Here is a 215421-nt window from a genome sequence, read left to right as displayed (position 1 = left end):
CAGACATTGATGCTAAACGGGGTAAGTCCAGCACAGAAGCAGTGGTGGTGGTGATGGTGGTGTCAATTTGAGTCCTCCTTTATGGCACAGCTATTCCTTGAAGATATGCAGCTTCTCCCACTCAGAATCAGATCAAAGCTTTCCGTCTGATAGGAGCTTCCCATCTACAAGCATGCCAAATGTCTGCTAAGCTTCCCAAGCTGAGAGTAACTAGCTGGTAACACATTGCCAGGGTTCAGTTCTGGTTTTTCACAAGCATCTGGACAAGGACCAGGTGCTAGAGCAATGGTGGGATCCAAACTCAAACAACCCAAGAGGCTTTCAAGCAAATAAAAAGGTGTTCTTAGGCAAAGCAGATATGCAATGCAGCAGAACATTGCTAATTAAGGTAACGGCCAGGACATCCTTCGTATCACAGTGCTTCTTGAGAGTCACATTGGAGAGTCCACACAAAATGCACATTTTTTTCTGTGACAAATGCAATTTAATTTAAATAGTTTATCTACATCTCCCAGTGAGAAGAACATCTTGCACATTTTTAGCAAGTAATGAGACAATCCCAATCCATGAAATCTTGTTAAAGCTCTAATTTCTTATATTTCCTGCAAGTAGTACCAGACAGCAAGTTAGCAGGAGAGGTTTTACAGGAAAAAACATCAATTCATTATACCATTTTTCTCCAGCCTCTTTCCCCATTAAAATGAGAATTGTTACCTCTTTGGGGGAAAAAAAGATACTATCTTTGGAAACTGAGTCACACAGGAAAACACTAAAAGTGGAATTCTCAGTTTGGCTAAATTAATACCTCTTACCCCCAACATGAGGGTATTTAAGCAAACAAAACTAATTTTACCATTAACAAAGAAGAAAAATATTTTAAGATACCAACTTAAACTACTCTAGCAAAAATATTTAATGATGATATGTCAAAACAAGTTAGCAAATCACTTCTTCTCAGTATACATGAAAGAAACATTTATTGAATTGTCTGCCTTCAGAATTAAAAGCCATTGAAATAAACAACAATAGTCCCACCTCAAAAACTTCTAAGCATACCTAAGAAAGTTCTTCCCTGGCTTATGCATTCCAAAGCAGAGGTATCAGCCCCATGCCTGAAGAAAGCAACAGTACCTGTTCTCTCATATAGTGTCAGTACTGGGCAAGACTTGCTTAAAAGGAGGCTGGGAAAGGTTTGGTTCTTATCATACATAGTGGTTTTCTTCTGAGGGTAATGTCTTGCTGCAGTTTACCTGGAGAGCAGCACAGTGGTAGAGTAAGAATAAAAAAACCCCTGGGTGCTTTTCTGTGTATTTTATGGTTGAGGAAATGTGGTTGTGTTTTAGTTGGGGGGGAAAAAAAAAGACAACATTTTTTTACCTTAATTTGAAGGAAAGCTGAAAAAGGAGAAATGTGTGGTAGGAAACTTTTAGTGCAAAGTGTTTAGTTGTTGACTCAGAAAGCCCCCAACCAGTGAAAAGGAGAGGAAAGCTTCAAAAACTTGAAGGGTAACATGTAAAAAAAGGTACTACAAGGACAGAGAATCAAAAGAAAAATCCTAAGAATTTCTTAAAAGGTGGTGAGTGGGGAAAAAGTAGTGCAGCTCCTTGCATGATCTAAAGATTGGGTTTGGCTGACTGTGGAGAAGCGTCAGGTCAGTGGTTGCTGCACTAAATGCTATGGAGAGAAGACTTGGTGCCGATGCACCTTTGTGTTAAAGACCCAATTTCTAGTGCAACAGCTTGGCTATGAAGACACAGATGGATGATCTTGCATAGGTTGTGATTTTTCCATTAGAGCAGTTAATTTCACCTGGTAGAGCAAGCTTCATTCTGGATGGTTTAAATAAGTTGAAGGCTCTTGGTGCTTTCAACCTGTATTGGATTCTGCAAAGTCAAGACACTTAAAGCTCCTAACATCTATCAGGACTTTCATAGTGTACAGCCTGGTCAGAAAATATAAGCAAAGCAAAATCTGTATTTGTGGAACACACCTTTATCCTGCCATTAGTTTTCCTAGCTCTGATGGCACTGATGGAAAGCACCAAACTGCTGACGGTAGATTGGTCTCAGAAAGATTCCTAATGCTTTTGTCTCTGTGATAGTGTTTCCTAGGCAGGTGTGTTCTACATGTTCAAAGGCCACAAAGTATTTAAAATGATATTTTTTAAAGAAGTCACAGTTCCTGCTGTGAAGGAAACATCCATCAAAGCTACTCACAAGTTCTTCCACGCAGGTATGTCAGTCTGTGGGTGCTGGCCTCAGTTTGCATTTCTAATGGTGCCATGGCAAGCAATGATTAAAATCCTTTGAGATATGTCACAGCACCTTTCCCCCTTGCTGCTGGCCCTCTCTCAGCATAGTTCCTGGTTAAAGTCTTTCCTTGAGGAATGATCTGAGGAATCAGATACCAGAAGAGGGATTTTATGGTCTTTAGCATAGCTCACAACATTCTAGTGAAAGTGGGAATTAGGAGATGTTTGTTTGTATGTGTCAAGCCTGGAGTCCCATAATAGCTCAGCAGGGAACAAATAGCCTTGCACAGCCAAGCACAGAGCAGGCGTGATCACACCTTGTCCAAAGTCCGCAGGGGAGTTGCATGCCACTGGTAAACACAACACATTGCTATGGGGAAAAGGGAAGGTCCTGAGTCTCCCTGACAGAGAGGACAAGAAACACCTCTCAGGCTTTTCTGAGGAGTGTTACTGGCACAGGGATGCAGAAGCACTTTGCCCTCCTTATCTCTCTAGTGTTTCTCACACTGTGAGGTGATGGTATCTGAAGAGCAAGGATTTGGGCTGCTCTCTTATCAGAGGTAGACGAGTGCATGGGACTGCAGCCTTTGTCTAAAGCACTGACAGCAGCCTTGCTGTTTTGGCAACCTGTCCTTGGTCACCAGGACCCATCACTTAGTACTGTTGTTTGCTTCTCCTGGCCCCAGAAGAAATGGGGAGCTGTTGAGGGCAAGGTTTCTCCCCAGAGCCAGGTGGTTTGCAAGCATGCTAGGAGAACAGAGTGGGGCTCCAGAGCAAAAGCCCAAGGGAAGAGCTAATGTTGCTGCTTGCTTTCAGCCTGCAGGGCTTTGGTAGAAGCCATGCAGAGCCTGGAGGCAGCAACAGTCCCTCCCCTGGACCATCACTGGTTTCCTCTCTTGCAGCTTCAGTCTCCCTGTGACTTTACCCAAGAGAAAGCCTGCCTGTCACTGTGCATTGTTTCATATTGCTGCCTGGCAATGCCAGTGCCTCTGGTCCAGCCCACACATGCATCCATGTGTGTAGGCTGGGCAACCAAGGCAAGACCCTGTTCTGTGACCCTGACTTCACGCCCAAAGTCACACTACATCCTGTGCCTGAATGAGGCCATATCCCTTACCCAGTGTCTGTGCTCGTGCCAAGTGGCACCAAGTCACCCCAAAAGCAGGCAGACCTTTGCTAGGCATGTGCTGAACATTATTGAAGACTGTAAGATGCAAATCCATGTAAACCCTGGAAAGGGATTAACTCTTATATAAGAAAACATGTATAAAACAGTCCAACTGCATTAGGAAATAATCTTTCTTTTTTCCTTCCTGGATAGCTTCTTGTATTAAAACACTTCATCAGCTCTATGAGTCACAACATCAGTGACAAAGCCTGAATCTTCTTTTGGCTTTTTTTTCCCTGGAGGTTTATAAGCCACAAACCTGTTAACTTATCTTTGTTCTCTTTCTCTGGTCCATAGGCAAAGGCAAGGAATGTACCACAGCAGTAAGAGATGCTAGTTCACAGCAAGCACAAGAAGCCAACAAACCCCATCAGAAATCACTCTATATAAAGCTTCCTCTCTGGAGAGGGCCATGAGCGATGTTGTTTCATAACACATAGTATGTATAAGTCCAAACACATCTGTTTCCACAGAAAGATGAGCCACTGCATGGCACTGCACAAAGTTGTACATCTCATCGGCTAGGTGTGGTTGCAGTGTTTCAGAGGAGGGGGAAAGGGAATGAAATGCTCTTGCCAAGGCAGAGTGCTTCTAGGCAAGTGGCTTTCATAAATACCACCTCCAGGAGAGCACTAAGCCCAGCAGTCTTGCCTCCAGGATAAGATGCACTGATGGGCATAGTCAAAGGAAGTTGCACATATATCTATGCATAAACAATAAAACTGGTTTAGTCATCTGCTGAGTGGCACGCTCGAGGGAAATGCAGATCTTTCCCTTCAGGAGTCATTTGCATCTGATTTGGGTTTTTTGTCTCTTTGCTTTAGAAATACTGAATAGATGATTTTAAACAAACATCTTACAGCTCCCCCCTCTCCTTGATTTCTCATTGCTGCCTCACAACAAGCCCAAGGTGGTTGTTCCTCACAGTGCTTGCTGATTGATTTAATGCTGCATGGCTTTTCTGATGTCAGATGATCTGTGCTGGTGATGAGCAGCAGTCAGTCACAGATCTGTACGTCCATGCATGCAGCCACGGCATCTGGAAAGTCCTTCTCTTCCCGCCTGTGGTCAAACAGGAGGGCAGATGTACTGATGCTTCCTTTGGATTTTGATACCTTGCAGTCTCGGCAGGTATGCTGCTTGTGTGTCCTTGGGTTGAGACTTCCGAAGGTGCTGTGGGACTGTGTGCAGCAGAGCTGTCAGACAGCTGACTGTCTCCTCTGGTGCTGAGCACACCTGGCTGCACACTCCACTGGCCATGTGGGGGCAGTGCCTCGGAGCGTGCCTCTGGAGGCTGCCACCTCTCGCTGCCTCATGTGGCGGTGCCTGCATTAGCAGCCGGCGGTGTTTGTGTTCTCCCATGGGACCAGGGCACACTGCAACCCATGTTATGAGTCATGGCTGAGGCCTTGGTGTGAGTCGCACTCACTCGGTTTCCTTTTTTCTTGCCAGGGTGGGAAATACTGTCAGCCCTCCCCTTTCCTTGCATCTTGCACTGCCCACGGCTCCCCACCACTGCCTCATTTCATCATGCTGTGGTGAGAAGCCTTCCACGGGACCACGCAAGAGTTACAAGGGAGAGCATCACAGCCTTCAAGTCATTTAGGAGCAGGGTTTCTGATCTGGCCACAGTGCTCAGTAATGATGCTCGTGCTTCCCAGCAGAACTTACTGAACTGCCACTTGTAAGTGGCAGCACACTTGTAAATGTACTTTTCAACATCTGTGTATTGTGTGCTTTTCTAATTGCCTCTTTCTTTTTCAGCTATGAGCTGAGATGTCACCTTCAGTGAGAAGTGGCCTGTTGTCATTAAGAGGAGACAATCAAATGATCTGCCTGCATTTCTTACTGATTTACAGCTGCTGTACTAAAGTGATCCAGTAATGTTAGTCTTAAATCTGAGTATATCTTCATTTATTGCACATCAACAGCCACTTCAGAGCTTATTTCTGAAGCAAGGGAGCCCTCATGACCCAGGGTTCATTTCAGGTAAACCATAAATCTGACTAATAAACCACTCAGGGAGAAGGTGGCAGGAAGGGGAAGGAACTTCACCTCAAGTACCATCATTTTGAAGGCCCTTCAGTATCCTAGAGATCTGAATGGAGAGTGTTCATGTTTATTCAAAGTTGTTTGTTGCATCTTTATTCAGCTTGTTCCTCCCAAGGCATTTTCCAAATACTTATTGACAATTTCCTTTTGCCTAGAATTGAATTGGAGAAACTTGAGCCAGCTTTAATACAATCCTCTCTCACTGTGGGTGGCTCAAGAGACAAATTCTGGCACACACATGTTTTTGTGGGAAAGAACTCCAGATGGCTTGAGTTTCTAAACCATCCTGGCATGTTGTATGTGCTATATGTCAGGCTAGAAAAGAGCTCTTCTGAATCCATCCAGTTTAAGGTTGCTGGAATGCTTTTGTGGACACCATGCTGATGCAGAAGGGTCAGTCCCACCCTTTTCAAAGTCACTGTGAGGTATTTTACCCCATTGATTCGAGCAAAGTTCCAAAACAAACAACTACTTTACAGTCCTTCAGTACAAGAGAACTCTGCTTTGCAGGGTTTGCATAATTAGAGTGACACAAGGAAAATCAAGCCTTGAACTCATTAGGAGAAAATATAATTGGACTAACAGATATTATTCTATCAGCTGCTGGGAGGGCAGGAACCCCTTGCCAGTGCCCTCTGCACATCTGATAGAAGAAGGTAGAAAGGCTGACTTGACTATTGCTGTTCTCATCAGGCTATGCTTGCCCAAATTCCCCTGCAGCTCTCATGATAGCTTGTGAATGTGTAGGCCTGGTAGTGCCTCTGTGCCACAAACGGGCTGTGGTTAGCCATACTGGCAGAGCTGACAGCTCTTTGGCTTTCAGCACAGCACATCTTGCTGTTGCAGAGCAGGTAAGTGATGCTGGCCTCTGCTGCAGACGGCCATGCACCAGGGAAGCAGCTCATCACAAGTTACAGATCAAACCCAACTTGTCGAGCTAGACCAGAGGGCTACATAAAGCCTGGGAAGTGCTGCTATGCCTACTGGGTTATCCCAGTGAAAAGTCTCCCAGGGTCTGTTCCCTGTTGCAGGTTTGCAATGTGGTCATAGATGTAAAATAAACAAATCCCCAAACTTAAAACTGCCAGAGCTGACAGACTTCTAGAAAACATGCAGTTGAAGGGTGAGTAACCTGTGCTGTCTGCTGTGAATCCATGCCACAGAAGCAGCTGTAGCCTCCAGCTCCAGGGCAAGACCTCACTGCTTAGGGCACGATGTCACAGGGGAACAAGGACAGGTCTGTCCCAGTGAGATGGTACGGTAATAAATGGGAAAAAGAGTGGCCTAGCAGGTGGAGGGCACAGGCTGTGTACAGCAGCAGGGCAGTACACTGCTTATTACCGCTTTCTTGTAAGCATGGTGTCTTTGGAGGAGATATTAATCTTCCTGCTTTCTGGTGAGATGCAAAGAGGAGGAAAAGATGTACCTGGATTCCTAAGGTCAGACTACTGGGTACCTCCAATGAGAAACAAATGCAAACAGCTCCTTTGAGATGAGGAAATCAACTCTGAGGAGTGGTGTTTGCCACCTACAAACTTAAAAGGGATGGGGAGAGATGATGAAGCAAAATGAGTCCCAAATAACAAAGCCTCAGTTCTCCTGGCTAGTTAACAATTTGCTCTAGTTAAATATTATCCATTGAGAGACTGGAAAAACACAAGAGTTGTCAGCTTGGGTCAGTGTTAATGAGGGAAATAAAATGATGAGACATACTTTAAATCCCACGGAAGGGATCAGCAAGTTCCTTTCATCACTTTGAGATAATGCAAGAAGTTCTTTATAATTAACTTAATTTATAATTAACCTGGAATAGAGGTGCTTCTCTTTTAATGTAGGGAAAGCTGAAATCCGGAAGCCCTCTGGGATAAAAGCACTGCAGTGACATGTGGCCATGCAACCCCAGCTGGCATCCGGGGTGGACCAGACCTTCTGCCCTTCCTGGCACAGACTTCCCTCTGTGGCAGGGCCTTGGGAGGCTCAAGGTCTGCAGGCTTTGAGATGGTCTCTCCTCTCCTGACTATCTTTTGTCTTTCAGGAGCAGACTAAGGATTTTTCTTGAGAATCTGGCTCTATTTCCCTGTGCTCTCCAGACCAATCCTGAAGTTTCCCCCATGGACAGCACAGGGCTGGAAGATACCATGGTGAGAGCACTGTTTTAGCCACACAAGGGACCTTTGGTGCAGAAAGGCTGCAATAAAACTCTTCAGGGGGTTATGGCTACTCAAGCAAAAAGGCAGAAACTTCTCAGCTGAGACAAACTGGCACGCTACAGGACAAACAGGAAGAATCAGACACTTAAACAGCAGTAGCAGAGGATTGCTAAAGTTAAATCCCCCAGATAGTCTAAGAGGTGAGAAATAGCCTCATGTGTGTATACAAATAGTGTGTATATCTAGTATGCTACAACAGCATAATATTTAGGTTGCAAGAGTAACCAGGGGCTATTGCTGAGACCAGTAGCCCATACAGACATTATTGATAGAAATATTGCCTAAAGATAGTGAAAGAGAGTGATGCTGTCTGTGCTTGATGAACTGAGAATGGATTTTAAAAGAGAAGAATAAATCTCCCCTAAAAGTACAAACTCCTCCTAACTCAAATCAAACTGTAAGCTTTAGCTCACACTAGAGAAGAGTGAGGAGCTTTTCTTGTCATTACTTCACCAGTCTAACTCTTATACTAGTGAAAATCCATTGGAGTGGTTTTTCTCCTTCCCTGAGGAGCCAAAGTGATTTGGGAGGGGTGTTCCCATGGGTGCAAAGGTTGAAGCAGTGGTGGCTGCCCAGGGAGGCACACGTACAGTACTGCTGTGCTGGAGCTGGGCCAGATGCCATCTCCAAAGCAAGAGAAAGCTACCATTTGCTCTTTCAGCAAAGAGTGGAGCCTCTCTCTCAGCTACAGAAATGAATAACTTGTGGTGTGTAGCATCAAGAGCTAGCAGTGTGTGTGGCTTCAGTGCAAGACAAACCAGGCAGAGACACTGAAGAGCCAGCAGCATTGGCCCCTGCACCCTGTGCCACACAGCCTACAGGATACACCACAGCCCTTGAGCCAGCCAGCAGCGGAGGTGTGTTTTCAGGCCTTCCACAAGCAGGGGTAAGCCATTCCTAATGACAGGAGGGATTAGCCAGGGATATGACTTGCCAAGGGCTAGGGTACATTTTCTGTCACGGAAGATTAAAAAGAGTAACAATCAGCATGCTAAGTCCTTGTTGGTATTTACATTTTTCTAAAGCAAGTCCAAGGCATTTCTAGGGAGTTACAAGAAAATCTGACTGGCCAGCTGTCTGGCTTCAGCCTGTGCAAATCAAGAGATGAATTACGAGATTGGGCTGGGGACTTGGTGCTGGGCAGGGCCCTGTGACCTCAAGCAAGCCTGCAAGGGCCCTGCCAGGAGGGCATCTTCAATTTTCCTCACAGGGCAAAACACTTCTGGGAATTGCACTCTGGATGAGCAAGAGATGACTCTTCTCTGCCTGCTTCTGCCAGAGCTGCCTGGTGGCTGCAACACTCCTCCCCAGGAGCATGTGAGCGAGCAGTAACTCCTGGAAAGGGGAACACGTTTGCTGTATGCACCCCAGCTGCTCTCCCAGGGGCTGTACATAGTTCAATCCCTTGCTACAAGCCAGACAAAACCTAACGAGAGCTCTGCTCTGCTTTCCGTCTTCTGCCCAAGGTTTCTTTTCAGAACATCCCCTGCTAGTCCTGAGGTGCAAGAGCAGTTTGCTCTCTTCCCCCTTGAAGCACACCCTAATCCTCTGCCGGCCTGCCGTGAGCTTTACTGTGGCACAAACTTCCATCCCAGAAAGCACAGTGTGTTTGCCACAGAGCTCCTTCTCTGCAGGCTGGTGTCCTCTCCCTCACTTTGGGCAGAGGGGCTGTGGTCACCCTTGATGGGGTGGGGCTGGGTAGTGCTGCCTTGCTTTGAGCCTGTCTCCCTTTACAAACCCTCTGAAGGGGAGGAAGACCTTTGGGGAATGTTCTCCCACTTTTTCCCAGTGGACATTGCAAAAGGGAAGATGTTCTTCCTTCTGCCTTCCCACCACTGGCCTTAATCCCTAGGAAAAATAGAGGGATCAGCATTGTAGTCTGAGAATAAACACTTCACTGATTTCACAGGGCTTAAGACCAAGCATACCTTAAATCAGGGACAAGACCAAAGTGCTTGCTGTGAAACCAACTAGGCTCCAGCGCAGACCACTCAAGGAAAATAAACAGTGGAGTTGCCACATATTATTAGCAAGGTATTTCCTTGTCAGAAGGAAAGGGTCAGAGGAGAAGACTTCAGGCCAGAAAAGCAGCTCACAAATGTGCATTTCAGAAAGAGAGTCAGAGCGACCAACACTGGCACTCCATGGCCCCAGCACTTCCCTTGGCAGCAGTTCTTCCTCCAGCAGTACTGCAGCACTGAAAGGAGGAGAGAAGCCTCCAGGGGTTTCACAGAAGTGCATGGAAAACAAATACAAAAGCCCAACCAAACAAACAGAATTTGCTCAACCCTTCATGCGTGTCAGCAAATGAGGAACAGCCACACAGTAACTCAAGTGCACAGAAAGGAAAGCAGGGCCCAAAGCCTGTCTCCAACACGTGATCCCAGCTAAAATGTGCTGGGGACTGAGGCAAGCTTCAGGTGGAATTGCTTGGGCTTTCTCCAAAGTGTCCATGGAGAGGGCCTGCTCTCCATGGGTATGATGCCTGTGCCAACTGTGCTCCTGACCTTAACTCTTGACCTCAGTGTGCCTCTTGTGTATGTGTAGGATGGCCAGAGAAGTAGTTGGAAGTGAGAGCAAGTGCAGGACTTCCCTGACAGTACTTTCAGTCAGCATTTTGCCTTTTATACACCCAGTCACAGGGCTCCAGTTCAGGCTTGTGACTTTCTAGTTCAAACGTAGCTGGGCTTTGATTCTCCCAGAGTCATATGGGATGCTGAAATGCCACATGACTGTTTCAAAATGGTTGGGGGGGATAACTGGTGCAAAGGATTGTGCTGGGGATCGGGATGCTGTTCAATAACAGTGACCACGTTCTAACAAAGTTCCAGCAGCCTCCTGTGGGACAGCATGTTTCCTCCTGCTACCTAGCCATAAATTCCTGTGCTGTTTCATAAGCTGCCCTGCGCAGCACTTCTTAAAGTTATCTGCAGACAGGTATCTCGCAGCCTGGTCATGGTTTAACCAACAATAACATGCTGCATTTATATAGCTCTGGCTGAAGTCCTACTGGTGGGATTGTGAAGTTGCATCTCATTAGCACCACTTCATGTCTGAGGGAAACTGAGGCACGGAGGTCCGAGGACCCTGTTAAAGCCATTCTAAGGCTACAAGAGGCACCCGGATGATGCAGTTAAAAAGATCCACAAAGCCCTGCAGCTAATCCCACCTTCACCTCCCTGCTCTGTAAAGACCCTCGGGGTAGTCATGCTGGGTGCTTTTGACGGACACAGTAAAGGGGGAAGCAGGCATTGCAGACAGGCTGGGAAAGCAGCCTTCTTGCTGGCTGCACTCAGCCCTGCCCAGCCTCCTCCTTCACTAACAAAAGCATTTCTCTTTTCCCTCTGGAGTCTTCTGCAACTGGAATGGAACCGACTAGATCATGCAACTTTTCAAAAGCTGCAGCTTGAAATTCTCACATCTAGTAGTGCCCCACACAACCAACCTTAACTTTCACATACGCCTGAACTGAGGGCATAGAATAGAACAAACCCTTGGGTTTCACCTAACTGCAAGTAGTGATGTTTTGCAGCCAGCGGCTCTCGTCAGTCCGGGCTCCTCGCTGGGCTGGGAGGATGCGTACACGTATTGTCAGGGACGGTTACTCTGCAGCAGTAACATGAGGACTCTAACCCTGATTTTAGACGGCGGATCACGTAACAAAAAGCAGCCACCTCGGTGCAGGCACAGAGCCAGGCTGAGGCTCCCCGGGCGAAACGCCAGCACACGCTGCATAGCAGCCACAAGAGCTTACAGTACGGGTTTCTAGGATCACGCAGCAGCAATCAGCTTCTGAAATCACACACATCCTCCCTGCAAAGAACAACATGAGTCGCGATCTCCCGCTGCGCACTTGGAACGGCTGGGAAAGCTTCGGGTGCAGCAGCTGGGGCCGCTCCGCTCGTTCCCCTCCCCGCACTCGCCCGATCATGTGATGGTGCTGCCGAGCGATTAAAGCCGCGGGCGCCGCGGCTGAGTCACTGCGGCTGGAGCTGCGGGCGCCCGGAGCGGGCTGGTGTCTGCAGCATGCAGCGAGTGAGTCCTGCCTTCCCGCTGCGCCCGTGTGACGGGCCTGGGGTGGCTGCCTGTGGGTTTTGGGCTTGGTGCCAGAGGTAGGAGGAGAGAGGGATTAGCTGGGAGGAAATGCCAGGCGGATGTATGGCTGGGGGAGAATGGGTATGGCTGGCCTGACGGTTGTCTTCTCTAACATGTTATCTAAGTGGGAAAGCTGTTTTAATCCATGTTTATATCCTTGAGTACTCTGAAGGTTTGGGACCGTTTGCAACTCTACAGTTTGAGTACTCTTTATACTTTTTTTTCCCCCCCATCCTCTTTATTTTCCTTCTGGGGAGTTGCCTTTTAGGTCCAGGACCGAGCCACCACTCACCACTCACTCACCGGCAGAGGCAAGCAGCATGGCAGTGTGTTCTAACCCACCTCTGCCCCTCTAACTTCCCTTTCCTCAAAAGCCCTCCCGGCGGCGAGGCTGTCCCAGGCCGGGCTCGGGCATTGCTCCAGGCACAGAGGCTGAAGGCGGCGGTAGTGCTGTGACAATTAGCAGTTTAGCAACCGGGGAAACGACCTCGGTGTGTGTGCAGGCGAGAGCAGGGAGCAGGCGTGGGGACAAGTGCTGCTGGGGCTGAGTGGCAGTCCTGGACTCCATGGCAGCCTGCAGCAGCTGGCCGTGGGTCTGCACTAGCCAGGCAAGAACTAGCCCAAGTAAACAGAGAAACGTTGAAATCAGTGTCAGTCTTATCTGGTGTATGGAGCTCAGTACAATTGCACTTGAGCCTGGTGCACAGACAGCAAAGAGTGATTTGAGTTATGCTTGACCTCACCAAACAGCATCTTCCTCTTAACTGAGGGAAGCAGGTGGTATTAAGTGCTATTTTGGGGGTATGCGGCTGGGGGAACAAATAACCTGGCTTTGAAGAAAGGATCAAGCCCCCTTCTACACAGGGGGAGCTTCTGAAGGGCTGTTTGTTTGGCTTTACTGTGTTTCAGCCAGAAGTGGGCTCCAGTGACCCCTCTCTCTAGACGTAGGCTGCTTTAAGCTAAGACAAGAAACTTTTATGGTGGCTCCTGTCCCTTGGAGACCCACCGAGAGAAGGGAGTAGGCCTAATGTTAGGAGACCTTAATAACTGTTGTTAATCCAGTGGTAATGGCCCTGGCCACTGCTGAGAAAGGCATAAGCTCACTGGTGAGGATGCCTTCTGTAGAAGCTGGTAAATCAGTGCTTGTACCCTGCTTCTGCTAGACTTGCTTGAATCACCTCCGTGTCAGCTTGTGTGGCTCAGGGGTGGAAGAAGCCGATGGGTGGTGGTGGTGAACTAGGATTCCCTGGCTGAGACAGGCAGCTGGCCCGACACAACCCTTCCTCTAGCACAAAACTGCAAATGTGTTTGGTTCTGACAGGGCTGGTTTGTGCTGGGGCTCAGGCTGGACTGGTAGGCTTGCCTTGCAACAGACTAACTCCTGTGGCTTGCTCCTGCAGGGACTGGTGGTTAGTCAGCTGGACATCCAGCCTGGTGAGTGCATCAAGGTCAAAGGGAAGATCCTGCCTGATGCTAAAGGGTGAGTGAGGAGATGGTGACTGGATTGCTGTGGCATTGGGGGAAGCATGAGCTCTTGCTGTGCTCAGCTTGTCAGTACTGGGTAGCTGGAGCTGCTGCACAGGCACCTCGTTTGCATTGCCTCTCTGTTTCCCTAGGTTTTCTGTGAATGTAGGGAAGGACAGTGGGACCCTCCTGCTGCATTTCAACCCACGCTTTGACTGTCATGGGGATGTCAACACCATCGTTTGCAACTCGAAGGAGGACGGTATGTGGGGTGAAGAGGATAGGAAGGCTGAGTTTCCTCTCCAGCATGGTGACAAGATTGAGGTGAGGCACCAGAGGTACATGCAAGGCCTTGCTACAAAGCACTGAAGGGACAGGGGCATAGCTCTAATGCCACCTTGCTCCTCTGTGGTGGAGAAGGAGCAGGGCGTGGAAAGGGGAGTAACAGAGGAAGAATCTTGCAGCTGAAGCCAGTTGTCCAGACCTGCTCTGCTCAAGTCAATGCCCAACAGCTCTGATGTGTTAAGTGCTCCATTTGGGCTTTCCTTTGCAAGCCACACAAGTAAAAGCAATTAAAACACCAAGCTGGGATTCAGACTAGGTCTGTCTCATCCCTTTGTTCCAGAAGTTTGCTCTGCTTGAGGCAGAGCAAATGAACTTCCTCCCCTCCATGCCCCTGCTGTGCAGGGACCAGAATGAGCTGGTGAGCATGGCCTTGACACCAGCAGCCACCTCATCTGTCCTGTGCCCAGACTGGATGTGGTGGGGAGCGAGGCTTGTGAGCTGTGGTGTCTTAGCCTTCCTTCTTGTGGCTCTCTCCAGATTTGCATCTCCTTCAATGAAACGGAGGCAACAGTGAAGCTGCCTGAGGCCGAGTTCCAGTTCCCGAATCGCCTGGGCATGGAGAAAGTTGAATACCTGAGTGTGGAGGGTGACTTTAAAGTCAAAGCTATTAAGTTCAGTTAACACCTATAGCTTGGTTTGTGGTTTTGTTTTGTTTTGTTTTCTCCCCTCTGCATAGTGAAATAAACCCAAACTTGCAATGGCTGCTTCCTCTGCTGTTTTCTGCTCTAATCTGCTTGCTCCTGTGTGTGCTACAAGGGTGGGCAGTGGGAAGGGGTATGTATCCAGCTATATGCCTACTTACACTGCAGCCTTGCAGCTGGGACAGAGTGAGAGCACATACCAGGCAAAGCATGATTTACTGTGAATGAAACTACCTCAGCAGTAGTTGCTCCCTTGACCCTGTTTGCTGCAGTGAGTGATCCCTGGCTGTTAGCTTTCTAAACTCTGGGACTAGTCCCAGCCAGGGAAGCTCCAAGAAGTTTGTTGGGCATGCATTGTGCCATCTCTGACCAACAAGTGCTGCTCCTATCCACTTGCTAAGGGGACTGCAGCACAGGGCATGGCTTGTGCTCTTGCAAACAACTTGGCTTTCCAAGAACATGCTCAGCAGTTGGGTGCATGGCAGACTGGCACTAGTGTGCTGAAGGAGTAAAGATGAGCAGGCAAGTCAGACTAACTGCTCTTGCCAGGGAAAAAGACATGGAGTGAAAGGTGAAGCCCGGCAGAAAGAGTTGGAGTGAGGTCCTGAGAGGGTCCAGGCTGGCAATGCTGCTTGATTAAACTAAGCTCTTGCCATCATCAGAGACCCAGTATCATGTTGTACCACGAAGTCAGTGGCTTAGCAACCTGTCAGGTATGGGTGACAAGCCATGTAGCATCTGTAACACTTGGCTCCAGATACAGCCTGAGACCTGCTTTGAACAAGGTTAGAGGTATTAAACCCTGAGTGCACAAGCACAGCTAGTTGCAGTTAGACCAAAAAGAAAAAGCTTAGTAAATAGTCTCTTCTGCTTATAATGTTTTTGCTCTGCTTGTGGAATGTCTTGGTATGTCTGCCACTGCTATTCTCCAGCTGCTTACTAGCCATGCCTACCCAAGACAGGGTTTGAATTGGGACTGCTGCAGCATTTGAGGAACCAAAGAAAGGTGAAGTCCTGCTTGCTGTGAACAGTTGGGAGCCTGGGCAGGCTGACCAGGTCTAGGAGCTGGCTCTGTGGCTACTGAAGCTACAGCAGTGCTGCCCCAGTGCAGCTGAGCTGGTAGGGCGAGGCCTTACTTGGCCAAATGCTGATGAAGGAATGGAATTTGACTCCTGTTGATTAATCTCTCTCTCAGCAGGGCTGTTGTAGACTAGGCTGGGTTTGCTGCTCCTTTCAACAGCTGAGCAGTTGGGGCAGCTGCTTAGGTAGACCACACTGCAGAATATTTCAGCCATTTGAAGCCTTCTAAGGGAGAGACTGACAGGCTGCAAGCCTGTTGCCTTCTTGTCAGCACAACTGCTGCATGGCAGTAACACTGTCTGGATCTGTGCTGCAGCAGCTGCCCCAGAGCTGGGCATCCCCAGGAGTGATGGGAGCCATTTGCTTTGTAGGGTGGACCCTCCTGCTTTCCTAATGTTCTTGGCTGTCTGCTGTCTGAACCCTTGTTAGAGAGGCCTTCCTGCTGCTCTGACAGAAGGCTGAGAGTTGTAGCCCAGTCTTTCCAGTTAGCCTGTAGGCACAGACTGTGCCTGTGACTGTGGATAGACAGGGCTCTTTCTCTAGTGATGATGCAGCTAATGATAGGAAGGACAAACAAACCCAGGGTTTTTCTGGGTACTTGACCCTCTGGGGAAGTATGTGTGTCTGGGAACACACCAAAGGCTCTGCTGAACTGTCAACATTCAGCAAAAGTTTCCACTACATACTTGCTGGGAGGGTGGGAAGGGGTTGCTGTAACTTAGCTCCTGTGTGGGAGGGGGACAGAGAGAGCATGCCCACTGCATGGCAGGAGCCTGGCCATGCTGCAGGACCATCTCCTTTGACAGTGATGGAGGCACACACAGTAGTGCTTATAATGCCTGTCCTACATATACTGTGTTATGTACAGGAGAGACACCAGTCTTCCTGATCCTTTGCCTTGTCAAGTAAGTCTTGAGGTTCTCCTTATTGTTTTAAGGCTGTTTGTACTTGGGGTGGGGGTTTGGGGAAGAGGATGGCTTTTTGTCTTGTTTCCCCTTCTGCCCGTGTTAGATTATCTGACTGAAGGTAAGCTAAGTGATGAAGTGTACAAGCACCTAAAGCACAAAAGCCTTCTGTTGCAGAGGCACAGGGGAGCTTACAGCTGGTCCCTCTGCTGTCTCTGTTCCTGGCTGCCCTGGTTAGATGAGGTATGAGTGTCTTGGCAGTCATGAGAGTAAAGCTGATCTCATTTTTGCCTGATAAGCTGGCAGTCCTGATTTCTAGATAGGTTAGCTGCAAGTGTTCCTGACTGCTGTGCTCAGAGTACAAACTGTGCCTTCACAGGACTACTCCCATCTACTTTTCCCAAGACTTAATTAGGCTTATCCTGCTTTTTAGCACTGGCAGTTACTACTATGGAGAGCACAAAACAGAAGAAAGGGTAGGAAGGAAGCATGGCTTTGCCAGCACTTCCTTCCTCTTCAGTTTTGTTCTCCCACGTCTCAGAGCTATAAACAATCTCATTCCTTTAAGTGACAATAGTAAACAGGCAGAGTAAATGCGGAGTGCCCTGGCTGGCTCCTGAAGCGGTAACAAGACTTCTCCCTGCTAGAGCAATCACAAAAGCAAGAAGGCTCTGCCCTGCTGCAGGTAGAGAGTCAAAGTGAGTGTACAACCAGGGCTTGTCAATGACAAGTATGCTCTACTAGAAGTGCATGAGGAACTTGGCTTCTCACTATCTTGAGGAGGACCCTGAGCCAGACTTGCTTGGGGGAGAAGCAGAAAGCAACACAGCACGGCCTCAAGGTGTGGGTTTTCTTTTTTAAATGTAAGTCCTATATAGTGTGTAGTTAACCTTGCAGTTCAGGAACACATACAGACAGAAGCCAAGAGCCTACAGGAACAATCTATCCCTTGGTTCCCTGAATATTGAGACTGGGGTGGGGGGAAACAATACTGATCCCTATTGAGAGCCTTTCATTTGCTGAATATAGTTTGCTAATATGTACTCAGCCTCTGTTCCTGGTTATTGGCCAGAAATCAAAGTGGCTCTACTTTTTGTTTCCTTACAGCATCAAGTTGAGGGAAAATCGGATCCTGAAGCCCCTGCAAAACTGCTGTGAGGCTTTATGTTATAACATGGAGACTTAGATTGGATATTAGGAAAAAAGTCTTCAAGGTTATCAAGCACTGGAACAGGCTGCCCAGGGAAGTGTTGGAGTCACCATTCCTGGAGGTATTTAAAAGATATGTAGATGTGGTGCTTAGAGACAGTTCAGTAGTAGACGTGGCAGATGAATGGTTGGGCTCTATCTTAAGGGTCTTTTCCAACCCAAAGGATTCTTTGAACCTCATGCCTATGAAGAGGATGACAAATACCCAATTGCAGAAGAAGTTAGTTTGGGAACATTAGATGTAGCAGGAATTAAACTCATGTAGGATCTAGGAGAGCAGTGATGGCTAAGACACCAGCAGCTTTGTCTTCTCAAAAAATAACTTCCCCCTGAGTAGCCCAGATTAACTTCCCTTGACAGAAATAGGCCATCCAAGGGAGCGTGTAGCTACACTAGTGTGCATGTGACACTGTTCAGCATGGCCTCAAAATACATTTACAGGATACTGTGCACTCAAACTCTGCATGGTCTAAGTCTGTACAGTGCATGGAGGAGTGCTAGGGAAGCTGACAGGCAATCCAGGTTGTAGTGGGGCATGAGAAGCCAGCTGGACCACTTCCCACTAGAACTTACAAGCAAATTGGTGCAAGATGCTGTCTTCCAAACAAGATGCAAGAAGTTAACCCACATTAGTTGTACAAAATGAAAAGGTGACCAGCAGCTGGCTTTGCAAGAGCACTCAGTGTGCTGGCAGTTGTGTTCTTTGGCTCCTCACCTTGGCCCTGGTTTCAACATTTCCAAACCAAAAGGAACTTCTGTCACCTACTTTCAGAAAGTCAGTCTCAAACCCTGAGCTATGTTACCTGATAACTGGCATCCTGTTCTGGTGCAGAGCAAGGCCATCCTTAACCACACAATTCCCCTTTCCTGTAGCACGATGGAAGTCTGGCCACAAGGCTGGATGCTGCTGGAATGGGATATCGGGCAGGTAAGCTGCCTGTGGACAGGAGCCAAAGGACAAGGGCAAGTCCTGCCAAGTGACTGTGAGGCACCACTGGGCCTGCACACCCTGCTGAGATCCCCTGGATGTGTGTGCTGTTGCAGCCCCACATGCTGAGGACATCCCTGTGGAAACCATCCCCCCGACAACGCGCCCACTTTCCAGCAAACTGGATGTGTTTTCCCTTCTCGACCCCCATGGCAGGGCTAGGCAGGCAGGCACAGGCTACAGAACCTTCCTGCACAAGGGAAAGAAATTACAACAACAGGTATGTGCTCACCTTTCCTCAGCAGGCTCCAGGCTGAGGCACATGTCCTCCTGCAGTGCTTTGCCTGTGGGCTGGCTGTCCCTGAGCCCAGCTGGCCCTGGTTAGGCCTCGTTACCCCGTAGCTCCTGGCTGCAAAAACACTCCTGGGGAGGTGGCAGCAAGCCCTGCTATTGTATTTGGAGATGTGGGTGAGGGGTGCTGGGGGTGTTGCTGTCCCCCCAGCTATGCAGTGCAATGCTCCCTACAGCAGTGTGTGGCAGGGACAAGCGGCTGGAGCCAGTTGGGGTGGCCCTGCCCAGCCCCATGGTGAAGTAAAATGGTGCCTGTTGGAAAAGTAGCTGGGAGAGACAAAGGACACCTGTGGAGACAGCCCCTCTCTCTTCCAAAACATCTCCCAACAGCTTGTTTTCAAATGCCATCCTTTCTAGGCTGGTCCAGATCTTTGTTTTTTAATTGCAATCTTATTTTAGCTTGGCAGGACAAGCAGGGCAAAAGCAGGTCCCTCCTAAGACATTTTCTCAGTATTCAGTCCCACTTTCACCAGTTGCTGTACTCCACAGCTCAGTTATGTGTTGTGTTTTGGTGTTGCTTTTTTCTTTTTTTAGCAATCAGTCCTAAAACTTAATTTGGGGCCAAAACTAAGAACAGAAGAAATACTGCTGGCTTTTCTCATCTCATTTGAAGGCTACCTGCTTACAGAGAAGCCCTGTTAGAAAGATATGGTCTCAAATCACAAATTACGGAGGAAAAAGATGCCTAGCTCACATGTACTATGTTTTCTTTATGGTGTAGCAGAAAAGGAGCCCTTTTTCCTAATCCCAAATCCCAGTGCAGGTAGAGCTGTGCTGACAACTCCCACAAGCCCAGCCTGGCTGGCTCCAGCTCCACACCATCTTGCAACAAGCAATGAGAAAGCAGATTTTTGCAAGGATTTTTAGCACTAACAAAAGCCAGAGTTACAGGTGGGGAGGTGGTGTTACTGTATGCACAGAAGCAACAGCATAACCTGCATGCATCTAAGTGGTAAACACCCTCTGGACTACTTGACACCCTGAATCCAGCCTATTTCTGCAGTTTGTATTAAAGAGTGACAGCAGAATCTGTCCTAACCAGGCATGAAAGGACCGTCTTCTAGACTGAGACCACTCTGGCCACATAAATACCCTCAGTTGCACAGCACAAACAGTGTTGTTTCAGTAATGCATTGCTAGAAATACCCTGTAAATACATGAGGAGTGTACAGCAGTTAAGTTTATGTGCAGAGGCACCAACAACAGTCCTGTAGGAATGCAGCCAAATTGTAACACTATGCCACAGTCAGCATATATCCCCCCTGGAAAGGATATGAAGGCTGAGACACCTCTTATGTGAATAAGCACAGATGTAAACAGTTTTGCTGGATGGCTGAATAAGGTCCAGAGAAACCTGGGGATCAGGTCTCTAGATATGCCTTTAGTTGGCTCACACCAATTTCAAACATGGACTCTCCTATGAGAAGCTCACTCTGTTTCCCATTTGGCAAATGACAAGTCACCACTCATGTTAATATTCAGGATTGTGTGGAATGAGTATGAAATGTTATCTGGTTTGGTTTCCTTGCTTCTCTTAATTACTAGTCTAAACAATCATATCAGCAGCTGAGTTGTAGAGATGATGGATCAGGCCTGACACATAAACTGTTTTGGTACTCTGTGACCAGTTTTACAGGTAACCATCACAAAAGATCTTGTGTATAAACTTAGAATGGACTCTCACATGTAAAAACTCTTTACTAGATTTAGTCTTGAGGAAAACATCTAACATTAATTCTTTGTGACTAGCAATTGCCTAAGGGCTCCAAAAAAACAAGAAAATTTTAAGTTGGATGAGTAGATTTTCACAGTGTTTCTATCATGGCATGGCATGGCATGGCAAAGCAGACTGTAGGCACAGCATGTTGCTAAAAGCATGAGAGGGCTTACTGAGAGCTAGGATTAAAATATAATGCTTCAACATCCCGTGCTGCAGACCCCATCGCAGTGCTGGTGCATGGCTCCATCTTTTCCTGTTCCCCCATGCTGGGTCTGGCTGCTACGATAGCAATGAAATTGGATTACTTTAAAGCCCAGGAAAAGTGCACCCCAGCTCTTTAGTGCAAAGGCTAGAGCCTGAGCAGGAGCCTGTGGAGCAGTGATTTATATCTGCCTTTTTCCTGAGAGGTCCCTCAGAAACTGCCTGGAAATGGAAGATAATAATAAGGAATGCAGACTCAGGAAAACTGTAACATGCAAACACAACATGAGGCACCCCATTGCTTTTGTACAACTAGTTTTTACTTGGAACTGGCAACGTATGTCAAATGTGTAACTGCTTTGTCCTTACTAGGATTTTTGCTCAAGCTAGTGAAGTGAGACAGCACACTTCACCTTGTGCTGGGCATCAACTGCAGCCGGCTGGACACACCAGGGATGTGGCAGGATCCTTCAACAGCTGGCGATCTTCTCTGGAGAAGGTATTTGACTCAGGAACTCTGAACGGACTTGGAGTCTCATCCACTGTCACATACACAGTGAGGCCACACAGGCTGGCTGGCAAATTGCTGCTGTCCCCTGCTGCTGTCCCAGCAACAGTGTGGGAGGTAGAGTATTCCACTCCAATATCCCAAACAGATGTTTCAATTATAAAAATAAGACTCATTTTTAGCAGAAATGCCCACCTGTTGAGAAGCACTGTTTGTTGCAAGATTATTTTGAAACATTGGTGTTTAATGTTCTGTAACATTTAGCCCCTTGCTGCAGTGGCAAGATGAAATAGCCCAGCTCTGGCATGCACAGGGCACTGCATTTTGGGGAAGCAGCAGCAATGCAGGTCATGCTTGCTGCATCTAGCTTACTGGCTTTCTCCACTGCAGCCACACAACTACAAGTTCAGACCTAAAAATCTCATGTAGCCAGACCCAAAATCCAGATTTCTTTCAGTAAGTTTACACAGACTAGACAGTAAGTGTAAAATTCTGGCCATGCTATTCCTGTCCCATGAAACTGTGATGTCATGACTCTGGGAAACAAGCTTCCATTATACCCTAGCTTTAAAAACACAAGAGAAAAACCAGGTGGGATAAGGAGCAATGAATAGGTTCCCCTTTTTCCAAAGGCATTAAGAAGTAAATCTACTGGTTTTAATAACGTTTCATTACCTTTAAATACATGTCAAGATATGCTTCTACCAAACTCAGCAAACCTCGCAGTTAGGAGAGCAATTTTGAACAAAGCTGTGCAAAGACAGTTTCCCTAATGATAAACTTAGCAGTACTTAAAACAGAAATAAAGGCTTTAACTTATTTTTAACTCAAAGATCTACGCTGTTATAAAAACGTAAGTAACTCACTTGCCTCCTTAGCTGATCCTTGTGTGTACAGTGGGAGCACACATACGACTTTCATCATCGACCCCTGAATCTGCTGCACTGCAGAGCCAAGCCAAACATCTGAAATTCCTGTAAACCACAAGGAACCTCAAATTTTCTATCTGGAAGCCCAACAAAAGAAACGGTTTCACACGTTATTTAGTGAAGCCGTGTATACCATCAACCCCAAGGCTGGCCAGCTCCCTCCCACGATGCCCCTGAAGTTAGCGCTGGTTCCTGGAGCAAACAGGCAGACTCTCTTTGGATGGGAGGCTCTTCCTGACTTGAGGGTAGACTGCAGGACTTTCGCTTTCAGGAATGAACTAACTAAACAGAAAATGCATCGTTAGTCAGTCTCAGGCCGTTCATAAAAGCTTGCCAGATTTGCCAAGTCCTTTTGGTTTGTTTTGGTAGGTGTAGGAGCGAAGGGTGGATGTAAAAAAAATCTAAATTAAACCAACTTTAAATATAATCAACTATAATACTGTGGAAGGCTTTTTTTTTAAAGGAAAAATTCAATGTTTTGATTGGCTTGAAACAGCTCCTCCTGCTGCTTTCCTGAAACCCCACTCAAACAATTGTTCTTGAGTGACCCCAAATATACTTTTCCCTCCAATTTTGTTTAAGGCATAAAGACCAGTTCCCCTGTGCAGGGTTCTCAGGAAATGCTGCACAAGCCTGAACAGGGCTCAGAAGTAATGAAAAGGCTGTTTGCTATCATCACAGGTACCTGGCTTGCTGCTTCTAAAAGCATTACAAAACCAGGCAGATTTTCTTTTGGATATTGGAGAATTGATGCTTGATACAACAGAAAGGCATTGGCATTTTCTTTAGTCTGCCAAGCTGCCTGTGGAAGAGCTTTGATGGGAACCACTAAAAAGGGGGGCTTTAAAATTGGCACTGAAGCATGAATATTGTAATTGTCAGTCACATGCCAGAGTTGAAACTCAAAAAGAATAAATGGGCTTAAAAACTACCTAGGTGACTAAAAACTCTGCTGTCGTCCTGGTGGCATGACAGGATGGGATGACCAATGCAATACCTGGAGAAAGGAGAAGCCTGAATCGCTGCTGCTGCACCAGAAAATCTCTGCAAGGTCAGAAGACAGGTGACCTGCATCTGTTTATCAACCACAGTGGTTATCTGTTCATGCAGCTTCTAGCCCTTTTGTTTAAATGGCGATGTAGCTCCTTGGAGAGGAAAGCCCTGCCATGGGCTGCCCAGAGGGGTTGTGGAGTCTCCTTCCTTAGAGGTCTTCAAGACCCATCTGGACATGTTCCTATGCAACCTGATCTAGGTTGACTTGCTTCTAAAGGTCCCTTCCAGCCCTACCATTCTACGATTCTATGATACAGAATAAGGGTATCTGCCTCAGCCTGCTTTGCTGTCTGCAAACTGGCAGCAATCCTCCAGCACTTGGTAAGTTGATACAGTAAAATTTTTTAGGCAAATTTAGTTAGTCCAGGCTGCCCTGACTAGGAAATAATCCTGTTGTTTTTTCACTCGTCTCTCTATTTAATCAGGGTGTACAACATTATCATTGCATACATGTGATTTCTGTGGGTAGGAAGTGAATACCAGATTAATGCCTCTTCTAGCTTGTAAAACCATTTCTGATGAAGTGGGTTCAGGCAAATGAGGTACATCATCTCTTCACAAAACCAAGCCTATAAATAATGTCATTGGTGAGCCCTCACGGATGTACACAGTAGCACAGACCACAGGTTAGAATACTCAAAACAAGGATGGACTCCCCCACGCTCCCAGAGTGAGTCCAGACCTGATTTGTTACTTCATGCTAAGTGGGATTCCTGAGTTGCTGGTTCTCATAAAAGCATATTTAAACTCCAGAATCAGAAAAGGAAAGATTGTGTTTTCCTGGTCAAAATCTCCTTTGCAAAGCCACTGAGTGGTTCATTTAGGATGTGTTGAAACCGGTTGAAGCTACTTCTGATAGCCCTTTATTATATTAAAAAACAACAACAGCAACAAAACCACGAAGAGATGTTCCAAGCTAATGTATGACTATCTTTGGGGTTCCCTCTTTTAGTTAAGGTTTTCACAAAATACAAAATTAAATGTCTTTTCTACATACAGAACGAAGTAGAATCAAGTAACTCATTAGAGTATGTACAAAAACTTACACATTCTGTCTTGTTCTTTAAAAAATATAAATAGCAATAATGTTCAGTAGAATGGGTTGGTTTGATTTTTAAGGCTTCATTCTTTTAGATCCTTCATTATTGAATGAGGTGCCAGGTAGGTAGGAAAGGGAGGGAAGAGAGGAGCTCCTGGTTTATATTAAAGGTAATGCATTTAATTCTTGTGAGACTTTTCCTCATCTCTGGCAGGAGGAGATTTCCCTCCACATTGATTTAAGTTTCCAAGAAGCAGAGGTAGAAGGAAAGGAAAAGAAAACCTTTATTACTGTTTTGTTTTTTTCCTTCAGTAAAACCTTGTTTTAAACCAGTCTTCGTTGGTTGTAGACAACCATCTGCCAAGTACTTGGATTAAACAGACTGTACCCCAGGTCCACCTGGGCAAGGTGACAGTGAGGAAGAGACTGCTGGAGGCGTTTTACCACTGACCCCGCCGGAGGTAGCAAGTGCTGCAGCAAAGGCAGCTGCTGCTGTTGCATCCCTGGGCGTGAAGTCTGTGGGAAGGCTTTCCATCAGGCACTTGAGCTGTTCCTGACCCAGTTTGATTTTATCGTCTAGCTCTCGCTGCTCTATGAGGAGCGCGGATTTCATCTTGACAAAGTGCTGGTAATCCTGGAGCTGTTCTTCAGTGAGGTAGTTGCCCAGGATCTCCAAGACCAAACGTTCTCGACGGTCAAGGTTTTCCTTCAGTTCCCGGGCATCTTCGTGCTGGCCAGCCAGCAGTTTCCTCTTCTTGTTCAGTGAATTCTGCACACACCAGAGAGAGCACTTAAGTATCAGCAGCATCAAACTCACAGATCCCCTGTCTCCTTCCAACACCATATTTGCCACCTCTGCGGCAAGTGGGATGGCTGCTAAGCTCCCAGACACAAAGTCAAAAGCCCTTGGGAGAGGAGAATGAATTCCTCATTTTGGACTGAATGTGAATCCCACCAAATCAGACTCTGAATGTGCTGTTCAACTAGGGCCAGAGAGTGCTTCAAGAAAGTCAGTAAAATTTGCTTGAAAGCCACAGCTACCAGGAAAATCTGTCTTTCTCTCTCACAGTCACCCAAAGAACGTTAAAATATGGTTTCAAGTGAAGCAAAAGGCATCAAGTTGTTCCACAATGCACAACACTATACACCCTTTCCTCCAGCTATGGGTAATAAATAGACATGCTGACCTGAAAACAGACACTCTGTATTGAGGCAAAACCTGCAAGATCTGAGACATTTATACAAACCAGAACCAAGATTCCCAGGGATGGAACCATATTTGCTACTGCTTACACATAAGCACCAAGACACTTGCCTTCCTGTGAGCCCTTGGAGGTCCCAGCTTGCACCAGCATGTCCCTGTGACTGCTTCTGCCCTGCACCCTGACAAAGGCTGGGACACCATGGCGGAGTAAATACGTACCCGCTCCTCACTGGTGGCATTTTCCCCCAGACTACTCAGAACGTTCTCTACGTGAGCCAGACGTCCTGAGAGGGAGAGCAAGAGGTTCACCAGCTTATCCAAATCACCAATGAACATCTTGTACTTGTCAAACTCGTTAGGTTTGCAGAGATTGCTGATCAATAGCTCCACCTCCTCTCCAAGAGCATTATTCATCTTAATGTCGTCAAGCAGGCCCTCCTTGGCTTCCTTCAGGACTTCCAGCTTGTGGGTCAAGCTCCCGATGAGCTCAGCCTGTTGGAAGGGAAACATTGACACAGTGGGTGTTAGCACAATCACTCTGGTCATATGGATGATGACAAGAAGAGAATACGGCTACAGTTTCTGAGGAGCAGGGTCAAGTCAGCAACAGCTGACAAAGGAGACATTAAGGAGGAAACAGAGAAAACTCTGAAATTCCACATCTAGGCAATAAGCTGAACAGGCAATCAGATTGCATTAAGATATATTTGTTCTGCCATCAATGAACACTTATAAAAGAGACATTTGTTTTGATGTGCCATGTTCTGACACCCAGCTACTTTAAAAGTCTCTGAGTGAAAAGAGCTACAGCCACATCTCCTGCATGTCCCCAACTCGCTGCCCCAGATGGAAATTTCTTGTTTGGATGTTCTTTTTATGAATCAGAAGCATATAAAACAACTGGCAGAAAAATGAATTCAAGCTGTATTAATGGCATGATGGGGGGCTGAGCTGACACTTACTAGTTACATATGGCTCATGAAGAAAGAAGGAATTGCTACATATTTCCTACATTGCTTCTTTAGTACCCTGAAACTACTGACTGCTTCTTACTTGGCCACCTCAGTGTTAAGGTGCAAGTCGCAAATTCAGCCGTGACCAAAACACTCTGCACTGCCTCACATGGAGGCATCAAGAAAGCTTTTACACCAAAGATACTCCAAATCTACTCAGTGGTTGGGTGAAGACATGTAGAGCACACACCCATTTTGTGAAAATGCTGGCAACTGTTTCACTGCTGAAGAAAAGGAAGCCCCAGGGTTCAGTTACTCCAGAAACAGCGGCGCTGCACATGTGCTGGAGATCCTGATTTCTGTTAGTATTCAGGGGAAAGACATATGCAAAAGCAGAAGGCTATGGCCTAGGGCTTGCAATCTTGCTTCCATTTACTCAGAGCTGAGAGCACAGAGAGCGGGAAAAGGGCTCGTACGAGGGTTGGGTATTTTCAGTTTATGTACTGCTAAGGCGCCATTACGTTAAGCTGCTTTGCACACAAACACTGAAGGATGAAGTAGAAGTAAATGACAAGGGTGTCTGAAAATATTCCCTCAGAGTCTTCTTTCCATCAAAACTGATGGTTATTTCAAGTAGGAAGACAGTCTGCTTCAAAGGAGAGTCAGGCTGGAGGTTGCTCTGAACTGGGGCTGGAAGGCTGGTTTGGGGCTGGGCAGCTCACAGCACACTTTAGCCAGGCACCACTGGATGGCAGACTGTGTGCATCCTCTGGAGTTCACAGGCATGTGGCTGCACTGCAGTCTACTGTCAGCTTCCACATAGGTGCAAAGGCTGAATACAACGCGAGTAACATACTCTTTAAAGACGTGACAGCTGCCAGGCTTATGCTGGAATGACTGCTAAGTCGTGCTGTTTGTTAGCAGCGTAGTTCAGGGGGAGAACAGAGCAAAAGTGGTACTAAAGCACAGCTGCTAGGATAAGGAAGAACAAAACTGCTTTACTTGGATTCTCCCCTCGGTAAGACAGGTAGCACTCAGAGATAGGAACCAACACTTGTCTTTCCCTGTGCCTGTGATGCTAATGCCACATTCAAAAGAAAGACCCCAGGTCCTCACCAGCTGATTGCTGGCCCAAGTCTAGCAGAGCAAAAGAAGGGATCCCTTTTCAATGACTATGATGATAGGAGAAGAGTCTATAGCAGGACTCTATGGGCTGGGCACAAAATCTGGCATTAACCTCCACAGGCTTTCATGAGGACCAAGCTGCTCAGAACTGGCTGTTTTTCCTCCCTGCTCTGGGACCTTTGCTAAAGGTCTAGACCTGCCCTCCAACCACAGCAGGAGGCTCCAGGACTGCTGGGAGCGAGGTGCCTTTGTTCTGCAGGCATGAGGGCTGGAACTGGACTGGGACTGCAAAACACTTGCTCTTTGTTCAGTAATCAGTGACCCTCCTGAGATCCCGAATGCCAATCAATACAGCTCCTTTGCATACTTACAACTGAAATTAGCTTGGTTTATCCAAAATGGCCTCTCAGAGTAACTGCCTTCTCAGACAATGCCTATGCAAATGTTCTTTCACACAGACCATGATCAAACACAACAGGCAGATGTTGCTGTCTGGGCCTAATCACTCCCATTTATTTCTGCCTTTCCATGAAAATATAACCTTTGAGGCCCGTGACTTGTCTTCCAAGTCAGGCTCACATCGCCTGGCAAGACTGACAGATGCCCTCAGCATGTGCACTGACTCTTTGGAGCAGCACCCTGGTCATATTTTGTCACTCCCTGGCTCTCACGTCGGTATAAGCAGGGAGCCGGGCTTGAAGGGAACGGTAGCCCAAGAACCAACTGAGTGCTACAGACACGGCAGGCGCGGTAATGCCCTGGGAGCTGAGTGCTCTACAGCCAATGGCTTGGGACAGAGAATTACAGCAGCAAAGCCTCTAGGGAAATGCTTTTGATTAGCAACACATGCATGACCTATAGATTTGCTACTCAAAATGTGAGCAGGACCACAAAACTAAGAGATGGCAGGCAGAGCAAACATCTCTAACCCATTCCAGTGGCACGGAATGACAGCTCTGAAAGACTTGACAGGGACCTGCCTGCACCTCTGATGCTCCACAAAATAGGACTCACTTAGCACTCATAATTTGTGTTATCACTCTGATGGAGGTCCCACTCTAGTGGGAGCAGACTTTGCACAGCAGATAAAAGCTGGGAGCAGCAACACTAAGGCAATATGAAAATGAGCACTGAGCTCTCCCAGCCAGGGCGGCAGGACAAATTGCAAACTGGCAAACATCACTCAGCCTCACATCACCTCTCTGCTTTTTTACCATGGGACACGGGGATGAGGGCCCAGAAGGAAAATGTGGAATTGTCCTAGGGACACATGAATTCTCTGCACGTGTATAGAGAGGCCAAGTTTGGGAGTTTTCATGCAGGAAGAATTAAGTACTGTATTTACAGCATATGGGACTTGCACAAATATTTGTATCCTTCAGTATGTTTAAACTCTGCTGTTGTACAAACAGCATGAAATATGGGCTGTGCTACACTGTCCAGTGCAATGTGGGATGTTTCAAATTTACAGGCAGGCAGGCAGAGCTGCTTTTGATACAGAGGTAGTAGGTGTGTGAAGGGAAGTACAGACTGGGAAGTACCTGCCTGTGGCTCCCTGGGATTTGTGAGCTTTGCAACATGTCTGTAATTACCAGGTAACCAATGTGAGACAAGCACAGGGGTAAATTAGAAGGCCTTGCAAAAGCCCTGGATGACAGAGCACTCAAGCCTACAGCAAGAGCTGCAGGGGCCATTCCTCAGTGAAATGTAGCTGCAGTAAGAAAGGAAAACGTTTCCTCCTCTCCTGCTCTCCTCTTCTCCTACTCAAGTCATCACACTGAGGTTATGGTGACTGAGCTGCTGAGGTGCACATGGCTTTCAGCAGGTCAGGGGAACAATAAGGTGTGAGGGGAAAAGAGTAATCAATGTTTCTTTGAAGGCAGTGAGTGCAGACAGCAGGCAAAATGAGTGAATTGGTTTCACTGAAGAGGAAAATCCTAGAGGGAAACCTCATGCACTCAATGAAGACACTAGGTGGATTGTGTTCCTGTTTCTAATCCAAGCTGTCCTTGCTCAAGTCACTTCACCTCTCCCTCTTCCTTTCTTGCTGCGAGACAAGGACTGCCTCTTACAGCCTGTATGCTCAGAATTTGGCATAATACAGGCCCACCTAGGGGTAGGGCAAGATTTGCACTCAAATTTGCAGCAAGTACTCAGATTAGCTCTCTTAATTCAATCTGGGCCACCCTAATATAGCTTCACGGGTGACCTGAACACACTGAGACTCCTTACAACTTGGAACTGTCAAAAGCTGCTGTCAAAGAGAAATGCACTTCAAGGATTATTATTATTTCAGGAATGTAACCAGCAAATGGTGGCATGTGCTGAATTTACCTTCTTCTCATTGATGTCCAGTAGCTCCTCTTCCTCCCCTGCTTCTTCTGGCAAGTCCTTGATTTTGTTCAGTAGTTCTGCTTTGGGTGCTGAAACACTGTAATAAGCAGGACAGGTGACCAGTGTCACAGGTGCTTCCTTTTCTTCTCTCCTACACCACAGTGAAGGAAAAGCAGGAGTTCAGTCTGAGCCTGATTTTTTTCTCATGCCTAGATGGACAGCTTTCCAGCACTCCCTCTTTGCTACTCTCCCAATGTTAGAAACCACAAAGGAAACAGCCCATTCCTGCCATGAGAGGGTGCATGTCAGCTGCTTTCATCTCTCTCCCCTGTGCAGAACACCATGGCTGCTCTGTGTAAATGTTGACCAGTTAACAACTTTATGTAGGATCAGATCCTAAGTTAAATCAGCATAACTCAGCTGGCAACGGACAGACTGACCATCTTATCTGGCATGATGCATTACAACTTATTTCTGTATGTTTCTCCAGCTGTCACTTGGGAGTCTCTATCTTAAAAAAGACCACACTGGAGGACGGGCTGATCTTTGCATCCCCATGTAATAAGTAGCTGCCCCCATCTCTCCTTCCAAAACTTGGCCTCTCATTATCTTTCCGCTTGCCATGCAGAAAGATAATGAGAGGCCTGATTTTTTTGGTCCTGATTTTACTCTCATATCTCTGTTACTGTGCTTTGGACTGAATTGCATCAGATTACAAAGGTTAAGATAGCAAAATCACTGTTAACACCTCTAGATATGGTGCGTTTCCTTCCCTGTTACGAAGGTCAGCATTGTTTTCTACACAGCCTGGAGAAGTGAGCTCAAAGGCCATGCACAAAGCAAAACTCATGAGAAAGGGCATTCAGGAATGCCCTTCCAGTTGTCATGCCTGGGAACAGAGGAACTCAACTCTCTGCCAGTATCCACACATACAGATGTAGAAAAATTCGGCATAAGCTTGTCCTCAAAAGCCAGTAAGCAGCGAGTCGTGCTGCAGCATTAGCTCACAATTCAACAAGTAGTGTGTACCTGTCATCTCTGACTGCTGCCCTGGTAGCTTTCTTCTGTGTCATCTTTCTTTTCATGTTGTTCTCCTTGAGCAAGCTGGTTCCACTGGGGAAAAGCCCTTCCATTAAGTCCATGGTTGTCTTCATTTTGGAATCTGGATCCAAGATATCAGCCAGAGACTTGTCTTTATGGACAATTTCTTTTGCTAGAGTCTCTGACTTAATATCCTCCGGGGTCTTTTTCTTTGTCTTCTCTGGAGGTGCTGCACTGAGTACCTCAGGGTCTAGGCTGCCATTTTCAGGCCGTCCAGTGATGACTGCTGGCTCTCTGTGGTCACCTTCATTTTGAGTTAAGGGCTGTCTATCAGCACTCTGAGGTCCTTCAGAAGAAGGAGGTGATTGGTGTTGCTTATCCCCAGCCAATGGAGAGATAGTCCTCTTTGATGGAGATGGCGAGAGGGCCCAATTATTTTCACCGATGCTGGTGCCCAACCCTGTTATCTCCCTCTCGGTCAGGGCTTCGGGAAAGCTTTTGAAGTTACTATGGACAGAAAAATTATGTGAGATAAAGATAAACTTAGCACACATGACCACTGTGAACACATGGTGAAGGCAGAAGACAAGTTTTCCTTCGCTCTCACTTATGTTTGTGTCTTATGTCTGATTTCAACAGGGAAAGGCCCACAGTATGAAGCTACCAGCACCAAAAAGCACATTGTCCCCTCAACCTGGACACTGCTGTTTTGTCATTCCAGCACAGAAAGAACTGGTGACAGACAAGTCCCTTGGTTTTCTGCTCGCAGGCTGGGACACAGCGTCTCACCACCTGGGAACACCATCCTGAGCAGTCTGTGCTCATTTGTCCTTTTCACATTGGAAAAGTCAATTACCACCACAGCCCTGGCCAGATTCTTCCCAGATGGAAATCAGAGCAGCTCCTTGTGAGTGAGGGAAGCTGTGCTGAGTTAAACCAACTGGGAGCTTAGCCCAAAGTCCTATCCTTCAGGATAATTTCACCATACAGTGGGACTGTGACAGATTTGTGTTGTCTATTCTTGGCAGATGGTCACTGTTTCATAACAGCATTATTTTGTGCCAGGTCTAAAATGTATTCTGAGAAACTCTTTTTGGAAAAACCATCGTAGACTTTCACAGTTCTCTCTCAAAAAACAGTAACTGGAAGGAGTCAACAGCCATTTTAACTCTTCATGCTGGAGTGAGTAAGAAGCAACTGCACTGAAATCTATATGGTAACTGCAGGGAGAATGAGACCGGGATAGATTCTTGCCCATAATCCCCCTTGCCTTACCAGCTGAGCACCTGTCAGTGCATCTTCTGATGGGCGCAAAACATTTTGCCGTCTTGCTTTGTGCCCTGCCCTGGCCACAGCATTTGCCAATGCTCCTGGCAGCCAGCAAAGCCTATGGGCAGCGAGACTGCCCACTTGCCCCTCTCCCCTTACACCCTGTGCACTGCTCTGCAAGCTTCCCACCGGGCTAGCAGCTGGGGGCGAGTCGGCGCGGCATGCAGAGCTCGGTCACATTTGTCTGGAGCCCTGCATATCTTACTGTATATGGCCCTACAATGCCCGAGACGCTGCCCTACAGCCCTCCCTTACCTCACTTTGGCCTCCTCCATGAGCCTGGTGGATTTGTCTCCAGCTGCCTCATTCCCCTCAAGTTCCAGTGCTGGGGGAGGAGGTGGGAATTCCTCCGTGCCATTGGCAGAAGTGCAAGAGCTCAGTTCAGAAAGAGGGCAGGATGGCAGTTGGGGTAAGAAGGGTGGAGCAACAGCCCCGGCCTGGGAAGGCATGACAAACACCTCATCGTCTTCATCGTCTTGCAGCGATGGTGGGGGTGTGAGCTGCAGGCCCGACTCTGAGATCCGGAGAGGGACTGTCCCCTGAGGAGAAGGAGTCTCTGGGTCAGAAGAAGTGCTGCTCTGTGTCAGCAGGGACTGCCACCTCTGGGAGGACTTTGGCCCAGCTGCTGGAGAAGACACCGTAGCCCTTGAGTAGCTGTTGTCTTTGAGCGAATGAGCCCACAGAACTTTGGGTGGGAGGGATCTGTGAAGCAGCCCGGCTTGCTTTCTCCACATCATTTCTTCCACAGGAGTCTCAGGGGATCTATCCTGGACAGCATCCAAAGACTGTGCCTGAATATTGCCATTGCCCTCTGCGAGAACAGCATCTCGTTTAGCGTGCTGCTGTCTCAGAACCTGGCCATCACCAGCGCTCTGGAAGTCTGAGGGAGTCTGTGTGTGCACGTTAGCAGAAGACTGGCCAGATGAAGAAGGAGAAAGATTAACAAACAAGGGTTTAAAGCCTTGCTTTTGCTCAGGATAGTGACTCCTTGCCTCTCTTGTGGATGGGACAAAAGCAGAAGTCCTGTTATCTGGCTTGGAAAGTTCTGAGAGCTTGTGTTTCTCAGTCAGTGTGGCCGACTCAGCGACAACCTCGCTGCTGTGGCGAGGATGGGGATGATAAGTTGGAAACACCATTTTTTCCGAGTGGCTTCTTTCTTTCTTGCTGAAAGACCTAAATACCAAGTGACAGACCGATAATTAATCAATGAGCAAGAAAAATTACTGTGTGCTCCTCCTAATGAGCAAATTATGCAGCCATACCAGAGGCCTGAGTCAATGCCTGCTGATCTACATGAGGTGCAGTAGTGCTTTGACACTGGTGGTAAAATCCTGCCTGCTAATGCCAGGGATACAGAGCCAGATCCCTTCCCACCCACCGGCTCCTGTCATTTTCAGCATGTGCTAGATTATACATCATGTGCACACATGAAACAAGCATCACAGCAAAAACTTTATAGGAAAATATTTGGAAAAATTAAGTGCCTGGCTTCCTTTCCAGCCTTGCTTTGATTTTTATTTGCTACAGATGGGGCTAGTAGAAACTGCTGTAAGATAGACTATTTGACATTACCGACCATCAAACTCCATCCTCAATTGCTGATAATTTTAAGAATTTCAGCTTTATAGGCAGAAAATTCCCACATTATCTGCTCCTTTTGGTAAGGTGCCATTGAAATGATTTGACTGACTCCAAGAACGAAGTGAGGCCAAAAAATGTACTATTTTGATGCCAGAGAAAAAGCAAATAAAAAGCCCTTACAACCTTGGAATCCTGCTAGAAAAAAAAAAAGAGCTCCAGTCAGACAGGCAGGTGTTACACAAATCAAAGCCAATACACTTCAGCTGTAAACAGATGGGAAGGCTGCAAAGCCAGCAGATTAAATTATTCCTTCCAGGTCTTTTAAGATGTTCTCATGTGAGTCTGAGAAACAATGCCTGGCCTTTGATCCTGCTCAGAATACATTGCCAGACCTGCTTGCCCGTACGGCTATTTATCTGCAAAACCAAAAGAGCAGTAATTATAGCACTAGCAGATGCAGAGGAGATGGCCTAAAAACGTGAAGCCATACTATAAAACAATAAAATACAACAAAGCTCTAACGCCAATATATCTTCTGTTCTTGAGATGCATTGTTCAAATAATCCAGCACTGCCAGTCTGTGATGTTTGAGACTTGGACCTCAAATTTGTACTGGTACAAATTAAGAATAGCTCTGTCAAAGACATGGCTTGTTCTGGCTTTATTCTGGTGTCACTAAGAATAGAATTTGGCAGCCTTTGCCTGGGGGTGGGGACACTTCCCAGACAGACTGCTCTTGGTATTGTCTGTGGTTCCTGGACAGTAGCAATGTGTATTCTTTTCAGATGCTCAGTGTTTGTCAGAAACACCAGATGGTTATTCTCTAATTGAAAGATCTCTCCTACTGTGGAAGCAATTGTAGATTCTAAAACTGCTGGAGGAAGATCCGATACCCAGCAGCGCTGATGAAACTGCTTATTGTATGACACCTGGGGAGCAGTGCAAGAGCACGGGACCTGACTCATAAAGCACGTGTGACCAGACCAAGCGAGGTTTAGATTGGATATCAGGAAGAACTTTTTCACTGAGAGGGTTGTTAGCCACTGGCACAGGCTGTCCAGGGAGGTGGTGGAGTTCCCATCCCTGGAGATATTGCAAAGCTGTGTAGGTGAGGTGCTGAGGGACATGGGTTAGTGGTGGGCTTGGCGGTGTCAGGTTAGTGGATGGACTCGATGAGCTTAAAGATCTTTTCCAACTGAAATGATTCTATGCTTCCATGATTCTATGATTGCTGACCAGGGTTTCCCTAACTTAACCACTTGACTGTGTTCATCCTTGAGCAAGAGAGGTGGTAGGAGTGGTCTCATCTCACCTCCAGCACATTAAGCAGCTGTGTTCCAAGGAAACCTAGAAGCATAACTCTTATGCCTGCTGTTGCCTTCCCCGAAGGGCCTATGTATGGAGCATGCTGCAGACAATACAAGGATGGCGATGGTTAGATGCAAGAGGAGTGATGAGAAAACCAGCTACTTTGTGCTGAGAATCACAGGACAAAGACTGCACCACTTCAGGGAGGGACTAAAGATGCAAAAACAATCCCATATGAACCAGACTGTGAAATAGTCACACAGGGGAAGGGGGACATTCAACAGCAGCCTAATAGTATAACTTCTTCTGTGAATCACTGGCACGTGGGTACAGTCCTGGTCTACCCATCCCTTTCAGTCTGCAGAGGATTCTGATCTCATTCTCACTGAGAGTTAGATGTAAAACTTCTACTGGCTTCAGCAGTGCATAATCAGAGCCCTTGGGCTTCCAAATCTGATGACCATTCTCTTTCAGGTCATTTCAGGTGCAGGAACATAAGAAAAACCACTCAGCAGCTGAGGCTCCTAGGGAGTGATTTACAGCCTGTGTAGTGGGACCCTGTGCTGTCAGAGCTAAGGGCTTTCTCCTGTCTTCTCTCATCCTTTCATTCCATCTTTTGGGAAATCCAATTTTGATCAAGAAGGGAACGAAACCTCACATCTCCTAGAAGAAAGGTGCTTGCAGAGCACACAGGATACCTACACTGCAGAAACATCATGAAACTGCTAATACAAATAATCTTTGTGCAGCGAAGCGTGCGAATGGGAAACCTACATTTCGTGCCCCAGTAAACTTGTTTTCAGTCTGGGTGTTCAGTTCCTTAAGTGGAAAATAGGCTGGGGGAAAAAACCCAAGGATGCCACAAGCAGTTATTGGGAAGAATGATGAAATGCCATCCCTAGAAAAACAGGGAGGCAGGATGAACTCAAATGGCTGTATTGTTCTCTCAGGAAAAAAAGGAACAAGTTATTCCAAACTGAAGCAAACGGGTGTGTTTTAAACAATCATGAGTGGATGTGCCTGAAGGCAGAACGAATCTCTCTAAAACAACATTATGTTTTCCTAGGGGCAAAAATGGCCAACTGGTCAGCAGTAAGATCCAGCTAGATTAGGAGCCTTCCTCTACTTGTAGCTGTTGCTCCCTGACCCACAGCTGCGTGGCGAAACCCTTGGAGACAGTGGCGACTCCCGCTGTGACAACAGAGTGGGCTGACATTTACTGCAAGTTTGTGAGAAACAGAGCTCCATTGTGAATAATTCTTATCCTCCCTCTTGATGGTTTTTACTGTAATATGAGTTAGCTGTTTGGGAACTCAGAGCTTAGGGCAAACATCTATTTATTATTGAAATGTAAATACAGCAAGACCAACTTCAGTTCTAGTTAACTTCAAAGCAATCCACTGCTACGCGGGTAGTTACGTAAGTCCTAATATGATGAGTTTTATGATTACACTTTCCTGGTTTTGAAAACATTTCTCTCTGTTGCTGAGCAAAATATCCTGCCTGTACAGAGGAGAGCAGCCTAAACGCAAGCTCCCAGTTCAGCAAGGTAAATGAAACCTCCTGGGTTTTGGTCCACATAAATGTTCACTTGCTTTTAGGGAGACAGAATCCTAACCTGGAGACAAACAGACAGTGGAAAACATCAAGGTATTTTTCTTTTCGAATCCTTCAGTTATGATGTGAGCTCTAACAGCAGATCAAACACACTTTGGAAGTTACAGACCTGGAAATTTGCTGCAGATACATGCTCCAATATGACATGAAAAAAAGCCTCCCAGCAACTCACTCCTAATTCTGCTGGGCACAGCCCACCCAGAACTGTGTCCCTGGAGATGTTTTCTCTGGTTTCTTATCATCTCTCCATTTACATAAACAGATGACACCTGCTGCCAGCAGCAGGATGGCAAGAGCTGATCCTGCAGTGAGAAGGGAGACATGAATATATACCTACCTGGCTCCTGCGCTGACCACGTAGAAAGGATCTCTCATCATGGGGCCAAATTCAGTGCTTTCCCTTCTCAGTAGGTCCTGGAGTGCAAAGACAGTATTAGCAGTGAACAGAAAGCACAACAAAATAAAAAACCAGTGGTGTTTCCTAGCAAGGAGAGAGCACAGTATGTGCCATATACAGATGGGTGGAAAACTCCAGTGTGGTGTACCACTCTCCAGCATCGTATCTGCTGCTTGGAGGACCAGTCTGCCTTTTTCTGGATGGATTGTGGGCCAGACTAAAGCCCACAAACCTCTCAGCAAGTCCTGGCCTCTTCTAAAAATGTCTTCAATGGTATCAGTGAGCATTCACCTCTGGTTTACATACAGGCAAGAAGCTGAGACACCAACAAAGCAGCCTGAACCATGGAAGTGAAACTGAACAATCTGTGCCTGAGCCCAGTGCCTGAACAGGATCAAAATGCTGCACAGAGATGCTGAAAGTCACAAAGGTTGGAAGCTCCAGCACAGGCAGAGGTGCTGAAAAACATCACAAAGTCTTGCACTTAGTTCTTCTGAAAAACAAAGTGCAGGAAATACTTCATCTTTAGGCATTTATGTCATCTAAAACCAGAAATACCTTTGTGAATGCGACTCTCCCTACCCCAGAGCTCCAACAATAGGCCACCAGGCTATTATGAGACCTGAAAGCAAACGCTAAGTCTGCTTTTGAAGAGGTAGGTATTTGCTCCCCAGCGATCCTTCCAGCAGGGAGCATTTCAGTGCCCCCTTCCCCACACCCTGAGCAATTTGCTTTTTTTGGTCAGTGTTGCTACCGAGGGAGGGTAAGTGTAGATCTTGATTTAGGAATCTGGGAGCTGGGAGATATGCAGGCTGAAACAGCCTAAAAAAGCGGAGGGGAAGGAAGGCTGAGAATGTGTTCTGAAGAGGGAGAGCTAATAATTCCACATGCTATCAATTTCTTTATATCTTTAAACAAATTCCTACAGTGACACTGCAATGTGATTTATATGCAGCCTGAAAGGAACATTAGACACACTACAGAAGGTCCTGAAAAACAGACTGTGAGGCACAGAAGCCTGCTGCTAAACTGGAAATCAACACTTCCCACAGAAAATATGAAAAGGCCGAAAACAGTAAGAAAAATACATCACCCTGTTGCTTTGGCTTTGTCCCCCATTTTTATAGCTGTATTTTTTTTGTACTGGAGACAGATCAGAAACAAACCTTATTAAGAGAGCACTTAAACATATACTTCCCTTTCAAACAGACACTTATGGATTGGTGTATACATTGGAAGTCAAACACACTTTCTTGAATTAGGATTTAAGAACAGGATTTTCACAAGTGCCTTGCTGCCTGTGAGACTGAATCCTCATTCCAGAAGTGGATACTGCTAAATCACTCTAGGAAACACCAGTAAGGACTTCCCCCTCTTCTAAACTTGAACTAAGACCCTGTGAGCAGGTCTGTAGTGCTGTTCATCATCTTCCCTGAGGCAGAGTCCACAGGCAGAAATTCTGTTTCGGCTGCTGAATGTATGCAAGATTGAAAGTGAGCCAACAAGGGGGAAATAAAGATCTCAAGAACTACCTTGTATGTCCCTTGCCTGGGAGAGCAGGCTGTGTAAAAATGTTCTAGGGCTACTTGTTGTCCAACCTCTCACTGACAAGTACATTTTAGTGATCTGTCTTTTTCTGGATGCCCAATATTGTTGCCACTCTGACTGTTCTGGGAAGCAGAGAGAGAGTGGCAACTTGGCCTTCACCCTAACTCTCTAGGGTCTGTCCTCTTACTGAACACAAGACTCTGCTCAGCAAGTGTGATAAAATTGCACAGATGAGCCTGATACTTGGCTGGTGTGGAAAAAATACTGATGATGGGATGAGACAGCAGTGGCTATGGAAATGCATTCTGGTCAGTTGATATTCACGAGCTGTTTTTTAAATTCTGTTTTAAAATGTGGCATGGGATCTGAGGTTTGTCAGGGAGGACATTCAGAATGAAGTACAGAATGAGTTTGGGAGGACAGCTCCTTTCCCTGCACCCCAATTCAGACAGTTTCTGAGATGCTGCCCAGAGTCTCCTGTGGGAGAGGTGCTTATTTGCACCTAGATCATCTGTTCTGGGCCAGTAGCAAGTACAAGAGGAGAAAATGTCCTTGAAGTGGGAAGCCTGGCCTCACATTTTGGTTGTCCCCTCCTTCTCCCTGTGAGGAATGGAGCCTGGCGTAGAAACCAAGGTGGGGCAGCAGACCCGCCACTGCTGTAAATCCCTGTGGCTCAACCAGTTGCAGTTACCTAAACAGGTCTGAACAGACTTGAGCCAGCTGAAGAGCTGGCCTGGGCAGTTGTTCTTTAAGAAGTCAGCCCGCTTCTACTATTTACCATCATCAGAGTCAGTTGAATTCCCGGTTTGTGACATCAGTGCAATGTTCCCAGATGCCAAGCAGGGGACATGGAAAGAGCAGACAGGGTCTTCACTAAGTTTTCTCTGCAATATTTCCCTCCAGGGCTGGAGGCAAAACGTAATGGTTACTTGGCAGTGCCTCTGCCAAGCCTTTCCCAGCACTGTTGGGCACTGTGGGAGCCAGAGCAATTTCAAGCATCTTCTCTACTTTGAAGCATGCAAGTGGGCTAAAGCAGCATAGCAGCAACAGCCTATGACCACCTTCATGGTGCTCAGGCCTTCTCCAGTGATGCTGAGAGGTAAGAACAGGACATTTCAGATGAGGTGTCCAGAGCAGCAAGAACGCACGCACACTACCAGCATATGCACCAAAATCCTGGCATCTCTGCAATCCCTCAGATAGACCCAGCTGTAGAAAAGCTGAAGACAAGCAGTACCAGCAAGCATTTAAGCAGCATCCTGGTAATCTAAATGCAATAAACTGTCTCTATCTCAACACACCTTTAACCTCGCTCTACCTGATGGAATACCTGCCGTGACTGAATGTCAGCCCCTCCTCCCACCCTCTCCCCTCACTCCCTGGCTTCCACATGTCACCCGCTTCCCACATACCTGGTGTTTCTTATCCGCTGTGGGAGAGGATCTGGAACGTACATGCACGGGGACTGTCTGATTGTCGTACCTATCAAGCAAGTCTTCCACAGACACCGATTTCCCAGATTTCCTGGTGCTGGAGGGTATTTCAAAGACCTGCTCCTGCTTCCTGTAGTGAGGTTGGCCCTGCACAGCCAGAGGGTCTGTCTGCGTGCCTTTGGTGAGTTCCATTTTGGCTCTGTAATCCCAGCACCTCTCTGGTTTTGGTCGGCTTGTGACTCCGCTGTCCTGATGCCCTGTCTTCTTCTCATCTCCACTCATATCGCAGCAGCCCATCAGCCCAGGAGGAAGGGTAGAAGATATCCTCCTTGTCCTGGATATCTGCTCTATGGACTCTTTCCGGCGGTAAAGGTTCTGTTCCTGGAGGGAGTTCACGCTGGAGGCAGAGGAAAGGCTCTGGCTGTCCGGGCCACCTACCTGCAGGTAGGAGCTGTGGGAGCGCTCCCTCAGCAGCCCCACATCTTGTGAGGACGGCCGTCTCCCTGTCTTGCGCTCAATGTAGTCGGCGAGGGCGTTCTGCTGGAGCTGCTTGAGTTCCGGTTTGGAGAGGCTGGCTGCAGAACAAGCTTTGCCGTCCCTTTCGAAGATCTTACGCCGGTCAGCCACCGTATTCTCTGGGAAGGCAAAATGGATGCTCTTCTTCTGCAAGGAGAAAGGCGATGACTCCCCATCAGAGATGCCCACCTCATTCATCTTCTCCGGCTCTGAGTAAGACTGCTTCTTCTGCTCTGCTGTCAGCCGCCTTCGGCCCCCAATGCGCACGATGTGCTGTGTCTTGGCGTAGTCCAGAGCAGAGAGGCTGTCTTCTGTCGGCGTGATGCTGTGCCGCTCCTTCGGGGTGTGGGGAGATGCCGCCGTGCTCCTCAGACCTACGTGGACTGAGGCAGGCCTCTGGGTCACCCTCTTGGGCGTGCTCCCAAATGGAGGGCTGATACGACGGAAGGAAGTGGCCCTCAGCACCCTGGACTGAGCATCTTTGATGCTGTTCCTGTAGGCCCTGTTAAACGGTGTGTCCAGCTGTGACCCATGGGCATCCTGGATGTTGTCCTTCCAGAGGATCTCCTTCTCAGGCTCACCTTCCAGATGGAACGTACTTTTACTCCTCAGTAGCTGAGGTGCCCTTACTTGCACCTCACTTTCAGGACGCAGGCTGTAGTACTCGCTATGTCTCACCTGCTTTGCCGCAGCCGCCATCCGCAGCTCCACAGGGTGCCAGTCAGCCTCTTCCAGCTTCCTGATCCTCACGGAGGGGCTGGAGGCCCTGCCTGGCTCCCGGGGCAGCTGGCCAGGCTCGCGGAGCTCACCCCGTGTGTCCTCCAGGTTGTGCAGAGGGCAACTTGTGCTAGAGGGCTGGCTCGTCTTGCTTGGCCCGTAGTGCTGCCCAAAGCTGGGAATGCCAGCACTCTGGGACCAATGTGTGCCTTTATCTCGCTGCTCAAACTTGCTGACCTTCTCCAGCACCGAGCAGTGGGGCTTGCCAGCCTCTGGTTTGCCGTAGGGAAAGATCTGGATGCTACTAGAGCTGAGCCGGCTCCTCCCAAAATCAGAGCTCTTTGGGTGCGGAGGAGAAGGGGGTGCTTTGCAATCTGGCTCGGCAGCACGGAACGGAGTCACGCTCGTGCCCTCCTCCTCCTGCTTCACAAAGGCCTGTGGGTCTACATCCTTCCACTGTTTGTGCCCCTGTCCCCTGGGATCTTTCTCCTCCTTACTGCTGCTGTTCAAGAAGGACGGTTTGGTGTTTGAATGACCCTCGCCTAACAGCATCTCTTTTAGCTCGAAGCTGCTTTGCCTCCTGGAGCTCTCCGGGATGTTTTGTAAGGAGGAGAAGCCATGCTGATTGCCTTTGCTGTGACCCCACTGGTGCTGAGCAGCGGCATCCCTCTCATTTATCTGTGTGTTGCCATTTGTGTCCTCTAGGGATTCGGCTGTCCAGTCCTCCTTGGGCTGATAATGGGGTTTCTTCTCACTAGCATCCCTCAGCTGGGGCTGTGGAGGTTGAAAACTCTGTTTGGAGACCGGTGCAGTACTTGTGGTCTCTCGGTCGCTGTGTGCTACCTTATAAGGGGGTAACAACTCCTCCTTCCTTGGCATGGGCAGGCAGATTTCTGGGCCTGCTGTGCTAGGAGGTTTTTGATGAAGTTTTGTTGCAGCATTGTGCTTTCTCTCAGCTGCTAGGGGCTGGTAGAAGACAGCTGATCTGTTTGTAGTGCTTTGGTTTCCATTCTCATCAAAGCCCAGGGTGCTGCTGGCTATGGTCTTATCGTGAGAGGCTGGAAGTGGTGGAGAGTACCCACTTTCTTTGGCCAGAGCTGGGTAAAGTGTCCCGTTGCTGCTTGCAGAAGGCTGGGGCACCTGGGCATAGTGCGGCTCTGGGGAAGGTACTGGGTAGACCCCAGTAGGCAGCAGAGGCTGCCCTGGCTGGGCTGGCTGGGAATAGCCCTGCTTGGGCTTCACGCTGGGACTGCTCTCTGGGCTCTTCTCCACCACAGTATGCAGATGCCCTTCTCCAAAGGACGTTTTTGGCAGTGGCCCCTGGGATAGGCTGCTGAGAAGCGGAGGCCAGGCCCCTTTCAGCTGGGTTCGACCAGGTTTGTTCAAGTCAAGGCCACCACATAAGCTGGGCCTCTCGTGATGCCTGATGGCTGCATAGCTGTCGCTGCGAGTAGGAGGCAGGGGAGGTCCCCTGGGGGACTGGCTCTTGCTGTCTGAGGACCCCTGGCCAGGCTGTGCCCAGGAGGAGGCTGTGTTGTGCCAGCTGAGGACACGGAGCCTGCCATGGCTACGACCGTCCAGAGAGGCCCGTGGCTCACAGCTCGGGAGCAAGGCGGAGGACTTCACCTCATACTCCTTGGAGATCCCTCGCTGGGCGTCATAGACTGTCTTGACGTACCTGATGTCAGCTTGCCTCATGCCCTCTTGCAGGCTGCCTCGCGACTGCGTGCTCTCCGTGGAGCAGGAGGGCTCCATGCCAAAGGGAGGAGCAGGGTACTCGGGGATGCTAGAGTTGGTGGAGAAGGAGCTGTAGGCAGAGTCTCTCTTGCTGTGGAGGTGGGACAGCTGGTCGATGCTGTTGGTGGATTTGGCCGGAGACAGGTGACAAGGGTGGTAGCCAGGGGAAGAGTGGTCCAAGGTCTCCATGCTGCCCCAGGAGCTGTACTGATCAGGACTTCTTCTCAGATAGCCATGCTCATAGCCAGAGAGATCGCTGGTTGAAGAGCTGGGGAAGAGCGAGAGAAGAGTAAAAACCACTGTCAGCAGAGGAGAGGCACAACAACTTATAAGTGAGCTCAGAAGCAAGATGTTTAGTTTTGAGAAGTGCAGATGAAAACCCATATTTGGGCCTTACTCCATCCACTGTTTGCAGTCATCCCAGTTCACAAATAGGAGCTGTTTGACATTGCAACACGTGGCTCTTCTTTACCACAGAAGGGTGGGAGGGAAACAAAGACAGAAGGGCAGTGGATCTCTGGAGCCAGGGAGGATCAATTCCACCCGTCAAACCTTTCCAAAGCACTTGGAAAGCTGAATGAGTGCCGACGCCACCGAGGAGGAGGAGAGGAGCACAAGAGGCAGCCTGGGGGGAATCTAATCTCTTTCTTTTTTCCCCATTTCATTTCTTTTTATGGAGATGAAGGCTATGCCCTGGCAGGCTTCCTGGAAATTCATCTGTCCCAAGGATAGTTTGTTTGTTGTGAAAAAACTAAACTGACAAGACAGAGAAGAGATGCATGTGTCTGTGTGTGGAGGCAAGAGAGGGGGCAACAATAGCAACAGTTTGAGAATGCCCCAGGAGGTCTTCAGAGCCGCCTCATCAAGCAGCTCCGCAGGCACAGGTACACCTTGGCACCTGCTCTGAAACACACGTGTATGGAAAGAGGAGTCGTGACTGACAGCAATGTGTTCAAAAAGAAGGTTATGCAGAGATTTGTCCATCGGTGGAAAGGGAGCTCCTTGTGCCAGCCACAAATCTTTTTACAGCTCTCAAGGGGACAGCACAAATCTATGTGGAGTTTCCCCTGGCTAATGTCTCTTCTCAGATTCAAGCAAATACACTGAGGACAGGAGACTGTAGCATGAGGACTTCACTTTTCTTCCCTCTGCTCCCAGCTCTGCTTGATGTATCTCCCTGTACAACTACATGTGCTGTCCTGGAAGAGCCATGGGAAAGCACCCGGAAACAACAGACTGCCGTTCCACATGATGGGTGGCAGGGCAAGGCTCAGGGCTGGAAGCAGAAGGGAGAGTAGCCTGGGATTTGCTAGGGTGCACCCTGAAGGCAAGTTCCATTCCTGTGTGCTTTGCTCCACTGAGATAACAACACCAAATCTGCTTCTTGCAGCAGGGGAGCTGGGGATGCAGAGCAGCCCTGGCAACTAAGGCAGTTGGAGGTGTGGTAGGTACCCTATGCCCCACAAGAAGATTCTGCTCAAGAGCCTAAAGCTTGTTCCAGATCACACCCCAGGTGCAGTCACTCCCACTCTGCTGCATTCACACCAACACGCTCAAAGGACAGACAGGGAGGGAAAAGGCTGTGAAAGATAAGGCAAAACAAAAGGAAGCCTGATTGCAAGGGGAAAAAGCAGCAGCTGTGCAGAGAGATGCAGGGAAACACAGAAACAGGCAGAAAGAGATAGGACAAATGTCAGGATAAAGCTGATTTACTCATCTAAATGTACTATTCTATTTTAGTTTCAAGTACCCATCTCCCTGGCAATGCCCTGTGCAGCCCTGGCCAGCTGGCCACTAGATGTTCCCCGTGCTCCTCTTCAAGCACCCAAGAGACAGAGCCAGACTGCTGAAGTGGCTGGAAGCCAAAGCCCCTCAGAGGGAAATGAGCATGCCACAGCTTGATCTGTGCTGAAGGCCAAAGATCAACATACATTTTTTTCTGCAACCAGCTCCTCACTTTTTTTTTAATGCTCTATTTTCTTTTTCCTCTGCTCTGCTAAGGCTCAGTCTCATCTGTAGAAGAAATGACATTTAAATCCCATTTATCTATGCAGAGAGTTCCCCGCTTCTGAAACTCTCTTTCCAGAGAAAATCCTCTCAGGGCAATATTTAAACTTGTCCTTCCCTCGAAGCTGCCCCAGGCCAAACACTCCCTGGGGCTCCTCAGGAGAGCTGAGGCGTATGTCTGTCCCAGGCAGCTCTACCCCCAGTACTGACACATGCTAGGACCTCACAGCCCACAGCTGAAACCGAAGGCACCTCATAACAACTTCTTTTATGCACTAAGGTGAATAGTTTAGTCTTTTGTGGGCTGATAAACCACTGCACTAGTTTCTTAGCAAATTGGCCATGCACATACAGCTATGATAAAGCTGCAGAAAGCAATTGCCAAACCCAGGAAAATCCTTGCTGACCTTCTCACCCTGGAAGTACTGTTAGAGATGCACTGCTATCAGTTGTTCCAGAGAGTGGCTCAGTTATCCTGGCAGGCATCTACTTATATCCTTTTCTTCTTCATTTTTTTTAATAGGCTAATTTTGACTTTGGATTTCTTCTCCTTTGCTGGGGAAACAACCATGCCACATTTTGACATAGGGGCAGTCTGCAGGATGCAGAGCAGGACTGCAGCTCCTTCATCCAAATCCACAGAAAGTTACATTCATGTCCTTACAGTGAACTCCCATCTTGGTGCAAAGAGGGACTGTTAAAGTAATTCATTTCCAAGCTGTTAATCACCTCACAGAGCACTTAAAGGAGGAAAACATGGTGACTTTGGGTAACCAAAGAGGAACTGAAGCCTTCCTAACTCAAACCCTAACTCTGGCTGTTTGTAAACCTCTCCAGCTGTACGGAGGTGACTAGTAACGTTTTTCTACCACATCTTTTGTCCCCTTCCTTCACTCCTGGCTCTATATTTAGGCCCTGATCTTGTAGTCAGTACCATCAAGACATTCTTGTGTGTGAGGCAGAGCTTCCCTGAAGCCAGCATGACACTGGAAACAAGGAAGGACATAGGCCTGGGGAACTAGTTTAGAGACATGTCACCCTAGGAGCCTGATTGCTACACTTGTGTGGGAGACATGAAAACAGGGCAAATGATAGCAAATTAAAACCACCCACTGCTTTCCATGTCTGCCTACACAGCACAGGACCACAACTGTGTAGCACTTACCTGGAGTGGTAGGACTGATGCCAAGGGGTGCCAAGCATACCCTGAGATATTTGCATCATGCTGGGATCGGGCTGGTTCTCCACAAGCTTGGTTGAATGCCAGGAGTGAGGTCCGCCCGGAGTTTCACTCCGCCTAGGTAAAAGCAGAAGGGTTTTGCACACTAGTAACAGGCAAGTTCTCCCAAGGAAAATGAACGGGAAGTAACACCAACAGCCACATTGAAAATTTCTCCTGCTCACTTCTGTTGCACAAACTCTCCTTCGTCCCAGCCTTTGGGCTCATCTTGTATCCTCTCTCTGCTTTCCAAGGGTGATCTCTCCCCTTCCTCTAGTGCTCAACTCTGCAGTTTCTAACTCTTCCTGTGAGAATGAGGAGTAGCACTGGACCTGTGTACCACTGAGTCCCAAATGTGACAGCCTGCAGGACAACTTTGACTACCTATAACCCATTAAAAGCAAGAGGAAGATGTGACGCATCTTTAAAGTCTTTGCTGCACTGAATGTGAACAGCACGTCCTGAATAAGGCAGCAAATAGATTAAAATGCTCGCTGCAGATTTAAACCAGACACTGAAAGAGACTCTCCCAGTGCTGCCTGAAGTTGTGAGAAGAAACCATGCAGGAAAATGTACAAAACTAAAAAAAAAATATTGTTAGGGTCAAATCCTTCACGAGTACAAGGTAACACTGGCACTGGCAAATGTTCTATGACATGGAAAAGCATTGGCAGACAGTGAGAGGTAGAACCATTTCACCAGTAGTTGTTCCACAGAGATTTCAGAAGCACAGGTCATCCTCTCAATGCCAGCTAAAAAACGTTTGTTGTGACAGGATTGTCTTATGGAAGCTGAACCGGAGGTTTACAGAGGGTGAGTTGAACCGAGCATCCTTTTACCCTTACACGTGTAGGTGTGTTCAAAACAGGGCCCTTTTTTTGAGCTCCTTTCCCAGAGAAACAAGGAAGCTGAATGCTGCTGAGTGGGAAGTTGACAAAACTTCTTACTAAGAATAACCTGCATTCTTGCCTTTGCCATTGCAGAGATGTAAAGACTCTCTTTGTATTTTTGGAGTTGTATGAGCCCCCTGCATTATTTTTCTTTTTTTTTGCTTGGGAAAGTACACTGAATGATCACAAGCAAAGCACATTATCCCTTCATTTGATCAGTAAATTGCTGCAAGGGAGATGTGTAGCCAATCTTCCAAGCCACAGGTATTTTAAACCCTTTTGTTTGTAATAATACAACACGTGGACAGCAAAGCTGTGAATTTTCAGTCAGAAGACGTGCCATACCAGCTCAGTGTGGGATAACCTTGCATTGTTTCCACACCTACCTGATCCTGGAAATGTGGATTAAGGGTAACTGAATCTTAGCTGAGCTTAAGCCACGAGAGGAAGCACTGTGGAACACATGATCTCTGGCTCATGTTGCAGACTCACGCAGGCCATCTCCCAGGAGGCAGCAGATGGAGCATGGAGGGTCTCTGTACACACTCACAAGTACCAAAAGGCAGAGAATAGGGGGCCTGATCCAGTCTCCACTGAATCAACCAAAAGACTCCTTGAGACAGAGCTCTGAGGTTGTAAAAAAAAGGCACAGCCAATGCTGCCAGTGCCCATGTGTGGGCGCTCAGGGAACTCCAAGACGTTCCTAACTTCAGCCTTCTGGAACACCTGAAAATAGTACCTTGCTTCACCCTACTTTCTTAAGATTAGTTTATAATTATTACTTCCTGTTATTTACTGGAACTGGAGTTGTTGATTGGGAACCAGAGTGGAGTACAGAGTACAGCACGACAGTGAGCACCACCGTGCCTAAAGCAGAATAGCTATCTCCCGTTACAGACGGAGGAGGAGCTGAACATGGTTACATCTGACAATTGCAACAGCCTTTGGTTGCACTCGCTTTACTGCAGAGCCCAACTTTCAGGAAACAATAAAAACTAGTGCAAGATTAAACACTGTTTGGCAAGTGGAGCAGAGCTGTTTTTGTAAGCCTATAACCTCAGATTCTGATTCATCCCAGACAAACTGAGTGATAAAACTTGCAAATGCAGCAGCTTATTCGTGACTTCGGTGAAGGCAAATAAATCATTAGGTCGTTAACTGGTATAAACTTGGTGTAGCACAGTTGTCTTCAACAAAACCAGGAGCAACAGCTAATGTTTTATTCCAGAAGAGAGTTGGATTTCAAAATGCAGAATTGTAATAATAATAACAACAACATCAACATCAAAATTACCTCATCCCCTTATCCTTTATACTAGTTCCTCACAGGCTGCACCTGTATTCTACTTGTCAAAGCATCTGGACAATCTTATTACTAAAAAGTTCACCCCTTCAGGTAATGGACAAAGCAATCCCTCTGTTGCAAATGCCAAGGCTGGAAAAGAGACTCCTTGTTCCTCATGGACACCTCCAGCAATCAGATAACCTGGGCATCCAGGTCAGGTTGGCATCATGACAAACGCCTTGGAGTGAAGATACCCAGGGAAGTCAGTGGAGCTTGATGCAATGCTGGCCTCTAAACAAGCTCCACAGCAGCTGGAACAATGATTACAGACCAGAGACTGCCAAATACACACCGTAAACTGGGAAACCAAAGCAATATCTTGTCCAGCTGCTCTTATCTGAGCGCTTCTTGTTGCTATATTAGTCACAGCATTTTCAGACAGAAACGTGACAGGCACATTAGTAGTCTCTTCTAACGCAGCCTGGCAAAGGCTTGATGCAGTCTGGGCTGCAAGGACCACACTGACATTTCTGAGGCCCTTTACCATTACTAGGTCTGTAGCTCACACTTATTAGGAAGAGCTGAGCATGTTCTTCTCTGTAATCTCTGTAGATTGGTTTTATGTTTTGTATGCAAAACACTAACGGAACTTTATAAAGATACCTTGGCACTAACTCTATGAATGAATTAGCATCTAAAGAACAGCCATCTGAAGCTTTCTTCACAGTGTCACTGAAACCCTGATTTATCTATTCCCCAAGTTTGCAAGCTAAAACCGTGCAGAACAATGTATTCAGTCTCATTTCTGCTCTTTACATAGTTCCTCACCAATGCCAGAGCGCATGCACGACCTGAGAGCTCTGCAATTCAAATGTACTCCAGGCCAGTGTCCTCCAAGAGTGCACAGGTATTTCTGCTTAAAAAAGGCCCATCCTTAATCAAAGTGAGCCACCCAGTTTCCTCAAATTGTCTTTTTCATTGTTTCTACATTTGATTAGAAAAGTTTGCCTTTTCCCAAACCTCTAAGTGGAGCAGTTTGGGAGGGAAGGGGCGTGGTGGACAGAAAAAAAAGATGTTCAAACAAGCTCTGCAGATTGCTCTGCTGCAGGTTTCTGACAGTAGTCTCCAGGTTGCCAGCAGCTCAGCAACACACTTTGGTGGAGGCTGAGGAACACAATACAGCAATACCAATCCCTGCTGCCATGACAAGAACTGCAGGTGGATGACTGTCCTTACATCCAACTTACAGGACTGGTTTCTACATTGGGATGAGAAGCAGGAAGTAAGCAGTTCCCTGCCCTCCCATACTTCAACCTGTTCTTTCCTGAGGATCCTGGGGCACATCATGGGGTGTACTTGCTGTACAGATTAGACATAGTGTGACAGTATCAAAACAAGGTGCTGAAGCTACAAGAGAAGAATTTCACACGGAAAGCACCTGCTCTTAGGAAACACAGACTGAATTTTATCCTTGTAGATAATAACAGGATGTAACTCGGCCTTTTAAAAAGCTAATGAGTGAAATTCAGGGAAGTGATGTTGTACCTGATCAACTAGCAATTCAGAGTCATCAATGCTCCAATACATTGATCTATTTCTACTGCAACACACCCACAGAACTTGTAGGTAGTTAAGTTTTCATCAGTCTCACATCTGTCAAAGATCACATCATCAAGATGGCTGAACGGCTTCTTCTAACGCCGACCTTGTGCTCTTTTCTTCTCTCTCCCAGCAAGCTTCAAAATCCTCCTCAGCAGATAGGAGAATATTGATGATAAAGGCAGACAAACTTTTCAAGAAAAGCACCTCTCCCCAAAGAGTAGAATCTACCTGCAGATCCAGACAGGAGCAGTGGCCACCAGGACACATTCTCCATTACCTGCAGGGATAGTTTTGACTAGCTGCTGGTGTTAAAGTGCCCGAGAAAGATAAGGAGACACAGAGAAGAGACCTAAGGCATGAGAGTCACTCAGTGCCATCGCAGACAACCACAGTCCCTGTGGATGTGGATGTGCTTTCCCCCAGCTGTTCTGTGGCCCAGGTGGCTGTGTGGGAGGTTGCCAGAACTGGAAAGGATATCTATGGTCTGACCCGCGCATCTGGGAAGGTGGGAAGTGACAGGGGCCCCACAGCAGAGAATCCCCTCCTCTAGATGAGAAGAAAGGTTTGGACACAGATGGCAAAGCTTGTGCCTCTTGGCAGAGGGTAGTGTGTCCTGGACCGTACCCTGCTGCCTGGTGCAGGAGGCTCTTTCTATATGGAGAGATTATGATCATTGCAATTCATGGGTACCCTCCCAGGGCGACTGTGTACCTGCATCAATGGAAAGTATAAACATCCATCTCGACTTTCACTGGTGCAGACCTGTCTCCAAGACAGCCACATCTAAAAGGAGCATTAGCGTGACAAGGATACCTTCTACAGGCATCCTCATGCATCACCAGTCCCTGTGCCTAGCTATTAAGCAGGAGATGAAGGAAAAAACTAAAGCACTCAGAAGCCTATTAGTACTTCGACAGAGCAAGGCCACAATCTACTCAAAGCCATGTCACTCTTAATTAAGGTTCAGTCATGGTTCTAAAAATAAGCGTAAGAGACGAGGCCAATTAGAAAGGAGTCAGACCATAATGGAGGCAGATTGATGTGTCTTTTAGTGAATCTGTCTTCTCAGGCTCACAGAGCCCCTCTCGTAAATTCTGAGGCAGGAGAGATGTGGAGTGAGCTCTGTACCTTCACAATTTTGACCAAAAAGAAGGAGGACTTGTTAGAAAGACTTGAAAAATATGAGAGGATATTTCATGTCATGGATCTTGGACAAGAATGTCTCCTCATCTATAACGTAAAGGGAGAATCACACCCCTTGCCCCTCTTTATGCTCAGATTAAAACTTTCTCTAAGTAAAACACACACTGAAAAAACCCCTCACTTCAAGAACACTCAGGTGAAGTGTATGAATACCAGAACACAATCTTCTTTTCCACAATATATTCATCTCTGCAACTTCTAGAGAAGAACCCTGGTGCCCTACCCACCTCTGGCCCAGGGACTCTCACAGTTTATAGCAGTCTCTGTCTTAAACAAACAAACAAAAAAAAAACAAAAAAGAAGAAAAAGCCTTGAAAAATTCCCCAGCTGAGTTCAGGGCTCTACCCCAGACCAGTCTGCCTTTGTTTCTTTCTCCAGCCCCTTTCCCAGTGGCACAGGCAGAGGTTGTGCCTGTGTGTTGCTTGCAGTTGACATGTCAGACGTTATTTGTTTTTTCCCTTTGACGAGCATCACTGGAGATGTCTGGGTTGCATCAGACCAGGCCCTGAGTGCCACATCAGAACTGGGAGACAGGTACTGAGCTCCCTGAAGCCTCTCCAGGGTGAGAAAGCAGAGAATCAAAAGTTTCTGCTCAGATTCCTCGCCATTGCCATGAAAAAAACAACTCCACACCACTGGAAAGAAAAGCCGTGTGTGAAAGCAGAGGCAACAACCACCTATGTGGATGTACATACAGATTTTTTTCTACCATTATTCTCAATTCCATGTGCAGGAAACAGCCTGTCTGTCTTCTTCCTCTTCTTTTCCTGACACCAAAAGCAGGTAGAGAAAAACTGTGTGGAAAGATTATTTTGTGGATGGGAATGACTGAGAGCACAGCAACCATGCTGCCTCTGTCAAGAAACAAGTTGTGAGTGGCTGAGGATACATGAAAGTGTCAAGTACTGCAGTATAATTTGCCAGTTTGCAGGAGACCAAAGGTGGCTTTTCTTCAAAGAAATGCTCTCCATGCAGGCTGTAGAAGGAAGTGCTGAGATTGCTCAGAGGTGCTGGCAGCTGTGAGCAATGGTCACTCCTTAGTTGAATTTAGCAGCAGTCAAACATTGTAATTAATGACTATTGGTCTTGCATGCCACATCTCTGCATTATCGCATTTCTTTGGTAACCCCCAGGCTGTCTTATCCAAGAAAAGAGCATTTATCCATTTTCCAGAAAAGGTAATAAAGGCCTGGAGAGGTGAAGTGACTCACATCAAACCACCTGTCAGACCTACCACAGAGCACAGTGCTAGCAACTGTGCCGTGCGCTGCTGCTTCATCTTCCCTTCATCCAAGCACACATCTGATGGGCAATATTTAGATTAAGCATTTTGCCCTACACAAAGAAAGGGTCCCACTGACATGCTCTGACACTAACCAGACAACAGGCTTGAATACGAACAGCGGGGCTTTGGTTATTAAAGTGAGAGGTGATGTATCCAAGCTTCATTCTTGTTGGTTACTGGATTCAAGGACTTCCTCCTACTGGGATCTTCTGACAGCTTTCTTTTTTTAAAGAAAGCATCACCAAGCAACATGGGAAATGTGATTTAAATTGCAAAATAAAGAGTATTTCAGATGTCTATTTTGAGAAAGTACCTGCTGCCCGGTTGGTCCATCTGTGTCATTGACATAGAACTGCAGCTTAGATATGTGAAAGCTGAGTACACAGTACATGTGTAAGCTACAAGGTGAGCACTGGATTAAAGACCCTCTGGCAACTTTCCTCTCTCCTTGCTACAATTTTACTCTGTTTCCTTTGTTGGAAAAAGAGGAAGAAAAAAGAGACACAGAAAAGAGGCAGCTGGGTGACTTAATCTCTCAGAGCAGGGCAGAAAACCTCAGCAGCCAGACCCCACAGTGGCTTCCCCTGCCCATGGCTTTGCAGAAGTCAGAGCTGCACTGATTTATCCATAACGATGAACTGGCCCAACGGGCTTAATTCAAATAATTTTTCCTCATTCTTCTCCAGTCAGTAAATTAGTTTGAAAGACAGAAAAACAAGCATAGCTTAGATTCTTTTGCACCCTGATATCAAACACACAGCAACTTGCAACAGGAGAGACTTAGAAACAATGGAAGGAATGTGTTTTCCTTGTCTCGTTCAATGCTTAGGAAGAACTCAGTGGCTGGCAGCAGAACCACTGGCCTGTGAGCCTGATTATCCTAACGTAACGTGGACAACCAGTCAGGGCAGGTAACCAAGGGGATTTTCAGGGCAAACGTTTCAGACAGTAGCTGGGTTCTCCTCTGAGTTACAGGGCTACATATAACAGGCAATGTTAATAAACTCAACACCAAAGTGCTACTGTAGAAATTATAAACAGGACAGAAGAAGGTACTTTGGGCGTACGTGCTGAATGCATGCACATACACACATACATAGACTCGGGGGATGTTGAGGTGTCTGTTCACACAATGCTTCCTGAGGTACTTCAAGTAAAAAAAAAATGCAAAGGGTACCAAGGGGAGCTTAGACTTTTAGCTAGTCAGGTGAACTTGTGATTTACCCCTAGGTGGGAATTCACCTCCTCACCATTCCTGCAGGAAGCAGTGGCAGTAGGTGTCCATCCTTGAGGGAAAGTGCAAATCTGCAATGATCTCACACAATTCAAGCCACAGAATGGCTAATGAAGCTGTCCTCTCCCTCGGGGGAACTTGTAATCATTTTGGTATGAAACATTTTTTGGTGAAAGATACCCCTGCACCTGGATTTCTAGGCCTAACTCTTCTCTCCTTCTCATCTCAGAGTAGCCCTTACCAGTGCGTATGGCTGTGGTAACGTGGCTGGCAATACTATCCTGCCCTTGTTTATTTTGCACAGCAGAGGAAATGAGACAAGCTTCAGTGAGCAATTGTTGAGTGTATGCTTGGGAGAGTGAACTGCAGACTGGTGCTGTGCTGCTCCTTTCCCTCGGTGCTCCACTGCAACACCTGAGAAACTAGTCCCAAGTTCTGGATTTCCCCTTTGCCTGAGGACATTCATTCATCACCCCAAACTTCAGAAACTGATCAGGACTACTGACAGCCTGTTGCCTTCATTGCCTAGGGTGAGTCTGCAGACAGTAAACAAGCAAGGGAATTGTACCCATTGCTATGGTCAAAGCAAAGGCCCCTGCATCCAAAATACCCTCCCACACTCAAATTCTTATACATTAAAGCAACTTCCTGTTCGTAATCAAAGCTTCAGCCCAAGTTAAAGTGAGATATGAAAACACAGCCTCCAACACTGATGGAAAAGTGAGACAAAACATTGGCTCTGTATCCAAAGGCAAATCATTCCAAGTAAAAAACTAAACTTTGGAGCTTCAGAGGACATGTGTTGAATAATATGTACAAGAGCTCCTTTCCCAAATTTGTTGTGGGTCATATAGAATCATAGAATGGTAGGGGTTGGAAGGGACCTATATACCTCAGGAACTCCAGAGTCCCACACTCCAGTCAGAGATAAACCTCTCCCTGATAAATCCATCTTGAGGAGAGATTTTAATTTCTTAAGCCTGCTCCATCTGAGAGAGATAGTGTTTCCAGTGCAAATCCTCATCCCAGAGCAATACAAACTTAGTGAGGTTCCACACATCAACACTGCTGGAAGGGCCAAGCCCTTCCTCTTCCTTTTGCAGCTGCTCCAGCTGTGCAGGATCAGCATCTGTAACTGCAGTGCCTAAAAGCTAGAGTAACTCCACTAAGGTCAGTGAGTTTGCTCCAGAAGTGCATCCTTGCTTATAAGATCAGAACGTGACTTCACATGTTGCATTCCCCCCAGCTGGGCCACACTTCCTCCAGCTGTAGGAAATCAGTGGAGCTTCTTGACTTCAAACATGTCAAGGTCTGGCCTGAATGTAATGCTGGCAATAAAAGTCACTCCTTTGACTTTGTGGTGCAAATCTCAGAAGACCGAGACACAAAAATCTATGAGGTCATCCAGACTGACTGGTGTAAGAGGTTCTTCTGATGCCAGCAAAAGCTCAGCCTGAGTAAATGCTGTAGGATTTGGTTCTAGACTGCACAGACAAAGGAAGGAAATCAGGCTTTGCTGCAACACTGGCAAATACAGAGCAATTCAGGAAGCTGACTTTTGAAGACATTTAATAATTAAAAAATGTAGATAGGTACTCAGGCTTACTGGCAGCCAAACTATTTTAAACTCAGCCCTATGTAGATGTTACTGATATCCATCAATGGTGACGCTTGACTCAAGGCCCAAAAGCTCAATTAATTTCCCTGGCACTGTGCTGAGAGCCAGAAGACTTGGGAAAAGGTGGAAGTGAGGTTAAGAGACTGTCCTGGACCTCTTCCACTACCTACATGCCACAGGTTCTGGGGATCGACATTGCTCCACTCCAGCATCACTGCTGCCCTCATTCCCACAAGAGGGAAGTGGAGTTTGCCTGCTGCTCTCCAAGAACAGCAGCCACAAAACACACACAGCAGGCAGGAACGCAGATACACACATTCTCACCTGCTCTTCAGCCGTAACTTGAGTCCTCCTGACCACGTGCTTTTGTTGGGCTGAAAGTCAGTGGTCACGCAGTTTGGGCTGAGTGGGTTGGGAGACAGGTCGGTGCATCCCTTTGCAGCATGTGTGTCCCTGTCAAAAGAAACCAAGGCCATGTAAACACTGACACTGAAAAAAATCAGCCCTTGTCTCCTATGTTTAACACACGTTTTAAGAAAGAAGGCAATACACAGACCCATGGGGCAAGGCAGGGACATCAGCCCAGTTTTTAAAAAGTGCAAAGAAAATGTGATGGAAAGCCAGGTGCCTCTCTTTGCTTCTCTATGTCATTGCCCAGGCAGGCTATAAGAGTGAGATTTTGCTCTCCTTTATACCCAGGCAGTGCTCAGCCCCTGCGAGTGCCCCTCACAACTGTTTTGGAGGAGCTGCACAATACTGCAGCACTGCTTTTCGGCACACAGGAAGGAGATCAGCTGCAGCATCTGTGGTACAGAACTTGTTATCTTTCCTCTACATTTTGAGACTCTAAATCCCTAAGTGCGGAGTTCAAGGGTTTCACTGTGGGATATGCCCTTTCTGGACATAACCACCTTACAAGAGCTCAGGGAACGCTCTGAACACACAGGAGAAAAGCTAGGAGAAAGGTCCACACAATGAAAGCAAAACAGAGAAGCCTGCCCCCCTCTCTACTGATATTTCCAAATGAATATTTACCCTGTTTCATCACACACATGCAGAGCACACACAAACATCGCGTAACCATCACTTCAGCTCCTTCCTTCCCTCAGGCACAGTAGAGCCTGAAACTATCCAGTATTCCCACTTGCTCCTGTTTTTAGCACTGAAACGTGGGAGAGATTTGAAATTTCTGCTTGCTCAAGGAACCCCCACGCTGAATAAAATAAAAGCGGGTGTGAAAGACCCCCCTCCAGGCCTCCCTCCCTCCCCGGGCTCACGCGGGCCATGGCCTGAGGTGCGCAGTAATTGCCTCTCCTTGTCTGTGTAGTGTAGCAGGCTGCAGGCTGAGTGCACATGCCGGCATCTGGGGCTTTGGATAGCTGAGATGGCTTGGATGCCATTCCGGTGAGAGGCTGCCTGTCTTTGTGTCCAGCTCGATCCTCCCCCACACTCCCTCCCCAAGCCCCCACGTGCCAGGCAGGAATGTTAAGCCTCACATTGCGGAAGAGATATACCAGGAAAGCACAGCAGCACTTTCACCTAGATTAGGGAAAGCGACTGGTCTGGAACCACCTTTTTGCTCACCCTTCATCCCAAGTTTTACCCCAAATCCTGCCTTAGCTGCCTTTTCTTTCCATGTGCTAAATCCCGTTCTGCTTTGTCTTTGCCACTCCTCTCCTCTGAGATGATGTCAAGCCTCTCATCAAACTGGAAACATCCCTTTCCCTGCTTCTGTACCAGGCTTGCTGTACGCCAGGAGCGTGACCTCCTCTACTGCAGCCCTGTGAAGTGCCCACACTGCTAAGTGCTCCAATTCTCTTTGCTTAGGAAAGTTTACTATGAAGAAATTACTAGCTTTTAGGTAAGATTTCACTGCAAGATAAAGACAGAAAGCCTGCTACAGATGCAGATTTAAAAGACTGTACATGGAGAATTTTTATACATCATTTTTAACCAAAATATCTTTCCAGATGTAGCATTTAGAGGACAAGGTCTTCTGTTGAAGGCTTTTTATGGAAACACCAGAGAGATGATCCGAGCCACAAAGAACTGCACCTGTGCCCCTACAACACAGAGAGATTTCTGTGACAAGGAGCCCCACAAAGTCCCTGGGAGAGTTTAAGCACAGCTCAAATTTGTTGCAAGGCTCAATTTGTTGCTATATATCATGCTGAAGCCTAATGAGTTGTCTCTCTGACAGCATCGTGGCAGGATCCATTAGAAGGGAAAAGGTCTCAGAAGAGGCACTTGTCTGAACTCTGGGGCAAATCCTGACCTCCAGACTCAGGCCTCATTTCTGACACTGGGAACTACCATCCCTTTTATCTCCCTCGTTTGCTAACGGAGCCATGAAGAGAAGATACCATTTACTTGAAGACTCTTACCAGGCAGTAGCCTCATGTTGGAGTGACACTACCTTGGTTTAAAGAGGAGGCTGGGCACTTGGCTGTGACCATACCTCACTCACTGGGGTAACCCTTGCATGAGCCAGAACTCTCGGGTGACTGCTGGGGGCTGGCCTAGCTGCCTTACTTGCAGAAGTGCTGATGCCTGGGGCTCCTGCTGATTTTGAGGGTCAATGCAGGTGCTAATCCCTTTTGAAAAAGCCACCTGGGTGTCCTGAAGTGCCACCAACTGCCACAGAGCTATAACTCTCATCGTAACACCAAAGCACTTACAAAGTCAAGGCAATTTCTCCGAGACAGTTCTCAGAGTGCTGTTTCAACTTGTTTGAAAGCACATACGCAGTGCAAGATCTTTGCCGTGTTCACAGAAGATGCCTTGGATCAGCACTGACCTTTCCTAACACACCCCTGGCAGCGCTCAGTCGTAACTTCCCTATTCATTTCCTAAATAGCAGACTTTGGCTCTCCCAGGCTACGCAACAGCTGTGCTCCTGCAGTGAGCAAAGCTGCTCATGTCCTCTCTCCAGTCAGCTATCTCCAAAGTAGCCAGTAACAATATTTAGGACTAGGAAATTGCCTCTGTGCCAAATACGTTAAAAAGAGTAATCAGCAACCTGAGAAACTGATATAAAGGATGAAGTGCCTACAGCTTTCCAGTCACCACAGCCTAGGCAGCTTTCAGTGCTTGGGATCATTTTTTTTTTTTTTAATAAAACCCCCAGCTTTTGAAACACATAAAGAAACAAGAGACAACATGGACTCTAACCTCTGCTACTAGCAGAGCTTTCTGACCAAGTCACTTCCAAGCATTCCCATAGGGATCTACACAGATCTGACCCTCCCAGTCAGCAGCGACAAGCAGCAGGAGGGTAAGCAGCTTGGGTGTTCCCCCTCACACAGCGAGAAACCCCTGTGTGCCAGTATGCATAACTTGGAGCTTTACCTCAGAGACAAAGAAACATTAATTAGTGTCTGCATAGGCTCTGGGGTTGTTGTTCGGAGGTAAGAAGGAAATGGAACGGAGTTTTTCCCGAGCCTCTTAAACAACTGTAATTACTGAGCTCTGTGTGGAACGGCGGGCTCAATAAGACATTGAAAACTAATCAGCCAGTCTATAAATAACACCATTAATCAAGCCCAGTGGCGAACACATGAGATGAGAATCTTTCCATCAGTGAAGCACATGCACATCAGGGATAGAGTGCAGCAGCTCTTCAGCAGCAGCCACTGCCGAGTGCCTTGCCAGTGAGGACAATGCCCATGCAGGAGTGCCTCCAGCAAGGGTACAGCTGGCTGAGCAGGGAAAATACCCAAGGCCAGCATCATGGCTGTAGCTGCAGAGGTGGAGACCTCTCCCAAACAGGACCTACAAACACAGCAGCCTCTCTCCCCTTCTAGCTTTCTGCTTCATGCTCAGTCAAGCAACCTGACTGCTTATCCCAGAAGATTTTCTAAACAATTTTCGAAGGCAGCTCAGTCTAACGATCAGGAGTGTGTTAATCTCTGTAAAGATACTTCTTCAACTGAAAAATGGAAACAATCACCCGATATGTTGAGGGCCTACCTTGTATCTTGACTGTCGCCACTCACACCATCTCCTTAGAGTGGCTTTCTCCCAAAGCTCGAGCTGGCCCCAGGATGGCATGGCATGATGGCTCTCTGCAATAGCATCCAGCCTGCTGGGATGCTCTTTAAGGACAGGGCTGCATTTTATTTCGGGATGTTGCAAACTGCCTTACAATTGCATAGCTAAAAAGTATCCCTGGCAAGGAGTGGCCTGCAGTTGTCCTTTTTGTTATCATGTTGTTTCCAAGGCTTGCAAGTGGGAGACAGGAAACCTAGCGCAGTCTATTTAAAACTCCTTTACCTCCCACCTGAGGCCTGGCAGCTGTCTCTGAAATCTTTCCTTTTCTGCAAAGTTTGTGTTTAATTATGAATTGTTATTTATATTTGTTGCTTCCATGGTGCCTTTGGTATTTAATACCACACGTGTTAATAAGTAGCTGTACAAAGACACTCTGCTCAGCTTTTCCCTCATCTAAAAATATGATCTGTTATGATTTTTTTCTTGATGCTTGCTTGACAAACAGCAAAAGAATACAGTGATACAGATTTAAGCCTTTCTTTGAGAAATGCCTGCTCCTCAGAAGTTTCATTGCCTCACAGCTTGGTTGCCACTGCTTTGTGCAGAGCACCAGCTGCCAGAAGAAAGATGCCCAACCAGAAGTATCTCCTCTACACATCCAGCACTGCCTCTTCTGAAGCAGTTTTCCATGAAACTTTCCCCCATTTTTTGCCACTCTTTTCAGAGCTCTTCAAAAAACCATAGATGGCCTCATATTATGTTAGTCAACTCCCTACAAGACTGGTTTGCCCATTACTGCCATCTGATCTCTCATATCTTTCCCAAGCTGTCACAATCCCTGCAGAAATCATTTGCAGTTTTAGGGAGATCCTTTCTTCTGACCATGGTTGACTCTGACCTCCTCTGGCTGCCTTACCTGCCTCCTTTGCTGACCTCTCGTTACCTGTACAGACTGGTTTCCTAAATCAAACCTAGATAATAAGTGGGGGTGCATGCCTCTGCCCAGCAGATCCCTCAACAATTGTGTCTGGACTGGCAGACCAAGTTCAGCCAGAGTTTGCAGAGATATTCTCATAAATAAGTTAAACTCTATGTTTCACAAAAATAATCCCCTGAATAATGGAAGTAACATAAATCATTGCTCCCATTGAGGAAAGGCTAAGACATGAACTCAGCTTCCTGTACAATTCCTGAAGAGGAGAGAGATCTTACACAGGGAAGCCATACAAAACCAAATATCTCAAGTTTTGTCTGTGCATAGCATAGCACATGTTTTCTAGCACATCAACTTTACATTTATTCTGTTTGCACTCCCATCCTACACTCTGCTTTTCTCCTCAGCTGTCTGTAGTTCTAGGTATGAAAATATAAGTCTAGGATATGGCTGAGATCATCCATCAACAACACTGAGAACTATGCTTAAAGTTTGGGGGTTTTTTTCCAGTTTTTCAAAATGGATATTCTTGTAATAGTTCCACCTCTTGGAGTCATGATTACTTATTTTAAACTAGTCCCAGGTTTGCTGCCATGGTAACCTGCTGCTTAGTTTAGAAGACCTAAGTCCTGGAGAATCAAACCCCAAAATGTTAATAGGTTTAGAAATGTTTAATGTCTCCTTACTTTTGAGCCCAGTGTTATTCCTTGAAGAGAGGATGGAGCTTAAATTCCGATTTTTAAAGCATTCATGATCTGTTCATAACAATTATCAGAATAAAAAGCTTTCCTAGAAAAATAACTGCTTACATGCTGAAGCTTCTGAAATTGAGATTCTACAATGTAGAAACTGAGTTCTACAGCTATTTGTAGGCATTTCCTGACATTTTCCCCTTTGTCTTAAATGAGAATGTAAGCACAACCCTCCTCTACTACAGAAATAGCCAAAAGCACAGCAGAGACACAAAAATAAGGAGAAGCAGCAATAAAACAGAACTCAGCTCCAACAGCCCTGCAAAGAGAGAGACAAAGGGGTTAAGCCTGCTATTTTATCCTCACAGCACCTCAGGTTACACAGTGTCACAGGGTGTCCTGACATCCCCAGCTCAGCCCAGTGACATAAGGAGAGTTCAGCAGCTTCATCTCTGGCTATCCTCATCCTGTAGGCTACGGGTAAGCTCTCAGCAGCTGATGAGCTGAATTACGTCTCTTTGTGAATGAAAATGCCACCTCCACACCAATCTCCCATCTCCTGGCAAACAGCAGGCCCTCCTGCCCCCTCCACGCTGTCAACGAGAGAGCTGTCTCTGGGTAGGCTAGCAGAAGGGGAAAGAGACCACACTCATCCCAGGGACTGACCTGGCACTCGCCTGTGGACACGCTGCTTTGCAGATCCTCCCGCTCCGCCTGAACTGAAAAGCCTGGACTGCTTACGTCTTTTTCATTTGGTTACCTCCTGTGGCTGGTCCAGAAATAGCCTGTAATCCATATATCTGTCACACTCACAGAATCACCTTTAGCTGAAGTGGAAGTGACCTGTGTGTCAGAGCACAAAAGTCCAGGTCCTCTCCTGGACAGAGCATATGTGGGGTTTAGCTGGTAGTGTCAACATCTGCACAGGTTTATTAGTCTGTGCTAGCAGGACTCCTGAGCCAAACAAAGAGCCAGGATCAGCTGGAAACATGTGGGCAAAAGACATTTCCCATTAGAAAAAGTCTCATGAATTGAACTGAAACTTCTCCTTGGAGGACACACAGTTTGGATTAAAGATTTTACTGGGAAAAGTGCCCCAGTTCCTGGGTACAACCTCCAGCCTGCCACCTAGAACACTCACCTGAGACAGGGAAGAGCCAGGTTCAAGTCCACAGTCTAATAGGGTAGATAAGGAATTCAAGGCTGTTTCATGGACACCTCAAAACGCAACAAATTCCCCCTGTGACAACTGGTCCTGGAAGGACTTTTTGATCTGAATGCAAAGCAGTTTGGATGTTTTGAAATCTCAGTAGGGCTCATTGAGCACAAAAATCTTAGGACCAGATTAGGTATTCTCCTGCAGTTGTGCAGCAAGATCCAAGCCTCAAGCAGAAACAGTAACATCCACGTCTTCGATTCAGATGGGTCAGTAAAGCTCAGGGAAGAAAACCACACAACCCAAAACCATTCACAGTGCTGCTGACTGCTGCTTCTAAGAAAGGGGACTATTAAATACTACATATGAAATTAATTTCTTTTGTATGCATCACAGGCACATCATTCTGATGTCTGTTAGGGGGGGATTACTAGAGATGATATTCTTGCCATAAACCAATCACCAAAAGGGAAAAGAAGAAATCTTCCAGAACAGTGTAGCTTGTGATTTTCTAAACATACAGGCCATTGATTGAAGGCAAATTAAAGGGCCATGAAATCACTTTGCTGTCTTGGGATGGCAAATTTTAGATGGATACAGGTCACATTCAAGCACCCATCACTTTCAATCTAAAGGTTTCTAGGTGGTCAGGCTGATCATGTGGTATTTCGGCACAAAGAAAGGCTGAGAAGTCACCTGGAATTAATTAAGGCACACAGCGTTCCTTCTAGAAGGGCTCTTCACTTGTGCAACTCCCAACTTAAACAACTTCAATAAGCACTGACCTTCAGGTCCACTGAGAAAAAATCTGGAGAAATGAGCCTGTGCAAGTTCTACTTGTCCAGTGTTTTTCTAGCTTTCCCTTTTCTCTGAGAATGGATGGGGTTTATTTGACCTGACCTCAGTCCCACAATCTGGCAGTGCTGTGTTTGCACAGACCCACACAAATGCACAAACAAGCTGTTTCTGCGAGGTACCTGTTTGCAAGCACAGATCTGAAAGGAGTATTCGCATTCATTTGGGTTCCTCACTTCATTTGGTATTGGCCAAGGGATCTTTGAGAAAATGAACTCTCCCTTTGTCTGCAAGAGAGACCTAATCCTCGTTTTGCCCTGGAGGATTACTGAGTACTTAGAAAGGCACTCACATGCACATTTTTGGTTCATGCCAGCTGTATTTGGGTCCACAATATGTAGCTGTTCTTTGGTCTTTAGGTTTGACAATAGGCATTCCACTGCATCCAGACCTCGACCCCACAGACTGCCACCCTTTTAAAGACACCCTAAATTGATGCTTTCTGAAATGTGGGCCTTCTCCTGCTTTGCATGAGTAGTTCGCCCTCAGACAGCGCGTGTGAATTCAGTGGGCAGGCAGGCAGCTGGGCACACAGCCCTGAGACCAGAGTCTTTTCTTGTGCTGCCGAGCCAGCAGTCGGAGCTCACGGCTCCCTGCCTAGCCCTGCCAAAAAGACCTTGACCCTAGCTGGATGGAAGAACCTGTAGGGCTGACAAATTAGCTTTTATCCCTAGTCAGCTCCTAGGCTTTTTGTAATAGAAGTTTATGGTCATACTCAATTAGAGCTGGAGCCCACCATTCGTGGGTTGTACACACTGATGTATAATAAGAGGTCATTTCTTTTATTAAAAGAATAATTGCTACAAGGATTTCAAGTGCCCACCAACTCTGTGCATAGCTGGGCTTTTACTGTTGTGGTCGTCTGTGCACAAGGTGGGTTTGTCAATGGCCAGGATTTTGCTCTACTCATCAAGCTCAGAGCCTTTACAGCCTACCAGTGTTTCCACGCGAATAAAGTGTTCCCTGTGCAGCTCTGGCCCAAATCTTCCTAGGATTGTGTCTTAATTCTGCAAAGTAGTAATTCAGAATGGAAGTAAAGGACTCTCATCTTCAGCTGGCATAAATTAATACTGACTTGAGCAGCACTCTGTCTGCCCAGTTAGGATCTCACCTTCTCAGGAGGTGAGACTTGAGAGGTTACAACTGTACCGGTTAAATGGTACCAACAGAAAAAAGTGGAGTGCAATCCATTCTGCACCTGAACTCTACTTGGAAGTGAAACACTTTGATTCACCTTGTACTCAGAGTTATAACCCCCTCTAGAAAACAGGTCTACCTACTTACTGTGCCAAAAGTAATAATCAGAGAAATGACATTTTCATTCTATTCTAGCCCAGGACTAACGAAACTATCTACAGACTTGCTCTTGACCATTAATGAAAATCTCCTGAGTTATTTTCAGAGACATTAAGTCACACTGGCCTTTGGAGACGCTGGGGAATTTGCTTGGGGAATCAGTGTCACTCCTTTTCATGGGCTGCTCAGGACCAGGAGGCCACTAGGAATAACTTTCAGATCTCACCATAAAAGATTGGGATCAAACTCTCTTTGAGGTGCAGAATTGCTCAGATCTGTTAGTCAGAGGTGCCTGAAATGAAGATGATGTACTGCAGAGTTCATGGAAGAAGCAGCATCATTAACACATCTGTCCCTTTAAGGACCATGACTACCACACACAGGTGAAACAATATTATCTTTACAGGTCCTGAAGTATCCCTGCGCTGATTCATGCTGATCAAAAGTCATTCTGTATAAGTTACAACATTTTCTTACAAAACACAAAATAAAGCATGAGCCAGTTCTAAAGGACAAGTATCAATTTAAAAAAAACCCCTTAACTGTAGCTCCTACAAAGAAAGGTAGCCATGCAAACAAAGCAAAAGTCATATAAAATAAGAACTGATTTCCATTTTAGGATTAGAGAATTAAAATTATTCCATGGGAAAAGATTACAAGCCCTCCATGCTAAAAAAACCAGTTTTGTTTACAGAGATTCAATAAGCAGAAGATATTTTCTCAGAGTTACTCTTTTTACACTCACCCTTCCAAACAGTGCTATTTTCCACAAACAAAAGGGCCATCCAAGGGAGGGGTCTGAACATCAGGCGTGCCTCACCTGGGACCTGGCCACAGGGTGCAGACATGAGACCTGAAAGGCAAGACTAGTCCTCACCAGTAACCTTTCCCAACAGCACTAGGAGCTGTGACCAGACTCGATCTGCTGGTGCAGCAGTTTGCGTGAGCACTTCCTAATATGTTACAGGCAAAACAAACTAGGTCAGTTCAGACCAGCAATTTAAATGGTTTAAAGCTAAAGATTAAGGGAGTGCTTACAGGAACTGTTCCAGCGGCAGATGGATGAGGACTCTGGCACTGATGAGCAAGCAAGGGCATTAATCTCTTCCGTCAGCACAGCTGGAGTTCTCTTCCTGGCTTGCACACACTTTGCACTTTAAAGGAAGGTGTCTTCAAATATTGCCCTAGCAGCTCTCCCCTGACAATATGAATGTTACTGAAGTGCTGGAACAGTAGCTCAGTTGTTTTTTGAAAACTTGTCTTGGTGGTTGGTACCTGGCAAGTGACAACCTCCACATCTATTCAGAGAGGGCAGAAGAAAGCCTCATATTCACATTTGTCACCGCCATGGGGGACATTCAGCATCAAGAAGCGACCCAAGTCTGCAACTAAGTTGTCCCTCTGCTCTCTAACCTGATTATTTTGCAGTGTTTCCAGGTATGCCAGATTGTAATTGCAGTAACTTGAGGGGTGGAGTGCATTTTACAGGCCTAAATCAGCTTCACACATGTAGCAATATCTAATCCCCAGAATATTAACTACTTCTTATGAGTTGCTTCTCCATCCCGCTCACCCACCTCTTCCTGGACAAATTCCTGAATCCCTTACTCAACATAGCATCTACTTATTTGTTGGGACTTCAGCAGGTGATTTGCTCAAGTGAGAAATGAGTACAGATTGACTAAGGAAGTAAGGATCTGGCCAGCTGCTTTACAAAACACAATCTCTGCAGTACCTGCAGTAACATTTTGCCAAGAGTTCAGAGCCTTGTAGCTATCAGGGACTGTAGTAGAGAAAAGCAAAGAGAAAAATATGGTTACTGTAGAATCCAGCTGTGCCTGGTAGTTGCCCACCCATCCTTGAGGCAAGAAATGGTATCACTGATTCATCATACTTCCTCTGCATCACATTAACTGGACAGGTCCAGTGGAAAACCAGTCCACAGGAAGGGCACAAAAATAGCCTGGCAACAGCAGAAAGCCATGAGCTTTTCAGATACATACAGAGTCCACAGAGTGTGCAGGAGGCACAGAGCAAACAAAAGCCTGCTGAACACAGTTGAGTTGCATTCTGTGTGATCACCTCCTTGCATTTTTATTTTTGAAGAGTTCAGTGAGCTTGCTGTGGTTACTGTCCCCCTGCAGCAGTGATATCACAGCTTTTTTATAACTTCAGCCATAAACATAGCTATAAATCCCATGGAAGTGACGCCACGCAAGTTATAACAGTGTGTCCAAGCTAAGGCTCTGCCCTCTGAGCACGTTCTGATTCTTTGACTTTCGATGAGAGTGCCCAAGGCGAGATACAGAGGTGTTGGCTGTTATAAGCTAAAAAAATAAATACATTTGCCACTCAAATTATTTCTAGCACCTGCCAGTCCGGCAGAGATGAGAGCTATCTGACAAGAGTTTGGAGAAGGATGAGGACTGCAGCCATGACAAGACACATCAGATGAGAGAGGAGCCCTCTGCCCCTCCCTCCTGGTGCTCTGCCTCAGTGCTTCTGCACTGTGCTCACACAAACCACCTCAAAGGAGGAACCGGCCTTCTTGACTCTGCTCCCTCCCTGCAGTGCCAGAGGCCCCTGGCACTTGTGGCTCCTGCAACAAAGGCACGGGCTGGCCACAGGCACACACCCCTGCCCTGCGGAGGCAGCTGGGCGCTGGGCCACAGCCCCGGGAGCCCAGTGCCAGTGGTGAGGGCTATGCCCGGGGGATGTGCACAAAGAGGGCAATTTTAAAATTAAGCAGGATGGAGGTGAAGACTAGGGAAGGCTTTAAGAGACAATAACACAATGATTCCAGCTTCAACAGGCCAGGAAAGCATTGTAAGGGTAGAAAAGACAAGTGGGCTCGAGTCTCCTGATTAGCATCAGATATGGATGAGCAACTAACACCAAAGCCACAAAAACCTTCACAGTTACCAGCAGCCGGGTCTCAGTCCCCAGTGGGACACTGCCTGTCTATACAGCACACCTAAGTAAAGATTTAACTTTGTCTATATGAGCCAGTTTTATACAGCCTACATTAGAAACAGGATTAGTAACATTGTCACCATCAATGTGAACAACTGCTAAGAAGAGAGAAGTCATGAATCTATTTCTTTTATCACAGGACGGGGAATGAAGAAATTTCAGTCCATTTAGGAGCATAAATAGACCTCTACCTTCCTCCTGCTGAAGAAATGCTACTAGCATCTTTCCTGTACACAGCTCTGTATGTGGGAGCTTTTACACGCACCCTGATCCTCATCTACTGTGTTTTGATCTGACCACCCTGAGTCCAAACCCAAATCATTCCTTGGGCTCAAAGTAAGATCTGAAGCTGGGACTTTAGATGTTCTATTGCACACGCTGTAGGGTGCATTAGCCCCCACAGAGACTGGGGGAAGTTCATACGCTCACCTGGATGAGATCAAGATCTTCCTGTGGATGCCCCTCTTCAGTACCTATGGGGCAAAGTACCTCCAGGAACAGCTAAGAGAAATTATATCACAGATCAGAATATGGCTTTGATTTCCAGGTAAGTGTCTCCAATCCTGCTAGGTTCCCAGGAAAGTAATGATAATGAACTTTTCACAGCCTTTGGGAAACCCAGAAACCTCCACTTAACCTAAATGTCTATTATTGTGCCTATCAGCTTTTAATGAGACTTTCTTTGCAAGACACTTAAGACACATCTTAGACATCCACCCAAACCCACTCTGTTTCAAACAGTGTGAACTGCTTTTCCTTAGAGCAGCTTCCAGCACATTAAGAAAACCCGGAGAGGATGACCACCCACTGCAGCGCCAACTGGCAGTCTGACTTGAGGTTTTCCACAGCTAAGCAGAGGGTGGTCATTTTTAAGTTAACAAACAACAGCTCATATGAAAAAATATTCCCCAGTGCAAACAACAGCACCCTCTCAAAGGAAGCTGCATCTTTGCTAAGGACACATAGTCACAGTCTGGAAATCCCTGCTCTGCCTGTCAATAGGAAAAAGGGGAGCAATCCATATCCCCAATCTCAGCCTGTGCTCATACACAGAACGTGTCGTGACCATCCTCATTGAAAAAAAACCCAACAAAAAGCTCCAAAATTAGGTCTTGGTGGAGCCACTGCCAAACACAAATTGTCATTTGAGTGAGAAGTGACAAACTCTTTCACAGAGTGAACAGTAAACCCAAATCCTATTAAGCAGCCATCAATGTCAATATTTATTCCTCACAAATCAGAGACAAGTAACCTAATAAATGGTGTCAGACTGAGCTTGATGAGTTGGAAGAAGGGGATACCCTTGGGGAAAGGACATGACATTAATCAGCATCACCTCTGCAAAACCTTTGACAGAAACAAGGTAGTAAACTCATTAGCCACTTAGAAATTAAGCTCCTTTTTTGCTTTGCATGGCTACAGCTCACAGTTTCCAGCCCGAAGGTTGGGCATCCTTCACAACAAAGCCACTGGGCCCCAGAAAATCTTTTCCCTTCAATCTACCTCTCAACACACACCTCTCTCTGGTCCATAGAGGCTTTGCTGGCTAAACTGCTCTGCTTCCCAAGGCAAAGCAGCACTGGCTCGAGGTCTGGACTGCAGTGCATTAAGCACTCAAATTAGCAGAGTAAGAGAACTCCCAGGCAAAAGATGTCTGCACAGGAAGACAAACAGATAAAACAATGACTTCACAAAGCAAACTCCTTGGTCACAAGAGCCACTTGTATCATGGCTTCTCCTTCTCCCTCAGATCACTCCTGCCCCTGGGTGGTGGTGTACACCGTCTCCTTGGGTGCACTAACAGCAGCACGCATGCAGTCGTGCTGCAAACCAGGGAGGGGAATCAGCCCGGTCTAACTTCTGCCAGATGACTCTGCTGAAGGTGCCTGTGCCAGAGCTTGGACACAAACACAGCTTTCCTCGGCGTCTCATCACAAAAAGGAGTTCACACTGGGTGAAACACAATGATGATGCCTTCCAACCCTACCATTCCATGATGCCAGGTCTTTTGACTGATGTAGTTGAGTAAAGATATCTGGATTTATATGTGCAAGTTGCTTAAGACACAGGCAAAATTTTGGTTTTGTTTATATGCTGTTGCTAGGCCTCATTTTACCCCTACATTTTCTTGTTTCTCTTTAATGCCTGCTGCCCTATTCCTTGTCCTCTGCACCTGGGACCTAGTGACCTGCCTGGAACAGTCAGGATCTATATACACCCTTAACAGACAGACTGTTGGGAAATCTGTCTAAAAAGAACTTGTGAGCTTCCTAACAGTATGGTTTTCTTCTCCCAGCCAAGATGGAAAATCACAATATTAAGACAAATAAACCCCAGGCTTGATCTTTCCATCAAAGCTGTAGCTTACTTTTTAGAGTTATGCCTTAACACAGATATTTGCTCCCATCTATCCAGGGAAACTTAAGCTGCTATAGCATGATTAGGATGCAGGCATCTTGCACGGGGGGCCCTGTCCCCACTATAACTGTACTGTGCTCTGGCCATCAGTTATCATCACGTACTTTACTTAAATTAGTCTGAAATGGAGTCTGTCTCCAGCCTGGAGCCTGTTTGTAACTGCAAAGGAATCTGCACCCTCCATAACACACGAGACGGGATCAGGTCACTGCTAGAGTGCACTTGGCCTGGCTATTTTTATTGTCTGCCCAAATACTTTTTTTCAACACTGTTTTAAGTTGCTGAAAGAATAGTAAAGATGAGATTTAAAAAAAAAAAAAACACAACAGATACACTGGTAATCCTTAGGAACTGCATCCTTTTAACTTTTGGACGTTTCTCAAATCTTTGCCCTTGTTGCCAGGATGCTGATGGCATTCTGAAGTCACAACATGATGAAATCTAATCTGGGTGAAGTGGGCTGGTTTCATTTTCATCAGATTCCTCTTTCAAAGGCACACATTTACACTTCTGATCCTTTTCCCTACTGCTACAACTGAGCCGCTACAGCAGTCACTGTTACATCAAAAAAATACCCACCCAATCCTCTCCCATCAAGAACAAACGATCATTGAAATTCTTCAAGTTTCTTTAAACCCAAAAGACAGTGTCACTAACTCAAGCACTGGTGCAACTAGAATGTAAAGGATTAGAGAAGTGTCTTTCAGCTGAATACAGGCAAGCATGCGCTACATTGTGTTCAGCCAAGCTTTTTGCTCAAGTTAAATGTAGTAACAACTCCCCCTAAATCCTCACTTTCAAACAAGCATACTCTTTTCTTATGTGTCTCTTCTCTCCATTTGGGTATCACAAAGTTTTAGATACTCATATCCTCTTGCAGCTTTGAGTTCTTTGAAGTGAATCACCTATTTTCAACACATCACTTGTCAAGGGAAATGCTTGCAAAGATGAGCATGCAAATCAAGTTTGCATCCTTCTCCATCTCTTCCTCTTGGGGAACATCCCTGTTGCATTCACAAGAGAGAGGCAGCCACAGGACAAGGGCAACCCCCTCTCTGCTTCATTGTCACTATCATGTCATCCTGGAGGTTGTCAGACAGGATGGCTGAGACAAAGGGAGACTGTGAAATCCTGCTTTTGGAGTGGAGTCAGGGCTTGCCTAAAACTGGTACAAGAATTCAGGAAACACTGGCATTGTCTCTCCCCTGGTTTACAGGAGTTTAGCTGAGCTCTAGGTATTGTTCATTGAGGGAAATATGCTTTATCCCCACTGAGCAGCCTTGCTTGTATGCCTGGTGATATAAAGGTAGTCTTTGTGTGGTGAGACTCAAGACTCCCAACTGTACTCTTACAGGAATCCAGAGCAGAAATAAATTTCTACTTGGGGATATTTATTACTTAGCATTTGTAATGGGCAATTAGTACTTAATTTCACATGTCTGACCTGTCACAGATTTGGGGCTAGATCTGCAGCTAGCAAAATCAGCTTCATTCCATTTCTGCATTGATAACAGGTTTTCCCTCCCAGGGACTCGAGTATCTGATACACTATGAATAGTGTGGTTACAGCGGGACTGATCCTGATGATCAGAAGGCATTCTCATTACAGTCAGACAGCCTGCCACAAACTCATCACATTAGTTCTTCTGAAACCCATGCTAAGGGTCAAAACAGCACTTCAGCCCTGCACCTGTAACATCATTCCAGAAGCAGAGGTACTGCAGTATTCACCTGTACATTCAAAGGGCAGACATTGAACCATGACTACCAAATGCACAGCACCGGCCTTGATAACGTTTTGTCTAAACAAATGTTAGCCAAGTTAGGAATTCTGGTGGGAATCACGCAGGGCTAAGGAAGAGCTGCATTATAAAATGCTCTGTTTGATGTCATATCCTGATTATTTATTTACTTACACCATCACTGAGATGAGGAAGCCCAGGAATTAACCAAATGCTCTGTAAATACCATGGTGAAGAATGATTGTGCAGCAGACTGTGCACTCAGAAGGCCTACCATTAAAGTAGGGTCCACCCTAGCTAAACAAATGCAGGAAAGATGTTTTCCCCATCAGTGCTGTTCCCTCAGCATCTGCTCACTGATACCAATCGCATCCTACTGCATAGAGCACAGCTTTCCTCCCGCTGCTGCCAGGAGCTAGGCCACTACAAAGAGGGAGAAGTGCTCTACACCAAACCGCTTTTCTTCTCACAAAAAAATCTGAGGGCTGCTTGTTTGCCATCCACTGAAAACAGGGATGTTTGACAAGGCTTTTGGCTGCTGCAGAATCACAGCTTGCCTGTCTCCCAGAGGCAGGACTCCCACCTGCCGTGGTAGCAGCACTCTCTGAAGAGCGATGCCAAGGAGGCTGGAGCTGACTGTGTATGTAGTCGTTAGCTTCTTAGCAATGTTTTATACCTAAACTTCTAGCCTGCTGATCTCTGGAAGAAAAGCTTTTGTGATTATTAAATGATGGCCTGAAATTTCCCAGAAAACTTACAGTAATCCTTATTTCAGTCAAATTGAACTTTTGTCCTCAGTTTAAGAACCATAGGTGCCAAGCACCAATCAATATGGGACAACAAGTTCTCAATTCTCTAAATCCCCATATTAGGGACCTGCAGGAGCACCCCTCACTTTCTCAAGCCCGGACTTCCTCTCTCTTAGACGAGTTTTAGGGTACTGATTTTTCCCTAACATTGCTCCTGATGGAGTAGAGGAAAATCTCAACAAGTACCTAGCAGGACCTGAGTCAGGTCTCCACTGCTGAGAAAATACATCAGGATGCTGGGAAAAACAGGGCAAAACATGACTGAGATTTGGGATGAAAAATACACAGGCTTCAACAGGTGCTTCTGGTGTCACCTAATGGGCAGGGAAAATTAAGGGTGGCTATAGGTTGAAGAACATGTAGAGGTCAGTCTTTAAAAGGTATTATAGCAAAGAATGGGAAAAACGGACCTCCGGACCCAATGGTAGGGGAAGCTGAGGAGAAAATTGGAGTGAGGGCAAACAGGCAAATGAGGTTTGTGGGTCACATTCCTCCCAAATTTACAAAGAAAAATACTGGTTGATAATGTTACATTTGAATATAGTTCTGTTCTTAGACATTTTAAGGCGTCTGCGAGTCATTCCAACCAGGTGATAAAATTTCTCAGCTCCTGTACCAGTATCTCATTGCAGGGTGCCTGCCAATAGAACGACCTCTGAGAACACTACACGACTTACTAAAACATGCAGCAGCCACGCGGTGCGGCGCACACAACCAAGAAACCTCCTGCAGTTCAGATGCCCAGCAGTTTCCTCTAGAGAAAGTGCTGTACAGGGACTCTTCAAACTCAGCAGCCCTGGCCCAGCTGCAGCATGGACAGATAGGACACGTAATCTGATGGGGTCCTAGAGGCGTGTGTGCAATCGGAGCAAAAAGATGGGTTTTAAGACACACCTGGAAAATTTCTCCGAGTAACGAACTTTGACGTGTGGACAGCGGGATGCACAGCACGTCAAGGTCTGATCCTACACCCCTACTCGCCCTGCTGGCTCCCTCTCTGCATCCAGGGTCTCCAAAACCACCAACGAAGCACCTGGAGCGGGGAAGGGGGCCGCTCCCAACCACCTTCCCCCGGGACGCTCCGCAAGTGCCATCCGGGCTCCGTGGCCGTCGCCCTTTGTTAGCCCGCCCTGCCCTGCCCTGCCCTACCCGCCACCGGCGCCTCCGCCCCGGCAGCGGGAGACTGGCCCTCTCTGCCCCGCCGGCTTCCCGCTGCCCGCCGGCTGCCGTGCAGCCCGATGGCCACCCGCCACGCCGCCCCTGCACCCTGCTCTGTGCGCAGCGCGGCCGCCGTGCCCTCCCCGCAGCCCGACCCGCGCGCACCGCCGGCCGCCACGCACCGCCCGCCGCCACGCACCGCCCGTACTCCTCTGCCCCCGCACCGCGGCCGCCGTGCACTGCCCATACCGCTGTCCCGCGCGTCTCCCGCCCCGGCTCGCTTCCCGGCCGGCAGCGCCCGCTCTCACCGTGCCCCAGGGCGCCGGCAGCTCCCGGCCGCGCGCGCTCACGGCCGTGCCCGGGCGAGGGCGCCGGAGCCCGGCGGCGGCTCCTCCGGCCGCCCCCGGCAGGTGCCGCGGCGGGCAGCCCGCCCCCAGCACCGCCCCGCCGGCCCGGTACGGCTGCCTCAGCAGGAGCGGTCTTGCAGGGCGAGCTTCGGCCAGAAGCCCCCTGGCAGCTGTTGGTGCGGTGAAACTCTCCGCGCCGCTTCCCGCCCCCCCTCAGCACCCGGGGGCGAGGAACCAAGGCCGAAGGGCAGCCCCGGGCTCTGCCTTCCGCATCTCGCCCTGGAATCCTACCCGAGCCTACACAGCCCGGCTACCGGTCAGACGTCGCCGAAAACTAAGTCGGCCCTGAGTGAAGCAGCACCGACTGGTGCTGCCTCGCGGTTTTTGTGGCCACGGTGGCTGGGCAGAAAATCAGCAGTTGCACACTGCAGAGCTTGGCTGGGTACCGCGCTGTGCCTCATCGCAGAGCTCCTCTGGGGCTGTGCCACTAGCAGTAACTCTGCCTGAGATCCTAACCCACCTCGGAGGACAGCGGATGCCTCTGATGGCACACTGATCCCGTGCCATCGCAATCTCACCAGCCACAGGCAGCCATGTTAAAGCAGGGGTGGCTTTGACAGCACCTGCTGTCACCTGCTAGGGTTGTTTCATACAGGACATGCAATCAGCAAATGAACTACATTACGTTAATTTTAAAGCCACATAAAGCTTTAGTGTTGTATCTCATGAAAGAAGATGACAGGCAGAGACAAGATACACAAATCTTTCTCATTTCTCATATTTGCTGTGAATGATTAAAAAGATCCTTTCAAGCTGTGGAATGATTTGTGTTCTGCACAGGAGAAGGAGTTAAAGGTTAAAGCAGGAATTTGTACTTCTAATGCCCTGATCTTGGCTAGTATAACAAGGCAAAGTGCTATTACTGAGCTGACTTGGTTTCTGTCTAGGAATTAAAGTGGCCAGTCTTTGCGCTGTGGAAGTCTTCATGGCTGAGGACTGCAGGCATTCACCTTCCAGTTCCCAGTGATGACAGATTTTTCAGGTGAAATTAAATTAGTTTCTGCTTTCCTTCCCTGTCACTTGCCATCCGTCTTCCTGCTCTTTTGATGTTTAACACCTGCTTCTCACTTTCTGCTCTTTATCCTCCTTTAGGACTCCTGCTTTTTTGTCCGGTAGAAGTTCCCTCTCAAGAAGTGGCTCCACATTCACTGTTGTTCTTTGGATTTGCACGCAGATGTGAAGACAGCACCTGCTCCTGACCCTATGGCCTTTAGCACCATGATCTCAAACTCCTCTGTGGGCTGCTGGAAACACCAGAGCACCATGCAGAAGGAAGATGGCAAGTCCCCATGGCTGATGTGATGCATACTCACTGAAGGAAAAGAAAAACCCTTTTGACTCCAAAGAGGTGACTGAAGGAGATGCTGGAAAAGCTGCTCTTCACAATGTATCTGGCCCATAATAGATCTTTTATCCAGTAATGTCCAAAGGCCATCCAAAAGGATGCCTATTTTTTAGAGGCAAAAATTAGCATTTTATAGAGGGAGGAAAAAGGACTTCCCATTGAATTCAAGTGGGAAAGGATCCCGCTCTTCAATGTGCACTGGCTTTGCTGAAGCCGTTTGTCCACTCACCGATAGGCTGTCATAAAAAGTTACATGGATAGTTTTATTTCAGTTCATAAGTAACTTATTCTGTCTTAGCTTAAAATAGTTCCTGTCGGTCCTATTTGAACTAAAATATCGTACTCCCCAAAACCAATAAAAGTAGCTTAATGGCCTTTTGCATGGGCACATCTATAGCAGGTTAAATTATGCTCAGCTAGTGCCACTTCTCATGCTGACATCTCCTTCTCTATCTGCTAACTCATAATCACCAGCCTAAAATGCTTAGTGCTTCACAAGATGCATAAATCATAAAGCCTGTGATGAACCAGAATGTGAGATGCAGACAAAACACTTGAGATGATGTTATAAAGGCAATGAGCGATAGCTGTGACTTAATTACGAAGCCCGTTGTGCGGCAGCACCTTTCACAGCAGAGTTAAGTACCATTTTCTGTATTTTTTTCACTTGTGCTTCCTAGTGAAGAATATTTGTTTCTGTAAAAGCTGGTGTGCTGTCACACACCTGGATACAGCCCCGGGTTGCGATGACTTTGAGCACACTACACAGTTAGCATGGCCATCACAGTCAGATTTCCATCAGGGGACAACAACATACTTCTCCTGTGCATGTACTTAGGGGGACGTGCCATCAAAATGGGTTAATAATTTCAACAAATTGCTATCTTACAACATGAAAGGTCAGGTTTTGGAAACAGGATTAAACAGCCTGGCAATAAGGGTGAGGCAAGATGACTCAGGTGACACGTGCCCTCTGGTTTCCTTTCTGGGCAAGGGTCCCTTTCTGATCTGAACCAAATACACCCGTTGCCCAGCTGAAAAGCTGATGGCTTTATCCACAAGCCAGTATGATTATCTGTCGTCAACAGAGTTCCTGCTTGCCAACGTCATTCAGTTAAAGGTGTGACTTCTACTACCACTTCTCCCAAGCCCCATCTCTCTCTGACTGGAAAGCTACGTGGAAAGCCGTATTTTCCCACATCAGTACTTGCAGCATATGTCACCTGTTCAGGATCATTCCATTACGAGACAGATGGGCCCACAATAATTTGCTTCATGAAAATATTCCAGATGGTTTTATTGAGATTTTAAACACTTCAAGTGTACTTTGCATCTTGGCCAGCAACTCTGAGAGATACCAAGAGGTAAACAGTTTCTCATAAGTTACCAGGCAATGAAACAAAGTCCTTTTTTGGGGTGTAATCATAAAAGCTCGTGAACATTTGTCCTTCTCTGATAAAAACAACAACAAAAAAATACCACCGGTAGCAGAAACCTGAGGCTTACTATAACCTTGGAGTGTTTATTTAAGCATGATGTACTTACAATAGCACAGGTACTTACCCTGAGGCAGATGACAGGCAGGGAGTCCAAGTGAGAATTAACTATGATGGATCATAACAAGCTCATACTGCTGACAAAAGGAAACCTTCAACACTTCCATCTGTGCCGCCCTGGGCCCTGACCACAGCTTCCTTTCCAGACTAATAGGTGTGGGCCAGGCAAACATCCTCACTGGGGAGCTGAGGTGCTGTGGGTACAGACACATCCAGGAGGTGCTTCGTGGCCACAGCTCACCTTTTGTATCTCCTGCACCAACAACACTGCTTCTATGCTGGGGTTAGATGGTAATGTCTTTCTAAAGTGCATGGACCATTCTCCTGCAGGATACAGCCAGGCTGCAAGGGAATGTGTGATCTCCTGGACCTGTGGAGTGCTGGTGGCAGTGTCCTAGCTAGGATGCCTCACTGGCCTTACAGCTAAACCCATTCTACTCACATCTAAAGCCACGTTACACCTTGCTGGGTGATACCCAGTCTTTTCACCAAGTGCCAGCTTAGAAAATCACACTCTGGTCTTTCTGCAACTTTTCTCCTGATTCTGCTTCAATAGAAAAGTGATTTTTGACTGTTTGTTTTTGACTTTTTTTTTTTCCCCCAGGATTTTGGTTTCTTTCTTGGTGTTTGCTTCCAATTGCAGTTTAATCCTACTTAAGCATCAAGAGTCAAGGTCATACAGTCTCCCTCAACAAACTATAGTCATTGGTTCATGGCACTGATAGGCTTGGTAGTGGAGATGGAAGAATAAATACTTCATGTTTCCTCAAGCTGAGGCCGTTGTGTATTAGCAGGATCAACGCATGTTTGTGGTAAGTGGGTACAACTGCCCTAGACCTGCAAAGCACTCAAGCATATTTTTCAATTTGATGCCATGGATCACTCCACATACCTCCCCTTCCCCAGGTATTTCACTAGAGATGACAGGAATAACTGTGCTGTGAGGAAACAAAGGACTCAGACATTCATCTGGGAGTTTTTATCATTTGTATTTTTCTAGTTGCGACAAAGAGAAAAACGAAATAACCCAAACCTCCAAATGAACAGCAAAAAATCCAAAGGGAAATAAATATTGAGAGACTTAGAAGACCAACAGCAAACTAAAGATACAGGCTAAGGGGCAGAATGAGGAAGCCCAGGTATCAGACAGAACGTGAATGCCGGCTGCATTTATAGGAGGCTATATTCACTCTCCTGCTCCCAGGCCCTGCATCGCCACAAAGCTCAGCAACACCAGGGCCAGTGAGAGCCAGCGCTCTGTCTCTCCACCTCCCTGGCTCCAGGCTCCCTGGCGCCTGGATGCCAGGTGCTGCCATGCTCTGTGAACAGCATGCTCCCAGGGCACTGGATAACTGAGAGAACTTCCTTCTTCCTGTTTAAATAAAGCTACAATGTCTCCTGCGAGGTGGGGGAGTGCTGCATGCCTACGTGTCCCAGCAATGGCACTGGAAGAGCAGCATGGTATTGGAACAACACAGAGCCCCAGATCCCTGAGCTACTCTCATCCCCCACCCCCTCCCTCCCCAGCCTCTTGTTTCTCACAACACGAGCTGCTGGACACAGAGCTGGGCTACAGCTGGTTCACAGAAATGGAAAAAAGATCTTATGTCAAATGCCCCAAAAGGAAACTGTCTTATGCCTGTAATTGATGTCCTTGGCTTGCTGGCTGATGCAGATGCCAGGCTACAGTAAATTTGGACTGGTTTGTGCATTTGTTCAGGCAGTTGATGTGAAATGCGAGACCCATGTCACGTTTGCTGGTGGAGGAAGGGAAGGTGTGGGATGAACAGAGGAAATTAGTTTTTGAAATGAGACATAGGCTGCATTGAAGAAGGATGATTTCCTTTGAGGAGTTGTTTGCAATGCTGACCTACCCACAGACCATGAAGAGTGAGAGCAAGGAGGGGCTGGAGCCCGAGCTATCCATCAGAGGAGAGCAAAACTCCAGGGGAGGTTTAGGTTTTGCAAAACATGCCCAGTTGCCTTTCAATTTTGCAAACCTGAACCACAAGCTGACTTGAAGCCAAGGTCTGCTTGAATCCAAGCCCACAAAGCTGAGGGAAGTTTAGAGAAACACCCCATCTTTGACTCTTCTCCAGTTCAAATGAACTCCTGGAAGGTGTGGAGGTGTTCAGAGAAGTATCAGAAATCACTTTCTAATGGGTCAAGGCCACTTTTTTCCAGTGAACAAAAGGGATTTTTCTTCGATCTCTTAAACTGCATGTCTCAGAATGAACTTAAGATAGCTGTGAAAAACATTAAGAAGCAAGGAAGTCCAAACCCTGCAGCAATGAACAAAGTCTATTATTAAATTTTCACATGGAGCCTTCTCCCAAATAAAAACAGTGACAAATCAGTTTAAGATTTAAATTAATCTGAATGCAAGAGATTTCTAAGGAAGTTTCCTGTTATGTCAAGGGGAATTTTGAAATAAATGACATATTCACATGTTCCGGCTCAGGAAACTTCATTTGTAATGCTTTTATCCAACTATCCTGTTCTCTGCATTGAAACTTTTTAGATAAGTCCCTAAGCTTTTCCCCAGTCGTGTTCTTCCACAGTCACTGTAAGCAGCACTCTGAGTGCAGATATCCCTAAGAAAAAATTGATAATGATGACAGAATAAAGAGGAAATAGAAGACAGCTTCTTAAACATACCAAGGGGAGGAAAATGGCAGAAAAAAGATGTACATCTACTTTTCTTCTTGCATCCTGCAGGGGTGAAAGGAAGACAGAGAGAATGATGGTTTTCCCTTGCTGTGAAAAACCTCCTCTCTCCTTCTGAGCTACTGACAAGCCAATTTGGGGAAAAGAAGAGGAAAAAAGGACATTTGTATGGTGAAAAAAAAGGGAGGAGGCTTTGAAGACCTAATTAACAGACTCTGTCCCAAGTCACTTCAGTTCAGCTGTATCACAAAAGTCTGACAGAGATCCATGGGACCACAACAACCTACCTAAGAGAGTAAGACACTGTAAACAAAACCAATCACTCCTAAAACCCACCCCCCTCCAAATTCAGGGGGCTGGGAAGAGGAGGAAGCTGCAGCAGAAGGCCTGGTTTTTTTCTGCTCACTAATAAATTTAGTTTACAAAACTCTTTGTGGGTCCCTTTTAAGGTTGTTTGTTGATTAAAGCAGCAAACAACAAACTTAGCCTTAATTTATGCTTCTTTTAACATTTAAAGCTTGGGGGGGATGCTTTTTATAGGAGTTAATGAGGCAGAATAGGTTCTTTATGGGGAAGATATTTTCTCACCAAATTAAAACCTGTATTGAAAATAAAATAATGAGATGAAGGTGGCTTTTCTTTCAGAAGTAAATAAATCTCAGAGTAGGAAACTTCTCACGCACTTGGAACCGTCCTTATCGGAGAGATCTGAGAATAGCAGGTTCACAAGACGTTCTCTCTCTTCTTTTTCTGTTTTTTTTTTTTTAAACTGCCTTCCTCCTTTCAGCAAGACAGTAATAAAGCATTGTTTGCTGAAAACATGCAAACAGCTCCAGTACGTAAAGGCACGGAAACACTCTGAGCTCAGCAAAAGAGAAAAAGCCTAGTTCCCCTTGACTACAGCACAGCTATGAAAGCCCATGGCAGGGCCTTGTCCCTACCATACCCATGGTGGTAGCCCAGGCAGGGCAAAGAAGGGCCACAGCATGCCACCTTAGACACCCTTGCAAGTCTTAAAGTAAGGATCCCGTGGAAAGGATAATTTTCTAAATGAAAGCTCCCTTGCTGCCTCAAATCTATTGCATTTTGCCAGTCTGGTGCAGCAGCGCAAGCGAAATAAAGTACCTGAGTGGGCAGTACTGGAAGCTGCAGTGTGACACCAGTAATCAGCACAGGATGTTTTAATTGGGGACAAACAGATAGAACAGGTCCCTGTGTGCCAGGAGAGCATCAGCCCTGGTTCCTCTTAGTGATGGGAATAAAAGCCTTCCTTTCATTGCAGTCTATGAGCACACTTGAGAATGATAACCCTGTTTGTCTGCACCGGAAACACTGAAGGTCTCACAGGTACAAAAACTGGTTGGTGCAGTCTTTGCCTAGCGTGGTGCTGTGTATGCAATTGCACTTTTGGAGTATTCTGTTTTTCAAGGAAGTGTAGATAATTTCTCTAGAAAGAAGACCACTTTTTGGCTTATTCATTACCAAATGGCATTTGAATTTAGTTTTTTTTTAAATCATCCCCACTTTATGGGTAAGAATGGGGTTAAGCCTGCTCTGAACTGCAAGTATGATATTTTCCCTTCTATCTTTTGAAATCTGTAGACAAGACACCCATAAGCAGTCTAGAGTTTCCCCCAGGATGCCGGGAGCTTTGCAGCAGTGGCAGAAGCGCCGTCATCCTCCTGCTGCTGGCAGGCTGACCTGGGACAGATAACTCCAGTGCACCTGCAGCCTGCGGAAAGCTGCGCCAATGCCAGTTGCCTTATGCAATCAAGCAACAACGCAACTCAAGTTTCAAAGCAGTTAGAAGACTCAGCACCGTCACAGAAGGGTATGAATGGGGCTGTTCTCATATCTCGTATGCAAATGGCTGTTAGCACAACAATGTTATCCGTTGTTATCCACAAACAGCAGGATTTTATCCGGCACTTAGTCTTCCTCCCTGACCATGGAAAATGTATACAAAGTATAGTCAGAGAAACCTGAGCCAACAGACAGCCACTCCCTGTGAAACCACATACTGCAGGAATGAGACAAGGAACTCAACAGGCATCAAAAAGTCAACACCCAGGGAAATTCCAGCATTCGGTAATGGCTTGGGAAGATCACCCTGCAAACCTAAATACTGTATGTAGCTGGCCTCCAAAGCATCTGTGTGTGAGAGGGACAGAAGTCAGCCAAAGAATAAGTAAGGGAGCTGAAAAAAGAAATGATGTGCTCTTCTTTCAGTCCACGAAAGCGTAGCAACAGTGCACTGACATTAACTACAGACATACATCCATGGAAAGGCACGAAAGCACTTCAGAGGGAGGTGGGAAAGCAAGGAAAGCATCAGCAAATGTCCACAGAGAAGTCAGCAAATTCAGGAAAGGAGAAAATAGTATATCAAAAGGGAACAGACTGTCTGCATTGAGCTGTATAAGATGGCAATCTCTAAAATATCCAGTATAAAGATTTGCAAGCTGTGCAACTGTACAAAGTGGCGATGCAAGAGACAGGCAGGTAAAGTACTCTTAATGGCTAAAAGCATGTAAACTGGATGAAAGCATTTCTAGGATGTTGCCGTTTGGAGGGATAGGAGGTGAAGCTTCTGTCCTGCTCACTGTGCACACATCCACAAAGTGCTGTCTGAAGTTCTCCAATACACTGAGCATGACCTGGAAATGTTTCCTGGGCTGTCCCACTGGAAATGATCATCTAAAAAAAGGGAAGATCCCCGTTCTCAGATTCTCTGGACATGATGCCTGGTCTAAAGCTGCTGAAACAAATGGAAGACCTTATGCTGAATACTTCTCACTCCTCTCAGTTATGATTGATCCAAACAAGGATGCACAACACTTACAATTCCCTTTCTAATTAAGAGCTACCAACTAGGCTCCAAATCAGACAGCGTTGATCAGTGTGACTTCTTTTTACCTCTACCTCTGGTGATCATGGAAGGGAAAAACCCTATGCTGACCTGGCTGGGTAAAGTTCCAGTTGTCCCAGTCATGAGGGAGAGGCTGCACATCGTTGCAGATACAAACCACAAGAGCTGCACTGTGCTATGGGGCAAAGAAAATGGGACTACAGGCTTATGACTTCAGTTTTCCTTCTCAAATAGACTCCCTGTGAGAGACCAGTTGTTTGACCTTGAAATGGGATTGTAACTGTAGCTGGTCAAAAATTTACTATAGACACTGGTTGTGTTCGATGAAATGTCTGCAAGGAATGTCTACTGATTCACTGACAAGGTTCAAAAGAAATTGAACTGTTTTCAGATTTTTTGGAATAAAATCAGAATCCTTCAGATCTCCCTACCAGATTAATAATTTGTTTTATTTTTGTTGTTGTCACTGAATCCTCTATTTCAGCCTTTGAGTCTTTCATTAACTGTTTGGTTTTTTTTTACAGCCCTCTGGATGTCAATTCCTCTGCCACATGTCCCAGTCTCTCCCCATTCTCACTTCAGTGGTCCTTCTAAACCTTCCTGTCTTCAAGAAAAGGTGCAGTTTTTAAAATCAACCAGATTTTAATCTTTCAAATCAAACTTTAACATGTTACCACCAGCAAATAAAATTACACAAAATTGCTTTAATTTTTTTCTATCTGGTTGGGTTCTGCAGTGCTGAAAATTATTCAAAGAATTCAGAGGTTTCTAATCTCTCATGTACAAGACACATGCAGAAAGGTCACCACATGAGCTCTGAGTAGCCACAATTCTGCTTCCAGAGTAACTGCAGCTTTGCCTCTATGTGCCTTGGTATCTCGAGTGAGTTCCCAGCTTTAAGCTACATCTTAAAATATTTTTGAAGATATTTGAATATTTTTTTATGTCAGCAAGAATGAAGAGTCAGTATCTGAAAGAAGGATGAAAACCAGAGGAGGAGAGGCTGTTGTTTTGGAGAGCTAGCAGCTGCTATTGAAATGTATTGAAACTAGTGCTGGAGGCCTGCAGTACAGTCCTCCACCTTGAGCAAATACATGTTGTGTGTACAGCACTTCTGATTAGCTTAATACACCAATGGATGTCACTGTTGCTCTACATAAACCAAGATGGGAAAGCAAAAATAAAAAGATAATTTAAACAAAATAAGCTTATAGAAGAGAGTTCCCAAGAGCTTACATTTAATGCTCTCAAACTCAGTGTGTGAGGGTTAGGTTGGAGAGCTTCTTCAGGGGCTTCCAGAGTGCATCATATTTTTAACTAGAGAGATAAGGTCAGGCTAGTAGCTATGTGTAAAAAAGTAGGGCTATTACCAAGGCCAACAAAGATGCAGACTGGAAATCAGAGACAGACAGTGCTTGCATAGCAGGCAGACTATCAACTTCTTCTCCATTCCACACTCCATCCCTTCTGCAAACTGCAGCCTAGGTGGGAGGAAACACTGAGAAAATATCCCAAAGTCTGAAGATCAGGGCAGTTTTTCATTTTGATTTTGCATCTTGAAAGCCTACAGCATGCACCCCCCTGTAATATTTGTATGGTTGGAACTGCACAGAAACTCTGGGATTAAACAACAGATGCAAGGTCACATTTCCCAAAACATCCAGCAACTCGAGTGTTCATAATTTTAACAGGTCCTGTGTCATTTGGGCTGTTTCTGAAAACTGGGACTTCATCATTCAAATCTGAAGCAGCAGTTCAGGCACTTTGAAAACAATTTCCCTCACGACAGAATGATTCTTGCCTTTGAGGCTTAGCTAAAGCCAGATTTTTCCAAGCAGTTGTAAGTCTCACGGTTCCTCCCATTTTACCACTCCAAAACCCCAGTGGCAAAAAACATTTGTTGATTAGTTTACAAGGAAGGATTCATGCTTGTGCAGCATGATGCTCACTGCTAGGAGAAACTAGGTCACCAAGAGGCTATTTTAGTGATTGCCAGAGATGCAGCTGCTGTATTTCTAGGTCAGTGGTCACTTCTATGTTAATAGCTTTATAAAGGTTTAAGAAACAAATGGACTCTTCGCTTGCACTCCCATGTGCAAGTCAGTAGCTTAACATTTAATGAGAGGCAGCTTTCAGTTGATTCTTGCTGTTTCAATGAGGAGTAGTTTACACTGAATTACTGACAAAGTTCAGTGAAACCAGTAGAGAAAGGGAGAGCCATCAGAGCACAGCAAATATGTCCCATACTTATGCATTTGCCCTTATAACATCTTCAAGGTGAGGAAAGATACAGGTCTGCAAACAGCCCCATCAAATACAGTACCTTCAATTGTTTTAAGTTGCAGCTGCATGCTTGGAGCAGTCACAGAGCAAGCTGTTCTCAAGCAAAGCTGCATCTTACAAAACATGTGAGTCCACAGCCTGTGTCCTGCTGGTGAAAACTTCTGGAACTTTATCTAATATAGCCATTTTCTCAACTGTATCACAATCGCTGAGGGCTCAGTTTCTCGGTTTGCTCTGCCTAAGAGTTGCTAATTTTATTAGCATGTTTTTGCTGCTTCCTTCTCTTCTCCTTCTCCATCAAACTCACTAAGAGGTGTGTAATCTAACTCAAGGGCAAGTAGGAAGCCCTGACTCTTGACACCTAGTAATTTGCAGTTAAATACAGCTTGCACAACTCTGATGTAAGCTCGTGAGGTCTCTACCCCTTCTGTAGCTATTGCCAGAATCCCAGCACCCTGACCATCAGGCTTGCAGGGTCACCATGAAGTCACCCAAAACCAGAGACAAATGTTTTGAATGGTGTGAGAGAAATCAAAGAAAAACATTTGGAAAGGTATCAGGAGTATGAAGCTTCTGATCCTGATCTAATTCTGTCAAAATGTGGGAACTGTGATCTCAGTTGCCTCATGTATACAGGGACCCTACCTCTGTGACAAGGGCTCAAGTCAACTGTATTTTATTTCCTAAAAGGAAAAATATTATTTAATCCATAGGGCAAGATAGGTGCCAGATGCTTGTCCAAATTTACTAGGTCTACATGCCAAAACATACATGGAATTCCTCAGAGTCTTGGTAAGGAAAATAATTCAATTTCTTTCACATGCTATTTCACCAGTAAACCGCTATGGAAACCAATAAAATCTAAAAGGGAACCTCAACTGCAAATGATTTAGCAATGGGAGCACAGTGCAGCACAAGCCACTGAAGTAAAAACCTCTGATCTAACAAAGGTGGATTCAGATCTGCAAATTCTTATTACCAGGTTTGTAGGCCAAATATGTTCTTGCAAGAGATGTGACATGCCACTGACCAACTGCACAGAACCACTGAAACACGTTGCTCCAGCAATGAACATTTTCAAGACGCTGATGAAATGAGTTCACTTGTTATCTTATGAGATCCCTTAGGATTAGGAAAGTCTTCTTGCTCTCTCTCAGAATAGGCTGAGCTCATTTAAGTCTCTCATAAGAACAAGAATCCCGTGGGTTGCCTATTTGTAATAAACAGGAACAAGCCTGTGGTAAAGTCTGTGTCATGCACTGCTGGTAGTTACTGTTTATGCCCTCTCAGAGGACACAGTGCTATTTCACAGAATGATGACTCTGCTCTACTCTGTTATTAGTCCTCAATGAGGCATCTTACCAATTACTTCCTGAAATAAGAACTACACTTACTATATGTGCAAAGGCATGCTTAAATTAACCTTTATTTTTTTAACTTTCAAAACCTTCAGATTAAAATTTTTAGTGTAAAATATTCTGCTTTACAATTGGATAAAATTTTGCTTCCCCCATAAGAATCAAGTCACCACCTGTAAGTTAACAGGTCCAATAACCCTGTGCTTATGAATACAATGTCTGTATACATTTTGTGGTTATACATTATGGTTGAAATTATGGAGAACAGAATTTGTTCAGCTATTTCTCTAGAATGAGGGACGGAGAATTTGGCAAGTGCTGAATGTTACTTGAAACATACATATATATAAGAGTTTATTTCTGCTTCTAATTAAGTCAGCATCACTTTATGAAGCTTGTTGTGGAGGCTTTCTTCCCACCAATGATGCCCTAAGTGATACAGCAAGGCATGGCTAGATGCTCTTCCCAGGCAGCCCGTGGAGGTGTTCAGCATTACGTGGTTGCCATTGAGCTTCCTGGGCTGTTTCATTCAAGACTACCCAAAGAAAATTATAAGGATGTGGCTAACACTCTTGAACAAAACCCAACCACAAAACCAAAAAGCCAAAACCCAGTTCAGTGGGAAGAAACAGTTTCCCTTATCATCAGTCTCTGAGGAGCAGTTACAGATCTTGCTACTTTGTGCTGATGGTTTTTTTTTCAGATGTCTTGTGATGGCACTTTCAGAACCTCCCCTTCCACTTTCTATCTGGTTTTCAACCCTGGAGTCTGACAGCTTTGACAGAGGCAAAAGCCCTCTGCTATGGCTGTCCAGAGAGCCACTCAGTATCGCAACACTGATGCTATAATACCATGATGTCAGTTGCCCTATGCTGTCATGCAATTAAACTCTTGTTGGCTTTCATCACTGCAACAAATTGTGGTTTGTTTATATTGGAAGAGGCCAAGTAGAAGAATTCACACTTAACATTTAGAGTAAATAACAAAAAAGAAACACTTGAAGCTCTAAGTAGTAGCGAATGACTTAATCTAGAGTTGGGTAAAACACCTAAAATCTCAGACATTTAAATCAAAATGCCTAGGTTTAAGTGTGCCTAAGTTGCAACTCATGATGATTTCCTAGGGATTGTCATAGATATTAAGCATTTCTGAAAAGCCAAACAGGTTATATTTTAATTCCCAAACTCTTGGACCCCAGGAAAAGTAATCACTTGAACAGTGATGTCTTTAGGAATCATGGAGTAATTAAAAAATAGGTGACAACAGAGCTCTGAAAGTGTGACTATTTAGTGGCTAATCAAAAGCCACTGAAAATGACTCTATGCCCTCAATCTGCTCTCAAGAAGAGTGAATCCACCCTACAAAACACCTCAGCGCAATTTGTACTAAGTCCAGTGATAGTGGCAGGCAGAGTGCCCTGGAAGAAAACGAAGGTGTCCTGTAAATCCTCTAAAGTTGAGATTAAATTGTAAACTGTGTTGTTGCTATAAAGTAAGGCTGCTTCACACTTGGTATTCTTAGGTTCTAACTCCAGTTGGGCAAACATACCCAGTACCACCATGGTCATTTCTGCATCTGTGCAAAGCAGAGTGCTTTCTATAATCAAATCTGAAGATTGCAAATTCAGTGTCGGGTTTGGAAAATGCATCTCTTTGCAGTCTATAATACTTCAGCTAACTGCTGAAACTCATACCTAGCCCCTGGAAAAACAAATCAAGGGAAAAGGAGCAAATATTATGCACTTCTTGTGACTGCTGATCAGAAGACAAACCATGTGAACACAGGACTTGGCTGAAAGACACAATATCCACTTGCGATTAAACTCCCAGTGTGATATGATGCTGTTCTGATCAACTTGTCATCATCTGTAATGATACATTCACCAACAGAAACATACATTGTCACAATATGGAGACCATATAGAGTCTTTGCAGGGAGTGAGCACGAGATATGGAGAAAGCAAAGCAGCCCATGGACAGCCCCGTTCCCAGGTTGCTGCTGCGGGCCTGGGGTAGGCTGGAACCACTTCAGAGAAAAATGCCATTTCCTATGCACAGCTGGTTTTATCAGCATGACAGGTTCAACTGTGTTCTCCTGTACAGGTTCAGGCTTAAAAGAAGATAAAAGTGATACCAAACAGAATGAGAGGTGACAGCAAAATTCAGTGTCCCATCTCACCATGACTCTGAGTGCTCAATCCCTCACTAAACAAGGCAGACAAAACAAGTAGCAGTGAATTCCTTCACTGTCACCAAACAGAGCAAAAGTTTTCATGACAGATGAGGAAGCCACAGCAAAAGGCCAGCCAAGGGACGCTTTGCAAAAGATCCAATGAACCCAAGCAAGGTGTAAAACACCAAAACAACTGTAAAAGTTGCATAAGCTCATCAAACCTGTGGAGCTGGGGTACGCACCGTGGCGATGAGGTCCAGAAGGCCAGGATCTTCTTAAAGGCATGCAGATTTGACTGCATGCCGAGCTCTGCCAGGAGGGGGGTAAAGCACCTTCACCATCAACACTGCAGGTTGTGATGGGGAAGGTGAGGCAGTGCATGGGAAGGCAGGCCAGGGGCAGGAAGAGAGGAGCCAGCCTTGCTCACCCTTTTAACAGGCAGGCAGTAATAATGACAGAGCTTCACTCACCAGCAGTCAGCCAGCCATAGCTGTTTGTATGCTCACATTGCAGTAATTGTCATTGCTGCAGGCACTGAACTGATGAGACAAGAGTAAAGGAGAGCAAGGTGACTAAAGCAGGAAAGGAAAAGCAGAAGGGAGGCAAGAGAGAAGCTTACTTTTTTTGCTACCCCTTAGAAAAGCACTGCCATCAGCTATGAAGCTGGTGGCAGGCACATGTGTTTCAGTGATTCTGAGATGTCAAAGCTCAAACAGATCAGCATTGCCTCACAAACTTGCATACAGGAGTGATGACTTATCCCAGCCCCATACTGACACTTTCTTGAATGCCTGATATGTTCTTATAAATAACTATAAAAGTTCCTATTTCAGTTTCACGGTGGAGTCACAGCTCCTTGGGAAATCATAATAAAAAGAAACAGGGGAAATACCAGCACTTCTCCCATCTTTTCTGGTTTTGATCAATTACTGTGTGTGATCTCTAATAATAATGAAGAGAGATTGGAAACAAATTTTACTGCCAGTTTCACAACCACACCTGCAAGTGCTCTCAACCCAGCCCTTACGTTGGGAACTAAAGACTGCAGTTGGGTAATAGCCTCGTCTTTCCTGGCTCAGATACTGCCTCTTCAGATACCGTGTTTTCACCTCTAGCAAAGAGAACCAGTCCTGGCAAAGTCCTTTGCTTCCCTGCATGGAACGATATTGTGGGGCTGACAAATGATGAAAACCTATTGTCGCATCAATTTTTCTCCTCCTCTGCTGCTGCTTCTCCTCATCTGCCCCAGAGGGGAAGAGAAAGAGATTAAAAAGGCAGGGAGCAGTGTGATGAAATTAGTAAGGGACATCTCCCACCTTCCTCCCACCCAAAAAAGATGGGAAAACCATAGAGAAAAAGAAACCCAGAGAAAGGCAGACAAAGTAATCCTTATGGGAAAATGTCGCCTTACTGAATCACACATTACAGCCTTTCTGTGCACATTGTGTGACACCTTATCAAACTAAAATTAAAATTTGACTGGCTGACTCCCCAGCAGGCTGTGCTGCCATTCAGCGGGATCTCAACCGCCTTGAGAGCTGGGCAGAGAGGAACCTCATGAGGTTCAACAAGGACAAGTGCAGAGTCCTGCATCTGGGAAGGAACAACCCCACGCACCAGTACAAGCTGGGGGTCAAACTGCTGAAGAGCAGCTCTGCAGAGAGAGACCTGGGAGTCCTGATTGGTAATAAGCTAAATATGAGCCAGCAATGTGCCCTCATGGCCCAGAAGGCCAATGGCAGCCTGGGATTCATCAACAAGAGTGTGGCCAGCAGGTCAAGGGAGGTTCTGCTCCCCCTCTACTGTGCCCTGGTGAGGCCTCATCTGGAGTCCTGTGTCCAGTTCTGGGCTCCTCAGCTCAAGAGGGACAGAGAACTTCTGGAGAGAGTCCAGTGCAGGGCCACCAAGATGATTGGGGGAATGGAACATCTTTCATACAAGGAAAGGCTGCGGGAACTGGGGCTGTTTAGTCTGGAGGAGACTGAGGGGAGAACTTATTAACATTTACAAATATCTAAAGGGTGGCTGTCAGGAGGTTGGGACATCCCTTTTTTCTATAGTAGCTAGCAGCAGGACAAGGGCTAATGGCAGGAAGCTGGAACACAAAATGTTCCACTTAAATATAAGAAAAAACTACTTCACCGTGAGAGTGAGGGAGCCCTGGCACAGGCTGCCCAGAGGGGTTGTGGAGTCTCCTTCCTTGGAGGTCTTCAAGACCCGCCTGGACACGTTCCTATGCGACCTGATCTAGGTGACCCTGCTTCTGCAGGGGGTTGAACTAGATGATCTCTAAAGGTCGCTTCCAACCCTACCATTGTATGATTCTATGATTCTAAATCATGATTTTTCTCATAGCAGGTACTATAAAAGACTTATGGAAAGGATTTCATTCCTCATAAGATTCTGAAATGTACTGACTCAGTTCGGTCCATCATATACCCATCCACATTAAGTTAAAGAAGATTTTCCTATATGATAAGTGCTTTTTTCCTTCACTCCCCGTTTCAGAAAATATTTGACCTGTTGTATAGATACAGAAACTGAAGCACTGATGAATTTCTAGATAAATATCTGTAAAAAGCAGGTGCCTAAATCCATGGGCCAAGTTTCAAAAGCACAGTTTGCAGACCCCACTGACTTCAAAGAGTCCTGCTCAGCCTATTCACACAGTTTTGGAAAAGAAGGAAAAAGGTAAGGATTCCTACTGATTGAAAGCTTGGCCTGTAGGTCAGAGTTGGGATGGGAAAGAGAGCTGAGCAAAACGACAACACGAGCACATTACCAGCTCAGCGTGGGAGCTCACTGTAATGCACCAGTTCACCAGAGTCCACTGTGCTTGCGCTGGGGGAAGTTTGCTCTGGGGGCAATGTGATCATCTTTCCAAGTGAGCTCTTGCTGTCAGGGTACAGTGTGTGTTTGCTAAATTTATGGTTATTTCCCCCTCCCCTTGCCAGGGGTCTATGTCTTCTCGTTATATCAAGTAACAAGAGATCAGTCTGCCTTGAGCTTCTTTAATGATGTGCTGGATTTCAAAATGTTTCTTTAAGTAGTACACAAGCAGCGGAGCAGTGCTCTCCTTTGATCTTCAACCTGCTCACACCACTTCCTGCTCTGCTTCTTCCCTAATCACTTCTGATATTGAACTTCTCTGGATGTCTCAAAGGGCATGCCACAATAAACCAGGAGGACCAGTTGCAAGGAAAGTACCGATAATCTCATTCCAAACCCAAATCCATTCAACATCTCTAATTACAGATACCAAGGACAGATTCACAAGCCTTCTGCTGGAGATGGGAATGTTAATTACATTTGGTCACTAGACTGCCAGGTAGCCAAGTGCTCTGTCAAATTATCCAAGTATGGTTCCTCCCTCCTCATTGTACACATCTCTGAAGCTGCTAATGCTGAAAGCAGCTACACCCTGGATTAAAGATGCCTATGGATGGCAACCACAGCCTTGCTAATACTTCACACCAAGATGGACTGCTGAATGGGCTCTCCACAAGCACTTGTGGACATTAGAAGATTTTGCCTTAGAATTTGTCTTGCTTGGATTAACAACATCTGTCCATGCACTCTGAGACCCCACAGGGGCTCTGTGTAACACTGTAATTAAACATTAACATGACAGGGCAGAAATGGCAGCATATTCATTCACATCTCATATCTCAAATATAAACTCTTGGCAGTGGTACTCTCAGAAGGGAAATGAAATGTCCTCTAATTTTTGCTTCATGGTCAGAATTTGTAAGCTCCCATAAAATGTGGGAAGAAGGATATGTCTCTGCTGCTGGCTTCAGGTCAGGTAAGTGGGCAAGGTGATGCCAATACTGGGCATTTCTAAGCACATGCTGTTCTAAGTTCATCGAGCCATCATTTCTGCTACAGTACAGAAACCCTTATGATGTCAAGTTGCAGAGGTGACCATCATGCTAAAAACAAAGTGTGGATCTTCATACACATGACATGACAAATAAATGCATTGTGCAACTCCAAGGAATTAAACAACGCCGGTTAACAATGATTGAAGCAAAAGCATTTCAACCAGGCAAAGGCAGCAGAACATTTTAAGACAATATAAACTTCCTTTTATTGCAACATAAAAACTGTATTTAGCTTCTTAAATCTGAATTATTCTGCCTGCAGAAAACACGATGATTCAGACACTTCTCATGATAAGAGGCCATACTCTCTTGTAGATGCTGTGAAAGACCTTTCAGGTTCACCCAGCTGAAATCTTTCTATTCCTTAACGGATAGAGCAGAGATTATTATAAATACTGACAGCATTTGAGTTACCTGACCAAACAGAAAACACAAACTGTCCAGAAACTGGCTAGTTATGAATGAAAGCTGTGTTATTTAAAAAACCTTCATCCATCTTCTTACTTTTAATCATAAAGCAAAAGGATTCTGAACACAGGGCAGCTCACTGCCTGCAGACTGCTCGCCAGCAGGTCTTGGGTGAACAGCTTCTACCAGCTGGGTATAAGTCCCTCAGAAATGCCTTTCACCTTGGCCAATGGATCCTCACATATGTAGAACTCACTGCAGAAACAGCTCCTCTTGGAGGATTTCAACAAAGATACTGACTCAATGGCTTGATAAACAGAGAGCTTTGAAGGAAAACTCTGATTACACAGTTTGTGATAGTTGAGAACTTCCAAATTTCTACAAAACCAAACAAAAGGACATTCTTAAAGGACAACTTTTCACTTGGCTGTCCTACATGCAAAGGAGTTTACTCTCATCCAGCACTCAGAATCTTCGAGTAGGTAAGCCCCATTTCTAATTTTGATGCAGCACAGAACAGGAGCACGATCTTTCTTATGAACAGACTGTTACCCTGAACGTGGAAAGAACCATCAACTTCTAGTTTTGAACTCTAATTTGGGAGAGTGCTTGAAGCTGGTACTGGCTGTTGAGCACGTCCCTGCATTCTGTGCACATGCTTAATTTGCAGTGTGATCTGAAGTCCACTGTAATAAGAAACACACAGAGGTTTGGTGTGACAGAGAGGCTTACGTGCTTTCCTGAATGCAGATGGCTGAGGTGTCTGTCCGACCACAATCCAACTTTCTTTGTACAGAGGTGCACTCAGCAAACTGTGTTTGGCAGCCTCACAAATCAGAACTAGATAGAAAATTGTGGTTTTCTTTTAAAAAGAAAATCAAAAGTTTGCTGAGAGGGCACAAAAGTTTCTGTCTAACCTTCTATCTCCTTTCATCAGTGACACAGTAAAATCCTGATTCTTTGGAGGCATAATGATTCCTGAATGGAGGGCATCTCAGTAGCAAGCAACTCTTTACTTCCAAAGATCCAAACCAGAGTTTTAGTCATTAGATCTCACTAAGTCTCTCTCTTGCAAAACTGTCTACCTGGATGATGTATTTTGTTCAAAGCAGTGATACTGACAGATCTCTGCAAGCTCCTTCACCTCTTGGTGATGTTAAGTAATGAAACATGAAGCTTCACAATGTCACATTAAGGAAGTTCTTCACAAGTTCATTGGATATCACAGTGCAAAACTCCTGCTAAGATTTCTTTGGTGGCTTTCTTCAGGCAGCCTTACTGCCATTGTGCCAAAATCTATGCTGGAAAAGGTTCCAAGTCGCCTGACATTGACAAGTTTTTTTATGCTTTAAAGCAAGTTCAGGGAAAAATGAAGGCCACTTCAGAGACACAACACAAGAAAGCACTTGTGCTTATGTTAACCTGAAGTGCATGCCCAAGAGCTTTGCTTAAAGCAGCACCATGATTCCTCCTGCAACTATTCATACATAACTGATGTTGCATTAAAACCCTGTCTGTTAATTTGGAATAATATTAGCTATGAACCTTCCTGTTTCCTGGTGGCAGAGGTGCTGCATAACGACCTTTGGCCACGCTGGCAGGAGCTGCCAGTGTGCTGGTAAGGTTCACAAAAAGCACAGTCAATGTGCATGATGAAGGCCTGGCTGCTAAATGAACCTGTTCCAAAGCTGTCACGTGTTTCTAAGAGGAAATAAAGTTTTAAGCTAAAAAGTAAATGCTTTGTTTTGAGCAGAAGATTATGATTATTTTTGTGAAGACAGCTCAGTGCCATACAACTGCTGTCAAGGGACTGGCAAATGACACCACAGGTTTTGTCAGCCAGCATCTCTCATGGTGGCCTACTTCTTCTCTCCATGCAGGTAAACTGTGGTGAAATATGAGACATAACATCCCATCATAAAACCTAGGCTTCTAAAGAGAGTGGAAGTGTGAGTCATGTGGAATGGAAATACTTTGGCTTTTAGCCTTCAAATTTCTATGTCTTTCCCTGCACTCCAGCCCTGCCTTCTGAAAGGGTTAAAGGGACATTTTTTACTAGATCTGTCACAGAGATCCAGCCATGATGTCTTGTTTTGCTTGCTGGGCTATGGACTGCCAAACCCACCTGGTCACTACTGATTTACTGCTGGTTATAGATAAATAATATTTCCAAGAATTAAACAGTGAAAATGCAAGCAAGTTCTCAAAGCCTCATCAAGAAAAACAGCCCACCTCCAAGTCTGAGGGTTTTCAGGACTGGGACTTTGGTTTATCATTGGACCCGTGACTGAACATTTCCAAAGTTCAAAACTGAGGCTTTTTCATTTGTACCACAAATTATGCTGCTCTTGTGAGCTGAGTCTGGGAGCAGAAATGCAGCAGGTCACCACAGAAGCCAAGGCATCAATGCTAGCAGGAGGTCCTTCTGGATAAGAAATGCAGTAAAAAATCCCATAGATAAAATGACTGAGAGTTTTTGGGTGGCCTGGATCTCTCTTTTCAAAGGCCAGACTTTCAAGGTCGTCTTATTCTCTAGCATATACTGAATCAAGGGAGATGGACATGTTCCTGTGCAGCATGAGTGAGGTAAACCTGCTTTAGCAGGAGGGTTGGACTGGTTGAGCTCTGCAGGTCCCTTCCAACCACCACCATTCTGCAATCCTGTGAGTCAGGCATATGGTGCACACAACTGTTTCCCATTTACTCCAGAATAAATGAGAACAGAAACAGACTCTCAAGTAAATTGCTTAGGAACTGTTAGTGAACTTTCTTTGTGAGTCTCTGTAAAGCCCTGAGCCATCCATCATGCATACAGTATTAATTTTAAGGGGATAAATAATGCAGGGCAAAGAAAAAATAATCTCATGCAGTCAACTCCCAACATTTCAGAGCTATTTACTGGGTGGGTATTTTTGGTCATTTTATAGATTTTTAACAGTTTTAAACACTGTCATGCTTGATTCATTAGTTTGGTCTCCAGTGGTTTTTACAAGTCTAGCAAACACTACACGACTCTATTATTCTAACTCAAGCTATAACAGCAGTGTTCTGTGACAGTTTGATAACTGTTATACATACAAAGGTGGGGCTTAGGGGTTTTTTTGCTTTCCTCCTGTTTTTTGGGGTTTTTTCCCTTTTGGTGAGAATGGGGGGAAGGCAGCGACAGTCAATCTTGTAACGTGCTGATTTGTTCTGCTGGTGTCTCTCACCCTCCAGATTGTCAGATGTATTTTTCAGCATACACTAAAAACCTAATCAAAACAATCCTGCAGTGTAAAAGGTGCAGGCAGTGACTTTCTGACACTTTTCAGGAATTGCCATCACTGGGAATTCTCATGCCCCACCATCTACCCTGGGTAACCTTCATAACAAAACAGGGTTGAATGCCTTCAGAAATGATTCAGGTCAGAGCAAATGTTGCTCATGTTTTATCACCCGGGAAACTCAGAAACTTTCCAAGAATGAAGTTATGGGAGCCGGGCTAGCCAGGGAGCTCTAATGTACTGTCTCTCACAGACAACAACGCCTCAGTGTCAAAGCAACAAGACCAAGGGCAGGGAGAGCAGAGAAGAAAGCCGCCCTGAGAACCTGCAAGACGCTGCTTACAAACAGGTGGCTGAACGCTAAAGAAAGAGACACAGAGAGAACAAGCAGCAAGACACAGGCATGAATGGAATATATTTTACAGCCTGGCATGAGGAATTTAAGGAATTAAGATGGTTCTTTTTTGTTTGCCAGCTTAGCAGAAATAGTCAGGCTTTAATCATCTTGTTGATGGAACATAAATCCCCAGGAATCCCCTTCTGGGGCACTCGGGAGTCTTTGACTTACCTGACACCCAGAAAGGATTTGATTTTGTGCCTTACATTGCTGTCAGCAAATAAGAGAAACTAGTGTTAGAAGTTTTGGCATCCTTTGTTGATCTCAGCTTGCACAGTTTGAGAACTTCAGGCAGATGGGCATTACAGAAATTTTAAAAAGTCCAATGTGCTTTTGCCCTAAATTCCAGAGTGCTACTCTGTGACAGGAGTGGCGGCAGTCACCTCTCTCCCTTCCTCCATCACATGGCCTCTCTATCCAAGGGCTTGACCTTGCAAGGCTGCACGTGCTGTCCCCACACCAGCATGGTGGTAATCCAGATATTTTTAATGGAACTACTCACATTCTTAAAGCTGATCATGATCTTAAAAGCTTTGCTGGATCAAACCAGAATGTTTGGCAGTGCATGAGTCTGAGTCCCTCAGGAAACATTTCTTTTGGTGAGCTTTCCTGTCAGGTCTGCTGATCACCTTCACAGTAGCACTGCATGCAAAAGGCCTTTCTGAAGTGATTTGCCTGCTTTTTGCATTGCACTATAAACTCTTTATTGCAGGCAACATGCCCTTTTGCTTGAGCAGCTCAACAAACATCCCTAGTATGTGACTAAGACAATGAAATGATGAGTGGACCTCATTGGACCCACAGACCAAACTCTGTGACAGGTCAGAGACAGATTGAAGTGTAAATCAGGCATTTTGGGTTGCCTTTAACTATGTCAGTACTTGTGAGTATAGTAAGCAAAGAAAACCTCATGACCTCCAGGGCTGGAGCAGCTTACTGAACTTATGAGGACTCACTATGAAAGGTATGTTGTAGGTCTGAGTCCAAGTATTAACTTCTTCAAGATCCTTTATCTCAGGTTTCATGGAAAATGTCCCTCTAATTCACCTTCCTTTCTGTTAGAGCACAAATGGGTTTAAAGACAATGTCAGGTGAAAGATCTGCAGGGAGTTAGAGCCCCTATTGTCTGTCAGCCAACGACTTTAATCCCTCATTGGTGCAGAATGTATTTTGGTCTTTGCTCTGAAGTTCTCACTATTCTAACCACATTGCATGAGTTGTATGCTGCTCCATTTGCTCTGACTGTTTCCTCCACCAGGGTCACAGGAATGTGACTGAGCATAAATCTATCAGCTAGAGAGAAACTTCCTCTTTACATCTCTAAGGCCTGATGTAGTTTGCACACAGGATTGAGAGCAACTTACTTTGTTGTTCCTGTGCCCTCTGGCAATCCACATTGAATGTAGGAGCCAGGTTTTATAGCATAAACAAAGCAAGTTGCTAAATAATTGAGCTGACAAACTGGTTGGAAAAGTTGTGCTTCCAATCTGGCAAAGAGGCAAGCTGATCCCTTGACCTCAAGAACAAATCGTGTCCTTGCTTTTAGGGAACTGACTTCACCACTGTCCTCTGGTCCTACCAATGTGTCACCTGATAAAAGCAGGTCAATATGTATAGCTCTTAGAGATTAGGCCTTAAGACACCAGGAATTCTGCTTGGTTTAGCCTTAAAACTCACAGGCTAGTGGTCAAATAATTGTTTTTTTGGGGGGAGTTTTTGAGGCATGGGCATAAGATGTGGCGACAATTCCTTCTTTCTAGTCTCTACCCCATTCTTTATTTCTCCATAAGAAAGAACTGGTTAGATGTTAAACATGTTAAGTAAGATGTTAAGGAGGAGTCACTAGAGCCAGTGTTAGACCTCAGGAACTGGGAAGGGCATCATGTCTGCACACTATCACAGTGAAATCTTCTTAAATGTAATCAGCAAATGCTTTTCCTGGAATACTCTTATGAACTTTACTCATTCTTGCCTAACAGAAACAGCATCACCCTCTAGCGTGATCTAGGATTGCTTTGTTCAGCCAGCAAGCAATGACAGCAGCAGCTATTATACTGTACTCTTCATTTCCCCAGAGGGAAGCTGAAATGGCAGCAACACTGAAAAATAAAAATCTTCTCATATTGCAAATGTTATCCTTAGTGAATCCACCTTTTAACACTAGTCCCTAAGAGAAAACGTGGGTAAGGAAACTGAAATGTGACAGCATGAATTCAGAGCTGGCAAAAGATTTACACTAGAGTAATTTTCATTAAAAAGATAAGATCCTTCAAAATTCTTAGGCAGCTTATGGTAACTACGAACCCTTATTCATCCTTTTAAAAAGCCATTTGTTACACATTCTCATAAGCCCTGCCTTGCACACACAGGGGTAAGTCAGATGAAAGATGTCTGCCTGTTAAGTTCCAGGACAGAAAATATTTTAATGACTTTGAAATTAAAGTGAGATCCTCTTACACACACCTTACGGTTTTTCTTTAGGAAAAAGTAAAGCGGAAATCCAGTGCCCCCCTGGAGATAAGAGGCAGAGCTAGGAGTGGATTGGGATCTCACATGTCTGAACCTAGTGGAAAGAGGAATAATCACTGTAGAGCTGAGGAAGGCTGCAAGGATCAGTTAGACCACCTATGACAAGTACTGTGGCTACTTTCCTCTGCACAGCACACTTTGCAAAATTTCAACTTTCAGAACTGTTCCCAGTAGCAACTTTTGCTGTTTTGTGTGCTGGGAATGATTTCTCAAAAGAAATTACTCTTTTTCCCTAACATCAATGTGTTGATGCAGCTGGGATTAAGAGAATGCAGCTCAGTGCATAAATGCATAAGAAAGAAACCACATGACTTTCTGCTACTGAGTGTGGCTTTGAGAACTAACTTCATATACCTAATAGACACAAATGATACCCTGCATTCAAAAAGAGCTGCGTTCCTATTTAATTAGGTTAATAAAATGACCTATCTTCATGTATTTGTCAATGAGTTCTTTGGAAGTGACATGAAAAGTGGAATCGCCACAAAAATATTTCAACAGCATATTTGCTTCTCACCATGAAAGAGAATCAAGAAGAGTCATGAAAGAGGACAGAAAGCATTTGGTAAAGGTCATCTATTTCACAAGAGAAATCTCATGAATAATTGCAGGCTGCAATGGCCTCTTTCAACGCAGCTCTCAGACCTGCCACACTGATCCGACACTCAGTGCCTTTCAAATACGACAATGTCACACCAAATGTTGCTAATAAAACACCTGTATTTGGGCCAACTAGCTCCATGCTGTAACTTCACAGGCAATACACTCTGTCACAAACAAATGGGACTTGCTGAATCAGGCCTGAAGGCTGCCGTAATGCCCTTTGGGCTGATAGGGACTGCCTGATACCACAGGGCAGACTTGGAGATTGCTGCTGCCTGAGGGCCTGACTCTGCCTTTTGCTCTGCTTTTATAGCAGCAAACACTGTTGGTTCCTAAGCCCATGAGCTAGGCTCCTATGAGATACAACCATGTAGATAACAATTAGCAATAAATAGCAGCCAGTGTCCTGATTCTGAGTGCTGTATCCAGTACACCTTACTGACCCAGCTCACGGGCAGGGGATTGTTAGGTTTATTGAAAAATATTTTGCCTTAATTCCCTCATTTCAGCTAGCTCTTTTCAACAAAGCATTGCAAGACTAGAGCTGATCCAAAGTATCCACCAGATGGGAAAAAGATCATTAAGTTGACCAAGCCATTTATGAAAGAAAAGATAGAAGACACTGTGGAGGAGTTCTGTGCCCCACCATCTGCTAAAACAAAAATTCACCATCAGTCATTAATGCCAAGTAAAGCTGACATTGCTGGACCCTTCTCCATTATCTGGATAGTGTATTAGCTCCTCAGACTGTCCTTTCCTCAGAGGCTCAGACAAAACTTGGACAAGGAACAAAGCACCTTTCACCCCAGAGCATGTTGTGGGTCAGAAGGTCATAAGACAGCTCAAGTTAACCTTGCAACTGCTGCTAAAAAGTTACAGGCCCTATAAAATACTCCTCTGCACATCTTCCAGGGTGCAGTCAATGCTGGGAAGAACAACCATGAGCATGGGCAACACTTGGCAGTTGAAACCTGAAGGCTTTTACTCACATGAGTAATCCTTATTTTCTGATTAGTCCCATTGCAGCCATGAGGGGAAGGGGTGCCCATGTAAACCTATAGAAGGAGAAGAGTCTTAGTAATGGAAACTGTGCTGAGATATACATGGCAGTGTTTTTGTAGCACCTTCGTCTGCTGTGACTTTTCCATATTTCCCAGTCCATCCATTTGCTCTCCATCTTTCTTTTCCTCTAGTAGTTGTCCTTGTTGCTGAGGCAAAAGCTCTTGGAAAGAACTGCTGGCGGTTTACTGGTGACCCACACACATGGCAGGCTGGCTGTGCTCTGTAGCAATGTCATGCTGTGGCATTGCATCGCACAGGTGCACAGAGGGGATGTCAAGACATGGAACCGCCCTTAGAAGAGGCTGAAAGGAAAACCTGTTTACAAGAACTGTTCCAGCTCTGTGTTATAGATTCATTAGCTGCTTAGGCAGTTCTGATCAGTCTGTGCAACAATTCACAACTCTGGGCCAGCACTTGACTGCTGCCTCCTTAAACTCCATGTGTAGAAAAGGCTCTTGCTTCACTACTTCCATCAAAGGATAAGTCTTACCTGCAACCTGCTTTTAGTCACTAGCTGCACTCATGCATGTAAATCATGTAAGGAATACAATACCCCAAAAGACATAGGGATGATTTGAAGAGCAAAATCAAACTCTCTAATTCCCCACCATTTCTTCCCCAGCACAGTTCTTTTAAACAAGCCTGCAAAACAAATATGGCTTACTTTTGGTTTACTCTGAAGCAATGCCTGTGCCCACACCCACACACACCCATTCCCACACCATGAGCTGTAAAGTGCCTTCTAGCCCTGTGGCTTATATTTATCTTCAGCTTCAAACAAACAAAGGAAGGTACAAAGCTGTGTTTCCCTGGGTTCTCCTCTGCGGCAGAACTGCTTTATGGTACCTCCTGTGCCTTGTCACATGTTCTTCATTTCTGATGCACTGCAAAATTCTCAGGGGTAAGGAAGTACCAGAATTATAAGCATAGAAGTGGTTTTCAGCAGAAATTCTAAGAGACAAGACTTTCAGCTACAGTCATGAGCTACCGGCATAGCGGGGAGCAGAGCACAAATAGTGTCACCTTCACTCATGAAATCCTATAGATTTTAACACTTACAGAGAGCTACAGGTACCCAGGGAGCTCTGTTGATTACATATACTTTCAGAGGTGCTGGATGCACAAGTCAAGTTTGTAGTGCTCACAGTGCCAGCAGTGGTGACCACAAAGACAGAACAACCAGGTACATACTGGGGAAGAGGGGAAACAGAAAGGCAAAGGTCATACATTGTCCCTGTCAGCAGAGTCCTCATCTTCCATGCACTGGATAGACATCCCAACTACCTGCCTGGCACTGGAATCCTGGCATCCTTCCAGCTACATAAAGTTGGAATGCTACTTCTCACCACCAGCAGCTGCCCACTCCTGTGCATGTACAGGGACTGAATAGACCTGGGGCCTTCCACAGGCTGGATAAGAAGGAAAATGATGAAGAATCTGTTTCAAAAAGTTAGCTTAAAAAAGTTAATTCTTCGGTGACAGAAACTGAGGAAGATGTTATTTCTCTCTTGCTAAGAAGGAGTTCTCACCATCTACTTAGCAAGAAGATCTCTTAGTCTGCTGTTACAGCAACCAAGTCAAAGTACAAAGACATTCTTCTGAAAATTAGAGACAAAGACCTTATTTTTTTCTTTTAATTGCCATTTCATACCTTCAGCAGTGCAATGTATTTTGCAAAGTGCTTTGCATATGGTAATTAGGCCTCATATATGTGGCACAGGCAGAAATGAAACCCACACATCCTGGCTCTCTAATATTTGAGTTCATCTTTCCCTGACACCTGCAAATAAAGGAGAAAACCCCAATCTGCTTCATATTCTACTGCTCTCTCCTACTGGGTTGGGCAAAAGAGACTGTTGGTTTGCAAGCTGGCTAGTTTGCTGAATAACATAAATTCTTCTCTGTGACTTTAGGGCCCATTTATCATCGAAGGCTTGTTTACATGCTAAGTAATTTCTGAGCAGTGGGTTCCTCTCTGGAGTAATGGAAGTTCACTGGGGAGTGATAGAATTTTTTACAGATCTCCCTCTTTCTTGAGGAGCCAACACCTATATTCCTCCCCTGGCAGTTTCACACAGCCTTACAAAGACCAACAGGCTAGCGCTTTTCTTAAGTGCTAAGCTTCTACATTATTCTTATGAAGAATGTGGGACAGAAGGAAGAATGATGGCCAGCATTTTATTCTAGGTTAAACGGACATTACTTCAGCAAAGTCACAAGATTTCCATTCCATTTGGTGTAGGAGGACCAGCCCAGTGGCACATCTTTGCATTGCTAAGCTGCTTGTGCACCGTCTCTTTGCTTCTAGCTGATGTGTGCACAAAGCAAAGAACCAAGTTGCACAAAATTGCCCCAAGAGGAAACAGTTCCCCATCATTATAGCAGTCCAATGAGAGTCTGAAATGGTACACCTACTAATCAGACTTTATACAATGTAACTACAGACCCTTACTTTAATGTTTTCTATGAGGAAAGAGGTGTACTGCTGACTTCTATAGAAGTAGATGTTAGTTAATTATTCTTTCCTTAAGCTTCCGAGGGGATTACAGTTGGGTAAACAGTGTAGAATAATACCAGCTGCCTTCCTCCCATATTTAAATGATGTTAGGTGCCGACTTAGCATTCTTCATTTGCTCTTTGCACAGAATCATATATGCACATGTACTAGGACTGCACATAAGACTCATTGAAGGGCTCAATTTCAGACACACTGAAAAGCCTCCTGTCCTCCACAGTCCAACCAGTAAAAAGCCAATAGATGCTCCTTCTTCAGCCACTCGCTCAGGTTATGCTTAACCTTCAGAATCTGCAATAAAAGGCAGAACTGAGATCCCATCCACACAAGTAGCACTAGGAAGAGCAGGATCAAAGAGACACCCAGGCCCTGGAAACCCTCATCAAAGAAACTGGGAGAGGTTGCACATTTCTTGACATTTTCATTCACACCTTGCTAGTAATCCAGGAAGCAAAACAAGGCAAAGTGATGGTCCCCATGTCTCTGCAGGAAGCTGAAGCAGCAGCACATAGCGATCTAAGAGGCTGTCCCCTACACCACAAGCAAAGCTAAGCTCCCGGCACACACACTGCAGCCAATAGCTCTATCTACTTATGTTGTGCACCGATACCTCTGCTAGTTGTTCCTGGAAAGGTGTCATAGTCTGAAAATGGTTAGTTCAGAGTATCAGTCAAGATCTCTTAAAAAAAGAGATAACTTAATGAATTATCAGCATCTGCTTCCATGTTGTTAAAGAAAGGGGACAAAGGCTCAATTAACTGAATGCATTTGCTCTGAAATCACTTACTTGACTCTGACAGGTTCTGATTCCTTCAACATACCTTCTGAAAAGGATTCAGGGAATTCTATCTCTTCTACATAGACAGGAGCACCTCACCTTCCTGATAAACTGGCATCTCACTTTAGTATTTGTGATAAATATCCTAAGCTGAAGTTGCTGGTATTTATTGCTAGAGGGGTAAGGTCTTACTGCCTTGACTCCAGGCCTGGTGCAACATTGCTTGCTCTTGCCCTTAATGATATCATGAAGCTTCTGTCCTTAAAAGATTTCTTATCAGCAGCAGAAAAAAAGAAATGCCCGGGAGTTTCCAAAAACTCATGTCTGAGGGCTTAATAGGTTGATTTATGAGTCTGGGTCTCTCCCACTATGGCTCAAAGTAAATGTTCAGTTATGATTTTATTAAGGGCTGGCTGATGATTTCCTGCTGTGTCAGCTTTACCAAAAATGAGCAAGCTCTGTTCCTCTTCCAAAAGCATGCCTTCTCTGATAAGAGTAATTTGAAAACACAAGAGCAGTTCCAATTCAATAGCAGTAATTCATTATTAAGCCCAAACTCCTTTTTGTTAGATCATTTTAGAAAGCTTATGCCAGGCAAGATAGATAGAGCTAAGGAGAAGGGAATAAAAGCGCTGGGATCCCAAATGAAGCATGGAAAGCTCTGTGTTTGCATTTGGTCAGGGAAAAGGTCAGTTCTTACCTGACATTAGCAGCCATCCTGGCAATCTGCAGGAAGGACAAGGCAGGTATGATAGCAGCTGAAGATAAACATCAGGCACAGCTTAAGTTTTAGCACATGAAAGTGGCAAAACACTTGGTGTCCTCTATAAATTTTGCATCTTTATTTCCAGACTGTGGGCACCCGTGATCTGTGAATAAAATTTTTCCAACTCTTAGTTGGACACAATATATGGGAGGCATATCCTAGGACATGACATTCATAGCAAACCAGAGGACAACTGAGCCACAAGCCCTAAAGAGTTAAAAGGAAATGTCACAATGGCTGAGCCAGTGTGTATTTTGTGCAAGATTTTCCAGCACAAAAGCTGTTTTTTAAAAAAACGTCACAGAGAATCTCAAGTGTCCATGAATTTACCAGCGTCATCCAAGAGGCACTTAGACAAGTAAATAAACTAGCTGTGCACTTACTTAGTCATAGCTCCCACCATATGACCCCTGGGCAGGAACAAACTGTGTCAGCTCTGATAAGGCTATAGGCTGGTTACACAAAGGTGAGCAGCCCCACAGATGACAAGTTATGAAGCAAAGAAATGCTTGCAATGGTTTTAAGGAAACTAACCTGTTGTACTACGTGGCAGATCTGGGCAAGCCGAAAGCAATCCACATCTACCATAACCCAAGGAGTTTTGGTTTGGATATGCTGGATGCATACATGAGTCTTTGGTGGACATCTCATATAATCTTTTAAGAATTCCTGCTAGTCAGTAGAGAAATGTCCTTGGAAGTTGTTTAGTACTCATCATCCAAAGATGACCAAGCCAATAAGCATCCTCTATAAAATAGAAATTACGTTAAGCAAGTCTTCCTTTATGAACTACAGAAAGACATGTATATCCCAACCACTTCAGGAACAAAAACCATAGCTGAAGTGATGGCAAAAGAGCATATGGAATACAAGAAGGTGAATAAACTGAAGGATAAATGACCACAGATGGAAGAAATATTAAAAAGGCATAGAAAAAGATACATCTGGTATAGCTGGTATAGCTGATACTAATCTTTCCAAAGAGAAACAACTATAACAAAAAAAAACCCAAAACCCCACCTCTGATTCCAAAGTATCCAAGAAACAGTATTTGCTGCTGCAGAATGATACTGGGAAAAAATGCAAGACTGAAATAAGACTCAAGAAATCTGTCTCCAGAGGCTACTGTTTGCTAGGTACATTACTGAAAGGAGCCAATTTTATGTATTCTGAACTTGTCTTTGTTACACTAGAGAGAGAACACTAGGTTAAAAGGACACTGATTTTAGAAAGCCTCATTCATATGTTGCTAAAATACTACTAACCTTCAAAATGGTTTGTATTTTAGAAGGTCTCTGTTATGTAAATTCAGTGAAGATATTTTTCAGAGCCAGGCCCAGCCCCAGGTTAAGGTTAACTAGTTGCTATGTCGGGAAGAAACAAAGCCAGTAAGGGACTTGAGAAAGGAGTTAGTAAGCCTTATCTCAAGGTGCTCCATGATAACAGCCAAGGTATCACAAAACCTGCTTTTCATCACTGAGGCTCTCCCATGAAGATAAAAATTTGATGCAAATGGAGAAGGTGCTTTAGGGTGCCACCACCTTTTGTGAGCACAGCAAGGGGATGCCTGTGACAAGCCCTAGTGTGGCTGGTGTTCTTGGAGGACTGGGGTCATATACTGCATGGCTTCAGCAGCAATGTTTATGTTATTCCAGGTAGTTAGTTATTAAGGGGAAAAAAATCTCAATCACTATCATTGTATTCACATCAACAGTCACTGCAGTATCTGACATAGACTGACAGCTTGAGGAGCAAGGGCACATTCTTTCAGCTTCCCTTGGGACAAAGGATAGATGGTACCTAGAATCACGGCTTATATTTTTGCTAAATAACGTGCCACAAACTGTAATTTCCCAAGGCAAGGCTCAACACTTTAATGAAGGAATTCCACAAACCAATTTGTCTCCACAAGGAAATGTGACACAATAGAAAAGGACCATTTACTCAGCCTACAACAACATCAAATGATTCTGGGAGTTGTGACAGTAAACTCCTCTGCTAATATCTTCCTCTGCATATTGTGAGGCTTCCAGAGCTGCAGTTTTTATAAGCTACCTTCTGGCTTGCTCTCTCTCTCAGGATGCTTGCACTCACATTTGCATGTATGCACCATGCTATTTTCTCTCTGGCTCCTTTGCAGGAGACATGCTGCTGGGGCTATGTTCCTTACTCCACACAGTTCTATTGACCCTTACAGAAAAATACCATAAGGAGTGAAATTATGCTAAGAAGGAGGCTTAAAGATGCCACTATGCAACCACTGTGCTTCTGAGATTCAAAGAGACATTTCTGAGAGCAGGTTTAGGCAGCCACAACTGCTCCCTCAGCCTACAGAAATCTGCAGTCATATGGTCAAAGCAGCTTTCCCCCCTCAAAGAATTTGGACTGCTAGAGCTGTTCTATTGAGGAAACACCAAAAAAAGCAGCAAGCTGGGTGTGTCTAGGCAGCTATCTGCCTCTTTTCATGCTATCATGCCTGTATGTAAGTGGGAGACAAAGGGGAAATTTCTACAATGCAAGGAGTAGACACTTTCTTTGCTAAGTCCAGAGCAGAAAAAATAGGTGGAGAGATCTACTGCTGCTGAGCTCTCAAAGTGCTGCACAGAATCCATCTATGTGGAGTGGAATGGCAGCAGTGAGTAGAAAAGACAGGCAGAAAGGAAAAGAGGACATGTCAGATGTTAGCCTACAAGCTCTCCACCTTCTTAGTAATAACCATGAACAAAACACACCTCTCTTTCCAAAACATTTTTCCACACAGATCGCAGCTGTTTCTGCAGCACATTTTCTCTAAATGTTTGCTGCTCCTTGGAGCATGTGAGTAACTTCCAAATGTGATAGTCTGTATCACTGTCACACTTTCAGACAATGGCATTTATTTACCAATGCATTGGCTGATCCTGCTTAGGAGATGCCTAAACACACAGATTAAAACAATGGAGACTACTCCACACCACAAAGCTCTTACAGCAAGTACAGCTCTAGAGATGTCTGTACTAGTATTAGGTTTTTATGGAAACACTCGAGAAGAGTCCAGGCTAGCAGTTGTCACAGTGATGGCTGTGAACCCACGGCAACTTCACCTTGTTGGTTTTTATGCTCTCAAGGGACAGCTACAAAGATAAGTAAAGAGCTTAGGAGCTTCAGAACCCACATCAATACACCGCTCACTCCAGGACACAAAGAAACCAGACATCATCCTATGAGACGTGGAACCACAGTCAATCTTCCAAAAAAGGCATTTGACAAAACATTTTCAATTAAAGAGCATAAGTGAACGGGCTCCCCTAAAGATCAAGTCCCAGCATTACTTGTCTGCTGTGTGGCAAGGTTCATGCTGTATTCTGAAACTCCTTGTAATGCACAGAGCTGTTTTAAAAAGGCAAAATAAAACTGTAAGCAAGCTTATAGTGCCAATTCTTAACTTTTATTAAAGCAGGAGCTGCCTACAATGATACTGTGGGACATAGTTAGACCAAAGAACTAGACCACTAGTGAGGCAGAGTGAACTAATAGCTTTAGGGACAAAAGTTCACTCAGGGCTCATTGCAGCTCTCTAATATTCCTAGAGCTCCTCCCACCCCCTCCCAAATCTCAAAGTATCCATTATGCTTTGGAAAAGCCAAGTTCTCACTCAGGCTTTCCAGGCAGCAACTGAAAGGGTCACGTCACACAGCTCTCCTCAAGGTGCTCCAGGGGAACTGGAAAAGCAGCAAAGAAATGGCAACATGAAATCAAAAGATGAGAATTATTCACACTAAATCGTCTCCCCTCAGTTGTCACCCCCAACCTCCTGCTCCAGAAAAGCAGAGTCAAAAACTGCACAGGAAACAAAGCCCTCCTTTTGTTCTCTGAAGACCAGAAGTCTTTTTTTATTTAAATGAAAATCTGTCAAACTAATTAAGTGAATATGTAACGGTCTCATTTTGTACTCATTAGGGAACATCGTAATGGCCATAAATTCCTCTGACTGAGTGTGTATGTGTGAACATAAATGTCTGGTAATGTCTCATAAACTTCGGGCTGGACTATGTCTTTTGTCTTTAGGTTAGACCTCGTAAGACAAACAAAAGCCCCAGTATTGCTTAAATTAGATGTGAAGTACTATGTTACAGCAATATTATAAGCATGATTCTTGTGCACACAAACAAACCAGGGGACTCGAGTGATGGTTCCCACCGTGACTGTAATGTGGTCCTTGTGTAGGATCGTCATGCAATGCATTGTCAAAGATGATGTACAATTTTCTGCTTGAAGATATATGGGCAATACAGCTGTTGCCATGGATTGCTCTGAATGTACTGTCAGTATAACTTCAAGGGGATGAGACATTCTTGGCATTTTTTTTTCTTTTTGATATCCATAGAGAAAAGAAATAATAATAAATAAATAAATATGGACAACAAGCAGCACTGAAACAACTGTGTATGTATTGTATCTCACTTATAATTGACATTCTTTTTCAGTTATTCTTTTTCATTTTCTTTCAATTTTCTTCAGGTACTGATGATGAATAAGTTTTGAACTAAAACTCAGATGGAATTAAAACAGATCTCAGGGAACAGATGAAGGGGAAAATAAATCAGCAGCAAAGTCAAAGACCATCTAATGCAACATACTGGGGCTGAGGTGGAAAATATTGCAGAACATGAAGGATTCTGTCCCTGCTGAGGTGCAGGGACAGCAACAACAGCAGCTAAATTTTATATCAAGAAATGGCCTCCTGGGCAGCACAAGACAGATACAGATAGCTCATGCAGACACTTCAGGCTAGAGGCACAGTGTCTGCATTTAAATACAGATGGTAGGTAAACTCTTGGATATGACTAGGCTGCTAGAGGAAGACTAACACAGAGTTGATGATTATCATGGTCCTCAGCATCTCCAGCTGCATCAGCTAGAAATATTGGGCTGTATGGACTAGCAGTTCTCCTGCCCTGGAGTCAATCATGACATTTTCTGTTAGAAGGGCTTTGTCTAAGTAGGTGTGTGAAGGGGCTGTTCTGAACCTCCTCTACCAGCCACTGACCAAAGAAAGATCTCAAATTGAGTGAATCAGTTGGATAGCTCAGAAATACACAATGCCTTATGAAGCTAGGAAGTAGAAAGAATTCTGGGAAGGTCAAATGAAAGGAACAGGCAACTTCCACAGCCTCTTCTTTGAACCAATTAGCAGCTGTTCCTAGAACTGAGGAGAGCAGAGGTTTTAAGTTTTCTCAAGATTTAACAGCTTTTGTGGCCAGCTCCTTGCAGTGTAAAGAAAGACAGACTGACAGACTGACAATGAAGGAGAAATCCTCCTTCAGTGGAGGGTTTCATTAGATAGTTATTCTTCTGCAGACATTTCTCCTCTCCACTCTTGAAACTTTGATGCTTTTCAGGATGCAAGAGTGTAATGAAATTATGCCAAATGCCAAGGAAATGATTAATTTTCCTTCCTCCTCCATCCCCAAAGAAGTTATTATAATGTAATGAGAACTATTGCTGTACTATTGCAAAACAACACGTTTCTGCTGTAGCAGCCTCACACAAAACTGAGATGAATGGATGCTCTCTTGATGCCCTAAGCTGGATTTTCAGGGGTAATGTGGCACCAGGAGCCGTGATGGCAGCTAGTGATCTTTAGAGGAAGGGGAAACCTGAGTATCACAAAAAGTCTCTGCACCTTGCATTATGCTAAGGCATTATGCTTCAGCTGTGTAAAAGCATGAATAAGCCCCCAAAATCACACGAGCAGGTTAAAAAGTCACCTGCTTGTCACAGTTGGTACATTCAGAACTTTGACTTGTCTTTCAGTCTTTGAATCATGAGAGCTACCAACTTGGAAAGATAGCTTCATAAATCTCCTGGGTCAGGAGCTGGAGCTTTAAAGCAAGTATTGTATGTCACATAAGCTGGCAATAGCCTCTGTCTCAGTAAAGAATCAAGAATACATTTCTTGTTTCAAAATGTTCTTCAGAGTGATGCAAAGTACAAAACTCTGTAATAAACACTCAAGAGAGAGAATGAGATTGAACCTTAATAGTGCTCAGTCACCTACAACCTTCCTTTACTGATCCCACTGTGCCAAAATAAAACAACCTAACTTTGCTTCTTTTCCTTACAGCTGAGGGGTTGTGGAAGCTTCTGTGCATAGATGTTGCATCTTATTCTTCATTCCAGCAGCTTTCAAGCAGAGAATGCAGCAAGCTAAAGAAACGAAATGTGTAACAGAATGCTAAGGTATAGGTAAATTGAGTCAGATTTTGTGTCTACTGAGTGCAGCTCATAACATCCATTCACAGCTTGCTCTTGTTCTTTGCTCTTTCTAGCCAAGCCAGAACTACTAACAGCCTCATGCTGTCAACTAACAGACCACAGTCCTCAGTTGTCGAAAAAATGTTTCTGATGAGGAAGAAGAGACTAAAGATGAAGGGAACATTGCAGAGCCCATAGAAATGCCTGTACTGGCTCACTGAAGAAGTAAGCACATCTAAAAATGCCAAGTGCTTGATGTCAAGAATTATTTTCTGTGCTTTAGTTCCCTGGTTCTTCTGCAGGTCATTTACTGGAAAGAAAAGGCTGTAAGAGCGTGCTTATGTCTGAATAAGCTCCTGATTAAAGCTAAAGCTCAAATCTCTTGCATTGCCATTTTCCCTGAATGAGATCAGAAGTAAAAGAAAAAAAATATATGAAGAGGTGAAAGGCTAATGGCTCCTGAAAATAGTTCAGTGGTGATAGGGCTGAGATTATTTCTTTGAACAACATTTCTCTCATTAAAAGCAGGTAGGTATCAGATTTTAATGACTTGGTTTTTCTCATCTTGGTAGGACCAGAAAGACTTTACTTCCCTGTTCTCCACAGCCAACTTGCAGAAGAAATGCTTTACCTGCCTTCTTATCGTAGTTAAATGATATCTGCACTCAAAAGCAGGATTTTTACCCTTGTCTACAACCTTAGCCAAATATACATAGTTCTCAGAGAGTTGACAGGAAGGCAAATCACCTGTTGAAAACTGACAGCTGCCAAATGACAATAAATACCTGTAATAGGGAGAGTTTCATCCCCCCCATGTATGTATCAGCTTTCACTGAAATTATACCCTCCCGAGTCACTATAGCTATGTGTCCAGCTTCAAATACAGTCTTGAGCACTGAGAAGGGGGATCTGTCATTTTTCCTTCCCTCTCCTCTTGCATGACATCTCTTTGCAAGTAGCACAAAACATCTGAGAAATGTGTTTTGGATTGCCAGTTCCCCAAGTCCCTCTCGTCTATGGGGGCTTCTCTGCAAGTTTCTGTATTTATTGCAGGCTGTTAGGCATAAAAATACTGAAGAAATCTACATACTGTTTGGAAAAGTTCGATAGCCCTAACTTCTGAATGTCTTTCCTCAAACTTCTTGAAACACTCACATAAAATTACAAGATATAATTCTTTGTCTTAAAGGAATTTAAAAGCTGAAGAACAATCAATTTTGCTGAGTCACAGCAAGAGGCCGAACAATTTGCAGAAACAGGGCCATGGTTACTTGACAGCAGGATAAAAAGCTAAGGTGTGGTAAAAAAAGAAGTCTGCATTTCAGAAGTGAATTTCCAGGGGAAAGGAAGGAGTCAAACCACTCACTCAGATAGACAGGCAGACAGTTCCTACCACTGCTGCTAGAATTAAGGCTTTTTCAGCACTAATCCTTCCCAGAATGTCTCAATGTTGTTGCCTTTAGGAGCGACAGTTATTGTGTAGCAAAATCTTCCTTGGTATAAAAATTTGTGTTTGTCAATAACACCAATGACACTGAGTTATCTATAACCTCTGAGAATCCAGTCCCACAGGCAGCAAAGCCCCTATGGGACATGAAGAAAATGATGCGTTAGAACAAATCAATACAATGCGGTTATTTATACTAGTTATAACCTTAGCATCTGTATAATAAGGCAGATGGAGGTCTCTGTTTTACTAAGAAGGACAATTGCATGGCTACATATCCACTGGAGACTTTACTGAATATTCCTCATGGCAAATACAGATCCATTATTGATTTGAATAGAAAGAGATTTTGGCAATTAACAATAAATTACATCCATCAGCTCATGTTCTTAGAATGTCACAGGTCAGAAAGGAAAACGCCTCCACAAACCAAATACAAGCTGAGCTCTAAAGACTCTTTTCTCCTTTAGCAGGAATCAGTGTGTAGCAGGAATCTCAGGACGGTTCCCGCGTATTCATGAGTATGCGTATGCAGGAACGGGGAAGGGGGCAAGGAAGAATTTCTTCAAGGAAAAAAAAAAAAGGAAAAAAAAAGTAGCCCCATTCCTGAGATGCTGTTGCTATGGGCCTGCGGGGTTCACAACAGATGGCAGCGAGAGCCATCCCTGCGCCTCGCTCTGAAGCTGCCCACTCAAGCATACCATTCGCATTCCCCACATACCTCCGGCCCCGGCGCTTCGGCACAGGGTGGCCCGGCCCCCTCAACACCCGCTGACCTCTCTTCTCGAGGTGCCCGCACCGAGCCCCAGGGCAGGGATGGAAGCAGCAGGCTCTCGAGTCCCTTTCCATCCCCGCATTTTCCCACAACTGAGTTGTGATACACAATTTCAGTACGTATCTTCTGAGAGATTGACTCGCTGAGACAAAGCGGTTTAACCGGAGAATCAGTCCTGGACACTGACAATTTCTGCATCCTTGCACTGGTCTGAGAGAAAACAGCCCCTCAGGGCCTGATCCAGATCCCCACTGCCTGGATGGAGGAGACATCAACCTTGAGGTGAGGAAGGTTGGACCAAGGCAGAAAATTCCTCTTTGCTACAGAGGACATCATCACATCCAAAACATTCTGGGGGAGCACAGTTCAGAGCCATGGTCAATGCCAGAAAGGATTCACTAACGGGTGTTATTAACAGCTGAAAAGTGTGAAAGAAAGTGTGCAGAGGAAAAACAATGTAAAGATGGAGTAAGAGAAGTACCATGTGGAGAAAAGCATGATTTAAGCAGCAGAGATTTCCAGGTATATAGAAGGGAGACAACAGCAGCTGCAGCAACAAATTCCAGGTATAGCATTCTGCCTTGTTGCTCCATCTAGTCTAATGTACAGCAAGATTACCTGCAAGAGCCCCCAAAATATGCAAAACCCTGTCAAGAAGTCCCTGCTGCTAGGGTGTTCATGGTCTCAGTCCTGCAAAACCCTGCCTGAGAACCAAAGCGTGCCCCTGATCACACAGCAAAGCCTTCCCAGCTGCCAGGGCATGGCAGGGCTAAAGAAAAGTCAGCCTGCCATCACTCCCACATGCCTGGCTGACACTTGATCTTATGGTCCTGGTCTCCTTAACCCAAACAACAGACGGGTTGTCTCTGCAGTAAGGAATTTGAATGTGATTTGCCTGTTGCTTGCTGATCACACATAAGAGGTTCTTTGGGGCTTATTTGCATTTGGCCGATGGAGTCACTGTTTTTTTTCTTTTCTTCTTTTCTATTTTTTTTTCCGGGAGGGGGCGGGTACAAGGACGGAGACAAAGCAGCAGATGCTGTAGCCGAGCCACAGAGAGCGGCGCTGGACGGGTGCAGCTGGACGTTTGCATTGTGCTCAGCTGCAGGGCTGCTCCAAAGCAGCCTGGGAAATACGCTTGCTACTCGTCTGCAGGTTCAACCAAAATACTTCACCACCCTCCTTTCTGGCTGTGACTTGCCTAATCCTCCTAAATGTTGTCCTTCCAAAGCACCAAAGGATACAGTTATTTTCTGGTTTGTTTTTCTTCTGATGTGAACAAGGAGTAAGCATTAAGTTTGAGAGAAGAGTATGACTTTTGCTAAAAGTCGGTTTGTGCGACTGCATGTGCAGTTTTTTCTGCGCAGGCATGCAGGAAATTTTCCCTCCCTCTCACACACACAATGGTTTAGATTTGGTATTTATGGGCTTAAGTTAGAAATAAAGGAGGAATGAAGTTTCCAGGTGGCTCTTTCTTTCTTTAATCTTTCCTATGTTTCTCCCCCTCTCTTTTCTGTCAGTCTTTAATCAAATTCCTGCTGTTACTTTTATTGAACAAAGGAGATGCTGGCACAGTCCTGAAGTGCCTATGCACGTGGGTTCCCCTATAACAGCCAAGTTGCAATGAGTTATTGTTAAATTGTCCCCACAGTCTGTAATTTCTAAAAAGCAGACAGAAATGTGCAGGGTTTGGCAACTGAGGTAAATGTAAATCTGGTATTTCTTCAACTACTTGGGTGTCTATAAGGTATTGCCTTTAACTCTTTCAAGGCTTCAGAAAGATTTATCTTTGTCTATAAAGCAGACCAGAGAAAACAATAACATCATCCCTGAATTATTTTTTTCAATTCATCTGAAGCAGGTGACCACCAAATCTCTTTAATTCAGGCATCTCTTCAAATTTCAGATACTACCTACAACATCTTTCTTCACATTGTGTACTACAGAGCTCTGAAACATTCTACTCAAATCATTCCCAGGAACAGAGAAGAAATATATGTCTGTCTCATTTACAACCTGATATGAAGACCACATCTACTGTGGCACGTAGTGGATTAGGGCCCAAGAAAATCCCTTGCCAGTACACGATTGTCCATGCTAATTTACAACCAAGCACTCTGAAATACTGCCTGCCTGCAGTCTCCCTCAGGAGAGAGTCGCAGCGTGCAAGAGATGCAAGTGAGGAAGAACTGATGCCGTCCTTTGCAGAGCTCCCTGCAGCCTTACAGTGAAAGTAAATGGGCCCTCCAGTGAAGGACAGGACGTTCCTCACAGGCTGCAGCCTGGGAACACGCCCATCCCTGCAGGCATCAGGCCATGCCTCAGGGTGACAAGGTCTGTGCTGTAAAACAGCCTCTTCCTACTTGCTGTGGATCTGTCAGCTCCTCAGGGATCTCTAGGGCTACCCACATGCCAACTAGTTTTGCCCTTAATGGCACACATATGCAGGAAGAAATACATGTGCTCGCCGCGCATATATATCTTTCTCAGATGGGCCAGTGGCTTGTGAGAGGCCAGTGGGGTGCTCCAAGGACTGCACCTGACACCTCACAAAGCTTTACCTGACCAGATGCTTCTTTGAATTTAAAGAGCTGTCTCAGGCAAGGCAAAAGGATGAAATCTATGGCAATCTAAAGTGACTGGGAATTTGCTACTGCAACCAGTTCTAGTTTTATTGTCAAAATCTCCCTACTTTTTAAATATTGGGATAATGAGTGCATTAGGCAAAGCAGCGTACTGTGCTTGCACATTGTGGCCGCGTTTGTACTTCAGAACAGGCTGGTTTAAGTTGATTTTCTTAAGCAGATAATCTGTGTTCAAAAATCACTCCATGTTACATAGAAGGGGACACAGACACAAATATTCTACTCGCATCACTTCAACTTGCTTTCACTCACACCACCAACCTTTGCTAAATGGACTGGACCATCACGTTGTAGAATAAGCACACAGGTACAACTATTTCAGCCGAAGCACATAGCTAAAGGTTTGGCCTCTATTCACAGCCTCTGTCTCTGCACCCCAACAAACCTAAAGTTAAAGATATCCTGATAGCAATGAAGCAGGTAATGAGTTTAAAGATTAGTTAATAGGTTTACTAAAGAAGTTCATGTCTTAGGAAATAATAAAAATCAAAGTTCAATGAACTTGGTTTTATGATTCACAACCAATCTAAAAGGGCGTGTAGATGTGTATAACATATGGCAGATCTTCAATGAATATAAATTGGTGCAGGCCCATACTGGAGCTATACTAATTTCCCTCTCTTAAGAAAACGAGTCTCTTTCACTTTCTCTTTCTGTTATCTGTGATGTTATTGTATTAATCAAACAAGAATATATCCCAGACTCTATATCTAGCCCACCTGTATTAAACATCGATGCTAAGCATTTGCCTGGTTTGATGCCCACTTTCAACAATTCTCAACTTATAAAAGGTGAAGGCCAAAAAGAGTGCTACTTACTTGAGCAGAGATTCTTACAGACTATAAAACTGTAAAATGCACCTAACACATCATGGTGTGTCTATGAGTCAGATCCTCTTCTCATGAGACTGGGTGTTCCAAGTGCATGGTATTATTAGCACCCTTTGACACCAAGGAAGGGAATGGCCTTAAAAATACTGTACAACTCTGAAGGCTCTCTGAAGCTCATCTCTCCTACAAGGCTTTTATAACCTAAAGTCCAATAGATTTGCTCACACACCAGTGAGAGAACCTAAGCAGTGGCATAGCAATGACTCCCCATTTGCTGTGAGCTCATCTACAGCAGCAGTTGAAAAATCCCCTATGGCACTGGCTGGACACTGCTATGAAGTTTATGATGTCTATGAAGTTTAGGACCACTAGGATCCTTAAGACTCCTATCCTCCCTCTCCCAAAGCCCTGCCACGAGGTCTGACCGCCTCCACAGGCACAAAGCCGTGCCTGGCTTGCTCTGCTGTAGCTGTTGAGAGGCAACTTACCTTTTGAGACACTAGACCAAGTCTCAAGTATTCCCATGCTTGCGACTGAGGTAGTCTGCCATGCGGTGACTGCAGTCCTCGGCAGAGGGAATGGCACTACTGCCTCGGCAAGTGGAGAAACAGAGGCATAGCAATTAAGATAACAAGTTGCAGATATAGGTGCTGTTCACAGAGGTACCTCAGGACTAATCCCACAGCAAAAAGCAGGAGGTTTGCTCAGCAGAGGCAGCTCAGATTACTGCCCTCCTACCAAGCAGTCGTCAGCAGGCCTGACAGACAGGAGCAGAGACCGTGAGGAAAGCGGAAATTTGCTGAGTGAAAGTGCCAGTCAGCTCTGCCCTGGCTCCCTTTCTTATAATTAACACTGAGCTTTTAAGGAAGAGAGGAATAGGAAACAAAAAAAAATGCTTTCAGCCATTCAGGAAGTATTTAATGTTTTTCTCAAAACTCATTGCTCAAATTTCATTTGAAAAATGTAATTGGGAGTAAGGATGGGGGATAAAAACTCACAGTGGAGGAGAGGTGTAGCAAGGATGCTGGTCTCTGTTGCTGATTGGCCTGCAAGTTAGGGCACGGCAATTCGACTGCAGATTCAGGGTTGAAAAAGACACAATGGCTCCCTCCTGCCAACTGGCAACTCTGTGGGTCCCATTTGCACTTCTGTACTGTAGCACCAAACCTGAGCCCCGGCAGACGAGAAGGCTGTGGGCACGTGGATCTGTATGAACTCCATGGAAATATCACAGAAAAGCATGTGGCCCTCAACACACTGGACTCATCCTGATTCAAAGCAGGGTCACCAAGATGATCAGGGGTATGGAACATCTTTGATATGAGGAAAGGCTGTGGGAACTGGGGCTGTTTAGTCTGGCGGAGGCTGAGGGGAGATCTTATTAACATTTATAAATATCTAAAGGGTGGGTGTCAGGAGGTTGGGACATCCCTTTTTTCTATAGTAGCTAGTAACAGGACAAGGGGTAATGGGATGAAGCTGGAACACAAAAAGTTCCATTTAAATATAATAAAAAACTATTTCACTGTTCAGGTGAGGGAGCCCTGGCACAGGCTGCCCAGAGGGGTTGTGGAGGCTCCTTCCTTGGAGGTCTTCAAGACCCGCCTGGACATGTTCCTATGCAACCTGATCTAGGTGAACCTGCTTCTGCAGGGAGTTGGACTAGATGATCTCTAAAGGTCCCTTCCAACCCCTACCATTCTATGATTCTATGATTCTATGATTCAGAGGATGTCAGCCTGATTCAACAAGGGAGGTTCAGTTACCTTCTACCCACTCAGGCTGCCTTAGCATCCAAGAGAATGCTGAAAACATACATTAAATATATGTTACATATATTACATTAACATACTTTCCTACTGGGGAATTTCCCACTATTACATTAACTTTTCCTATGGGGAGCAAAATGTTCCATTTCAGGCCAAGCAGAACCCACAATTTCACTTCCATTTCAGCCTAATTTTTTTTTCCCAGTCAGGCTATTAGATCATCATCCTCTTCAATGCAATTAACCTCCTGACACCTTACAGGCAGGAGAGCTCTGTCTCCCTTTTACAAGAAAGTTAAGTATACGGAGTAACACCACATAAAAATATCTGTTAGCAGGAGGAAATTAACCCAGTGCCCCAGGCCCGGCACCAGCATACTGAAGGAGTTTCCCGTCTCCCCAAGACAGAGAATGGCACTAACTGCCTCCATTTACCTCTTGCAGTTTCACCTCATGATAGCAATAATTTTTGAAAGCCTGGTAAACACAGAAGACTAAGAGGTAACTGAGATAACTGCCTCTTTTCAGCCTCTAAAAGATGTATTTTTAACTAATATTTCTGTTTTTAATCGTCTTTCCTTAGGCATTCTTTAATAATAAAAAGTTAAGGTCTACCTGTGCAGGTATAACCTCCATGAAAACATTTTACGTATATGCACTGAAGATTGACTCTGTCTCCCTTCTAATGCCAAAGTCAAAGCAGGTAGAAAGCTGAAGAAAGGAGTACTGAGGGAAAAACAAGTTCTGTACTCTAGAGCTATTGGTGTAGCCAGTGTTTTAGACAGGTGCATACAGATGAATACTCTTTGTCCACCCACATTTTTGTGAATTGGGCTGCTTTTCACTACAAACAGGAAGATTTGTGCATATAAAAGACCATTTGATACTGTCTGTGCAGTGTCTGCTCTTCATTACTCTTTTGAGTGAGATATTCCATTTATCCAGCAGCAAGTGAAAAACAGTAACAAGGGATTTGGATGACACGTACAAGTCCATTCATGAAAAAATGTAAAGTGGTTACAGTGACCACTACACCATAACATCTGTTTTACAGAAGTAAAACCAGGCAAACTCAATGTATATTAGTAGGATTATGTTAGTGTTCATTAGCCTTTCCTGACCCCACTTCCCTTTCAGAGGAAACTTTGGATCAAGCAGGAAAGCATGGGAAAGTTTTTGAGAAACTTTTTTATGTTCTTGGGTAATTAGTGTAGCTGAGCAAATTAAATATTTAACCCAGCTATGATATGTATACATCAGCACATATCAATGCCATGCAACTAACAAATCAGTATCTATAGTCAGCTCTTGAACTTAAAGCAATGCCACTGCAGCTTCGTACAAAAAGTGGATGAAATCAGCTATTCTCAGTTCTCCCCCTGCAGCTGCCCAGTGAAGCTGTCATCCTGCAGTCTTTGCACCTGCACAGGTAACCAGAACCTCGTACAAGTCCAGGTATTTGCCCTATCAACTAAAGGTCAGCCTAGACACAATCACAGACAGAGAAGCAAGATATGGATCAGTGCTTGTTTGTTCCAGTTTTTGTAGTATCACGATCTGATCCAGCCCCAACTTAATCCTCAGGAAATTCCAAAAGGAGGAGATTCACACCCTAAAAAGCACTTTGTAGGGCCCTGGCAGACATTTCCCAGCCTTTCCAGTGTCACTTTCTGACAAATCAAACCCCAGTCCGATTATTGCCTGAAGAAGGTAAACTAATCCAAATGCACTCCATGAAAGAAGCAGCTAATGCAGAGTGGCAGTGCCTGGAAATCTCTGTGTTTCTAATGCACTTTCAGGTGAGGGGTCAGTCTTTAATGTCTCACATAGGATAACATATTATGGTGGCTGTCTTTTTTTTTTCCCCAAGGCATTTTTCCACTGTCCAAATCAGTGGCCATTTATTTTTTCCAAAAATTATATCTAGATCTTCCCGCACATTTGCTGCTCTCCGTGAGAAATTTCCTAAAAGCCTAGCAGTCCTAAACTGTAGCAAATTAAATCCTAGACATTAAGTCTGTTGTCAGTGATTCTGTTGTCTCTTAGCTGTCTGCCCTGTGTTTTGTATTGACCTTTCCTAATGAGATAGGAACTGTAAAGTTTTTGATGAACGTGCCGTAAACTCCTCTAATGAAAATACTAATGCTTGAGACAGTTTGAAGACTTACAAGTTTGATCCAACATACAAACAGCTTTTAAAGCCTTTACTTACCTGCCAACAGTCTGTACAGGCTTCTGAAATACTGTACAAACATCAAGTCAGGTCATTGGTGGGCTTTGGCTGGTTGCACCCATTTGCATTAGCAGAGGGGCTTTCTCCTCATGTAAAACTCTGACTGAAGCCTCATCTTTCAGAGTGTTAAAAAGAAGCACTTTAAAAGCTCCCCTCCCTGTCCCAAGATCTCATGCAACAGAGCATCAGGCAGATAGGGAGCTGTGAAACAAGGAGATATGACCAAGGGCACACCAGAAAGCTGTGGAGGAGTTCACATCCTAATGTACAACAGCGCTAGTCACAAGACCACCCTGTCAGCCCTTTACCAGTGTTAATGCCAACTTTGGCCTCTCACGCTGTCAGTCTTCATACTTTCATGTGCATTAAATATTCCTTTCTCCCAGTTTCCCCAGTCATCATCACTGAACAAAAAACCACTGCACTGCAGAGCAACTCTTTGGAAACATGCTCCTGTGCTGCCACAGAGTAGGGTGTGAGCCAATGCCTATTCTAATTAATTTCATTCACAAAACTTGGATTTATTTGATGCAAATTTTTGGCTTGCCGTCAAATACGACACAAAATTACATTAGTGTCATAAGAGGAAAGGATTAGTCCACAGAATTCTTTGAAGAATTGTGTTGGCACTTGTCTTTTTGTAAAAATGCCAGCAGCTTCCCCTCTCTCTAGGAATAGTCCATTTTCTCGTGGTCAATGAGTAAAACCACTGTTCAGTGAGGTTCTGAGCCAAAGCCTTTTTGAGTCTGTGGGAATATTTTCACCAATTTCCATGGACTTGACTCAGCTCTGAGCCTCAGATGTCAGTTGTACCGACATCTTCCTCCCACACTTCAACATTTTGATGGGATCATTTATCAGGTAGAGTGGAACAATTTTTTTTTTTAAAAACGCCCTTTTGAAAAATAGCCTCAGTTACAACAATTTTCTGCCAAAACAACTTTGTAGCTATGTCACAGGTGTAAGTCTTCAGGATGTCTAGGTTTAATTCCTGATCTTGCCACAGAGGTCTTTAAAAGACTTGATCAGAACAAGATTTGTCTGAAAACCTAACACTGGTCATACTGTCTCAGAGTGAAGGCCCATGTTGCCCAAGATCTACTTCCTTACAGCACCTGAAAGCAGACATGACAAGAAGAGTATAAGAACAGAACAAATAGATCTTTCTCCTAACCCCAGCACTTCACAGTGCAGTGACTGCATAAGCATAAGACAGCCCCTGGCACACAGTAGCAGTTTTTTGTCTGACATCGGACTGGTTTTTCCAGGGAGGTATATCCCTGGGTGAAGTCTCAGTCTGCTTCAGTGCCTGAATTAGCCAACTTCTCTCTGACACTCCTGGCCTCAGGGCTGTAGTGTAGTTCTCCCAGCATCTCCCCCAGGTCTCATCCCTCAGACCACGAGGCTCAGGGACAGAGATGTGCCAAAAGAATAAGCTGAATAACCAAAGCCACATGGGAATCTGTAAGGAAGCATGAAAATGAAAACACAGATTATGGTTATAGCCAAGAATAAGCTTAATCCTTTCTTTTTGTGCAGCTCTTTAGCATAACAGGAAAATGAGGATAATGTTTTCTATCCCTACTCCTCCTTTATTTGACTTGTACTTTTAGCCTAAGGCTGTTTGAGATGGAAAAGAATTGCCGGCACCACTAAGCTTAAAGCAGACACAAACCACCAACCACTAACACTGAAAACAGAAAATTAACTGCCTTGAATATTGATTTTTGCTATGTTTGTATCTCTCTGTTTACTTACACCTCACTACAGAGCTACCCCAGAAAGTGAGAGATGACACAGTCAAACATACTTAATTCTACTGTGAGAACTAGACAATCACACAACCTTGTGACAGGTAAAACTGTTGGTAGGTATGAGAAGCAGTGGCAGCCATGTAATTTAACTGCAGTCTCTATCTGAGCAGTGATGGCTAGCACCAAGCCCAAAACATCAGGTTTTATCTATTATCAACATTATCTAGTCAAGATACTGTCAATTTGTACGAGCAGAGGATTTGCCCATGGGAGGCTTTGGAGAGAACAAGGCTGAGGGATGGCTTTTACTGCAGTTTACTGTGTGCCTTGAGCCTCAAAAGTGTAACAAGATGTTAGGGTACCTATATGCTCCAAATTCTGTAGGAATCTAATGTACTTTGATATAATATTGTATATATCACATAAATGATACTTGAACAGGCTTCCTATGGTTGCTCGTATCTCTATGATTGGTTATATGCTAAAACTGCAGGACTCTTGCCTGTCAATGTGTACAGGGTAAGGGCCTAAAACATTGCTAATCCTCTGCAGAAAATTTTTACTTGCTGTTCCACTAGCAAATTTTAATAGAGCTTTGCATTCATTAACCAAGACTGATGCTGGATCCAAGAGTTTAAAGAATTAAAGGACCAAATTCTGACCTGAGGTACCTCATTTGAACTCTATTCAAGTCAATGGAGCTGCCTTACAACAACCAAGAACATGGACCAAACTCCCCGTGGCAAGCTCACTGCACAACATACTGTTGTCTCTACAAGAATGACTTCATGTTTGCACCTCTGCCCTCCCCGTGCCAGGCAACAGTGAATGCCACAGGAGCTCTAAGGAATGGCTTGTAGGAGGCCTTAAATCAAACAGTGTGTTAGAAAGGGTGTCTGAGAGTTGTCCCTGCAACTGTGGTTCCCTTCAGCATGATATTCTCAGAATAGCTACATTTATGATCATGCCTCAGTGATCTAATTGCTGCTGCTATGAACATGTTGAATGTAAAACTATGTAAACAGTGTGATACTCTGACAGCCATTCTTGCCTACTGACCTGTGGAAAAGTCTATTTTTGGCAACTGCTGTAGGCCACTGCGGTCACTGTAAAGTGGACAAGGCAATGCCCACATTTTATCTTCAGCTGATAAAAGTACTCACAACACAATTAGATCGAACTGATACTACTGAAAAGGCTTGTGTATTTTTTTAATTGCACCCCACTCTGCTTAGATACTGAAGTTAGAGAGGAAGCGACAGAAATAAAATGAGTTGGAAAAACAACTCATCTTTCACAATTAAACAACCAAGACTTATTTCTGTGACTTGTAGCTTTAGCTTTCACTCAGTCTCTTCCAGCTGGTTAAAGATCAACTGAGTACCAAAAATGAAGGTAGTTTGCTGAGGACAGTAAGCAAGTCTCCCATTACAAAATATAACAAACTGGTCTCTCCAGTTTCACACTGACTATTCCCAAATCCTCAAGCCATGAACAAAAAGATCTCCCCAGGAGCAGCCTGTGGATTCCTCAGGCTCGATGAAACTGGTTCTGTGCATACCCACAGTAAGAGACATTTGTCACCAGGATTGATATAGACATACTGAATGCTATCTCAGGAAACACTTATGAAGACCTCTCCTGTGGACCAAGCTTCTTGGCTCTCTCCCATAGTCTGTCACCAAGGGAGAAATACTAGTTTGCACTTCCCTGTAGTGCAATGCCATCTTATCTCTGCCCAGTGATATTTTTAAAGACTGTTCCCCTCCCTCACCCTGTTCACCTGTGGCAATTTGATCTGGCTGGCAGGACCAAACACTCAAACAGTTGTATGCTTTTTGCCTGGTTGCTCAGGTATTAAATAAATCAGAAAGAAATGAATGTGCTTTCTTCTGGGCTGGTAGACAAAAGTGTCCTCAAAAGCCCTGTATTAAAAACAGGGAAGGAGAAAAGAGGTAATTTTGTTGTGCAATTTCAAATGTCTTAAGAATCAGATGGCAGAAAATGGACTAGAATAGACCACCAAGCTAAATCCACCTCACCAGTGGCAAGCGCACAAAAAACACCTGCAGAAGGTTGTGTGAGGCAGGAAATCCTACCTGAGCTTAGCAGGGGCTGGAAAGTGCACCTAAGGTACACTCAATAAGGCTTTGCAATTCCCTGACATGCTGAATAGTTCTTACTCTTGCGTATTCTGGCTTCAGCATGATGAAGTGTGAAATATCAGCAATCTTCCTCATAGCCCACCAGTTGCAAACCTAAGGTCTACAGGAATGAACAAATATATGCATATCTGAGCCTAATGTCCTGGAAATGAATTGGCAAAAGAAGTACAAGGAGGTAGCAAGGAATGAGGAGAAAGAAAGTGGCTTTAGGTAGAGCCTTTTGAACAAGTTAGATATGAGCAGCCCTGTTAAAGATGCAGAGAAAGCTAGACATTTGAAAACTGCTATCGAGGGCTCCTGAGTTGAGGTTGAGACAAACAAAACCCAGCTAGAGAATGCAAATGCAAAAGCATTTCTCAGTTGTTTCCCACAAAGGATTATTTTAAGGAACTGGCACAGAATTTACTTAATGCTAGGGGTTCATTTGGTCATCCTCTGCCTCTGCCCTACTGTTAAGACCATGAGCATGGAAGCAGAAAGTGTTAAAATTCACAACTTTACCTATCTCTTACTGTAAGTTCCTCCCTGGTTATCAGCAGGACATTTGCACCTGACTGAAAGGCAAAATATTGTCCCCATGAGCTAATTGCTCTGCTACTGGTTATTTATTTACAACCATTCATATTTATATCCTTGTGAGAGTGGTAGTTTTCCTCATCTCAATTTATTTTGATCTTTCCTTTTGTACTGAATCTTCTCTGATTTTCCCTTCACATTCCCTTCATTGAAACTGTTGTCACTCTTTTCTTCCATTAAACTGATCACTAACCTCCTGATGAAGACAGATAACGATGTATCAGTACTGAGCTTTGCAGATGCTGTCCCAAGGGAAATAACACATCATCACATCGACCTGTCTACAGACCCAACAAGGTGTTGTAACATCATTTTTCGCTTAGTAACACAATCAGTGGCTCACTCTGCTGCCACTGGCACTAAAAGCTTACCTTTGTCCTAAAATAAAAACCAAGATTCAGTAGTAATCTGCGTATGCTACATGGGCTACACAAGTGCATTGAATGGCTCAAATGTCTTCTGTTTGATAGTTTCCTTACAAAACACTTAAATAAAGAGATCTGTGCTTTCTGTTCACTGTGATGCTTGGTGTCACCATCCTGCTGCAATAGTTAGCTCCTGAGTTTTAAATTTGAAAAACAGTCAAACCTTCAAAAGCATGCTGACCTTGAATATGCTTTGGACAAAAACACATACACCAAGCAGACTTTGCTATTGTTTGCATATGACTTTTAAGGAGTAAAGTCCATGTCAGTGGGAGTTTGTGTCACTCCCTAAGCAAGAGCTCTCATGAATATGCAAATTGCAGACAAAAAATTCAGGTTGCAAATGACTGGCCAGTGAGCTTTCTGACTGCTGGTACTTGCAAAAGTAACCATGATCCACTCCAATTACATCATTATGGACAATTTTGCAAAAATCAGCATGTCATGTACTCTTTTTTTTTTTTTTTTTCAGATGATGTAGCATTGCAAAACATCATCTTCTTGTCCACACAACAAAACACAATCCCAAGGGGGAAGAATACTGGTGCTTCCTTTACCAGTCTTAATGGACGAACTCATTTATGTCTGGGCTAAAAAGAGATAATCAGCTGCAGCTTTACCTCGAGTCTGGTTTGCAAACCTTTGTTCTCATTTCATCACACAGATACGCTGCCTGACCAGCAGTATCCCCCTAACTGAGATGACAGCTCCATGTGGTTCAAGTTCTGTACTGAGCTGCTTTCCTTAATTTATTTCTTTTGCATCTTGTCTCGTTTAATGTCACATTGTTGGAAGCTTTTATTTAATGCAGAAATTGACTTTGCCCTTGCTTCTTTCCTCTTTCTCACCATTCTCCTCTTTTACTCCTTCCCATCCACTTGCTCTCTAGCACGAGAGACAAAACCTTTGTCTTCTACCTTGCCACCAGCTGGCCGGAGTGCTGAGCCTTGCTACCTTTGGTGACAGAGAGAACTCAGAAAAACTTGTGACCCACTGCCACAAAGCAGTCAGAACCTTTTATTTTTGTTCTTTTGCTGCTTTTATGCCGGCGCTGCAGGGTCAGCTGGGATTGCGTCAAATTACCTGAAGGCTGAGCTCTTAGCCCTTAATTGCAGTTCTTCAGCTCTAAGTTTGTGGATTGTCACTGAGTTTCAAATGTGCACAAAGGGCTTAAAGTACCTTGGCAAAAGAACAGTATGTGAATGTAATACCTCTTACTGTTAACATGCTTGATCTTTCTAGTGGTGATGAAATGAAACCACGAAAGGCTCCAAAACATTTTCTTCAAGTTCACTATGGTACACTAAACCAGGAAAGCATCAAATGCCCTTGTATATTCATTAAAATGGAGAAGAAAAGGTAAAAAGGTCTTGGGAATGTAAAAATAATGGAAAGAGAAACTATTATGTTACACTGTAAAGTGTAATTTTAGAACATAAAACACCGCTGTTTGATTATTGATTTTTTTGAGAGGTGGATCACCTCTTCTTTCAATAACTCATCAGCCATAATGAGAACATGATATTGATGCCATCGGGATTGCTCTGCCTCTCGTGACTTCTACTGCATGTGAAAAACTAGTCAAGAAAATTTAAAAATTACTCATTTTCTCTTGTAGCTTGAAAAAAAGAGGCCTTAGAGCTTTCTGAGATGTGGTCCTGTGATTAAGAGAGATATTAAGAACAACTGAATTTTGGTTTGGCTGTGATAGTGCTGATCTAGAGTACATCACTTCTCTGTGTATAAAGACATATGCGCGTATCTAAAAACATATATGTGCATGTGTGTAAGTGTGTATACATGTGTGTACATACATCTCCAGGTAGAGAGAGTACTTATTCAGTCCCAGTGTTGTGTTTGAGACACACAGGAATGGATCTTCTCAATACACTTTTTCCAGTTTATAGGCTGCAAAATGGCTTTTCACAACATGGGCGGTTTTCAGCCTCCACATGCTGCTAATGAAAATATCAAGCTGAAGTAGAGAGGAAGAAGTCTGGGACTGAACAAGTCAGACAGGACTCTGGACAGATCAAATGCCAGAAACAATTCCTAATTTACACCAAAGTTATCTTACGCCAATTTTAAAATAGAATCATTTATTTTACTAGTTTGTCCCATCAAAATGAAATTAAACTATGAAATTAAACTACAGTTGGTCTACAATCTGCATGGGCCTTAAATAAAAACCATTTATTTTTGGAAAACACTTGAACTGCAATAAAGTACTTTTGCAAATATCATCCCAATGGCTAGCAAACCATCTAACAGTTCTGTACACGAAGATTCAGAATTTGTCATAAGATCATTGTCTTTCTACTTACCTACCTTTAGGTGCTTTAGGTAAACAACAGAATATAGCCCACAAAAGCAAAAAATATAGTTCAGAGAGCAGAAGGGTGTCTGATCTGTTCACATGTGCCCTACTCAGACACCATCAGTCAAGTGTAAGTCAGTTGTTTCAACTTAGCAACCCAAGCTGACACCTTTTGTTTGGCTAATGACAACTCCTCAGCTATGCTGATCTTGACCCAGATCACTTTCTGGCTAAGTGTGGAAATTCAGGACAGAGCACTCCACGAAATGATACCAGCTATCATCTAACTGGCACAGAAAAAAGCTGTTTGTACATATTCACAGTAAAAAACATACAAGGAAGGTCTCTATTAAGGTCTTAAAAATTCTTACATTTCAGACCCAGACATCTGTGATTCAAAATGCAAATCCAGATTCAAGTTCTGTGTCTTGACCTTAAGACAAACATATTTATTTTTCATGTCACCAAAGAAGATCAGCACAATTTGCTTAGCTGAGTTAGGTTCAGCACACCGTCACACCGGGCAAGGTGGCATCACTACTCACTGCCACTTACAAAGCTTTGGCAACCAGGACAACAATGACACAGAACACGTGAGAGATCACTCATTCAGTGGTAGTACAGAGCCTTTTGCTCAAAAGATGCAGGTAAAGTGGCTGCTCTTCCCACTAGATCACATCCTGAGAACAATATTGGTCAGACTGCCCTCAGTCAGCAGAGCCACACACCCACAGAATGGCCGGTGGAAATCTTTCTGCTGCCACAGCAACAATGATAACAAGCAGCAAATGAGGCAAGAGCTATGTACAGTACTGACATCCTTTCATGGGGAACCCCAAGCACTTTGAAGAAAAATAGGACTGCTTGTAATTTGATTTGGATAGGTATTTCACATGCTTGGACATATTGGTGACAAAGAATTATAGAAATGTTAGGTGAAAAGAGCAAACATTTGCCCTTGGGCTCACGCCTGTGTGATGAAAACAAGGCTTTTGCCAAGACCAGGCCAAGTCATAGGCTTCCAGCTGGAGATGTGGAGTAAATAGCTGTACAGGGCAGGAGAGAGCGAGAGAAAGAGCACGGGATCTCGCCTACCTGCGGACGACTAGCTTCAGTTTCTTGTAGGATCCTTTAACCAGGGAGATGGCCTCTCTCCTAGAGCTGCTCAGTTCCACCTCGTTGATGTTCACCACTTCATCACCAGCCTGCAGCTTGGAGGGCAGGGAGTCTGCTTTACCTCCCTCTTCTATCTGCACAGGAAAGAGAGGAGAAAGAAATGGTGAGATGTGCCTGCCTCAGTTTGGTTGTCACATGCAGAATGAGCATGCATTTCCATTGAAGGAATTAGGTCTAGCCCCAAACCCAGCTCTCTGGCTAAGGAATGTCTTCATTTGCCAGCCATCTCTCTCAAAGATCTGTGCTTGCCTCCATATAGATGGAAGCTGGGGATCAGCAGCCAAATCAATTCTGCCAAGAAATGTTTTGAATAAGCCTGGAAAGTCTTTGGTATTTGGAAGCAGTAAATGCCAGCAAAACACCCACAGAACGCCTCCTGATGAGAGCACCCAGGCACTAACCCAAGGGCAAAGCAAGGATTAGAAGAGCTTGGATGTGGGTTTTTTTTTTTGTTCATGATTCCTTTTGTGATCTAACTGGCTGATTTACAACAGCTTCTTGCATACCAGTCAGCAGCAAATCAGATGCACATAGGTGTACGTAGTTATTAACATGCAGTACCTCTATAGGGTTTTTCAGGTAGCAATTTAGAGAAACTTGACAATTGCAGGGGGTTGAACTAGATGACCTTGAAAGGTCTCTTCCAACCCAAACTGTTGTGTTACTGTGATTTTATGAGAAAGGAGGCAGCCTGATCAAGGCTATGTAGTGACAAAGCTAGATGGAGAACTTCAGGGCACTCTCCTCTGTTTTGTATGGTTCGTCACTTGTATAGTCCTTCATGTACATTGATTCTCCCTCCACGTGCCAGCAGAAACACCTAGTCTTCAAAGAAGTAAGTGACAAGGCAGAGGACAAGAAGAATGGGCCTAGAATCTCTGAATCTCAGCCTTGTGCACTGCCTCTCTGGAAAAGCGTATTAGTAGAGCAGAGAACGAGGTTACATATGGGTTAACGAACTGTAAATCCTGAGTTTCTGGAGACTCAGCAGCGCCACTGGTTTGGACTGCAACTGATATAGCTTTTATTACAAAAGTTACTCCCACAAAATCTGATATTCAAAGCACCTGCCAGTCCGTGTTCAACAGAAGCTGTGACCTGTGATAGCAGTTGCCATGGGAACCACATTGAAGTATAACATCTCACGGCACATTATAAGTCTAATTCCTTCCTTCAGACCTTCACCTTCCCAGACATCACATTGAGACAAAGAAACGTATTTGAATTGGCTGAAGATTCTGATCCAGTCAGGGGAAGGGCTGCTATTTGCAGGGGTACCATTTTTTGTACAGTGAAATTGCATGCACGCTTCTGGAAGTTACTTTTATTTCAAGTCATGCCAGGCAAAGTGTAATTGAGCCATAACCCGGACACATAACTCAGCACGTGTAGACGTATTATCCAGATTTTTACCAGAACATTAATCTCAGTGTTGAATGGTGATTTCTCACAGGCAAAGCTGCTCTGCTCTTCTGAACAATAGCATTCCAGTTCATCTACCTTCTAAAATTTAAAATTTGACTTCCACAAACATTAACTCATAAATTCTCTGAACCCCTTCAAAGGTATGTAAAAACCATTGACATTCATCCTACCAGGAAGTCATTCCACTGATGAATGGGTTTTTTCTTTTCTTCTTAAGAATGGATAAAACCAAAGGAATGAGACTTCACATAAAGAACCTTGTATCACAATTACCAGGAAGAGTGAGAGATGAAACATTAGACTTCGCTGCCAGCATCAAAAAAATAACAAACATTAAAATGCAGTATTGCTCTGATCTGTTGCTGCTGTAAAGGAAAACAGGTGGGTATCATTACAATGAAATACAATAGAGTAGGATAGTATGGATTAGATGAACTTGTAATATAGTCAACAGATGGGATTTTTTTTGTTGTTGTTGTTATGTTAGACCACATATAATTGAGAAAAGGCATTCTTGGAGAAATAGCTCGTGTAATAAATACCAACTACTTCAAAGGCTGAGATATTCAACAGAAGCATTTGTATTAACTTCTGCCTTGATGAACCCTGACCTTAAAAAAATCAACAAAATTGTCATCTGTGCTTGATCTGCTAATAATCCGAGATGTATTTTTATATTCTAGGGTTTTTCGCTCCACAGGATCACTGTTTTAAGGTACTCTTTGCAATCATGTGGAATAGATATTTCTTTTTCTCCTCTTTTTTAGTGAAAAAGGAAATTGAGATTCTTCCATAATCATCTTTGTAAATAATGTGAAATCAGAGACGTTAAGGAAAGACTAAACCTTGCAATACTTCAGTGATGTCCAATGGTAGGACAAGGGGCAATGGGTACAAGCTGGAACATAAGAGGTTCCAAAGAAATACAAGGAAGAATTTCTTCACTGTGAGGATGATGGAACATTGGAACAGGCTGCCCAGATGGATTGTGGAGTCTACTTCCCTGGAGACATTCAAAACTCACCTGAATGAGTTCCTGTGTGACTTACTCTAGGTGGTCCTGGTCTGGCAAGGGGTTTGGACTAGATGATCTTTCGAGGCCCCTTCCACCCTTGAGATTCTGATAAAGTTGTTAACATTATGAACAGCTTTAAAAGAAATCTTTCTCCAAACTCTGATGTGTCCCAGCTTATGCATATGCCACAGGAGCTTTTAAACCACAGCTTGCAAGGCTGTGTAGGCAGCCACAGAATCATAATAAAGAATGCCTTTGAGGAAAGTTTGCTAGCACAAGTAAAGAGTCATCTGCAAGTAATTTCAGGGGCTGAGAATGAGACGGTTTGCTCCTGTGTACTTAAACTATCCATGAGCAAGACCTAAAACAAGACCCACTTTTTGTGATTAGAAGCTTTTGATGACAGCATCAAAACCTTTACATACCTAAAGAGAATATAAGTGGAGATATAGATTGATCTTTCGGGTTTTATGTAGTTAACTATTAATAATCTGCTAGTTTTCTTATCTATTACTTATGTACAGTTGTGTAATTTATTTGGCTGGGGTTCCCTGTATGCAAATTCCTTCAAGCTCCTGAAGGAAAATATCGAAGCCTGTGACCTGACCCTATCACTCATATAGTCAAAAAAAGCAAAAAGACTTCCAAGTTTCTACCAAACGTCCAGATACAAGGCACTGTCTCTCAAAGCAAGGTTCAGATGCTCTACGTCCATTTCTTCTCTCTGAATGCCTCTGAAAATATTTGTGTTTAAGGAGTGGTGATATTGCAAGGAAAGGACTGAGTGATTCAAACAAAACAAGCTGCACTATAAACACAAAGCTCTATCTCTACCGAGCATAACAGCTATCAACAGAGCAAACAAACCTTGGTGTACATGTAGCCTATTTAAATGAACACCTGCTTCACCGGGCCAGGCTGAACAAAGTCAAGGACGGGACTCCGCTGAGTCTATGATGCACTGAGCAGGTAAGGATGGAAGATGGTTGCAAAGCTATGCACACCATAGTAGATGAATAATAGGCAGGTAGGACACTTCTGCATGTGGTTATCTTCTCTGAACAACCTGTCTCACCCTGTGGACAGGGTGAGAGGAAATGAGAAGGCAAGTCTTCAACTGTTTCCTGAATCTCAAGTGGTTCTAAGTGCTGTCAGACAGCGAGGGCAGAGATGGAAATACAGTCTGTTGTTTGAAGTGTGCAAGTTGTGCTGGAGTAGCTTGAACAGCCACAGCATAGTCAAATACACCCTCAATAGACACTTGTGCCAAAAATGTGATGGTCAAGAGCTACAGGACCCAGCGTAAAAGGTCAGTCAATACCCACTATGACCTGTTACAGTTTATTTAAGCTGAGAAAAACAGGGTGATAGGAAGCAAACTTTCTGGGTGTGGGATGGTCACTCACTCACCAGGAGCAGGAGGAGCTAGCTGGAGAGGGTGTGAAGATTTTTTCCTTTTGGCTGAATTGAGCAAACCACTCTTCCAAGTCAAGGTATGAGAGGTGACTGACAAGCATGGAGTGGAGGAATACCTAAAAAAGAGTCTGGTTTTGAATTTCATGTGCTGGGCTAAACCTTAGGGAGATGTATTCGATGGCTGGTGTTACTGCAGTTGCTGTGAGTAAAGCCAGCTGCCCAGGCACCGCCTCACTGCCACATGGGGAGAAAAACCCTTCTCCTTGAAGTCAGCAGGAGCATTGGTATGACAAAACATTTGCCAATAACATACAGACTCTTGGTTTCCATGACTCAGTTTCTCACACATAAAATGGGCATAGTTGTTACCACCTTTGTCTGTCCTGTCTATTTAATGTGTGAGCTCTCTGTGGGTGGTGATGATCCAAACCTTGGCTCTCTTTCCAGAGGCCGTTTCTCCAAATCCCTAGCTCACAGGTCCTGACCCTTGGGAAAGTCCATGCCAATTAGAACCATGCAACAGGAAAAGATTCTTTTCCAGAGAGTGCTCCAACAACCATCTCACAAGGTGGTTCCTACTTCCTGTGAAATCATGTGAAACTTCTGCAATTTCAGTATTTCCCCCACTCCTCTTTCTTTCTTTTGTTTTCCACAAACATACCCAGTTGATTCTTTGAGGTTCTTTCAGTAGGAGATAAGAAGATCTTCATTGCCAAGCTTGCCTCTCCTGAAATACATCCACTTCAAAAGACCTCAATAGTCTCCTTGGGCTGACGCAAATTCAAGTCCCTTCAGTTGTTTCTCCTGCAGTAAAGCCTTCCATGCCCACTGCCCTTTCCTGAAAATCCCAAAGGCCACCCCTGGTCCTGCTTTGCATTAACACTCCAGTCCGTTTTCTTGCATTAGAGGAGGCTTCTTGTCATTCAATAGATCCTGCAGCAGACTTTGAACCCATCTGTTCTCCTTTTTTTTGGCTTACTGTAAAAGCAAGAAGTTGCTTAAGCAGATCACCAAGGATACATAAGACTTATTACTACTGTCTTTTGTTCGGTTCACTATGGTTACTGTAGGTTCAGAGAATGCTGTCTAACTGAGAACCTTTCTTGATTATTTTAAAGACGTTTTCTTTATTTATTCCTCTTTTCCTTTTCTTTGTGAGGCTTTTGTAACAACAAAATCTGTGTAGCTTTTAAGATGGATTATTCCATCTTTGTGCTCTTTATGTTATCAACGATTCGTGTGATTCCTAAAATATAAAATTGCTTTCTGAAATTTCTCAATTAAAAAAAATATATATAAGCAAGCAAAAAAATATGTAGGCACACTGTATGCAGTTACACAAGTGAGAGCTGTGCCATGCAGCAGGTTAGTACAACTGCCGAGGGACACCAGGAGATGCTCTGGAAAAAACAGTATGCCAGCATAGCTGGGTGTTGACAGAAGCAGCAGCAATTGAAATGACAAACTACTGCCCTTTTCATGTCAAATATTGTAATGATGGGAAGGGAAGCATCACAAATGAACTGCTGGAGATAGCTGTTCAGAATTCCTGAGCTGTTGAAAAAGATTTTCTAGGAATTGACAGGGTGAGAGAGTGAGAAATTTTGCTCGGCGAAGGAATTGAGAGGTACCTTCCTCTGCTGCCAGGAGTCTGACTCACCCAGGAGAAGCATTACAGAAAAATGTTCTCTGTCTTAGACCTCTTGTTTTCAAATCTTTTACTGGATCTATTTTCATTCTTTCCAGTGAAACAGTGCATTTCCTGTGAATCTGGGGTTTATCTCTTCTTGGTCTCTCATGAATTCATTAGCTCTGGTGCAAACTGGGGGAAAGGGTTAAATCAGTGGTGTGCTTGAGAGAAAGCACCAGAAAACTGACTCTACCTGCTTCCAAATTCAATAGTTAAGGTTTTAATCACTTCTCAGTGCCCAGACTGGGACACAGAACAGGTGAGACTGGAGTCTTTCGTTTCCCTTTCCACTATTAGGTGTAACACAGCCACACCAGACCAGACCTGAGCTGCACCCAGAACAGAGCATGCACACAGAGGACCACAGGGCCAAATTTGGCTTGCTTAGTAAACTCATTGACTAGCTGATTGATTTAGACTTCATGTTGGAGATGGAGATTTTTAAGCCCCTGTGAAGTTCAGACAGAGTTCTCAAACCTGAACACAAAGTTGCAGAGCTATTAAATGACTCCAGAGAATATGCTGCTCCCCTTACTCAGAGCCACAACTTGGGGGCAGTGAGTGTTTCCCATGCAGCAGACAGAAATTCTTCCCCATTGTCCCCAACCTCTGTGTCAGCCTGGCAGAGCAGTTAAGACGATTCAGTCAAAAAATAGTTAAGTCAAAGGTCTCTCCCTGGAGCCATGTCTCTGCTGGATTTCCCCATCTCTGATGCAGACAGGCATATCAAAAGAATTTAGCTACTGACAATTATTCCAAGCCAAGTAAAGTGTTTCAAATTAGTTCTTGTTTTCTTCTGCAGAGAAGCAAGGAAGGGTTTTGAGTTTTTTTTCTCCTCATGCTTTGGATTGTTCTACAGTAGCATTTCTGCTCTCGAGTACAAAGCATAGTAGTGGAGAGACTAGTTTATTCCAGGTAGTCCTATGAACTTCATATACAATAAATTCACCTTGAGAGGTTGAACTTCATTCAGTAGAAGAACAAGTTAAACTACACGGTTTGAAGGGTTAGCACTACTATGAAATCTTTCTGACACTTCCTCCCCCCAAAAAAATCTGTTTGCATAGATAAAGCAATATATTTTCTCCCACACTCAGCCTGAAACATGCTAATGAATATACTTACTTGGCTTGGAGCAAGACACTTAGCAGGGAGAACTCCAGCCCCTACAACTCACAATTCTAACATTTCTGGCATACCTGGGCTTATTTTCCAGATGTTATATCAGAGAAGCACCACTGTAAATCTAGAGGGACATCTACTCACAATGTTGGCAGTGACAGTCACCAGCTCCGATTTTAACATTGTAGTGAACTCAACAGTATTTGACCCCATACATAGAAGAGTCACAAGCTCAGGGCTGCACCAGACTGTCTCAGACAGCATCGCTCTATGTGTCTGTGTGTGTGTGCGTGCGTGTGCGTGTGCGTGTGTGTGTGTGTGTGTGTGTGTGTGTGTGTCTCACTGTGTGTGTGTGTGTGTGTGTGTGTGTGTGTGTGTGTCTCGCTGTGGCTTCAGATAAAGTGGCGCAGGTAGCCCAAGGAAAGTAATGTTCCCAAGAACACAGCCAGCTCCCAGACTCTTCCCTTTCCTCTCTCCAATGCTGAGGTGCACTTCTGCTGTCAAAGCTGCTTTCCTTGCTTACAGGTGGCCAGAGGCTGGTGATGCTCACACAGAAAGGCCATCCATCCCTCACTGGGGCGATGGAACTTCCTTCAACACATCTGGAGAAATCACTCCTGATCCCGGTGGCTTTAGTCTCCTCCTGTTCCCTCTGCCTTGCCTGAAGCAATCCTTATTTTATCTGTACCTAAGGCTGGACCTGATGACAGCTGAAATGAGCAGGAACTGCTCATGGGTTTATTTTTTTTTCACAGGAGGGATTTCAGACAAGCAAATTGTATTTACTCAAACTGGAGTCTTTCCAAGATGCTGAGTGAAAACAGTACAGCACCTCTGATACAAAAGGGACCAGGACCTCAACTTTCATAAGTATTCCCAAAAGCCAAAAAGAAGTATATGTAGCAGCAAAGTGTTGCCTGTTCCCCATCACGTGCTACAGATTCAGATGGAAACTTACTACCTACTTGATGACCGAGCACCACCCCATCTCTCTATCCCCTTCTCTCCCTGCCTCCACCTGCACTACCCCAGGAGAGCAGGAAACATCACTGACCATATGCCACTTTGGGCACCTAGCTGCACATCCAGCTGTGCTCACTTCAGAGGAAAACCCAGCCCAGGAGAAGAAGAATAATCAGACTGCTTTCACATAGCGTCCAAACCTGAATGATCTGGAAGACAGGATTGCAGGCAAGATACTGGAGTGGTCCTGCACAAGTGCAGACAGAGGCTCCCCAAAGACCAAGATCTTTTCCAGTATAATTTACCGAGGGCAGGCACCAAAGTAAAGTGGCTGTGGGCACCAAAGCAGCAATTCAGCTGCAGAAGTGCAACTGTGATTAATGCAGAGTAGATGTAAGTTACTGACAAGTGGTGAGGATTCAAGGTCATTCCTAGGACTACTCTGCAGTCTCCTACACTTCCACACCTTTCCATTTCCTGTGTGATTGTTTCCTGTCCTGGGAGCAAGGTTAATCTCAGCAGTCAGCCCCTCAGCAAAAAGTGGCAAGAAGCGAATAGAGAACAGATTGCTGGCTTCAGCTACAAGAGATAAGAAGACGTGCTTGGATGAGTTTTCGTCTGGCTCCTCTTGGTGACTCAAAATTCCTAAACCAGCAGAGGAAAGAAGGCTTAGCTCTTAAGATAATTTTCCACCTTCTTAAGCACAGAACTGTTAGGCTCCCACAGAGACTTTTACATTTAAAAGTGGAAGAGGTAGGGAAAATCAAATCTTCTTTCAACTAATGCACAAAGAAAGATGGACCTCAGTTGCAGCTTTGATTCAGGCCTTCAAGAAACCTCCAGGATCTTTTCTGTAACAAGAGGCAAAACTAACAATAAATTTTCTCCACCCCTTTCCATATATACAAGACAAGGAACTAATCTATGTTTGCTCTACAGTAACACCTAGAGCCATATCAGGTCCCTTTTTTAGATATACGGTTACAAACGCATTATCACCAACAGTTTCTGCCCTAATCCTGACAGGATAAACTGACAGGTCAGACAGAGGGACAAGAAACAGAGATGTGGAAAAGCACAAAGACAGCAACAAAGCCTGCTCTCAGCTACACAGTGACATCTGCAACATATGGACTGAACCTAGAGACAAGGAGAAGAAAGTGCACTTGCAGGACAGGGGAAAAATCAGCTTGTTTTCAACCAGAGTAATTCCATCTGTGATATGCCCAGAGACTAACTGCAAAATGACATTCTGGCATGCTTTACAGTGGCAGTAAACAGTCCTTGTCCTGCTAGCCCAGAGAGGCTGGAAAAAGGTGGCTAGAGGACAGGAGATTGCATATTTCCTAACTCTCCCATGTCAAGGTGTCTGGGGAGCCAATATCTCAAACATCAGTAACTCTTCTTCCTACCTTTCCCTCCTGTTGTTCACAGGACACAGCAATCAGGCAAGACAAGTTAAAAAAAGTAATATACACCTGAGCCATAGTCAGAGCAACTAGAGAAAACCAATGCCTGTACAGATGCTGAGTAATGCTCATCCCTTTGCATCATTAAAACTTGAGGGATAGCTTTCTCCTGCTCTTTCTCCATTTCCTGCATGAGGCCAGCTTTTATCCCCACAGAGTGCTGCCTGCAGAACACACCCTGCCCAGCACATGGGAATCAGAGAGCCTTTTCACTGTTTGGTTTTTGCAAACAATCCATTCCATGCATGCCACAGACCATATATTACCAGGCGATACAAATACTGGGGCCTGGAGCATGTTAATTTGATCCTGTTTGGTCTGCAATGATTATCAGGGCAATATCAGCTCAAGGGGCTACAAGAACTCATTCCTTGTTACTGTGTTGTATCTGATACAGCTCACCCCTCTCCAGAGCACACAAAACCAATGACTGCACATGTCCAAGAGTTAATATTTGCCTTGCAATGTGAGAGTTAAAAATAGTTGTTTGCCAAAGAGTCTGCTGGAAAGGTCTTCTGCTCTGCTCCAAACACACCCAAGATTTCTGCACTCAGACCCCATTTTTCACCCTGCTTTGCCATCCTGTCCCCAACTTCACAGTCCTTTCTAACATTTCTCACAAGATTCCAATAATTAAAGCCCCATTTCCTAATGACATTTAGACAAGTGATCCCACTACAGTCTAGGAGAGAGGCTATAAAACATGGCCACTCAACGTATGAGAGTGTACTGCCTTGAAGCTACTGCATGGCTACTGAGTCTGGTGCAGCAGTGCAGCTTGGAAGAGTGAGGCAGCTGAGGATCACCAGCAATTTCAAGTTTCGTCACACACTCCCTTTACCCAGATACTCCTCTTCCTATCATGCTCACAGTGTGCAGGGTGTCACACATCATCCTCTTCACTGTCCCCTGATCATTGTGGCAGAAGCCAGTGCAGCCTGCATCAGCTTTACCCACAGAGATGAACTAAGCCTACCACTGATGTTTCTCAAATAGTATCACACCTCAGAAAAAGCTGGAGATGGGTCTGTGGTAACAGTTGCAATTATTAAAACTGAGGTCAGGTTCTGTTAAGGGATTGCCTAAACCCTACAAATCCTAGGATTACCAGTCAATGACATGACATCAACTGCTCTCTGTTCTTTTTGACAGGTACCTGTATAGACTCCCCGTACCATCTACAATCTTGGTGGTTGCAGCATAGCCCTCAACTGTGGGATGTCATGGACCAACATTCGCTCGCAACTCAGAAGTAGAACATGGAAGGACTGGTCCACATGGATAGGCAAAGCAACACTGGTGGTTTTTCTGGGTTTTTTGGATTTTTTTCTATTGGCAGTTTCTTTTGTTTTGCATACTCTCTTCTCACAGCATGGCCTTATGCACCTTCCTTCCTCCTGTCCTCACCATCAAGAAAAACAAAGGAGTTGGAGACGTGTCTGCAAAACTATATTTGTAACCTACTCTAAGAACAATTTTTGAAGCTTGAGGAAATCTGAACCTAGCACCACATGAACTGCCATGGTAGGAGATACAGTTATTTCTTTAGTCTCCCTTCTGTCTGTTCTGAAAACAAGGAGGAAACGACAATGTTGGGAATGTGCCTTTCAATTCTAGTTACATAGCACTGCCTTGCGCCCTTTTTTACAGGATGCTTTACATGTTTTCCATAAGCCCAAGAGGCTGTAGCATGACAGAGTGACCAACTGCCATGAGACTCTTTGGACTCTTTCTTTTTGGGGTAAGTGGAAAATATTTTCACCTAATAAAGCACAGCTGAGACATACACACCTGTGATCAGTTTGCAGAAGAAAGAACACAACCAGCAGGCTCCCAAAGTACAGTTGTTGAGGGTATCTTTCATCACATGATTAGACAGTGAACTTCCTGCCTTGGTGTATTGCTCACATGAGTTCAAAAGAGAAATGTCAAGAAAATACACCCTGCAATCAGGTGATGCCATACATTAGGTGAACCTAAAACTATGGGATTTTCTGGCTATTGGAACAGGTAGTACTTATCTCTCCTGGCTCTCCTGGAGATAGGTCCTTGGCCCAGCATGGCCATTTACTGCTTTTGATGTTTGCTACTTCTTCTCTTATTTCCTTTCCCCAATATTAACACTTCCATTATATAAGCAATAATGATGGTAATGACAACAGTAGCAATGATCCTCAAGAACTTTCCTCCCATTAGCTAATTTGACCTTTCGACACCATGGGAAGACAGCAGGAAGTATTGTTCATAAATTAGAGAGGAATAAAAACAGAAGCAATGTTTATGTAACTTTTCCAGGGTCACAGAAAGAACGCCACATTAGAACTGGAGTTGCCCTCTCTACTCTCTGCCAGGACACGCTGTACTGAAGCCAAACAAGTCTCCCTCCGTTTAATATTTCTACCATCTTCCCAGCATTGAGCCATTTTATCTCACAGAAATTTTCCCTTTTATATAACCAAGAGGAACTGCTCTTGGACATCCTTCCATCTATATTTCTGTTTCCCCACTTCCCCACTTGCCTTCATAGTTTTCACTCTTCTCTACTTGTTGTGGTTGTGCTCTCCCTCTTCCTCCCTCACTCCTTTCCCTCTTTCTTTCTTTCTTTCTTTCTTTCTTTCTTTCTTTCACTTTATATTCTCTTTTTCACCGTGCTCCTCCTTCTTCCCAGAGCCTATTAATGCAAACTAATAACCACTAAATGGCCTATATCTGAGAGGGAGAGAAAAAAAAGATGATGCAGCAGAGCTACACTTGATGAACTGACTGGGAGCTCTTGCCAGGCATTCAATAGCTGCCTAAGAGATTTAGGTATTCATTTCTTGTTCATTTTAATGAGATTCAGACATCAAATTTTTTAGAGACTCTTTGAAGATCAAAGATTAGAGCAGCCAACAACAATTGAAGCATAGCTCAACACCAAGACACATGTCCTTTAGGGCAAGAGAGTACTGCTGGCATCCCTAGGTAATGAGAAGGAAATGCTAACGGGCTCTCCAGAAGTAGCTGGGCTGGTTCATCACAGCACGGCAGCTCAATGCTTTTTGACTCATTGCCAGGTCACACACACTCCACAATAACGCAGCAAGAACTCCCCTTGGTCCAGATAATAGTAACAGCGTGCAGCTTAGGGTGACACTGCCAGTACAAAAGAGGAATTTTATGATCCAAGCCATTGTCATCACATCACACTTGGCAAACCCTTTCTTTATTTCTCCCGCCTTCTATAATTATTAAAAAGTCTTCTCTAGTGAATTTAGTGCCCATGAAAGATGCCAGGTTCACAACCCTGGAGATTCATTTTCCTTGCCTACAGATCAGCTTGTCATCATTTCTTACTGCCCCCGGCTCCCCACTGCACCTCCAGTGTGCTTTAGTACTTTCTTGAAGGGAGCCTCTTGGAGATTATTCTCTGAGAACCTCAGTGCTGCTGCACAGATCCAAGTGCAACACCTGTGTTTAAGAAAAGAGCATTTGTGCAGCAGAATGCATTGCTTTTGGTCCTCCATGCACTCTAGCATGGGAGCACACTGTACAATGGCTTTGCTATCTGCAGGACCAGTGTCCATATTAAGAGGTCATGGCACTATGAGATTCTCCTCACCCCAAATCGACCCATGAAAAGAATTCCCTGGCAGCATTTTCTGTGACACTACCAGAACTCCCAAATAGTAATGAATCACAATCAAATACTTGGAAATTATTGAAAGCATATGAGTGGAGCAATCAGTTTGATTCTGTCCATATGTGATTGAAACAGAAGTTTCTGTGTAGTTCTGACCACTGTCCACCTCCTGCTGCACACACCTACTTGCACATACATACGATCCTGTGACTTTCTGCCAGGACAGGCTGGCTGAGCATTTCAGAACCTACTCACCATGAACCCACACGAAAGTGTGCAGTCTTAGCTGTGCACGAGTGTTTTCCTAAACAAGACCCTACCAGGCTATTCTAATTGAAAATATCAGGCGAACTGAAAAGCCTGTTGTCGCTCGGGTCCAGTGGATGTCTTGCAAGGCTTGGTGGTCTTCCTGGGAGCACCTGCGCTATGGATCAACAGACTCTTCGAGGGAGATAGACAGCTTTGTTCGGTCTGTTCAAATCCCTCACCCTGCAGTCACTATCCTTGTCCCCTGCTGCCATCCTGTGGCAGTTTGCAATTCATGAAACAACCTTTTCTCTCTGTTGCCAACTCGTTTGTAGCTGCTGGAACTCAATCGTGAACGGATGTTTTTCTAGATAGGCTAAAAGAGCAGCTCCTGTAGCGTTAGTGAGAAGAGGAATGACACCTTGTCATCTCAAACCTAAATCTGAATTTCACCCTTCAAATCTACGTGCAGGGGTGACTTTGAACCTAGCTAGCTCAGGACTACCATCAGCAGAGCTGAGCACAGAGTCCAGATTCCAGAATATGTCCCTGAAAATCAAGTTAACAGCTCAGGCAGGAAGGCTCTGCTCTATTTTGTCCTGTCCTGGTGTACTAGCGGCACTGAAGTTCATTAAGATATGTGCATAGCAGCTATTCCGCTCCCTGCTGGAATCCTCTGAAACAGCTGTATCTTTCTTGGAACGGTCTCATCAAGCCCTACTTTTGGAGAAGGGGATTTACAGCTGCTTTTCCAAGCTTATTCATTTATCAAGCCAAACACCTTTTGGCAAAACTATTTTTAGCTGCAGGAGACACAGAAATTAATTTAGCTGCAGTTCAGGTTGAGGCAGGTGCAAGTTTTCAGAGCCAGTGCTGCTGACAGGTGACATGGAGATGGATGAAGCAAACATACCTGTAAAAATACCAGGCACATTGCCCATTGTCTTCTTGTTGCCTTCATGTCAGGCAATTTTTCTCTTAAGCTTGTCTTTTGAGACTCTTTTCTGTGTCAAGGCAAATGTAAATATTCAGTCCAGATGCCAACTTTGTGGAAGCTTATATTTACACTTTGTCCTGCACCTAAAATGAAGAGCTTACATGTCCCTGTGTGATATGTAAATGCCTTTCTAAGGTAAAGGTTTCAAACTCTTATTCTGCCACATGTGCCAGGGAAAAGTCCACTGCAAACATCTGAAATACAGACCAAAGATGTGTTCCCTTCCTGCTTTCTCCGCTGCATGGTACTATTTCCTAGTTTCTCACAGTTCTCTCAATTGTTTTTCTGCTTTTCTGTTTCCAAAAATGCCATTGAATAAACTGATAGGAGAAACAGCTATGAGATTCCCACTAATAAGGGCAATGTGAAATGACCTATTTGGCTATTGGCAGGGAAAGACCCTTGATCTCAGGAAAGAATTGGATTCCAAAGGCATGTTATCCATGAGTGTTGTTAGGCTTACTCCTGTTTTAGACCTAAACTAGGACAGCACACAAAAAGTTACCCAACTCCTGCATCTTGAGAAGTTCCATTTGACCTGCTGGTCTCCTCTCTTCTTGTATGTAGTGCTGGGTCTCAGAGGTATCAGCATTCAAGTTGATGTATGAATGTGTATGAGCTTAGCTGGACCAGATACAAGGAGTACTTTGTATCTGCATATTTTACAACCTTTTCTATTTCCTTAGCTTCAGTCTTAAACACCAAAAAATGCCCTTCCTGCTTCATGACAAGAGCCATCAAGAGCATCCCTGAGGCCCTCATTCCCTGCAGAAAGCAAGTCAGCCTGACAGTCAGGATCAGGCCTCCTCGGAGAAGGTTCCTCTCTAACGCTCATTTGATTGGTTTTACAGAGCATGCTTTTGTGACCGTGAAGCTACATGAAGACTATATGCTTAGAATGCAACCTTAGTGGTGCACAGGAGCTCATAGCATGTAACATTTATGCAATGCACTGGAAACTTTACTCTTCCATCTTAGGGACGGGGAGGAGAAAGAAGGAAAGGGGAGCAGAAAACACTAGAAAGGAAGGGAATGTGCCTGCTAAAGCCAGTCATTACGCATTGTCTAAACAGCATTTCTTTAATTGCCATGGCTCCAGGGGCTAAGGCAGCAGGCACATGTTTTTATAAGCTGAATCATGCATTAACAAAAATCCCAGGACATTCCTCTAAGAGCAGAGGCATTAGTGGTAGCTGGGACACTGGCCAAATTCCAGTGAAGGTAACTACATTCTGTTTCCCTGTGGTGTCCCTGCCACTTCAATCAATATGGTCAATTGTTTCAGCTCTGAGTCGCTCTGCAACGTCCTTGGGATCAGCTGCCATACCCACAGCACTCTGTACAGTTCTCTGGGATATCATTCTCACTTGAGGAATCTTTATACAATCTAAAAATAGGTCCTGTGAATGATGAAAATGTCCTTTCTGGCAAACAAATTTGCAACAACAGCTTTGAGTCAAACAAGCTGCAGAAAACTTCAAGAAAACTTGTGTAAAAGTTCTCAGAGGAAAGAACAAAAAGTACACTTGAAACCCCAAGGCAGAAATATTGTGGCTTACACTGCTCAGGCTGTTTGGAATTAGTTTAGCTAATATCCTTCTGGGGACTTGACCAAGCATAGCTAAATTCAATATATGTCTTTTCCATTTAATGGGGTTTGGATGAAGCCTGTACAGAAGCATTTTACAGAGAAAAAGTCTTGCCACTGTAAGAGAGACTTGAATAGGTATTTCAGTCTGCTATGACTCAAGATTGCCAGCAGCTGCCCTTCCTTGAGGCTTCCAAATCCAAAGCAAATCCATGCTTTGAACCCTGAAATTTGCAGGGTTCCTCCTTTCTATAACAACCCGATCCACTACCTCAGAAGCAACCCCTGTCAGTGTTAGGCTTGGGTTAATCCAAGAAGCAGTCAGCAGTGACTCAGATGACTAAGTGCTACTGTCAGCTGTGCCATTGATCTTATGCATTAAAAACCTCCAGAACCTAAATGGTGATCTAAATCTTGGACAAGACTTTTCCCAGCTTTCTTCACATCAAGCACCACCACAGCTCTTCAGCGGTTCCTCCACCAGCACTGCCCAGAGCACAAGGTACTGTGCAGAGTAGGAGCAGCAAGGCCTGTGACGTGACCCTGGATGCACATCCACTAGGTTGATGGCAGGACATCTCCTGGAGAGGATAATTTTTAAAGATATTCTCTCTCAGAGGGAATGTCATTAACCTCATTAGTTTTAAAATAGGCACTATCTAATCTGTATTGAAGTAGACTATGTTGAACATGTGAAAAGCTTGGATGAACTTCAGACACTTCAGATCACGTTTGAAAGGCCTGGCAGAGAGGAAAACCACAGGGAAATGGGACAACAAATCTTAGGGCTGCAAGTCTGACATTCCAGTTCTCCCAGCAGAGACTTTTTTGAATGCTAATATTGAACTACTGCTGTTTACTTTCACTCTTGCCAATGTAATAATTAAAAATGTAGAGTGCTGGCCCTTTGAAAAGCTGCATAGAGCAACAATTACAATAAAAAACACAGCATCTGTTCCTCAAGCTGAATTAGGATCAGAGCCAGATGACACTCTTTTTGTTGAATCTCCCTTTTTCTGACAGCACAAAGCCTCAAATTTGATAGAGGTGTAGCAGTTTGTTTCTCTCCTGCATTTTGGCCAGGTCTTACATATTTGGGGAGGAATTCTAGTAAGGAAGAGAGGAGGGGAAATTCATTATATCTAGCTTCTGATTCACCAAGATTGAGTTTCCTGATTGAATTTCTAAGGCCAAGGAAAGATAAGCAAAAAAGGCAACCTGAAAGCTGAACATCAGGCCAGGACTGAGGAATGTCTTGATTCACTTTTTGGGTCAGTTGCTGGCTGGTTTATGCAGTCAGCAAATCCCTAAACCTGCCAAAACTTTCACCTGTGAAGTGGATAGCTTAGCACTGCATCCCTAGCTATGCTTTGCATGCTTTTAACTCTGTAAAGATATACACATGCATATTACTGCAGCTGTAATTTTGGTAGGGATCTCTAGGATTTGCTATTGTAACAATAGCAGCAGTCAAGAGGCTACCACCATCACTGTGCTGGTTTTGTATATAGTGAGAAACTCTGTATTTTGGCTATACATATGACTAAGGCATTAATCTTTGCCTCCTGAGGGATCAAATCTGTTCCTGGCAGCTCACTTCAACTTATCTTTTAGGAACCCTTCCTTTTTCCCCACTCCTCTTAGAAGGGTCCTTTGAAATGCCACCATTTCAGCACTGAGCATGCTGCCATCTCTCATCCCAGGCAGTATCTCACCTGGCACAAACCACTGAGTCACCTCTACCTTCACAGGACATTACCTGGCTACAGAGCTCTTGCAAAACTGGTCCTCTAGACTTGCCACTTGCATTGTCACCATTTGTGGTGCAACCTGCCTTCATTTTGTATGTCTTGTCTATTGGGAAGCTGCTTTCAATTATTGACAATACGTATGCATATAAACACCACAGGCCAGGCGTGGCTGTCAGAGAAGCCCAGGTGATTCTGGCCAGTGGATGATCTCAGCCTGCCTGGCAGAGGAAGAGATGTTTTTCACTCAGCTGTCTGCCTGAAATACATATTGTCACTCAGTGTCCTGATTGATTAACTAAGTGGGGGCTGAAGGAACAGCATGTAGTACTTAGCTAATTATACTGGCTGAGACCTTTTGTTCTGCTGCTGCTGGATCGCCTCAATTGATTCTTTCAGTCCCTAAACAGCTTTGCAGGCTGTATGCCTGGGCAGAATAAGGTCTTTTGTAATACTTTGATTAACAAAAATGTTTTAAACCCTCTCCTTCTCCCTCCATTCCAAGCAGCAGCAAGGGTAACCTTGGTACAAGGACAGCTGTATGTTGCTGATCAGTATCTGTCAACTGCTTGATTGGATGTGACTGCAAATGAGCTCCTCTCCCCATAGAAACATACTACTCCTTCTCCTAAGCTGTGGGAGTTGACATGCTTTGCTCATAGCATTGTCTTCCCAGTCCATCACTCTACTGAAGATATCCTTTGCTGCCTCTATCTTCATGCATTACAGGGGATTTAATTCTTGAAGACTTCATCTAGAACTGAGGTAGGCTTTGATAGCTAAAAGCACTTTAAAAGCAATTATAGCTATTTATTTCTATTGGCCTTGAAACAAATCAGTCTCAGATATTGGCAAACCATACAGTCAACATTCAAACCTTCTGCACTTTTTTCTAGTCCAGACCCCTGAATATACATATACATACCTATTGTAAGAAATTGAATTGCCTAGAGGCTAACACTAAGGAACTGGTATCAATGAGCTCTATTACAAACCAAACAGCATTATTTGTGTGTCTGCTCTTCTCTTCCATCCCTTCAGCTAAGTGATATACTCTTTGTGATCAAGATTTTGTCTTGCTGCATGCTTTTGCTCCTGGTAGCAAATCATGCTCTTTTCTGGCCTCCTGAGAGCAAACACTCTCTTAGTACTACATAGCCACAGCAGTAAATACAGCCACCTTGACACTGCACTGATAGTTTTATAAATTAAATGTGAGAGTGCAATAAGAATTGTTTTTAAAGGTTCTAACTTCACCTCTCAAACAGATTAACTGTTTGATTCCTGATCTTCCTTTCTCTGCAAGATACTGATGGAAGACATTATCAATCTTAAGATAACAATAGGGATGGCAGGAAGCCAGAAAAGAATCTTGTTCAGTTTCCATGAAGAAATACTTTACAACAGGTCTTGTCAGAAGAAGTCCAACCGTACCTGGCAGCACTCAGCATTGAATCCTGGTGCTGAATTCTTGCAACTAACTACCTTCCTGCCCAGCAGTACTAATAAGGTGGGTGCTGAGCGACTCTTGGGAAATCTTGCAAGCACAAATTTCTCGTGAGTGCAATGACTTGGAAATTTGTCCACAGAAAGTCTTTTAATTATTGCCTTTCTAAGATTTTTTTAAATTATTTTATTTCTAAGAATGATTTAATTCTAAGATTTGAACAATTATTTAAGAATTATTGCCTTTCTAAGATCTCCATCACCCTGAGAAAGTAGTCATAGGCTTATCCTGCTTGTTTTGTGAGCTTGTAACAGCTTCTGAAAGGATATAAATGATTCCTACATTTTTCCTGGAGTTTGTTAGTCACATATGTAAACCCCATAAACTCCTTGAGATAAATTTCTAGATTATGCTGCCTGGAAAAAGAGATTGCAAACACTCATCTTAATAACATGGGTTCATGATTAATTAATTCCTGCATAAACCAATCTGAAACATTTCTGGGAGGAAAAAAAAATAATCCCACCTTCAGCAAAATTTCCAAGGATTAAGAAGCTGCTGCGGTGGATGCTTGCTACATTGTTCCGACAATAAATGACCCTCCACAAGTAAAAAGTAAAAATTGTTTCTAATAATATCTTCTAGCTTCAACATCCAACCACTGATAATGTATTTTTTGTAGTTAAACTGAAAACAATATGCAATGTCAGGACTGGCAGTGCCTCACCAAAGTTCTCCACAAAATGTCCCCTAGTCAGTTAATAAACTTCCATATATAACAAACATTTTCTCAGCATTGTCCAGAGTAATTAAACCTGGCATATCCTCCTAAAGTACAAGCAGTAAAACGCAGATGTCACGACCAAGCTATGAGCTGCCCGCTTTCTGCTCTATGTGCCCATTCTCCAGAGCTGATTATTTTTCAGCTGGCTGAATTTCAGATGTGAACCAAAGTGAGTAATAAATGAAAAGGCTCTTATCATCCATTCCTGTGCTCACAGTCCCTAAATAATTTTTCCCTGACACTTGTCAATAAAGTTGTAATAACTCATACTCCATGCTTCATCACTTACTATGATCAAAACTCTTAATTTGAGAAATATGGGCGAAACCCCTTTCTTTTCTGAAGTAATGGACTTGGGGAAGGATAGAACACCTTGGGACTAACAAGCAGTTGTTAACCTACCATGATCAGAAAATAAAGGCATACTGCTCTTTTGTGGCTGCTGTTTACACTGAATGGTCTCCACGTCAGATTTGTTCCCATTGAGTTAGAGTAAGTTGGTTTGAGTGCCAGCTTGGCGTGTCTGAAACGCTAATTGTCTTGTTTCCATTTCACACACCATCATCGCAATGACATTTCAGGAATTGGAAGGCAAATGCCAGTTTGACTGATATAGCTGACTGAAATACAGCCAGATTACCTGAAGTTTTATTACAACTTCAAGTATTACTTTCTCCTAGCCCAATAAATGATTATGACTCTGGCTCTAACTCTACTGCTTTGGTTTAAAAACTTTTGTTTAAAACAATGGCTTTTGCCCAAATACTCACAATATGTTTAATTATGTCTGCTGCCTTTTGAGATATTCCAGTATCTCATGTTCTCATCAATTCACAAATTCTTCTTTCCTTCAGGAAGTACAGAGAAGAAATCAGTGCAGAGCAGTTGAGAGATCCAGATCCCTAAATGCACCCAAGTGAAACCAGTTTGGAGGTAGGCACCAAATACTTCATGTATATATAATTCCTTACAGACTCTAGAGTACTATGAGTACAGGACAATTTTCTAACAAAAATTAGAATTTGACTATTTGATGAGGAAGACATAAATATATCCTGATCACCCGATGTGATAGGAAAATGCATTAAAACTAGTTAACACACCATTTTCCTCATCAGTTCAAAGCCACAGATCACATTTTAAAATCTAGTGGGTTTTGCATTGTCTAGCTCCATCACCTCTGCAGAAGGCTTAGAAGTTAGCCATAGGAGTCTTTACATTTAGATGGTTCACCGGGTTCAGGGAACTAAAGCCACGGAGCACATAGAGTCGAGCTCCACAGATTATGTTAACTGGACTTAAAAGGCACTGGAGTTACTTTGGTTCCCTCAGGCCAGAAATGTATCTGTATATGACCAGTTAGCTCCATATCTGGGCATGTTTGAAAGTCATATATAAAGAAGCCACAAATACTTTCAGCAGACTAGGTATTTCCATGCCCACAGAGACCAAAAACTATGCCAAAACAGTAAACATCACAGCAGTATTTTATATCCTGGTACCTCACAATCAGCAAAAAAGAAATACAATACCAGCAAAGTTAGTACCAAGCTAAGAAAAAGAATCAAAAGAGAACTTGCTACTTCCAGTTGATCTTAGTTACCCATCAAACTACCTCCTTCTCTCACCAGAAAGCATAAGCTCCTGCTACCTTCATTCTCCCACTGTTGTTCTCTGAGCATCGAGAGATCACGACTTAGAAGCACCTTTTGTAGAGCAGCTTTTGGTTTTGATTCTGCTTCTCCCAGATGAGCTTTCATAAATGCTCATGGCAAAGATGAAGTGCTACAGAACATGCTGTGACTGCCCACCCCCACACTCACCCCCATCTCTGAATATCGTCTCTTTGCACATCTCCACAAGCTGTCCGTCCAGCACTCAAAGGCTTCAAAGGAAGCATTTGGCAATTTCAGTTGTACAGTAGATATACAGAACCACAAAACCACAGAATCTTAAGGGTTGGAAGGGACCTTGAAAGATCACCTAGTCCAACCCCCCTGCCAGAGCAGGACCACTTAAAGTAGATCACACAGGAACTCGTCCAGGTGGGTTTTGAATGTCCCCAGAGGAGATTCAACAGTGCAACTGGGCAGCCTGTGCCAGTGCTCCCTCACCTGAACAGTGAAAAAATTCTTCCTTGTGTAATGGTAACAGTGATACTGAACAAAGCTTGTTCACCTTCTTGCAAGGAGGAGAAAGAATCATAGAGGAATACTGTCTGCTAATGAAGCAGACCACAAGCAGTCATTACAAAAGGGTTTCAAACACACTATTAAGTGTTCTGCAAGTACATGTATTCACAAACCCTGAGAGGAATGACTTAAGATACACAAGCATACATCAATGTGAGATTTATCTGGTCAAATTGTTATTTGTTAAGAATAAATCAGATGCTAGCAGAGGCAAGAGGCTGAGTGTCTCTACAAATTATCTAGGCATTCAGAATTATTGCAGCAGAAAAGAAGACAGAGTTGAAATAGATAACCTATTTTTTCTGTCCTCAACATTAAGAATAAAAATGGCATGAAACAGCAAGAGCTGAAAAGCACAACCATTGACTTAAGTTTAATCACCACATTTCATTTTACACACCAGAATTTCAGCCTATTTGATAGCACTGGATCTGACAAAACATTTTTGTCTAATACCATTCATTACAGTAGCTCTTTGTATAGACACCTAATATATGGTACAGTTTAGGAAACTTCCAGGTTATGAACCATTTTTCCAACACTATAAGTATCCATACTGTTGCTTCATCAAATTCTTTTGCAATCCTTTCCAGCCTCGCAAGCAAATATGGAAGTGGCTGATCTTTATGCAAATGGCAGCCAATAGATATTTCTTCTTTCTCATATGGAATGGTGATGAGAAGTGCTCCTTGTCAAATCGTCCCTTTCAAACGAAGCATTCCTCTCCAAACAAAACCTCCATTGCTTTTTTTATGTGTAGCAAAAGGAGTCACTCAGCTGGATGACCTGATGCATTTATTGTTTCCCTTCATTTCTTTCCTGTCTCTTCCTCTTTGAAATGTCAGCTCAGAGGCTGAATGTACTGCTGAAGCAGTACACAAAACTCTGTTACAAGATGGTGTAACTTCTACTCTTGATTTCCTTCTGCCAAATTTCTGACCCAAAGGCCATCTTTCTGTGAACAAATATAACATAGCACCCTACTCTGGTCTTGCTAGCACCCTTCCTCAAAAAACAGGGCAAAGCAAGAAAATCTCACTGCAACTATTGCAAGTGGATTTTCCAAAAGACCTCATCTGAAAGCTGGAAAATCATTTTCTCTCAAAATTTTGCTGAATGCTAGGCCTGAGCTTTATGCCCAACACTGCCTACCTGAATCCCTGAGTTATTTCCTTGTGAGAGAGTAATTAATTTTGTACCTGAGGGACACACTGTTCACTCCAGTGAAAGCAAGGATGAAAGGAAAACACAGGCCAATTTCTCGGTCTAGATCCTGGTGTCGTTCCAGCAAGATCAATGTTTTAATTTATATCAGCTAAAGCACCGGCCTTTAGAAATCCTTCCTACTTGCATTACATTTGACGAATTTGATGAATCAAGTAGCTTCCATGGGAGTGATAGAGGAGGCAAAATTGACCCAGGATCTAGGAAAAAGGTCACATGGCCATTCAGCAGCACATTTTTCTCCAGAACTCAAAGGAAAAGGCCATGTTTCATTTCTGTAGCAGTAAAAAATTCTACTCTATCCCCATAATTCCTGCTTATTTTTTTTTTCGTTTTTCCCCAGACAGCACGATCCTGTGAGTATGGCCTTTCACTGGCTGTAAACCAGCTCAGCTCAACTGATAGCGGTACTCCACAATTTTTCCTATTCCCAGCCCTGTTCTGGCTTTGCTCAAGTTCCTACTACTCTTTCAGAGCTCAGTCATTGTCTTGACCCGGTGAAAGCAAAGTCTCAGCATGCTGAAAAAAGCTCTTTTTAACTCAAAGACAGAGTAGGATCATTTAAATCACATCCCAGAGTGAGATTGACCTTTTCCCAAGATCTGGCTTCTCTGTCCTATGGAAGGTCCCCTCTTCATAGCTCACACACAGCTCACACTTCTCTTTATACAATCAACAGCTAATTCCAAGTCTAGTTGACCTGGAAAAGATAGCAGAGATATGAAGTAAAGAGTATATCAGACAGGAAAGAGGTTATTTCCTTTGCTGCTGAGAGAGGAGCAGCTCAGATGAAAAAATGCTGTCTTTTGATGGCATAGTACAGATTTGGGATATTGGCCAGCTCCTAAGGCTGTCCTTGGATGACTTTGCCGTTGTCTCTCAGTTTCTCCAGGCAGATAAATAATGCTCATCCATCACACTTAAATAGTGAGAACCACATTCCACTTCAGTTACATCAGTGTGCAGCAGAAGAAATTCTACTTCAGGACAATTTCAAGAGCACGTTTCAATCCTGTGGGTTCATCATGCCCCTCACAAATGCACACAGCAGTCTTATTTTTAAAGCCTTTGTTGTGCAACACATCAAAAAGCCTCCTATGTGCATTTTAGGCTCATGGCCCAACACTCAGCTATCACTTTGTCACCTGCTGTCACTGAATCTGTCTGCTCTTGTCATGCATCTCCTAGGTGTCAGTGGGTAGAGCTCAAGCATGAATATTTTCCTACTACCTTTTTGTCTTGAACTGGTCATACACCTGCTGCTGATCCAAACCCTCAGCTTGAAAACTGTGTGCTGTCCTGCAGCAGGTTGCTCTGGTGGTATAATATTTGGGGGGAGGGCGTCAGCAGTGTTTTGCATCATAAAAAATGACTGTACATAAACCCACTTTACTGCAGCAGGCACCATACAAAGCCACTGCTAAAACCAGAAAGTTTGTCATGGCAGAATTGTAAATTTTATTTCACTCAACAGCCTCTCGAGTGTCTTCTAGCACAAAATCAAAACGAGGCAAAAGACAGCATGAGTGGGGAACAGAGATGGAATCAGACCTTAAACAGAAGCTCCTGAGTCATGCTGCAAGGCTTCTTCTCTTGAACCATACGGCTTTCTTCACTGCCCAGGAATTAAACTGCACAAAACCACAATGGAGAAAGGATCAAGTATGTAATCTGGTTACATTTTTATTATTTGCTTCTAATCTCCTTTCAGTTCCCACGCAGTTTTTGAAGTATCGATCACCTCATAGAAAAAGCTTTAAACTAACAATGGATTCATGGTTAATGAGTTTCACTAACTCCATTCACCTCACTTGAGCCCTTGAGGTGAGAAAGTTAAGTGCTACTGTACAAGCTCAAGTGACTGCTCACAACTTCCTTAATATTTCATCTCTTTGTGTTTTGTAGATTGCCTTCTTCTGAGCTAATGTTTATTTTTCCAGAGAGCGGTTATTGTGGTAAAATGATATCAGTCTAGCAGTGTGGGAAATGAGATTTTCAGTGCATTCATCTCCTGTACTTCAATACTTCCTTCACAAAGGCAACATGAACATGAAAGTGTCATTCTAAGAGCTTTTTTTTCTTTAAGAAGGACAACATCTTGTTGCTAGTGCAATGACAACATCCCCAGAATCAAGGAACTTATGACATCCAGCAGCACTTCTGTTTAAATGACGGATGGGACGGTACTGAGAGGTAAATGTGAGTTGTAAGATGGTCTTAAAAAGCAGGAAGAGGTGATGCACTTGAGAGTGAGTCACCTGACACCACTGAAATTATACTGATTTACACCAGTTCAAACCTGACACAGCCTCTTCATCCCACCTGAGTATGATGGAAGTTTGAACAGTTTTGCTTTCTGTTGTCTCTTTTTTTTTTTTTTAGCATCATCTTGATCCCTGTTTTCTCTTCATTCTCAGTCCCCATTTCTTTCAGTTGTCCCTCCTTGATGCTTACTGAGCCTTTCTCACCAGTGATTTTCTACAGCAGGAATGATTTCGATTCTAGTATTTTTTCCTAATGGAGAAGACACATTGTTCTCTTTATTTCGGCATGAGCACTCCTTGGATATATTATCATCTTTTGGCATTTTCTATGTGTTTGGACATCAAGATCTCTAGGAACACGATTCTCTTCTGTTTGCCCATCTTATTCACTCCCTTATTCACTTATGCGAATTTTACTTTACTCACATAAGTAATATTAGAGAAAATAATGGGATTTCTGAGCTGAGGACAACCTAGGGCTCATTTGTGTGTTTGTAGAAGCATGCCATCCAAAACTGTGGAAGAAAAATCTACATTTACTTTTGCAGTTGTGGCAAGCAGATGGTTCTTTCTGGTTAATATCACTCTCTAAGAATGTTTTCTATTCTAATCTTGCTGACTAATCTTTCTTTTTCTAAAGTTTTAATCTTGCTTAAGGAATAAATGTGTGATATTGTGTTAGGAAAGCCAATCAACCGCTCAGGCTCTAGCTGGGAAGCAATGTGAGTTCCCCTTTGTACAAGCTCTTCTCAAATGTCAGATTCCATGGATTTTAGCTGCTGAATGGGTACAAAATTTGACATGGTCAGAAACGTGTGCTTATGAAAACTTATTATCGTTGAATAGCTGGTGAATTCTTGGTGCACTCATGTGCAAACTACACTTGGAAGATAGCTGGCTGGCATCACCTCTGGACCTCATTAGCACAAACACACATAGATCCCAGAGAGGTCTGGCTTATGCTCCCATCCTCTTCTGAAATACCGTTCTGCCTATTCACATGCTTCACGTGGGGAGGAGATGTATGAGGCCTGCACAGAGCAAGCCAGCATCCTGCAGACAACAGCTGTCCTCAGTTAACCTTGAGCTGGATGAGCCCACTAAATATCAGGACTCCTCAGTCAAGGCAAGCCCTGGCGACTTAGGCAGCCCTTGAGGGTGATAACTTATGTGCCAGGAATTACAGCCATCTAGATATTTCACAGAGAACAAGGTTAGGCAGAAATACCAAGTCTCATGACCTTCCAGTTGACATTGCTGTGGGCTGTTGGAGGGTTATGTTGAACAGCACCCAGGTAGCTCCTACTCTCATAGCATGCTCCACCAGGCTGATAAAACACAGCAACATGTAGTTCAATGCCAAACACAAAGCATATAGTGCAGCCAGAGATAGAGCTAAGTGGCTGAGGTGCGGGTCATGCAAAACTGAGTAAAGAATGGTAAAACACAGGACAAAGTATCAGTTGTCTAACCTTTGGTCTTAGCCATGGGAGAGCTATAGGCTTGCTTGTCTGTGTTGCTCTAACACGTGGCCAATGCCAATGGAGCCTACATGGGTGAGTCAAGGGCAAAGTCAACAACTTACACTGGCACAGAAGTACTGGGCTGGTGTATTTACCACAGCTTTGAGAAAAGCTGCTTCATTCTCACAAGCTGCTCTACTGACAAGCCTTACGTTACCAAAACCTCTTTCCCTGGATTAGTGCTACCCCTAGATTTAGAGGTAAATCTCAGAAGTTATTTGGAATAGTTCAAATAACAAGATTCTGGCAGCTGAGGCTGTGGGGGGAGGTTAAGCACTAATGCTGAGCACACTGTGTCTCCTTCTGGGCCTTATCCAGTTTTTCACAACCTTCTGCTTAGAGCTAAGCATTTCAGCTGAGGTAGTAGGAACTTCTGTTCTCCCGTGGAGGTCCCGTTACCAGTCCTGGGGATGATGGTCATTGTAGCAGAATGATCTCAAAGTACTCTTTTTCCCTGGCTCTCTGCACTGCAATACTCATGGGAAAAGGGCCACAGTATCCTCTCTGGGTGAAAAGACATCATGGATGAGAGCTTCGAGTATGAATAAATAAAAGCAGCAGCCAACAGGGAACTTGAGTGAGAAAGATTAAGAGTACTCAGTCCTACAGTTAAGGACCAGGGGAACCACCCTGGATGCGAAGTGTTCCAGCAAATCTGCTTCATAACCACTTTGCTTTAAAGACTGCTCATCAACTTTTCTAATGTCTATATAACCTAGGTGATTAAATCCAATTGATGACATGTTAGTAGTGGGAACATTTTCTGAACGTATACTGATTCTGCTAAGTTACTCCTTAAAAATAAAACAGCCTGAAGTTTGCTATTTTTAAAATACAAAGTTTTGTTTTTTCAGTTTAAATTAAGATTTAATTATTAGATTTTATTTTACTACTTGAAGTTATTTCTGGCAATTGTCAAAACTAAAACTGTTATTGAAACAAACCACCTGGACCAAGTACAAATATTTTTTTAACATCCAGTGACCTGAAAATCCATTTTTCATTTGGCTTCAGTTACCAGTCTTAATACATAAAGACAAATGTCTTTTTCCCTAACCTTCCTTGCAGATTTTTGGCAGTGCTATTTATTGGAAATGCAATATAGACATTACACCTGGCCAATGTTTTACATACAGCCAAGGAGAGCCTCAGATGACTGTGCTACAGGAATAATTACATGGATGTGTATCAGATAGAAAAGTGCTGCTAAAAATTCCTTTTATACACAATTGTTTTGCAGTCTTGTTTGATCTTTCCCAAGCATGCCTTGACAATGCCACACAGTTTATAGCCAAAAGATGCAGACAGTTAGGTATAAGACAATGTCTGTTTATCTTCCTTACCCAGGATATAGCAAGAAAAGAGAACAGGATGTACATATCTTTGCTCCAGTATGTTCCCATGATAACACTAATGTACAAAGACTGTAGGCCTTTGGTAGTATTTATTTCCCCATTCAGCAACAAAGTCAATATCTGTTGACTTCAAATATATGAGGGAACATGGAAACGTTATTTTCCTCAGTATTTTCCCTTTTTCCTTGCCTGTAGTTCATCCAAGACTTCACACAATAGATACTATGCTGGTAAGAAGCATAAGAAATCCCAGAGAAAGTTTACTAGATTCATCAATTTGGATCAGAAAAAGAGGCTATACAAATAACATCAACTCTAATCAACTCAGCAAGCAGCCAAAAATGCACAACACACAAAACTGAAAGTACATCAATCCTATATTTAGACGACAATGGACTTTTGGGGTGTGTAACATCATTTTGTACATCCTACCACCTATTGCACTCCTCTCCATCAGAGATTGTCACAGTCTCCAAAAATATGTTTACCCATTTGTGACATTGCTCAGTGGTATTTTCAATGATGTTTTCCTGGGCACACTTGAAGGGAGAATTGCAAGGCACCAGTGCTTGATAAAAGACAAAAATAAGTAAAAAAGTAAGTATCTTCTGCACTCAGCACTGAGTCTCTAAACAGGTGTTTGGTGCATGGATCTCAGCCAGCAGGTATGCAATTGCAAGCATATCGGAGGATTAGAGAAGGTGACACCGATCATTTGAAAACAAACAAGCCATTTCCAGTTTGGCCACAATGTCTAAATCAACTAGAGAGGATAATGGCTAGCAGGGTAGAATTTTTTTCTAAGCAAGACACAGTTTATACAACTCAAACGTAAATCAATAAATATTTATCCTGTTAATATTATTATTTATCAGTAACAATGGATCATGAGGCCAGTACTCAGGAGATGCCTTTTCTTTCACATAATGTGCCGTGCAGAAGAGCTTGGACTGTCATTTTCAGAATCACCAGTAAATGAAAAATAGTAAAAGTTAGTTTCTCCTGTGAGTGGTACCTCAGCTTCAAAACTGCAATAACAAAGGTTTAATTTGCTGGCAACTCTGACCTGCTGACCAATACTTGTATGGTTCACATTACTCTATAGGCTGCAGTGGATCACTGGCCCATAAAACATTTTTTTGTTATCCATTGTGTCAGTAGCCAAGGATGAAATGAATTAGTATTTCTTGTAAGCAGAAATATGAAGTTCTTTGAGAAAAAAACCACAATAGATCTTTGCATGAAAACTCTCTTTATGAAAGTAATTCACAGATCTGAATGACTCTGTGGTTTGGGATGCTTCTGCTGACTCCTCTCACGCTGGAATAATGCTAGCAATGCCACACAACAAAACCAAATCTATGTTTGTCATCCAGTGTTGCTTTTCCTGACTGCTGCTCCCTCTCCTACTATGAATTATATCTAGCCTTTAGTCACAGGCCCCGTGTCTCATCGCCAGTGGTATCTGAGTGCTTGTTATGGCTTCACTGCAATGCTGTTCTTGGAGGAGATATAGGGAGCTGTAAGAGGAGTAAAAGACCATTCCATGCTGATGGTACTAGCTCTTGATGCATTTCTGAATGTGTTTGAGAACTGCTGAGCTGAGACACACTTCCTCTAGTTCCTATCTTGACAACTACTGTTGCTCAGAGTACACAGCACAGGATGAATCCAATCCAACTTTCTTGCTTCTATGCACAAGAGGAAAAAGAGTAATGATGCAAATTGGTGGATATTATTGTATACCCCTATAAAAGATGTGTTTTGAAGCATCAAAATTGCATCAGAAATACAAAATGAACAGAAGTAATATCCAGGAATATTACGGCCTTCATTCCTTCATGAAAAATCTACTCCACTTCCTAAGTTTTGCTAGGAGCTTAATAACCCTCTTACTATTAAGAAAAGGTCTTAGAGGATGATTCTAGCAAGATTCGTCTTTATTTCACCAGAAGATTAAAGATTAAAACAGGCCACAAAGATAATAAAGATTGTCACTCTTAGGTTGTATGAATTCTAAACTGCTCCATTTTAAAGCAGAGCTTAATTTCGAAAGATGTGTTTTGACAGGAGCCGACCATCGTTATTTAGCTAGAGAGAGCTTTGAAAAGCAAGAACAAGGCTGCTTCCACACATAGGTTAAATGTAGTAAATTATGTTGATCCCTAAAAGGCACGGGGAGAAGGAATCATTTTAAAGGGTTGAGACTTTTAATTTGGACATTTTTAAAGCAGAACATTTCAGTTTTGCTTTCAGTTATTATTTTCACCCGAAAGTTCACCTGCATTTAATTTACAGGGTTGAACAAAACTTTTCAGTTCAACATAAACTCCTATTTTTTTCTATTCTTTTTGTCTTGATGCAATTTTGGTTCAGAGTCCACAAGAACTAGTCTCCTTACACAGGCCACCAAACCAAGACTGTTTTCTAGTTCTATGTTCTTTAAGCTTTCCATGTATTAAAAATTAGTTTTCATGCTGTGGTCAATGTGTTGTGACTAAATGAAACCTGTAAATTCAAGTGAACAACCAAACTCTTGACACCACCTGCTCTAAACTCAAGTCTCTTCTTACACTCCCTCTAACTCAGAAACATGCATATATACACAGGTACAAAAAGATAAAAGGACTTTCCACGTCCTCAGGCCAAAAGAATTCTTCTGCTGGTCTCCTCCTGACCAGAGACTTTGGGTTTCCAGCATTTCCTGGCTGCTGTTGGTTTTGGCAAGAGCAATAATACTACTAAGAACTTACAGATCATGTTCTATTCCAAAATCGATGTAGCTAACTTAAACCAGCAGAAAAAAACCACAATTCCTTGTCATTTAGAATTTCCACTAGTGCCTGAGAGACAGAGGAAACCAGAGAGCACACTACAACCCAGCAGGAAATATTTCTGACCATGATGAATGCTTCCTTTAGCAGTGCAACAGAATCTTTCCAGATATTTGTGGATTTTTGGAAGAGCTCCATTTACTACTTTCCAGGCCATATTTTGTGAAAACCTTATTACATAACAGAAGCATTAACAGATCAGAGTAAAATAAGAAAAGATGTATTATCCTAAAGATTTGGAGAATGGGGGTGGAGGGAAGTTAAGAAAGGCACACACGGTTTTCCTTTCATTCCATGTGATTATGTTGTGATAATGCCTTCTACAGACCTGTCCATCACTTGCAGACTCAGGTCAGAGAAGCTCTCTGACCCGACCAGCTGGGTGACACAAGCCAGACAATGACAAATTCAGCTTCAGTTGATCTTGCCAGAAGAATCTCAGAGTTGCCTGTTGAGCAGCTATGAGACAACCACAGTTTCCTTTTGTCCATCATATGTTTTTTTCTTTCTTGGTTTTTTTTGGACATGGAGTTAGCAGTGATATATGCAGAGTTTGGAAAGGCTTAATCTCTCATGTACAGGGAGGTATCTTTCTAACTTGGACTCCTTTACCTCACTAAAAGATATTATCTAATATCTAAAATATATTATCTAATATCCAAAAGATATTACCATCTTTTAGAACATATTTTTATTCATACTTTTAACTACTTTGTTAAGAATACTTTAAATCTCTATTCTAGGTATTGCTACTGAAGATGGCCAATGATATCTCACAGTTGTAGGAAGCTGCACCACACTGGCACTCAAATTCAATTGTCAGTGGAGTCATTTGTGCCTTTTAGGTAATTTGTGAATGCCAGGGCCATGGGCATGATGGAAGACAATGCTTTTATTGGAAATGGCAGGATACTACCACCATTTTCAAATTACCTTAAAGAAAAGCAGACTCACTGCTGAATGCAGAAGGCTCAGCAACTAACCAAAGACATTTGACTGAGTATTCGGCTTGGTCTACAACTGGTCATCAAAAGTATAACTGCAGCCCACAACTTCCTGTGAATGACAAAGAGGGCTTAAAACTCAGTTGCCTCTATGCATGGATCAGACTCTTTAGCTAGCACCAGTTAATTGATGTTGTCACAATCAAAATGTCATAGCATATTATATAAGCATTGAATTTTTATGTTTATTCCTTTCCCTCTAACTCTCACATCTCTATTTCCTGGGCTAATGGTTAGTTCTCTGTGATTGTCTGTAAAACACTGTTTTAAGTCAAGACAGCCGCATGCAAATCCCTCCAAATCCAGTTCTACATTCCAGTGTATATTCCAATTTAGCCCAGAAAGCTTGCAATTTTTTTCATCCTACTTCTTTACAGGATTACAAACTATAATCACCCTCAGCTCACACATACACATATATATACATACATATACATACATATATACAAACACAATCATTTCACTGCAGGCTCTGCCACATGCTACCAAAGCATTTTACAACAGCTACCCACACCCCCAGCTGTTCTTGAATAAGAAAAAAAATAAGATGACAGTGCTGGTGTTGGTATGCAATTTATACCAAACAGGATTTGTCTCATGGGATCACTTTTTCTTTCTAGTAAAATATGCCACTGACTGACTTGCTATAATATCTCATCATCAAAGCCAGAAAGTCACATAGAGCAGTGGTAACACACCCTCTCTGCCTCAAACTCTGATGGGTCAGTGATTCAGCATGGTCTCAGAGGGAGCAGGGCTAGGGACTGAACCGCTTTCTGTCATTTCTCATTACATTTCCAAGTCTCTTATCCAAGGAGTGACCCAGTCCAACCTGTTAAACTAATGAGAGCTGACATGATCACAAACCGAAAATAATAAAACATATAGAACAATAGATGCTTACCCTGATTCTCTTCAGCTCCAACCAGCAGAGGAACCTTTTGTTTTAGCAGACGATGAGATATACAAGAAATCGTGGAGACATAGACTCACTCAAGTGCACCTACCTTTGATTCTGCTTCCCCCTTTCTCCTAATCTCCAACTGCCAGTGTGCTAGTGGTTCACTCTCTATGAATCTCCATTAAATATTGATATAAGCCATAGGAAAATCATGTCACTGGTAGACAGGATAATCTCTAAATGCAGTTCATTATTAACATCTGATGATTGATTAAATAACAGTCAGTCTTAAGGAAACCACAGATCAAGGTTCTCCCTAGACATTTTTTACTGTATATCACCAGTTTCTTAGAAAACTGTTATATGTAGAAGTTTCTCAGCTCATACAGTAAGCAGCACAGTCTCTCCAAATCTTGCTGCATTTCCACACCAGCCACAGGGAAACAGAGATTGAACCACTTCCAGTTCTTGTGTCTGATGTTTACAGTTTCTACCTCAAAGGACTAGACTGCATCTTAGTCTTAGTCTTAATGTAGGTCATGAAGAGCAATCAGACTGTGGCTGACACCCTGACTTTACTGAAAACACTGTAGAAAACCAAAATTATGAGATGCCAGGGAAAAGGGATTATTTTTAGATCTACCCCTTAGCAAGCAGGTGAAGACATAGACGCTGTCTGTTAGGCCAATATCTGTTGCTAATTTAGAGACAGATTTGGGAAGAAGAGCAAGGACTCCTTTTCCCAAAGTACAGGGAATTGTTAATAAATTGAAATGTGAAGTTTTCTGGCAACCATGACTGGGGAGGTGTATTGCTGTGGGTGGCTCCTGCAGGACAGCACAGAGGGTTGTGTGCATCTCTGGGCCAAACACAACTGCCATTGACTGAAGTAGGAGTGGGAAGAGAACCTTGGCCTGGAAGAAGTGGCTGCTTTGCCCTTTTGGGCAAGGATAGACAGGCATACTCCCCCTCCCTGTGTCAGTGGCTGTCTTACTGGGCTGATAAAAAGAGTAAGTTTCTCCTGATGAAGCTGTGATGGAAACCTAATCCTCTACAACAATAGCCCAGTGCTAAGAAACATCCATGTGTCCAGGCATGAGAGAAAGCAAGGAGCTCTTCTAAGGGCATTTGTTTCTACATCAGTCTTTTGTTGTGCCTTTCCCCCTCACCCACCTCCTTCCCAGCTTCGTTACTCCAGCATTAGTTTGCAGAGAGTGTTTGCAAAGACAGAAGAACAACAGAGGTCTACTTGGAAAGCCATCAGAAACCTCTTAGCTTGAAATCAGAAATGTGCAGAATCCCAAAAGAACAAAAATGTTTGAACTTGTCTCCCCAAAAGTGTTGTATTCATTGCCTTGCAAGCACGGAGAACAGTAGTAGTAATTTAACCTAGGGAAAAGTGCCAACAACTTATTTAATTGCAGAGTTTGTGCCAACACCACCACAATACAACTATTAATACAAGTCTGCAGTACAAGACTAATTCTACTAACCTTTTGCTGTTGCCTTATAGTCAGGTCAGTGGCTGCATCCCCTCTGTGCCGACACTATTCAACAAACACTGGCAACTGCTTTTAAGCAAACATGAAATGGAGCAGGGCAGGAGGGAGAGGAGTGGGATCATTGATAAAATGAAGATTCCCTCCATGACCCCACCCCTCTCTGTCTGAATGTTTTGCATTTCTTTCTCCATTTCAAGCCTCTCTCTTGAAACTGGAAATGTGTTTTGCCATGTATTTGCTCCTGGAAAACAGCCAGATCTTTGGTCTGAATTCCATCGTCTCATTTCCCAGTCTCTATGAGACTACATTTGAGAAATGTGCATCTCATCCATTAGCAAGATTAGTCATCAATCAAAGTTTAAGAATGTGAGGTGTGACATTAGGGGTCAATCCACTTTTCTAAATGATGCGTTTGTTTAAATCATGCATATTTTTACAGGGACAAAAAAAGCAATAATGGATCCAGCACTACTACAAGTTTTCAATGACACGATTATTCCAGCAATTATGTGCCATTGTAAACATCTTAAAATCCAACATTAAATAATGTATAAACTCCAAGCAACATCATTATTATATGAGGTAGTAAATTCACCAGTGAGTGTACAGAGTAATCTTTGCTTCACTCTTCACCCATTGCTATATCTGGGTTTATTTATTTACATCTTGTGAATGTATCACAACTATAGATTGTGAATGCCCAGAGTAATTGTTTTTTAATTACACTCATAAACAGAATAAAGGGATTGTAGTTGTCAACTGTGGCTTGCTGGCACTGACATGATAGAGCAAAATAAATAATTACAACAAGCTGAAGAAAAAAATAAGAAAAACACTTCCTTTTGGCTAAAGTTAACAGTCTTTATCAGGAAGTCAGTAGTTCTCTATATGTGTAAGGAGACTTTCTGCAACATGTAGTGGGCTGCATGCTTTTTCAATTCTGAATTAAACACCTCTTGACATAAAATCTATCTTCTTCAAGGCTCCTAGAGACCCTTCTGGCCTCCTTCTGCCCCATGAAACTGTTTGCCCTTTTTAAAAAGGAACTGATTGCCATTTCTTTGACAAATATTTCTGTAATATTCTCCATTCTTATGTGAATAAACATTTGACATTAACCCATGCCTTTAAAAGGAAAAAAGTAATGAAGACTCTTTTAAGTAATGGCAAGTGTGAAGATTTTTCAAAATTTCAAAAACTTGCCTTAATATAAAGGTGAAAAACCTCTAACAGTGCTAATAAAAACTGACCCTAGTGACAATACAAACCAATTTCCTAAAGACTTCAGCATCACAAATTATACCTTTAAATATCAAATCCTGTTCAGAAAATGACCCACTAATTATAATACCTATTAAGAATCAGTATCTCTTCTATCTCTGTTGGCTGGTGTTTAAAACATTTTAACTGCTGAAATGGACAGGCCAAAACTGCTTACAGCATCACTGCAGAATGTGTGACTGAATCCTAGTAGAACATAGAGCTATGACATTTGTCAGCCAAACTCGTCAGTCATCCGTGCATTGGAAAATCCCCATTCTTGAGTGAGAATAGGGAATGGCTTTCAGGCTGGCAGATTATCTGGAGAGGTCTGTGGGAACTGCGGAACATTGCACCTGCCTGAAAAATGGCACCAACTCAGCACAAGACGTTTCCAGAGAGGAAAGTTAATATATGGGAGGAATGCACATAAATCCTGTTATTTCTTAATGGGATTTGGGAGCTTATTTCTCACCCCGTGCTTTGAAATATATTCCAGAGCCTATCCTATAAGCACAGTGATTTTCTTATCAGCAGGAATCATTCTTCACTGGGGTTTGAATATTTTTTGTGGGATTTTTTAATGCAAGTGTGAAAAATTAATATTATGCTTGAATACCAGTTAGGATGTTAACAAGTTGTGCCCTGCATAAGCTGGTCTTGTCTATTCCTGTTGGCTTTTTCCTAATTTCAATTGACCAAGAAATGTGAAATCATTTACTTGTTTGAGGGTTTTAAAAGTTCATGGCAAAGTAACAAGAGTTGTGGAAATAGATTTAGGCAGAATCTGACTGCAAATGGAAAGACCAGAATTTTATTTCCAGTTGAGTCACATGAATCAACCTACATAATCTTACAACATTTAGGAAGACATTTGTTCACACAGAGTGCCACACAGACTGTATTTCCACAGGGGAAAGATGCTTCCTGGCATTTAACAACATCTGAGCTGAGTCTCTTTAAAGAACTAGGGTACTGGCAAGCCCATATGAACTATACAGTTCAGATCTTCCTCAGAAGGATGTAGTAAGTGAGCCAAAGCTGAGGGTTTTAAGTGGATCTACAAAGAAGGCAGGAACTTTTTGAGTGAGATACAAATACAGTTATGGTAGTCTACGTGAGATATTATAAGGAAAAGGAGAAACGTATTTAGTGCACTTAAATCTACACTTGTTAAAATTATATTCATCTGACATGCAGTAAGGAGCAATAACGTGCTCCAGCGAAGCCATATTTTCAGAGAACCTCCAAATATCTACCAATCCTTGCTGTATTGCTGGTGTGTGATAATCGGGGCTACCCAAGGGCCTGATTCTCAACCTGTTCAGCACCCACATTGGGAGGCATTCATAATGCTGACCATACTGTTGACTTCACAGAAAGAAATCCAAGATTTGAGATTGATGTGTTTGGATGCTAGGCAGTCAGAGGATGCCAGATTTTCCTACAGACACTCTAGTCATGATGCTGAATTGTATTTTCTGTTATTAACTGAATATTCCCTGTCCCAAGCATAAGGGCAGATTTATGTCAGACAGGAAAAGAAGGCCTCTCTTAAGTAGGATCAGAAATGCAGCCTGAAGACTCCAGAGTAATGGCAGAACACCATTAGCTTGTCTTCCTCACAAGTAGGGAAAGGATTTGCCTCCTGGGCTGATGGATACCAACATATCAGGGGTTTTTGACATTGGTCTTGGATACTCTCTGCTGCCACCAGATGGAGGGGGTGAACCTCAAGGCTTCAAAATACACAAATTGGTGACAAAGATTTTCTTTTGTGGTTTAGCAGTCTATTTTCAAAGACCTCTGGACATTTTCTTCTGTGACTACCAATGTTTGTTGGCAAGCAAATTACAGTTCATGCCATTTTCACTTTCAAAGATCCCTCACAAGGTCTGAGTAGTACATTCACTGTAGATCTACAATGGATTCATGCTCCATACTTTTAAGCTTCATCAAAAAATCCTGAAGGCAAATACTGATGAAATTTGAGATGAGATTAGCTCACCTCCAGCTCTATTATTGATGATCATTCTTCTTCATATGTCTTGAGATCCCAAGAAGTGTGAGAAAGGTTGAATGTAGTAGAGTCTTTCACAAGTAATCATCTATTCTGCACAAACACTGATTTAAAGAGTGCATTCTCTTGTTCTCACTCCAGGATCAGCTTAAATCTTACCTTTGGTCATACCTGGTACAGCTGAGTAAGCAAGGGTCTGTGGCATTTTTTTTGTCTAATCTCTTCCATGTAAGCTAATATCGGGTAGGACGTATGAAGGCTCCATTTATTGACCCAAAGTATTACATAGTGTATTTGAAAACACAGCATGCCTCCCTGCCCATGAGAATTTCTAATATTACACCTGTTTTTATGACTTTGCAGGACATTACACTGCATATGGTCCTTTGTAACTCAAGTGGTTGCAAAGCAGTGGCTGAGACCTAATCTTTCAGACCAGTTGTCTCTAAAGCATGACCAGTCAACTGCAGCCAGACACCTGTCAGTCATTGTCTCCACCCCTTGTCAGTACAGAGATGTGACTTTTTTAAGGGTAATTCCCTTACACATACACGTTCATAACAATCATGTTATTGAGTTGTCTGTGCACCTTGGGATTCATCTCTGCTGACATTTGTTAATAAAGACAACCAAGTTATTCCCAGTAGATTGTTTCATCATGATGCACCACGGACCAACTGACCCTTCAGACAGCCTATCTGTAGTCTGAAAAGCTCCTACTGGCTTTGCTGGTGCAGCAGCAATGCCTAGCAAGCCACCACTCACTGTCAGTCAGTCAGTTTCTCTGCAATTGCTAATTCGGCGCTGTGGAAATGAACAGAAGTCTTTTTGTGCTAGAGAACAGATCTGCAGCCTAAGGGAGGGGGCTGACAATAGAAGCCTTTTCATCAAGCAACTCCCTAGCTTCCAGAAAAGGTAGAAGGACAGCAGTCCCTTGTGCTGGCATCAGCAGTCTTTAGCAAGGCCCTAATCTGATCCCTGAGAAATAAGCAAGAGTGATGAGGAACTGCTGCTCTGCTTTCTGAAACAATTACAGCATCAGTTCCCTTCTGATTATCTGAAAGTAAAGGTCTGCATCATCCAGTTTTCCTTGTTGTTTTGGATCAGACATCTGCCTTATGTGTTACCACAGTCTAGCAACACGAGTCAGATGTGCAGGCAAATAATTTTGCACAATGAACCTCTTAGCTCATGAGCAGACAGAGCACACCCTTCTCCAAAGACAAATCTAAAAGCAGTACTGACGGGCAGGAAATACTGATGCCAGTCTGTCCAGATCCGTACTACTCTGTCCTCCCAGGAGGAACTTTTCGCCTGCCTTCAGATGGAGACCAAGCACAAGCAATTACATTATGATTTACCACCCACTTACTGTTACTGCTTCCCCTAGTGAACACAGCAAGTGAAGGAACAAGAAACATGCCAGCTCTCCATGCCTTGTAAGCTGATGGAGTTAAACAGTAACAGAGCAACACATGAGTGATTCTTAAATATCATTCTTGGTTTGTACTGACACAAGAAAAAACCCACATTTCTAAGGATCTGACATATTTAATACAACATCCACACCTATGGCCCTAAATGTGTAACCAGTGCAGAAAATGCTCTACAAGAAGCCATGAGCACAACAATGGCTTTGAAATGGAAACCTTGGTCAGCTCACTTACAGTATACTGTAAGGTAAACAGTGAAAAGGAGCATTTTATTTAAACATTAACAACACAAGAGGCCCCAGGCTATGCTTCGGCAGTGAGGTGAAAAATAAAGTCTACATCTAATCAGACAAGAACAAGTGTTCAAACTTGCAAAGAATAAATATTTTTTTTAAAATAGTAATTGCAGAACAAGTCTCCATGCCTCTGGCTCAGTTTCGTGTCCTCACACCCAGGCCATTAAGTCTATCATGACTCTACAACTACAGACAAGCCTCTCTAATGCACACGTTGGCTGACTTTTCTGTGTTTGCAGCCCTACAACAAACCTAATGGTTTCTAAATTGCCATTTGTCGTACACAGAGATATCAGGACTGAATACAAAGAAATTTTGCCTGTTGATATATAAGACAATATAATTTTGTTTATGGGGAATCTGGGCATTTGAGTGAGTAAAGCAATGGGCTCCTGGTACTGATCTACTAGGAGAACACCAGCTCCAAGTGTTTTCATCAGAGGCAGCTGGTGTCCAGAATGGCCTTTTGGATTTGGTTTTGTCAAGAGTGGTGGAATGATTCTCAACACGTGCCACTAACTGTTCTATGAGCTCACTCAAGTGACATGAACAAGGCATCATAACCAGTAAGTAGCACAGGTATGAGAGCCTTGTGGAAGGGAGCCTGGTGGAAAACAGCCTGGGCCAGCTCCTGTAAGCACTGATGGCTAGAGTGCTATTCATTTCATCGTAAGTTGGATCAGGCTCCTAACAAGGTTTAAACATCTTACAAGAATTCAGGATTATTTCTAAGGCTCTGTACCAAACTATTCCTATTATTATTAAACTTTTATTGCTTCCTACATCCCTGCTGGGAGATAAAGCTCTGAGTTTGTGTCATGCTTCTGGCATGAGGTCCCTGTAAATGACCTACCCTTTTGAGTTAAGGAAACCAATGAACTCCAGCACAGCATGTGAAAAGTGTTCCCACTATCCAAGAAAGAGCGCTTTAGATGCTTTAATTCCGAGGCAAGAGAAACAACTCTTTTGTTAGTATCATCAACATGGAGCTCAAAATAAAAGAGCATTTCAGAGGCCTACAACAGCTAGAACTATTCCAAAGGTTTGTGTGTTGCAATGAAAACCAGACTGCAAAAATAGATCACTTGGCTCCAAAACGGTTGAAACAGATTAACATTCATTACCTTAAATTAAAAATTCTTGTGGGACATGAAGAGGGAATGAACACGTCTGTTACCAGTTTGACTTTAATGCCTGGAACAGTCAGGCTTTCATTTTAGCAATACTGATCTCACAGTTTAGAATGAGCCGAAAAAAAAGTAATATGAGAATGGAAATTTGTCTTTGCTTCTGGATATTATCCCAGTTTTAAGGCCAAAGGAGATCAGATTTGAATCAAACATTCAGTTCCCCCTTGCAATCACTCGCATTTCTCACCAAATTTCTTGTTCCAGGTGAAGAAATCGTTTGTTTTATGAGATTTCCACTGTGGGCAAATCTCCCTGCGTCTGGGCTAAAATTACATGGTTCTGAATTACTAAACAGGTATAACAAAAAACTGGAAGTTGAGCTATATGAACCAAGATCTGCAAATAGAGAAGCTGGGGGATTTGATTTTCACTGTTTCCGAAGTATTAGTGACACATTTAAGATATCTAGTCACCTTTAAACACCTCCGAATGGAAGAAGAAAATAAAAAAGAAAAGTAATAAAAAACTTGAGAACCTTCTTGCCAAAGGAATATTTTATTATCACAAGGAGTATATTTTCTGGAGATGTGTGCTGGATACTTTGAGGTCTACAAACTGACAAAGTTCTCTAAGTTGAGAAAAAAATGCCCATTCTAGAGAGGCACTTTACTACTGTCACCAACCTTTTTACTCTTCATCTCTGAAAGACATTTGTTTATTTGAAAACATGGGGAGAAACTGTGAACCATTCCAAGACATTGATTGACAGCTATTCTCTAAGCTCATATAAATAAGAAATTCTTCCCCAGGAAGAATGCTAAGAGTACAGTTCCCTTTCAAACTCTCACCTACACTCTTCACTGACAACACGTTTTGTGACAGAGCCAATAGTAAAGAGAAAATAGTTTTTATTAATTTGCAGCCTACAATTCATCTTTTTGGACATTCTGGTGCTAATTTAAGTACTGAATTTCAGCAGTTCCCTCAAGGCACAGCAGAAAAGGAATGTGCAGCTGACTACTTTTTGCCCACTCTTCCATTCCTTTCCTTGTAGTACAACAAAAATTAACATTGGATTCCACAAAATCTTATTTTTGAGGCTTAGGTGGCAGACTGGGAACACCAGGCACAATTCCAAAGTGCTGTGGTCCAACAGGCACCTCCAAAAGACAATGAGAACTTCTTCAACATTCTCAAGATGGCAAAGTAGAATCTCAAGCTCAAGCAAAGTAGAATCTCAAGCAAAGTAGAATCTCAAGCTCAAGCAAAGTAGAATGCTCTAGGACACTCAGCACACTGGGTTTCAATTCTGCTGACACACTGTTAGCATTTCCAAATTTCTTTCATTGAAAATCATTTACTTTAACTGTCCTATACAGCCAGGATTGTAACATATTATGATTCTACAGCCTTCGTGTAATGAGCTGCATAAAATCAGTCCAGAAAGAAAATAGAAAAAAGTTGACTACAAGAGATGTCAAAGCAGCTTCCTAGGTAGAGAGAGGGAAATGTGGGTTGGACATAATATGTTTGTTTATGGTCTGCCCTCACCACCTGCAAAATAGATTACAAAGAGACCTCTGTTGAGGACTTTGAATTAGATGTCCTGAAACTGCTTCAGTATAGGTCTCTAGTCTATATGAACTGGATGATCTTTACAGGTCCCTTCCAACCGCTACCATTCTATGATAGATTTGTCTTTCCACTGGGGGAAAAATAACAGCCTTAGCATAAAAAATTTGTTTGTTTTAGCTACCCAAAGTCATGTTAGCTGCACAACAACATTCCTGACAAATTAGTTTACACTTGGTTGCATGATGTACTAAGCATCATGGCTGATTCAGCAAAGTGTTCTACTACTGCGTTTAACTGTAAGTTTGCCTATCTGTGCACTCAGCCACACACATACATACAGAGAAATTAGCCTGTCTTGCAGCACAGAAGCAGAGCCATACATCCGTACAGCAAAGGTACTTTTACTGAAAGGCAGTAGAGAACTTCTTATTTTGAGGGTGATACTAAAACTAGTCATCAGCTCTCTCAAACTGCACCTTCTGCCAGCTGAGAATATAGATCTGGCTTTTGCAACTTGGACTCCCAACTGCTGCTTCCATTGCTTTTGGGCAATTTCTTGGCATGTTATTGGAGAAAATATCTGTCTTTCCAAAGAGCCACAGAGAGCTGTGAGAACCAGTTTTCAGCATCTGGGTCTTTTGTAAATTCACTCCTTTTCATTTTTAATTTCTGTTACAGCTTGAACCTGTGGGTCTCAGACTAGCATCAGTTCCTAATGGTTAGAAAGAACTATTGCATTCAAACAAATTTGCTATCTGTCTAGTATTCTGTCACAGTACATCAAGGTTACTTTGTTTGTTTTAAGTCATATTGCAAGCTTTCATGGGTACCAGTATAAATATTTGCTGTAATGTACATTTTTATTTATACTAAGGCCATTTAACACCACTGTCAATACAAACAGACACTTAAGTGGTCATAATGTATTTGCCAAAATAAAATAGGAAGCCAAAACAGAAATAAATCTCCTACTTTAATTACAAATAAAAAGAAATGAAAAATTGACATCTGCATTTTCTGATATTAGAGGTAACATTATTTATATCTTATTGGGTTATTCCTAGTGTGTACCTGCCCAAGCAGTGCAATATTTAATTGTCCCTTCCAACCCAAACCATTCTATGATTTTAGAAGTCCTCTTAGGCGAGTACAGAATTTAACCTGTAACATAATTCAATTTATCATTTCTCCACAGTTCCTTATTATTTTGCAGTATTATTAGAAGAACATTGAATTAGCTAAATGGCTAATATACAATTAATTCTGAAGGGCAGACATTGAATTCAAACATAAGAGAAATTTTTCAGTTGAAATGAAACCAGGAAACAGCTAGGTACTGCATGAATTGCAGAAAGCATAGTTTTCACATGCAAACCATTCTACAGCTCTGCATCACCAACCCTGCATGAGCAAAACAACTAAATGCTAACATTAACAGCACAAACCCAGCAGTAACTACAACGGGGTTTTGTAAAGAAAAAAACTACCAACAAACCCAATCAAAAACCCCACCACATTTTTGCAGTGTTGTTTCACAGAAGGCAGGCACAAGCCATACAGCTCTCAGTGGCACTATGCACACTCCAGGCATGTTTGACATTAAGGGGCCTGGTTGTTGTGGAAACCAAATCCCATAGATTAATTAATGTTCAGCAGCCAGAGCCATCTCTCTTCCTCTCTGCCTCGCTGCCTCCAAATGAAGAAAAAAAGAAAAAGGGTGGTGCTTTTTACATCACAGAAGAATGTCAAAGCAAAAAGAAACTTTTCCCTCGCAAATGGAGAACACAATCAGTAAAAATGTAGAAGCTGACTGAACTGCTAGTCCCTCATGTTTATAAAATGAAAAAATATTACACCATTTCAGTGAGGCTGGCTTTGCTTTATGCAGCTACACCAGACTATCTCCAAGGAGGTCCTGCAACAAAGATGATTATGTAAAATGTCTAAAACACCTTTTGTATTTTAAACACGTAGATGCACCAATTACAAATCATTTATTTCAGGTGAACTGTTCAAGTGACTGACAGTCTTCATGTGAATGTGTGTGCACAGTGAGTTGCAGGGGTTGGATAACATTTATTCTGAGTACCAGCATTTTCTTTTAGCCAGCATTGGTTGTGATCCTTTGAATACCTCATGTAATATGCCAGTTTACAGGAAGGAGTAAGATCAGATGTAAGTACATAAGATACACCCAGCCGCTCACTACATAATTGCAGACTGTAAACAAGCGGAATGCACCAGACAAATGACACAGAAATGTGCCTAAGAGTCACTACAGGTAAATATTTCAGAATTACCTAAATAACATTTTCAAAACAGTTTTAGGGCCACAGATCAAACTTATTTTACACATTCACAGATTCAATTTGGTGCTTTTGGAAATCTGTTGTCCTCAGTATCTGCATTGTGTATCTGGGTACTTCTAATAGCCCAGTTCCAATGACTAAAAGGAACTTTTTCTCCCATTTTGATCCCCAAAATATCCTTGAGTTATGCTACTAGTTACCTGTTGCCAGCACTCAATCGTGAATAATGAAATTAAGTGTTGAAAATGTACTATACCTGATAGCTATTTAGTAAGTAAAGAGTATGTAGGGTGAGAAAAATGGTAACCTTTCATAAGATACAGGCAAACCAACAAGTTACAAGTATTTTTCTGTTCCCACACACACAGGCTTCTAATTAGCCAACATCCCATCATGTGACTTGAAGCACTTTTCTCTTCAGAAGAGGTGGTGATGGATTACTGAACATGTTCAGATATGTTATGACTTCATGACACAATATCACCTTATCAGAGTCCCCTACTCACTCCACTTCATAGTACAGAACTAAATAGAGCCAATTTCCACAAGACAAGACACTTTCTGTGGGACAAAACCTGCACTCTGATAGTTAAATACTGCCGAGGGCTCTCGAGTTTCTAAAATACGTAGCTCCTGAGCAAATTTAACCAACCTGAATAGGTGCTCAAAGGTTTTCAAAACTAAGACAAATACAGCATCCAATATGACATTTCAGGGTTATTTTACGACTCTTGCCCTTTAAATCAGCACCACTCCCAACTTGATCATGTTTTGTTCAAAAAAAGAATACCTTTGAGATGATTAATGGCTCCCCGTGCTCCAGTCCGCCTTTCAGTGTGAATCCCCATGGAGCACCTCCTTGAAGCAATGCCTCCAGGTAGATATATCTTCCTTTATGGGTAATGCTGGACTCAGGAGATGATATGCCAGTGTTAATATTGTCTAACATCCTCATCTGTCCTATAACATACTCAGTCGCATAAAAACCCCACTCCGGTTATCACAAAACAACAAAGTCGGAAATCAAACTCCCCAGAAGCCATCACAACTCATCCCTGAATACATGAAACAAGAAGAGTGTGAGATGAAAAATTTTTCTTCGGAGCTGGAGTCCAAGGCGATGGGTTGAAAACGTTTCCCGTCAACACTTCAGCATGCTGCTTCTCCTCCAGAACTGCGATGTTTCACTGGTGTTTCAGCACTGTGCTTTCCCCATTGCCAGGTATTCTGGGCATGACAGCTTTTTAAAGATTTCTCTTCCTGTCTTCGGTATATCAAACTTATTCTTTTAAAGATGTGGGGGGAAAAAAAGAAAGAAAGAAAGAAAGAAAAAGTTTATAGATTTAAAAGTCCCTGGCCAGTAAATTGCCAGAATCCAAACAAATGCTTCATTTGTGATTGATTATCAGTCTTTTCCTCCTTTCTGCGTGCAATTTACCATTACAATGGCCTTTTTGCCTCAGCCCACTGCACTAAAAGAATGGAAATGTCTTCTCCCTCTTGCTCTCTCAGTTACTCTGTCGCTTACTTCACAATTTTCTGACTTGTCAAAAAAAAGAAAAAAAGGCTAAAAGGCTGGGGGAGGAGGAGAGAGAAAGTCCATTCTCAAAACTATTTGGAAGACTTCAAAACATGCAATAACTTCATACTTACTGGATTAAATAGTGCAAAAGAATCTATCAGGGAAACTGGAGAAGCAGGTGAAATTAATCCTTTGGGAAAAATGTTAAAATGATAGCTGAGCTTTTTTCCTTTTCTATGCTCTCCCCGATGATCTGCCAAAACCGCAGCAGCCACTGCTGCTATGAGGGAGGGTGAGGAAGTGAGAGAGAGAGAGATGGATTAAGGCAAGTAAGGCAGTGCTGCCCAATTGTGCACATCAAGCATGCAATTCTAAAATGCAGTGTGCAAAAGCCAGGGCTCACCCTTTTATTATGCTCCCGGAAATCATCATCTTTCTATTGTACTTGCCAAGGAATTGTAACAATCCAAACTGTCAGTTGCTGAAAATACAATGGACCTATTCCAAATGAGCACAGTGGAGTACTGCTGATAATTTTGCTCTCATAAAGTGCTTTTGTCCACACAGAGCCTAACAACCTCCCTGGACATATTTCTTTCACCCATTTACATTATCATAAAAGGTCAATGCTTCCCTAATATATGGAATAAGAAATAGAACTTAAGATATATTATTAACGCAGGCAGTCACTAATGGCTATTGTAGGACTTAGCAATGTGGGTGCATCTTTTCTTGTATATATGCATGTAGGCTTAGGCACGTGACTCATCACTTAAACAGATGTTTTGATATATATCACTGAAGGTGTTAAAAAAAAAAAATCTGTTTTTTATTGGCCCTTGAATGACAGAGATAGAATGACAAAGAAGGTAGCTCACAGATCACTCCCTTTCCTGCTGGCATAGCTGAGTAAACAAGTAGCATTGCCTACACTTCTAAGGTGCCTGTACTTTTGATCTTATAGTGCCTGGGGTGTGCATTATTTCTCCTTCGGGCTTCAAAAGCCATGAGGATCTTGTGTTAACAAATCCATAATGAGCTATAGAGGAAAAGCTTTGGAGCTGCAACTTTAAAACCAGAAATCTCTGCATTTCCTCATGCCCTTCATGCTGCTCCATTCCCATCTCCTTTAAGATGTTAGTTTCCCAGAGCCTTCTATTTGCCCTGTGTGTCCCAGTTCTCCTTCCCAATAGCCATGAAGAGGAATGCAGAAAAGAGGCTCCTCCCTTTATTTTTCATGGTAGATGATCCTCAATCCTTCCTTATATTGGGCTTTATCCTCTCTGTGTTCCTCCCAGGGGCTGAGTATTCATTAGTTTCACATCATGGTCGGGCTCATGGATTGCTTTTATCCAAAATGCACTCTTTAGCCTGACTCAGATTTCTGTAGTTTTACACTCCTAGTGTTTCACAGTAAAAACCCCCATTCCAAGTCATCACAAAGAGCAATTCATTTCTGCCCCTCCACAGGCCTACTAGAGACAGACTAAGGCTCTGGGAGCTGTCTCTTGAGGCCATACATCCTCCTATCCACAGCCATCGGGACTATTTAAAACTGCACAAGAATATGCCAGCCTGTTAACAGGTACTTCTTTGGATTACAGCAATTTCCAAACCAAAATGTTGGTCACTGCACCTAATATCTGCAGACACCAGAACTTCAGTAAGAGTTGTATTTCTCATAGTTCCTGTAGTGACTGATGATTAGCAGTTCCAAACATCATTTCTGAGGTACAGTTTTTCTTCTACAGTATCACTGCAATTCAACACAGGTGCTGAATCCAACATATTTTTTGCCAAAAAATCCATCAAATTTGTCACCATTGCAAGCACACAATTTTTTCCTGCTACGATCTCCAGATTTGGTAGTCCTTTGCCTTGTTAATCCAGCTCTAAAAAGGTCACACACGGGTGCTTGCATGTATCAAAGACACATGATCAGATAAGGGAAAAGTGTTGATCAATCACCCAAAAAAGGCTGCCAGATACTGTTCTGCTTTCTCAGCAGGCTCTTATTCCACACAGGAGTGGAATAACAGGTACTCATAGCATCTAGTTCCTATTTGTGTTACAGGTTGCGCATCAAGCAGACTGTGTGGGCCATCCTCACAATGCTAACCTCTTGATCGTGCCCACAGAAACCAAAGGGTTTCTGGAACACCAGCGGTGGCAGCAGCTCCAGCCCACACATACGGGATTTAACTTCCTGCCCCACACAGTGCAAACAAAACTAGTGCGAGACAATAACATACAGCAACTATTGATGAAGAAAGTGGATTTAACAACGTGAAGATGAGCATTGCTGTGCTTTAGCTGAAAACTAAAAAAAAAAATAGATTTTAGTGCTGATACAATGAGTGCAACATTTGTTGCTTTTCACCTACATAGAAACATTTCCAAGTATTAAATACAATTCTTTTTCCCCCTCACCTTGCCTATGGAAAGAACCTCAACTAACACAAGTAACTTAGCACAGTTTGCTACAAGAAACAATTCTTCTACAAGGAATTCCTCTCAGGACAGAGCTGAGATACTTTCTATTGGGGTGCAATAGATGAGACCAGAGTTTAGAAAAGTGGTATCCACACAGAATAACATATCTGAGTTAAAATTTTGCATGATTTCAGTGTAAAAGAAAATAAACTTGCAATAGCTGTCTCAGAACCCTTTCCCTCAGTTGTCAAGTACTACACTGCTAAATCAGGAGAAATTATAATTTATTTCACTTTTCAGAGTTCACAATCAAACCTGCATTTACCATCAATAAAGGCACTGCCATCCTGCTGGTGGCTGCTCTGATTTTTCCTAAATTCCTTCAAGTATTTCAAGTTTCTTTTGCAAAAGAAGTTCATCGGAGCAACACTGCCCCCACTCGCCGGCAGTACCAGTTGTCACAGTTTAAGTTGGTTGATTTAAATGCAAACATTTCATAGTTTAGTTACCAGGCATTTGCTATACTTTTCTCTTTCAGAAAGGAAGAAGAATCTTTACTAAGTATTCAGAGTGATGTTATTGATCTTGCCTGGGTCCATGAGCTGGCAAGTCAGATTAAAAGTAAATCTAGAAGTCAAAGAAATTAATTCAGCTCCTATATTTTGTACACATCTTTAACTGCCTTTTTTGTCTGGGGAATTAAACATTATGCTTAGTTCAAATATATCTGCTGTTTAGTTATAGCCTCTTAAGTTCAGATGAAGCAAATACACAACTTATTTCTAAAGAGAAGTTTTCTAAAATAAAGCAGCTCACAGCGGCACTGACAGGACTTTTGAGGAGGCGTAACATGCCAAAATGGATCAGAGCTGGACATCAGAGGAGTAGAAGTGTAACTGTTTACCCAGTATGTTGTGTTTGGCAGACATTTTGTCATTATAAGCAGGTCAACAAAAAGTTCAGTATGAGGAGGGGGACGCTGATCATCTTGCATTCGCTCCTACTTTTGTGGTCTCTGGTATTTGTAGTTGTGCACAAACTGCTTCTGAGAGAGGAAAAGGCTCTCCACAGCTCTATTCGAGAGAATTTCTGACTTAAATTGGCAAGGTGAACAAAAGGGGATAGAATTGTGAGTCTTTGTACCTTTCACATATATAAACAGAGGAAAGAGAAACTTGCTCATGGTCACACATGAAGCACAAAAAGATTGACAAACGCCAAGTACTGTTTCTTTTTCCTAGCTCACTGGTTTTATCACAGAACAACTTCTCTTTTTTTCCAGATAGGACTCTATATAAGCAGAAGAGCTTCAGGAATTTAAAAAAAAAAAAAAAAGTAGATGACCTTCAAGTACCAGTACCCATCCCAGCTTCTTCCTCTCCCTGAGTCCTCAAGTTGCTCACCCAAATCTGCAGCAGGACAGAACAAAATGTAAGTGTCAAAAGACAAAACCTTCCTGAATAAGCCAGAGATCTCTTGAGGGATGAATCATTGCTTCTTGGGCTAACAATTCCCCTAAAGGTTTATTATATGAAAAAATTAGAAATAACTAAGTAGAAAATAAGGCTTTATTTGCCTCCAATTAGCTAGATCTGACTATAACAGATACAGCCACTTCACTCTCTAAAATATCATTCTTGCAGCTAAGTGAAGAAATTACAGTAAAGAACACAGATTAAGACTCTGCATGGCCTCAGAGGGATTACGATCAACTACCTATGATCAAAATCTTTTTCTAGACAGATGTTCCTAAGGCTACACAGGGAAGCTCTGTTCTGATGCTGGATTGGATTTGCATTCATCTTCCTCCCAGGCCACAGAATAAGCCTGCTTTTCTGGACAGGCCTGAGGTAAAAAATGAAAAATCAGACAGAGAAAGAGAAAGACGGAGATCTGAGAGTGAGAGAACAAAGATGAGAAACAGAAGTAAGCTGCAAAAATCTGTGAATCTCTATTCTTTTTGTGTTGGAGAAGACACTTGCCTTTGAAGTCTGAAAAGAAAGAGTTCTCTTTGGTGAACACAAAAAAACCTCTCCATATAAATTGCCTCCAGCACTAAATAGTTCTGGGTCTCTCAGTTACTCAAAGAAAACTGAAAAGTAACATGCCAAGGTGAGGAACAGGTCTGTCCCTCTAAGGAGAGCACAAGTGCTCTCAGAACAGAAGAAGGTGAATGTAGGGTACCTGAATTCAAAGCTGCAGATTTTCTCTCTGCATCTGAATGTTCACCTCTCTGATATAATGCACAGAGAATCACCCTGCTGAAACAAGAATGCAAATCAGGAATCATAGAAATATTATCACAGTACACCAAGAAAACTTTACAACATATAGGTTGTCACTATTATAAAAGCATTTTAACTGCAATAACATCGAGGCCACTATGTATTACAATAAGCACCTTCAGAGAAAGAGGCCATTTTACACTTTGGATATGTGCACAAAATGCACAAAAGCGGGGATATCAAAGGTAAGTCCTCATTCTAACACTAAATTAATAAAAGATCCCACGATTATGGAGAATTATCCAGTATTACTATGCTAAAGGAGTTTTACACATTGAGATTCAGTTACATAATTTAATAAAAGAGAGAAGCACAAAATGCTCAGGGCAGCCATCACCTCATTTAATTAACAGTTGTGTAGCATTTATCTCTATCTTAGCAGGCTGTGCACACAGTTGAACAGCTTTTAGATTCACCCATCTGCTGAGAACAGAGGATTCTGTGCCAAGCTATTTATTGCAATTGTTTCTCGCAAGAGGGATTGCAGCTAGAGTCACCTGAGGCACCACAGCCAGATGCTCTTCTAGTAAGGCCAGACATCGCCGCAAGCAGTGATAACACAGCCATGTGTCTAAGCTTATCCTGTAAAAAGCAGGGCAAATACTATACACCTTTATGTTTGATGATATGAAGAAAAATGGGAGGTTGATTAATTTCTGGAGGGTGGTTTTCCTCCAAAACAAGATGATTATTTAACAGTTATTAATGCCTTTAACTAAATCTGAAATGGCTGGTGGGCAAGGCCCAGGTATTTTAAAAGCAGATCCTGTGCTGGCGTAAATTACTCTGTTACCTTCCTCTGAAGCTATATCGTCCCTGCACAGCTCATACTCTTTTCTGTGGGAGGAATGGCTAATTTTAAACTCAAAAAACTATTTGCGTATCCACTGGCAAACCTGCAGTGATTCTTTGATTTTACTTCTCAGAGATATTCACAAAATAGGAGAAAAGTTACTCAGGAATTGTATCTTAAAAGAGATATTCTGGTCCTAGCGTTTCCTAGCAGGAGTCACAGGAGGAAGCAGTAAAGAAGTTGCTGAAGTGCTCAAGACCTGGCTGCTCACAAAACACTAGACAAAAAAGGCACCTGCTGCTAGAGGAGGTAATACACCACAGAAAGCCAGAAAGCACTTTGCCAGGGCCTTGATGGGAAAAACCTACCACCACATACTTAACAGAGAAATCAAACGCTGGATGTGATGTTTATTGGCTCCCCCTCATGCACATGATCAGCTCCAGAGGAGGAGTTTGTTCCCAAGGATACCGAGTCGGGTAAAGGGGCTAGTGTAAGGGGCAGGTGGATCCCAGACCACTCCAGCGGCTCAGAAGGTAGCTGGGAGCTAAACACACAGCTAGGCAAAAGCAGAAGAGAATGCAACATGCTCAGTGTTCCCCCTTCTTTTCCAGCCCCACAGCAAGAAGCAAAACCTCAGTGCACCGTCCAAAATACAGAAGAAACAAATCTCACCAGTGTCTGTCAGAGGTAGGTGCAGGCAACCTTCCAGATGAGTTTTCAGGCTTTGTTAACATCTGAGACTGTTTCAGCATTGAAATCTGGTTTCAGGATATTTTATAAGATATCTATATCTAAACTCCTTTTCACTTTTCTCTGTGGATAGAAGAAAAAGTATATCTTTTCAGCACTGTCGCTTTTTTTTCTAGGTGGCACGATAGAAAGTCTTTCTTTCCTCAAGCTGTTTTCCATCCGCTGTGTGTGTTTTTTGCTACAGATGCGCAGAAGACTCCGGAGCACGGTGCAGCTAGGAAAGTGGCAACCAGAGGTCTATTTTCAGATGGTTAATCCTTACCATTCTTGCTTACTTTGAAGCAGTCCACATAAAATCACTTTTCTTCCTTTTTCATTAGGTTTGTCTTTTAGCACTAGGTGATTGGTTTTCTTCCCTTGTGAGTTAAAATGGTATGTTGATGCATGGTTATGTGTTTTTCTTCTTAGTCAGGTATTTAAATATGTAAACATATATGTCTGTCTCCTGGGCTTTCTCCAACTTAAGTTCCCTAGCTCTCTGACAATTTCAGTTTGGGTCCAGTTCACACCTTGATCCTGGAAACTTGTAACATGGTGTGTGTGATATAAGCTGTTGGCTGTTATTTTCTATAACTTGAGTGGAACAGCATGCTGAAGGTCTGCCTGTTTACTCCTGAAATTAAGATCCAAAAAGGGACAGTCAGCCACATAATTTTCTTTGTTGAAGTCAAGTAATTATCTCTTGACCCTGCACCCACTCTCTCAGCAAGAATTAGAAAGAATAGTCAATAATCACCTTTGGGAATTTAAAAACATTGCCACTCTGGAAAGAATGGTGTAAAAATCAAAAAGTTTTAAATTTTTATTTCTGAATCATCATTTTGGAACGATGTTTTTGGCTCTCTGGCCTTTTCTCTGGCAGGAGGAAGCCTCTTCATGGCAACTTCCTGCCTTGACTCAGCTCATGGTCACACTCCCAAAATGTGCTACCCTTCTTTCTAGACACCATGAGGAAAAAAAAGCTAGGCACTCCTCTACCCTTGTAAGAGAGGATTTTTATCTTCAAGTACAGCATCTTTAAAATCACCTGCCATCGCAATCCAGTGCCCGTGAGGGCGCCTTAACTCCTGTGCCCACAGCTTGAGGGAGGCACTCGTGAGCTGCTGTTTTGGGGCCGAGAGGCTGAGCACCGTCGTGGGAAGACAGTGAGGTTGGGGCCGGCGGTGGGTGACCTCTGGCTTACACGTTCCAATTTCTCCGAAGCCACGCTGAGATGAAGCGGGCAGCTCCCGGAGGATCAGGTCGCAGCCGCGGGAGGGCCCCTTCGCGGGGAGGAAACCCGAGGAGTGAGACGGCTCTCCTTACTGTGAGAGCGCAGGAGGCAGTGGCAGCTGCGTGCCCTCATGAGGTAAAAAGTCTCTCAGAGCGGAACTGCAGAGAGTATATACATGCTACAAGGACTTTGGGATAGATCCATGTCGGTAGGAGAGGCTGATTGGAGGCGCTCAGGGGTGTCCTCGTTTCCCGCCAGGGAAGGGCAGGTGGCCATGTCCGGCAGACATTTTGTGGGCTCCCAGGTGGACCCATGCCATGACCGCTGCCAGGGAGATCGGCCAAACACAGCAGTCACTGCTGCCTTTGTGCACCTTCACCACACACGGGCAAGGAGGGGCACAATACACTGCCAGAGTTCATCCTGCTTTAGGAAGAATGGTCCTGTTGTCATAGCACAGCTGGGCTTTCAAGTTTTTTTTTTTTGTGAGGGAGGTGATGTTTCAAGGTTCTAGTGTTTGGGATTGGTGTCTGGGATAAAGGGCTCTACTTTTCTCCATTACATGCCCTCAGAAAGCACCCACAGTGATCCTTTTCAGTCAAATTTCAGAAAATTACAAAGTATCCACGGTGTGGAAAATGCCACTGCAGCTACCTTGACTTAGGGTGTAATCCCATGTGTTCCAGAGGAACTCACTCAGGAAAATACAAATAACACGAATAAAACACCATGAAATACCATCACACTTGAAGCTATCCCTGAGTAATAATACATTTTTCTTCCATTTTCCTTTTTTTTTTCTTTTTTTTTTTAAATTTGCCTCCCGTGAGGGAAAGATTCAGAGACTTGTCCTTGAAGGGCTATTGAAAGCAATCACATTCTCAAAACTCAACTTGTACAAGTCTAGACTTGTCCACCTTGGCACACCTCCCACTTAAGTTTTTCTTTTCTTTTGGGCCTGCCTTCAAAAGTGTTTCTGTGAGGAAAAAGTCCATTTTGCTTTAATCAAGCAAATTGAGATAGTCAACATTTGTAGATAAGATCAAGACAGACAGATATAGAAATCTCATCTTCATTGTTTCTTGTAGATAAATTCTGTATCTGGAAACATCATAAGGAAGTGGTAATATATAAAATTTGCCACTAATTGTTGCAAAACTTAAGAGTCATTGCTAACAACTACTTACAAAAGCCTACTTCTGTGTTCATCCTGACAAAACAAAGCATAAGACTTTAAAAAGGATAGACACTGTCTCAATATCCCTTAATTCTTCTTGCAGTGTTAAAATTCAATGGGCAAAATTCATTTTTTATTACATGAAGTTGATTAATAACATATTAGAAAATAAAGACACATCTTTTTCTTCACAGGTGCTGTTATAATGAGTAAGACTGTCCAGGGATTAAAGGTGGTAAACAGGTCTTGTTATTAGATAAATTCCTGTACCTGCTATCTCTCATTAAAATAAGTAGTACACTCACTGAAAATGGAAATCAACAAATTCCTAAGGTGTAGTCTGTTTAATAATGTGACAGGAAAGATGTGAAGAAAAAATTTAAGGATGTGAGTGCCCAAGGCACTTTACAGTGATCATTGTAATGTGTGTGCTAGAATAACAGATGAATTTCTATCCACAGTGGAGTGAGATTTTCCTGGCAGCAATGGAATTTCTGCATAAATAGCAGGATATAGTACTATCCTTTGATAATGAATTTGCTGGGGTCCAAGATTCTGCCTGCTATTAAATTTAGAGTAATTCAGCATTGGAAAAGTAATTTTTGTGAAATCTGGTAATTTAGCTGGTTTGGGTGATTTTCTCTTTTTCCAGAAGACAGTGATTTAGTGATTTTTATATGCAAGTGTGTATCTAATATTTGAAAATTTCTTCAAAGAAGGGAAACTCATTAATGAGTTGGAAAATTAATGACCGTTGGAGAAGAATGGGAGTGGTAGTTTTGTTTCTGAAGCTTTGATTTACTGAAACTCTGATGGGATCAAACCAGAGTCATCTCACCACCGTGCTTATTGCAACAGTATGTAATAGCAGATGCATAGAAAAACGGTCAGGGAAAAGTTATATTTTTGGTTAGTATACCTCAGTATCTCAGTGTCTTGGGAATTAGAGTGTATAGATTTACTTCAACATCTTCATCAATGACCTGGATGAGGGGACAGAGTGTACCCTCCACAAGTTGGCTGATGACACCAGAGAGGACTGGCTGATTCATCAGAAGGCTGTGCTGCCATTCAGAGCGATCTCAACTGACTTGAGAGTTGGGCAGAGAGGAACCTCATGAGATTCGACAAGGACAAATTCAGAGTCCTGCATCATGGAAGGAACAACCCCCTGCACCAGTACAGGCTGGGGGTCAAACTGCTGAAGAGCAGCTCTGCAGAGAGAGACCTGGGAGGCCTGATTGATAATAAGCTAAACATGAGCCAGCAATGTGCCCTCATGGCCAAGAAGGCCAATGGCATCCTGGGATGCATCAAGAACAGTGTGGCCAGCAGGTCACAGGAGGTGCTTCTCCCCCTCTACTGTGCCTTGGTGAGGCCTCATCTGGAGTCCTGTGTCCAGTTCTGGGCTCCTCAGCTCAAGAGGGACAGGGAAGTGCTGGAAAGAGTCCAGCACAGGACCACCAAGATGATCAGGGGACTGGAGCATCTTTCATACAAGGAAAGGCTGCAGGAACTGGAGCTCTTTAGTCTGGAGAAGAAGAGACTGAGGGGAGATCTTATTTACAAATATCTAAAGCGTGGGTATTAGGATGTTGGGACATCCCTTTTTTCTATAGTAGCTAGCGACAGGACAAGGGGTAATGGGATGAGGCTGGAACACAAAAAGTTCCAATTAAATATAAGAAAAACCTATTTCACCGTGAGGATGCCAGAGTAGTGGCGCAGGCTGCCCAGAGGGATTGTGGAGTCTCCTTCTTTGGAGGTCTTCAAGACCCACCTGGACATGTTCCTATGTGACCTGATCTAGGTGACCCTGCTTCTGCAGGGGGGTTGAACTAGATGACTTCTAAAGGTCCCTTCCAATCCCTACCATTCTATGATTCTATGAATCTGAATGTCTGTCTCAGCTGGGGATTTTTCTAGAGATTTTTTTAACCTGTTTATGCCTCTAGGTTATACTCCACAATAATAGGGCAGTGGTGATAGAACCTCCACACTTGCCTATATTCGATGCCCTCTCTTCCTGTTTTCAGGGTAATAGACTCGTCAGGATGATCTGTCTTGTGCTCTGCAGCTCTGCTAGCGTCTGTGTCCTCTAATCTTTTTTTTATCAGTAATGTTAGAAAATGAAAATCCAGCTTTATCAGATTGCATTAAAGGAGGGAGGCGGTATAACGAGTGCAGTGCACAGACACAAGGACTTGTTGCATTGTGAAATAAAAAGGGCCATGTGGACAGAAATCAGCTGTGCATGTTGTGATGAGGTCATTTCTGAATGTCACAGTCCTGCTATGTACACATAGCAGTACTGATACCAAATGACAGGGAGCTGCTCTCCTTGCTGATCTTATATTCCTCCCTCATCTGTAATCCTGTCACTTAAAATATTTTTCTATAATTTCAGATTCCTCAACTATTTTTTCTTCTTGTTTTATCTTAGATTTCTTTTCTTTACAGTGAATATGTGAACTACCAAAATTTGCTATTACTCTCACTTAGACTGGATTTCTTTGTCTTTTGGTAAAAAAAAAAAAGCTTGCTTTCTTTTTTGTTCTTTTCTACCTACTTTCTTTGCACATACACATTTTCCCACTTCCACTATCCTCAGGAACATAGCAAATGATCTGCTGCCTGATGAATTCCATTAAAATAAGATGATGTAAACTGCTACACATTTCCATTCTTCTGTGCTTGAAGTTTTATATTACCAAACAGGTCTGATTTTACAGGTTTTGTGAGATGTTTCTTATTCGGCCTGCAAATGAAGTATTTGACCAATTTCTGTGGGTTTGATTGACCATATAGTTACAGGTTTGGCAGTAAGGTAGCATTTTATTGGCCAGCTGGAAGAAGAAATGAGGAAAATTTTAAAAATCCCTTTTTTCAGAAGATAAACCAATTTAGTTTTGTTGTTTGAAGTGTTGTTTTATTTGTTTGGATTTTAATACATTATGTCTGCTAGTGGCAAAACTCGATAGTTTGGCTGACTACAGCAGAGTTGCAGCAGTTGAAGACATGCTATTATGTTGCCAAATATAAGTGTAAACCAGGAGAATACAACTGCATTGCCAAATAAATGCTTTGATTTCACTTCTCTTTTCAGTTGTCCATTTCAGGTTGTTTTTGTGACGCAGTGCATTTGGATGTTCTTCTCTGTTCAGTCCTGCCTTTTCAACAAATGTTTCTATGTGCTGTTCTGCAGGGAGACACTGGAAAGACAAATGAAAGAGCCACTGAAACTCCACGAAGAAACCACAAAGTTCCCACTGGAATCACTGATACACTCTTTGAGTCATGAGGAGTCTTTACCAAGCAGCAGTATGCCTAGTGTAGGCAAGTATTAAACAGATTTCAGAACAAGATTTGGGAGTAGATGGCTGTAAACATTGCAGGCTATTATAGGATTTAGAAGCATACCCAGAAGTTTGTGTTTCATATTTTAAGTTGAATCCTCTTCAGGCCCTGCATCTTGAACAGCTCTTGCTGACACAAGCCCAAGGGGAATGGAGAGCAGTTTTGCAGTGTTCTCTGAACACTGTGGCATTCCCTACCCTGTGTGCAACCTGAGAATTCGTTGGGTTTGTTGTCCTTAGAAAAGGCAATTCCTCAGTTTGGCAGCCGATTGAGAGGTGCTGAGAGGCACTAATGCCCACTTTGGGCAGATGACAGTTTGTTCTCATGTAACAACTCTTGTTTCAATACTTACATTTATCTGCCTTTCAGGTGCTGCTAGCCCATTTCTTGGCAACCAGAATGTTTTAGCTTCTTCCATTCTCAGTGCTGTGATCGAAAACTCAGCCTGTTCTGGTAATGGTAGCAGTGTCTTCTGTTCCAAATATGAAATACATACAGGTTCTGAGAAAAAACATGAGTGATGCAGGCAAAGAACCTTTGGAAGACATTCTGGAAGAATACTCACAGATAGGTAGAAATTTGCAGAAGAATAAGGATGAAGTGAGTAGCAAATTTGGGGCAGCTTCTTAAGTACAGATGAGCTTTTGTTGCTTCTGTCATTGCTGAGTGTTTAGACAGTTGTGCCAGCGCTATTTTGAGCAGCTACTTGCCTGTGTGAATTGTACTTGTCCATCATGATTCCCACATGCCATTTGACAAACAGAAATAGGCAATGGATAGCAATGTTGTTGGCACAATCCTTCTAACAGTGTTCCATGCATAGTCAGTCCACCACAGCATAGGGTGCCAAACTGATTCACTAAGAGATGTTTCTAAGTCTTTTTTTTTTTTTTTTAAAGAAGAAGAATCCCTATATTCATACTGATCTCAGACACTTTTCTCTCCTTTTTTTAGGTTATATTTCACTATTTGAGTTGAGTTAGCTTGGTTGCTTGTTTGTTTTTTTTTTTCCTACGTGTGCAACAGAAAATCAATTTAAGACTGATCATTGCTGTTTTGCAGACCAAACTGATGGAAGTGCAGTGGGAAAGAGATATACTTCAGGACACTAGGTATGAAGGGCAAGAGGGATGTGTTATGGAAAGTGTATATATGGGCTTTGAGATGTAGACCAGATCTCCTAAGTGAGAAATTTGCCCTCAGGAGTGAAGATGATGAAACTTTGGCACTTTGGTTTAGAAAAGGGCTTATTATGTAGTTGCAAAAAAACAGCAGTTTCTCAACATAAGTATTATACCTATTAGGATAAAAATCTGTGTTGTGAATCCTGCTCTCTGAATTATTTCTTTGGTTTCCAAATTCAGACAAAAGGAATCTCAGAGCCAAGAGAATGTAAAAATACAGCTAAAAAATACTATTAAAGAACTGGAAGCTGCCAACCAGCTGCAGGAGGAGATGCTTAGGGAGTCTGACAGCCAAACTGAGCATCTGAAAAAGATGATCCACAGCCATGAGAAAGTACTTGTGGAACTGCATGGCATCCTAATGGACTACAAAGACAGCACAGGCAAGAAACTCTATGAGCATGAGAATATTACTAGCCTACACATCCTCAACCTGAGCACAGTATTTGCTGACATCCTGCAAGATTTAGACTCAGAAGTGTCATACCTCAAAGAAAAGCTTGTCCTGGTATGTAAAGAAAATGTTACTTTTCCTTCCAATACTCCATGTTCTGATTTTTAGAAAAAAAAAATGATAACTCCATGAGCTCCCTTCTAAATTGGTCCAAGGAAATGGTTATGCCATAAAGAAGTACAGATGCTGCTTTGCAGTTAAGCTGACAGGTGCTGGTATGCCAGCCTTTTACACTGGCCCCAACTTGAGACTGGGTTTATTGCTGGTATTTAACCTCTATCTTGCACATTTTCACAGTTCAAGGTGGAAGCAAAAGAGGGGAAATTACACTTTGAAAATTGCTGTTCAAGCTGTTTTTTCTTTAGGGGTTACATTGCCATATGTTTACAATAGGTGGAAGAAGGACTTGAGTCATTGAAAAAAGATTCACAGACCCAAACCCAGCTTCTGCTTCAGCAATATCAAAATAGGTAAATGTTCTCCATTTATTAGTTCATAAAACATAAATGTACTTTTTTCACATGTTCCACAGATAATTCTTTGATGATGATGATGATGATGGTGAGGGAGTGGCTGGAGGCAGCAAACGATGTTTCTGAGCATTTAATAATTGTACCATTACAGATGTTTATTTGCTCTTGACTTTCTGCTGCTTTTTCTTCCCATGCTGACAACTTCCTGCTTTATTCACTTTTGTAAGTGTGATTAGTCACATAGGTGGTTTTCTAGAATTTGTTGGGAGACTAGTTCCACTTTTAACAGATCAAAAGTAATCTCTTTGCCAGTTATATGAACGTTCTCATAGTAATTTCACTAAGAGCTTTATCCTTCCTTGTTCAAGATGTTCTAGTTTGCCCAGCTATCCACCCACATTATACAGTAACCTGTCCAAAATAACAGGGCCAATGACTCAGTAGATAATATTTCATTTACAGTAGGACACCAAAATGATTGCATTTCCTACTACTGAAAAATATCATTACCTCTTCAGTGGAAAAATTACTATTTGCCAAGATGAAAATTATAACCAGTATTTTCTTTTTGAAACAGCATTGAGCAACTAATAACTGAGCGTGAACAGGAGGTGGCAGCACTAACCGCTTAAGTTATCAGTGTGATTTTATGTGAGAGAGAGCAAATGTAACCAGTCAGAAGGTGTAATTTTTATGTGAATGGGGACCAAAGCTGTAAGTTTCCATGATCCTACTGATTGCAGTGAAAACAGCCACAAATGTTACATGCTTCATGGTTCTTAGAGTTTCTAATTTCTCCACCTAAAACTTTTCATAGAGAACAAACAAGAAACCAAAATTCAGTGCACGCACATCAAGTTAGTCACCTGGAATCTACAGTTTCACAGCTGCATTCTGAGTTACAAGGAGCTAAGAGGATGTACGAAGACAAGGTGCGTCTGGATCTGTGTGTTAGCATTAGTGCAATGGAAGTGAGTGTGTGGATATCTGAAATGTTCCAGATACATAAGCTCTTTGATAATGGTAGGAAATAAGATACATTACCCTTAACTCTATCTGTGTTATTTTTGAGTTATCTTTAACACAAACTAGCTTTGAAAAACTTACTGAACACAATCATAGAATGGTAGGGGTCGGAAGGGACCTTTAGAGATCATCTAGTCCAACCCCCCCTGCAGGAGCAGGCTCACCTAGATAGGGTCACATAGGAACATGTCCAGGCAGGTCTTGAAGACCTCCAAGGAAGGAGACTCCACAGCTCCCCTGGGCAGCCTGTTCCACTAGTTTTGCCACAGCTAGTGAGAGCATATCATAAATTATGCCTTCTGGAAATACATTAAATGATTCTGCTCTATAAACTTTACTTGCACATGCAGGACAAGGACATTATTCCACCATGCCCTAGAGAATATCTCAGAAACAGTCAGTAAAAATATCTTCTTATTTAAGTTGTACTGCTCAGAAAAATTCTTTGGTAACTTTCTAAGTGCAAGGATGGGAAAACATAGAGAACACACTTGAAAAGAATTCAGGTGCGCAGAGATTGTAAGTTAAGAATCTTTAACGTGTACTGATATCAAGAGGCTTCTTATCAGCAAGTTATAACTGAAAAAAAATTAAAAACTGGGGCCTGGCCTGCACTCGTGTATTCAAACCATTTCTTAATCCCATTAGAAAACATTAGCCTTGACAAACTTTGTTTAACCACATTTCTTCCCAAAACCCAACTTTTTTCCAGGTAGTACAGCAGGGAATTACTGCAGACAAATGGAGGGAACTTACAGTCCCACCACAGAATCTCTGCCTTGTCACCAACTGCAGTATTTTATGTCCTGTTTCTGTATTGTGTGCACTGTGTCTTTCACTTACTTCACCTCTTTGGATGCCAGTTTTGTAAACAATGTGAATATCTTTAAATACTTTCTTGGTTTTGGTGAAGTATAATTCATGTTTTCTTTATGAACTGACCTGCAAAACAGTTGCTTTTCACTCCATCTAAAAATTAGTGGAGCCAATCTATGCAGAAGTGCTTGATGTATCCAAATCCATCTTAGCTTACAAGTAGGGAGGATTTAGGCATCCTTCTCCTACATACTACTGGAAACGGAAACTTAGGTCACAGGAGCACTGTGAAGTTTGGCAGGGCTGATAGTCTCTGATCCAAAAAGACCTGAGAATGGAATGGCAGGGATGTGCAGGGCAAGCCTGTGGGGCCAGGGTGTACGTGTACTTGCGCTTTCAAGCAGAGCAGGAGGGACAATGTGTTTTATCAATTCTGTAGGTTTCACTTTTATCCATTCTACCACCTGACATGTATCAAAACTTATACTAGTCAGTTCCAAAAGTGGTTTCTCACAGCATCATGACTGAACTGCAGAGAATTTGTAAATTAATCTCCATCGCTGTATTTGTTCCTCGATGAAGAGTCCAGTGTATAGTATGCTTTTCATGGTAGGTTTATTTACCTAAATTTTTTGATTTAAATCATGCAGTGCACAGCATAAGGTCATATATATAGCTATAACTGTAGTGTATACTCCTTAGGCATGTTACCTTTCATGTTTACATTATAGCAGATGTAAAATTGGAAACTGGGAATCAATTTAAGGCTATTTTTTACAGTTTGCCAACACCAGAAAATGTTTGGTTTGTGTGTCTGTAGAAGAATATACTGCTTGGTGCAATAAAAATATCTTTTGACTAGGAAGTGTAATACACTGGAGCACTAAGATAGACTTTAGTGGCAGACAAGTTGACAGTTGGAGATCACATGATCTCATGCTGTTATGTGGAGCCATGCCTGGGAAGGTGTGAGAGAGAATCTAAATAAAGCTTTTACAACTGTGTATCTTTTAAAACTGGTATTTCTCTGCAGCTTCTCTGGTTGTAAAACACTTTGGCAATTAAAATTTTCAAGGGAGTAAGTGAAAACCAAAGCCATTGTAAGTTGTTGATACCAGGTAGTTTCAGCAGTCAGAAAATCTGGTACTTAACTTGGGTATAAAAGTAAATACCTAAGTGTTCAGTTTGTGTATGTTTATGTTATTAGTTTTATCTAAAAAGCATTGTAGAGTGGTCCGTCATGTCACACAGTGCCAGCAGTTGCATCCTTTCAGAGAAAGTGACTACCATTGGAGCAAAACATGTTTGCCTTCTTAATGTATCTCCAGTGAGGGAATAAATATATCTCTCTGCCTTAGCTCTATAAAACGTACTGTTAAGCCTACGTACATCTGAAGAATTTTATTGTATCACTAAACACAAAGTGATTAGGGCTGAATATTTACTTGGGACCCATTTCTCCCTGAGTTAACTTAATTGTACAGGAAAGGCCTTGCATGAGGATGGCTCCTTCTGTCATTGTCTGCAAAAGCCTGATGGATAACGCCGTGCACAGTTGTTGAATTCTGTAGAGGATGTACTTCAGGATTGGATTTTCTGTGGAAATAGGGAGTTGTTGTGTAAGGAGGGTTTCAGGGAGAAATAATGTAGGATTTGCTGAGGTTCCTCCATCGTGGAGGGCTCCACAGGATGAGAGAAACCTCTTTCAAAAGGGACCTCTGGCAACTATAGGAAGAAAAGGCTCTGATAATGTCTTTCTGCTACTTAAGCATTGGAGCTCTAGGATTGCTGATTTTAACACACTTTGGGAAAGAAAAAATTCAGAACTTTTCTTGACAACATCCTCTAATATCATCCTGATGTTCCCAGCCCCATTTTGGGGAAAAGGTTTTGGGACTAGCACTGGAGAGCAGAAAAGGAAGAGATTATTGCTTTTGTCACAAGCTGAAGGAACATTTTTAAGGAAGTAGAGAGGAAATATCCAGGTTCTGGTGTTAGTCAAAAGAGAAACTGCAGATCTTAAGTGTTAATCAGAAGACCATTGTAGGAGATTTCATGTATTTTCACATTGAATGGTTCCATATAAGTTGCATTTGATTTATACTAATGTTATATTGCCGTTTCTAACTTGTAATACTGCAAATCATCAAGGAGCTTGAACTTTTTTTTCTAAAGTAACTCTTTTCCCATTCTATTCAGTGTTTATGGTGTAGACAAAGAATTTTTGAAGAGCTATGGATTAGGGTGGAAGCCAGGTCATTCTCAGGAATCTCAGTTAACTCTGCAGTGAAATTGATCTTGGTCACTAAAAGAAGTCAACATGATTCTGAATACACTTACGGACTAACTCTGCTGAGCCAAAAGATGATATATGGACTTCTTTCAAGGAAAACCTAGAAGAAAAGTAGAAATCTGATGTATGATTTAAAATAGAATACAGTAAGATAATTCCTAATGAATATTTGTCTTTATTCTAGGTCAAAGATCTTGAGAAGCAGCTGCACTTAGCTCATTCTGAGATAGCAGAAGCTCAGACAGGCCAGGATCAATGCAGCCAAGAATCTGGAAATCTCAGTGACCGGATTCATCAGTTGTTGGTATAGTATTGAAAAAAAATCTTGCTTTCTGAAAGACTTTCTTTACTGCTGCTGTCAGGATTGCACTTTATTTGTTTCCAAAGTGCAGCAGCACCCTTGTAATTATTTGAGGATTATTTTTTATCATAAATTTGAATGAGCTGTGAAAAAAAATTCCCAAATGCCCTTGCCTTTAGCAATGCAGGACATTCAGAATTAAGGATTAACTTTGTCATAAATTCAAAATCCTTGAATCCTCTGTAAACCATATTACAGATGCTGAGTCATCTTTGCTTTTACCTCACAGTTTAAATCCATCTGTTAACAAACTTTGATCCCTTAACACATATTTTGCAAGACATATCTGAGATTTTCCTAACAGCATTAAACATTCCTTTGTGATTGATTGAGAATACTCACACACTGAATATACATTATAAAAAAATGTGCTACATAAGATTAGTTTCATCCCAGATGACTTGCTATACTACAAATAGCCTTGCTTTTCTTCCTACGTAAGATTATCCCTTAATGACAGAGTTTTGGGATATTGATTTGTGTGGTTTTATTAAGTTTGTTTGTCCAGTTAGTGCCACAGTGCTTCTGAAGAAAATGTTAAAATTATTTCATTCAATGTATAGGTGTTCTCCTATCCAATAATATGGTGGTGTAAATATTTCCTACAGATTGTACATAGCTATAGAGGAGACTGGAGTCAGAATAATCACTGCATAATTGCAGGCTAGGAATCTAATTTTAGGATTCCTTTTGTTTCTGTGGCTTCATCTCATGTTTTCATTCTGCCATTCTCTGAGCTTCCTGCTTAATTCTCTGCTTCAACAATATGCACATAGTTAACAACAGGAAAAGTTATGACTGGTATAAATGTCTATTGGTAATTAAGTTTGGACACATTTTAAGTTTGTAATTTTTTAAATTGTGGTGCTGAAATGTGTATGTCAGTATTTAAATATTCTTTACATTTTAAATTATCATTTATAATTACAATTATGTACTGTTAGGATTATGTCTGAGGTGGAAAAGATTTAAGCTCTGGAGAACAAGTGAGAAATTACTTCATGAAGTGAAACAAGCAATGAACAATTCTTACTATTGGTAAAGAAAGTATTTATCAAGATCCACCTTCCTTGGCATGTAATGCAGTGCTTTGTTGTTTTTCATTTTGTAGCTTATACTGATTTTGGCATAGATATAAAGGACATGAAAGTCTTCAGCACTGAGATGTTACCTGCTTTAAAATAATTATAGCAGTGCTATATGAAGTTGAAAGTTACTACTTGGTTGTAGGAGGTGTTAGTTTAGCAAATATTTCTGTCTTATCTGAAGTGTAAATCAATGCAGTAGTTCCTATTCAGATATGTAATTGTGTAATTGAATGTTGCTAATGTTAAGAGAAAGAACAAAAAATCCTAGATGTGATTCAAGGGGGGAAATTGATTTCTTTTAGACTCAACTTCACAAAAAAGAGATAGAACTAAGTCTCAAAAAAGAGCAGAATAAGCGATTTTGGGACCGGAACACAGACAACATCATCACCATTGACCATCTAAGGAGAGAACTAGACAACAAAAACATGCAATTGCAGCGCATGGAAAACACGGTGAAGGAAACAAGGACTGAGGGTTGCAGGCAAATGGAGCACCAGGTTGGTAAGCAACTGCAGTGTGATAGAGCTCAGAATAGGTGTGCTGACTCAGAATAGGAGCTGTGCTTCAGACAGGAGTACTCTGACTCTGGTGACCAGGGTTGGGAGGCCTCGTGACAAAATTTTCCTTCCAAAGATGCAGATACATGACAGTCAGAATTTGCATTTCTTTTCTATTAATCTGACCTGTCCAGTCTTCATTTGTTTTTAATGACAAAGAATTAGAAGCACTATTATTCGTTTTTATTTTTGATATACAAGCCTTAGGAGAAATGAATGTTCTGCTGGAAGTGTGTTTGGTTTTGACTGTAAACCTCCAAAATACCATTTTGTAAATATCCAGAACATTTGATACTGCTGGGTATAAAAGAGCTATTGAAGATTGTATTTTCAATGGTGAGCATTTCTATCAAAATAATGGGTAAATTAAAGGCCTTTGCAATGCCTCACTTTATGTAGTGCTTATGAGAACACAATGAAATTTGTGTTTATAACCCTAAGCTGAATGCAGTGCTATGTCAGAAAGATTTACTTCTGGCAAAGTAGATTCATAGACTCTGACTTGTAGCACCTTCCCCTTTTTTCAGGAATTCAGCCCCTCAAAACTGAGCTGCAATTAGGTAATCCACTTTGCTTTATGAGTAAAGATCAAGTTAATTCCTTTATTTTCCAACCAACTACAAGTTTGTGCTACTTCACACATGGTTCTACATTTTCTCAATCCATTTAAAATCCTCCCACCCGGAAGTTTGTTCTTCTCTTCTTTCTGTTTTGTACTATTAACAGCTCCTGGGTCAAGGTGCTTTGTGCTTTAAATGGTGCACATTGCTCCCTGTAGGAATAAAATTGGTAATAGATTATTCAATTTATACTTTTTTCCCTCCATCTTACAGTCCAGTGAGTTGAGTTACACTTAGACATCTTTAGACACAACTGCTCTAAATTTTGCACTGACATTACCTGTTTATTCATTTTTATATCAATTTAACATTTTTCTCTTTCTATGATTAAAAATTCTATATTCTAAGCAATACTTCATTTATTAAAATGGAGAAAGAGAAAGGAAAACCATAAGTAGCATGCAGTTACTATAGACCAGAACTCAGGTGTTTAAGATGAACTGTAGAAAACCAGAGATGTGACATGAAATTCTAAAGGCAGAAATTAACATTTCACTTGGTTCTTATATTACTGTTATTCAGATGGCTGCAGTTAAGGAAAAAAATGAAAGCATTGGAAGAATCTCCACTTTGACTGCCCAACTCAAGGCAACCAAGGAAATGCTCCATAAAGTTAAAGAAGATCTTACAGCCAAACAGATTGATTTGGAGACTCTTGAGAAAACAGTGTCAAATCTGATGGCCTGCCTGCAAGAGAAAGACGGTGCCCTTGGAGTTACCAACAAGGAAATCAAGAAGCTACATTCACAGCTTGGCAGTGGGATGCAGGAGCTCCAGCATTTAAAGAATGGAGAAGGCCATTTTCACGATGTACAGTCACAATGTGAAACACTGAAACTGCAGGTGCTGGAGAAGGAAAGAATTACTGAGACCTTCCAAAAGCAAATTGATAACCTGACCCAGATTGTAGGACAGCACAGTCGAACTGCTGGAACAATGGAAGTTGAGAAATCTCAGCTTATAAAGGAAATGAATGATTGGAAATTCAAAGTAGAACAACTTAAGGTGTGTAAATGATGCTGGATTTATGTCTCTGTAAAACAGTAAGTACTTTCTCTTTTAAGTTTGTGTCTTAATGTGCTAATGCTGTGGTTTTAAAACAGGTCAGGTAATGCACCTTGAATCCTAACAGCACTGAAAAGAGTTAGTGAGCAGAGATGAATAATATTACCACATTACCACCAAAAATGAATAATTCACTGGGGAAAAGCAATTGCCAAAAGGCTTGTGAGAGCTAGAATATAACACGCTGACCTCTGCAATACAATTGTCTTCACCAGAAACAGAATTAGAAATACAAAGTGTTACTGAGACATAACATACAGTGAACACTCAGAATTCCAAAGTGAGGACACTGTAAGTGGTTATTTCTCAGGCAGGAATGACAGGGTATGGTAGTCTTACAGAGGTCAGCACCTTCAGAAAAAAATCACTCCAGATCAGGAATTTCGTCGTGTTCTGTGAAAAGACAGTTGAGTATTAGGAGTGAATATGGAGGGTCTACTACAAAAGAGTGGAAATAATTGTCATATCATACACTTTGTAAGATTAAACATGCTGTAAAGTCATCAGATCAATTCCTGTTGTACCATTTTTGATTGGATTAGCAATTTTCACAAAAGTAATTTGCTTCTTTTACCCTGTTTTTCTTTCTTGCCCCAAAGTGTGCTCTGACAAATGAGTTATCAAGTGATTGTATCTGCACATCTTTGTCATGATTGTATATCATTATGTATGTTACATGTAGTTACTATTGTTTTTTAATTAAGTAGGTTGCAAAGGATGAGAAAGAAGTCAGACTACATGAAATGAAGGCCAGATTGAGTGGACTGGAACTGGAAAAGGTTAAACTAGTTAACATATGCACTGAGAGGCTCCCTGCACTTAATGATATGAAACTGGAAAAAGACCAGCTAATGAATGAGCTCCAAGCCAGTCGGAGTGAGCTAGCTGGCCTTGCAGGTAGGCAGCCTCAACTTAACTTAGCTCTGATAGCTGCTAAATAGGGCTGATGTTAAAAATAAAAGAGCAGCTCTTTTGCTGAATCCAAATAGGGCTGCTGGCACAGCTGAAGCGTCCCTGCCAGCACGGGATGGTCAGATTGCTTTGGAGACCTATGTCGTGGTTTGGGATTCTGGCATAGAAAGATAGGAATGCAGTCTTTCTGGCAGTCTCTCACTACCCTGAGCAAAAATACCTGAACTGCCTGATTCTGGAGACCAAAGAAGCAGTTCTGGTAGATCACAGAACAGAAACTTGGCCACTATTTCCTCAGTGATATTTAAGAGCACTAGTGGATCCATTTAAACACCTGTGGTCAAATTACTGTGGAACTTTGTTTCTGTTTCATTGCAGTTTTGCTACAATGTTATTTAAAAATACCTTCTATCTCTGCTGTTTTCACAACTAGTATGTGGGGAAGCTGATCAAGATAACATTTTTTTTAAATTGCAAAATTAGGGGCTGGACCCAAGGCAACCACCAAAATTCAGGGCAATCCTCTGTTAAATCTGCCCTGCAACCAGCCAAATGATGCTGTTCACATGCTTCGTTCTCTACACACTCCTTACTTTATTCATAAAGTAGTCATTGGAAACATTTATTTCTTTGCAACTCAGTTGTACTTCTAAAGTCAATAAATTTTATAATGAGATTTGTGACTTTACAGAGATCTGCCTTAGGTTTGTATAGTACCGTCAGGGTGAACGAGGTTTTGGAAAGGCTTATCCAAGTGAACAACCATAGGGGAATTAGGGCCAGGCTGTTGATAGAGTCTACAGAGTTGGCTGGCTTGTAGCAGTATGGATGCCACAAGAGGAGTTGAAGAGGGATACAAGAAACAGAGCTGAGAAGCAGTGTTGCAGGGAAATGCTTGACATTTTAGATCAGTTCAGACCTAAGTCCAATTGTAAGTGTGGCTGGAGAGAAAAATAGCCAGGGTAAAATGCTATATCTCACTTTCACTTTCTTAACGCTCACTTCACTTTTGCAGTATGCAGCTGTGTATAGCAGCAGGAACTGAGAAATGTGGATTTAGATGGCTTTCTTGAACTATTGCTTTGGTGAGCAATCAAGAAACACATTTCTTTCTGGTGAAACTGAAGCTTTTGCTGACATGCAGGACTAATAGCTACTAGTTGTGCATTTGTTAGCAGTGGATGTTATTTGCTTTATCTCTAACTATCTGCATATCTAAAACTTCTTTAAAGAGAGTGGGCAACAGATCAGTAATTTTAGTCTGGAATAATGATAATTTTTGTCACTATAATTTCAATTTTACTCTCACCAGAGGGATTTGGAGATTTGAAGAGGAATTACCGGGACAAAATCAAGGAGATGGAAAATACTGCAAACAGACTGAAAATGCAGCTGAAATCTGCCGAAGCTGAAGTGGAACAGACCAGGACTGCTCTAAAAACTATGGAGGGATATGATGGCAATGGTAATCATGGATGTAACTTCCCAAAAATGATGTATGTTTGTCTTTAACAAGAGGATTTTTGTAAGTATTGATCCCTGAATAGTTGCTGTAATAATATTCCAGGTATTCTGTGAAATAAATAAACATTGCAGTGAATAACATGGGGGTTTTTTTACCATTTACTACATACTGTACAACTTAAGCCATGAGTTGAGTTTACTCAAATGATCTTTATGCCTATTTCCAGGGAATGCTGTCTCCTTGTCTTGTGTGTCTGATGAGTCTGGTGCCACTACCTTGGACAAAACTTCAACTGATTCCAATGGGTGGTTTAACTATGGGATCCTGGTTCAACTCACTTATTGTAATATATTGCTGAAAACTGATTTCCAGTGGCTTTTGTCAAAACTGAGAATGCAAAGTCAATTTTGTTCATTGAGAATTATCTTGTCTTTTACAGCTATGAAAGTTGCAGTGGGAATGCAGAAGCAGATCACAGCCAAGAGAGGACAGATTGATGCATTACAGAGCAAGATTAAATTATTGGAAGAAGCAATGACACAGGCAGCTAAGGTTGTAAGATATCCATGGAAAAGTATTTAACTGTATTTAGGGAAAAAGAAACCTTTGGAGAAATGCATGGCCAAAAGCATTTAGCCCAAGAAAGACCAAAGAGAGTTTTACTCTTAAAGACACCTTCCAAGTCCTCTCACTTGTCTGTTTCAGGAAATGTCTTCACTACATAAATTAGCCTTCAGAGTAAAGACAGGTTTTCATTTATATTTGCTCTCCATGAAGGAATAGTACTAGTTTCAATGAGAATCAGGCTCTTACATACCAATTATTTTTAAAATACTTTGCAGTTCTGCTTGGAAACTTGATATGTCAAATTTCTGTGACAAAGAAATCATTCAGTTAGCAATAGCTGGAGTTTGTTATCATTTATATCTGTTCACTATAACCTGTCCTCCATTTTCACCGTTTTTGGATCCTGTGGATCCTGAAGTTTAAAATTCCTGTTTCAAAATGGATCTAAAATCTGAGATTTTGTTTCATTGAGACCAGTTTAGCTGGAGTTTTCTTTATAAGACCTGTCTTATTGTTGCAAAACCTCATATTTCTGCAAGATGCAGTAGCTAAGCTTTTGAAAGGTTAATTCAGATCTTTCAAAGAGAAAAAAAAATGCAGTAAATGAAAATGTGTCCTATGAGACCTGATCTAGGTGGACCTGCTTTATTAGGGGGCTTGACTAGATGATCTCTAAAGGTCCTTTCCAACCCTACCATTCTGTGATTCTGTGAACATGTATAATATAGGTAGTTTGAATTTTTTTTACTTGTACTTTGTTTTTCTCATCTTAAATTCAGGAGAAGCATTGCCTCAGAGAAGAAAATATTAAACTAAGTCAAGAATTGAGCTACATTACAGCAGAAAATACCAAGATTACTGGAGAACTGGAGATCCTGAGATCACAAGGCAAACATCTGAAAGAAAAAATATCTAAGATGGAGATAGCCCTTGATAAGGTAATTTAAGGTAGCTTTCAGTTCAGAGAGACTTCTAGGTGCTTTCCTCTACAGCTGGGAAGAGAAGCATCCTGACCTCTTGCTGAGGTGGTATTTAGTATGTCCATGTACATGTATTGTAATATACTTATCTGAAGAGACACCTATAGTTAAGGCTGTCTTCTGGTTTTTTAATGCTGAAAGGCACCTATTATCATTAAGAGAGTTCTTGATTTACTCTTTAATAGTTCAGGGAAATACAAACTGCAAGACATTTAAGGCAGATTGACTTTCCAAACCGCAGATTGACCTTCCACTGGCTTGGCAACTCTCCTTTCTCTGGTGAGAGTGACTTATTCAACATAGCAGGGGCTCCATTGGACTAAGTGTTGGCACACACTGACTCAATACACTTGTTCTGGCCTGTTCTGGTGGCCTTAGTCAGCTAGCTGTGGGTCCCTGAGGAGGAGGGAAATTTATAAGAACATCGTGTTGTTGTATATGCCTTTTTTCATTTGAAGTTTCTGTTGCTCACATACCTGACTCTTAAAGCTAGATTATACATTTTGGTCAGACTGAAACATAGATCCCAGGTACCCTACACGTATACTGCTGCTTGTCCAGAAGGAAGAATCCTTTTCAATTACTCTGAAGTCTAGTTCTTCAGGAGGTAAATTTCCATGTAAGGTGTTGTTCTCAAATCACTTTATTACTTTAGAGAAATAATTAAAAGTAAATGTGATACCTCCACCCAAATGTGACATTTCTTACTTTAAATGCTTGGCACTGGAAACTTGAATTTCTTTGTAGTATATGTCATTGTTCACACTTTTAGTCAGCTGTCAGAGACAAGATGAAGGCAGGTACTCACTGAAAACTAGCACTAACAGTTCTTGGACATTAGTAAAGATTGTACAGTTTCATCTGAATGGAGTGAGAGGGTTGAGTGCAGGGCTACCAAGATGACCAAAGGACTGTAACATCTTTCCTATGAGGAAAGGCTGTGGGACCTGGGGTTTTTTAGCCTAAGGAAGAGAAGACTAAGGGCAAATCTCATTAGCACTTACAAGTATTTAAAAAATGTTTGACAAGAAGATGGGGTGGCACTTTTTCCTGTTGTCTGCAGTGACAGGACAAGGGGTAATGGGCATAAGCTGGAATACAAAAAGTTTCACTTAAACTTAAGGAAAAGCTTTTTTACTGTGAGGGTGAGGGAGCCCTGGCACAGGCTGCCCAGGGAGTGTGTGGAGTCTCCTTCTCTTGAGGTTTTCAAAACCCACCTGGACACATTCCTGTGTGACCCGGTCTAGGTGGACCTGCTTGAGCAAGGGGGTTGGACTAAATTATCTCTAGAGGTCCCTTCCAACCCCACCATTCTGTGATTCTCTAATACACAAAACTAATTTATGTCTCTTTTATCCTCTCTAACAGGCATCCATGCAATTTGCAGAATGTCAGTGCATAATCCAGCATCAGGAACAAGAAGCGATGCGCTTCAGACTGCAACATACTTTAGATGTAAAAGTAAGTACATTACTGAGAAGCATGAGTATAAAGTTAAGATTCATTTACTTTGTGTCCTGACTTTAGGTTAATCCTGTTTATTGCAAAGTACTCTAAAAAGTTTGTGTTCTGAAAAGCTCTTATGCATAGAATACCTCATTACTGGATGAGTCATGTCCATAACCTCAGTTACTTTGAAGTGCTATATGCAGGAAAAGAGCTACAAGAATATTGGATCATATACTTCAGCTGCTAAGCTTTGATTTCAGTGACACAACCCTAGGCAAATAAAAGCTAGGATTTTTCATGGCATTATTATTAAAAATTAATTAGAGAGACAAGATCTGTAAGAATGACTTTTACTAGTGTGTTAGAGGCAGAAAGTATAAACAAGGTTTTGGGCACCTACATCCTTCTTCAGGCCTGAAATACAACCAACAACTTTAAAGCTGTATATAGGCTGGAAACAAGGGCTCTGAGTTTAATTTGATTGTGCTAATTAGTTAGGCAGCACTAAAAAAAAATCCTTTTTAAGAAGCAAAGAGAAGTGTTACCAAGGGGAAAGGAGAAATGGACAAGAGGCATCTGGGACAGAAAAGGTAGACATGCAATTGGCATCTCTCAAGCTGTATAGCATTAGGGAAACATAGGGTACAGGAAAAGTTAGGCAGTAATGTAAAGCCAGTATCTCTGTTAGAGAGCCCAATATTTTTGTTGCCCAACAGATTTAGTCCAAGCTCTACTATTTAATTTAATAGAGAATATTATTCCTTTGCCTTATTTATAACCATAGACTATTAAGGCTGTGATGAAACTGCTGCTATAAATGAATGATACACTTGGAACAGCAGTTTTGTCAAAATAAATGACATAATGTCATAATAAATGATCATAAATTTCCTAGTTGCTAGTTTTGAGTAAGAAAAAAAATGTTACATTCAGAGTACAGGTCTACATAAGTGATACAAAAAGTACTTCATATGAACAACAGCAAAGGTGAGGAATCTTATATTCCAGTGAAATAAATTCTCACCCAAGTAGGGAAAAAGTGGTACAAGAATTATGGGACAATTTAATTTTATGGTGGCCTTGAGATGTCCTCCACTTCAGTGGTTCCAGAGCATACATTAAAGCTCTGAAAGTAAACAAAACTGTCACTCTTGTACTCAGTTCAGTCACTAAAAGAAATATGTCTGAGTACACCTAATAAATACTAGGAAGTGTTTTGAGAATAAAGTGATGCATATTGTAAAACATCTGACTGAAAGAGGTGCCGTATTGCAGAGGGGCTGCTTCCTCTAACTGTTTGGCTTAGTTATGCTTGCATATTCTGCTTGGCTACTGTTTTTCCACAGGAGCTGCAGAGCCCAGGCTACTCATCAGCTTCTGCTTCAAGCAAGCTGCAGCACATAGTGCCTCTTTCCCATCTGCACTCTGCTCTCCTGCCACCTTCTCTGAACTTGGCCAGCTGTACCACTCATGTGAGTACCTGCCTCAAAATGGGAAACTGCACAGAAAACAGTGATGTTCCAAAGAGTAAAGATAACATGGAATTTCTAAATGGAATTGCATCTGGTAGGAGTGTCCAAGAGTGAATTCTTAATATCAAAGATGGAGTGATTTCCTGTATCTTCTCATATACTATGACTTTTCAGATTTTTTGTTTGTTTTGATTATGAAATGTATGTAAAAACCAACTGGACAATAACAGTTTATCTTATGTCTTACACTGATATCATTTATGAACTATTCAAATTTAAGGTGCTGATCTATAAGCAGTTTGTTTTTCACTTTTTTCCTAGTACTTTACTTGCTGTAAACCACTTGTACTTGTCAGTGAAAATAGGCTTGTATGTAGTTCCTGATAAATTTCATCATCTGATTGATCTGTAGTAGCTTTTAATACTTAAATCTTTTTCCAAGTTGGCCTTCATTCATTTTGACCAATTTTATTCTTAAAGGCACATGATTGTTCTTCCTTCCTTTTGCTTTTGTACATCTACATTTAGATTTAAATTCAATGCTAGTGTCATTTTAATTTTTCTTTACCGAAAACATAAACTCAAATCTTTCTTTAAAATTTGTTTTTGGTATTTTCTGTGTAGATTTTGCATAGTTCTCCAAAAGAGACCTGATTAATCTCCCACAGCAGTCAGCAGAGGTCTTTTCATTTATTTTTACCTCAGAATCTGTAGGAGACTACAACTTAGTCTCCTAGCAGATATATCTCAGATGCATTTTCTGGTTTACTTTCTGATGTGGTGACAAGCATTTACATCAAAGAACAAAGAATAGTGAATGCTGTGAAATCCCTGCAGCATCAGGTGCTCCCATTCTCTTTTTTTGAGTTAATTTATTCTTCTGAGGATAAAGAAAGAAGAAGGACCAATTTTTCATCTAGTACCATGATGAGGACTTAAGAGGTTGTAGTAGAACTTGATTCTAGGTCTACTTGAATCTTCATGGTTCCTGCATGACAAGTTATTGTACAGAATGAAGCAGCTCCAGTGCTTGAGACAGACTTTATCTGCTCAGTAGCCTGGTTTCTCAGACAGAATGTGGGAAAGGATTTGGTCTGACTCCATGTCATATTGACCTGTATTTATTCCCCACATAACCTCTGCTGAAACTAATGTGTTCCTGTTGGAAATGATATTTTTTTCCAATGAAATCATGATAGCAAATTGTTTTTAGGCAGTTCCATCCACAGATGAAGCACAGGTCAGTGAGAGCAGTGCTATGAATATGTCAAGTGCTGAGTAGTCTGAAAAATCCAGTTCTTCAGAGAAAGGATTATTTGAACCAGGCTTTTGCCTCAAGTCTTGGTCAAGAAAATGAGAATAATATTGCACTCAAAAGTATGGCTGTGACAGTGAAGGGGTTTGTATTTGCAGATATTGTTACAGAATCTGCAGTTGTTACAGAAATAAGTGGCTAGAAAGATATACTAGTGTATCTGTCCTCAGAGCTGTGTTTGTGTACTGTACATACCTGGGATCACAGGTTAAAAAAGAGAAAACAAGTGTCCCACAAGCAAAGGTTATTGGTTCTGAGTACCAAAGAAAGTAATGGTTGTATTGGGGGGTGGAGCTTTCCAAATTAAAGGTGTACATTAATGTTTTTTACCTTGAAACAGTAGCTGTAACCTTTTCATAACATTTATTCAATACACAGATGTTAACTGTGTTCTGCCTCAGTCGTGATTATTTGCTTTACACATGTCTGTCAGATAACTTTCCAGTTATGAGTGCAATCATATTCAGAGAGTATTTTGACAGTCTTCAAGTTACCATAATCTAGTCTCCAACACTTATTAACTAGAGTTACAAAAATCTGCCCTATTTCTGGTGAGACAGGAGTAGAGGGGGGAAAAACATGTGACTTTGGATGAGTATAGGTAAGAATTGGAGAAGAGGATGCCTCTATAAATACTTTGTATCTGAATTATTTTATTTCAGATGCATTCCAAGCTGGGCATTTTGAATGAAGAACCACTGCAGGATCTGAAGAGGATTCTTCAAGAATTAAGAAGCTCAGACAACAACATTCCCTCTGTCAATCTTGGCAAGGATGACAGCAGTGTTGCGAGAAAATCACCACTAACAACCATGAGGAATACAGTGTAAGAGTAATACATTCTTGTTTCTGTTGTGTGCTGTGTATTCGTACTGCCTAAAACTACAATCTGGCTATCCATGTGCTTCAGGAGCAGTATAGAATGCCTTTTTGCAAGAGTGTTGGGTTTATGATTATGCTTGAGATAATCTTAAATCTTCCGAAGCTTCTGTTGTTTGCCAGGTTCCTCAGATGCTTTAGGTGGTAAGGAAATAGAAGGTGACTATTCCATTTGTCTTTATTGTTTGGTTTTTGGCATTTCTGCTTCATTTTCATTTATAATTCCTTTTTTTGTCTTATGTAAATATCCCTTCTCTCGTTATTGAATCAAGCAATTGGTTTTTTACCAAGCACATTACAGTAACAGTGGTACATAAAGTTGAAAAATCAATACAACACAAATTCTGATGTTTCTAATCCAGAACATAAGGATATTTCCTAAGGGAAAATACAACTTGTGGACTTCAATTGGGATCAGATTTTGTTTACATGATACTTCTCACACAATACATACTGGTGGAACAGAATCATATCAGTCCAAATATCCTATGTATTCTGGGGTTTTCTGCTTTTTCCATGTTTTTATTGAACAGAAGATCTGCCCGTTATCAACATGCAAATTTTTGACAGCCTAAATACAGAAGCTTCTGTTTCACAACCAAGAAAAGGATTCATGCACATAAGTTGGTCTGTCTGTCTGATTTTTCAAGTAGTAAATGTGCTACCTCTTCCTACCTTGACTTTGCCTATCATAGAGTTCTGTGGAGGCACGACAATCAAGAGTGTCCTTTGCCAGCCTGCACTATATGATTGTTGCCTATGTTCTCTATTTATTGTGGCAGTGGGACAAACTGTTCTTTCCTACATATGATTGCAAACTTTAATGGTTCAGGCCATGTGGATTTTATGAGAATTTTTCTCTTTTGCAACAGTCTTCATGTGCAGAGCTGAATCCTCCTCTCAATATAAAGCTGCGTGTCAAAGTACATGATTATGTCAGTGCTGTTGGTAGTTCTAGTTTTGATGTTGTCTTTCTACATCCTTCTACACAGAGATGATGCAAGTAGTGGGTGCTCTGCTGTCTTCAGCCTACAGTCAGATCCTTGTAAGAGGTAAGAAATCACCTGTCTGAAAAGGTCATGGACAACACAGATAGAGAAGTTAATTGAGTGAATATGGTAGGATGATACAAGCAGTATTTTGAGAAATAAAAAGAGAGTTGTACAAAATGGATTTAAAAATTGAGATGAGGATAACTGTTCATATTCTAGTAAACACTAGAAGCTCCTTGAAGAACAAAATTGTAACATAACTCAATGAAGTATTGATGTAGATTAATTGAGGTAGAATAATTAGTAATAATAAGATTAATTGACCAGGTTTGTGAAGCTCATGATTCTACATACCACAGAACTGGTGTTAAATGAGGATTACCAAAAGGCGTTCATCACCTTGGCATTTTCTGCAAAGAAAAATGTGGTAATCCATGGGACATGACTGAAGTCCATAGAAGTTAACAAATTTCCTTTTAAATGGATAATTTATTAATTAAATAGAAGACCTTTACCAAAAGGTATGTAAGTGGTATACGAAAGCTGAAACAAGATGGTTCTAGGTAGCTTCAGGACAGCTAAGACTTTTGTTGGTTTTCTTCCATGAAAACTGAGATGAAGTTCGGAGTGTTTTTTTCTGGTGTTCCCAGTGCCTTAGTTAAAAGTTGTGCTGTATCCAGAGTTACCATATGAGAACAGAAGATGATAAATAGCAAGTGTTATAAAATCTTGCTTTCTTTTTCTTTCTGTCTGTTCCAAAGCTGAGATTGTCACGCAAACCCTGACATAGAGCAAGAAGGTTTTGTATGGTAGAGCAAGAAGGTTTTGTGTGTTTCAAACATGCTTAGCAGGGCAGGATTCTGTGGAATAGCAGAGCTGCTGGTGGAAGTGGAGCATTTCTACAAAAGGTCAACATTAAATTAATGAAGTTTTTACTTCCCTGGAGTACTTCCAATTATCTCTCAATGTTCATACTTAAAATGAGTCTATCTGGTTTTTGGAAATTAATAATTATTCATTTTCATTCTCTCATCAAATCCCACTGATTTTACAGTGCCCAAGAAAACACTTGGGTCCAAACCTGGAAAAGGCAAGAGTTTATGTTATGGCAATCATAATGATGCTGTTAGATGAAATATGGGCTAAAAAGCACCTCATAACTGGAAGCTGGTTGGAAGAAACTGAATAGATGCACTGTTGTGTGAGTAAGCAGGAGGAAGATTGCAATGGCATGAATTGTCTGAAAGTAGAAGTTTTTTGTCTTTTTTCCATGTGTATGGCTACCTGGTAAATCTAGTCCTTTATTTCCCAAAGACATCCATTACTTCAGTAATTTAAAATACACTCTAAGTCTAATAGATGTCTTTTACTGAAGTTGCAAAACAATTTTACAATGCCTTTTCTCCACTATTAGAATGTGGCTGCCATTGCACTCTGCTTAAGTAGCAATATTACTGGTGTGGCTTTTGCCATGGTTTTGACAGTGATACTTTCTTCAGTGCAAGGAGGCTACAGCAGGGAGACTCTGCTACTGAAGGCACCATGGAAAAGGATACTTTGGGATAATGAGAAATGTTTTCACTTAGCTGAGTAATTTTCTTCATAAGGTACTCAATTGAGATTTGGCTTCTAAGGCTTTTTGAAATACAGAATCAGTCCTGAACTTGTGTTGTTTTATTCATAATGCTAAAAGCTTCCTGGGAATTACAAAACAGAGCTGTGATGTTACTTTCATCCTTCTCAGCAAGAGCTCTGGAATTTATTTACATTGTTTGCTTTTATTTTATGTGTATAAGATCTGGAGATTACATATGAGAGCTTCACATTCTGACTGGGAAGGCTGTCTAGCTTTGCCAGAACTTAGCATAATGCTTCCAGAATGCAAGTTTTACCATCATTTTCCTTTCAGGGAGCCTTCATACCTACATACTGCAGGCCCTCAGTCCCAAGGCCTCACTCTGCCCTTCACATTCCTTGGTAAGTGTTCATTATCTGCACTTGAGGACGAATTGGCCATATTGATATTAAACTGGAACATTACAAAAAGTATTGTCCAAATATAGCCTGTTTTCTTAGGTCATTTACTCAGATACCTTGTAGCAGTTGCGATTGCAAAGTCTCTATTGCACTTATTACAAATTGTTGCAAAATTACATCTTATTATTACATCTTGTTACAAAAAAAATTACTACATCTTGTTGCAAATCAGGTCCACAGAGGCTGCTACTAGCATGCCTAAAATTGATATCTTCCATAATAATTTTTCATGAATAGTGATAGTCTTTTGTAATTTTCATGGATAATATTGTCAAATTTTTGTTGCCTAAGTTTAGGTTCTTGAAATCTCTATTCAGATATCTAAATATAGAAATGCTTTTGAGTGGAATCAGACCATTGCAAATTCTGATAATGTCTTTAAAAAACTGAGCAGTCAGTACCTTTTAAAATGTGACATGAGTTTAGTAACCATAACAGAAGTATAAGGACATGGCTTTCAGCTTCAGGGCTTGAAGATACTAGGCTTAGCCTCCTTCTGTTTTCTTGCCTATAGATTATCCATTTTGTAAATTTTCTGGGAAAATTGCCTGCAAGTGCTGATATATTTATTTTTTCTCTATTAGTGTTTAGGCCACTATGCTTCAGAGATAGGCTAGAACTCCTCCGTCTGTCCTGAGGAGTAACTACTGTGGGTCTTCTTATATTTCTGAGAAATCTGAAGAAAATCTCCTATGTAATTACTGCCAGCCTTGTAACAAACTTACTGCAACATCCAGGGATTTTTTCCTAGCTTCCAAAATAGCTACAAGTAGTGGTTTTTTTACACAGAAGACTTGAGAAGTAGTTGAATAAGGGAAATTTGTTAGAAATGTCCCAAATTATTTTCAGGATGTCTCAGGTGGGGTGTTCAGAGTAAGGAAACAGACTACAAGAAGAAAAAGAGAACTGAAGTGAATGGTCCTCTCATGAGTCGCATGAAACCTCTTTGTTTTACACAGATACTGTGTGGCATACATATGAAAGTATGTTACATAATCTGTTGGTTGCATATTTCTTGTATATCTTGTCCCTATTCCTTACAACTCTCTCTATACCAGGAATCAAAAGCTTATCAATCAGTTATTGGAAAGGAGGGAAATGGTAGACCTACATAAGCAATGTTATTTTTTCTGTTTCTTATACCTAATAATGAAATCCAAATCAGCAGTAACATAAAGTCTTGGGTTGTTACCAGCCATGCTACTCCTATCAGGCTGTTTTAGAAGCAAATTGGAAGTGAGTAGCAAGCAGAAAAAAGCAGGCTTTACTTTCTCCTAGGCATGTTTACTGGCCATTCTTCACATGATTATCACTTTCACAGAAACAGGCATGTTTTTCAAAGAGGTTGTAGTCACCTGCTGCCTTGACTACTACTAATAAGGAATGGAAAGGATGAGAGTGCAATGAAGGAAACCCAACCCCATAACTGTTCCAGAAGTAATGTCAAAGCTGATATGAGAGTTTCTTTTCAGATGTGTGCTCACTGTTCTTCGCCTGGATTTCTCCTAGGAGGTGCATCCATCTTCTCACCAGCTCCTTATACATCCTCCCCCAAGAAAGTCTTTTGTGAGGAGAGATATAGAGCAAAGTCTCCAGTACACTTGCTGTTAACTGCTCTACCTGATGACCTTGCAGCTGGCACCAGTGCCTCACCAGAGCACAGACTCTCTGGAAGGAAGGTTGGCTCTCCAGAGTGTGCAGCCACAGGCTCCCAGATAGGTAAGTCCAGTCCTGTTTACTGATCCAAAGAGCTTGGCTGAGTCTTTTCCCAGTCAGTACACTGAGTTGCAAACTATAGGTTAAATTCAGCCATTCAGCAACTCTGTAGGAACCACTGGAGTCCCACCATCATCCACTGGAGCAGTCTTTTACTGTTTGTGATTGTGGTACCTGTACTTCATACTGCATTTAATTTTTCTGTACCTTTGCAACATGTTGTTTACAGAATCCATCCACATTACTGAACATAAACACTAGCCATTCTCAAATGTACAGGGCTGACACAAGATTGATATTCCATTTGTGGTTCCTGCAAGGGCAACTACATCATGTAAATTTATTGTAACAAGATTTGCTGATGGTTCATTTTAAAGCATGGCTTTGGTCGTTCTGGCCCACTTACCTGAAGTGACGTGTTCTTGCTTACATCAACTACCTTCACCCTGTTACAGTTCAGGTAGTAGGGTTTTTTTCAACTATAAATGAATCACAAGTCAATTGTATACAAAGAGAAGATAAATTCCATACACTACTAAATCTAAGAACTGGTAAATTGCTTTTTTTCAGATACTTAGACTATAGGGATGCTTAAAATCAATATTTGAGGTAACAGGCAACACAGTCACCTAATACTAATACGTGTAACTGATGTTATTGTTCCTGTACACACGTACAAAAGTTCTGAAGTTTGCTGAAAATATTGTTGCAAGGCTGTGTTCATGTAGCTCTTAAGTGATTAAAGATAAGCCTTCCTGCACCACAAAATATGGGTGAGGATGATGAACATTTTCAAGGTAGTCTATTAAGTGCTTGCCAGTGAGCCAGGCTGTCAGGACTGCTTTATTCAAATGGCAGAAAGACCCCAAAGTGAGTAGACAGACTAGGAAAAATAGGCAAGAAATTAAATTTTAAAATAGCACTTATTGAACACTGTTTCTCTGTTTTGCAAGTCTGAAAACATCATTTCTCTTAGATGGCGCACAAGCACTGCAGGTGGGAGTGTAATAGAGATGCTGCACACCTACCTCTAGTTCTGGTCCTTGCAAAAACCATAGCTCCTAGGGAGCTCAACAGAACTAAGATTTCCTGCTCCTCAGGTGGCATTTTTTATGTGGTTCAACCTAACTTTAACATGTTTATATTGTGTGGTTATTTTATTAACGAAGGCTTGTTCTCAGTAACTTTATCTTTTGCATTTTAGAAACACCAGGATCTTCTCTGTATGTAGAGTGGTATCCAAAACATCTGGGCTGAGCAGTCAGCCCAATCAGAACAATAACATTGCTCATTGACCTTTGCTTCCCCAGATGCCTGGTTGTGTGAAGATGAAATACATTTGTTAGCTAATCTGTATTTTTAAAGCACGTTAAACAACCAAGAAAGCCTGTCAGCAGAGCATAAATGTGCATGGCATTTCCCCATCAAAGTGCTAAATTAGTTATATGAGTGATCTCCTGTGGCCTACATGCAGACTTCTGTACCTGTATACCAACACAACCATCTCTGCAATGAGCCTCAGTCCTGGATTGCACCCATTTTTGGAAACACATGTGTTTTGTGGTGTGGCTGTCTCTGCAGTTGGACATAAACTCAAAATAGTTTCCATGTAGACCACAGGAGATCTAGCAGGTCCCAACTGTAACCTTCAGTCAATCGCTCAGTTCAAAGGGAAAGATAAGTGGCATCACTCTTGTTGCATTTTGGGGTTTTCTGGTTTATTTGTTAATCTGGCCAGGCAGTTATCTCCATCTCTGGCTCTTTTTAAAAATTTTATTTGGGAATTGATCACAGAATCACAGAATCATTACAGTTGGAAAAGACCTTTAAGATCATCAAGTCCAACCACTAACCTCACACTGCCTGGCCCATTACTAAACTAAACCATATCCCTCAGCACCTCATCTATGACTGTTACAAAAATTAAGCAGTCCAAATTCTAGTCAGAAGAGGGTCCAAGGTGGGAGACTGTAGTTATCCATGAAGTACTGGTGTAACTATGTCAATCTGTACGTATTCCTGACAGACTGCACAATGCCTCTTGAATTCTGCACTGATCTGGATCTTCAAAGACTTGGAATTTCTGGTTTTATTCCTGATTTTAGCTAGTTGCATCTTTCAGTATCTTAGTTTTCGACCTGTAAAATGCAATTAACACTACACAACAAGCTTTCTCTTGTACAATCCTTGCAGTTTTACTAAGTGGGACTTAGAAGTTGTGGGCATAAATACTATTTTGGTAACATAAAACATTTTTCCTCAAATGGGGAAATTTATAGGCAAAATACATAAACACAACTAAGTATAAATTTCTGTTAATAACCTTCTCAGTCCCTTGCTGCTGGAAGTTTTACTGTTTGAAATTTTATTTAAGAACTTTATTTTAGACAGAATGTTTAAATAATTTATAGTGACTTTTTTTTTTTTAATCTGTGATAACAGATTGATGATTAATTTTCCCAGTAGATTCTCAGCCCATGGAAAGTAGTGAGAATACACCTAGAAGACTACAGAACAAAATGGATAGCCTGGAAAACCTGGTGGAATCATTACAGATAAAAAACCAAGATGCCAGAATTTACTAAAACTACTCCTTTTTATTTAAAGTACTCAACAGTCTCCAGAAACTGTCCTTGTTACCTGCCAAAGCACCATCTGTGTTTTTGCATGAGGTCAGTTCAGATGTGCCTGTTCTACTGGCAGTACCTGCATCTACGTTATCTTGCTGCTAGGAGAGCAATTAGATTAACTCCACAATGCACTGTGGCTCAGCTGCTTACCTCTAATAAGCTTCAAGATCCTTAACATTTCAAATATGGCAGCTGGTCAAGAGTGCCCTTGTGCTGTCCTATCCAATTAAATGATTTTTTTAACAAGCTGGAAACTGAAAGATACTCTGTGATAGACTCCAAAAATAGAGTTTCCCAGCAGTGGCCTCAGAAACATACCCTTTCCTACTCAACTATTTTTAATCAAAGTCGACCGCAGTGGTGATGGAGAAATTTTCAGGTTCTGTTCTTGCTCCCTTTGAAGTCACTGGTAAAATGCACATGAACTCCTGTGATAGCAGGTACCAAGTGAGATGGAATTTCTTTCTCTGCCCTTTTTCCTAGTGGAAAATCCAGTTGCTTTGCCTTTGCCCCTTTAGGTTTTGCTGCATAGATTTAGGAAATTATTTTTCCCCACATCATAATGTATCATAATGTATCATCATGTATCATCATGTATCATAATGTGTCAGGGACATACAATGACTTGATTTAGGTAAAATTAATCAAATTATTTAAAGCACAAGGTGTTGTCATTTTTATTCTTTGCCATCCATTAACATCTTCAGTTTGCTTGTTTTCTATATCCACATAAAAATAACTATTCAGCTATAATCTATTAAGTTACTACGTAAAGGAGGCAGGGGGGAGTCCTTTATGTACACATTAAATAAATCCATTATCATGAGCATTGGAGCAAAGGTATTAACCTCACACTATTCCATAAGAGAGATTCTGAAATCCAATAGTATTTCGCCACTACTCCAGCATTTGGTGCTTTGGCTTCACCAAACAGATGAGATGGTGCTGTTTGTAAGTAGGTTTATCTTTTCTGTTAAGGCCTTGCCTATAACGAGTTGGAAACTGAAGCTGCATTTATAAGGACTTCATAAGTACAGTGTTACACGTGAGAGGATGTTCCAAAGCTTTGGGTGTCTGCACCTGACGCCTCACTCTTTTTAACATAAGGTGATGTTCAGATAATCTGTTCTTACTGCTATTTTCAGATGTGTCATCAATGATCAGAACTGAGGAAACAAAGACAGAGAAGGCAAAGGAAGAGGAGAAGCTATCAAAGTGAAGATGCCGTATATATTAGTGATTGCTTTCACATATGTACGTTGTGTTTAAAATATGGTATATTTTTAAGAACAATAAAAGTTCTTACACTTTTGTAATTTTTGCCTGAAACCATGACACTTTTTACATTTTTTACTTTTAAATGAGTGGGAAGTACAGAGGACTAGAAATGTATCTGAATACAGACTGTCATTGGCACACATTTTCTATGGCTGTGTGCTGCGAGGGACAATGGCCACAGGGCATTGCTGCTTACTTCAAGTTCTAGTATCTCTTCCATGTGTTCTGGATCTTGCATACCATTTCAAGTTTTGGTTTTTAGAAAGTTAATTCTGAAATGGTTTGTTGGGGGTTTCTTTTTCCTTCTAAAATAATTTGTTTTCCCCTCCATTTATACTTCATGTTAGTATCTCAATAAATTTTTACTTATCTGCATGTCCCAGAACTTCCAAGTGTTTCCAATTAAAGCAGGAAACCTGACCATGGCTCCTGTTAACACTGAGATAAAGTTTTGGACCACATACCCACAACTAGCAAGACTGCACAGATTTCATCCTTTGTCATGATTCCTTTAAGCAGAGTGGACTCAACGAGTGGTATTTTTTATGCAATTTTCACTGCTTTTTGAGATATTTGACTTGATTCGTAGTCCAAATGTCAAGACTGACAAAGCACTTGTATTTTGACTTAGATGAGGATGTGTCTGTTTCTAGTTTGAGATTTTTTTTTGTCCTTCTTCAACCTGTGTCCCTCTATAAAATAGGTGAAATTTAGACAGCAAAAAATGCATTTTGAATCTATATTGACTGTTTTTCATACAACAATCTAGTATGACTTAAATACCAGACTCTACCACCCATATTTAGAAGCCTGCTAGAATAGCTATGCATATTACTTCCAGTTGGTTTCTAAAATGCAATTCAGTTGAGTCACCAATACAAACATCCTTCTTTTAATACAAGTGCCTACAAATTACGTTTTCAAAGGCGGTTCCTAGTGTAAGATTTAGCAACAAACAGCAAAGCATACATGAATTTATTTAAAACCTCCTATGTCTTCTGACATTTGAGAATTTTTCAGATCTGTGTTCAGAGTACATCAAATCTCTGAGGCTTTTTTTTGTTTGTTTGTTTAAGGTCTTCTTTGTAGGAAGAAGAGATTGGAATGTTGTTCCTAAGCTGTCCTCAGTTACTGTCAACAGTACTTTGATTTAATTAGTGTACTTTTCTGGTTATCCTAATAATTGTTATTCCACTGCTTCTGTAATTTTTTGTAACACTGTTGCAAGCTTAGTAAAAAGTGTTAATAAAAGCATCTCTCCTTTCCTGGAGATCACAAAATCACAGAATCTTAAGGGTTGGAAGGGACCTTGAAAGATCATGTAGTCCAACTCCCCT

General features: G+C 43.0%; 3 protein-coding genes across 8 annotated transcripts; 2 read left to right on the top strand and 1 right to left on the bottom strand.

The window, feature by feature from the left end:
• The first annotated feature begins 2126 nt into the window (after nucleotides 1-2126).
• LOC104549933 (16 kDa beta-galactoside-binding lectin) lies at nucleotides 2127-14287 on the top strand. Its single transcript, XM_061993157.1, has 5 exons — nucleotides 2127-2232; nucleotides 11514-11716; nucleotides 13177-13256; nucleotides 13393-13564; nucleotides 14063-14287. The coding sequence occupies exons 1-5, from the start codon at nucleotides 2127-2129 to the stop codon at nucleotides 14204-14206; spliced, it is 705 nt and encodes a 234-aa protein (XP_061849141.1). The 3' UTR covers nucleotides 14207-14287.
• Nucleotides 14288-23950: 9663 nt separating this feature from the next.
• SHROOM3 (shroom family member 3) lies at nucleotides 23951-174805 on the bottom strand. Of its 6 annotated transcripts, XM_061994262.1 has the most exons (12): nucleotides 174573-174805; nucleotides 173710-174204; nucleotides 128485-128639; nucleotides 55657-55785; nucleotides 46162-46293; nucleotides 39999-43257; nucleotides 36979-37055; nucleotides 32391-33308; nucleotides 30795-31313; nucleotides 29766-29916; nucleotides 25573-25845; nucleotides 23951-24918 (listed from the first exon to the last, which is right to left on the bottom strand). In XM_061994262.1, exons 2-12 carry the CDS (start codon nucleotides 173872-173874, stop codon nucleotides 24523-24525), a joined length of 6174 nt encoding a protein of 2057 aa, XP_061850246.1. In that variant the 5' UTR covers nucleotides 173875-174204; nucleotides 174573-174805; the 3' UTR covers nucleotides 23951-24522. The 6 variants fall into 6 exon arrangements, with proteins under 6 accessions (XP_061850246.1, XP_061850247.1, XP_061850248.1 ...); XM_061994263.1 differs by having other exon boundaries at nucleotides 173710-174805; XM_061994264.1 differs by lacking the exons at nucleotides 128485-128639; nucleotides 173710-174204; nucleotides 174573-174805 and adding exons at nucleotides 104152-104320; nucleotides 116640-116673.
• A 12054-nt stretch (nucleotides 174806-186859) lies between these two features.
• Nucleotides 186860-214095, top strand: CCDC158 (coiled-coil domain containing 158). Its single transcript, XM_061993413.1, is given in 20 exon segments — nucleotides 186860-187052; nucleotides 187515-187564; nucleotides 187817-188144; nucleotides 188484-188560; nucleotides 189141-189202; nucleotides 189347-189495; nucleotides 192883-193002; nucleotides 194450-194647; nucleotides 195850-196332; nucleotides 197100-197289; nucleotides 198617-198769; nucleotides 199209-199321; nucleotides 200116-200274; nucleotides 201685-201777; nucleotides 203112-203237; nucleotides 205215-205378; nucleotides 206424-206483; nucleotides 208333-208400; nucleotides 209970-210179; nucleotides 213952-214095. Coding segments are annotated over 20 exon segments (3021 nt in total). The 5' UTR covers nucleotides 186860-186908; the 3' UTR covers nucleotides 214026-214095.
• The last annotated feature ends 1326 nt before the right edge of the window (nucleotides 214096-215421 follow it).

Source organism: Colius striatus, chromosome 3 (assembly GCF_028858725.1).
Source record: "Colius striatus isolate bColStr4 chromosome 3, bColStr4.1.hap1, whole genome shotgun sequence".
In the NCBI taxonomy this organism is placed as follows: Eukaryota; Metazoa; Chordata; class Aves; order Coliiformes; family Coliidae; genus Colius; species Colius striatus.
This window is presented reverse-complemented; position numbering and strand designations above follow the sequence as displayed.

Bases quoted from the DNA above. Each gene is read 5' to 3' on its own strand.
- SHROOM3 (XM_061994263.1), bottom strand. From the start codon at position 173,874: ATGAGGATGTTAGACAATATTAACACTGGCATATCATCTCCTGAGTCC. The intron at 55,786-128,484 runs GTAGGCGAGATC...TTCTTTTGACAG, and splicing joins CTGAAGCTAGTCGTCCGCAG to GGACACACATGCTGCAAAGG. The intron at 43,258-46,161 runs GTAAGTGCTACA...GCTCTTCCCCAG, and splicing joins CATCAGTCCTACCACTCCAG to CTCTTCAACCAGCGATCTCT.
- LOC104549933 (XM_061993157.1), top strand. From the start codon at position 2,127: ATGTTCAAAGGCCACAAAGTATTTAAAATGATATTTTTTAAAGAAGTC. The intron at 11,717-13,176 runs GTGAGTCCTGCC...TTGCTCCTGCAG, and splicing joins GTGTCTGCAGCATGCAGCGA to GGACTGGTGGTTAGTCAGCT. The intron at 13,257-13,392 runs GTGAGTGAGGAG...CTGTTTCCCTAG, and splicing joins ATCCTGCCTGATGCTAAAGG to GTTTTCTGTGAATGTAGGGA.